The 288,358-nt window shown below is 40.7% G+C and overlaps 7 protein-coding genes and 1 long non-coding RNA gene across 13 annotated transcripts in view; 2 read left to right on the top strand and 6 right to left on the bottom strand.

Annotated features, from left to right (window-relative positions):
- Positions 1-33,608: 33,608 nt before the first annotated feature.
- Positions 33,609-35,083, bottom strand: LOC109615755. 2 transcript variants are annotated; one of them, XR_002196748.2, is made up of 3 exons: positions 34,288-35,083; positions 34,043-34,146; positions 33,609-33,962 (listed from the first exon to the last, which is right to left on the bottom strand). It is a non-coding gene; the product is annotated as an uncharacterized LOC109615755 (long non-coding RNA). The 2 variants fall into 2 exon arrangements; XR_002196749.2 differs by having other exon boundaries at positions 33,609-34,146; positions 34,288-34,896; positions 34,982-35,083.
- A 39,752-nt stretch (positions 35,084-74,835) lies between these two features.
- On the bottom strand, positions 74,836-78,708 carry mrps23 (mitochondrial ribosomal protein S23). The gene is made up of 5 exons (XM_010875457.3): positions 78,521-78,708; positions 76,990-77,169; positions 76,813-76,890; positions 76,544-76,667; positions 74,836-76,197 (listed from the first exon to the last, which is right to left on the bottom strand). Exons 1-5 carry the CDS (start codon positions 78,562-78,564, stop codon positions 76,066-76,068), a joined length of 558 nt encoding a protein of 185 aa, XP_010873759.1. The 5' UTR covers positions 78,565-78,708; the 3' UTR covers positions 74,836-76,065.
- A 9,419-nt stretch (positions 78,709-88,127) lies between these two features.
- Positions 88,128-111,597, bottom strand: nos2b (nitric oxide synthase 2b, inducible). The gene is made up of 26 exons (XM_029119289.2): positions 111,566-111,597; positions 111,240-111,296; positions 111,061-111,159; positions 110,741-110,880; positions 107,586-107,748; positions 107,366-107,457; positions 105,251-105,392; positions 102,805-102,944; positions 100,714-100,888; positions 99,222-99,323; positions 98,912-99,106; positions 98,720-98,802; positions 98,296-98,440; positions 95,235-95,339; positions 95,089-95,138; positions 94,778-94,952; positions 92,275-92,407; positions 92,083-92,161; positions 91,776-91,966; positions 90,827-90,996; positions 90,447-90,657; positions 90,117-90,204; positions 89,859-89,980; positions 89,624-89,772; positions 89,279-89,473; positions 88,128-88,545 (listed from the first exon to the last, which is right to left on the bottom strand). The coding sequence occupies exons 2-26, from the start codon at positions 111,279-111,281 to the stop codon at positions 88,495-88,497; spliced, it is 3,237 nt and encodes a 1,078-aa protein (XP_028975122.1). The 5' UTR covers positions 111,282-111,296; positions 111,566-111,597; the 3' UTR covers positions 88,128-88,494.
- Positions 111,598-113,307: 1,710 nt separating this feature from the next.
- LOC109615805 (nitric oxide synthase, inducible) lies at positions 113,308-151,518 on the bottom strand. Of its 4 annotated transcripts, XM_020046513.3 has the most exons (27): positions 151,433-151,518; positions 151,213-151,333; positions 136,230-136,301; positions 136,045-136,143; positions 135,720-135,859; positions 132,413-132,575; positions 132,145-132,236; positions 126,827-126,968; positions 126,286-126,425; positions 125,988-126,162; positions 125,774-125,875; positions 125,323-125,517; positions 125,131-125,213; positions 124,707-124,851; positions 124,081-124,185; positions 123,932-123,981; positions 123,613-123,787; positions 120,458-120,590; positions 119,736-119,814; positions 119,443-119,633; positions 117,476-117,645; positions 117,039-117,249; positions 116,672-116,759; positions 116,414-116,535; positions 116,179-116,327; positions 115,834-116,028; positions 113,308-115,735 (listed from the first exon to the last, which is right to left on the bottom strand). In XM_020046513.3, the coding sequence occupies exons 1-27, from the start codon at positions 151,453-151,455 to the stop codon at positions 115,685-115,687; spliced, it is 3,411 nt and encodes a 1,136-aa protein (XP_019902072.2). In that variant the 5' UTR covers positions 151,456-151,518; the 3' UTR covers positions 113,308-115,684. The 4 variants fall into 4 exon arrangements, with proteins under 4 accessions (XP_019902072.2, XP_019902076.2, XP_019902077.2 ...); XM_020046517.3 differs by lacking the exons at positions 151,213-151,333; positions 151,433-151,518 and adding an exon at positions 147,417-147,907; XM_020046518.3 differs by lacking the exons at positions 119,443-119,633; positions 119,736-119,814.
- Positions 150,835-152,140, bottom strand: lyrm9 (LYR motif containing 9). The gene is made up of 4 exons (XM_010875830.3): positions 152,026-152,140; positions 151,675-151,833; positions 151,433-151,525; positions 150,835-151,333 (listed from the first exon to the last, which is right to left on the bottom strand). Exons 2-4 carry the CDS (start codon positions 151,798-151,800, stop codon positions 151,322-151,324), a joined length of 231 nt encoding a protein of 76 aa, XP_010874132.1. The 5' UTR covers positions 151,801-151,833; positions 152,026-152,140; the 3' UTR covers positions 150,835-151,321.
- An 8,614-nt stretch (positions 152,141-160,754) lies between these two features.
- nlk2 (nemo-like kinase, type 2) lies at positions 160,755-267,306 on the bottom strand. 2 transcript variants are annotated; one of them, XM_010876297.5, is made up of 11 exons: positions 267,192-267,306; positions 190,566-190,695; positions 190,332-190,387; positions 183,438-183,544; positions 183,241-183,326; positions 181,168-181,377; positions 180,922-181,023; positions 166,059-166,145; positions 164,823-165,021; positions 162,643-162,736; positions 160,755-161,390 (listed from the first exon to the last, which is right to left on the bottom strand). In XM_010876297.5, the coding sequence occupies exons 1-11, from the start codon at positions 267,293-267,295 to the stop codon at positions 161,336-161,338; spliced, it is 1,230 nt and encodes a 409-aa protein (XP_010874599.2). In that variant the 5' UTR covers positions 267,296-267,306; the 3' UTR covers positions 160,755-161,335. The 2 variants fall into 2 exon arrangements, with proteins under 2 accessions (XP_010874599.2, XP_010874510.2); XM_010876208.5 differs by lacking the exon at positions 267,192-267,306 and adding an exon at positions 231,982-233,643.
- Positions 267,254-273,109, top strand: nufip2 (nuclear FMR1 interacting protein 2). Its single transcript, XM_010876085.4, has 4 exons — positions 267,254-267,534; positions 268,784-270,439; positions 270,581-270,613; positions 270,724-273,109. The coding sequence occupies exons 1-4, from the start codon at positions 267,390-267,392 to the stop codon at positions 270,786-270,788; spliced, it is 1,899 nt and encodes a 632-aa protein (XP_010874387.2). The 5' UTR covers positions 267,254-267,389; the 3' UTR covers positions 270,789-273,109.
- Positions 273,110-288,061: 14,952 nt separating this feature from the next.
- Positions 288,062-288,358, top strand: part of LOC105015512 (class A basic helix-loop-helix protein 9) — a 1,448-nt gene continuing 1,151 nt past the window's right edge. The window contains exon 1 of the mRNA XM_010878759.3: positions 288,062-288,358. This exon is cut by the window's right edge and continues 1,151 nt beyond it. Within this exon, the coding sequence (XP_010877061.1) occupies positions 288,218-288,358 (141 nt within the window). The 5' untranslated portion in view covers positions 288,062-288,217.

Below are 288,358 nucleotides of genomic sequence, written 5' to 3'. Positions count from 1 at the left end.
GAGGTTCAACACACCTAAATCAGAGGATTAGAATGAGCATGCTTATATTTACAATACTACCCAACACAGCATAATACACAAAATAGCTGAAACGCACACAGATTACTATTACTACGTTGTGCTCAAAAGTTTGCATACCCTTCGAGAATTGGTAATATATTTACAATTTTGTAAAGCAAACATGAGTGAGCAGGCAAAACACGTCTTATTTCTTATGGGATTCACATTCAACTGTTGGTCATAACAGAATGGCACAATCATAAAACAAAACATGGCAACAAAGAAAAACATGAACAGACCCCTGGTCAAAAGACTGCATACCCTTAGTTCTTAATACTGTGTATTGTACCCTTTAGCATCAACGACAGCATGCAGTCTTTTGTATGAGGCCCCGGATTCTTGCAGGTGGTATAGCTGCCCATTCATTTTTGTATGCCTCCAGGTCATGCAAAGTCTTTGGTTGTATTACATGAACCGCACGTTTGAGATCTCCCCAGAGTGGCTCGATGATATGAAGGTCATTAGACTGTGATGACCACTCTAGCACTTCACCTTTTTCTGCTGTAACCACTGGAGGATCAACTTGGCCTTGTGGTCATTGTCGTGTTGGAAAGTCTATTTATATACAGACACTAATTGCAATTTTAAAGAGCCACAGGTGTGGGAAATTCACTAACTGCCATTTTGTGGTAATTATATGGCAACAATGTGTGTCTGTAACAAGCAAAACATTCAAGAGTATGTTACATCCGTGACACAAACAAAAATGCGTAGTTTAGTCTCAAACACAAGGTGTGAAATGTTACAATTCACCCCATAGCCTGGGTTAGTTGTAACATACCCTGGGGTGAAATATAACATTATGATATACCCTGGGGTGAGTTGTAACATTAAAAAAATTATGATGACAAACAATTAATATAGAAAGCTTTTTATTCAAAACTTCAATTACTTCAGAATTACTTACTTTTTAACATAGTTGTTGTGTGTTTGTGTGTGTGAAGTATGTTAGTAACTGTCAATCATAGTAGTGAGACATTTGAAAATAATACATTTGAACAAAATGAACATTACTGAATATTAGTTTGTGTGTTTGTGCTTGTTTGTTACCATCAGTCTAGGCATACTGAAATTCAAAGAAAACATATATAAGCCTACAACAAAAATGTTGCATATAGTAGTTTGTTTCATTTTAATTGTTGTTACAACTAAACCCAGACTCCTATAGTCATGAACTAGCTTACCTTACAGCTAACAGGTAAAAAAAAAAAAAGATTTAGGTTTGATGAATTTAATTACATAGCTGGTAATACTATAAAAAAAAATTGAGGTAAAAAAAAAAGAAAATCGTACCTCAAAATTAGTTATTTCCTTTTTAAAATGGTTGTCTGCCACAGGGTGCTACTTCTTCACATGTGAAGTAAGGACTGAATTGAGCAAGTGCAGACTGAATCAGATGATTCGTAACTTGTTCCTGATTAGAGAAATTGGAAGTGTAACAACTGACCCGTGTAACAACCATCCTCGGTCTCCCGTAAAAATGTAACACACACACACAAGTACTGAAAAACTAAATTAATTTAGGATATTCGAATATTCGACTATCCGTGCCCATCCCTACCGTACATCTGCAACATCATTGGTTAATGATTCCCAGGGGACCCCAAAATGTTTTTGGGTCCCGACAAACCTGTTTGGAAGAAAAAATGCATCGCTACCCCACCAGAAATCAAAGGCATATTCATTTTTGCAAGATTTTGACATTCATTTTGTGAAAATCAGACTTTCTATTCACCTGGCGTGCTTTTGTTTCTCTTGTTTCACAACAAACCGTTATTCAGATTTTAGTGTGGATGTCCAGTGTTAAGCCTACTCAACACCGTGTCACAGGATTTTATCACATGTACACAAATAATTGTTAATTATTCTGTTACGCAGCTTGAAATGTATTCCCATATATTCCCAAATCAAATGTCTACCAAAGAAATGTGCTTTTATTTGTGTTACTGGCTACCGTAAATCAATATCCGATGTATTGTATTAAATGCATTATAAAGACAATTGTGTAATACACACAAAATACTGAAGCCGTTAATGAATTATTATGAAGAAAGTTGTGTAATGTACACAAATACTAGATCCGTGAATGACATGAATCATTAAGAAAATTGTGTCCTGTACATGGAAAAACTGCCTTTTACGTTCTTTTGATTTAGGTTATTTTATTGTCTTTTAGGTGTGCAGGTCATTTGTAATGTGCAATTTGTGTACAAAATCCTGTGATGCTGTATTGGCCTAATCTGATCCTCTAATAATTCACAAGCCACTTTAAAAAAGAGAAATTCAGGATGGTCATTGCTGAATTGAACGCTAAAATAGACAATATCACCACTATGTATATCTGCCTCGCATAACCTGCAAATGAATGACATTGAAAGGATTAAAAGGCTCAAAACACTTATTTCCAGTTTTTTTAGCTGTCAGGTTGGACAAGGCCCAAATCTCCTCGCCTCCACCAGGCTGCATATAATGTCTGTCCAATGGTCAAAAGAGGTTTCAGTTTGTGAAGGTGGAGGGATATCTGAAAGAATTGGCTACTGGCAACTTAGTGATCAGATTATGAACACATTAAAGAAAACAACATTTCCCATTTTGGACAACTGATAATGTGTGCAACTCCCTTTCCGAAAAAAGTTGTGACACTGCATGAAATGAAATAAAAAACAGAATGCAATGATGTGCAAATCATTTATCCCCATATTTATTTAGATTTTTTTTGGGGGGGGAATACATGCCTGTGTGGGGGAAAATGTACAAGTATTAAATATAACGTATGTACAAGTTGGATAAATTGTTGTGCGGGTACAAATGGCAATTGTGTGGGTACAAGTGGCCAATCAATGGCATTCTGAATTTACAATCAAGGCAAATTGAAAGAGTAGGGTAGCATGTGCAACTGAAATGCAGAGATGGCAGCAATGAGGTTCTGGAGGTAGACATGAATATGTAGCTATTGAAAATGCAAGTACAGTGGCAGTTCTGAATGTTAAATTAAGGCGCAATTTTAAGGTGCATGTCGGCATGTGCAAATGAAATACAGGAAGAGCAGCAATGACAAGTACCTGTAGACATCTGAAAACATCCTATCAGACTTTGTAAGGCAGTGACAGAGTCCAGTTGTACAAAGAGTGGGTATGGTTAGTGATGGGTCACAGAGTTCAGCAAGGTTACAGTAGATGGGAAAAAACTGTTCCTAAGCCTGCTGGTGCAAGAATGAAGAGACCTGTACCACCTGCCTGATGGTTGGAGGGCAAACAGTTTGTGGCCTGGATGTGAAGGGTCCCTGGTGATGCCCTGCCCTGCGCTAACACCACTTGCGCTGGAGATCTACGATGTCTGGTAGCTGGGTACCTGGGATGTGCTGGGTGGTTTTCACAAGGATCTTGGAAGACAGATGGGCCTTCTTCAGCCTCCTCAAGAAGTACAGGCGCTGATGTGCCTTTTTGACCAGGGCTGAGGTGTTAAGGGACCAGGAGAGGTCATCAGAGATTTGGAAACCCAGGTATTTGAAGCTGGACACAAGCTACACCTCAGTGCCATCCATGAGAACTGGGGCGACTGCAGCCATTAGACTTCCTGTAAACCACAATGAGCTCCTTGATCTTCTTTGCATTGAGTGCCAGGTTGTTGTCAGCGCACCATGCCACCAGGCACTTGACCTCCTCCCTGTAGGCTGACTCGTCATATTCACTGATCAGGCCTACCACTGTGGTGTCGTCTGCAAATTTGACGGTGGTGTTGGAACAGTGTACAGGAATGCAGTCGTGGGGGAAGAGGGAGTACAGGAGTGGGCTCAGCATGCAGCCTTGCGGAACACCAGTGTTTAGGATCAGGGTGGAGAAGGTGAAGTTGTCCAACCTGACACACTGGGTCTGTTGGTTAGGAAGTCCAAAGTCCATTTGCAGAGAGAGGGGCTGATCCCTAGGTCATGGAGTTTGTTGACCAGCCTAGAGGGGATGACCGTGTTGAATGCTGAGCTAAAGTCTAAGAATAGCACTCTCACATAGGTGTTGGTTTTGTTCAGGTGGCTCCGGGCAGAGTGAAAAGCTTTGCAGATGGTGTCCTCTGTAGACCTGTTCAACCGGTAAACAAACGGTAGGGATCCAGTGTGGGAGGGAGGCAGGACTTAAGGTGGGCCAGAACAAGTCTTTTGAACCACTTTATGATCGTGGGGCTGAGTGCGACAGGTTAGAAGTAATTCAGGCTAGATGATCTGAGCATACGCCCGGGGATGCCATCAGGACCAGCAGCCTTGCGTGCATTCACCCTGCTCAGTGCAGAGACACATCTGCGGTGGATAGTCTGAGGGGAGATGTCCGGGGGAAGGTCAGCTTTAATGGCTGGCTCTTTGTTGTCCTTGTAACCTGTTTAACTCTTCAGTGAAGGAGACGTCACTGGATGAGGGGGTAGGGTTCTTTGGCCAGTAGTTTGTGATGGCTTGAATGCCCTTCCACATGCGTTGGAGTTGTTGTTTAAGTGCTCCTCAATCTGCAGTTTGTGGTCATTTTTTAGTTAAAGGTGGCTTGAGGGGCAAACCCCAGTCTGTGGTTTGAAACTGGTGTTATAGAATTGAGTCTAACCCCTCTGGCCACATTGACTGTCCTCACTGATGGTTTCACACTGTATATATTATTCAGCATTAATGGTGCATTCACAGATGTGCATGTCACCCATGTCATGTGCACTAATGCACCCCCATACAATCAAGCATGCTGGCCTTTGAACTGTGCGCTGATAACATACCAGATGGTTGCTCTCTTTTTACGGCCTGAGGATGCGGCATCCATTATTCTCAAAAATAATTTCAAACTTTTATTCGTCAGACCACAGGACAGTTTTCCACATCACCTAATTCTTAATTGAACTCAGGCCCAGAGAAGGCGGCAGCGTTATTGGATCTTGTTTATTTCTGGTTTCTGCTTTGCATGGTAGAGTTTCAACTTACATTTGGGGACGCAGCGACGTACTATGTTCACCAAATGTTTTTTGGATGTGTTCCAGAGCCCTTGCAGTGATTTCCACTACAGAATCATGTCTGTTTTTAATGCAGTGCCACCTGAGGGTCCGATGATCACGGCCATTCAATACTGGTTTTTGGCCTTTCCCTTCGCGTACAGACATATCTCCGGATTCTCTGAATTTTTTAATGTTATTATGTACCGTAGATGATGAGATCCCCAAACTCCTTGCAATTTTACGCTGAGAAATATTATTCTTAAGTTGTTGCACTATTTGCCTGCGCAGTCTTTCATCAAGTGATGAAGCCCTCCCCATCTTTACTTCTGAATTGCTCACCCTCTCTGGGATGCTCTTCTTAAACCCAAACGTGTAACTGACCTGTTACAAATTAACCTAATTATTTGAGATTTTCAACCAGGATATGTTTTTACCATTACACAATTTTTCCAGCCTTTTGTTGCGCATGTCCCAGCTTTTTTGAAATGTGTTAATTGCATCTAATTCAAAGTGGGCTTGTAATTTTCAAGAAACAATCAATTTTCTCAGTTTCAACATTCTTTCTACTATTGTCTATCGAATTTAGGGTTTAAATTATTTGCACATCATTGCATTCAGTTTTTACATTTTACGGGGTTGTATAGGATTGTAACATGCTTATCAGTCTCAGCTCTGTACTCATGGTGTTCTCTCTAGTTTGTTTTAAAAAAAGGCTCATACTAAGCTCATCAATGCCTTTTTATTGGAACACATGCAATGATAGACCCCATAGCAAATGCTACAGAAAGAAGAGCGCAACTTGTATCCCATGGAACACCTAGGATTTAAACCAACCAATTAAAAGGCAAAAAGCTACCACCTTGCAAACAAGGAAAAACTAAATAAATATTGAATGAACAGAGCAGTACATCCCTCTCCCCAAACAACGTACTGCACACCTGAACCTCTTTTAGTTGTTGTGATTGCTGGTTATAGGTCTTAGACAGTGAGGTCACATTCCTACAAGGTGAGAACCTTTTAGTAACAGTGTCTTTTTGGAAGAATTCAGCCATTTGAATGCAGCAATCTAGTGAGTGTTGTTCCCCTTTGACAGGCAAGTCATATCTTTCCTCAGATATTAGAATTTTTGCAGAAAACCACCTCAATCACTTCATCAAGCTGAGATGTAGATAGCTGATACAGGACGGATTTCCTTTCCAGCACAGAAGCCCTATTGCGTATAGGGATAGTCGCTATCTGAAAGTAAGTAAGAGAGATCCACTCAGTCCTAACTGTGGTACAAAAATGAATAATCCCCAATATTTCAGGAATGTCCTAGCCCTAATACCAGTATCTCTGTCAAATTATTCACCTACTCTTATAATGCAAATACCATGAACATTTAATTTTTTCAGTCAATATATTTTCTCTGTGATTTATTTTTGCATCATAAACTTCTTACAAATGTAATTTAAATGTAATATAAATAAATGCACTGGAAAGCAATGGTATGTTTTGCTAATCAATTTACCCTTTCAGCTAGGATTTTTTTTTTATTGAAATGTATGGAGGTTAAAACATTTTTTGAGATAAAAAATTGTTTTAGACAAGTTGCAATTTCTGAAATTCGACTTGCACGACAGGCCATGCAGACATCACATCAAAGTGATCAGCCTTTTTTCTTTACCAGAAGGCAAGAAAACTAGCTACAACTTTCTAGAAGACACTTCATTGATGACCTTATCAAATGATTACTCGGTACAAGATGTTTTTCTAAATTGCTGTTGGATATGCAGATATTAGGGGTTCTACAAGATTAGAGAACTTAAATTCTTCAGTTTTAACAGAACACAGTAGCAAAACTGTGTGTGTTTCACAGATTTGTTTGTTTGGGTTTTGAAGTTTACATATGTCAAAGTTTTCTGTTCAGAGGAAGGGACATCCAGTTATTTGTTTCTTTTTCTGCTGGTCAGCGTAAGCGGAGCCGGCTAAGAAGAGCAATTTGTCTCTTACTGAGTGAGTGACAGGCTTCGTGACTGACTACCCCTTGTTAATCAGCGTAGTGGTTAGAGAAGTGGACCTGCAAACTATAGGTCCCAAGTTCGTATCACCTCGCAGGTGAATCAAAGTACTGCATTATGAATTATTATATAACACAATGCTCAATAGTGTTTAGCGACTGGTGAAATGCGTAATGCCGTGGTGTTATGGTTAAAGACAGTGCCTCTCACATGGAAGGCTCAAGTTCAAATCTATTGTAAACAACAACATTTATTTATTTTATTTCCACAATTCTCTCGTCATTTCGCTTGATGAAAAGGTTAGTTAGATTTGAGTTCAAATCTCAAGAGGGCAATACTTTCTATTGGGGTCTGGCTGAACTAGGCTTGCCTGGTTTCTTGTTTTTAAATTATGATCACATTTTTTAATGAATTAATTCCGAGATGAATAGGCTAATGACTAAATATGTTTTGAAATGATTCAGAGAAATCATTTCGTGTTTAGAAACAGAATATGTCTGTAGACATTCATTAACTCTTGAACTACAGGCCTAATTGACATTATTTTGGCTGTTTTTGTGCCTTTGGTTGGTGTTGGATGGAGTGGACTTTAATATCTTAGATAAAATGTAAGTCATTAGATCAGTGTCTAACACAAACTATGAGACAGGTGCACTTGCAGCCAACCTCTACCAAAAATAACTTTATTTTGATAAATTTTACACCTGTTGCTACTCTCAAAATACATGATGAAAATATATTTAGAGGAGTATGCCCAGACCCCCCCCAAACCGAGGCTTAGCCTCCATCCATGAATTTCTAGTGATATCCCTGTGCACTACTAACATTAGAATATACTGTATACAAATAAACACTAACAGAAGTAAAAAATAAATGATTGTGAAGTGTTATTGATATCTTGTGAGATAATGAACAAAAATAAATCCAATGAAGTACCAAAGGTAAAGTGTACCTCCAAAATCTAATTTTAGACATTTCTTGTATACTACACAATGAATTTGCTTGCAATTTTTTTTTTATGTTAGTTAAAGATATTTTATAGTATGTGAGAAGTCAGGACTGAAAAAGTTGCTTGAATATTGCAACTGAAAATCAAGCATTTTTGTTCCATTAACATGGACAGGCTTTGCTGAATTATTCTGTAGTCTAGATTTTCTACCCATACATACTGTTCAAAGGTTACACTGGGTCAGCATTTGCAGAGCCAGATAGAGGGGTCACAGTTTGGAAACATTTGTCAGACCACCTGGCTGTGTTTACAGCTGAGCTGATTGCTATCTTGCTTGCATTGCAGTAGGTGGAGGAAGTGAGACTAGACAGGTCATATGCTGGGACTCCAATGCAATTCTGGAAAGCTTACAGTCCTTTAACTCTTATAGTAGTATAGAGAAAAGAAAAGCTGGCACATGTATGGAACTTCTGAGACATTGCAGGACCTCAACTGAGCCTTGTCAACTGAGAACTTGTCTTTAAGAACATTTAGTCTAGGTGCTGTAGTTGGCCCAGAGGTTGTTTTGTCTTTGATTGGCTATTTATCGATTGGGCCTTAAATGTAACACAGCAGCTATACAGTATTTTTCCAGTCATACTTTACTTGGTCAAATAATTTGGTTTCTTCTCAGGATAAAAACAGTGGATATAAAATGTCTACACACCCATGTTAAAATGCAAGGTTCTTGTGATGTAAAAGAATGAGACAAATATAAATCATGTCAGAACTTTTAATGTGACCTATGACTTGAACAATTCAATTGAAAAACTAACTGAAATCTTTGAGGGGGACAAATAAAACATTTAAAACTCACAATAACCTGGTTGCATAAGTGTGCACACCCTTAAACTAATTCGTTGTTGAAGCACCTTTTGATTTTATTACAGCACTCAGTCTTTTTGGGTAGGATTCTATTAGTATGGCACATCTTGACGTGGAAATATTTGGCTACTCTTATTTGCAAAAGCACTCCAAATCTGTCAGATTGCGAGGACATCTCCTGTGCACAGCCGTCTTCAGACACCCCACAGATGTTCAATTAGATTCAGGTCTGGGCCCTGGCTGGGCCATTCCAAAATGTTCATCTTCTGGTGAAGCCATGCTTTTGTGAATTTGGATTTGGATGTGTGGAAGCTCTCTGCGGACCACTGCTATTGCTCTGAGAAGCAACTAAGAAAATGTCAGGAAAATCCTACTAGAACAGCTGAACTTTATTTGTGTTTAATCAGAGTTACTTTAAATGATGGCAGGTGTGTCATGACTTCTATTTAACATGAATTTGAATGTGATTGGTTCATTCTGAACACAGACACATCCCCAGTTATAAGAGGGTGTGCACACTTATGCAACCAGTTTATCATAAGGTTTTTATTTAAAAATGTTCCCCCTGAATATTTCAGTTTGTTTTTCAATTTAATTGATGGACATATTTTCTTCTTTTTCTGTTTTTCTTATTTTGTCATGTTTGTTCCTTTCACCTGTTATTTATTTAGGAAAATTATGTTGAGGAAAAACTCATCCTCTATGTTCTTTTGTCATTCCTTTGATACGTGCTCAATAAAATAAAAAAATATGAGCACAGCTAGTTCAGCCAGGGAACCCGAGTGGGCATTGGCTCAGCGATGCATCAGCTGACATTCGAATCCCTCCTATCACATTCTCAAGATTTCCAAGTTACCAAGTCAGGGTACTCATTCTGTCTATCTGTCTACCAGCTCTGCTGGTCATCTTGCATGTGATTGCTGAACCCACAACCCCAGCCTCCGCCTGTTGGTTCTGTTTCCTTCAGCGATAGGTACCTTGCTAATAATCATTGGTATTGCTGTTATAATAGTATCGTGTTAATGTTATTAGTAGTATTGTTTGCACCATGTGATGGCAGTGAGTTACTCCAAAAAAACTGTACCTAACACCAAGACATTGTATATTGTTGAGCATTGTTACTCGTTGTGGCTTTCCTGTCTGAAATATTATGCATAGTGAAACTTATTTTTTTTTAACCTAACTTGCTTACCACTTTTTCCATGTGGTTTCTTTTTTCACAGACTCCATGAATTGATGACCTCTTTGTAAATATTCAGTCAAATTAATAATTTGCTATATATACTAGAAACAAAGGGAGGCTCAACAACAATGTTGGCCCAACTAACCCCTCTCTCCACACGTCAAGATACATTTTCTTCTGTAATAATAACTGTAAAACTCTGTTAGTGAAGTTGGTTTGCTGTGTGTTTATTTAGGTCTGTCTGCCAGTAGAATTGACAGGCTGACTGCGTCCATGGCTGGATAAAGGGTTAAAAGGTTTCCCGCAGGGTTCTGCCTCTTCACTGTCGACGTGTGTGATCCAGGTCAATGTAATTTGCTCTACAGGCAAGTTCATTTCAGACAGCATTAAAATGCATACACTCACTCTGGGCTGCATCATTCTGCTCCGCCCCAGGCTGTTTCCTCTCCCCTGTCACCTACAGCTAACCTTTCGCATGATACAATTCCAAATAATTGGCCAGATAATTAATCCTTGTGAAATGGCGTTCTAATAAGCGTAAATTGCATATAACAGGCTTTAGCTTAAGCTTGCTTTTTAAAATCTCATCAGAGCTCACGATTAAGCTTGAAAAGGACTGGGTCTGGAGAGCACTTGAGGCCCAGGCAGCACATTAAAGTATCTCATTTAGCTGCATGTCTCTCTCTGCTTACCTTCCTCCAAAGTGTTTATTTCTAAATATTGATGGAAAAAGGCAGTTGACAAATGGAGTGAGCAGGAGGTGGTGTAAGGTGAACAGCTAATGTTATAAACTATACCACCATGCCTGAGGGGCAAGGAATAAAGTTAACACCTGCCAAATGGGGGAGCATTTTGGTAGTGGCGGATTAATTGGTCAGTTTAACCAGCCACTTTGCAGGTAGCTATTTCATGGGAATATGAAAAACCACTTTTTTAATCGCAAATAAATCTGATAAATCTATCAAGATACACCAATGCGATAAACTCAATGAACGACTCTCATTTTGACACTGATTTTCACATTTTATCCTCAACACATCCAACTTGCAAGCACAGTATTCGTCTGATCCGCTTTGCATTGTGGGATTGTTGACGTGCTGTACGCTGCTTGCTGTTATTAACTTTTTCGAGTTCACTCTATTAAAACTAATTGGTTAAATTCTACGTTAAGAGTTTACTAACGCAATATTTTTATCTGTTGACTTTATACCCAACTTTTCTACACCGGGACTCTATTTGGACATAATTAACGTAACTACTCACCCCTGAACACCCGAAGCTAAGTACCATTATTATGCCTTATCATTGAGATTGTTGTAGCTACAACAAGTATCGTCTTCAAGTAAACATAGCAGAGTTAGAGGCTCGGCTTCAGACACAAATGTCAGGCATGGGTTATGTTAGTGTAGAAATGGAAAAAACGGTGTCTTTGCCACCAGGAAGAAACAATAGTGTTGTTAGCCCTCCGGCACAGCTCCTGCAGGCAAGAACTTTCTCTTGGTCACTGGGAAGAAATGCCGTCGACCAGTTAAACCTGAATCGTTGCTAAATCCAACTGAGACTTTCAACAGGTTTTCCCCACTGGAGTCGGAGTCAAGGCCGACCCGTCTTCGGAGGGGATTGATCGACAGGCATGTTCTACCGGTAAAACTTTAGTCATCAGCGATTCCATTAGCCGCAGTATTAGACAAAAGAATCAGCCAGCGATCGTACACTGTTTACCGGGGGGCAGAGCCAGCGACATAGCCGCAAATCTGGGACTAGTGCTAGCAAAGTCTAAAACTGGCAAGTATAGAGAGTACATAGATATTATTATTCACGTTGGCACCAACGACGTTAGGATGAAACAGTCAGAGGTTATGAAGACAAAAAACATTTATGAAATGCTCCAGTCCAGTTTCAGATCCCATCATAGTACAGAGACTGCACATTTGAAGGTAACAAATGACCTTCTAATGGCTTCAGACAAAGGTTCGGCATCCATCCTGTTGCTTCTTGATCTTAGTGCTGCTTTTGACACTATTGATCACTCCCTTCTCTTAGAGAGACTGGAAACCCATATTGGGCTACGTGGACATGTTCTAGCCTGGTTTACATTTTATTTATCTGAAAGATACCAGTTCGAATGTGTAGATGGCATATCCTCTAACAAATCAAAGGTATGTTTTGGTGTTCCTCAAGGCTCGGTTTGGGTCCATTATTGTTCTCAATATATACAGTGGGGAGAACAAGTATTTGATAAACTGCCGATTTTGCAGGTTTTCCTACTTACAAAGCATGTAGAGGTCTGTCATTTTTATCATAGGTACACTTCAACTGTGAGAGACGGAGTCTAAAACAAAAATCCAGAAAATCACATTGTATGATTTTTAAATAATTAATTTGCATTTTATTGCATAACAATAGTATTTGATCACCTACCAACCAGTAAGAATTCCAGCTCTCACAGACCTGTTAGTTTTTCTTTAAGAAGCCCTCCTGTTCCCCACTCTTTACCTGTATTAACTGCACCTGTTTGAACTCGTTACCTGTATAAAAGACACCTATCCACACACTCAATCAAACAAACTCCAACCTCTCCACAATGGCCAAGACCAGAGAGCTGTGTAAGGACATCAGGGATACAATTGTAGACCCACACAAGGCTGAGATGGGCTACAGGACAATAGGCAAGCAGCTTGGTGAGAAGGCAACAACTGTTGGCGCAATTATTAGAAAATGGAAGAAGTTCAAGATGACGGTCAATCTTCCTCGGTCTGGGGCTCCATGCAAGATCTCACCTCGTGGGGCATCAATGATCATGAGGAAGCTGAGGGATTAGACCAGAACTACACGGCAGGACCTGGTCAATAACCTGAAGAGAGCTGGGACCACATTCTCAAAGAAAACCATTAGTTACACACTATGCCGTCATGGATTAAAATCCTGCAACGCACGCAATGTCCCCCTGGTCGAGCCAGTGCATGTCCAGGCCCATCTGAAGTTTGCCAATGACCATCTGGATGATCCAGAGGAGGAATGGGAGAAGGTCATGTGGTCTGATGAGCTTTTTGGTCTAAACTCCACTCGCCGTGTTTGGAGGAAGAAGAAGGATGAGTACAACCCCAAGAACACCATCCCAACCGTGAAGGTTGGAGGTGGAAACATCATTCTTTGGGGATGCTTTTCTGCAAATGGGACAGGACGACTGCACCGTATTGAGGGGAGGGTGGATGGGGTCATGTATTGCATGATCTTGGCCAACCACCTCCTTCCCTCAGTAAGAGCATTGAAAATGGGTCATGGCTGGGTCTTCCAGCATGACAACGACCCGAAACACACAGCCAGGGCAACTAAGGAGTGGCTCCGTAAGAAGAATCTCAAGGTCCTGGAGAAGCCTAGCCAGCCTCCAGACCTGAACCCAATAGAAAATCTTTGGAGGGAGCTGAAAGTCCGTATTGCCCAGCGACAGCCCCGAAACCTGAAGGATCTGGAGAAAGTCTGTATGGAGGAGTTGGCCAAAATCCCTGCTGCAATATGTACAAACCTGGTCAAGAACTACAGGAAACGTATGATCTCTGTAATTGCAAACAAAGGTTTCTGTACCAAATATTAAGTTCTGCTTTTCTGATGTATCAAAAACGTATGTCATGCTATAAAATGCTAATTAATTACTTGAAAATCATACAATGTGATTTTCTGGATTTTTGTGTTAGATTCCGTCACTCACAGTTGAAGAGTAGCTATGATACAAATTACAGACTTATACATGCTTTGTAAGTAGGAAAACCTGCAAAAACGATGTTAAACATGTACTACTTCTCATTATTGACCCAATGCTCTATGATGTCTGAACAGGTTATGAAAAGTATTTACCCGTTAAACCCCGGTGCTTACGTGGGTAGAGTGTTTGAATTTGTGTACTTTAAAACAATTACATCACAAATGTTGCGATATCTCACGGCTGCCAACACACGTTGTGTTGATGTGATTCAAGATGTGGTTCGTGGTTACAACCATAGATTAAGATGAGGCCTGTTGACGTTTGTGATGACAATGTTAGACAAGTTCTCAAGAACCTGTATGGTACAACAATGATGAGAAGTGGTATTCAAAGTTACATGTTTCGAGTTGGAGATACGGTGAGACTCTCAAAGTTGAGGGGCGTTTATCAAGGGTTAAGAAAAAGGGTACACAGATGAATATTTTACAATAACTGAATGCATTCCTAGGATGCCTCCTGTGTATGGAATAAAAGATTACGATGGTGATGTGATCGTCGGGACCTTTTATGAACAGGAATTATTGAAAATAGTCGTGGCTAAGGATAAAACCTTTAAAGTGGAAGAAGTTCTGGATGAGAGTGCAGAGAGGAAAGAAATTGAGTCTTGTGAAATGGCTCGGATGGCCTGAGAAATTCAACAGTTGCAAGTCCTTGACCTACAAACGGGGTGAAAACACAAGGATTTGCTGGACCGAGTAATTTACACTGACTGCGATCAGCATGGGTGACGGCGGGTTCCTACATAACGCTCCCCAGTAACTCTTCGAGACATGTCTATCCCAACAATTTGAGTTTGAGTTATACCACAAAATGTGCCAAAGTAATACATTTGAAAGGTGTTTGGGAAGTGTCTTTGATAGAATTTGAATACCTGCATACGTGGAAGACCTACAAAACCTGGAAATATGAGCTCACCATCGGTTATTACAATGGCATGGGAAAACTAGTGGCGGAGATCAAACTTTATATAAAACCACATGGCGTATAGGTGAGTTATGATGATTTTAAAAATAGAATGTTTCTAAAAGGCGAGCCCATTTTAATTTAGTGCAAAGTTGGAACAGATATTAGGCTTAAAACCAGGCAAATGGTAGTAAGCCCAGTGTTACGCCCCATTCCCCACAGATATTCTGGCAGGGTTTAACACCCTATACATCTACACAGATATAATTGATTATCAACGTGTTGGTGACAGCCATTTCCCGCTGTTGAGAACTGTACATATTACAGGGGGAGAAGAACGAAGTTGTCACAGTGACGTGCGAGCCACACTACGTACCTCTTAGTAAGAGTAAGTTTGATGAGATCTGTATTGAAGTAAAATCTGATCAGAATCAGTTGGTTTCATTCGTTGTGAGAAAGGTGATTGCAAAATTACACTTCAGACCAGTCAAACACTCTTTTAGACTATAAAATGCAGCCTCAGAAACTCTACGATGATCCTCAAAGGTATATTGAATACTATACAACGCAGGCTGTTTGTCATGGTAGTGCAGCAACGGGGCGGGTCTAGGGGGCCTTTGCTGTGGGCTTTTCCGTATGGCTATACCTTTGTTGAAGCATGGTTATTCAATCGCAAAAACACATTTGAAAAATGCAGCGAGGAATATATTAGTGGAGGTCATCAGCAATGTCATGGCCCGTCTAACAAGACAGCAGGATTGATCTGGATTGATGGTTATGACTCGAAAGAGACCGCGTTAGAAAGAGATCACCTGGTAGGAGGAGCCTACAAGAGTAAAATACGCAAGATTGTTACAAAAACAAGAGCCGGTGTTAAAACATACCACTCGGAGGACATTCAAAGTCAAGACTGATTTAAAACTTTTTTTTAAGATGGCACTCTTACACCGTATGTCTGGTGAATGTATGAAAACCAAGTTGGATTTATTCACAGTCCCCTTCACACAGACACATACATACGTTGAAATACCGACCCTATCAGCAATATCAGACGCAGCCTTTCTGGAGTTCTTTATTGCTGGAAATGGTGAAGATTACATTGATCTGAACAATACTTTGCTGTACCTGCGTGTAAAAGTCACTAAACCGGACAGAACTAATATTGATGCCGGAGCATGTGATCGTGTTATCAATTACCCGATGGCCACCCTATTTTCACAATTCAAAGGAGCAACACATACCCCTACAGAGCTGTTATAGAGGGCATTCTGAATTATGGAAGTGATACTTTAACCTCCTGAGACCTGGTGTCCACATGTGGACAATTTAGGCTTCCTGTACCAAAGTTCAGGTCTTAGGAGATAAAGACGCAATTTTCAGCTGGTTTGTCTTTCAAGGACTCTGTAGACCACATGGATGTTACAGACCCTGCAGGAGATAACAAAGGACTTCTGAAAAGGGCTGCATATTCAGCTTGTAGTACAACATTGGAAATGATCTGTCCTGTTCATAGCGATATCTTCTTTCAAGAGAAACTCATTTAAACGGCGTGGACATAAAGGTTAGGATGGTACGCTGTAAAGATGAGTCTTATGGGGGTAGGGGATGTGCATTATCATCTGCACATAGTTTCAGCATCACTTTTTGTCAAGAAAGTAAAACTGTAAGAAAGTAAAACAGCTGTAAAACTTCAACATGTATCAAGCGCTACTTTCAACCAATGCAAAATACCCAATTGAAAGGGTGTGTATGAAGACTTTTAGTTTACCTGTGGGGAGTCACGTTTGTAACCAGGAAAACCTATTTTGGGACCCCTACCAAAATGCATTGTCATTGGATTGGTGGACAATGACAGTTTTACAGGAAGTTGTGCAATAATTTATTTCAACAAAGCAAGTCCAGGATGTGATTTCTACCACTTTTGGGCAACATTGTGTTGTCCAAAAGTGTTGTCCAAACTCTATCAAATGACAAGAGATCTGAGATACAAAGATTCTTTTATACCGATGATTTACGAAAAAATTCTGTTAGTCTCTAATTTTGTATCTAAGATGTATCCGAGTAAGTGTGATAGAAAAAGATTTTATTGTATACAGCATGCTCAATCTTGTGAATCATTTAATTTGTGTCATGGTTGTTAAAGAAATATAGTTATATCTTATGCCTGTTTTATTATTCAAAAATAAAGGCAATTGTAAAACAACATCGATGTTTACATAGTATTATTCAAAAATATACTTACTTTGACAATGCATCACAAATGGTTAAAAAACTAACATAAAATAAAACCACGTTAAAATGGAAGCCATTTTGTGGGGTCTGTGGTAGGGGGTACAAAGATAGCTTTGGTTGATTGAAAACCAGTTGTGGGGGAGTGATACTGGAAGTAGGTGCCGGGGGGTGTGGCTAAATAATCCAGTGTGTCGCCAGGCATTTGTTTATACAAATTGATTTTACGCCTTACAAGCTCATTTGGAATGGTTGTAAAAGGCATGTTGAGACATGCCATGGCCTCTAATAACTCCCCCCACCCCAAAGGCCTTCTAGCATCAGCAATTTTGTTTGTTGCTGTCACACTTTTAACCAGTTCCAACAGGTGCGAACCCTTGATTATCTCTCCATTGAAAATGAATTCACCATTTGAAGTCAAATCTTGACCTGAGCATTCTATTTAGAATATATTCAACATTCTTCTTTCTTCTTGTCCAAAATTTCATAAACATAGTTTATGTCTCAGTCCCAAGGCCTTACGCTGCTATACTATTGTGCTGGGGGATTGGGTCAGTTCTCCTTCCCCACTAAGTTCTCCTTCTCCACTATACATTTTTGTTGATATGCATTTTCTGAATTTTCCTAGTCTCCTTCCGTTTTAAACTTTAGGAGGACATGAGGTCCTTGTCCACACCTGCAGAGTACCTGGTTTGGGGGGCCCGTTGCTGTGCCTGTCCTTGTCCATCTGCTCATGCTTCTGACCTTAAATAGGCTCTGGATTTAGCCCACATGCATTTATTAATTATTCCAATTGGACTCTATCTCACCCGGCACAGCCAGAAGAGGACTGGTCACCCCTCTGAGCCTGGGTGTTTCTGTAAAAGCACTTTGTGACAACTGCTGTTGTAAAAAGGGCTTTATAAATACATTTGATTGATTGAAGGTTAACATTTTGATCAGCAGTTTGATTAGTCTCAGTCATGTTTACTACATAAGTCCCAGTCTCAGAACCGGGTAGTCTTAAAGTCAGTGTATTTGTGTCAAGCTCACCCTGTCTAACAACAGTCAAGAATCTTTGTAAATTGGTAGAATATCTTTTTTCTTTTTCATTAAAATCCATATCAGTCCTAATCAGTATTTGCATATCGACGATTCCAAATAATTTTCAGCAGATTCTTAAATCAATGCTAGTAGTTTTGGATTCTCACAGTTTTTGTAACTGCGGCCCCCGAAATTTTTTCTGAGTATGATCCATGTTGTTTAACCGTGTCTTGATGCAATTAGACTGATTAGGAATGGAAATGCTACACTTAGTAACAGTAGTCTGTAATTTTTATCATAGGTACTCTTCAACTGTGAGTGACGGAATCTAAAACAAAAATCCAGAAAATCACATTGTATGATTTATAAATAATTAATTTGCATTTTATTGCATGACTTAAGTATTTGATACAACAGAAAAGCAGAACTTAATATTTGGTACAGGAACTTTTGTTTGCAATTACAGAGATCATACGTTTCCTGTAGATCTTGACCAGGTTTGCACACACTGCAGCAGGGATTTTGGCCCTGTCGCTGGGCAAAACGGACTTTCAGCTCCGTCCAAAGATTTTCTATTAGGTTCAGGTCTGGAGACTGGCTAGGCCACTCCAGGACATTGATGCTTCTTACAGAGCCACTCCTTAGTTGCCCTGGCTGTGTGTTTCGGGTCGTTGTCATGCTGGAAGACCCAGCCATGACCCATCTTCAATGCTCTTACTGAGGGAAGACATGACCCCATCCACCCTCCCCTCAATACGGTGCAGTCGTCCTGTCCCCTTTGCAGAAAAGCATCCCCAAAGAATGATGTTTCCACCTCCATGCTTCACGGTTGGGATGGTGTTCTTGGGGTTGTACTCATCCTTCTTCTTCCTCCAAACACGGCGAGTGGAGTTTAGACCAAAAAGCTCTATTTTTGTCTCATCAGACCACATGACCTTCTCCCATTCCTCCTCTGTATCATCCAGATGGTCATTGGCAAACTTCAGACAGGCCTGGACATGCGCTGGCTTGAGCAGGGAGACCTTGCGTGCACTGCAGGATTTTAATCCATGACAGCGTAGTTTGTTTTCTTTGAGACTGTGGTCCCAGCTCTCTTCAGGTCATTGACCAAGTTCTGCCGTGTAGTTCTGGGCTGATCCCTCACCTTCCTCATGATCATTGATGCCCCACGAGGTGAGATCTTGCATGGTGCCCCAGACCGAGGGAGATTGACCGTCATCTTGAACTTCTTCCATTTTCTAATAATTGCGCCAACAGTTGTTGCCTTCTCACCAAGCTGCTTGCCTATTGTCCTGTAGCCCATCTCAGCCTTGTGCAGGTCTACAATTTTATCCCTGATGTCCTTACACAGCTCTCTGGTCTTGGCCATTGTGGAGAGGTTGGAGTCTGTTTGATTGAGTGTGTGGACAGTTCTTTCAACAGGAGGGCTTCTTAAAGAAAAACGAACAGGTCTGTGAGAGCTGGAATTCTTACTGGTTGATAGGTGATCAAATACTTATGTCATGCAATAAAATGCAAATTACTTGCTTGTAAGTAGGAAAACCTGCAAAATTGGTAGGATTTTGCAGGTATCAAATACTTGTTCTCTCCACTGTATATAATTTTAGATTTTTCTCTCTTCACTTTACACAGCTGCGATTCTGTCAAATGTATATTACCGCACCTTAGATTAAGTACAATTTCACAGGGTGATAGAATGAGGTCTGTAGATGCAGTTTCTAAAATAACTTTTCATTGACTCTGCGGTGCCTTAAACAGCATCTTCAAAACTGATTTATTCCTACGAATGCATTTAGACATGGTCAAACTTTCTTAGGAATGTACACAACAGGTGAATCCCCGGAAAACAATCTTGTTCTCAGATGGTTGTCTTCTGGTGTTGTAGCCTTAAAGTCAAAATATTTTTTAGTTAGGGAGGGGCCTCTAAAATTACACTTAAATCACACATCAGGTCTCGATGAACGAAAAATATTAAGGATCAGTCTTTACTGTACATTGTGTAATTCATGAGAACAAAATAACGTAACAATGGTCAGTGGAAACCAAAATCACCAACTGATTGAGGGCTGGATTGATACTCACACCGAAAATCTAAGTAAACAATTTAAATCACAGGCTGATCCAACTTGCGTGAACTTCATCACGGCAACTCATAATGTTACTCAGTAGTGTGTATGGCCCCCATGTGCCTGTATGCATTCTTGACAATGTCTGGGCATGCTCCTGATAAGATGGCAGATGGTGTCCTGGGGGATCTCCTCCCAGACCTGGATCAGGGTATCAGGGAGCTCCTGGACAGTCTGTGGCACTACTTGGCGGTGCCGGATGCACCAATACATAACGTCCCAGAGGTTCTCAATTGGATTCAGGTCTGGGGAACATTAGGGCCAGTCAATGGCATCACTGCCTTCGTCATCCAGGAACTGCCTACACACTCTGGCCACATGAGGCCAGACATTGTCCTGCACCAGCAGGAACCCAGGGTCCACTGCACCAGCGTAAGGTCTGATGATGGGTCTGAGGATTTCATCCCGGTACCTAACAGCAGTCAGGGTACCGTTGGTTACCACATGGAGGTCTGTGCGACTCTCCAAGGATATGCCTCCTCAGACCATCACTAACCCACCGCCAAACCAGTCATGCTGGATGACGTTCCAGGCAGCATAACGTTCACCACAGCGTCTCCAGACTCTTTCACGTCTGTCACATGCTCAGTGTGAACCTGCTCTCATCTGTGATGATAGTGGACCGCCAATGGTGGACCTGCCAATACTGGTTTTCTCTGGCGAGTCAAGCTGCACAGTGTTAGGCTGTGAGCACAGGTCCCACTAGAGGATGTCAGACCCTAATGTCACCCTCATGGAATCTGTTTCTGACAGTTTGGACAGAAACATGCACACCAGTAGCCCGCTGGAGGTAATTTTGTAAGGCTCTGGCAACGTTCCTTCTCTTCCTCCTCGCACAAAGGAACAGATACTGGTGCTGCTGCAGTGTTGAAACCCCTCTATGGCCCTGTCCAGCTATCCTCGTGTAACAGCCCATCTCCTGGTATCTCCTCCATGCTTTTGAAATTGTACTGGGAGACACAGCAAGGGAGACACAGCAAACCTTCTAGAGGTGGCACGTATGGATGTGCCAACCCTGGAGGAGTTGGACTACCTGTGCAACCTGAATGGGCTGCAGGTACCACCTCATGCTACCAGTAGTGACAAGGACACTAGCAAAACACAACTAGTGGAGAATCAGTCAGAAAGGATAAGGAGAGAGCAATTGTCTGTGGACACAACCTGGAAAACCATTCCCTTTTTAGAGGTTGTCTTGCTGTTGCATCTCCAGTACACCTGTTGTCTCTTTCATTTGCACCAAAACAGGTGACATTGATTCATAATTGCTTATGCTTCCTAACTAGACAGATTGATATCCCTGAAGTTTACTTGACTTGGTTTTATACTGTGATGATTGAGTGTTTTCTTAATTGTTTTGAGCAGTGTATTATATGATGGGGCCAACCTTGCCTATTGCTAGCCACGCCCCCCGACACATCCATGACTATGCCCACCACTTAAGTCACTTTTTGATCCAGACAACCCCTTGGTGTTCGATAGGAAGTGTGTGTTTGTTTTTGTGACTTGTCAGGACATTTTGTCCCCACAACTATACTAAAACCTGAACAAGGTGACTTGTGGGGACATTTTTCATGTCCCCACATTTCAAAAGTCATTTTCTGGCTCAGGGTTAAGTTTTAGGGTCAAACTTACAATTAACTTTAGACTTAGAATTGGGGTTTCTTTAAGGTCCAGGTGTTGTTGGTTAAGTTTAGGGTTAAGGTTAGCCATTATATCTAGGTAAAGTTTAGCCATAAATGTTACTTTATTGAGGTTAAGGTTAGGGTTAGGGTTAGGTAAGGTTAGGGTTAGGTTAAGGTTAGGGTTAGGGTTAGGGTTAAGGTTAGGGTAAGGGAGCATGGAATTTAGTTTTTCTGGTCCCCACATTTCACAAAAACAAACATGTGTGCTTTGTGAGAGAAAGAGGTGAGTGTGAGAGAAAGAGGTGAGTGTGAGAGAGGTGGGCGTGAGAGAAAGAGGTGTGTGTGTGAGAGGTGTGTGTGAGAGAAAGAGGTGTGTGTGAGTGTGACAGAGGTGTAGGTGTGTGTGAGAGAGAGGTGTGTGTGAGAGAGAGAGAGAGAGAGAGAGAGAGAGAGAAAGAGTGTGTGAGATTGTGTGTAGGTATGAGGGGATGTGATGCAGGGAGAATGTGTCAAGTTATATCAACTTTTTTTTGGTGGGTGTTTACCCATTTACTGCCACAATGACATTCAGATTATTATGGGTTTTATTCCTACCAAATCCCATGTAGAGCTTTGGCTATAACCATGTAAAAATGCATTAGCAGTAGCCTGTTCTGTGTAATAGTGTGAAGTAAAACTGCATGTGTTATGATGAGTAGAGGAGTATCTGGGTTTTTGTGTAGCACATTCACAGAACCAGAGCTGCAGTACTCCAGACCAATCTCAGTCTTGAGTGCAGTCCCCAGCCCACTTATTGAGTGTCTTTCTTTTCTCTGACACAGTTGTATTTGTACTCAGGCTTGATTTGGTCTCAGACAGTAAGAGACCATCCTAGTAAATCATCCAACAATTATCCCAATAATTCTAGCAAAACTATGCTGGGTTGACAGGGTTACAGGTGCTCTATTTCTTCCACAGCCAATGTGCAGCCATGTTCAGCCTGCTCTGCTTCCTCCAGTGAATGAGTGCCATTTGCTACATTTGGTGCAAATGAATTTAATTTATTTATAAAGCCCTTTTTATATCAGCAGTTGTCACAGTGCTTTTACAAGACACCCAGCCTGAAACCCCAAGGAGCAAGCAACAACCGTGCTGAAGCACAGTGGCTAAGACAAACTCCCTATAAGGGGCCAACATTTAGGAAGAAACCTAGAGAGGAACCAGGTTTGGAGGGGTGACCAGGTCTTCTAATGGCTGTGCCGGGTGAGCATGTTAGTAACATTCTGAAACATAACCAGGAGGACTTTGGACAGGGATAGCAATGAGTCTTTTGAGCCTGGTACTCAGGAGGTGTGGGCCAAACTTATGTCATCCTAAGTTTAAACAGAGCAGGGGCCAAGGAACATTTTTGAGAGCACATTCCTTAGATTTACTAGGATTTACAGTGGAGAAGTTGAACTGACCCAACTCCCCCGGCACAATAATATAGCAGCGTAAAACCTTGGGACTGAGAAAGGGGGGTCCAGTGACACTGTGGTCCTATCTGGGGGAAGCCCCGGACATGGCCCAACATGAGGGAAGGTAATCCACACAAATGACCAAGAATCAACCAAAAGGAAACCAACCAACCTCTACCACCCTGAAATGAGGACTGAGCATTGTCAGCAGAGTTCACATTAATTGCATGATGGGCACAACGGAGAGACAAGCCAGTTCCCCCGCCCCCAAATGGCATTGGAGAGGGCATCCCAGTGGCGATGAGAGCCCACCTGGCAAAACAGGGTGGACAGTATCAAGCCATTACGTTTACCTTTACACCCCTGGGCCAGACTACACTTAATCATAGACCATGCTGAAAAAATTCAATTTCTTACTTTAATTGGCAGATCATTCCACAGTAGTGGAGCTCTATGAGAGAAAGCCCTGCCTCTGACTGTTTTAGAAATTATAGGTACAATTAGAAGGCCTGGATCTTGCGGTCTTAGGTTACGTCTTCAAATCTATGCCTGGATCATTTCAGCAAGGTAAGTAGGACCAAGTCCATGTATTGCTTTATAGGTTAACAATAAAACTTTAAAATCAGCCCTAGCCCTAACAGGCAGCCAGTGTAAAGAGGCTACTACTGCTGTAGTGTCCAAGTTTTTTAGCTCTAGTAAGGATTCCAGCAGCCGTGTTCAGCACTAATTGAAGTTGATTTATTGGATTTATCAGGGTGACCGGAGAGAAGAACATTGAAGTAATCTAACCTAGAAGTAACAAAAGCATGGATTACATTTTCTGCATCAGGTTTTGATAAAAGGTTTCAGATTTTTGCAATGTTCAGAAGATGGAAAAATATATAAAGATATAAAAAATATGTTAATCAAAGGAGAGGTCAGGGTTGAAGGTAATGCTGAGGTTTCTCAAAGTTTTTTGGGGATAAGACCATGCAACTGTTGAGGTTCATTTTGGGATCTGCCAACAAAAGTCTTTGTTTTGTTGGAGGACATGCCATCCACGCTTACAAACTGATATCTTTCAGATAATTAAGATTTAAACCAGGCTAGAATATGTCCACGTAGCCCAACATGGGTTTCCAATCTCTCGAAGAGAAGGGAGTGTCAAAGGCAGCACTAAGATCAAGAAGCAACAGGATGGATATGGAACCTTTATCTAAGGCCATTAGAAGGTCATTCATCACCTTCAAAAATGCAGTCTCAGTGTTATAATGGGTCTGAAACCAGACTGCGCATTTGATAAATGTTATTTGGTAGGTTTGGAAAATGTATAATGTTGGTTGTTTGAGAGCATATTTTTCAAACTTGGTGAGTACAGATGACGTTATTATAAGATGAATAACTCTTAGTGGCACTACCTGTGAAAAAGATTTTGCCAACCTTTCATAATAATCACGATGGATTACAATAATTTTCAATGGAGTCATGTGACTGTGAGCGGGGCAGTGTGGGATACCTGGCAGCACAAAGCTGGCATGAAAGGCGCAGGAAAATATAACCCATGTCATGTTGATTGGATATGGCCCGTTAGCTAGTTAACATTTTTGGTGAAGCGATGGCATGAGAACCAATCAGGACACATTATGCCATGTGTCCCAGCTCAACTGCATTGAATCAAAACTCTACAATCTAATCTAAACTAGCCATCAAAACTCTGGTTCTGTACCAGACAGTGAAATTCTCTGAATGTCTGCCAGATACGGCAGCGTTTCCATCTTAGGCTACCAGACAGAAATGACGAGCAGGACTAATAATAGTCTGCACTATAACCTTTATATACAGTGGGGAGAACAAGTATTTGATACACTGCCGATTTTGCAGGTTTTCCCACTTACAAAGAATGTAGAGGTCTGTAATTTTTATCATAGGTACACTTCAATTTTGAGAGACGGAATCTAAAACAACTTTTTCTGACCAGCACCCCCCAACTTCATGCTCTTCCTCTCTCAGAGCGTTATTGGGAACCTGGCTCAATTGAACGATCCGGCTGGGTTATCTGGCCCAGTTTCGCTTGGCTCCCTCTGGGGGTGGACGCGTTCGCGCACCACCCCTGGCCTCAGTGCCTCCTATACGCATTTCCTCCGCAGCGCTGCATAGCGCGTTTACTGGCTCGGATCAAAGCGGAAGGGCTTCAGCTCATTCTGGTGGCACCCAGTTGATCCAGTTGCTGGTGGACCGTCCGTGGTCGGTTCCGCCCAGGCAGGATTCACTGTCCCAAGTGCTAGGGCAGCGTCTACGCCAAAATTGTATTCCTCTCGCTGGAATATTTGTTTGTGTCGTAGTGCACGAAGAGGTCCTCGGGCCCTTTGTGTTGTCCTGTAGAGGAGATTCTGTCATTTCTGCAGTATCTCTTTGATATGGATAGGTCTCCTTCGACCATCCGTGGATACGCATCGGCCACGGTTTTCACCATCCCTCTCCTTCGCCATTTTCTTTTGGGTAAGCGCCGTCTGCGCCCAGTGGCCAGACTGGGCGCTCCACAATGGGACCTTGCTAAGGTGCTGGGCGAACCCCCATTCGAGCCCTTACAGCAGTGTTCTCTCAAGTTGCTCTCCCTCAAGACGGCCCTGCTTATCGCTCTGTGCTCTGCTAAGCAAGTGAGTGATCTCTGCACGCTCTCGGTGCGCCCGGGGTGCCTGGCTATCAGAGAGGACTTAGGTTGTGCTACGCTGAGACCTAATCTGTCCTTCGTACGTAAGGTTATCACCAGTTCTTTTCAGTTGAGGACTATCGACACCGGCCTTGAGTAGGACGAGAGGCTCCACTGTCTGTGCCCGGTGTGCGCTCTCGCCCTTTACGTAGAACGCACCAGGTCTATCAGACTGACTCCCCAGCAGTTTTTTTGCTATTCAGATTCCCGGTTGGGTCGTCCACTTTCCAAACAGCGTCTTTCCCACTGGCTTTGTGACTGTATCACTTTGGCCTATGGGGCATTTGGTTCTGTCGTTCCGGAGGGTCTCCGTGCACACTCCACGCGGGTTGTTGCTGCCTCCTCTGCCCTTTTCCACGGGGTCAGAGTGGATGACATCTGCGCCGTGGCGTCGTGGTCGTCGCCTTCGGCGTTCGTGCGGTTCTATTTACTAGACGTGTCTCCATCTTCCCTTGTTCATTTGGTCCTCAGTGTGGCTGCCTGAGATTTTTGAACTTTTTTTATCTATCCTTTCCTTATCAGCACAGGACCCAGAGGCCTGTTTGGCTCAGGGATATTGTCGCTGCCTACCAATGCACGTAGTGTGGGTTTGCCTCCTCCTTGGGGTGTTACCTAAAATTTTAAAAAATGTTTGTATTCTCATGCCCCTCATCTCGTTATGTGTGGTGCATGGTTATTTTCTATTGTGCTTGTGTGGAACGGATACATTTCCCTCTCGCTTGAGCTCAACATCCTTTCTCCCTGGGTTGGCCTATCTGTTCATGGGCCTCCACTAAGGGCGATTCCATCATTACGCATTCGATCATCCCTTTCTGACCTTGTCAGCTGTCAGGATGTTTTTGTCTTGGGATTTTTGGGGAAGGTTTTTACTGGACCCTGCGAGCTTACTGGTGTTCCGGCAGGGAGTACATCTTTGGCTCACTCGCTCCGCCGTGAACCACTAGGAGTTAAAGCCCCTCTAGGGGGCAGAGCTCCACGACATATAACGTTAGTTACCAGGAATGTAACTCCGGTTATATGAGTGGAGCCGAGCCCCCTAGACCTGTTGCCCTGCCGTCCCATGAGTTATGTTGAATAATCTTGGGAGGGCGTTCTCTGGGCTTACGGGTCCTATATAGGGGCAGGCGTGCCCTGATTGGCTGTCGCATCTTGCATAATGAGTTTTCAGTACAGGGTGAACCACTAGGAGCTAAAGCCCCTCTAGGGGGCTCCGCTCCACTCATATAACTGGAGTTACATTCCTGGTAACTAACGATCTATCCCTTCACCTGTACACTGACAGCTTTTCTCTGCCTAATGAGTCATGCGATAAATCTAACAAATGCAACCAGTTAATAGATCAAATATTCTCAAATCCCTGTGATCACCCAGATGAAGGTTCGTTTTAAAGTAACAGTTTAATGTTTAAGTAAGTTTGCTAATGACTCAATTGTTTTTTAATTTAGTTACTTGGTGTTTGATAATGAACGGCTTACTTTGCATCAGTGCACTCCATGACAAACAAGTCATTCATAAGCCGACAACTGATGGCACCTTTATTCACAGCAACTAGTTTCTAAGTAATTAATCATTTGATTGTTAATCATAAATTAATCATAAATTATGTGTCAGGTAGTCAGTGGTATACAAAATCATGATCCTACTAAACGGCTACTTCAATTTGGGTACAATCTCGTACCCTATCTCGTATCTTCATGCACAACCGACGAAAACGTAACATAGCTTGCTACTTTCAGCCTAACGTTAACTGTGAGGCTGCAACTCGGGTCAAATAGTTAGATAGAACATTACGTAAATTGGTAAATTATTTGGCGGATATTCACGCCATTGATTCTCCAACAGTAACACTTGAGAGAGTCAGAGGTATTGTCCCAATTGCAGAGCGGATGGAATTTAATTAACTTAAGTTCCACAAGCAGGCAAACGAACAAGCGGAAGTTGACATTGATACAAACAAAGGAAATCCAAAAGTTCAAAGTTGATTTCTCAAACACAACAAATAACACAGCATCATCCTGCACAATTAAATTCCTGTGACATGGCACACAATATTAAGGTAGTAAAAATTAAGAAATATATAAAGCAAAAATATAGCAATAATATACCTAAGTGTAAACAAGCAACAATTTTGATAAGCTAGGAGAAGCAACCTATCTTCACATAGCTTGTTATGGTTAAAGTTCACGCTCACCTTGAGTACATCACTGCCGAATAACAGAAGCTGTGTATGGTGGCTATAGAAAATAGTTTGCTAGGGCCAGTTTGAATTCACAGAATTGCCCCAGCTGTTTCATCAGTGTACAGTTTAAAAAAAAATATATGTTATCGCAACAGATTGCTGAATGTACAGCGGATATAAAAAGTCTACACACCCCTGTTAAAATGCAAGGTTCTTGTAAGGTTTTTATTTTTCATTTTCCCCCTCAAAGATTGCAGTTTGTTTTTCAATTGAATTGTTCACATAATAGGTCACATTAAATGTGGAAAAAGTACTGACATGATTTATCTTTTATATCACAAAAACCTGGCATTTTAACAGGGGTAAAACAGTAGTTTTCCACTTGCAATGCAGCTTTGCAATAGCTCTATGAAACATTTCCATTCATGGGGACAGAGTTGAATAATGGATTGTTTGAAAAAAATTACTATGGGCCTTCTGGAACATCTCTTGGTAAGGGAAATTTCAGAACAAAATGAATTTTGAACAAACTGTCCCTTTAATTCAACTGAGATGCTGTGGCAAGTCCTGAAGCGGACAGTGCATGCCAGACACCCCTCAAACCACACTCGGTTGAGTTCTGTATGGAGGAGTGGGAAAAAAATCCCTCAAAGATCTGAGACTGATTAGTGGCTATAGGAGATGCTTACTCCAAGTTATTGTTGTTTACGGAGGTGCTGAATGCAGGGGTTCTCATATTTTTGCACACATGAAAGAGATTTGTGAAATCAGTGGGGGGGGTTTCAAAGCAGGCAAGCTGCTAAAAATTTTCACCAATTCCAGTAGTATATTTCTGCTGTCCACATAGAGTGGAATGAGTAGATACAGAGTGGAATGGATGTGTGTGTGAGAGTATACTTCCATGCGCAAGCGCTGGTGAATTTGTGAGTACTGAAACCTGCAGAGTTTTGCCCATGATTAATGCTTTTATTGTGGAAAAAAGATTTGCTTTCACACTAATTTACTGCGCTTAGCAGTAATTGTATACTCTCAAATCAAATTTCCACACCATATTCAGGCTGAGCATGCAATGTAGTGTTTTTGCGTGGTGCTCCCTGGGCTACAGTCCTGGTAAGCCTATGCATTAAAACAGCCCTGACTGCAATTGTCTACAAGTCATAGACAAACTGGTAGATGGACCTGCAAGAAAGTTTAAATGAGGAATATCTCAATCACACAACAGTTAAGTAGAATTTTTTTTAATTTCAAACATTAATTTGTTGTCTACTGGTCATTTTGCTTGTATTCATGCTAGTAGTACAGTAAAAATCATACATTTCTCCCCTTTAATAAAACATTTACTCAGCACTACCAACCAACAACATGGTCAGTCTGTCCAAAGACAAAGCATGAGCTGTAACAGTCAAATTCATACAAGTACCAGGAATTTTGTGAATAAAATCTGTGTATTAGTCTAGCATGCAAATTAGTGATGGGTCGTTTGCGAATGAGTCTGCTCTAAGAGCCGGCTCTTGTAGGTGAACGTTGGGAGCCGGCTCGCATGTCAGAAGAGCCAAATCTATTTATACAAATATTTACCAATAATCAAACGATTTAAACGAATAGAGTTCACTAATTCAAAGAAGAAAAAAAATAGCTGGGCAAAATGCTTCCATAACCAATTACACACTGTCGAAAAACATGGAGGAAAGAACAAGTTCACTCACCGACACTCATTTTCACTGATGGGTTTGTTATGAATCAGTGGTCTATTTTATTCTTATAGATAAATAAGCCTGAATGAGTGCATGTTGTGCATACAGTAGAATGTAATAAAATATGCATAAAATGACCATACAGTGCAAATATTTCAAGAAATGCTTTCTAATGACCAACTTGCCTCTCAAAAATGTCTATCCTTTCTATGGGACACCCGGTCACACAGTTCACAGTTCCAAAAGCATTTGAATTATGCTGTTCAGATTGTATTCGTTTTGAAAAGTTAGATTTATATGCACTTTGTTCATTTACATTAAAAGGTTATACTTTAAACTGAAACGTTTTATAGCATTCTATTTCACAACAAACCAATGCATGTTAAATCCACTGTGATTAAGGTAGTGTATATGATTTCATTTTTTAATTTAATTACAATAGTTTTAACACCAATCACAGTAAAACTATAGCAAACCGTTTGACTTCGAAAAATACAAAACCTTTTTTTTGAAGAGCCATTTGGGAGCCAAAAGAGCCAGCTCTTTTTGGTGAGCAGAGCTGAAAGAGCTAATGCAAATTACATACTGTTTTCACGGTGGCGAACGTGACTATGGATAGTTTTCACGTGACGTCACTGCATATGGGAACGCCCACTTGGCGGGCAAAACAAATTGACTCCAGAACTTTTACTATTTATACTTTAAAATGCCAGATAGTTGCAGTTCCGTTAGATGCGCTAACCGCATATATATATATATTGCATTTGCACTCATGTCTACATGTAATCTGTTTTCGTCTGCACCGATGCAACAAACTCCAATGGCCTAGCTAACGTTAGTGAGGCTAGCTAAACCTATCTTGTTGAAAATATAGCTTTAGCTAAGTTAATAACGTTAATACAGGAGAACATCGCACCAATCTAACCAGGGACAAAAATCTGATATCAACTTTGGAGGGGACAATTGCATTACATTTTTTCAAAAGCAATTATTGAGGGGGACCAAGCGTAGCGCTGTAATACTGTTTTAGTTTGCGCCATTGGTTGGCTCACTACTGCAGCTCTGCAAATGTAGATATTGTGTGAATTATACGCGATTTGTCCTGTATTTTTGTGCTCATCTTTCTCTAATGCATGCTTTTTTCACAAGCTTGGATTGACATGAGGGATAATAAAACCAAAGGAGTTTCATGAGACATAAAGCTAGTAGAAAATCAGAACGACAGGCGTGCTGTCTGTCATTCAACATCATCATTGCCTTGGTTACAGAGATTAAGACGCACAGTAACATTTAGAAGTGCGATTCACTTAGATACACAAGTTGCCAGTCCTGTAGGCAGAAGAGCGATCCACTCCACGTGCTTGAGCTGTGTGTGTATGTGTGAGAGAAATGTAACCAATATCCCACTTGGTGAAAAGTCAAGTCACTTTTATTTATTTTGCACATTTAAAAACAACAGGAGTTGACCCAAAGTGCTTTAGAATTGAGGCAGATGGATTAACATCCTATACTTGCAGGTGCTAGAACAAACATGTTAGACAGGCCTTTGATTTCCATGGGCGGGCACCAGAGGATCACAATACATTCTGGGCTTAGGGCCGGGACAGAAATTACAGGATTTTGAATGTACATGCGGAAAATATCGATGTACATGCAAACGGCCTACACGTTTACATTGTCATAATGCGCGATCGGAATATAGATGAATAGATCAGGTGCTATTTATTTGTATTTATTTATTTTTTTTGTCAATTTGAGATCCAGGACTATTCATAAAAGATCCAATTGAATTGACTGTCTATTCAATTCGAAAGATTTTAGTGACTACAGTAGTTACACATTCTTTGTAGCTTAGTGATGTAAAGCACATCTTCCATCGCTTTTGCAGATGAAGGCAAGAGAGCCAGCCTACATTCCCTACAGTAAGTACAATAGTAGGAAGCATATTATCCCAAAAAAAAATTGGGGGAAAGCATTCTCACTGGGGGGCAATGCCCTCCATGCCGCTGGGTCAGTATACTTGATTAAAATGAACTACATAAAATATATATTTTACTGAGGTACAGTTCATAAGAAAATCAGTCAATAAAACATAAGCAGTTTGTTTCCATATGGTGTCACCTCAATTCATGAAACCTGGGACCAGCAGCTAACATGTTGGTTTTATGTACAGTGGGGAGAACAAGTGCCGATTTTGCAGATTTTCCCACTTACAAAGCATGTAGAATTTCTATTATATGTACTCTTCAACTGTGAGTGACAGAATCAAAAATAATAATCCAGAAAATCACATTGTGTGATTTTAAAGTAATTAATTTGCATTTTATTGATGCTTCTTACGGGTTCCATTTAATCACAATGGAAAATAATAAGTTTCATCTTTCAGAATTGTGTACTATAGACCTAAAGAATCATTTTGTGCAATTCCACTCAGAATCCAATATCCACCAGGACACATCACACCCAATTCCACTATAGAGATTTTGAATGAAGGAAAAACAACTTTGCATGCAAACAAGCAACAAACTTTATTTTATAAAGCCATTTTTATATTGTCTGTTATCACAAAATGCACAGATACCCAGCATAGAAACCCCAAAGAGCAAGCAATAACAATACATTGTGCTCAGTGGCTAGGAAAAACTCCCAAGTAGGGTCAAAAACCTTGGAAGAAACCTAGAGAGGAACCAGACTCTGAGGGGCCAGTCCTCTTCTGGCTGCACCGGATAAGAAAGTTTAAGAATAATCTTAAGCCATTAGATATATAAATAGACTCACCTAAAGGATTATTAGGAACACCTGTTCAATTTCTCATTAATGCAATTATCTAATCAACTAATCACATGGCAGTTGCTTCAATGCATTTAGGGGTGTGGTCCTGGTCAAGACAATCTCCTGAACTCCAAACTGAATGTCAGAATGGGAAAGGAAGGTGATTTAAGCAGTTTTGAGCGTGGCATGGTTGTTGGTGCCAGACGGGCTGGTCTGAGTATTTCACAATCTGCTCAGTTACTGGGATTTTCACGCACAACCATTTCTAGGGTTTACAAAGAATGGTGTGAAAAGGGAAAAACATCCAGTATGCGGCAGTCCTGTGGGCGAAAATGCCTTGTTGATGCTAGAAGTCAGAGGAGAATGGGCCGACTGATTCAAGCTGATAGAAGAGCAACTTTGACTGAAATAACCACTCGTTACAACCGAGGTATGCAGCAAAGCATTTGTGAAGCCACAACACGCACAACCTTGAGGCGGATGGGCTACAACAGCAGAAGACCCTACCGGGTACCATCTCCACTACAAATAGGAAAAAGAGGCTACAGTTTGCACAAGCTCACCAAAATTGGACAGTTGAAGACTGTAAGAATGTTGCCTGGTCTGATGAGTCTCGATTTCTGTTGAGACATTCAGATGGTAGAGTCAGAATTTGGCGTAAACAGAATGAGAACATGGATCCATCATGCCTTGTTACCACTGTGCTGGTGGTGGTGTAATGGTGTGGGGCTTTTCTTGGCAGACTTTAGGCCCCTTACTGCCAATTGGACATCGTTTAAATGCCACGGCCTACCTGAGCATTGTTTCTGACCATGTCCATCCCTTTATGAACACCATGTACTCATCTTCTGATGGCTACTTCCGGCAGGATAATGCACGTCACAAAGCTTGAATCATTTCAAATTGGTTTCTTGAACATGACAATGAGTTCACTGTACTGAAATGGCCAACACAGTCACCAGATCTCAACCCAATAGAGCATCTTTGGGATGTGGTGGAACGGGAGCTTCGTGCGCTGGATGTGCATCCCACAAATCTCCATCAACTGCAAGATGTTATCCTATCAATATGGGCCAACATTTCTAAAGAATGCTTTCAGCACCTTGTTGAATCAATGCCACGTATAATTAAGGCAGTTCTGAAGGTGAAAGGGGGTCAAACACAGTATTAGTATGGTGTTCCTAATAATCCTTTAGGTGAGTGTATATCTACAATACATAAAAAAAAAGTTCAATATTTTGGTCAACACACATTATCATTGATGTTTCCAAATTGCAGAATAGGACCACCAAAATGTCCCAGTTTCTTGATTTTTGCTGATTGGTCATGGTGCTCACAAGTATACATATACACACACACAGACACGCACACACACAACTTGAGGCAGATAGCTGATACACCCCATTGGAAGCAGTCTTGCCATGAACCCGGAAGTGTCATCCACAGGTGTAATACAGATGACCCCTTTTGCCGAGGACACCGAGATCAGCATAGGAATACACTGCAGTGGGATTCTGAGAGAGAAAGACGAGGCAGAGAGAGAGACAGGTTTCTTCAGACACATGAAAGCCCCAAAAGATGCCTCTGTCCCTACCACTATCTGGCAGCTTTCACATGCACGTCTCCAGTGTGTCCTCTAGGTTGTCAGCATTTGATTTAGTGTTCCGAGCAGCGTTCATCTCTGACATTAGGCACGCCCTACACAGAAAGAGAGAGACACAGTTGAAAAAATCAATTTTGTGCGGCACCTTAAAAAAATAACATGAACACGATTGTATAAACACTCAACAGTCAACAGAGAAATATGTCCCATATGAGCAAACAAATGAATCGAGATACCTTTGTTGGTTTTTCCATGGCTTATTGGTATTTGTGTATCAGGTGTGGGTATCACTACTCTGGGAGCAGGATGAAGCTGGTTACGGATGGTGGTCACCTGTTGCTGCAGCTACACAACACTCAGAGAACACATACATTAGCAGGAGTTAGCAGAACGGATGACACTTGAGCAGGACTCTTCATCTGAAGATTTGGTATAATACCCAACAGCAAGAAGCCTTTTACTTTTAGACATTACTGAAAGAGATATAGAGGTGGATGGACTTCAAATGTTATGCTGAAGCTAAACCGATTTTAGTTTGGGTCCAAATTACTCAGAGAACAAAATTGGGTCTTTGCAGCGAATGTTATACATTTTCCCTTCCCATTAATTAACTGAAAAAAACTAATTTAGCTATAAGAGTGTGTGCTGAAGAAAACCCAGGATCAGGGTGGTATTCTACTTACCAGGGTCTGGAAGGTCAACTTGTACGCAAGTTGACCTTCCAGACCAGACCCAGTCTTAAAGTCGGTAGTGTAAAATGTTGCATTGTAGATTTCAGGGGTCAGAAGCAACGCACTCTTGGGGCCCTGATGATACGTCCATTTACCAGCCAGTGCTGGATGGCCCTGAGGGAGGCAAACTGGGTTGTCAGACAATTTTTTTTAAGATTATGTGCTGAAAAAAACAGAATCAGGGTGGTCTTCTACTTACCAGGGTCTGGAAGGTAAACTCGTATGTCAGTTCACCTTCCAGACCAGGCCCAATCTTAAAGTCGGTGGTGCAGCAGACAAATGTTCAGTTTGGTTATGAACCGCTCTGCTGAAAGCACTTTCATTTATAGGTCTTTTACATTGTTGCATCAATGCAATCACATTAACTGACTGGAGAACGACGTTTACGTAATAATCGGATCATCCCCGCGCTTCGGTGTAATACATTCAATTGATTCCCTAATATATTCTGTATTTTATTTATTTTTTTACTTTTTCTCATATGTCGCTTGTATGTCTGTGTATTCGACACTTGATGGCAATATAACCACATACACTGCAATGAAATTAAGGGAGAAAAGTAAATAGAAAAAATAAAAAAAGAATGTTCTTCGACGTAGTCAGTATATATTTATCACACGCGAATAGATTTAAGGTGGCCTCGTTGCTACAAAGGTCTACATCACTGACGCTGGACAGCACACGAGACCGCTGTAGCAGGTGTTCAAATACTAACCACTGCTCTTTTACCCAATAGGCTACTATTTCTTCATTCCAGTGAAGTGTAAAAATGTCTTCAAAATAATAATAACGCAAATTCCGCAGAAATATATTGAACAAATTTTTTAAAATAAAAATCAAAGCGCTCGAAAAGAACAAATTATCAAATAGTTAAGCTTGTGGCCCAAATAACAGTGACATTTTCTACAACTAGGCCTATGATAAAACCCGCGGGAAGCTATTTTGATCATGCGAATAAAAGTAATAGCATTGTTGCGGTTCCTCTTCGGGTCATCAGGCTTTGTATCTGTTAAAGCACTTTGTGTCAAATGCTGATGTAAAAAGTGCTTTTTAACATAATTTCGATTGATTGATTGATTGACTGATTTAAAACGAAGTCCAACGAACGGCAACATCTCTTTGACCGATAAACGAACTACGCGTGTGCATGAGTGGCGGGAAAGATGAATTTCGAAATCTATCAGACGTGCACGGGTTTCCCACATATGATTACAATTGTCAGAGCGAACGGTAAGGATGTTTTAGATCCTTCTGATGGAACAAAAGTCAGCAAAGAGAAACATACTGTAGATTAAACCTAGGAAGGGATTTGTCAATGGCCGGCATAAGGGAGCTTTGTCTTTCGTGAATTATGGCAGTTATTACATGGCTGGATGTAGCCTATTCTAGATTATTATTTATTTAAATGTAGTGGCTATGTGCTATAGGATTGGACAGCCATGTACACATTCCAAATTCTCAGAGGAAGTGGAAAAAGCTGCAGAAAAACATTCCAGATTAGATTAGATTCAAGTCTCTTAAACCAGCCCCTTAACAAGGCTAAACCCAGAGAAATAGAGCCTTTTACTTATTTCAACCCAATTCAGCCAGCATGAGGCCAGGTTTAAAGTTGGACTGGAATTTTTTTAAAGTGATTCTAGCCTAACCTTGTTTAAGGATTTGGTCAGATGCTCGATTAGGTTCTGGGTCCATATGTGTTAAGAGATGAGATCAGAACCTGGACAAAGAAATCCACACTGAACGGCTATTCTACAGGTCAAATCTTCCCTTCCAAATTTTCCTCCTGTCTGTCCATATCATTCAGTTTTTTTCCCAAGTATCACCCCAGCAACTAAGTTGGCTCGCCAAACCTATTGACAAAACTCAACAAATCAGGGGAGTTATGGAAAGCTTGCCGTGATCTTCAACTCTCCCAAATCTGTTGGGAATTGTTGTGATGAGAGAGGGTGGTATATACTTAAACTATAAGGCATGAGGTTGTATGGTAAATGGCCAATATACCACCGCTAAGAGCTGATTTTAGTCTGGTCGGGACACAGTTCTTTGCCATGGTATATTGGCCATAATACCACACACCCTCAGGCCTTATTACATTTCTTGATGAGCAGAGCTTTGCATGCTCTTGTGTAGGTGTTTAGTTAACAGTGACATGTTTGTGTGACAGTTGGCCCATTATGGAGAGCCACTGCACAGCGAAGGAACCTGTTCAGGTGTTGTGATTTCTTTCTGTTAATCACTGACCAGTAGCCTACCCACCACCTGCCCTACACCTTCTGGTGGAGAGCTTCTGTAACCGTGGGTGACCAGGGTCAGGGGAGTGGCATGAATGTTTCTCTCCTATGTGGTCTTCCTAGCACATCACACATGAAACATCTCAGAAATTGATCTCAAACTGTTCTAGGGCTACAATACAGTAGGTCTGTCATTTTTCCGCTTAGGCCAAAACTTAAAATGCTGGATATGAGCTCATGAAAAGACTGAGACCAATCCACTTACTCCAGGAGTTTCGAATGCACTGAACAGGCTTCTTCTGAGTGTCAATAAATTAAAAATCCTTCTCTTTCAGCCCCAGATACTCTCGGGCATCCCTCACGACCCATTTTCTGGGCGAGTATGTTAAGGCCCCGCCGACACAGCCAATGTCCACCAGTGAGCCTGCGGGTGCCACTTCCTTTCATGAACTAATGAGTGGAGACCAGTGCCCCCTGCCAGGCTGCTCTTAGCTTTACCCTCCACTTGGGTTTTTAACTGACTCCCAGTGACCATATACTTAGCCCTCTCTTTTCCTGGCTTTGCAGGGGAGCTGGCTAGCAGGGATACCCAGTGCACAGGTTAAGTGGCGGCTGGTTTGCTTGGCCTGCTGCTGGCTGGTGAGGGATGAAGCTTAAAGGAGCTGTTTGTTTATTTTATCATGACTGAAGCACACACACATGCTTGTCCAAGCACACAGGAGCATACAAATTGCATTTTGTGATATCGTTCTCCACAAGAATCTCTGGTGGTTGTATTTCAACCTAAAAAGCAGAGCGCTTTGCCCAGTGTTCCCATTCCATTTATTAGATATTGTTTATAAATAGAATAAACTCACATACATACAATGGAAGTAGAAAAAATACCACAAACAACATGTTCTAAACATTGTTAATGTGAGGTTTCTTCATTTCCTTGTTTAAACTTGAATAGCTGACACAATGTAAAATATCATATTTTATAGTGTAGTTCTCAACCATCTTAAAAGATCAAATCAAGCAGAATATGGTCATCCTCAAGTTAGTGATAAAGCAAGAGGAAAATAAATGAGAAATACATGGAGTCAGTTCTCATTGCATCTGTACATCCAAACCAGTATACAATATATGTGCTACAGGCTATAAACAAAAGTACTTTGTCAGAAAGTGTTGAGCTATGGCATGTAACTCCATGTAAACCTGATGCTGACAGATAACAGAGCTCAAAAGAGCAATAGATACTGAAAATTGGTTTAAAATAAACTCTAGAATTTATAAATAGTAATGCTTTTTTGTCTAGTTAATCCAGGAACAAGATACACTGAACAAAATTATAAATGCAACACTTTTGTTTTTGCTCCCATTTATCATGAGCTGAACTCAAAGATCTAAGAATGTACACAAAAGGCATATTTCTCTCAAATATTGTTCACAAATCTTTCTAAATCTGTGTTAGTGAGCACTTCTCCTTTGCTGAGATAATCCATCCACCTCACAGGTGTGGCATATCAAGATGCTGATTAGACAGCATGATTATTGCACAGGTGTGCCTTAGGCTGGCCACAATAAAAGGCCACTCTAAAATGTCTACTCTTTCTTTTTTTAAAGAAAGAGTAGACACTGGATAATATATTATAATATATATTATACATGGTATTTGTATCTTATTTTATCAAGCAAAAATAACAGTTTTATAAGAATGTGAAAATCAACCATTAGCATTTTCCTATTTGAGTAACTATGAAAATAATCTGTTAAATATTTTCTGCATGATTTGCCATTTCAATCAGATATGAAAAAATAGTCACTTTATACTTGGTCAAGGGAAAGAGCTATGCATTTCTGGGGGTATTTTTCCATATGAGAAATTTTTTAAATAAATAAAATATTCCAACAATTATAAATCAGAGTAATGTAATAGAAAATAAAATGAATGATACATTTTGTGAATACAGTTTACTAACTGGTGAATTACCTAAATGAATTATATAGCCTAATATACTCGTATTCAAATCTGGCAATAATCCAGTGATTTACACTAACCACACTGAGATGAATATATCTCTTTTTAATAATAAATAATATATGTAGAATAAATAGGCTTGATATATAGATATGTATAAATATGTATTTCTATACACACACACACACACACATATATATATATATATATATATTTACAAAGAATGGTGGGAAAAGGGAAAAACATCCAGTATGCGTCAGTCCTGTGGGCAAAAATGCCTTGTTGATGCTAGAGGTCTGAGGAGAATGGGCCGACTGATTCAAGCTGATAGAAGAGCAACTTTGACTGAAATAATAATAATAATAATAATAACCACTTGTTACAACCGAGGTATGCAGCAAAGCATTTGTGAAGCCACAACACGCACAACCTTGACGGGTACCACTCATATCCACTACAAATAGCAAAAAGAGGCTACAGTTTGCACAAGCTCACCAAAATTGAACAGTTGAAGACTGGAGGAATGTTGCCTGGTCTGATGAGTCTCGATTTCTGTTGAGACATTCAGATAGTAGAGTCAGAATTTGGCGTAAACAGAATGAGAACATGGATCCATCATGCCTTGTTACCACTGTGCTGGTGGTGGTGTAATGGTGTGGGGGATGTTTTCTTGGCACACTTTAGGCACACTTAGTGCCAATTGGGCATCGTTTAAATGCCACGGCCTACCTGAGCATTGTTTCTGACCATGTCCATCCCTTTATGACCACCATGTACCCATCCTCTGATGGCTACTTCCAGCAGGATAATGCACCATGTCACAAAGCTCGAATCATTTCAAATTGGTTTCTTGAACATGACAATGAGTTCACTGTACTGGCCCCCACAGTCACCAGATTTCAACCCAATAGAGCATCTTTGGGATGTGGTGGAACGGGAGCTTCGTGCCCTGGATGTGCATCCCACAAATCTCCATCAACTGCAAGATGCTATCCTATCAATATGGGCCAACATTTCTAAAGAATGCTTTCAGCACCTTGTTGAATCAATGCCACGTAGAATTAAGGCAGTTCTGAAGGCGAAAGGGGGTCAAACACAGTATTAGTATGGTGTTCCTAATAATCCTTTAGGTGAATGTATATCTATATATATATATAAACAACAAAAAGGTGCACTTAAATTATGTCATAGAGAAGATGCATACCCAGTCCTGTGTTCTAGTTTCAGAAGCAGCCATGATCATGCATATGAACTGTTTACCAGACCTCTTGTCAATGGGATAGATGGTTGTGGGGGTGAACCTCCTGTTACTTTCCACAAACTCGCAGAGTTGCTGATATACCTTTAGATATTCATGGTGTAGAAAAGCCCCTTGAAATCGCAGCTTGCACTGTATATTGATGAAGCAGATCTCCCTGGCCTTCCTGCCCTTCTCTTCTTCTTTGATGTCAGCCATCCCAGGGGGTGGCGTGAGCATCAGCGTCTCCATGTCACTGTCTTTCTTGCGGACCTTACTCTTCTCTGGGCTGTAGGAGGTGAGAGCCACCTTGGCATATTTCCTGACATTTGGGGCTTGATTCCTTGGCAAGGGTCCATCTGGCATTTGTTCCCCGACAGCAATGGATACATTCAAGAGAACACATTTTGGGTCATAGTCCCTGCCTGTCTCCTGGATCTCCTTAGGTTGTCCCATAGGTTGTCTTTGAAGCCTTCTAGCTCACGTAGGGACAGGTAAGTTGGAGACATCTGAAGGCTTTCCAAGCTGTACTGTAGGAAGCTACTGGACAACCTCAGATTTGGGAATCCCAGGAAGAGCATTCTCCTTCCTTTGGAAAGGAAGCCTACTTTGGCAGTGCGCGAGATGGCTTTGTGGACCTCGACCGTCTCTCGGCAGTGCTTGATGATATGGCAGCACACGCTACTGATCCGGCCATACCGACAGCTCTCTTTGTGAATGTCCCAGTCCTCCCTGCTGCAGTTGTGGGAGCAGTAGTAAGCGTAGCAGCTGTGGAACGATTTGAACTAGAGACAAGTTTTGAACAGTGTCTGTCCGTCTGCCCTTGTTGTTCGAACACATCATGCTGTCATCTTCATCCGGGCTCTGATCTGGGGAGCACAAATACGCTCTCTTTAGGGCATCACGGCTCCAGTCCATGTCTCGAAGGGCATCAGGGTTCATTCTAATGGAGGTGGGTTGCTTGCCCAGGGGTGTCTGTCATTGAGCACTTTCTGTGCAAAGATGCTGCCTCTTTTTCATCAATCAGCTTCTTTAGTTAGTCCAGCAAGTCTTCACTTGGCCTCCTACTGGCAGGGGTTTTGTAGTCAGTAACAAGATCAGCCAGAACAGGGGTGTCCAAACCATTCCACGGAGGGCCGTGTGTCTGCGAGTTTTTGGTTTTTCCCATAAATTGGTTCCCAGTTCACACCTACGCAACCAGGTGAGGATAGAAACTAACCAATTAGTAACCTAATTAGTCAATCAAGTACAAGAAGAGAGTGAAAACATGCAGACACACGTTAGTAGGGTTGCCTCCAGTCCCGTATAATACGGAATCATCCCGTATTGAAAAATAAAATGCAGTGTCCCTTACAGAATCAACACGGGATGCGATTTGTCGCATATTTTCGTGCACACCCTACTTCACGTTTTCACAAGCTTAGATTGACATGAGAAATAATAAAACCAAAACAAACAGCTACTCAAATAATGGTGGAATAAATGTAACCACACAACTACTCACATTGTTTCAAGACCACAGAGTGTATGTTATCAGAGAAAAAAAAAGTGCAGTATTCAATGTCCAGCATGCAACAATAAAAATAATGTACCTCAAGATAATTCCATGTACCCAGTACTTCCTATTGCAACATCATTACTTATTTTTTTACCACACAACAAGCGATCTAAAGTTGATTTTATTTTACACATTGTATTCAAAATTATATGAACGAGATGGCAACAAAAAGCAAGCTGTAGATGAAAACAAAAGGTCCACTCACCATTATGATTGAAAATGGATAATGTCAGTTTCACGTAACTTGTCCTTTGATTTTTCTATCTGAAAGCTGTTAGCCTTTGCCTCTGGCCGTTTGAACATCTTATTAGTCAGTAATAGGCTTACTGGTATCTACTAACTTCTTAGGAATAATCATAAGAATTGAGCAATTTCTAGCAAGACTGAAGAGGAACTTTTCCATGCCAAAAACAGTCGCAATATAACCGTATGCAATTTCAGGTTAAGGTTTTAGCCAGCGAAGTTTTCGTCAATACGGAATAATTCACAATGAGTACTTCGCTTCTTAGCTGGCTTTCCTTACACGGTCCGGCACAAAATTCCCTTTTGCCACTGGCCCTTTTAATAGTTAATTGGCCATTCGGTCAATGACATTGATACAGTTAAACTGACTAACGTTTCTTACTAAGTTTACCTCCACCACAAATAATGTCTATGTATGGCGTTTGCCACTGGCCACAGCTTATTAGTCAGTAATAGGCTTACTAGTATCTACTAACTTCCTAGGAATAATCATAAGAATTGAGCAATTCCTAGCGAGACTGAAGATTAACTTTTCCATGCCAGAAACAGTCGCAATATAACTGTATACAGTTTCAGTTAAGGCTTACTATAACGTAACTACTGTATGTTAAGCCAGCAAAAGTATTTGTCCATCCTGAACCAAAACGCATGCACGGATGCGGATTTTGAAAATCCACCAGAAACACTCGCAATATAACCGTAAAATGTTGTTTTTAAGGCTTACTATAATGTATATACTAACAGTTTTAGCCAGCAAAGTTTTCGTCTATATGGAATAATTAATAATGCATACTTCGCATTGCCTGTGAAGAGATACGACCTCAGGACCTATAGTTCACACCTCTGCGTCTCTAACCACTACGCTATTTAACAAGATTTACTCAGTTACTCACTCACTCACTTAGTAAGAGACATTCGCTCTTCTTGGCCAGCTATGCTTACGCGGTCCGGCAAAAAATTTGTCAGGATATTTATGTAATCTCCTAAAAACCTACAAGCACCTGCAAGAGAAACTATTACGGACATATGATGCATGCCCGTTCCCTGGCGTAAAGCGCAAATTTTCGCAGTATTGAAATTTCAATAATAATTCAATTAATTGTGCCGCTATGTATAAGGTATAATGGTTTTAACAAGCTAGTTTTGGCAAGAGGTAGAATTGTCCAAAGGTTACTCATTTGACAACAGTTTGAAATTGCAATGAGTGGGTAAGGAGATTATGAAACTGAAGTGACGAAAAGGAAGTATGAGGTTTAGCCAGTTGAGTTTTAGCCAGCCGAGTCTGTCCAATAGCATCCAGCTTGATTATAACATTCTAGACTAGATTACTGCAATGCTCTTCTTTCCGGTTACCCTGACAAATCAATAAATATATTTCAATTAGTGCTGCACACGGCTGCTAGAATCATAACTAGAACCAAAAAAATGTAACACATTACTCCTGTACTAGCGTCCTTACACTGGCTGCCTGTTAGGGTTAGGGCTGATTTTAAGGTTTTACTGTTAACCTATAAATCAATACATGGACTTGCTCCTATTTACCTTGCTGAAATGATCCAGCCATACATCCCTACACGTAACCTACAATCGCAAGATGCAGGCCTTTTAATTGTACCTAGAATCTCTAAACAAACAGCCGGAGGCAGGGCCTTTTCTAATAGAGCTCCACTACTGTGGAATGATCTGCCAATTAAGGTTAGAAATGCAAACTCAGTGCAAACTTTCAAATGTCTACTAAAAACTCCCTACAGCACAGTTTATGAAAAGGTGTAGCCTGGCCCAGGGGCGTGAAGGTGACCAGAAGGCTTGATACTGTCCACCCTTGCTGTCTTGCCAGGTGGGCTCTCGTCGCCACTGGGATGCCCTCCCTCCAATGCCTTTCGGGGGAGGAGTCACTGGCTTGTTGTTGTCTCTCTGTTGCGCACTTGTGCAATTGTGCTGTGCTCTGCTGGCAATACTCGGCCCTCATTCATAATGGTTGCGGTTGGTGGGTGTCCCTTTGGTTGATGCTTGGCAATGTGGGTGGATTGATTTCCTGCCTGTTGGGCCCTGTCCGGGTCCTCCCCTGGGTAGGGCCACAGTGTTGCCGGACCCCCCCGTCTCAGTCCCAAGATCTAGGGTCAGTTCTCCTTCCCCACTAAGTTCTCCTTCTCCACTGTAAATCGTTGTTGATATGAGGAATGCATTTTCAGAATTTTCAGTCTCCTCCCATTTTAAACTTTAGGAGGACATGAGGTCCTGGCCCACACCTGTGGAGTATCTGGTTTAGGGGGCCTGTTGCTGTCCCTGTCCAAAGTCCTCCTGGTTGTGTTGCAGATCAAGACGATACCGAAACTATTTCAGCTGCCACTGTGATGACGTCCCTCCCCCGTGTTGTCCCTGTCCTTGTCCATCTGGTCATGCTTCTGACCTGGTTTAAATTTAAATAGACTCTGGATTTAGCCCACATTCATTTATTAATTATTCCAATTGGACTCATAATATTTCACCCGGCACAGCCAGAAGAGGACTGGTCACCCCTCTGAGCCTGGGTCCTCTAGGTTTCTTCCAAAATTTTGGCCATCATAGGGAGTTTTTCCTAGCCACGGAAATTCAACACTACTGTTGTTTGCTCCTTGGGGTTTAAGGCCTGGTGTTTTTGTAAAAGCACTTTGTGACCACTGCTGTTGTAAAAAGGGCTTCATAAATAAATTTGATTGATTGATTGATCCAGCTGCAGCCCCACAGACTCAGCTGGCTAAAACTCGGCTGTCTAAACCTCATACTTCCTTTTAGTCACTTCTGTTTCATCATTTCCATTTCATGACACCGTTAAGAACATAATTGAACTTCAGATAATTTATAGATAAAGTCAGCATTCAAATACATACACTTTTTCCATCTGTCGGAATCGCTAGCTAGTTAGTAACATTGTTTGTCTTAGTTCAAGGGACTGTGTCAGGTCACTTGTAAAACTGGCCATTGTTTCAAGCTTGCTACTGTAGCTATACCTATAGTACTGTAGCTACACATTGTTTATAACGTTGTTTATGACATTAACATCTAGCCACCATATCCCAGTGGCGAACTGTGACTATTAGACCTAAACCTTCATTGGGGGAAAATATCCTCTAAAACATTGTATCAAACGGAATAAATCAAAAACAATCACAGCTTCACTCAATTACTTCATGTGCCCCACATAATCTAGCGCTAAAGCTAGAGAATCAAAGATGTTGAATGACATCCTATATTAATCAAACAGGTCTGAGCCAGAGTTCAAGCACAGTGGAGCTGGAGAGCAGCGCATGTAAATTGGTTAGTGCAGAGAGGTTACATTTTTTAACCGTTATTTAAACAGGGAAATCAAGACGAGACCAAAGTCTATATTACAGTTGAGCACTGTATTACAGAAAGTATATTTCTACATTTTACTCATTTAGCAGACACTCCTCTCCAGAGTGACTTACAATAAATGCATTCTTCTTAAGGTTTCTTGGAAAAACATCTGACAATCATAATAAGTACATTTTCCCTAACCGAAGCCATTACTTGGCAAAGTCAGTGCCAGAGAAATCAAAGTTTTTTTAATATACAGTGGATATAAATAGTTGAGAGAGGGGGCCACCCCGCTTCCCAGGCTAATCAATGTCCATTGTCCATTATCCTTTAAAGACAGCTGCCCTTCAAAGTGACAAACCTTCTGAGTGAACAGGGAGAAGCCTTAAACCCAGGTCAACCACATTTCTCTCTCACATCTTAATGGACATATGCACACCTGCACACTCAAAATGTTCAAAATTTCCTTCACCTCACACCATGGATAGGAAGCACACACATTAAGAAAAGCAATCACAGTGAAAAGTTCTTGTATCAGACATTTTACCTGGCATATAGGCAGCTGTGTTTCTAACTTAAGTTTACACAGCAGGGCATTCCATAAATATGGGGCATGGAAGTTGAAAGCAGTTTGTCCGATATTAGAGAAAGCCCTCTGTATCTTTAGTACTAGCAAGTCGTGAGTGCCTCTGATAACTGCTGTTTTTAAAGTGTTACTGCTAAAGACATCAATGGCCCTTCTAGAATTCAGGGAGACCCAGTGAATCAAAATGTGTGAAAGACAATGATGTCTCTTCACACCATTAAAAGAGGGAGCAGATGTGTCATCAGCATGAAAAATAATTGCTTCATCCCCCTTCCATATTTCGGGATAGCCTACAACTTGCTTTGGGTGTTTCTTCTCAGATAGCATCCCCCATAGAGCAAGCATGGAAAGATTTTTAGCTGATCGGGATAATGCTTCATGGCCCGAGAGAGGCACTCAGTGAATGCTTTGGGCAGACAGAAAACAGAAACTTACCAGCTCAGAATAATGTGACAGCAGGAACACCCACAAATGGTGCACTGGATAAGCTACATGGTGCTCTGTTCACCCGCGCTAACACAACCAAAACGTATTTAATGCTACGCACACGTTATCAATGAGAATATGACTACCTTAACAGCAAAATAAGAAAGCATTCCATCCTATTTACTGGTGAAAATTCATGAAAACAAAACCCAAAACAAACTGAAATGTACAACTGTTACTTCCCAATTTGGGTCAAGTTCCCCACACAAAGTTTGTATGTTGATAATGCCTGCTTAAATTGCTGCCTGTGTCAGTATATTCAAAAGGTGTGTGCAACAAAAGAAACTGCTAGCTATTCGTTCTCATGTCTGGAAGCCTTGTAGAAGGTCCGTTTGTGTTTTTACAGGTTCTGAAGGCTACGTCTCAGTCACAGCGCTCTGTTTTTCTATAGAGTCAATGGCATAGTATCTCCTTCGGTCGTTCATACTCTTTCTGTTCTTAGTCTTTGCTTCCCAGTACTGTTGCTTAACTTTTTGTCAGGTCGGATGAAAACCATTACAAGAAGCCTAAAGCAAACGATACACATCGCCATTAGAATAGACCAAAATGCCTCTTTTTCACACCACCTAAGTCCTAAAGTCCGGGGCTTGGCACCAAGTGAGACCCAGGCTACTCAGCCATTGCTTAGTGGCCGACTGGTACTGGACCGTGTCAGTGGAAACAGAGTAATTGACTATTTATACACAGACACTAATTGCAATTTAAAAAGATACACGGGTTGGAAAATTCACCTTTAATTGCCATTTTCACCTGTGTGTTTGTAACACGGCCAAACATTCAAGGGTATGTAAACTTCTGATCAGGGCCATTTGGATGGTTTTGTTATCATTATGATTTAAAAAGGAGACAAACAACTATGTGATAATAAATGGCTTCATATCTTTCATATACTATCCTTAAATAAAATTCCAGATGCTTTCTGTACAGATCTTGAAGGCCTAGCATATTGAAGAACACTAAAGAAATGTTCTGATTGAATATTATTTTAGCTTTTGTAGTAACCCTTCTCTTTCAAACCCCAAACTGATTTTGTTCATCAGAAGGAAAAATTGTAAATAAAACACAAGCATAATCTAAATAAAAATAGCAGATTTAGAAAAAGAAAACAAACATCTGCTAATGAGTGGCTATGATAGGATAATAGAGGAACATAAGATCTTATCTAAAGAATAATTCTGAAGAATAAAAATAGAAAGAACAAGAACAAGAACTGTAAAAATGTTAATCAGCTGAAAAGGGAATATACAGGATATACAGTCTGCTCATATTTGATTAGCTAATATGATCACCACTGATTGCACATACAGTTCTGGAAAGTTCTGTACCTTTTTCTTTCCTTTCCAAAAAAGTTGGTAGGTTTTGAGTGAGGAACAGAAGCATTAAATTTGCCGTGGTCTCTTAATTTGAACCCTTCTGTTCCTCACACAAAACTTTCCTTTTCAACTTTTTGGAAAGGAAAAAAAAGGTGTAGTATTTTCTCCGGAGCTGTATGTATTTCAAATTTACATTGATTGTGTATTCTGTCCCTATACTGTATGTTGTTCGCTACTAGGAGTACCATTATACCAAGTACCAAGTATACCTCAGCGAATGAAGGTTGTCATGATTGTGTAAAAATAAAAACAAATAAAGGACCCCAGTCTTCCCACATCACATAATGCTCATTTAATCCTCTGACCAAGGACTCCAAAAAATACTCTAAATCATTAAACAAGAGAACAATGCCCAAAACACGCATTGAAAAAAAATCCAACAGTACAAAAACAATGACCTTATTTGTTTGGAGCTTGTCCTCGTGTTATGGAGATTTAGTCTCATCCTGAGACTTCCAGCGCAGGGAACACACAGAAAAATAAATAAACAAAAATAAACAAACAGACAACAGACAAGCAGGTTGCAATCAATACCTTGACCAGTACACCGTTATAACACACTTTTTCCAAGTTGCTTGTGGAGGAGGAAGACAAATAGGGTTTGTGAAAAGGCCTCCAACCCCCAGTGGAGCCACCCTGCCATTGATTATGGTGATGTCGTTTACCATCCGGGCTTTTTGGTCTCTGCTGCTCGCCACCCAGACAGACAAAATGGTAACAGAGCAGCGGTCTTTCCGACACTGCATGCATGCAGAATGATCTGAATATACATTTAAAAAACATTACAAATGACAAATGCTTCTGGCTCTGGATCATTTGTTCAAGCATCTCTGTTACGTGTATTGTACGCCCCAACCGGATATTGTGAATATAGTTACACTGATCCTATTTAGGTAGATGGAAATAAGAGCAGTTGGAGGTATCCCACACATCCCAGGCAGATGGACATCTGTTTAAAACCACAATGCAGTTAGCCACTGAGTTTAAGCTCTAAATGAAACTTCTTAGTTCTTTGAGTGTCTGGCTCTCTCGGCTAGAGTGTGTGACTACTGCATCTGCATAATACATCCTGTGGCATTTGCCATGGCTACCAAAGGAGGGGGATGAAGGGAGCAGGCGGCTGCCAGTCATCCAGAGCACAGCGTGACATTTGTTCCTCTTCAGTTGTCATGGGGACTCGCTGATGTATTGACTCACTGTCCCGTTTTATCTGGGCTTTTGTTTTTTGAGGGGGTAAAACTGCAAATCCACCCCTTTAAAATGTTCTAATATAACCTGCTCCCCCCTTCCCTCCCTCTTCCCATCTCTGAGCGACCGTTCCGCTCCTCTGAATTTACTTTCATGCCTCTTATTGTCTAATTTCGTCTGCACCTGGGCCTCAGCGATGACATATCTCAGGTCTGATTTCAGCTAACCACACACCACACTACTAGCAATGAGGGTCTGCATATGAGAATACAGACAGATAAACAAATGCAAAGAAATATACAAAAGTGTAAGTATGCTACTCATACTTGAATGATGTAAAGCTGCCATTATGTTTTTTTGTACTTTATGGGGACAAGGGTTTAGTACTGAACACATGAAATATGGTCTCAAATTAAATGCCGTACTTACAACATTTTTGAAATCATGGATATGTCAAACAATGGTTTTAGAGCCAAACAAACGGTTCAGTGTAAAGCAAACTATTCAGGGTAAATCAACCTGCTCAGGGTGATGCGAGTGTTGTTTGAGCCCGCCCAGTTTTCCAGTTGGCCAAATTTATATAACTGGATTTAATCTGTATCACTGAAGTGTTACAGTTTGCACAATTGATCAGCATTTTTAGGTATTGAATTTCTTTAATGGATGTTCAGTTTATTTGCTTTAATCATTGAACTCAACAGTGTTATTAGAGACACACTGCTATTTGAGGCTGCTTGATTAAGATGTAGGAATTTGTTTTCGACAACCTTGTTTCCAAAAACGTTGGGACACTGCGTAAAATGTAAGTAAAAACAGAATGCAATGATGTGCAAATAATTTAAACCATATATTCAATAGAAAATAGTACAAAGACAACATATAAAATGTTGAAACTGAAACATTTTATTGTTTCTTGAAAAAGATATGCCCACTTTGAATTTGATGCCAGCAACACGTTTCAAAAAAATTGGGACAGAGTCAACAAAAGACTGGAAAAGATGTGTAATGCTAAAAAACTAAACCTTGTCGAAAATCACACAACTAATCTGGTCAATTGGCAACAGGTCAGTAACATGATTGGGTATTAAAAGATAATTCCAGAGCAGATGGGCCTGTCAGAAGTGAGGATAGGGAGGGGTTCACCACTCTGTGAAAGACTGCCTGGGCAAAAAGTGCAACAATTTGAGATTAAGGTTTTTCATCGTAAAATTTCAGAGTTTGGGGATTTCATCATCTATGAAACATAATATTTTTAAAAGATTCAGAGAATCTGGAGAAATCTCTGTATGCAAGGGACAAGGCCAAAAACCAATATTGGATGGCCGTGATCTTCAGACCCTCAGGAACACTTCCGAAAACTATTGACTGTGAACACAGTTCATCGCTGCATCCAGAAATACAAATTAAAACTTTACCATGCGAAGACGAAACCATATAAAAACAAGATCCTGAACTGCCACCTCCTCTGGGCCCTTATTTAAGATGGACTGAGGCGAAGTGGAAAACTGTCCTGTAGTATGACTAATTAAAATTGGAAATTATTTTTGGGAATCATGGATGCCATGTCCTCCAGACTAAAGAGTAGAGGGACCAACGGGCTTGTTATCATTGCACAATTCAAAAGCCAGCATTCATGATGGTATGGGGGTGAATTACTGCACATGGCATGGGTGACTTGCACATCTGTGAAGGCACCCTTAATATTGAACAATATATTCAGCTTTTTCAGGGAAGACCTTGCTTATTTCAGCCAGACAATGCCAAACCAAATTCTGCATGTATTATAACAGCATGGCTCTGTAGTAAAAGAGCCTGGGTCCAACAGTAAACTGGCCTGTCAACAGTCCAGACCTGTCACCCCATTAAAAACATTTGGCACATTATAAAACAAAATGAATACGACAAAGGAGACCCCGAACTGTTGAGCAGCTTGAATCCTATATCAACCATTGGGAAAACATTTCACTTCCAAAACTAAAGCAGTTGGTGTCCTAAGTTCCCAAACGCTTACAGAGTATCGTTAAAAGAAGAGGTTATGCAACACAATGGTAAACATACGCCTGTTCCAACTTTTTGAAAATGTGTTGCTTGCATCAAATTCAAAATGGGTATGTATTTTTCCAAAAACAATAACATTTCTCAGTTTCGATAGTCATTTTTTTTTACTAAAAATCATAAGAAACATGATTATATTGTAATTCCTCATTATATCCAACAATAGGCTTTAGTTGCAAAACCTTTCAGAAACAACATTTCGATTAAACAAATTCTGCTTTACATTTACAACTTTACAATTTAACTAATGCTCTTATCCAGATCAACTTATTGTTGGTGCAATCGTCTTTATGGTGCACTACAATCACATTATCACCCAATTGAAATTGAAACCAAAAAGGAGATCTTATGTCAAAATGGTGTGCAGTCGTTGACTGACAAACGGACCATACGCATCGGTGGTGGACAGAAAGGAGTTTATTCCAGGGGTGCTGAGACTGCGTCGGGGGCCCGGAAACACCCTTACTTCTCACAGCTATGACTCACCCTGTCTAGAATTTACCTTACTATCTCAGACATGTCAGAACCAATACCAATCAAAAATAAGGTTCATGTGTGCTGCAAATTCTTGGGGGAAGGGGATGCAGCTAACATTGGTTGTTATAATTATGTGGTCTTTTAATCTAATGATTTGTTTGCAAGGTGGGACATTTCAGTTGGAAAGAGTTTTCAGATGGATGATCATGGGACCAGACTGCACATTTAAGAGAGCTAGCTGGGACAACCCCAGAACCCAGTAATAGTAAACTACACTTTACCCAATGAAGTAGCAAAATTAATGCTCAAAGAAATAATACATTCTAATAAAGATGGTAAGCATTAGTTCAGAAATGACAACAGTGCTTCTGTTAGACTGCAAGTTCCGCAACTAAAGGTTCTGCTTGGCAGAATTAATCGAAGACAAATTTGTGTCATGAATGACCGGAGGTCTATTGTTTACCTCAGCAATGAAAAAACCTTGACTTACACAGGTATTTCTTTAAACGAATACCCTTTTCAGACATAATGGACAAAGGCACCTCAGAAGCGCTTCGGTAACGGCATAGGCATGAAATCTTGCTTTCTCCAGTTTGCAGCTGAAAGAAACAGCAAATAAGAACTGTATATTTACACTTGATATCATTTCCAATTATGATCAAAATCAGCCGTACAGGGGGTATATTAAATAAAGGCATACAAGGCACATAAGGGGGAGTGTGTAATGGGAGATTTGTTGTTTAAATTTGCCAACGGATTTAAAGCTCTGATTTCTGTCTGTCTTCTGATAGGCTACGACCACCATGTCTGAAGTTAGTGTCCACCAGACATTCCGTGAATTTGGGCGAGACTAGGGATGCCTTTATCCATGGCAATGATGTTGATTTCTAAAATTTTGCTCAATCTAGGTTGTTCCCACTGATGTTCACTTGTACACAAATCCTTTATTTGAAACAAACCAATTATATACTAAAATGTGTACCAATGCCAAGGTATTAAAGAGAGAGTTCAGTTATTTTCACTTTATTTGTTTTATTTGTGCTTGATCAACTGACTGCACAATATTTAGTATTACTTCAGAAGAATATTGTTTCAATACAGCATTTTATATAATGCTGATAAAGTGATAGTGTTCAAAACCAAACCAAAACAATATGCAAATATGGATGGGACAAAATACGGAATGAGCACATTGAGAAATTCAGATATGTTTGAAAGTGAAATTGAGATTCTTTCTTCCTTGTGATGAATACAGAAAACATTTCAGGAAAGTAGGATTTCACTACAGTAGCTAGCTAGCTATATGAAGTAACATTGCATTTATTGTTTTAGGTTGGTTTGCTACTCTTTTGTATTATGAAGTGGCTGGCTCAGGCTTGACTGGGATGCCAAGGGTTTTTGTGTGGTTCAGACAGGAAACACCATCGTTATTGAGAACAATGCGAGTTCAATGTCTTGGCCTGAAGTTCTGTTCCTTGAAGTAACTCACTGCCATGACACAACATGCCAATAAATACAACTATTGATGACAAAACAATGACATTATTATTGATGTGACATTAATATAATTAATCTCCAATGTGCAAGGTACCAATCCCACCCCAGAAGGAAAAATAACCAAACAGGTGGAGGCTGGGGTGGTGGGTGGTTCGGCAACCTCATTCAAGTACGACCAGTAGCGTAGCAGATATAAGTGAGTCCACCCTGTTTTGACGATTATACTGAGACTGTGGTAGGAGCAGTCCCTGCATTAGCTGACATAGATAAACCTATTTGAAATAGCTATGCTTATAAATATCATCCCATTTGAAGCCAGTCCTCTGAGTTCTTTGACTCTCTATTAATCCAATAATGACAAATAGAGTACCTCAGTAACATCACTAGTAGAGAAGATGTACATCTGTCCCTAAAGGCTAACATCCAATAAATTAGGGTGGGGATGAGTTTAAGCAAAAAATTGGTGTACTGTGTATATATCTTCTTTTCCATAAATAAACACTTACCACCCAAATAAATTGCTTTAGTTTGACATTCAGGTGCCTAAGATGGCCTTTCATTCATCAAGACATTCAAAATAAGGATTTCCAAGGATTTCTCAAATGTTTGCTATATATGTACACAAAGGACATTCATGCTGTTCTCCTAAATTACCCATTTTGTGAACCATACTCCCTTTCAAAGTGGTTGTACTATAAAGCTACAAAGCATTTAGGAGATTTTGTTTAATTACGTGTCTCTTTGTTTCTCCAATTAATTATTGAGTATACTAAATTCAAACTAGTAAAACATATTCACATGATCATTTAAATAGGAACATGTTGCAACTATTATATGCCCTTCCTTTAGACACATATAATACTTATTATTATTTTCATACATATTCAGACCCTCTACTTTATAGAAGCACCTTACACAACATTCATAGCTTCTTGGGTATCCCTCTACCAGCTTTTCACACCTGGATGTGGACAGCTTCTCTCATTCGTACTTGAATATCCTCTCAAGTTCTGTCAGATAGGATAGGGAGCGTTAATTAATGTTATTATGAATTAAGTCTACAACACAATATGTGGAGAGAGTTAAAGGGTCTGAATACATTTCGGAGGCGCTTTAAAACAATTACTTTGTATGTCCGCAAGTAACTGTGTATGCCTGCAAGTTCTGTATTTGTGTGTATACAGTCATGCAAAAACATCTAGGCACCCCCGTACTTTCTTCATATAACAAACATTGTCTCTGACCGTTTTAGCATACAACCCCCTTTCATTGATTTGGCAACGGATGGTGTTGAGACTGTCGCACCTTCTGTCTCAGCTTGAATCAGTGGCGGTTGATCGTGGTGCTTTATCCACCATTTGAACAATCCTTTGCTGCGATCTGCCATCTAGTTGTTTCTTGTGGCCACATCCAAGTAGGGGCCTTAACCTCCTTGATAACATTGCGTTCAGTGGAAACATGAACATCAAGGTCTCTGGAGATAGACTTGAAGCCTTAAGATTGTAAATGCTTTGGAACAATCTGATCTGACCTCCTCAGACAATTCTCTGGATTTCTCTCTTTTCCGTATGTTCATTACGATACATGCAATGATACAAAACGGGATCAATTGTATTTTCCTCTTTTTAAACAGATAGTGGAACACATTTTAGAAGATTTAGAAAATTATTCAGATTTTTTTGGTTTAATTGCAAAAACATAAATACACATGTCAATACCAAAATATTTTTTAGTTTCTATAGTTTGAGGAATTTATTATCATTATTTGAATAAAATGCAAGTGTGCCAATACTTTTGGGCACAACTGCATACCGAGCCCTCCCAATGTGTAATAATGTGTATGATTGCGGTGCCACCCAGTGGCTGAAGAAGATGCTCTCTCTCTTTCTCTCCCTCTATCTCTCTTTACAGTGGGTGGGAGAAATTCTCATAGCCCAGGGCTATTATTCAACAATGACATTTCTGAAGTAATCAATATCTCATCAGTGGCAGACATAGCCTGATTCCTGGTCCTAGAAATAGTGTTTGTGAGCTATACATGTGCCTGTCAGCCTGTCTGTCCATCCACAAACAGAAGCTACCACACAATTTTAGGTTTGCCATTTGACAGATTTAATTTTACTAACACTTCAAAGACTCACCCACTGGAATTGAGTTGTTGATTTGAATTCTAGATGTTCAAATACCTTTTATATGTTTGCAATCTGTCTGATCTGTTGTAGTTGTTATCATTGTCCAGTCTGAACGTCAGTCCAAGTGGAATAGGTTAGGATGTTTGAGGTCAAAATTAATTATATGATAAGGTCATCATAATGACTAGTGGGAATGCAAATAAATAATGACAAAAAATCATTTAAACTCCCTCCAGCCCTGCCTCACAAACTGTGATAAAGTTATCCGTCAAAGTGACTGAGGAGCCGGGCCTTATCGTAAGGAAAAGAAAGGCAAAACAATTAAGGCTTTCAGACATTGACTGTATAATGCCAAAGAGATTAGATATCTTTGTGACAGCACTGCCAGGGAGCAGGAAGACCAAGAAAGAAAAAGAATTGAAGAGAATTTAATTTACATTTTATTTGTATCCATTTATAAACATGGACACATTTAAATACAGATATTGAATGCTCAATTGTAAGCTGTGGTACAGTAAGCAGAGTACCTACAGTATATATTTATACACATGGTACAGCCCCTGAGGCTAATGTAGAATACTGAAAGTGGCCAGCTATATCACAGGAGTCCAACAGGCTTGTCTAAGTGGGGAGTGGTTGGACTACTACATTTTTTGGGCCGCTATATTCTCCAACACCTCACCAACCCCAATAGGTACACTACCATTCAAAAGTTTGGGATCACTTAGAAATGTCCTTGATTTCCAAAGAAAAGCAAAATTTTTTGTCCATTGAAATAACATCAAATTGATCAGAAATACAGTGTAGACATTGTTAATGTTGTAAATGACTATTGTAGCTGGAAACTTCAGATTGTTAATGGCATATCTACATAGGTGTACAGAGGCCCATTATCAGCAACCATCACTCATGTGTTTAAATGGCACGTTGTGTTTGCTAATCCAAGGTTATTATTTTAAATGGCTAACTGATCATCAGAAAACCTGTTTGAATTATGTTTGTTTGCGGCAAGAAATGAAGTACATTATGACTTGCAAATGTGGTTTTGGTTTGTCATTTCTGATTTTGCAGGTTTTCCCACTTACAAGTCTGTAATTTTTATCATAGGTACTCTTCAACTGAGAGTGAAATAATCTTAAACAAAAATCCAGAAAATCACATTGTATGATTTTCAAGTAATTAATTTGCATTTTATTGAATGACATAAGTATTTGATACATCAGAAAAGCACAACATAATATTTGGTACAGAAACCTTTGTTAGCAATTACAGAGATCATACACTCACCTAAAGGATTATTAGGAACACCTGTTCAATTTCTCATTAATGCAATTATCTAATCAACCAATCACACGGGCCGGTCTGAGTATTTCACAATCTGCTCAGTTACTGGGATTTCCACGCACAACCATTTCTAGGGTTTACAAAGAATGTTGTGAAAAGGGAAAAACATCCAGTACGTGGCAGTCCTGTGGGCGAAAATGCCTTGTTGATGCTAGAGGTCAGAGGAGAATGGGCCGACTGATTCAAGCTGATAGAAGAGCAACTTTGACTGAAATAACCACTCGTTACAACCGAGGTATGCAGCAAAGCATTTGTGAAGCCACAATACGCACAACCTTGAGGCGGGTGGGCTACAACAGCAGAAGACCCCACCGGGTACCACTCATCTCCACTACAAATAGGTTGTAGGTTGTTGGCCAAGATCTCGCGATACATGGCCCCATCCATCCTCCCCTCAATACGGTGCAGTCGTCCTGTCCCCTTTGCAGAAACGCATCCCCAAAGAATTATGTTTCCACCTCCATGCTTCACGGTTGGGATGGTGTTCTTGGGATTGTACTCATTCATCTTCTTCCTCCAAACACAGCGAGTGGAGTTTAGACCAAAAAGCTCTATTTTTGTCTCATTAGACCACATGACCTTCTCCCATTCTGGATCTGGATCATCCAGATGGTCATTGGCAAACTTCCGATGGGCCTGGACATGCGCTGGCTTGAGCAGGGGGTCTGGGCTGATCCCTCACCTTCCTCATGATCATTGATGCCCCACAAGGTGAGATCTTGCATGGAGCCCCAGACTGAGGGAGATTGACCGTCATCTTGAACTTCTTCCATTTTCTAATAATTGCGCCAACAGTTGTTGCCTTCTCACCAAGCTGCTTGCCTATTGTCCTGTAGCCCATCCCAGCTTTGTGCAGGTCTACAATTTTATCCCTCATGTCCTTACACAGCTCTCTGATCATGGCCATTGTGGAGAGGTTGGCGTCTGTTTGATTGAGTGTGAGGACAGGTGTCTTTTATACAGGTAACAAGTTCAAACAGGTGCATTTAATACAGGTAATGAGTGGTGAACAGGAGGGCTTCTTAAAGAAAAACTAAAAGGTCTGTGAGAGCCGGAATTCTTACTGGTTGGTAGGTGATCAAATACTTATGTCATGCAATAAAATGCAAATTAATTATTTAAAAATTATACAATGTGATTTTCTGGATTTGTTTCTGAAAGATTACAGACCTCTACATGCTTTTTAAGTAGGAAAACCTGCAAAATCGGCAGTGTATCAAATACTTGTTCTCCCCACTGTAATTGAGCGGGTAATGGTGTGACAGATCGCTTCCCAAGTTTCATTTTCAATGTTCTCCCCATGTTCTGACTCCCCAAGTTCTGAATTAGTATTACTTAGTGTCAGGACAGCAATAGATTAGGGTAGTTTGGTATTTTGCCCACTTCTAGTTGATCCCTTCTGAGTATTGATTAATAGTTTATGTGTGAGGGCTCACACTTACTGTAGTTGTAGCACAATTAGGGAGATTCAGTTAGTAATGGCTAAATGACTTTGCAATTAGATATTTGAACTTTGATGACTGAATGATTTGTCTTGGTTGATCTTCAATAATTGGTGTACATTTAATAAAGACTTATTTTGAAAACCAGAATCTAGTGATAAAGGAGAAAAATCTCTAAGATTCGGTAAATCAGTTAGTGATGGTAACCATGGCAGCTGTAGACGGAGTGGAACTCTCCTCTTAATCTGGTGTGTTACATGTTCTGTGGTGCCCAGACTTCCACCTGTTACATATCAGGCCTCATCATTGCAAATGTTTGGCATCTCAGTAAGTGCATCTCAGAAACAGGCAACATCATCAAGTTTCATCAAGTCTGACAATAGTTCAATACATCAGATTAAAAGGATCTTATGACCTCCATGTGTCACAGTTTGAGAATGGCAGAAGTTGGCTGTATCTTGGTCACCATGTCTACAGTTACACACCACCTCCATGCCCACAAGCAATTTGGATATATTGCCAGAAGAAAGCCAATTTTTTCATCAAACCATAAACACAAGAGCCTTTTTGGCCACAAACCCCAGAGACAACCTTTTTGGCATTAAAGAGGGATGGCCATGCAGAAAATAACCAAGTTCTCACCCTGAATTATAGTAGTAGATATGTAGGTGGTAGATTTTAGGGGTTTGTGTCACTGTGTGTATCGCACTGAGCATGGAGAAAAGAAGACCAGAGAATTGTCTGAGGTCAGAAAAAAGAATGTAGCAAAGCATGGATCAAGGCTACATGTCTATTTCCAGAAACCTTGATGCTCTTTTTTCCACTATAATGTAGAAATTGACTGACTAAATGTATCATAAATTAATTGTACAACAAAAAATACCTATGTACATAAAAAATGTCTGAATGTTATTCCAAAATACTTAACATCCTGAAAGAGACGTATAAGCCATATCAAGAGATAGCTCCGCTGAAAGTTACAATGATCAACATTACATTTTTAAATAGTTATTAAACTTCAGTGAAATATATTATGTAGTTAGTGATTATCAGTGAGACACTCTCTACATGTGGCAATAAGTATTATCTGGCAGTTCTCTGATTAAAAGAGAATTAAGCAATTAAAACACTTGTGAAAAGCTACAGATCAACGCTCATAAACTGATTGGAAAGACACCCGCTATGCTCATGATTGAAAAAATCCTTGAGAGTCCCGCAGGACACAGTCCTGCAACCCTTCGTTGCTGACAAACCACCTGACAACCCAAAGCTACAGGGAATTGCTTTATGCTATATGGGGAATAGAACAGTCGGCTCTGTACAGACTTTGTCACATTTAAATAAAATCAGTGGACCTTCTGTTCTGGTACTGCAGAGTGGTGGCAGACTTCTGGAATGAATCAAGTTCATAAGTGGTTGTGTATCTCTATTGAGATGAACATACAGACAATAATGATTAGTGATTTAAAAAACGAATGGGCAATCAATGGAAGATATAGATATTCTCTTGGGTAAAATATTAATCCTTAAGGCTACATCAGAAGAGATGTATGATCAGAAAGTTTCAGATATTTAATAAAATGTCACAGCAGGCAGACTGACCCTTGTTTATGTGATGGGGACAAGGATCAGAGTGAAGTGTGTTTAGGTATTCTTGCGAATACCCTCTCTAACTTTCCTGGTGTCCTGTTTAACCTTAGGAGGACATGAGCAAAATAACTACTACAGAAGAAACAATTTCAAGGAGGATTCCTCAATTTAAGTTGGAGAATGTTTCTGGGTAAAGAGACCATTGAAAGGACACAAGCAGGAAACCAGGTTGTCTGGCCCTGACAGGATCAATGGTCAACCTGGCAAGTACACCTTTCAGCTTCAAGATGGAACCTTTTGGAACTCTATAAGATTGTTTTGTACAAACTGACCAGTGGAAGAATACATGGATGTTCAGGTGTTCGTTCCACAACCTGACAATGTTCAAGGTCAAGAGCAGAACATGCTAGAAGGACATGTTGCTCATGGGAGTGTGCCAGACGCAAGAGCACAAGACGAATCTCCAGGAGAACCACGACTGGTTTGCGAGTGAACACTACCTGCAAGTCTCAATGACTTTATCTTGATTCAGGGTCTTAGGTAAAAGGGAGAAATGTAGGACCTGACTGACTACATAGTTTAATGGTACAAATACCAGTGTTCATAAAAAGACTGAAGGTTAACATCTGAATGGAGACAGATAGGCTAGTTCAGGGAAAAGCATAGCTGACAGTTATAATGTTCCACATGTCATTTTAAAATACTTTTAACATTAAAATTGTGTTTATTGAGCATTAGTAAGACACTCCTACACATACGTGATGTTATCAAGAAGTTTAAGGCCCATGCCACTGTAGCTAACCTACTTGGATGTGACCACAAGAGAGAACTTAATGAAAGACCACAGCGACGGATTGTTAAAATAATGGAAAAACCACTATGATCAACTGACAGATTCATGTTGACCTTGAAACACAAGGTACAATAGTTTCACCTTGCTCCATCTGTTGCCAAATCAGTGAAATGGGATTGAATGGTAGGAGACCAACTGTTGAGACATAAGAAAGTCAGAATGCAATTTTCTAAAACACACCTGAAAAATGTCAAAATCCTTGTGGGACAATTTCCTGTGGACAGATGAGAACAATTTAGAGGTTTTTGGTAAAACTTCTATGTTTACAGAAAACAAAATGAAGACTTCAAAGAAAAGTGCACCTTCCCCAAATATTATATCCCCAGTCAAATATTGAGGAGGTTCAGTGATGTTTTAGGGATGCTTTGCTGCTTCTGGCACTAGGTGACTTGAATGTGTGCATGGCATCAAGAAATAAAAAAAATACCAAAGCATTCAAGTGCAATGTAAGAACACAGAATCAGAAAGCTGAGTCTCCATCAAAGGTCATGAGGCTTCCAGAAGGAAAATAACCCCAAAATGCTGGACTGTTCTGAAGTGGCCAGCAATGAGTCCAGATCTAAATGCTATTGAAACCTGTAGAGCGATTTGAAAACAGTCCTTGGGAGGCACCCTTCACATCTGGGAGAACTGGGGCCATTAGCAGAAGAGTGGGCCAAACGGACAGTGGAGAGTTTCAGTGGGAGGTGCAGGGGGTGTATCCAAGGCTACAGGAAGCACTTGATTGCAGTTATTTTGACCGAAGGCTGTGCTAGAAAACATTGAGTCTTGGTTGTCCATTTCCACAAAGCCGTTTCTGTTTATTTTCTGATCTCATAAAATTTACTTTTTTAAAGGCAATGTGAGTAATTTGAAGGAAGTACAAGGGTGCCAGGAATTTTGGCCATGACTCTACATTAAACATTGGTTCATAGAGCTTGAGATTGTAAAAAAGCAATTGGTCAGTTGTTCCAGGGGTGACTAAAACAAAAAATATGTTGGACAATTTCTTATCTCTCAAATCCTTAACCAGTAACAAATCTTCAAAGGTTATCTAAAAGTGACTCTTTACAGGCCTTAAGTAATCTTATCTGTTTTGTAATAAAGAGCATTTTTATCATGACTATGATTGCTAGCTAACATTAATACATGTGGCTAGCGTAGGGATAGATATGAGCCTTCTTGTTAGCCCAAAGAGTTTTGATTATACAATGGCAACATCAAAATGTAACTGTCATTTTCAGTCATGTATCCAAAACATTGCTAGCAACTTTGTCTTTGCTAACTGAATTCTCATAATGTAAATAATCTCGGGCATCATGACAAAAATCCAGTTGATTTTTTACTGACACTAGTGTTGTCATGTGTAGCATGCAGAGCCTCTACTATCTTTTGTGGTTGCATGTATACAGAATACATGCCTTTTATATGGTACACTCGCCCATACACTTTCTACTTAAAAGATTCACCTTTCACTGTTCTTGGTGGTGTATAGTCTGTTCTCCACAGCCCAATAATGGTGCTTCTATAGAAAGCTATGCCAGAAGCAGTAAACCGTTATCAACACTCACACTCCAGTGAAAGAGAGAATGGCATTTTGATCAATTAAATTCCAGCCCGTTCATTGGAATCATTTGTATCCAGAGATCCCTGCCAGGAGTCTGGCAGAAAAAGTTAATTACCTGCCTGAAAAGACATTTTGAAAGGAAATATTGAGAAAGCTTGAGGCTGCTGCCAAGAACCCATAAAGGGTGCCTAGGAGCCCATGTGATATCTACTGCCAGAGAGTTTCTCCAGTTTTTAAAGGCCTCTTTCGTAAAGTTCATTGTATTTATTCTGTCTTAAAGAGATTTTCCAGAAGTGTTGAATATCTTTTAGCATGCTGTTCCAAAATTAACATCCTGCAGCTAAAAAGTGTACACAACTCTGTACATCAACATGCAATTGCTGTCAAGCCCATGTAACAAATGCACACAATTTGCACAGATGTAGCATGTATAAACCGTCAGCATAATTATTGCAATTACTGAACACTATATAACATTTATTGCATAATTTCTTATCCCCCTAAGATACAAAATAATTATTGCTTTAAATTTTCCCTACAAAATGCTTTAGGTTGAAATATTGGTTTTCTTATGGAGAGAATGGGGTAAGACACAGGCAGTACGCACTCTCGATGTGGACGCAACCTGAACACAAATGAAATCACACCAAATATCAATCAAATGTATTTATAAAACCCTTTTTACATCAGCAGTTGTCACAAAGTGCTTTTACAAAACACCTGACCTTAAACCCCAAGGAGCAAACAACTGTAGTGTTGAATTTCAGTGGCTAGGAAAAACTTCCTAAGAAGGCCGAAATTTAGGAAGAAACCTAGGGAGGAACCAGGCTCAGAGTGGTGACCAGTCCTCTTCTGGCTGTGTCGGGTGAACATATTAAGAGTACAAATTGTAATAATTAATAAATGCATGTGGGCTGAGTCCAGAGTCTATTTAAACTTAGTCCAGGTCGGAAGCATGACCAGATGGACAAGGACAGGGACAACACGGGGGAGCGGGAGGTGTCAGCACAGTGGCAGCTGAAATCGTCAGGTATCGTCTTGATCTGCAACACAACCAGGAGGACACTTGGAAGTTTGCACTGAGTTTGCATTCCTAACCTTAATTGGCAAATCATTCCACAGTAGTGGAGCTCTATGAGAGAAGGCCCTGCCTCGGGCTGTTTGTTTCGAAATTCTAGGTACAATTAAAAGGCCTGCATCTTGCAATTGTAGGTTACGTTTAAGTATGTATGGCTGGATAATTTCAGCAAGGTAAGTAGGAGCAAGTTCCTGTATTGATTTATAGGTTTACAATAAAACCTTAAAATCAGCCCTAGCCCTAACAGGCAGCCAGTGTAAAGAACTGGAGGCTAGAACTGGAGTAATGTGTTCAGTTTATTTTGTTCTAGTTAGGATTCTAGCAGGCATGGGCAGCACTAATTGAAGTTTATTTATTGACTCATCAGGGTAACCGGAAAGAAGAGCATTGCAGTAATCTAATCTAGAAGTGACAAAAGCATGGATTAGTTTTTCTGCATCAGTTTTTGATAGAAAGTTTCAGATTTATGCAATGTTTCGAAGATGAAGATAAGCAACTCGAGACATATGTTCATCAGAGGAAAGTTCAGGGTCAAAGGTAACCTCGAGGTTTCTTACAGTTTTTTGGGATACGATCATGCAGCCTTGAGGTTCACGGAGAGATCTGCCAATAAAGCTCTTTGTTTCATGGGTCCTAAAACGAGCATTTCAGTTTTTCTTGAGTTTAAAAGCAAGAAGTTCTCTGTCATCCACTTCCTAATATCTGAAACACAAGCTTACAAAGTAGCTAATTTTGGGGCAACTCCATGCTTCATTGAAATATATAACTGTGTGTCATTAGAATAACTGTGAAAATTTACATTGTGATTCCAGATTACATCACCCAGAGGCAGCATATATAGTGAGAACAATAATGGCCCAGAACCGAGCCTTGAGGAACACCAAAACACACCTTTGATTTGTCAGAGGATATGCCATCCACACATACGAACTGGTATCTTTCAGATAAATACAATTTAAACCAGGCTAGAACATGTCCACGTAGCCCAATATGGGTTTCTAGTCTCTCTAAGAGAAGGGAGTGATCAATAGTGTCAAAATTTTTTATTATGTTCAAGATTGGCTGACCTAGCACAGGAAGTAGCTCCTTAAGTAATTTTGTTGGAATTGGGTCTAGCTGACAATTTGTGGGTTTAGAACTCATTACAAATTTAGTGAATGTGTTGAGCGATACGGGATCAAAAAATGTAAGAGTCCCCATTGACACCTGGTCAGGGAGGTTCAGGACATTCTCAGGACAACTGAGATTTTGGGGACTATAACTATTTAAGGAGTTATTTGTTTTCTAATGGTGATCTTTTCATCAAAGTAGACCCACTTCACTTGTTGAGCGTTGCTTTTTTGTTAACTTTGCAACTGTATCGAAGATACATTTTGGATTGTTTTTGTTCAACTCAATCAGGTTGGAGAAATAAGCTGATCGAGCAGATGTGAGTACTTTTCGTTATTGTAGTGTACTGTCTATCCAGGGTAGTCTGAATACTTCCAACTTTGTGGAGTGCCTCTTTTCTGGAGGCTTGCTTGAATGCTCTAGTATTGTCTGTGTACCAGGGAGCAAGTTTCTTGTTGTGTATTTCTTTTGTTTTTAGTGGTGCAACCATATGTAAAGTATTTCAGTTTAGATCCTCGATTTGATCGTTTGCGGAATTATTTACTCTGTCCTTGATGAGCAACCTTGTAAGAATATCAAGGAATTTATTTGTAGTCTGAGAATTTATAGTACGCCTTTTGAAACTCATTGTTTGCGGACCAAGTGGATTTCATGTTTTAACGGTAAATGTCATAAAAAAGTGATCCGATGTTCCATGATTTTGTGGGGAAATAATTAGATCTACAATGTCTATTTCTCATGACAGGACTAAATCTAAGGTATGACTGTGGCAGTGTGTTGGACCTCAGACATGTTGGATAAAACCCATTGAGTCAATTATGGCTTCAAAGGCTTTTTGAAGAGGGTCATTGGACATTTCCATATGAATACTCAAATTGCCAAAAATTTGAATACTATCTGCCATGACTACAAGATTAGACAAGATTTCAGGTAACTCATTGAGGAACATTGTGTAGAATTTAACCAATTAGTTTATATAGAGTAAATTCGAAAAAGTTTGGCAGGTAGCCAGGTAGGAAACAGCAAGCAGCGTACAGCACATCAACAATCTCAAAGTGCACAGCGAATAGGAGTCCAGTGGAATCAGTGGCTGAAGGTGTCCCAAAAGCTCTGAAATACTGCTTGCCCAAGGTGATTCCATTCAGAATGATCACTATTGTGGTGTTAACCATTTTCATACAGTGCAGTATAAGACTTATATGAAAAAAAATTGTGTTTTGGTGTTTTCATTTTCTGCACAACAATTAGCAGAATACACAGTTGGGTTAGAGGTTGAGGTTAGACACCTGTCAGTACTTGGTGCACTTTAACCTAATTAAGGCAATCTCCATTTTAATGTACTTTTTTATTTCACAAATGACCTGGTTGGCATCATGTGACCCTTCCTTGAAGAATTGTACTTTCTTAACTTGGCATTTCATGGTTCCTCCCCCATAATGGAGAATTTGGTCAAAGAGAAAACATGTATTCCATGGTTGTCAGTAAACCATCATTACAAACATCAACTAACTAGATCATAGGAAATCAGGGTGTGTGAGCTTGTAATTTTCTTTTTACAAAAAATCTATGGGTGATTTGGCAAATCAAAAATGAGCTTGCTTACATTGCACATCCACTGTTCAGGCGCACCCAACGCCTCTGTTGGATACAATTCATTTTCTTTGAATAGCGTCAAGGCGTTGTTGACGGTTGTGCACAGCATCTTGGAAGGCAATACGGCCGTTTGAGTTGTTCAGGCGGGTGAAAAAGGACAATATTATTCAAATGAATCCCGCTAATATGAGGCATTTATCCAATTGAAGTAGAGTCTTTCATAAACAAGGGAGGGTCTTGTGGGTCCTTCGTTCTTCTGCAACATGTGACATTATTTAGCCTACCATAGAAAAATAGCGAGGTGCTGAGCAGCCCAAATTGCCTGCTGAAGATGGGTGTTCATCCTTCCCCAACCAAAATGGGTAAAATGGTAATGTCCATGCTAAGCTCAGAGCACAGTCCTCCGCCTATAGCTTTGGGGACCTGGAGGCTTTAAGGAGATCCAGGTATGAGCTAAGGAAGGCTATCAGGGATGTAAAAAGAGAATACAGGAATAAGTTGGAGTCTAACTACCACCACTTTGACCTGAGACACATGTGGGGAGGACTTCGACACATCACAGAATACAAAGGGAGAAATAGCAATGATGCACGTCACGGCACCTCGCTCTCTAACGAGCTCAACACCTCCTATGCACGGTTTGAGGCAACCAACACAATTCCTTCAGTGAGGCTTGCTGAGAACCAGGACGACTACACTCTGTTCCTAACCACGGCTGACGTGAGGAGAGTTTTTAAAGAAGTGAACCCTCGGAAGTCACCAGGGCCAGATGGCATTCCAGCCCGTGTCCTCAGGGGGTGCACTGATCAACTAGCTGAGATTTTCACATCCATATTCAACCTGGACCCCCACAGGGCTGCGTACTCAGTCCCCTCCTGTACTCCCTGTTCACACAAGACTGCATGGCCACACACAGATCCAACATCATCCTCAAATTCACAGACTACACCACCATCCTGAGTCCCATCTCCAACAACGATGAGACCGCTTACAGAGAAGAGGTAAGGAACCTAGCTACATGGTACCAGGACCACAACCTCTCTCTCAACGTCTGCAAGACTAAAGAGATTATCGTGGACTTCAGGAAGCGCGGGGGCAGACACATCGATGGAGCTGAGGTGGAGAGAGTCTCTGAATTCAAGTTTCTCTGTGTGTTCATTAAAGATGACCTCACTTGGTTGCATACATGTGCTGGTCATAAAATTAGAATATCATCAAAAAGTTGATTTATTTCTGTAATTCCATTCAAAAAGTGAAACTTGTATAATGTATAAATTCATTCCACACAGACTGATATATTTCAAGTGTTTATTTCTTTTAATTTTGATGATTATAACTGTCAACTAATGAAAACCCCAAATTCAGTATCTCAGAAAATTGGAATATTGTGAAAAGGTTCAATATTGAAGACACCTGGTGCCACACTCTAATCAGCTTATTAACCCAAAACACCTGCAAAGGCCTTTAAATGGTCTCTCAGTCTAGTTCTGTAGGCAACACAATCATGGGGAAGACTGCTGACTTGACAGCTGTCCAAAAGATGACCATTGACACCTTGCACAAGGAGGGTAAGACACAAAAGTTCATTGCTAAAGAGGCTGGCTGTTCACAGAGCTCTGTGTCCAAGCGCATTAGTAGAGAGGCGAAGGGAAGGAAAAGATGTGGTAGAAAAAAGTGTACACGCAATAGGGAAAACCGCACCCTGGAGAGGATTGTGAAACAAAACCCATTCAAAAATGTGGGGGAGATTCACAAAGAGTGGACTGCAGCTGGAGTCAGTGCTTCAAGAACCACCACGCACAGACGTATGCAAGACATGGGTTTCAGCTGTCGCATTCCTTGTTTCAAGCCACTCTTGAACAAGATACAGCGTCAGAAGCGTCTTGCCTGGGCTAAAGACAAAAAGGACTGGACTGCTGCTGAGTTCTCTGATGAAAGTAAATGTTGCATTTCCTTTGGAAATCAAGGTCCCAGAGTCTGGAGGAAGAGAGGAGAGGCACATAATCCACGTTGCTTGAAGTCCAGTGTAAAGTTTCCACAGTCAGTGATGGTTTGGGTTTCCATGTCATCTGCTGGTGTTGGTCCACCGTGTTTTCTGAGGTCCAAGGACAACGCAGCCGTCTACCAGGAAGTTTTAGAGCACTTCATGCTTCCTGCTGCTGACCAACTTTATGGAGATGCAGACTTCATTTTCCAACAGGACTTGGCACCTGCACACAGTGCCAAAGCTACCAGTATCTTGTTTAAGGACCATGGTATCCCTGTTCTTAATTGACCAGCAAACTCGCCTGACCTTAACCCTATAGAAATTCTATGGTGTATTGTGAAGAGGAAGATGCGATACGCCAGACCCAACAATGCAGACTATCAGAGCAACCTGGGCTCTCATAACACCTAAGCAGTGCCGCAGACTGATCGACTCCATGCCACGCCGCATTGCTGCAGTAATTCAGGCAAAAGGAGCCCCAACCAAGTATTGAGTGCTGTACATTCTCATACTTTTCATGTTCATACTTGTCAGTTGGCCAACATTTCTAAAAAAAATTGTTTTGTATTGTTCTTAAGTAATATTAAAATTTTCTGAGATACTGAATTTGGGATTTTCATTAGTTGTCAGTTATAATCATCACAATTAAAAGAAATAAACATTTGAAATATATCAGTCTGTGTGTAATGAATGAATATAATATACAAATTTCACTTTTTGAATGGAATTACTGAAATAAATCAACTTTTTGATGATATTCTAATTTTATGACCAGAACCTGTATAGTAAAACCTGTCCAAAAACGACTATACCTCCTGAGGAGACTCAAGACATTTGGCATGCCTGTAAAAACTCTCAACTTCTACAGGTGCACCACTGAAAGCATCCACTCAGGCTGCATTACTGCCTGGTATGGCAGCTGCTCCGCTGCAGACCGCAAGTCCCTCCAGAGGGTGGTAAAGTCTGTGGAGTGCATCATTGGCTGCCATCTCCCCTCTGTGCAAGACATCTACCATACAAAATGACTGAGGCATCAGAGCACACACTTCCAGACTAAAAAAATTAAATGTTTTCCCTCAGGTCATAAGGCTCCTCAACCAGCAACATGTGATCTATGATCATACTGATCAAACATGAACTATCCAGATGCTCTAACTTTTAATCGGTATTAGAATATTCCTTTGCATGTATCATTCATAAGCATATTACACTCATATATATCTATAATACTCAATACCTCTACCATACTGTTCATACAAAATTGACGCTAGTTTAAATTTTTAAGTATATTACTGCCGTACATGCCATATTTATAATATTCAATATTACTACCAATATAATATTCAATATTAGAATATTCCTTTGCATGTATCATTCATAAGCATATTACACTCATATATCTATAATACTCAATACCTCTACCATACTGTTCATACAAAATTGACGCTAGTTTAAATTTTTAAGTATATTACTGCCGTACATGCCATATTTATAATATTCAATATTACTACCAATATTGATGCTAGTTTACAGTACTCTTTTTAAACTGCTGCTATGTACAGTGTTATATATATTATTGTTTTATCTTCTTGCTATATTTTTGCTATGTAGTTGTAGTGTGCTATGCCACAATTCACAAGCTTATTGCAGTCATATGCATCTATAAAATTCAATAATTCTACCAATTGCTGCTAGTTTACAGTACTCTCTTTATTAAACTGCTGTTAGTGTAGAGTGTTACGTATATTGTTGCCTTATTTCATTATTATTTTCTGTCTTAAAATATTTTTGCTTATATATTTTTCACCCATAGTGGATACGCCCATAAGCGGCCATCTGAGGGAAGGTGGTGCATTTGCCAGCAAATTCGCACAGGAACAATGGACGTGCACAGTCAGACTACTTTCACACTAAATTGAAAAGTGACATTTTTCTTAACCCGTTTAAAGTCCTAATCAGTTGACTTTAAAGTGGTGTAGACCCTCAATGCTGATGTGCATGATAAATGTGTTGCACCAAACTTGAGTCCTGTATCCATCTCCAATCTTCAGATTAGTAAGGCAAGAAAGTGACCATGGTAATGTCATTTGAGACAACAGAAAAATAATGTTTATTTCAAAGTTCCCACTCCTTGAATATTGTAGATTCATTAAATATAGTATTTTCCCACATGATGAACCAAAGTATGGTATTATTCCCCAATATCACAGAACACTGTAAGGCATATCCATAATATGAGTTTTCAAGTATTGCTGGTGGTTGTGCTTGGGTTTCCATGACAGTTTTATTGTTTTTGTTGAAAATATGGAGAAGGTTGTGTAGATCTGTGGGGAAACATGTTATGTTTTTCCTGAAAATTGGAATATCCAGTTGTGGGGAACCCTGTAGAGGGTGGTTCTAACTCAAGCAGATTTTCCTCCCTTCTTTTCCAATTATTTTCACTCCATCCCATCCGCAGATTCTCTCCCTCCCTCCTGTTTGTTAGGGCCCTAAGACCAGCCCAGCCTTGCCATCCACTTGACACAGGATTGCTTTCTCTTTGACTGTGTGCAGACAATCACCCATTCCATTACCCTGGTGATATCATTTCTTCTCTCCAAGCGAGCACAGAATAGACTGAGATGGACAGTTTTCTCTTTCGATAAACAGAAAGACAGCTGATAATGAGAAACGCGGCCAAGGTCATCTTTTTCTAAAGACTCCATCTGCAGGGCTGGTTTAACCTGGTTGGAGGCCCAGGGACCACAGGTCATTATGAGCTCCCACTACTAGATTTTCATGTTAGTTCAATGTTTTATTGGTTGCATATTGTGTATTGCCTCCCAAACAATGCAGTTAAATTGCCAGGTTTTAGGAAAGGGATTTCCAAACTTATTTATTCTGTTCTTCTTGATCTGCTTTCTCTTCTCCATCTGCAAGCACAGCACATATTTACCACTACAAAAATGTTTCTAGGTAGCCTGACAGATGAACCAGGGGCCTTCAAGCACCTGGGGTTGTTTCTATACAAATGAAATAGTTTAACTTGTTTGTTAACTACATAAAACGAAACATGGCAACCCTTTTAAGGATGAGATTGAGACGCTAATATTTTAATATCAGGTCCACAGCTAATGTGATCATAAGTAACCACAAGGCACACAAATCTCAAGACGTATGACTTTTTATAGACATGTGAAAGTATGTGGCACACCTTTCGGCAGATTCAGCACATCATCATAACCAGGTGAAAGCATCGTCAGCAAAGCACAAAATGACTGCCTCCGCTTATGGCTAGCTAAGATGCCTCACAAATTAACCAGACATTTAGCTAGCTAGTTAGTTATGGCAAGCAGCTGTGGAAGTATCCATATTTTAATGATGTCAGTAAAAACATGAGAAAACATCCCAATACACTGCTCACAAAATTGAGAACACGTAATCATCACAGTATTAAACCAAGTCAACTAAACTTCAGGAATAACAATCTGTCCAGTTATGAAGCATAAGCGACTGGGAATCGAGTGGTTGTGAATCAACTTGTTTTGGTGCAAATGAAGGTGACAAACAGGTGCATAGGAGGGGCAATAGCAAAACAACCCAGAAAAGGGAATGGTTTTGCAGGTAGTGGCCACAATTGCTCTCTCCTTATCTTTCCTGACTGATTCTTCTGTAGTTTTGCTAGTGTCTATTTCACTACTGGTAGCATGAGGTGGTACTTACAGCCCATTCAGGTTCCACAGTTAGTCCACCTCCTCTAGGATGGCACATCCATATGTGCAGTCACAAGAAGGTTTGCGGTGTCTCCCAGTATTCTCAAGAGCATGGAGGAGATACCAGAAGGCGGGCCGTTACACGAGAGCTGGACAGGGCTGTAGAAGGGCATCACCCCAGCAGCAGGACCGGTATCTGCTCCATCGTGTGAGGAGGAACAGGAGGAGCACTACCACAGCCCTTCAAAATGACCTTCACTACCAGAGCCCTTAAAAATGACCTTAAAACTCATCAGATCCATTGTCAGAACTTACGCTGGTGCAGTGGGCCTTGGGTTCCTCCTGGTGCAGGACAATGCCCGGCCTCATGTGGCCAGAGTGTGTAGGCAGTTTCTGGATGACGAAGGCATTGATGCCATTGACTGGTGCTCATGTTCCCCAGACCTGAATCCAATTGAGAACCTCTGGGATATTATGTATCGGTGCATCCGACGACACCAAGTAGCGCCACAGACCGTCCAGCAGCTCCCTGATGCCCTGATCCGGGTCTGGGAGGAGATCCACCAGGACCCCATCCACTGTCTCATCAGGAGCATGCCCAGATGATGTCACGAGTGCATACAGGCACGTGGGGGCCATACTCACTACTGAGTCACACTGAGTTGCAAGTCGGAACAACCTGTGATTTCAATGGTTTACTTAGATTTTTGGTGCAAGATTGAATCCACCCCTCAATTGGTTGGTGATTTTTTCACTGACCATTGTTACATCATTTTGTTCCCAATGAATTACACAATGTACAGTATAGATTTTTATATTTAATATATTTCCTTCATTGAGACCCGATGTGTCCTTAGCCAACTACATCAATCAATCAAATGTATTTTATAAAGCCATTTTTACATGAGCAGCTGTCACAAAGTGCTTTTTCAAGTGTTGCGGTGTTTACAGGTACATGGCTAAACACTGCAACTCATTCCATGAAAAGACTGAGCAAGCAATCCTTTGAGCTTCACAGATGTTGTGCTTCCCTATCACACAGGGTCCCTAAGTGATCACACAGGGTTGCTAATCTAAAAGATACACTACATTTTACAGCATCAAACATGGACAACACCAAACATTTCTTCTCTGTTGGAAAGTTGAGGCCACTTTGGTGTTGTCATTTAAATAAAGAAATTAGTATAACTAAAAGTAAAATGAAAACATACCCAGTTTCTGGTTTCTTGTTAATAACATCCACACAAATGCAATAATAAGTTGATAGCAAGCTGTTTCTGCGATATTGATACAAATATTATTGTTTAAGAAACAAGGCTGTTTGTGGCCGTGCCAGTATTTAAGAAAAGCAATTTTTGCCCTCTGCGTTGTGAAGTATTGTTGACCAGGTTAAAGAGGTACTCAAAAATGTTTTAGTCTGTAACCCTATTCTGATATATTTTTATGACCCCACTATATAAAAAAGTATTTATTTAATTTGAATTGGTTTTCGTCCGGGCCGTGGAACACTGGACCAGCTCTATACCCTCTACGGGGTGTTGGAGGATTCATGGGAGTTTGCCCAACCAATCCACATGTGTTTTGTGGATTTGGAGAAGGCATTCGACTGTGTCCCTCCCGGCATCTTGTGGAGGGTGCTTGGGGAATATGGGGTCCTGGGTCCTTTGCTAAGGGCTGTCAGGTCCCTGTACGACCGAAGCAGGAGCTTGGTCCGCATTGCCGGCAGTAAGTCAGACTTGTTCCCAGTGCATGTTGGACTCCGGCAGGGCTGCCCTTTGTCACCGGTTCTGTTCGTAATTTTTATGGACAGAATTTCTAGGCGCAGCCAGGGGCCGGAGGGTGTCAGGTTTGGGGACCACACAATTTCGTCTCTGCTCTTTGCAGATGATGTTGTCGTGTTGGCCCCTTCTAACCAGGACCTTCAGCATGCGCTGGGACGGTTTGCAGCCGAGTGTGAAGCGGTGGGGATGAAAATCAGTACCTCCAAATCCGAGGCCATGGTCCTCAGTCGGAAAAGGGTGGCTTGCCCACTTCAGGTTGCTGGAGAGTGCCTGCCTCAAGTGGAGGAGTTTAAGTATCTAGGGGTCTTGTTCACGAGTGAGGGAAGGATGGAACGGGAGATTGACAGACGGATCGGTGCAACTTCTGCAGTAATGCAGTCGATGTATCGGTCTGTCGTGGTGAAGAAAGAGCTGAGCCGCAAGGCGAAGCTCTCGATTTACCAGTCAATCTACGTTCCTACTCTCACCTATGGTCATGAGCTTTGGGTCATGACCGAAAGGACAAGATCCCGGATACAGGCGGCCGAAATGAGCTTTCTCCGCAGGGTGGCCGGGCGATCCCTTAGAGATAGGGTGAGAAGCTCGGTCACCCGGGAGGAGCTCAGAGTAGAGCCGCTGCTCCTCCACATCGAGAGGGGTCAGCTGAGGTGGCTTGGGCATCTTTTTCGGATGCCTCCGGAACGCCTTCCTGGGAAGGTGTTCCGGTCCCGTCCCACCGGGAGGAGACCCCGGGGAAGACCTAGGACACGCTGGAGGGACTATGTCTCCCGGCTGGCCTGGGAACGCCTCGGTGTCCCCCCGGAAGAGCTAGAGGAAGTGTCTGGGGAGAGGGAAGTCTGGGCATCCCTGCTTAGACTGCTGCCCCCGCGACCCGGCCCCGGATAAGCGGAAGAAGATGATGATGATGATGAATTGACTTAAGCTCTGATGGTTGGTCCCATAAAGTAGTAGGTCAACTTATTAAAACATTGACCGTCAATCTTGTAATAATGTCAACTCTGTCAGTGTTCGGAAATGTGTTCTTATAAAATGACAATATTGGATAGTACATGTAATACAGTTAGGTCAGCAAATATTTGGACACCTGACACAATTTTCATAATTTTGGCTCTATATGCCACAATGGATTTGAAATGAAACAACCAAGATGAAATTGAAGTGCAGACTTTCAGCTTTAATTCAAGGGGTTGAACAAAAATAGAATATGAAATGTTTAGGAATTGCAACAATTTTCATACACAGTCCCTTATGTAACTTGAAGCACAGCACCAAACTATGCAAGAACTATTTAGGGAACAAGCAGTCAGCTGGTATTCGGTTTATAATGGAGTGGCCAGCAGTTACCGGATCTAAACCCTACTGAGCTGTTGTGGAAGTAGTTTGACCATGTAAGAAGTGCCCATCAAGCCAATCCAACTGGTAGGAGGTGCTTTAGGAAGCATGGGGTGAAATCTCTTCAAATTACCTCAACAACTTTACAAGTAGAATGCCAGGCTCTATAAGGCTGTCATTTCTGGAAAACAATACATTTAAGTGACCCCAAACTTTTGAACAGATGTGCATTTCAAAATAACGTTTGAAATTCAATATATCACTTGACCTAGATGTTTTCAATTACTGTTGTATTATTTACATGGTAGGGCCACACATTGCACACCCTTTTTTCAATTTAGTACTTACTGTCAACTGGTATTTATTTTGAGCTCAAGCCATATTATGCTGAAAGGGCTCCCCCTTAATGTTGAGCACAAAATATGACTGTTGCTTGAATTTTTTCTCCAATTCATGAGGGGTGCCAATACTTCTTGAGTTGAATGTATGGGGAACAATCACACATTCTTCTCCGAATTTCTCCTTTTTGATCATAATGATTAGATCAGAATTGATTTATTTTTACAATAGTGAACTGTATAAGTTACAATGATTAAGTTTACACTTTGTTTAAACTAAATCAAGTTAACACATAGTCAACATTACAATTGTTTAATTGACACTATTTATTTGCAGAAATAGTAACTGAAGATCAACTGTGAAATAATTACTACATTGTTGTAAAAAAATACAATTAAAACCTGACCGCCATTATATATTGAAAATCCAGACATGCTAGGATTTGTTTAGAACAAGATGCGTGGTTAGGGGTATTCATTTGAATTTTGACATCAGACACTAACCTCAATTATATATACTGTTAGTGAGTCGAATTATCAATGGCGGAAAACCTTCTGTAGATGTAACTCTGGCATTTATTTTATTTTGTCACCTGTGATGCTTTTTTTACTAACTCATTTTCTCCTCCCCAATTGGTTGATGTGTTTATGTGCTCAATGGCATTTCTCGGTGAAGCAACACGGCATTAATATCTCAATTTCTCCCCAGATGCTCAGGCAGGCACTGCTGAATTACACTGTCACAGCAAACAGAGAATGTAATATCAACTCTCACTCACAGCTTGCTTTTCTTGCATGAGCGTTATGCAATAACTGATGGATAACGGAGGATGAGCGACAGAAGGGAAAAGGGACCACATTATAGAATGTATTATTATTTTCCTGATCGTTCAGTGGCATTCAAACATCAAAACTGTCTAATTTCAAACATACCAAGGGATGCAGTATCGAAAGTGAACACACACTAATGCAAACATCAATTAAATATTCAGGAGTTCAGTAGGCCACATTACACACATTTAATATACATTTACATTCATATGTATGACATCTGTCTCGCAAGGTTCTAGACCAGAAAAACACACATATTATACAGTTAAACAATATGCACTGCTTGTCTACCCAGATTGTTCAGGAAGTCTTGTCAGAGGGGTATCGGTCTAGCGCTGGATAGATACTGTCACATTACTAATACTCAGTACAGGCATATCCGTTTCCTTCAGGGTGAAGTGTGATCGAAGCCGTGTTGCAAAAGCTTACTGTGGAATCACAGGCGCTGGTGTCTGTCCTCCCAATGTCTGTGTTTCGCCAGGTGCATCAGTCTGCAGTTCCGCCAGCATGTCTGTCAACTTCATTCCCAACACTGGATGCCTGGTGTCTGACACCACCTACAGGCCAAGAGGCAAAGATGCAGCCCTTTAGTAACAAACAAAACATCTTAATGGAAAGCTTCGTTATTTTTGATCCGGAGGCCTTTTTTCAGATTGTTTAATCTAATCCTGGACTGTGGTACTATTTGATAAGATCGTTGCATGCCTGACGAAGGTCTTTCACCAAAAGGGCAAAAAAAACTTGTATAACACTTGCGTGAGGAAAAGCAGTTAATCTGTTTTTTTCCCCCCTTCTCACACCTGCTCAGTACATTAGTGATTAGTACCAATCTGACTACACAGGTATTGGGAAAGGGCAGCCACAGTAAATATGATAGCATTATGATTTGAACAGTCCACTCACCACAGGACCACCCCTCCTTCTCAACACCAAGCCCTCAGCAAGGAGAGCCTTCCCAGTCTGCTCAAACAGGAACTCTTTCTCCAGCTCTCCCTGGCTCTCTAACTCCATGTACTTTTCCACAAACCTACAAAGGAAAAACATAAGTCATTGTTGCCGTGCCATGAATTTAAATAAATATTATAGTTCATATATCCAGCACTGCAGATATAAAATCCCAAAACTGGACGGCATGTATAATGTGATAGATGTGATAGAATCTTTCGTCATACCTTTGGCAGGTTGAAACAAAGTCTGATTTGGAGAGATCAAAAGCTCTGGGCCCCGTTCCATAAACCTCATAGAATTTCCTGAAAAAGAGACTGGTGCTGAACAAATTGCCATTTACATACCGAACAGCTTTCAAAAGGTAATAAAAAAAAAAAAGTTAAAACATTTGAATAACTTACGCTCTAATTTCATCTTCCCTGTAGAAGATGTCAGGCACAGCTTCTGCTTTCTTCCCATAGATTTTGGCAACTGGTTTGATATAAAGTGGGTCTTTCTTGGGTGGAAAGGCCTTGTACACATCATACCAAATGGGCTTTTCAGACTGCTTCACGACTCCAGAACGCATGAGATCTCTGACTCTGAAAAGAAAACTAGTTAGTGGCTAGGTGACACGGTCCAATTGACCTGTCCAAAAATCACTGTTAGACAATGGAATCCTTTATCTTTGAGTGTTGGTGGTATAAGAGCAAAGAAAACCTAGCGATGGAACAATCGAAACCAGAGCTCTGATGCACTGTCCAGTTTTCAATATAGATCTACAGGTAACGATTATTTTAATAATCAATTAGTCTATGCATAAGATGCAAATAAAATAAAAATGCTTACTGTCTATGTGGTGCTGATTTTTTCACTGTACAAAAACACTTATTTAAAATCTGGGTCCTACAGTGATGTGAATAAGTATTGGCCCCCATTCTTGATTTCCTCTCTCAGATGCTGGTCTCAAATAATAAGCATTCCAATTATAAGCAAGCAGTGACGTGCAGGGGATAAATCACTTTTTCACACAGAGCCAGGTGATGTTGGACAGCCGAACTGTTTTCCTTAATCAAATACAATTATTATTTTAACACTGAATTGTGTTCTGGTTCAATTAGTGTATTCTGGTTCAATTCGTCTTACATTACATTTTGTATGAAGTTTTGGCACCATTCGGTGTGACAAATATGCAGAAATAATACGCAGTAAGACGAAATCAGGAATGGGGGAAATACTTTTTCACTGCACTGTTTCATTAGCTGCAATGTAAGATCCAAGAATAAAAGTTAAAGCTTATGTTGCAGATCTACAGTACACTGTTTTTAAAAAACCTCTCCAGAGTCCCTATGACGGAACTCCTTCACAGTGACAGTAACTTTAACCATTGCATTTGTAAAAAGTAAACTAAAAACTAACGCCAAGTTAAATAACTTAAAGGTAGGCAACCACTGGATAAGACTAAAACATTGCTAAAATGTTAGCTCAATGCACCGTTGTCGATTTAAACATTAAACCTCGCCGTCAATTATTCTCTATAGTATCAGGCACCAACAAAAATGTAATCAAGGTCATTACAAACATGTCGTCGTACGAACCAAGTTTAGCAAAACATGTTTGTTTTTTTTTAAACATAATGAGACGTCGCAGGTAGAGTCAACTAACACTAATCGTTGCACTCCTGTATTTTCAGGCTACATCCCGTGAATGTCTAATTTTACACGCAAAGACCTAGGTTCCAACACTTATTTCTTATTAGTATTGAACCATAGCCAATAGACAGCATTTGCAATAAAAAAAAAAAAGCATACTATTCTATCGAACGTAAACTAGACAGCAAATTCTTTACACCACTATCTGATCGAGTAACCTTGGCTTATGCCTTAAAACTGAAATGTCTAATAGAAGCTATAGTACGTGGATAACAACCAATAACACATTATGTGAACCTACCGAGTGAACACGGTTCCAAATTTTTCAAGTCGACTTCCAGCCATAATGGTCTTGCATTAACTACACTACACGTATATCATTTAGACAACTGAAACAATTATTTAATGAATTCCAAGTTCATAGTTAACACAATCCTTTTTTCACAGCATGGACCACAACCAATACCGGATGTCCTTTATGCATTTGCTTAGTAGGGACAAACAGTACGGAAAGCGCACTGTAAATACGTTGGGTGCGTTCCACATCGTCTAAATTTAGATGCTTCGATCATAACTTCAGAATACTTCGTAATTCCATAAACGCGAATGCTTGCATCATCTGAGCATTTGTGAAACCAGTGTTGCCAGATGGGAAGGTTTATCGACCAGCGGGTCGATTTTTAATGAGAGGCTTGGGCTGGTCTGTTTACAGATAGTGTTGTATAAATAACAAGAAACCAGGCAAGCCTAGTTCAGCGTCCCGTAGTAAAAAAGCAATGATCATAGTCACCTTCCCTGGATCCGAATGCGGGTCTCCAACTTCAGAGGCTGTGTCTTCAACCACTGCACCACACAATTGAAGAGAGCTGTTACAGCATTTCAACATTAGATCATGTAGTCACGCATTAACATCACGTTTCAAGTTTGAATATGTTGCTAGACACTATTAAGCATTGTGCTAAACTGAGTGACGTTTCATATTAATTTTACCTTCACCACAAATACCATAATAATGTTTAAAGTTATGTCTACAGTTTGCATATCTAACATTTGAATGTTAGTATTTTATTGTAATTTATATACTTGTAATTATAGAAAAACACTGACTAGAGTTTTTGTGAATTGTAAATATAAGTTAAACTGTAAATAACCAAAAAAAAACGTCTGACAGCGGATTTCTACAACATGATCACTTGCTGCATACCAGGTCCTCCTGCTCAGTTCTCGATCAACGTATATGTACATTCGTATAAAAATAGATCAAGGCAGGAACTTCATAAAGACATGTTTATAACTGATAATTGAATTCATATTATAATAATTAATATAGTTATTTGATTACTGGTGCCATGAAAAAAATATGAAAACAGGCACGAGCCGACTGGCAGCGGAGTACTACCCAACCATGAAATACTCTGTTAGATTTGGCATTACTGACTCAAATGAACGAAATGACTAGAAAGATTCTAACTTTTTACTGAACGACTCGACAAGATCCGATTAAGCAGAGAGAGTCGAACTTCCCATCACTAGTGTTAACTGATCTAGGGCAACTGTAGGTCCGAAACTCTGAGCAATCCTTGACCACGCTGTAGGCCTATTGTTTCTTATTGTCTCAATAGACCTTGAGTGTGACATAGATTTCCTCCTGTTCTTGTACTAATAACATTTGCTGTTTGCCCGATATGTTGGTTAAGTTATGTTGTATTCAGAATTGTAGTACCTCCTACAAGCTTTCCTTTGGTTTTCCAATGTGCTCTGATTAGTTTTCCGCGACGTAGAAGGTAAAAAATTAGAACACTGCTCTATTTTTTCCAGTCTTCCATTCCGCTATGGCCAGCGCTGCCGTCCGTCCCGCTTCTAGGATTGGAGCGGGAAGCCATTTTGAAAGGCTAGCAACGGAGCGCTTCTGATTTCGACAACGGCATGCCGCTTATGTGAATGAAGGGTAAAGTAGCTAGCTATCAAGATATAAGGCAAGCTGATTAACTGTGGTTTTTTGTGTGTGTCCCGAGTGAGTGTGACCATGTCTTATTACTGTTGTTAATTTCTGCTTTCTCCGGGGCTATGCTCCCTGATTAGAAGCACAATAGATAACCACTATTGAACTTGGATGTCTGCATAGGATGTTTTCATGGTGATAGGGAATTAAAATCATTTAGGATAAATTAGGCACTAACATCACAAACCTGGTTATTAAAGTGAAGGTGGTCAGATGATTTTGGGGGTTCGCAAAATTATTTCTAGAATAAATAAATTTGAATTATAAAGTGCAAATTTTGATAAAACTGAAAACTGCTGCTATATTGTATATAAGGGGCAATAGTACTAGAATAGGCTAAATATGTAAAATATTTATATTTTAAAATGTATGTCATTGTCACAGAATGAAAACTGGTTGTTTGAATCTGTTGCTCCGGTTAACAGTAGCTTATCTACGGAGCCACACTGAAACATTTCCTGCTGTGTGTGCACACTTTGTTAGCTAGAAAATAAACATAGCAAACATGGATCGGTGTCTTATCCGTAGCTCTACAAACAAGAAGACATTAAATTACAACAGTCTCTCTCAAACTGCTGATGAAAGCATTCCTTCAGAAAAGCAATCAACTTCCAATGAAAATAAGCTTACGGGAAATTAAAACACAAGGGTAAGGCCCTCCAGCCTGACAAACCCTTCAAACATCAAACATATAAAGAGGAATTCATAGTTTGGATTCACTTGCTTTACCATTAACGATGTGCATCATCCCCAATGCATTCTTTGCTCAAAGGTTCTTGCAGTCTTGAAGTTTAAAGCCAGTGAAAAGACATTTGCACCATTCATGTCAATAAATATGAATGTACTTAACTCTTAACACTACAAGGCACAAATACAAATATAGGCCCATTGTCGTTGTATGATAAAGTCAATGCATTCACCAAAAAGTTGGATAGACGGGCTGTGCAAGCTAAAGGCGACAATGTCATAACGTTTCCCGAGCTGTCCAGTGATCATATCTTAAAGGCAATGTTGGCCACAACAACGCTTGCTGAATTCTGGATTTCAGTTGCAGAGGAATACCCAGGACTATCCAAAGCAGCGATGGATGTACTGATTCCGTTTGGATCAACCTACTTATATCAGGCAACATTTTCCACATTGACACAGATTTAAATAAAATTTGCATCAGGTGTCAATGTGTAGGATGGTATCTGTGTTGCCATTTTGACGATGAAACCCAGGATGCAGCTGTTGTGCACCAATAAGCAGGCCCACCCGTTTCGTAAAATGAGTTATTTGCTCAGATTTAAAACATTTAAACATACCTGAGAGAACAGGTCATTAATATGTAATAGTTGATAAGTGTTATTTTATTAGTTATCTTAATATGATCTACTGAAGGTGTCTACATGTGTGTTGCGTAGTGTGAGGCCTTATGTGCGCATGCTTGTGCGGGGGTCGAAATATTTGATCGTTTTTGGGGGTCGCAAGTGTAAAAGTTTAAGAACCCCTGTTCTAAGGCAACGCGTAGATGCCTTGCACGGAGGGAAGATGGCAGCCGACGATATGCTCCACTGACTTCACCACCCTCTGGAAGGACTTGTGATCAGCAGCAGACCAGCTGCTGTACCAGGCAGTAATGCAGCTTGAGAGGATCCTCTCAACGGTGCACCTGTAAGAGTTGGTAAGAGTCTTTTCAGACATGCCAAACCTCTTGAGTCTCTTCAGGAAGTATAGGCGCCTTTGGGCAGTTTCCACCGCTGAGTCTGCTTGCCTGGACCAAGTAAGGTAATCTTTGATGATCACACAGAGGAATGTGAAGTCTCCACTAGACGCTCCACTTCAGCTCCATCGATGTGTATGGGGGCGTGATCCCTAGCCGCTTCCTGAAGTCCACGATCATTTCCTTGGTCTTGCAGACATTGAGAGAGCTTGTTGTCCTGGCACCATGTAGCCAAGTTCCCTGCCTCCTCTCTGTAAGCGGTCTCATCGTTGTTGGAGATGTATTCCAGGATTGTGGTGTCGTCCGCAAACTTAAGAATGAAGTTGGAGCTGTGTCTGGCCACACAGTCATGCCTGAGCAGGGAGTATACAGAGGGAGGACTAAGTATGCAGCCCTGAGAGGAGGTTAGATTGCCTATTCTCACCACTGGGGTCTGCTTGTTAGGAAGTCCAAGATCCAATTGCAAAGGGATGTGTTAAGTCCTAGGGTCCTGAGCTTAGGAACAGGCTTAGTGGGCACAATAGTGTTAAATGCTGAGCTGTAGTCTACGAACCGCATTCTCACGTGTTACCCTTTTCCAGGTGGGAGAGGGCAGTGTGTGCCATCAAGGCGATGGCATTGTCCGTATATCTATTGGGCCTTTTGCAAATTGAAAGGTGTCCAAGGTCTCAGGAAGGGTGGAGCAGGTGTGGGTTCTGACTAGTTGTTCAAATCACTTCATGATGATGGAGGTCAGTGTTACAGGGCGGTAGTCATTCAGACACATGATGAATGGTTCCTTTGGTACGGGGACAATGGTGGTCTGTTTGAAGCAGGTGGAGACTGCAGACTGATTCAGGGAGAGGTTGAATATAGAGGTGAATATCTCCGCCAGCTGATTGGCGCACCACCTGAGGACACAGCCTGGTATGTCATCTGGCCCTGGTGACTTCCAAGGGTTCACTCTTTTAAAAGCTCTTCTCACGTAAGCTGTGGCTAGAGACAGAGTGCAGTCGTCCTGGTCCTCAACAAGCCTCACAGAAAGAATGGTGTTGGTTGAATCAAACCATGCATAGGTGTTGAGCTTGTCGTGGAGAGAGGCGGTACACAGGGCATCATTGCTATTTCTCCGTTTTTAGTCTGTGATTAGGGATGACACAGTTACTGGTTTCACAATCAACCACTGTAAAATTCCAGAAGGTTAGTATTAAGGTTTCCAATTTAAATTATCACGGTTTATTACTGTGTTTTGAAAACCTCACAGGAAATACTGTCCAGCATCAACCTAATTTAGCAACAGTCTGACACAGGTGCAGTATGCAATGTGGGTTTTGTTTTGTGTGACAACATGACGGATGACTGACAGGGCTCGGGAGATTTTTCAGCCTTCTAAGAGGACCAAAATCTGAAGTGTGGTCGTATTTTGGGTTTTACAAGAGTGCTGAGGGAAAATTAATCAAAGATGGTCACCCTGTCTGTAGAACATGCAAAACAAATTGCTTAAAAAAACATAACATCTCGAGTCATTGTTACCACCACCCATTACTTTATAGCAAATGCAAGGTAAGTTCAACTGGACAAAGTAAATATGCTCACATTTGTACATTGTAATCTCAGTTGAACAAAGATGCATACATACAGGATGTTAGGCCAGAAGCACCTTTTTGAAGGAGAGAACGGACGTACAATTAGTGCTGTTCACAAACACTTGATATGTTTACATATTTTGTATTGTTGTTTTAATGTCATCACCTGCACATTGGAGTTGTTTAAATATTATTGTATTGTTCTTACATGCACATTGATTTACTTGTGTTTAAACCTGCATTAGGGAAACATTTACCTCTCATGGCCACATGGTGCCATCTTTAATGTTAATGTTATTATTTATGTTTATGCACACAAAATGCGTAGTGCAGCTAATTGTCTTTTCTTTGTTGATTTTCAATATAAAATGATTTCAATGGGTGTATCAGTACCGCAATAATACTGATAACTTTGATTATTTTGGTCACTTTACCGTGATATGAAGTTTTCATACCGTTTCATCTCTATTTGTGATGTGTCGCAGTCCACACCACATGTATCTGGGTTCAGAGCTGTGGTAGTTAGACTCCAACTTATCCCTGTTGTATCTTTTTGCATCTCTGATGGCTTTTTGTAGGTCATATCTGGACCTCCTCAAACTTAAAGGAGCTTGGCAGCATCTTTGCCACGATGCACTTTGAAAGATGGCTTGAGGTTATGAAGTGTGGCATTGTAAAGTGTGTGCCAGCTGATGGAGTGAGAGATGGGGAGGGTGTGTCCACCTGACTCAGGATAGACACATTCCATGTCCCTCCTCCTAGTGGACAATTCCTAAAATCAGTAAAATGGCTACTAAGTTGGTTGGGTTAGTATTTAAATGAACATTTTCAGTTTACTGTTCCAGCTGTCTAGTCTATGGACTTAGTTGGGAAAATAGAAATTGTCAAAATAGCTATTATATAAACTTGTAAGCTATAATGCATTTGAGTTTATTAACATAACTTATGGACTTTTAATTTGTAAATTGCACAATTAACTGAATTTAACACTTTCAACAGTCTCTTGAGAGGTTTGTTTTAATTGTTGCCAGACAGCAATGTCCTGCAGGGCATTTTTAGATCACTTTCCTGTTAGAATGACTGTTCACAGTTCAAGTAATCATTCTCAGGTTTTAGTCTTTAAGGCCCAGGTGTCAGTCACCTCCACCTTGGTATGGCAATGTATATTAAGATAACGCCGCAAAATATCTGAAATAACAAACTTGTCAAGGTTTTGTACTTTGTTGGATTCTACTTTAATTGTAATAAACAACATTGACTTTATCTGCAACGTCTTGTGTGTTATTACAGCCGTAAGAGCAATATTTTCATGAGCTTGCTAGTTTTTTTGCAGCATTTAAGGTCGATGTGACAGTCTGCATATGGCCCACTTCTGGAAAAGGGACCTAGATGGGAACTCAGCCATTCATTTGTACAATATGTGGGCCAGACCAGGGCCTGCACTTAATGTTTGAGCTAGATGGCCCAGGTTTGGGTTACACCTCTTAGAACAGGGGTGTCCAAACTATTCCACGGAGGACCGTGTGTCTGCAGGTTTTTGCTATCTCCTTGTACTTGATTGAGTAATTAGGTTACTAATTGGTTAGTTTCTACCCTCACCTGGTTGTGTAGGTGTGAACTGGGAACCAATTTATAGGAAAAACCAAAAGCCTGCAGACACACAGCCCTCCGTGGAATGGTTTGGACACCCCTGTCTTAGAATGAGTAATTTACAGTGTGTGTAAGCGGCCACTCGGAGCTGTGGCTGTAAGGTCTCTGGTGCCTGTCGAGGCGGCAATCCCTGAACCCGGTGGTGGACACCGGAAGTAAGGGATGCCGTCAAGCTGAAGAAGGAGTCCTATCAGGCCTGGTTGGCTTGTGGGACTCCTGAGGCAGCTGACGGGTACCGACAGGCCAAGCGGACTGCAGCCCGGGTGGTTGTGGAGGCAAAAACTCGGGCCTGGGAGGAGTTTGGTGAGGCCATGGAGAAGGACTATCGGCTGGCCTCGAAGAGATTCTGGCAAACCGTCCGGCGCCTCAGGAGAGGGAAACACTGCCCTACCAACGCTGTTTACAGTATAGGTGGGCAGCTGTTGACCTCAACTGGGGATGTCGTCGGGCGGTGGAAGGAGTACTTCGAGGATCTCCTCAATCCCGCTGTCACTTCTTCCATTGAGGAAGCAGAGGATGAGGACTCAGAGGTGGACTCGTCCATCACCCGGGCTGAAGTCACTGAGGTGGTCAAGAAACTCCCCGGTGGCAAGGCACCGGGGGTGGATGAGATCCGCCCTGAGTACCTCAAGTCTCTGGATGTTGTGGGGCTGTCTTGGTTGACACGCCTGTGCAACAACGCGTGGCGGTCGGGGACAGTGCCTCTGGGATGGCAGACCGGGGTGGTGGTCCCTCTTTTTAAAAAGGGGGACCGGAGGGTGTGTTCCAACTATAGGGGGATCACACTTCTCAGCCTCCCCGGGAAAGTCTATGCCAGGGTACTGGAGAGGAGAATACGGCCGATAGTAGAACCTCGGATTCAGGAGGAACAGTGTGGTTTTTGTCCGGGCCGTGGAACACTGGACCAGCTCTATACCCTCTATACCCTTGGAGGGTTCATGGGAGTTTGCCCAATCAGTCCACATGTGTTTTGTGGATTTGGAGAAGGCATTCGACTGTGTCCCTCGCGGCGTCCTGTGGAGGGTGCTTCGGGAATATGGGGTCCTGGGTCCTTTGCTAAGGGCTGTCAGGTCCCTATACGACCGAAGTAGGAGCTTGGTCCGCATTGCCGGCAGTAAGTCAGACTTGTTCCCAGTGCATGTTGGACTCCGGCAGGGCTGCCCTTTGTCACCGGTTCTGTTCATAATTTTTATGGACAGAATTTCTAGGCGCAGCCAGGGGCTGGAGGGTGTCAGGTTTGGGGACCACATGATTTCGTCTTTGCTCTTTGCGGATGATGTTGTCGTGTTGGCCCCTTCAAACCAGGACCTTCCTGGCATGCGCTGGGACGGTTTGCAGCCGAGTGTGAAGCGGTGGGGAAGAGAATCAGTACCTCCAAATCCGAGGCCATGGTCCTCAGTCGGAAAAGGGTGGCTTGCCCACTTCAGGTTGGTGAAGAGTGCTTGCCTCAAGTGGAGGAGTTTAAGTATCTAGGGGTCTTGTTCACGAGTGAGGGAAGGATGGAACGGGAGATTGACAGACGGATCGGTGCAACTTCTGCAGTAATGCGGTCGATGTATCGGTCTGTCGTGGTGAAGATTTACCGGTCAATCTACATTCCTACTCTCACCTATGGTCATGAGCTTTGGGTCATGACCAAAAGGACAAGATCCCGGATACAGGCGGCCGAAATGAGCTTTCTCCACAGGGTGGCTGGGCGATCCCTTAGAGATAGGGTGAGAAGCTCGGTCACCCGGGAGGAGCTCGGAGTAGAGCCGCTGCTCCTCCACATCGAGAGGGGTCAGCTGAGGTGGCTTGGGCATCTGTTTCGGATGCCTCCGGAACGCCTTCCTGGGAAGGTGTTCCGGTCCCGTCCCACCGGGAGGAGACCCCGGGGAAGACCTAGGACACGCTGGAGGGACTATGTCTCCCGGCTGGCCTGGGAACGCCTCGGTGTCCCCCCGGAAGAGCTGGAGGAAGTGTCTGGGGAGAGGGAAGTCTGAGCATCTCTGCTTAGACTGCTGCCCCCACGACCCGGCCCCGGATGAAGTGGAAGAAGATGAATGAATGAATGGACCAGTTCTGTGCCAGGACCTTTAATTGTTATGACAGTGCAGTATGTGCAGCAGAGTTGGGCCGGGGACCTGGGCGTATAGTGGGCCAGCAAAACAGAAGGTATGTGGACCCCTTATGGGCCAGAATCATGCTTTGCTATCTGGATCTGAGCTCTGGCCCATTCAACAAAAGGAAAATGTATTTTGCAACGTGAGCAAAGAAGTCATTCAGCCCTTAAAGGTTTAAAATACACACACAGTAACATTTTGACGACTGTTGTAACATTTCCATTTCAAGCGATTATGTTTTATTGTTTTTCGTAAACAAAAAGGCTGCAACATACATGTTTACAGCTAATGTGCATACCATGTAGATCACATTGTAAATGTTACTAGTTCTTATTGGGTTGGAATGTCTGAATTGTTACTAGTAACTAAAGAATAAGTACTAGTATCAAAACATTGACTTGTAAAACTGAAATAGATTCTGTTAACTATTGTAATAACTTCTAGTAACTAATGAATAAGTACTAGTGTCTAATGAATAGTTACTTGTAAAACTGGAATGGATACTAGTAACTATTGGAATAGTTGCTAGTAACTAAATAATATGTAGGCCTACTAGTCACTTTAACATAGTTAATAGTAAGTTTTTTGGATTAAATGTTAAAATGGCTTGCCATATGCAAACTGCTCACTTGTCAGTAAATAACTTTCGGCATAATGCAATGCATTTGGTGGAAATGGATCTTCACCCGTTTGAACCATTTCCAAGGTAAATCCAACGCATTCACCACAAAAAATCCAGCATAGAAATCACTGCAACTGACTGCAACTGAGGAAGTGTCTAGGGAGAGGGAAGTCTGGGCAGCTCTGCTTAGACTGCTGCCCCCGCGACCCGGCCCCGAATAAGCGGAAGAAGATGGATGGATGGATGACTGCAACTGCTATTTGGTTTGGTACAACATTTTATTTTATTAAAAATATATGCAGGGTAAATCAGATTTTAATGTACAGTAAATTATAGAGTCCTGACACTTCGTTTGAGTGTTACATATTATAAATAATCATACATTTCTATGTTAAAAGTAACAGACACTAATAGACTTTCATGAAACATTTCATTTACAACTTCAACAGAAATAGCTTAGAAAGAGAGGCAGGAAAGAATGTATTCATTATTGCGTGACTAGTATGCACTACTGAACTGCTCTTGTGGGAGGGGTACCTATATCATAGCAGAGAAACATTTTATTTCTCTTGCCAACATTCATCCACTGGGTTTATTCTTATAACAGTAGACACCAGAGCACAACCACCTCACTTCTTAAACAGGGCTCCAAAAATGTCCTCATGGTACCGCTTCTGAATCTGAAAACCAAGTGAAAATACAAACCATGAAGGCATTGGTTAAAGCACTTTCCACATATTACAGTGTTGTTGAAGAACTCATATTACAGCCCCATGGAATTCCATAAAATGTTCATATGAGTGATTGAGAAGTGTAACCAATAAGGGTGCAATGGTAGGCCAAAGTCACGATAAGGTACATACATAATGTTTTGACATTCGTAGCACAGCTGGAGCCCCTTAGAAGGTGCTGAAACCCTTTATTCTCAACCACAGTGTACGGTTGTATATCCATGGCAATAAACACACACTCATTGCTTGTTTTATCTTTAGCCCAATTAGGATTGCATGAACGCACAAGAGAGGCAGTTATAAAAATAAAAAATAATGTTGCTTTGGGGTATTGATAGTGGCGTGATGATGGCATATATGTCTCAAAATATGAGGTGTTAGCATCTGCAGAGACTACTTTTGTCAAACAATGGCAACATACTGTTAATGTTATGAGACTGAAACAAAGCTGATTCTACAATTGGGTTTATCTATACCACCACTCTTCATTGTAGAACTAGCTATACACCCTTGAGTTCAGCTCACAAAACAACACTTGGAAAAGCGCCAACAATTATTAGAATTTTGATTAGGACAATAGCTCTCATTTATACAGAATAGACTTGCATGCATTATTACTCAATCAGCTTCATTCAAGATGTATTCAATCCCCCTTTGTACTGTTGCAACCCTGATAACCAACCTTGAGTTTGGCCAGATATTCTCCTGCCTGGGTGAGGGTGATGCCAAGTTGGCTGCTCAGGATCTCTTGTACTGCTAGAGTAACTCCTTGGGCCATGTTCACACCCCCACAAACATAGAGGTGACCCTCCTTCTGACACAACACACTTAGCACCTCCTCTGCCATGCTGTCCCTCAGAAAATCCTGGACATATAACTATTCACACAGAGAGGTCAAAGGTTAAAAGTAATAGTACAAGGACATGGGAACAATGTTCACTTGAATCTCAAGCCAGTCAGATTCAGTCAAGCTTTTCAAATGCTAACTTAGTGCACTATTTAAAAAGAAATGACCAAAGCAATGTACCTTTGGGTAACCCGGCTGACAGGAGTATGTGGACGTAACACTCTTCAAGACACCTTTACGTATCATCTCCAGTGTTTCTTCGTTGTATAACTCATCTGTCTCTGAGCTCTTGCAGCCAAAAACAAGACTCATAGGACCTCCAGAAAACCCTGCAGAGACAAAACCAAGGTCAGAGATTTTGAATCAAAACTCCAGACACACGCACACCCATCTCTCTTTAGCTGTTTCTCTCTACCTGTTTGTTTCATGTCATATAGGCGTTGCTGCCAGAAGCTTCGGAAGGGTGCAATGCCACTGCCAGCCCCCACTAGAATGACTGGAGTACTGGGCTCAGCTGGAAGGTGGAAACTATTTGAGCTGCAAACAATAATATAATCAGTTAGCTTTAAATAATGATTTAGATCTATCATACTGGGGAGTAAATACACAAACTAGCATTTGGTGCAAGTGGGGTATGTCAGCCTAAAATACAGAATGTTACAATATTCTGTACCTGTTGATGAAACATGGGACCAGGTCTCCTTCATTAATGGTATTCAACCATGTGCTGCACACCCCATGGTGAAGAGGACCCTGTCCTTCTAGAAGAACAGTACAGAAAAAATATAGTACAGTCACTTTAACAATAAAGAGACAGTGGGTCAAATTCCTTTAAGTTGATTTGTGCTGTACTTTGGAGAAAGAATGTTTGTGTTAATTTATATATCACACCCAGTATAATCTTTGTATAAGTTATTGTATTGTTCTGTCTGCTTGTGTGTTTAAAAAAAAAAATACTGAAACAGTAAATGTTTGTAAAATAAACAAAATCATAATCCGTTACCTTGAGTGTGATAGTTGACCACCGTCAAAGTGAGATGAAGCTCATTGGGGTGGAGCTGTGGAGAGGAGCTGATAGAGTAGAGGCGGGGCTTGAGCAAGGGAAGCTGGCTGAGTAGGAATTCTGCGCTGGGTTCCAAAGAAGGGAACTCCTCCAGGACCTCAAGGAAAGTGGGAACTCTGAATGTCTTCCACTTTATGTACTCCTGAGAGTTCTGAAAGCAAATAAAAATACTAAATAACCAAGAAGATATCTATTGATATACTTTTTTGGAAAGAGCATCAAAAGTTTTAGATTGTGTTATATGTCTAGGGCTCCTGCATAATGTCAGATTTTTGTTTCAAGAGACAATAAATAAAACCATGGAGACAAATAGTAGATACCTTTGCTAAGGTCAGCAGACGCTGGTGGTGTTCTTCCTGTTTTGTCAGCTGAGAGAGCTTGTGTAAAAGATTCTGAGAGGGGGGCGTGGTCACATCCAGAAAGTAGGTGAGCGCCTGAGACAAAGGGCATGCTGGGATACGTCTGACAGTATGCCAGTTTTTCTCATCATCTGTTGGGTGATAGAAATGTGTTCATCTTAAGTGAAAATTACTTTGGAATCTATATCTTACTGTACTAGGTGGCATTGGCAATTCCCAGATTCCCAGAAATCGGATGTGCTTCGAAAAACACATCTCAACAATGTCTGTACTGAGTCTGCTTAGAGTTGCTTTAATCACAAATAAAAGTGACACACCCATCAAAAAATATATGTTTTTCAAGACAGGACACAAGGTTGGAAAACCCAGAAGTGAGTTGCTTATAAAGTCTCTAACTCAAGCTTGCATTACTGTGCTATCTCTTGGATCATTAATGTTCCTTCACACATTCGCACATTGTTTAAAACAGCTGAAAGTGTATTTGATTTATTCCTATTCAGTTACCCACATCCAAACCGGTTCCACGGAGGGCCAAGTGTCACCAGGTTTTCACTCTTACTTGATTGATTAGTTTGGTCACTTATTGGTTTGGTCCGACCCTCACCTGGTTGTTTAGATCTGAACTGGGAACCAATTTAAGGAAAAAACCAGCATACACTAGGCCCTCCGTGGAATCGGTTTGACACCTGTGCCCTAAATAATGCATAGTTGGCTACTTCTTCCTACATTTATTCCAGTCAGGGAAACCCTTTAGTTTCTATTTCAAGAGGTGCAAATCTCTCACCTGCCACAACATCTACATTTATAATTTTATTGTCTACTCATCCATCACAATGGTAAAAATAAACAATGTTTTATTTTGGTTTACTTCAATCATCACCATTATTATTGACCCTATTCATTTGTTTACCTAGGAAAGTGTCTGAGCAGTATTCCAGTCGTAGGCACTGGTTAGTTTGGGGTGGATGGGGAAGGAACTTTAGGATCCCATCCACCAGTTGAGGGAGATTTCCTGGAAAAACCGCAACATGGTCACCTGGAGCGAATTCCAAGACATCTTCACTTTTCTCCTTCTCCAACTCCACCAGAATGGTGGAAAAACTAAACACAAGAATGCCATTGCTGCAATTAGACGTGCCAAAGATCTACAAATGTTGCAACAATAAAATGCTAGTGAGTTAAAAATGCAGTTTTAGAGGAAAGCCAAAAATCGAAACCTTGAATTTTGGCTTTGCAGATTTTGTCTCCTCTTCAATTTCAAGGGAAATATTGTTTTAGAGTGAATGGATGAAAGTGCTAAAAGAGGAGAATTAAAATCATAAATATAGCAGAGAGACTTATATCTAAGACTTTATATTGCATTATAGTTCTACACCAGTCATTTGTTATTGTCCATCCTTAGCTAGTACCTCTGATGCGGTCCTGGGTGCAGCTCTCCAGTGCAACACGATATTTCAAAGGGTCCCAGACCTCAAACAATCTTTCTGCCTCAGGAAGCTGCTGGCTCAGCTGGTTCTGGATGTTGAACTCCTTATAGGCATCCTGAAATCAGAAAAAAACATTCTTACTGTAATGTTAATTCCAATGCTACATCATTTTTTTGCAATGTTACGAGGAGTATGTTATAGTATACACAATGAACATGAAATGAAAAGAAAATGAAAATGTAAGATTGTACACTGCTCAAAAAAATTCAAGAGACACTTAAATCAAACACTGGGTCTAGATGAACTAAATGTATTAAAGATCTAAATCTGTACATTGTGTAATTCGTTGAGAACAAAATGACATAACAACGGTCAGTGGAAACCAAAATCACCAACCGATTGAGGGTTGGATTCAAACTCACACCGAAAATCACAGTAAACAATTGAAATCACAGGCTGTTCCAACTTGCGTGAACTTCATCACGGCAACTCATAATGTTACTCAGTAGTGTGTATGGCCCCCACGTGCCTGTATGCACTCTCGACAACGTCTGGGCATGCTCCTGATGAGATGGTGGATGGTGCAGTGGGGGATCTCCTCCCAGACTTGGATCAGGGTATCAGGGAGCTCCTGGACTGTCTGTGGCGCTACTTAGTGGCATCGAATGCACCGATCCACAACGTGGTTCTCAATTGGATCCAGAGGTTCTCAATTGGATTCAGGTCTGGGGTAATGTGAGGGCCAGTCAATGGCATCAATGCCTTATCCAAGAACTTCCTACACACCAGGAGGAACCTGCACCAGGAGAAACCCAGGGTCCACTGCACCAGCGTAAGGTCTGACGATGGGTCTGAGGATTTCATCCGGTACCTAACAACAGTCAGGGTACCGTTGGCTAGCATGTGCGACCCTCCAAGGATATACCTCTCCAGACCATCACCACCAACCCGGTCATACCTGCATGATGTTGCAGGCAGCATAACGTTCACCATGCCGTCTCCAGAATCTTTCACGTCTGTCACATGCTCAGTGTGAACCTTCTCTCATCTGTGAAAAGAACAGGGCGCCAAGGGTGGACCTGCCATTCAAGCTGCACAATGCTGGGCTGTGAGCACAGGTCCCACTAGAGGACGTTGGTCCCTCAAGCCACACATGGAGTCTGTTTCTGACGTTTTGGTCAAAAACATGCATGCCAGTAGCCTGCTAGAGGTAATTTTTTATCAGTTTCAAGCATTGTATAGCCATCATTCCTCAAAACAATGATTGGCAGACAAGCTCCTAGAGAAAGCAATTTCATTTTTTGCCATTTTTGCCATAATATTGATCTTATGACATGCCAGTCTCTTGCATGCTGTGGCAACTCAAAAACAAACAAAAAGAAAATGCAAAACTTTTTAAATGTTAAACTAATTTAAGAAACTCAATACCTTTCAGCTTTGTTTGATATAATGGGATGTACCAAATTAGCAATTTAGCATGATTACTCAAGGAAATGTATTGGAGCGATAGGTGATGAAAATGGGACCTGTCTAAATTTGATCAAAATGTTTGTTTTTTTAATAGTGATGGTGCAACTTTTTTAATGTCTTGACTATACTTTGTGATAGGGTAAAAGTACCAATTTCCTCCCAAAACTGTATAATCTGTACATTATTATTAAATCCACCAGAAATAGTCGGAGTATAACAGTTATATTTTAGGCTTCCTATAATGTAGCTACTGAAAGTTGTAGCCAGTAAAGTATTTGTCTATCCTGAACAAATCCTAATGCATAATAAAAGAATCCACCAGAACGGTTTTATTTTAGACTTCCTATAACGTAGCTACTGATGGGTGTACCCAATGAATTATGTGTCTGTTCTGAACAAATTCTAAGACATAATGTATTTTGACAGTGACGGGAGTCAAACACAGGACCTGTTGTTCCGTAGGCTGCATCTCTAACCACCATGCTATTTAACAAGGGGCAGTCAGCCCGTCAGTCAGGCACTCTGTCAGGCACTCAGTCAGTTGAGACGGTATACTGACACAAGCTAATTGGGCAGTTCCATGGTGTAGTGGCTAAAGACATAGCCTCTTATGTGCACAACTCCAGTTCCAATCCAGTGTGGGCAACCACATTCATCACTTACAATAGCAGGCCGGCTGAACAAAGCTTGCCTGGTTCCTTTTCTGGTCCTTTCATTTGTGAATGACATTGATATCACTATCAATATAGGTGAGGTTAAGAGAATTTTCGTCAAGTGAAAATACGAGAGAATCGTGGAATCCCCTCCTCTTCTACTGCGCAAGGTGTTGTGGCCTATATTAGACATTTGCTCTTCTTGGCCAGCTCCACTTATACAGTCTGGCAATTTTTTTGGAAACATTTCGGGATGACATTATGAAGGTAATAATGGGCTACATTGCATGATATATCATCTAGACATTGCTCATATTTGTTCATACAAAAGAGGGGCATTCTACCCACCCTTTTCTACCCACCTTTAGCATGTTGAGAGCCCAGGCAGAGAAGGCCTCCTCCTGTCCATTCAGTTCATCCCCCTCTCCTGTGGGAGTCAGCCGCTTTGCCCCCAACTTTTCCAGCTTGTCATCCACAGCATGAGCAAACGCACAGAATTGCGGGTACATTTTAGATCCCAGCCCAAACACACAGTACCTTGGGGAAGATCAGTTTCAAAGAGAAGTGTTTCAACGGTAGTTGTTAAGTTGACATTTTCTTATTTTGAAGGGTGGTACATGTGAATCACAGTACTAAGAGGGTAATGGAGAGGGTAATTATTGGGATACTTTACCATAACTTGTTCCCGAGAGACTGCAAGGAGAAAAGCTGCTTCTTGAAACTCTATAAAAGGGACCAATATGTGGTGAATAATGAGACATCCCATTTTTCAGCTTTGACAGGAAAGCTGTGTCTTCAAAACACAGAAAAAAAACCCACCTCTCCATTTCGGGGTGAGTCTCCATTGCCAAAGGTACTTGTGACCACAACCAGGAGGCTCTCCTGTTCCATGTCACTGAGATTGTAGTCCTCCATGCAAAGCATCTAAGAGGATTTCCAGAGAAGCTTCAGTTGTAGTGAATATAGCATGAATTTCACATATCATGTTTTACACATGTTCATCAGCTACTCAGCACATGAATAGTTTAATTCTAACTCCATTAATATAAAGAAAAGTTCTACTCAGGTTGAGACCGCAGTTTCATCACACCTTTAGATTAATTAAGTCAAAATGGTAGTGATGAAAAAATTGTACGATAAGGTGATAAACAATGTAGTAAATCCACAGCTATCAGGGATTCTAATAACATTCTAAATATGGATTTGGACCAAACATTATATTTGTTTTTTAATCCTTTATGCATATTAAGGAGAGGAGTAAGTCAAACAGATTGTATATGTAAGATTACTAAACGTTGTTTAAAGCATCTCAGGGATTTGTGGTATGATCATAAATGACTATGAGCAAATGACTCATAGCTCCCCAGCTCTGCCGCCATGTGTTGGAGTTTACCCCGGTGAACGAGAGGGTCATTTCCCTGCACCTATGGGTCGGGGATAGGTCTCTCACTGTTGTTTGTGCCTACGGGCCGAACGGCAGTGCAGAGTACCCAACCTTCTTGGAGGGGTGCTGGAAAGTGCTCCAACTGGGGACTCCATCGTTCTACTGGGGGACTTCAACGCCCACGTGGGCAACGACAGTGACACCTGGAGGGGCGTGATTGGGAGGAACGGCCCCCCTGATCTGAACCCGAGCAGTGTTCAGTTATTGGACTTCTGTGCTAGTCAAGCTGAAGAAGGAATCCTATCAGGCTTGGTTGGCTTGTAGGACTCCTGAGGCAGCTGACGGGTACCGGCAGGCCAAGCGGATTGCAGCCCGGGTGGTTGTGGAGGCAAAAACTCGGGCCTGGGAGGAGTTTGGTGAGGCCATGGAGAAGGACTATCGGCTGGCCTCGAAGAGATTCTGGCAAACCGTCCGGCGCCTCAGGAGAGGGAAACAGTGCCCTACCAATGCTGTTTACAGTGGCGGTGGACAGCTGTTGACCTCAACTGGGGATGTAATCGGGCGGTAAAAGGAGTACTTTGAGGATCTCCTCAATCCCACCGTCACGTCTTCCATTGAGGAAGCAGAGGCTGAGGGCTCAGAGGTGGACTCGTCCATCACCCGGGCTGAAGTCACTGAGGTAGTCAAGAAACTCCCCGGTGGCAAGGCACCGGGGGTGGATGAGATCCGCCCTGAGTACCTCAAGTCTCTGGATGTTGTGGGGCTGTCTTGGTTGACACGCCTGTGCAACATCGCGTGGCGGTCGGGGACAGTGCCTCTGGGATGGCAGACCGGGGTGGTGGTCCCTCTTTTTAAGAAGGGGGACCGGAGGGTGTGTTCCAACTACAGGGGGATCACACTTCTCAGCCTCCCTGGGAAAGTCTATGCCAGGGTACTGGAGAGGAGAATACAGCCGATAGTAGAACCTCGGATTCAGGAGGAACAGTGTGGTTTTCGTCCGGGCCGTGGAACACTGGACCAGCTCTATACCCTCTACAGGGTGATGGAGGGTTCATGGGAGTTTGCCCAACCAATCCACATGTGTTTTGTGGATTTGGAGAAGGCATTTGACTGTGTCCGTCGCGGCATCCTGTGGAGGGTGCTTCAGGAGTATGGGGTCCTGGGTCCTTTGCTAAGGGCTGTCAGGTCCCTGTACGACCGAAGCAGGAGCTTGGTTCGCATTGCCGGCAGTAAGTCAGACTTGTTCCCGGTGCATGTTGGACTCCGGCAGGGCTGCCCTTTGTCGCCGGTTCTGTTTGTAATTTTTATGGACGAAATTTCTAGGGGGCCGGAGGCTGTCAGGTTTGGGGACCACACGATTTCGTCTCTGCTCTTTCCGGATGATGTTGTCGTGTTGGCCCCTTCAAACCAGGAGCTTCAGCATGCACTGGCATGGTTTGCAGCCGAGTGTGAAGTGGTTGGGATGAAAATCAGTACCTCCAAATCCGAGGCCATGGTCCTCAGTCGGAAAAGGGTGGCTTGCCCACTTCAGGTTGGTGGAGAGTGCCTGCCTCAAGTGGAGGAGTTTAAGTATCTAGGGGTCTTGTTCACGAGTGAGGGAAGGATGGAACGGGAGATTGACAGACGGATCGGTGCAACTTCTGCAGTAATGCGGTCGATGTATCGGTCTGTCGTGGTGAAGATTTACCGGTCAATCTACATTCCTACTCTCACCTATGGTCATGAGCTTTGGGTCATGACCAAAAGGACAAGATCCCGGATACAGGCGGCCGAAATGAGCTTTCTCCACAGGGTGGCTGGGCGATCCCTTAGAGATAGGGTGAGAAGCTCGGTCACCCGGGAGGAGCTCGGAGTAGAGCCGCTGCTCCTCCACATCGAGAGGGGTCAGCTGAGGTGGCTTGGGCATCTGTTTCGGATGCCTCCGGAACGCCTTCCTGGGAAGGTGTTCCGGTCCCGTCCCACCGGGAGGAGACCTCGGGGAAGACCTAGGACACGCTGGAGGGACTATGTCTCCCAGCTGGCCTGGGAACGCCTCTGTGTCCCCCCAGGAAGAGCTGGAGGAAGTGTCTAGGGAGAGGGAAGTCTGGGCATCTCTGCTTAGACTGTTGCCCCCGCCACCCGGCCCCGGATAAGCGGAAGAAGATGGATGGATGGATCACAAATGACCAATATACCATGACTAAGTGCAGTGTCCAGGCACTTCTTAATGGGTTGCACCAAATTACTGCTCGTAGCTCTTATTGGTCTTATACCATTACACATGGTGCCTTATTGCTTACATAGAGCACGGACATCAGCCAATCAACATTCAAACTAGCAGCTGTAAGTCCCTATTTTTTATGTGTAATTAACCCTGAATGATCTCATAATATTATCCTTACATCCAATTTGGTACCAATTATTCATTTACAGTGGCAAACACAAATTACATTAAGTGTGTTAGCCTAATGCAACAGCCTTTCATCAGTCTAGATTGGAATAGGTTGGTTTTCCTACCCTGGAGTTGAAGGCAGAGTTCAGCATGGAGTTCAGTCTTTGGGCCAAAGTCTGTGATTTGCCTGTTTCAGTGGCATAAATGACAGTGCAGCGCACCCTTTTAGCCAGCACTCTGCTCATGAGAGTTGAAGAGAAGAGCACAGCCCTAAAGGAGGGAAACACAAACTCATTATTACTTGATATGAGCCAATATGATATTATATTAGGTATTTACTGGTGAGATCGAGTCTTAGAGCCAACAAAGTTGTCCCAGACCAATGTGCTTAACCGTAATTACTCAGAGGTTGTGGCTGTATATGAAAATGTGTTCTCCATTAACTTACCTGGTAAATAAGAGTACAACACTGTAGAAACTTAAATATTCTGACTGCATTATAACTAATCATGCAGGTGTGTTGAATGTATCTTGTTCAACGACCATTACCTGGCAAGTGATTTGAAACTGATCTGTTTGTTGCTTGAGGTTTTCTTCCCATTAGTCCAGACATGAGTAGTCCAAGGATCAGGCTTTAAACAAAATAACAGTCACTGACACTCAAATAGCAACAGCCCAGTCATTCTGTATTTCCTGATACGTGTTTATTATGTGGGAATAAGATTCCTTCTCAGTACTTACCTGGTAGAAAAAGAAGGGTGAGAGGATGTAGTTGACCATCTCCTGGTGGAAGATGGGGGAGAGAGCGCCCGACATGGGTGGAACCAGCCAGACCCAGTCTGCAGGGCAGCCGCCACGCAGCCGGAACTCTGTTTCCATGTGTTTGATGAAGGACTCTGCTACAGAGTGGTGGTCTGTGATAGTGACTTTTTTCTTCTGAAGTGTACAGTAACAAGAAAAAAATTGTATCTCAAAGAAAGGCAATTTCTAAGCAATTTTCAATATAATGTAGCATCTTGAAGCTGAAAAACTAAAAAAAGCTAAGCGTTACCTGAAAACTGTATATGACTGCAACATTGATGGCCACCAGGGCCTGGTCCTTCCAAAGTGAGGACAGCTTTTTTGTCTCCAGGCCCATCCTACGACCCACTTCCTTTATAGAAAGAAGACAACCAAATGGTATACCAATTAATGTTATTTCACACAAACAATAAATGTAGAAACCATTTATTCAAATAAAATGAACAGGAATGCAATGTCCTTATGAGGAAAGTTAACAAAACTTAACATAAAATGGTTACAATTATAACCAGGTACACCAAAACAGGGGCAGACTTGATCTGTTTGGGTCTTAACCATTTATGGGTGTGTGCATGCCAAGATCAAAAGAACAATCCAAGGCCCAGAAGAAAGATTATTGATACACATGAGTCTGGGAGGGGTTACAAAGCCATTTCCAGGCAATTCCAAACACATCATTCCATTGCCTGACAGATCATCTAAAAATTAAGAAACATCCAGACCACTAGCAATCTACATTTGACAGGTTGTCCCACCAAATTCAACCCAAGAGCTGACCAAAATATGCTCATAGAAGTCTTTAAGAACCCCAGGTTAACATCAAGGGATCTACATGCTTCTCTTGCCATGATCAATTTCGAAGTGCAAGTCTGAAACTGCCTGAAAGATAATGCACAAAAAGACCCTGCAGTTGTATCTTGACCTTTATTTTTAGATCCGAGGAAGAATCCTCTGATCTAAAAATAAAGGCCAAGATACAACTGACATTTGCCATACAACACCTGGGTAAAGATCAAAACTACTGGAACAAAGTGCTCTAGACCAGGGGTGTCCAAACTATTCCACGGAGGGCCGAGTGTCTGCAGGTTTTCGCTCTCACCTTGTATTTGATTGACTAATTAGGTTACTAATTGGTTAGTTTCTACCCTCACCTGGTTTCTTAGGTGTGAACTGGGAACCAATTTATAGGAAAAACCAAAAACCTGCAGACACACAGCCCTCCGTGGAATGGTTTGGACACCCCTGCTCTAGAAAGACTATTGAAGAGTTCTGAATACTTCCCAATTGCACTTTCCAGGTTGTGTATTTATGTTTTCACATGACTGTATCTGATCAAATCAACATTTCATTCATATTCTGCAGATGCTCTTATCCAGAATGACCGCCAATAAGTCCCTGGCACCCTGTGGGAATCAGTATTAAAAAGCTCTGCACTCTACTGTTCTGGATAAGAGCATCTGCAACATTATATAAATATAAACATTAGTTATAGAAAAGAAATTACAATAAATTACAGTCAGGATTAAGACATGACTTCTATGTATTACAGTATATCAGCATTTGCATTTTTTATAAAATAATATTTAGGCTACAACTAACTTTCATCATGTGCACATTTAAAAAATTACTGCTGTCCATAGTTTTGGTAGACAGATAATAGCTATATGGGTCACATCTTTAGGTGTATTAAGTTACAGTTACTTATATTAAATATCAGTGCACTATAATTAAGTGAGCCTGACCTCCAAGATGTTATAACGCTGATAGTCACAGAAATCCCTGACACCAATCTCTGTACCCATGTACCAGCCATTAAATGGAGCGGCAGGGAATTGAAGTCCGCCAATCTCCATCAGCATGTTGGACACCGCTGGCACAACATACCACTTCAGTCCCAAGTCTTGGAACCACTTATATCTATTGAAAAATAATCAACACAACATCTGTTTACAATACTGTATATAAATGTGCATACCCAACAAAATCACCACTAGGACAGAATTGTGATGTTCCAGTGATTCATTAAATTCTCAATGTGCTCTCTTTCTTTGAGTCTGGCATATTTCTGAGTGGGCTGTTTAAACTATTTTACATTCTGTTGGCACCAGGATTGGGTAAGTTACTTTTTAAATGTAATCCATTACAGTTACAGGTTACCTTTCTAAAATTTTAACTGGAAAAAGTGTTCACATCATTGTATGTGAAGACCAAGATATCCTTAGCATTTCAACCATGAATTTAGAGTTCTCTGATGTTTTGACCCACAACCAGCAACTTTCTAAAAAGCTTGCAGAAATCCCTGGGATTGGTATGCACACGCGCATGTGTTACCGACAAGAACATAACCTGTAATTATTAGGGCCAACAGTGGTTCATTATCTAAATGCATTATTCAATAAATAAACTGGGATTTACACCTGCACTAATGAGATAATTAAACAAGTGCTTCCATCTCAAACCTCTGTGCACATGCTGATCATGCACTGAGGCGCACAACTTTTGAGTGTGAACAATGTTTTTAAGACAATAATGAATGGTGTATTTCTGCCATCCATTTTAGACTTATACTGCAAGTACTACCTCATTATAAACTATGATGTTTTTTGATGGATTTCTCTTTGGTTTGGTTTCTTCATATATGTATATACCTAATTTTACTTAATCCCGTCTTTTCTTTCATTTTTTTAGGGACAGATTTTAGGAGCCATCTTTTCAAGCTCTGATTAGACTTAGATAGTATACATGATTATTAACCTTGGTATGGCAGTTTTACCCTATCTGCTTTATTATGATTAATGTGAACTTTAGCCAAGTGCAAAGCATACCTTGTATTGTTTATATGATGCTGTTGTGGTCACCTATGTCTTTTATCTTAATATGCGACGTGTGTCATGAGTGAGGTCTTTGGTCCACCCTAGCCAACTTATCTATTTAAGTCTTTTCTTTCTCTATTGTAAAATAACCTGATGAAGGTTTGTACCAAAACTTTGTTATTAAATTATTATTGCAAGTTAAGCAGGTTTTTTGCAGGAGTTCTTTTGTTTACTTTAAGTCAATAATAAAATCAAACCAGCAACAAGTCATAACTATTTAGTGCACGTATTCTTTTTTAGTTTAAAAGTAATCCAAAAAGTCTATTTTTTCAAAAGAATGTGTAATACGATTACAATGTTTTTGCATGTAATGCAATTGATTACAGTTACTGTTTTTTGTAATCCGTTACATGTACTCCCCTAACCTAGTTGCCGCTATACTCCCTCATAGAGAACCACAGAAATTACACAAATTGATAACACAATCTGATATTACTTTGAGAGCGAATCAGTGTTCAGAATTCGAAGCACCTGCTTTATAATGCAGATTGTAATGAGCATGCGTGATCACCTCGTGTTGCCTCTTATTCCCTCCCTTAATCTCAATCGGTGCTTGTAATAGTATGTCTACGCTGTATTTCCGATCAATTTGATACATTTCTAAGTGACCCCAAACTCTTGAACGGTAGTGTAGATGGTAACAAAGGGATTGAAATGATATTGTATGGACAGTGAGCCTCGGTAATATATATTATAAAATATAATTCTGACTGCAGTCTACTGTGAACTGATAGAGGATATGCAAATGTGTCAACTGTTGTCATGGGGTTAAATTGGACGGAACCAGCAGGAGCTGAGCACCGGCAGATATGGTTCAAATGAGACTTGTGGGAGCTGAGCTCCTGTACTTGCATCACTGTGTAAATTAAAGCTGCTGTATGTAGTGGTATAACAGAGTTGCATTGTGTTTGTCCTCAAAAGTATGTTAAACGTTTCAATAGTCTGGCAAAAGTCACTCACTGAGGGTGTTCCATGCAAACCTCCAGGATCAGGTCAGGTGGGATTTCATAAAAATCCGGGTCCTCCCCATTGGCCTGCAGGACCAGTGGCAACACATCAAAAAGCCCATAGCGTGGTGTCCATCCAAGCTGCATACAGATCTTTAAGGACACAGATAAAAAAATAACCGTTACTCTAGCACTGGATCATAGAAGGCTAGACTAATGAGCATAGTTATAAGCTGTGCAATCTCTAGGGGCCCGGGCCACTAATTGATTGACTGGATAGTGAACACCTGACAGTCCTTCATACTTTCCAACACAATCTTTGTTAATCAGCCACAGAGTGGGCAGCAAGCTCATCTATGTCCTGCACAACAACTGGACTGATACAACAACTGGGGAGCCAGATAATCTTTCAAAGTGAAACATTTGGAAAATAAAATGCAGATGAGAAAACACAGTATCTGAGTCGGTAACAGTCAATGAATTCTAGATATTTGAATGCATTTTATTGAATAGGTCTACAGTGGCTCTCAAAAGTATTTGTCCCTTAGACATTTTCAAATTTTTTGATACAATATGAAATCAAAATAGAATTTAAGAGGTTTTGACACAGATCAACAGAAATTCCATAATATGAAACTAAAATCATTCAAAATGAATTACAAATTCAGCAATTACAGTCATACATCTATTTAGATAAGTTTCCGTGTTTATACGTTTGAAAGTAGGTTTTAAACATATAGGGGTTCTGGAGACTAAGCATAACCAGAACTAAGGAGGTCCTAATCTGGGTTCCGTATGGATCTGATCCGTAAAACGCTACTCACAAATTTGCAAAGCCAGTCACAAATATATATTGGGGCTGACAAATATGTGGACCAACTCACAAATATGTAAGGCCATGTGAGGCGCTGTATATATATGTGTGACTCGCTACTGTAACAATACCAGATGGAGGCAGGTGTGGAAGTTCCAGTTGCGGTGTGCGCCGCTTTAATTGATAAGAGGGGACAGTTGAAGCATGGTCAGAAGTACAGGCTGGGCTCATACATGGGAAGGCACAGATAAACACTTAGGTACAAATCGGCTGGGCAGGTCTCCAAATCTCAGGCAGGCAGAAGGCCAAAACACAGTTGTCCAAAAGACAGGCAAAAGTACAGATACGGGCTAGACTGGGATTCTGAGTCAAAGGTAGATCGGACAGAAGCAGGTCAGTCCACAAAAATCCAAACAATGTAGTAAATCTGGAAAGGGGTTAGTAAAGTTGCAGCAAACAAACAATCAATATCTCACAATTGGAAGGATGGGAGTGAATTAACTAAATAGTGGGAGAAAACAGATAAGTGACACAGGTGATCAGTATTCCAACCTGGTCTCAGAAGGAGTATTAACCTAAACTTTTTTGTTTCCTAACCGTAGCCCAAACCTTAACCCTAACCCCAGTGCTGTGATGCCTAACATTAACCTAACTTTAACAATAAAATTGGTGTAGCTGTTACTCATCCAAAATCCCCATATCCAGTGTGGGGCAGTTGGTAGGGTGACTGCCTTTGAGTCCAAATGTTGCCAGTTTGAAACACAGGTTTGTCTGGCGTTCATATGTTATTTTAAGTTTTAATAGCGCTCGTAACATTTGGTACGTTGTAATAGCATTCTTTAAGATATGTTACGTTTTAATAATTTCATTATGTATTGCATAATGTAACATCACATATAATACAAATTCGGGTGCCATGGATTTTCGTAAAATAGTCTACGTAGTCCCCTGAGACTAGATTGAGTATTCAGGTGATTGTGAGGCAGGAAGGCAGGTGCGGTTGGATACTGGTGATGAGTGACGTGAAAGGGGCACAGACCTTACAGCTACTAATGAGTTTACAACATCTCCATAGCCTTCTGGCAAACTCAAGCAGAGATTTGATTTGAGTTGTTTTCTCTTTCGTCAATCTCCCATTAAGAGCATTTTTGTGAAGCACTCAGTCTATTGTTGCAGTATGTAGAGCGTCTTTCAGTTTCAGTTTTTGTCAGGAATTTCTTTTGTACTAATCAACGCTGGGGCCTCCCAGACACAGGTGTCATTAAGCTGAAATCATGTGAAACACCAGGACAACACCCTCCATTTTTGGATTCCATTCAACCAATTATGTGGATTACATTTTTGGATTCCATTCAACTAAAGACAGTTGGTTGCACCACAGCTCATTCAGGTGTGTCACAGCAAAGGACGTAAATACTTGTGCAATCAATTATTTTCTGGTTTATATTTGTAATTAATTCATAAAAATGTGTAGATTACATTTTTCTCTTTGACATTTTGGACTTTTTTGTGTTGAAAGGTGACAAACAAAAACCTAATTAAATCCCTTTTGATTTCATGTTGTTATACAATAAAATGTGGAAAAGTTCAAGGTGTGTTGAATAGTTTTGAGAGCCGATTAATGTGATTATAGTCAATAAAGTACCTTAGTGAATTCCACACTGGATGGGTCTCCCTGGATACTGCCATCAGGCATCTCATAACCTGCATACTTAACCAACTGGCTGTTCCACACCCGGAAATCACGCCGGTCATCCACTCTCTGGGGGAATACTGTGATCGCAGACCTGCAAGAAAAAATAAACAAAAGAGATGAAGACGTGTAATGACAGATGAAGGCAAACAGAAATAGTTATGAAGGTAGCTTAAAGGAGAATAGTGGCAAATATCAACAGTGTGTCTGAGTTCATTAATAAGCTTATAGTAATTATGGGATGGTTTCTGCAAGCACACATCTCTCACATTTAGGGTCAGCAGGGCTGAGTTACTGTAGCACAAGATCAACATTAGAGAGTTATTGCCCTACACTGAAGCACTTGACAGAACGTTGTGAAATAACTATTACCAATGCTAAAACGAATGTTCTAGCACAGTGAAAATACAAAATTCTGGAACCCCAATCTATATGACATATACTTTTCATTTGATAAATGTTACTTGCAGATTTTCAAGCTTACATTTTATGACATCTTGGCCAAAGGCAAGGAAATCCTGTCTTGTGCTTACTGAACATGCATGTAGGCATATGCATGACAGAACTACTGGGGTAACACCTTCTACATCCTTAATGCACAGAGGCCCATAACGTACTATAGTTTGGTGTAGAGAGAAAATGGCATGTATTGATGCTGCCTCATCTAGCAACCAGGAACAGATCTCGGCTACTGTGCAGACATTTATTTGAACACAAATATAGTGTCTGAGAAAAACCAAAAATATTAAAATGTCACATAACTTGGCAGGTACTGTAGGCAGTTTGTTGTCAGAACATTATCAAACCGGAAAACCTATGCTGTATGCTATGTGGCAACTAAGTGCAAGATATCTTATTGCTAATTAGTGGAATATGTAATCAAAAATGACATTACTTAATGATCAAATGAGAAGGACAGGTTAGAGCACCAAACAGGTATGCCAATTATTTAGTTAATAATGAATTGGAAGTGTAGACTGTGAACAGTGAACATAGCTGTACATTTTATATTCTCAATGATATATCTTCTCTCGATTTGATGCAGTTGTAACTACTATGTAATCTGAAGAGACAATAAATAACAAGCAATACGTTAATAACAGTGCACTCTCCCCCAACCCCTATTTAATATGTTTGCTGCATTACGTTTTCACCATGGCACTGCTACGTGAAAAGGTAGTTGACACTTAACCTACTGTACAAGGAGTTCCCCTAGTCTATTAGTCATTAACCTGGCTACTGCAAAAATGTATCCCCCAAGCTGGCATTTCCTCATCTTTGGCAGAGATGTCAGGAAATGTCAGCTTGAAAACCTGTGACTGACATTAGTGGGAAACATTTTTAGGGTAAAACTCACATTACAGACATGGTTACATTAGGTTTTATTTTGTGTACATGGGACCAAGTCTCACAGCACATACAGAGTTGAAGCCTGAGGGGTATTCTGACTCAAAATACTCTTGGTTCACCTTATTTTCCTCACCTGACTTTGGCCAAGTCTGCTCACTTTACCAGACAGGAGGGACAGGTTGCTAGATTTACCAAACAGAAAAATATTTGCCAGGAGAAACACGGGTATTGTTTCTTAGCCCTCCCTTGCTACATGGTTCCCTGTTTATGAGTCATGAGTCAGCATGAGTATTTCACTGTAAAATGTAGAATACTAATGTATACTGATATTGGCACTCTCCATTTTGCCAATTTAGAGTCAATTTTGTTATCTTTATATTTTATAAGACAGGCTGTTTAGGAGTCGAAAACAAGCATTCTGGTACACTTACGATAATCTTTGAAATTGATGCAAGCCACATCAGGATTATGGGTTTGATTCCAAAAGAGGACCAGTATGAAAAAGCATGAATTATGAACATTTGTGATAGTTGAATATTAACTTTTAATTCTAGTGGACATTGTTATCCAGAGCAAGTTAGGTATAGTGAGTTTACAAACCTGTAATTTCACACATTTCTTTAATTAGTTTATTGAATCTGTTGTTTAAAAGAGATGCTCTTCACTCAAGTTCTGCACTCTTCCTCGCATCAAATCAAACTTTCAATGTGTGTGTACCTTATGTTTCCTCCATTTGTGGCAAACTTTAAGTGTTCACACAGAAACTGGAACATGTCCTTGGTAGTGTTGCACCTTCTGGCATCAAACACCTGCAGAATAGTTCAAGAAACACATAATTTATCAGACAAACAGTACAGGACATAACAACACATACCTATGTGCATGAAAAAACCTATGTCCTGATTCTAAATGAGAAATGTTTTCATTCTTTTTTTACCTGTAAGTTGGACCACTGAATCCTGCCAATGCATCTTGGGGCATTCCTCCATGCATGTTGAGCACCAAACCGTAGTTCTTCCAAAGTCAACTGATATGTTCCTGTGGTATTAATCTCATTTTCAACTTCCTCCAATCTGGCCTTGTGTTCTTCTGTTTTGGGACTATGCATTTGGGAATAAAGAGCACATCATCATCTGCATGGCAGTGTATAGATGCTTTACTGTAGAATTGGGCCTCTGGCCTTAACCTAATATTTTTGTATTTTAATTACTTTAGTTACAGCAATTTAAATAAACACTAACAAAACAGTATTTTGTTATTATTATTATGATTATTATCAATAAAAGAAACAAGTGGTAGTTAAAAACTAGAAGAGGAAACAGGCAAGACTAGTTCAGCTGGCCTGCAATTAAATGTGGTTACCCCCTCAGTAGATTCAAAGACAGGCCTCCCATGTGAGTGGCTATGTTGTTAACCACTAGATCACGGGGCTACACACTTGTACAGTGTCGGTATAGCATCTCGACATTAAATCATTTTGTTAACATCCTGCCAATTTGAATATTTCGTTTATTAAGTTTACCTCCACCACAAACAACATCTATGAAATGTATGGCTTTTGACACAGGCCAATTTAATAGCTTATTAGCCAGTAATAGGCTTACTAGTATCTACCTTACTACTTGAACTTAACACAGCCAAAGCTATTTCATGGTGAAAAGCATTCCGGTTTTTTTTCATTTGTGAATGAAATTGATACAATAACTATCAATATAGGTGACTTTTTTTATCAAGTGAAAAGACAAGAGAATTGTGGAAAATTGTGTGAATTGATCTGTATAAAAGACACCTGTCAACACATTCAATCAAACGGACTCCAACCTCTCCACAATGGCCAAGACCAGAGAGCTGTGTAAGGACATCAGGGATAAAATTGTAGACCTGCACAAGGCTGGGATGGGCTACAGGACAATAGGCAAGCAGCTTGGTGAGAAGGCAACAACTGTTGGCACAATTATTATAAAATGGAAGAAGTTCAAGATGACTGTCAATCTCCCTTGGTCTGGGGCTCCATGCAAGATCTCACCTCGTGGGGCATCAATGATCATGAGGAAGGTGAGGGATCAGCCCAGAACTACACGGCAGGACCTGGTCAATGACCTGAAGAGAGCTGGGACCACAGTCTCAAAGAAAACCATTAGTTACACACTACGCCGTCATGGATTAAAATCCTGCAGTGCACGCAAGGTCCCCCTGCTCAAGCCAGCGCATGTCCAGGCCCGTCTGAAGTTTGCCAATGACCATCTGGATGATCCAGAGGAGGAAAGGGAGAAGGTCATGTGGTCTGATGAGACAAAAATGTAGCTTTTTGGTCTAAACTCCACTCGCCGTGTTTGGAGGAAGAAGAAGGATGAGTACAACCCCAAGAACACCATCCCAACCGTGAAGCATGGAGGTGGAAACATCATTCTTTGGGGATGCGTTTCTGCAAAGGGGACAGGACGACTGCACCGTATTGAAGGGAGGATGGATGGGGCCATGTATTGCGAGATCTTGGCCAACCACCTCCTTCCCTCAGTAAGAGCATTGAAGATGGAACGTGGCTGGGTCTTCCAGCATGACAACGACCCGAAACACACAGCCAGGGCAACTAAGGAATGGCTCCGTAAGAAGCATCTCAAGGTCCTGGACTGGCCTAGCCAGTCTCCAGACCTGAACCCAATAGAAAATCTTTGGAGGGAGCTGAAAGTCTGTATTGCCCAGCGACAGTCCCGAAACCTGAAGGATCTGGAAAGGTCTGTATGGAGGAGTGGGCCAAAATCCCTGCTGCAGTGTGTGCAAACCTGGTCAAGAACTACAGGAAATGTATGATCTCTGTAATTGCAAACAAAGGTTTTCTTTAGCTAATATTAAGTACTGCTTTTCTGATGTATCAAATACTTATGTCATGCAATAAAATGCTAATTAATTACTTAATTTGGATTTTATTTTAGATTCCGTCACTCACAGTTGAAGAGTACCTATGATAAAAATTACAGACAAAAATTCTACATGCTTTGTAAGTGTGAAAACCTGCAAAATTGGCAGTGTATCAAATATTTGTTCTCCCCACTGTACTTATCCTAATACATACAGTAGAACAAAACCTTTTTCCCAACATTTTTCACGAGGTGTTGATTGGCTGATTCAAGTTCAATCTGATTTTGTTCGATGCAGAATTCTAAAAAAACAAAGGTGCCCCAGCCTAATTTAACCTCTTGGTAATATTTACAGATTTATCCGCTACTTTATGTAAATTGTGGAACCTTTTTCATAAAATGTATTTACTCACAAAATGTATTTACTCACTGTTTTCATCATTTTGACAATAACTACATGAAGTCATTACTAAAATGACACACGTGACTAAAACGTCCATGACGTCTGTTTGTGCATGAACACTTAAATGAAATGTTTGGGCATAGGGGAAGGGTTAAATTTGGGATTTATCATAAGTGATATGGTCTGGGTTTTGTTGTGGAAATTTCTCTAACCAATGTATTCTCACTGATTAAAGGACTGAGTCCCCTTGTTCAAATTAGAAAAGGAATGTGGGGGATCTGGTATTTGCCTAGGGGGCATCATTGACTGGTATTAGCAGATGAAAGGGTTACTCTTTTATCTGCACATCTGTATAACTCATCTGGGCATCTATTGTGTCCGGGTGCTGTAAGAGCTATTTAGAGTTCAAGAGGTTACCCATAAGTGGGGGTACAGCCCACACTTTGGGTAAAACCTATGTGACACAAGACAGATTGCCAGCAATTTACCACGCCCCTTTTTCCACTATATATACGAACTGTGCATGTATTAAGTTAGAGACTCCTCGGATGATTATGTTTGTAAGCGTTTGACACGTCTCTCTATTTGCAAATAAAATGTATTGTGCAAGATCATTTTTTCTCTGTCCTTACTCATACAGACGCCCATTATCAGCAACCACTATTTGCTTTCAAAAAAGAAAAAAAATATATGTATTGAGTGAGGAACACAAGTGTTCAATTTGCAGTGGTTTCTTAATTTTAAACCTTCTGTTCCTCACTCAAAACCTTCCTTTTTTACTTCAATTGTTTCCGGAGCTGTATAATATTCACTTTAATGATCTTTACTTACATTTTGAGGGACTTGTAGTATTGGTTGATAAGGTCTATAGCCTGGGCTAGGATCTCAAGAGATGCGTCTTTGGGACAAGGCATTAGAGCCTTGGGAGTCATGAGAGAACCTTCACAGACTTTTGAAGTACATGGCTGCTTCTGCATAATGAAAATGACATAGCAGCACATTTCAGTAAAAAATGTATGCTTTATTTTCTAGTGTTCAAACTCCTAAGAAACAGTTAAAGACTCTAATTCAGGCAAAAACATTTGCAAATGTGGCACCACATTCAATAATACATAGGATCACACAGTTGCCCATTTGTTGAAGAGACGCACCTTGACTGCTTGGTGATGCAAAGAGTCATAGAGAGTTGATCCATCCTTCACATTACGCACAGGTATAGAAAGGGCACACCTGCTTTTTTGAGATTTCGGCTATGGGATAATAAAATAGGTTAGACTTACGTAGCTTGCTTTTACCACATTTTGGAAAATTGCCGAATGTGAATACTTACACTCTGGCGAGTTGTTTTGGTATCAAGGTCAAGCAACTTCATCTTTGTAATTGTTGACTAAAAGAAACACAGTTCATTAGCAATAACCTAATAAAATGAATAATAAGAAATATTTATTTGTTATTTATCAGAATTATTCAAATATTTGTAGACTATTAGATTGACATGTAAGTGCTTATAGGCTATTTTTTATATAATTATAACATAATATAATAACTCTTACAACATAATTATAATTATATTATGTTGTCAGAGTTGTGGCATAAACTCTTAAAAATATGAAAAGATTTATTTAGGTTTATTTTGATGCCGGGATGTCCTCTTACCTTAAGTTAGATGTGACCAATGTCAATTCTTCTGAGAAAAGTTTCCTTCTGAGTTTACCTGGCATGTATTTATATCTGCCAGTAGTGGGGGCAGGTCCTTTGTCATATGTTTTGTTTTTTGGCTGACACGTTTTTCATTGTAATGGCTTATACTGATCTAGAGTATAGATCAGTGTCTCTTTGGTATGGCCAGGGAAAGTCTCCTTTATTCTATTAAAAGGCTGCCAGACACAATTTCTGTTATGAAATCCAATCTGATCTTCTTTACTACATTAATGCTTCCTTAAAGGAACTTGTCAACTTGCCAAAATCAAGTGATTCATAAGAGGAAGCTCAACAGGAAGAGGGAAAATGTTTTTTTGTAAACAAGCAAAGAGTTTTCTTTACATACTAAATACCATACATACCAAATCTTTAGATATATATATATTTTTTTTCTGGGGGTGAAAGATCAGGAAACACCTGGCAAATAATCAGCAAAATGTATTAATAATTGTAATGCAGATAATTATAATTAACATTACCTTTTGTATGTGTATTGTTAAGTCTGAATTGTTAAGTCTTAAATTGTTAAGATTTAAGAGCAATTTACAATCTTTATTAGCTTTGTAAAATGTTCAAAATACTACAAATGAGCATTTTCTGATGCTTTCAATTAAAACAAAAGTAGAAATACATTTGAATTTCTTTTTTATCATCTATACGAGCCATAGTTATTGTATAATGATTATAGTTTTTCAAGTTATATTTGGTTTTGAGGAAATACATCTCTTTTAGTGTTAGCTGTGAAAAGTATTCTGGGGGGAAGAAAAATGAGATGTTAAGCATTTTGTTGAGCCATGAGCATGATGGTTCATGATGAATGGATAGCAAACCCTCAGAGAAACTGACATTCTTTGAGGTGACTAGCTATGTCCATGTACCACATTTCAGAGACAGCAGTTAATGCACTGCACATTCTTGCAGTTTAGCCTCCAATTATGTCTAGACACTCTGCTCTCATCTATGACTGAAACAGTTATTAAAGACACTTGGACTTCAATTGTGGAATATTTTCACAAAAAATAAAAGGTATCTAGTTATACACCATATGAACACTATATGGTGTATAACTACATACCTTTATAGGTATCTATAAAAGTATCTAGTCTGGGCGGAAATATAAGTATTTCCACCCAGACTGGTTTTGGGTCTGTTCTTGTCAGTCATCTATTGGGCATTCCTTTCCAACACAGATATAGTATGGCAGATATATAGCAGTAATGTTATACATTTATAGAAAACAAATATTATGATAAGCCAAACTATATATAAAAAATGTTGGACTTTGTAGGTTTTATGGCTAAAATCACATAATTTCCTTGAACTGCTTCCAAACCATTGAAAAAGGTGCCATGGCATGATTTCCTTCCCATCTATTCAGATCTATTCAGATTAACATGCATGTTAGTTCCTGATTGCAGTCAATGTTGATAGGCAGGGAATGCATCTGCACTCTGCACGTGCTGACTAAGAAAAACCTTGTAGAAAATGAAACCACCATCATCCAAGGCTTTCAGTATTACACAGAGGAGTTTTACATGGAGGAGTTTTGATCAACATTGTCATAATATTTAATCACCACATAGGGATAACAATAGGAGACAACGTGCAACAACACGTACGGTTTCAGAATTACCTTTATTTGGGCAAGACACAAGGTCCAGACTCAAGTTTCATGGCTTCAACACGTCCATCTGAACTTCAAATGTCCATCATAACTTTGACTTCTTCATCATTTTCACATCATCACATTAGACATTTTCCCCACAATAACTTTTCAACACCCAAAGCTAGCATAGGTCCCATATTTGCATTTAAATTTTACCCCACTTAATTTCTCAGCAAGCCATCCAATCTGTCCAATGCCATTTTCTTACTACACTTTTCAGACAAATCTGCTAAATGTTTTACTACTATTCTTAGTTGAACCACTAACACCACACATACCATACAGAGACAAAGGAGTTAGAACACAGTACATGCAACTGTCAGTTTCTCAAAGTAGAAACATTTAATATAGACATTTATTCTTTGTCACTATCATTGTGCAGTGTCTGTCTCAGGAAAACTCTGTCACTATCATTGTGCAGTGTCTGTCTCAAGAAAACTCTGTCACTATCATTGTGCAGTGTCTGTCTCAGGAAAACTCTGTCACTATCATTGTGCAGTGTCTGTCTCAAGAAAACTCTGTCACTATCATTGTGCAGTGTCTGTCTCAAGAAAACTCTGTCACTATCATTGTGCAGTGTCTGTCTCAAGAAAACTCTGTCACTATCATTGTGCAGTGTCTGTCTCAAGAAAACGTCTTCTATCACTCCTCACTGGTACTAGCAGTGAGAACTCCACAGAAACCATGTCTCATTGTTCTCATTGAGGCTCATGCCTCACCTAAATAGACTGCAAGGAATTCCCAGAAACAAAGCTCTTGTTTTAACATCCTACAGCTAAAATGGCAGAGACTTCCCACAAACAGGTTTCCATTTTCAATGCCCTACAGCAAATGCGTCACTGACTTTTTTTTAAAAACTGCGCACAGAAGGAGTTGAGCTAGTCGGGGAGAGAGGCTGCAGGCTGGGCATCATTGCTGTTTCTCCCTTTATAGTGTGTGATGTGTCTCAGTCCACACCACGTGTCTCTGGTCAGAGCTGTGGTAGTTCAACCAACTTATCCCTGTAGTCTATTTGGCATCTCTTATGGCCTTCCGTAGGTCATATCTGGACCTCCTCAGAGCCTCAGGGTCCCTGGAGCTATAGGCAGAGGACCATGCTCTGAGCATAGCACAGACATTACCATTAACCCAGGGCTATTGTTTGGGGAAAGACCGAACATTTACACTCGATATGTCATCCAAAAAATTTGGGAAAAACTGGGGAAAAGTACTTTTTCATACAACTCTGTTTCGAAAAAGTTGCGATACTGTGTAAAATGTAGAGAATAACAAAATGCAATGATGTGAAAATCATTTAAATCCTATATTCGGTAACGGTTCGGCTTTCAGAACTGAATCTATGCGGTGGGTTGGTTTTTCTATAGAGAAATCTCTCCTTCAGTCTGTTGTCAGATGGTCCTAATATATGTATTCCTATTACTTTATATCTAACTTCCATAAAGCTTTTTGGTTATTTCCCTTAATTTCCTTTTAGATTCACAGCCTGACCAATTGTCTTCAACAGTTGGTGTTTAATCCAGAAACCTTGAGAGTAACTTTAATGGTTCATGGGTTAAATGTGATTTTGACATTGTTTCATTCATCTGTGAATCCTAGGAGTTTTGGTTCTGTTTTGTTTTTGCTGTTCTGTAACGTAGCCTTTCCTTTTGGTTCTGATTCTTTTCACCTGTCTCCCTATTTAGTTTGCCCTCTTCTGTTAGCCCTTTGTGAGTCATTGTGTCTTTTGTGTCCTGCCACCAGTTTGTTGTCTGCAGGCAGGCAGGTTATTTTCCAGAAAGAAAAAGCAAGACACTAAAACAAAGCTTTCAGGATTGCATCTACAATGTAATGATTTATATTCAAATTATTATTAATGTGTTAAAAGCACATTCTCTTTATGAGAATATTGCCTTTACTTATCATTTAGACTAGAAAATATTCAAACTCACAATTGCATTTATGCAGTGTCTATATTTACAATTAAGCCTACTCATTGTGTTCTCACACATCTCTGAAAAGTGAAAGCATCCCTGGTAGTAGATTTAGGTTTATAAACCTGGGATTGGCCAGATAGAAAAAATTAACTACTCTGTAAATATGTAAATTTTGGTTGGACAGAATTGAGTCCTTAGATTCAACAATCCCACAATCCTATTCAGATATATTGTGGCCCAAAATGTACAACTATACATATACATACACGTATGCATTCATAAACAAACTTTAATACAACTTTTATTATAATGTTATAAAACTTAGAAAAATACTTGCTATTTAATGATGTGAAGAATGTAACATATTTTCCAAAGATAATCATAATCCATCACCAAAAAAACAAACAAACAGGGCATCACAAGCAGAATAAAAAGATTTTATGTGTTAACCTTTCTATATCTATTCAGTACCACTACAAAACAGAGCACAACCCTTTACTTATGACACCGGGCCCCAAAAATGTCTTCGTGGTACCTCCTCTGAATCTGAAAATAAAAATACAATCCAAGGCATAACAAACCAAGGCGAAAAAGGCATTCACATCCATTTTCATATTAATGATTGAGAATAATCTGCAACCAACCTTGAGTTTGGCCAGATATTCTCCTGCCTGGGTGAGGGTGATGCCAAGTTGGCTGCTCAGGATCTCTTGTACTGCTAGAGTAACTCCTTGGGCCATGTTCACACCCCCACAAACATAGAGGTGACCCTCCTTCTGACACAACACACTTAGCACCTCCTCTGCCATGCTGTCCCTCAGAAAATCCTGGACATATAACTATTCACACAGAGAGGTCAAAGGTTAAAAGTAATAGTACAAGGACATGGGAACAATGTTCACTTGAATCTCAAGCCAGTCAGATTCAGTCAAGCTTTTCAAATGCTAACTTAGTGCACTATTTAAAAAGAAATGACCAAAGCAATGTACCTTTGGGTAACCCGGCTGACAGGAGTATGTGGACGTAACACTCTTCAAGACACCTTTACGTATCATCTCCAGTGTTTCTTCTTTGTATAACTCATCTGTCTCTGAGCTCTTGCAGCCAAAAACAAGACTCATAGGACCTCCAGAAAACCCTGCAGAGACAAAACCAAGGTCAGAGATTTTGAATCAAAACTCCAGACACACGCACACCCATCTCTCTTTAGCTGTTTCTCTCTACCTGTTTGTTTCATGTCATATAGGCGTTGCTGCCAGAAGCTTCGGAAGGGTGCAATGCCACTGCCAGCCCCCACTAGAATGACTGGAGTACTGGGCTCAGCTGGAAGGTGGAAACCATTTGAGCTGCAAACAATAATATAATCAGTTAGCTTTAAATAATGATTTAGATCTATCATACTGAGGAGTAAATACACAAACTAGCATTTGGTGCAAGTGGGGTATGTCAGCCTAAAATACAGAATGTTACAATATTCTGTACCTGTTGATGAAACATGGGACCAGGTCTCCTTCATTAATGGTATTCAACCATGTGCTGCACACCCCATGGTGAAGAGGACCCTGTCCTTCTAGAAGAACAGTACAGAAAAAATACAGTACAGGTACTCAGCCAGTGGTTCAAATACTTTCAAATATTTACAGTAAAAATGCATTTTCATTGATAGGTTTAAGACATCCTGTACATAAGAGAAAGAAAATGTTTTGTGTTATGTTTATTTTTCAAATAATATAAATCACACCCAGAATAACTTTAGTAAGCGTTATTGGATTTTTCTCTCTGCTTGGGGTTTTAATAAAAATATTTGAAACAGTAAAAGTATTATTCTAAAATGAATATAATCTTGAACCTTGAGTGTGATAGTTGAGCACCGTCACAGTGAGATGTAGCTCATTGGGGTGGAGCTGAGGGGAGGAGCTGATAGAGTAGAGGCGGGGCTTGAGCACGGGCAGCTGGCTGAGTAGGAATTCTGAAGAGGGTTCTAAAGAAGGGAACTCTTCCAGGACCTCCAGAAAATTTGGAACACAGAATGTCTTCCACTTTGTGTACTCCTGAGAGTTCTGACAGCAAATAAAGACAATAAATACCCAAGAACATATCCACTGATATACCTCTTTGGATAGAGCTTTGAAATAGTTTTGCAGGAAATGTGATTGAGCTTTTCTTCAGTTATACAGAATTACATATACTGTGAGGTACTGTACATCAAAGATTCTTTCATGTCATATTTTGTTTGAAATGAAAATAATGCAAACCAGTCTTGCAGACAAGCATTAGATAAGATACCTTTGCCAAGGTCAATAGACGCTGGCAATGTTCTTCCTGTTTTGTCAGCTGAGAGAGCTTGTGTAAAAGGTTCTGAGAGGGGGGCGTGGTCACATCCAGGAAGTATGTGAGCGCCTGAGACAAATGCCGTTCTGGGGTATGTTTGACAATTTGCCAGTTTTTCTCACCCTCTGTAAGGTAAAAAGAAAAATATCTTAGGGTAGATTATCTCTGGAATTTCTTCATTATGTAATTGGCATTGGAAAGTCCCCAGTTACGTATTTTTCCTCTCACTTCCTCTTTCTCTCTCTTTCTCTTTGGTCCTTTTTTTGCCTCTCTAATTTTCTTATATAATTTGTTACCTAAAGGCTAGGAATCTGTGAAAATAACAGTGGATTCACACAACTTGTGCAGTTCGTGTGGCCCACTGATAAAGTAGGCACCTGAAGTACTAGTAAAGATGGACAGGTAACAGTGTCCTTGTCAGTGGCCTGTCTTGACTAAACAGTCCACAAACCACCCCAGAACCCCCAGCATCCAGAACCGAACCAGTTGCCCAATGGACTGCAGGCTTTAAAATGTTACCAGAATACTAGACCAGAACCAGATCTATTCTACCCTTCTCTTCCTCATAGCCTATAATTCCCCCCAAACCAAATAAATGTCAAGAAGGAACCTATGAGCGAACAAATAAATAAAGCATCAACGTTTGTTTTAATTAATTAAACACAACACTAGGGGTGAAATTTTACGCCTTACCCACTGTAGGGTATGTATTGTGGTTTGAGGGCCACAGTTCTGTGAATTTTTCGGTACAGTGCAGAAATGTATTTTAAACAGTTCCAGAAGATCAGGTTTTCGTTTATTCGTCAAAAGACGCAACACTAATCCAGGAAGAACATACAATGGCTGATGATACCACAATCTAAAATAAAACAATGTCATATTTGTTAACATGGCACAAATATTGTTTTACATACCCATATAGAGCAGGTACCAACTGTTTGTTGAGATAAGAAAGAGGCACATTCGTCACATGACTCAAGCACCTTAGAAGGTGATAAAACCCTGTAATCTCAACCAGAGTGTGGGCGCATATCGGAAGCTATTTTTCTAGACATATTTGTGCTGTTTCTTGGAGTGTCTGTGCAGGTCTGGGTAAATTGATACTGAGGGTGATGTTCAACGTGTTTGAGGTGTTAGCAGCTGTGAAGGCTACTTCCATCAAGCAGTGGTGACATACAGCCAATGTTCAACCGACCGGCCTACTGAAATGCCAAAATGCTGCCAAACTGGATATTTAAACAGTTGTTTAGGATTTTACAATGTTGTTTTATCCCCCACTCACCATTGTAAAACTTTAAATTCCTCCTTGAGTTTGGTTCACAAAACAACAATAGAAAAAGCCCCAACAATTATTATGATTCAGATTAGATTAGACTTCCGCAAAGTCTCTTGTTTAAAAGAATAGTCTGATGTTTTTTCAACTCCATCAGATACATTTTCCAGCTCATTTAGAGGCATTCAACACTAGCGTGGGTTACGCAACATTTGTGAATAACAATGCAGGGAGAGCTGTGACCTCAGCCAGGCTAATTCAGTTTATTCTTTTGGGCTCACATGCGAATCGTAAAGAGACCCAAGTATCATTTGGTATGGTTACTCATGCATGTAACGTAAATACCGGATCCAACAGAAGTGGGCTGAGATCAACATCTCCCCTCTACCATAACACATCTCATCCAGCTAGGCCTACGGCCACAGTCCATACAGACATGATCTGTAAAATCTGCAAAGTCAACCATTGCAGACATTACATCACACAACCCCGTAACCTTTGTGGGAAAGACAGACATAGTCCCAGGTCCAACGCTAGCAACACTAGGGCCAACACTACCACATTTCCCAAGTCACAATCATACCACACCTCCCATAAAATAATTTCGTAGACCCGAAATAATTCTCTCAAACTTAATTATTTTTTTTACCTAGAAATGAGTCTGAGCAATATTCCAGTCGTAGGCACTGGCTGATTTGAGGTGGGTGGGGAAGGAACTTCAGGATACCATCCACCAGTTCAGGGAGGTTTCCTGGAAAAACTGCCACATGGTCTCCTGGAGCAAATTCCAAGACATCTTCACTTTTCTCCTTCTCTAGCTCCACCAGAATGGTGGACAAGCTAAATTCATGAATGACAGTACTGAAATTAGTACTGAAAATTTTTTGATCAATAACATGCCAGTGGGTTATAAATTACTGTAGCAGATGACAAGTATTGAACCTTGAACAGTGGCTCTGTAGATTCTGTCTCCTCTTCAGTTTCATTGGAAAGACCGTTTTAGAGTGAACAGCTGAAAGTGCTGAAAAATAGGTCCGAAACAAACTCATCACTATCAGTGGCTGACTGAAATGCAAGATTTGTTGATAATGCTTTATAGCTTCAAACCAGTCAGTTGTCCATCCCCGTTCATCCTATTAAACCAGTCAGTTGTCCATCCCTGTCCATCCCTCAAACCAGTCGGTTGTCCATCCCCGTCCATCCCTCAAACCTGTCAGTTGTCCATCCCCGTCCATCCCTCAAACCAGTCAGTTGTCCATCCCCGTCCATCCCTTTAAACCGGTCAGTTGTCCATCCCCGTCCAGTCTATTAAACCAGTCAGTTGTCCATCCCCGTCCATCCCTCAAATCAGTCAGTTGTCCATCCCCATCCATTCTATTAAAACAGTCAGTTGTCCATCCCCGTCCATCCCTTTGAACCCGTCAGTTGTCCATTCCCACCATCCCTCAAACCAGTCAGTTTTCCATCCCCGTCCATCCCTTTAAACCAGTCAGTTGTCCATCCCCGTCCACCCTAATAAACCAGTCAGTTGTCCATCCCCGTCCATCCCTTTAAACCAGTCAGTTGTCCATCCCTGTCCATCCCTTTAAACCAGTCAGTTGTCCATCCCCGTCCATCCCTTTAAACCAGTCAGTTGTCCATCCCCGTCCATCCCTTGGGAGTACCTCTGATGTGGTCCTGGCTGCATCTCTCCAGTGCCATGCGGTACGTCATAGAGTCCTTGACCTCATTTAACCTCTCTGCCTCAGGGAGCTGCAGACTCACATGACCCTGGAAGTTGAACTCTTTATAGGCACTCTGAAATCAGAAAATCATCCTTGCAGATCAAGAAAACATCCATAGAGTTATTTTTATTTTACTTGAGAATTATGTTACAATGTGATAATATATGAAAACAACATACTGGCATAAGATTTAGAAATGACAACGGTGACCTGAAATCTGCCAGGGAAGCACAGTTCCCTCAACCCCTCCCAGGTTAAAGTTAGTCCTCCATTTCTTCAAAATTAGCCAATTACATTAAAATGTCAAATATTTCATTAAATTATAAGCTTCTTTACTGGTTAGTTATCATAAGGCAGCAGGCAGTATGATGGCAATTGATGTTTGAGAGCTAACTGATGGTCGTCAACACGTTACGATCAATGCGTTTTGGTCGGCTTTACATGCACATATGTTTCCAAATTTTCCGTCTCGGGGGTTGTGTAGTGATTAGACAGCCTCAGCCAATGTCATCTGGTGCATGGGGTTAACATAATTACTTCTATTCACATATCAAACAAACAAACTGAACAGTCACATTCTCATAGTCACTATTCATCCCAACAAATTAGTCCAAGAAATTCCATGACAGCAGCAGCAGTTAGCCAAAGAGTTATGGCATCTAATAAAAGGTTGCCAGATAAAATTCTGAAACTGCGTTTCAGAGCAGCTTTGTCATGCGGCTACACGAGAAATGTTTTACAAATTAAAAAAAGGATTTGTTTAACCAGGGCTATGGTGAACCTGGTGGGTTCATGGAGCCACTGCAACCGGTCCTTGGGAAGATCCCTCAAAAGTATCACATCTCATGTGCATAATTGATTGTTTACAAATTGTATTATATTGGAGACAAAAATTACAATGTGACATGCAATATTCCCTACATTTTTGGGAGGTTACAGAGCAAATGTCTAGTCTCCTGAGTGAAATAAATAGAGAATTATGGGCAACTTCTGGCATCCAAACCAAGTGAACACTCAGGCTTAACCACTTTTAGTTATACAAACCCGATTCCAAAAAGGATGGGACACTGTACAATTGTGAATAAAAACAGAATGCAATGATGTGGAAGTTTCAAATTTCAATATTTTATTCAGATTACAACATAGATGACATATCAAATGTTTAAACTGGGAAAATGTATCACTTTAAGGGAAAAATAAGTTGATTTTAAATTTCATGGCATCAACACATCTCAAAAAAGTTGGGACAAGGCCATGTTTACCACTGTGTGGCATCCCCTCTTCTTTTTATAACAGACTGCAAACGTCTGGGGACTGAGGAGACAAGTTTCTCAAGTTTATGAATAGGAATGTTGTCCCATTCTTGTCTAATACAGGCTTCTAGTTGTTCAACTGTCTTAGGTCTTCTTTGTTGCACCTTCATCTTTATGATGCGCCAAATGTTTCCTATGGGTTAAAGATCTGGACTGCAGGCTGGCCATTTCAGTACCCGGATCCTTCTTCTATGCAGCCATGACATTGTAATTGATGCAGTATGTGGTCTGGCATTGTCATGTTGGAAAATGTAAGGTCTTCCCTGAAAGAGACGATGTCTGGATGGAAGCATATGTTGTTCTAGAACTTGGATATAACTGTCAGCATTGATGGTGCCTTTCCAGATGTGTAGACTACCCATGCCACACGCACTCATGCAACCCCATACCATCAGAGATGCAGGCTTCTGAACTTAGCACTGATAACAACTTGGGTTGTCCTTGTCCTCTTTAGTCCGATGACATGGCGTCCCAGTTTTCCAAAATGAACTTCAAATTTTGATTCGTCTGACCACAGAACACTTTTCCACTTTGCCACAGTCCATTTTAAATGATCCTTAGCCCAGAGAAAACGCCTGCGCTTCTGGATCCTGTTTAGATACGCTTTCTTTTTTGACCTATAGAGTTTTAGCCGGCAACGGCAAATGGCATGGTGGATTGTGTTCACCGACAATGTTTTCAGGAAAGATTCCTAAGGGTGGCTGGGCGATCCCTTAGAGATAGGGTGAGAAGCTCGGTCACCCGGGAGGAGGTCAGAGTAGAGCCGCTGCTCCTCCACATCGAGAGGGGTCAGCTGAGGTGACTTGGGCATCTGTTTCGGATGCCTCCGGAACGCCTTCCTGGGAAGGTGTTCCGGTCACGTCCCACCGGGAGGAGACCCCGGGGAAGACCTAGGACACGCTGGAGGGACTATGTCTCCCGGCTGGCCTGGGAACGTCTTGGTGTCCTCCCGGAAGAGCTGGAGGAAGTGTCTGGGGAGAGGGAAGTCTGGGCATCTCTGCTTAGACTGCTGCCCCCGCGACCCGGCCCCAGATGAAGCGGAAGAAGATCTATTCCTAAGCCCATGTTGTGATTTCCATTACAGTATCATTCCTGTATGTGATGCAGTGCCGTCTGAGGGCCCGAAGATCACCGGCATCCAGTATGGTTTTCCGACCTTGACCCTTACGCACTGAGATTGTTCCAGATTCTCTGAATCTTTGGATGAGTTGTGATTCTGAAATGAAGATCATGACTAAAAATGCCAAATTAAAAAGAGAGGGAGTTTTGTTCAGCAATAATTATGTTTTTGGAGATGAAGGCAGGGTTTGGATTGATTGGTTGATAGCCATGGTATGTGTGACTGTAAACCATGGGTATGATGGCACATCACTTTTTACTGCTTTAATTGCACTGGTAACTGGTTAATAAGAACAATAAGTCACCTTGGGTGTTTGGGATTTAATGACAATATACCATGGTTATCAGCCAGTCAGCATTCAGGATTCAAACCACCCAGTTTATAAGACACTAAATACCAAGGGAAAGACATGTCATAACTTTTGACTGTTCTAATTGCATGGGAAACCAGTTTATCATAGCAATTAGCCATCTCTGGGGTTTGTGGTATATTGCCAAAATAGCAATGGGTTGTGCCTTTGAACAGCTCGTAGCTGTGGTATAGTGGCCATATACCACAGCCCCATGCCTTATTTCTTTAATTTACTATGCACATAATCAGTCACTATGACATTGCTAATATTTATTGTTAAGTCACAGAGGCACCCGCTCTTTTCTACCCACCTTTAGCACGTTGAGAGCCCAGACAGAGAAGGCCTCCTCCTGTCCATGCAGTTCATCCCCCTCTCCAGTGGGAGTCAGCCGCTTTGCCCCCAACTTCTCCAGCTTGTCATCCACAGCATGAGCAAATGCACAGAATTGTGGGTACATTCTAGATCCCAGCCCAAACACACAGTACCTTGGGGAAGATCAGTTTCAAAACCAGTTAAGGTGCCATGTTGTTATTACATCTTGAAGATGGATGTAAATCACAATGTAATGAACAAGTAAATCACAGCACCAAGTGAGCAATGCAGTGAGAAATGCTTGTGACACTATTTACCTTATCTTGTTCCTGAGATAACATAAGGAGAAAAGCTGCTTCCTGAAACTCTAGAGAAAGGACCAGATTAAGATGTGGTGAATATGACAACATTACATTTTAAAATGATGGTAGATATCTTTGTTAAAATCTACAAAATACAGAAACACCTCTCCATTTTGGGGGGAGTCTCCATTCCCAAAGGTGCTTGTGACCACAACCAGGAGGCTCTCCTGTTCCATGTCACTGAGATTGTAGTCCTCCATGCAAAGCAACTGAGATGTTTGTCCAGACAAGCTTCAGTTAAAGTAAATGTAGTCCTAACATTGTACAAAATACAGTATTTTCTCCAACCGAGTAGTTTAATTCTAACTCCATTCATTTAAAGAAAAGCTATACTCAGGTTAAAACTGCAGTTTCATCACCCACATTTAGAATAATTATGGCATAATAGTGGTGATAAAACAACAGGATGGGGACAAACTATGTAGTAAATCCACAGCTAACAGAGATTCTAATAAAATTCTAAATATGGATTTGGGACAGCACTTTATAATGACACCGTAAACCTTTGGAATATCGGTATATTTTGGAGACAAGAACAGAATGTTTATGTACTAATAACTCCTCATTCCTCTAATGTGTAATTAACCCTGAATGATCTCATAATATTATCCTTACATCCAATTTGGTACCAATTATTCATTCACAGTGGCTAACACAAATTACATAAAGTGTGTTAGCCTGATGCAACAGCCTCTCATCAGTCTAGATTGGAATAGGATGGTTTTCCTACCCTGGAGTTGAAGGCAGAGTTCAGCATGGAGTTCAGTCTTTGGGCCAAAGTCTGTGATTTGCCTGTTTCAGTGGCATAAATGACAGTGCAGCGCACCCTTTTAGCCAGCACTCTGCTCATGAGAGTTGAAGAGAAGAGCACAGCCCTAAAGGAGGGAAACACAAGCTCATTATTCCTTGATATGAGCCAATATGATATTATATTAGGTATTTACTGGTGAGATCGAGTCTTAGAGCCAACAAAGTTGTCCCAGACCAATGCGCTTAACCGTAATTACTTAGAGGTTGTGGCTGTATATGAAAATGTGTTCTCCATTAACTTACCTGGTAAATAAGAGTACAACACTGTAGAAACTTAAATATTCTGACTGCATTATAACTAATCAAGCAGGTGTGTTGAATGTATCTTGTTCAACGACCATTACCTGGCAAGTGATTTGAAACTGATCTGTTTGTTGCTTGAGGTTTTCTTCCCATTAGTCCAGACATGAGTAGTCCAAGGATCAGGCTTTAAACAAAATAACAGTCACTGACACTCAAATAGCAACAGCCCAGTCATTCTGTATTTCCTGATACGTGTTTATTATGTGGGAATAAGATTCCTTCTCAGTACTAACCTGGTAGAAAAAGAAGGGTGATAGGATGTAGTTGACCATCTCCTGGTGGAAGATGGGGGAGAGAGCGCCCGACATGGGTGGAACCAGCCAGACCCAGTCTGCAGGGCAGCCGCCACGCAGCCGGAACTCTGTTTCCATGTGTTTGATGAAGGACTCTGCTACAGAGTGGTGGTCTGTGATTGTCACCTTATTCTTCTGAAATGTACAAAAATGAGACAAAAGAAGGAAGGAAAAATATATTTCAAAGAAAGGACAAGGAGTTTTGTCATTATAGTGTAGCATCCGGAAGTTATATATTATGGGACGTTAGCATTTGAATCTTATAGTAAATATGACCTGATGTAACAAAAGAACAACAGCTGTAAAAACAACAATAACAAACCCAAAACAACTTGGGCTTCATACTGGGAACAACATGCCTTTTGATTGGCCCCGCATTCATGAAAGGTACCTGGAAACTGTATATGACTGCAACATTGATGGCCACCAGGGCCTGGTCCTTCCAAAGTGAGGACAGCTTGTTTGTCTCCAGGCCCATCCTACGACCCACTTCCTTTATAGAAAGAAGACAAATCATCTCAAACCACATTATTATAATGAAGTCAGACGGGTTATGATCAAAATGCACAAAAGATGGTAATATTTTGAAACAAATATCACCTAACCTCCAAGATGTTATAACGCTGATAGTCACAGAAATCCCTGACACCAATCTCTGTACCCATGTACCAGCCATTAAATGGAGCGGCAGGGAATTGAAGTCCGCCAATCTCCATCAGCATGTTGGACACCGCTGGCACAGCATACCACTTCAGTCCTAGGTCTTGGAACCACTTATATCTATTGATAAATAATCAACAAAACTTCTGTTTACAATACAAAAGGCATAAAACAAAACCACCACAAGGACAGACCTTCGCCAATAGTCCCAATAGTCCCAGAAGTCTGGCAAAAGTAACTCACTGAGGGTGTTCCATGCGAACCTCCAGGATCAGGTCAGGAGGGATTTCATAAATATCCGGATCCTCCCCATTGGCCTGCAGGACCAGTGGCAACACATCAAAAAGCCCATAGCGGGGTCTCCATCCAAGCTGGATACAGATCTTTAAGGACACAGATAAAAAATCTAAACCCCTTCATAGATGCAAACAGTAAGCCCTGCCCTCCATCACTGGAGCGTAGCATGCTAGACTATAATTCATAATTTAATACACTGTCCATTCACAACTAGGGTCCCATGAAACTAAATGATCGAGTATATAGTTGTTAGGCTGGTTATTTGGGGGCCAGTCCATCTGACTCTTCAGTCACAAAAATGTTCAGTTTACTTCAAGAAGACTTATCCAACAACTGGAGAGCCAGATTACTCTCTTTAAAACTGCAACCATTAAAATGTATGTTTTTGATTAAGCAAACACAATATCTAATCCTCCAATGGTCAGTTATTCCTATATGTTTCAATACGTGCAGAGATGGATCTAGGGGTTTATAGATACTACATTACCTCAGTGAATTCCACACTGGATGGGTCTCCCTGGATACTGCCATCAGGCATCTGGTAACCTGCATACTTAACCAACTGGCTGTTCCACACCCGGAAATCATGCCGGTCATCCACTCTCTGAGGGAATACGGTAATCGCAGACCTGCAAGAAAAAATATAAGACAAAGATGTAGATATGTTATAACAAAAAGAGGGCAAACCAAATTAGTCATGGAACACGGAAGTGTTTGTTTTAGTTTGTTTCTGCTTGCAATGCAGATTTTTTGACTTGGGACTCCCAATTTCAATTGGTGAATTTGGACGATGATAATAACACTAATTCCAGGCTGGGACAGAGATTAATAATTGCTTGTCCTGAAAAATTACTTAATGGGCCTTCAAGAATTACTCAGGGAAAGAGGAATTTCACTCAAATATGAATGTAGGTCGAACTATCCCTCTAAGAAACTGGTCCATAACTAAATTAGATTCGATTGAACTTTATTGTCATTGAACAGAAAAAAGTACAGTACAACGAAATGCAGTTAGCATCTAACCAGAAGTGCAAATAGAAGAGGGCAGAAAATGTACAAGTATTAAGTATAATGTACAGTATGTAACAGGTGGCAATTCTAAATGTGCATTGAAGGCAAACTGAAGGTGAATTTGCAACTGAAATGCAGGGATAACAGCAATGAGGTTCCCAAGGTAGAAAGGTACATGTACAGTGGATATAAAAAGTCTACATACCCCTGTATGAATGAGACTGAGACAAGAATGAGACAAAGAAAAATCATGTCAGAACTTTTTCCACCTTCATTGTGACCTATAACGTGAACAATTCAATTAAAAAACAAATTGAAATCTTTGAGGGGGAAAAATAAAAAACTAACAATAAACTGTTTGCATATGTGTGCACACCCATAATCTCATACTTTGTTGAAGCACCGTTTCCTTTTATTACAGCACTGGATAGGAGTCTATTAGCATGGCAAATCTTGACATGTCAATATTTGCCCACTCTTCTTTGCAAAAGCGCTCCAAATCAGTCAGATTGCGAGGACATCTCCTGTGCACAGCCATCTTCAGATCACCCCACAGATGTTCAATTGGATTCAAAGCATGATGCTGCCACCATCATGCTTCACTGTGGGTATGGTGTTCTTTGGGTGATGTGCAGTGTTTTTTTCAGGAAAATTCTACTAGAACAGCTGAACTTTCTTCATGATTAATCAGAGTCACTTTAAATTATGGCAGGTGTGTAATGAGTTTGAATGTGATTGTTTCATTTTGAACATAGCCAAATCCCCAGTTATAAGAGGGTGAGCACACTTATGCAACCAGGTTTTGATTTTTCATTGAAGATTTAATTTCATTTGAACTGTTCACACTATAGGTTACATTAAAAGTGGAAAAAGTTCTGACATGATTTATCTGTGTCTCATTGTTTTACATCACAAAAACCTGGAATTTTAGCAGGGGTGTGTAGACTTTTCATATCCACTGTAGCAAATGAAATGATCCTTATCAGACTTTACAAAGCAGGGCCAGAGTCCAGTAGTACAAGGGGAGTATTGCAACAAGGTCCCTGAGAGGCAGTACTAAGTGTTGGGCGGGTGGGTTACAGTAGCTGGGAAGGAGCCGGAACGAAGAGACCTGTACCGCCTGCCTGATGGTAGGAGGGCAAACAGTTTGTGGCATGGATGTGAAGGGTCCCTGATGATGTTGCGCGTCCTATGCAGACATCACTTGCACTGGAGGTCTACGATGGTTGGGAGCTGGGCACCAGTGATGTGCTGGACGTTTTTCAGAATGTTTTCAATTGTGCAGCGGTAAAAGTTCACAAGGATCTTGGAAGACAGTCAGGCCTACTTCATCCTCCTCAAAAAAAAGCACTGCTGCGCCTTTTTGACCAGGGTTGAGGTGTTGAGGATCAATGAGAGGTCCTCAGAGATGTGGACACCCAGGAATTTGAAGCTGGCCAAACGCTCTACCTCAGTTCCATTGATGAGATCTGGGGTGTGACTGAAGCCTTTAGACTTCCTGTAATCCTCAATGGAGGAGGTGAAGTTATCTAACCTGACAGACTGGGGTTTGTTGGTAAGGATGTCCAAAGTCCAGTTGCAGAGAGAGGAGCTGATCCCTAGGTCATTGAGTTTGTTGACCAGCCTAGAGGGGATGAGCATGTTGAATGCTGAGCTAAAGTCTATGAACAACATTCTCACACAGGTGTTGGGTTTGTCCAGGTGGGTCAGGGCAGAGTGTAGAGCCGTGGAGATGGCATCCTCTGTAGACCTGTTTGATCGGTAAGCAAACTGGTAGGGATCCAGTGTTGGGGGGAGGCAGGACTTAAGGCGGGCCAGGACCAGTCTTTCAAAGCACTTCATGATCGTGGGGGTAAGTGCCACAGGTCGGAAGTCATTCAGGCTTGAAGCAGTCGACTGCTTCGGCACGGGCACAAAGGTTGTGGTCTTGAAGCACGTGGGGACGACCGCCTGGGCCAGTGACAGGTTGAAAATGTCAGTAAAGACCTCAGCAAGCTGCCCAGCACATGCTCTGAGCACATGCCATCAGGACCAGCAGTCTTGCGCGCATTCACCCTGCTCAGTGCAGACAACACATTTGTGATGGATATTTTGAAGGGGAAGTCGTCTGGAGGGAGCTCAGATTTAATGACTGGATCTATGTTGTCCCTGTCGAAGTGAGCGTAGAACCTGTTTAATTGTCCTGGGTGTCGCTGGGTGTTGGGGGTAGGGTTCTTTGGTCGGTAGTTTATGATGGCTTCACACACTTAACATTGTAAGTTACAGGTTAATGTTCCATGTGGTTCAGCATGTGGAAAGGGTCAGGTTTGTTGCTGTGCTCATGACAGAGGATCTGAATTAGTCCATAAACACCAACACTGTTGTGAAGAAAGTGCAAAAGTGCCTCTTCAAACTCAGAAATTTGACATTGCAGTCCCAGAGGACCCATGTAAAGTTCTAGTATGCACTAACAAGAAAATACTCTCTGGCTAAATAACTGGCTGATACGACAACTCATCATAGGCTGATGAGGTCAGCCAATCGTAACAGCCATGACACAATGCATGCCCTTCAGGGCACTTTCTTCAGAAAACAAGAAAGCAGGCAAGCCTAGTTCAGCCGGCCCTCAATAAAAAGTACTGATTATTGTTGCCCACCTGGGATTCAAACACAGGTCTCCCACATAAGAGGCTGTGTCTTTCACCACTAAGCCACAGAGGTATAAACTTGTTTGGAGTTGGTATTGCATTTCATCATTAGATAATTTTGTCACACATTAACATCACACTGAGTTTGAATATGTTGTTTGACACCACTAAGCATTGTGCTAAACTGACTAACGTTTCATATTAAGTGTACCTCCACCACAAATAGCATCTATGAACTGTATAACTTTTGCCACTGGCCATTTAAAAAGCTTATTTGCCAGTAATATTTCGCTAGACATCATTAGGAATCGTGTTAAACTGACTAACATTTCTTATTAAGTTTATCTCCACCACAAATAGAATCTATGAACTGTATGGCTTTTGCTACTGGCCGTTTTAACAGCTTATTAGCCATTCTTGAATCACACTGATACAGTAACTATCAACATAGGTGGAGATAACTAACTTTCTCGTCAACTAACTTTACCTGAACTAACTTTCTTACCAGCGGGGAAAGAGCTTCTCGGCTCTTTCCCCGCTGGTGCAGGCGGAGCACTTCAGGCATTCCTTTATGCTGACAGCCATCAGACCGTACAATGACTAATGATTTGTGCACATATTGAATAGGTAACTGATTTACGCTCGAGCAAATAAAACTTCTTCCTGATCAGCGATTCTCACGCTCACAATGACTACTTCTCAGCAGGAACTGCAATGTAGACAATCAGTTTTGAGAACACCCAAGAAATACTTTTATTCAACCAATCTCAAATCAATCAATCAAATGTATTTTCTTTATAAAACCCTTATTATTTCAGCAGTTGTCACACAGTGCTTCTGCAGATACTCAGCCTAAACCCCAAATGTCACCACTTTAACTATAATCTTGTTATAATACATTTGTAATATTATATTTTTATGTATTATAATTTTTTTTTATATTATATTTTTATCTCTTCAGGCTGCTGTTAAACCCACATTTTCTCCAGGGATTAGCAAAATTATATCAATCAAAGTAAAATAAGGGTATAAAGCACACACATTATGTACACCTACATGCAAACACAACTACTCCAAGCTTTTGTTCAACATAATTTACACTGGTACTGATGTTGAACACTGGTCACTTTCCATTATGTATATCCTGAGATTATTTTACAGTAATAGCCATTTGTAATTGTGTTGTCTTTTTTATGTTATTCACATTTAATAACATTATATTTTGCATAGTTTAGGGGCACAAACAGAAGCATTTAGATATAGATGCAATAACATTTGCAATATTGTGTGTGGGACCAAAACATTTTTTTTCTTCGTATCCATCTTAGCATCCACAAAGCTTTCTCTGCTCTTAAACCTATTCTATACATCTCTAAAACAAAGGTGGTTGCGTAGGAAGAATAGCCCATTTGCCCCTGTTGTGATTGTTCTTGGGAGTTTGGCTATTCAGCACACTGCCTTTCTGTCATCACATTGTCAAGCTACAGGTCAAGGTTAAAAATAACTTTGGTTTTTCCTTTGTAATCGTTAATTCTTTATGAACCCATGTGCCTTCAAGTGATGTGCCTCTTCACAGTAGTTCTGCCATTGTTGCCTTTGCCTTCATGTTGCAAACATATTTGTGTGCCTTTTGCATTGTTTATTGTCTGTTTCCTGGTCAGTTTCATTTATCATGTATGCTGTTGTCATGTACTTATCATTCTCTGTTTTCTTCGTGTTTCTTTTACAGTTTAGTGGTTTCTGTGTGATTGGTTTTAATGTCTCTTTGTTAGTTCTGTGCTTTGCCATTCTATCTGTGTTGTCTGTCTCTTTATTTAATCCCCGTAAACATTTCCCAAAAGGAGCCTTTTTGCTATTGAGAATTAGAATTTGCTCTTAATTGACTTGCCTGGTAAAATAAAATTAAAATAAAAACTGGAAATGACACTTGCAATGCCTGAGTTTGACTCCTACAGTGGACCAGTACAACACCGTATGAAATGTATCCACCGCGACTTTCAGGATAATAGAAATGTAAACTACGAACTGTAAGTGTAAGAAATTAAATGTAAAAGGGGCATTAGAAACTCTTATCCTGAGCCATCTACAGATGAAAATCTTTGCGATATAATACAGTAGTTTTGCCCTCTGCCTCACATTACCTTACACTTCCAATGTGAGCTTTTACCTTAAATTTCCTCCATTTGTGGCAAACTGTAAATGTTCACACAGATACTGGAACATGTCCTGAGTTGTCCTGCATTTTCTGGCATCAAATACCTGCAGTACATTTGAAAAAAATAACATGTTGCATTCATTCCACATAGTACAACACACATACACACACACACACACACACACACACATTTGCATGAATTAAAAACATAACACATAAATAGATATTGATAAAAGATCATATATATTCTACCTTGTAAGCATGCCAAGTCATCTGTTACCTGTAAGTTGGACCACTGAATCCTGCCAATGCATCTTGGGGCATTCCTCCATGCATGCTGAGCACCAAACACTAATTCCTCTGAAGTGAGTTGATATGTTCCTGTGGTATTAATCTCCATTGCAATTTCTTCCAATCTGGCATGGTGCTGTTTAATTTTGGGGCTATGCAATTGAGGAAAAACAATACGTAGGTCATGTAAAACAAGCAAATAATTAGAAAAACGTATTATATTTTCGGCCTAAATCATAAAAAAACTATAATTAAACAATTGTATTATTGTTATATTGATTAGAATCATATAATTAGAAAATAAAGGTAGTAAAAAATCAACCCCAAACGGTTCTTGAAAAAGTTATTCAAGGAACCATTAAACAGGATTATTTTAAGATGTTTTACTGAAATATGCACACAATCTTTGAAATCCAACTAAAGGTAAGTTAAGTAACCTTGCTATAATCATGCCAAATATTAATTTGTGAGAAATGTGCACCACAGATGATAGTACTTTCATGCAAGCAGTTGCATGGACAGAGATGGAAATATCTGTTAGAAATTCATGACACAACATTGGGGACATGGTTTTTCTAAATATTCATTAATAGAAACATGGTATTTAAGATGATATTGTGCAACAAGTTGATTTGACTGATAGTAGCTCCTCCAATCCTCCCTCCTACAGTTCCTGAAATCTGGCCAGTGAAAAGGGCGACTGTACAATAGTAAGCCAAACATGGGTAAAATCCCACCTTTGATACCGGGACCACCTAAAACAGGGTCGATCATCTGGCCTCAGTGTACATACATACATACTTAGGTACACACAATTAACGTGTGCTGAACAAAGAAGAGAATTAATTGACATTTTGAAAATTGAGGTGGACTGGAATTTATGCAAAAGTGTATGGTTGATGGATAGCTAATATATGCTGGAGGATGGCTGATCTCTCCCCAAAATAACACACAATACTGTGCAAATGTCTTAGGCACCTGAAAGTCAAAATAAAGTAATTTATTTGGATAGTAAATGTTTGATTGTAAAAAATTATAATATACATTATATTAATGTATTTATATATGATATCAATGTACAGTGGTCTCATCAGACAACATGACATTCTCCCATTCCTCCTCGGGATCATCCAGATGGTCATTGGCAAACTTCAGACGGGCCTGGACATGCGCTGGCTTGAGCAGGGGGACCTTGCGTGCGCTGCAGGATTTTAATCCATGACAACGTAGTGTGTTACTAATGGTTTTCTTTGAGCCTGTGGTCCCAGCTCTCTTCAGGTCATTGACCAGGTCCTGCCGTGTAAGTCTGGGCTGATCCCTCACATTTTTCATGGTCATTGATGCCCCACGAGGTGAGATCTTGCATGGAGCCCCAGACTGAGGGAGATTGACCATCATCTTGAACTTCTTCCATTTTCTAATAACAGTTGTTGCCTTCTCACCAAGCTGCTTGCCTATTGTCCTGTAGTCCATCCCAGCCTTGTGCGGGTCTACAATTTTATCCCTGATGTCCTTACACAGCTCTCTGGTCTTGGCCATTGTGGAGAAGTTGGAGTCTGTTTGATTGAGTGTGTGAACAGGTGTCTTTTATACAGGTAACGAGTTCAAACAGGTGCAGTTAATACAGGTAATGAGTGGAGAACAGGAGGGCTTCTTAAAGAAAAACTAACAGGTCTGTGAGAGCCGGAATTCATACTGGTTGGTAGGTGATCAAATACTTATATCATGCAATAAAATGCAAATTAATTATAAAAAAATCATACAATGTGATTTTCTGGATTTTTGTTTTCGATTCCGTCTCTCACAGATGAAGTGTACCTATGATAAAAATTACAGACCTCTACATGCTTTGTAAGTAGGAAAACCTGCAAAATCAGCAGTGTATCAAATACTTGTTCTCCCCACTGTACACTGATCAGCCATAACATTATGACCACTGACAGGTGAAGTGAATAACACTGATAATCTTGTTGTCATGGCACATGTCAGGGGGTGGGTGCCATGATGATGAGATAGACAGCAAGTGAACATTCTGTCTTTGAAGTTGAAGTGTTAGAAGCAGGAAAAATGGGCAAGCTTAAGGATCTGAGCGACTTTGACAAGGGCCAAATTGTGATGGCTAGATGACTGGGTCAGAGCCTCTCCAAAACTGCAGTCCTTGTGGGTTTTCCCGGTCTGCAGTGTTCAGTACCTATCAAAATTGGTCTTAGGAAGAAAAAGCTGTGAACCGGCAACAGGGTCATGGGTGGCCATGTCTCAATTGATGCATGTAGGGAGCAAAGGCTGGCCTGTGTGGTCTGATCCAACAGACGATATACTGTAGCTGAAATTGATGGAAAATGTAATCAGGGTACTGATAGAAAGGTATCAGAACACAGTGCATTGCAGTTTGTTGCGTATGAGGGTTGCGTATCTGCAGCCCAGTCAGGGTGCCCATGCTTACCCCTGTCCACTGCTGAAAGCGCCTACAATGGGCGAGTGAGCATCAGAACTAGAGGTGTTGAATTGGCCTCCAAATTCCCCAGATCTCAATCCAATCGAGCATCTGTGTGATGTGCTGGACAAACAGGTCTGATCCATGGAGGCCCCACCTCACAACTTACAGGACTTAAAGGATCTGCTGCTAACGTCTCGGTGCCAGATACCACAGCATACCTTCAGAGATCTAGTGGAGTCCATGCCTCGGTTCATCAGGGCTGTTTTTGCGGGGAAAATGGGGAACTACACAATATTAGGCAGGTGGTCATAACGTTATGGCTGATCGGTGTATTTTTTTAATAAAAACATTTACTACCCAAATAAATGGCCTTAGTTTGACAAAGACCCAAACAAACGAGCAATCCATTGCTACCATTTTTTGTGGACCAAAGGGCTGAATTTCTTAAGTTTGAAAGTAGGTAGGATGCTAACAATATAGCAGACATACTGTAGCTGGTCTAAATTAATATTAAACAAAATAAAATAAGGTTAGGGAAAACCAATGTAGCTCACAAACCAGTGCTTCACATTATTTTAAATATACTATATTTTACACCAAAAGCTAGCTAGCTAAATAGCTTTTAGTTATCTAACTCAACAACCGGCAGCGGCTGCAATGTAGGCAGCATAGATGTACATTTTCACCCATTTCAAATTGGATTTCTGACACAAATATTATGGTAGTATTACAATGGTCTAAGCAACATTGCAATATTACACTATCACTTAGATATGTGATACTGTTTGTCAGACAAAGGGTTGAACAATTTAGGGATCATAATCATTATAATAATCATCTTTAGAAAAGTATTACTTACATTTTGAGGGAGTTGTAGTACTGGTTAATTAAGTCGATTGCCTGGGGTAGAATCTCAAGAGAGGCATCTTTGGCAAAGCACACAAGAGCCTTGGGTGTTATATGAGAACTTTCACAAACTTTTGATGTACATGGTAGACTCTAAACATGAAAATGAAAAAGAGAAAATTCAATTCCAAGTTAGTTGTATATTTAATAGTTAAATATTTTATAAAATATAAAACTACATTTCAACTGGATTCCTAAATTAAGACAACAGTCTAATAAGTGTGGGCATGGTACCAAAGAGTATTGTATTACATTGTTTCACTTTGTACAAGACGCACCTTGACTGCTTGGTGGTGCAGGGTGTCATGAAGACTTGATCCATCCTTTACATTACGCACAGGTATCGAAAACACACATCTGTCAACTCTAGTTTCCCACTATGGGATGATGAAACAGGTTAAACTTGTTGCTTACTTTAACAAAACTAAAACTAAAAATATTTTCCTTTAGCCTTAATTCTTACCCTCTTAAGTTCAGTCTGGCAAGTTATTTTGGTTTCATCATCTTGAAGCACCTCCATCTCCATAACTCTAGTCTAAAAGAAATGCATTGCTATGAAGCACTATATGACAATAATTAAATGTTCTATTGAAAAGCTAAGTAAATTTAGTCACAACTGGGATTGGAGAGAAAACCTACTGGATGGTAGATCTCCAGGACCAGGATTAAGCAGCCCTGTCCTATACCATGAGGTAATCTCCATTTGCATTGGTAATCAGTTCATAATAGAAATATTGCATCTTGCGGGTTTGTGGTATATTGGCAATGGGTCATGTCTACCAACAAGAAGAATAGTGTTATACTGGCCACTATAGCGCACCATTTTTTTTTTTCAGATCCCCATTAGGCCCTGTCTAGTTAACAACTACTAATACTTAGGTTGAAACAGAAATCAGAACACAGCACAGGACAGTACATAAAAATATAAATAGTAGCTAAAGCCCTACAAAAATACAACAATAAAATATACAATAATAATGTCCATAATTCATAACCATGTCTGTGACTCTTCTTTGTGCAGCAAAGTGTTCTTTTATCAGTTATATCTGGTTTATATCTGGTTTTATTATTAGCTTTAAATTACCTGGGATGGCAAAGAGTACCATGATGTCATGAGTCCATTTAGTGCTTTCTGGACAGACCTCTAGTTTCATGCTAGGTGATGATGCATGTCGGAACTTAGAACCCTCAACACATTTACACTCAGCACCAAGACCAACAGAGAAACAGTCAGTTGTTCCTCCAGAGCAACACTAAAAGGCATTTACATTTGTGCATTGTGTGCACCAAACTCCTATAAATGTTGCAAATTTCTGGACATACTGCAATTTGCATTTGTCCTTTGCTGCAGTTCACCACACAGCTGGACAGTAGTCCAAGTGCGACAAAATATGGGCTTGTAGGATTTGTCTGAGAGAATTGAGAACTGTCTCACCATAATTCATCTAAACAAACATTTAGTATTCAGTGGATATGGAAAGTCACCACCCTCTTTCAAAATGCACAAATTTTGTTGCCTTTCAGCCTGAAATTAAAATACACTAAAAAAAAAAAAATTCACAGCTTTATTTACACACATTAACCGACAATATCCAAGTGAAATTAAATATATATCTTTTTTAATTAAATTATTTAATTCAAATTAAAACAGTAAAATACCCAATTTGGATACCTTAACACCCCCTTAGTTAATACTTGGTGGAACCAGCTTTTGCTTGTATTACAGCCACGAGTCTCTTTGAAAACTTTTCTCACTGTGCAAACCAAGACTGTGCAATATTTGCCCATTCTTCCTTGCAGATTTGTTCAAGCTAAGTCAAATTGCATGGTGACCGCACTCTTCAAGTCATTCCACATATTCTCGACGGGATTAAGGTTGGTGCCCTTGACTAGTGGTTTGGAGCCAGTGGTAGCTGACTCCAAACTTAAGCCTACTCATATGACCAGAGTCATATCTGTATAACATTTCAGTGTAGGCTTGCAGGATCAGGCGGCTGTTAGAACTAATCTGACTAGGGCACGGAAGGACATAAATTTTCTTGTCCTTCATCCACTGTACAGTTGCTTTGAGGATGTGCTTTGGGTAATTGTCTTGTTGAAACATGACCCATCTTCACATTTTTAATTTGCCGGCAGGGGGCTGAAGTTTCTCCTCAAGAACATGTCTGTATTTTGCACTGTCCATTTTCCCTTCGCTCCTGACAAGCACTCCAGTCCCTACTAAAGAGAAACATCCCCACAACAGGATGCTGCCACCGTCCATGCTTTACTGTAGACATGGTGTTCTTTGGGTGGAAAGGCGTATTGGGTTTTCACCAGACATATTGTTTTGCATTCAGGCCAAAACATTACATTTTTGGTCTCATTTGACCACTGCTCTTTTTGTCAGTTGGTCTCGGAATCTAAAAAAGAGCTTTTTGCAAAGCTCAAATGAGACTTGATATTGCCCATTTATCTAGTAGATCTTTTGAAAGGAGGTTTCCGCCAAAAGTGGATTTAAAAACTTCTTTGTTATGTTAATTATTTCAAAATTAACATGAATTCTCAGTTGGCAATGCTTTTTCAACTATCCATGATAGCCATAGCTAAATTGGAATCTAAATGCTGCTTTGCAATTTAAGAAGATTATAAGCTGTACTCTCTCTAGAATTCCCCAGTATATCTAGATAATATTTTCTATACTGGCTAATTGACCAAAACGGCTGGTGAGAAAGGAAATTGTGAGAGAACAAAGTCTGGCATAGTGCATTCATCAAACTAGCTTCACAATATCAGAGCTACTGTACTGTACTGAGTGTAACTAATGGTAGTTAGCTAACTGGCACATTTTAAGAGATGAGTAGATGAGCAGACATGAAGTAAACTCTTTCTGTTACATTTTTTTGACACAGTGCCTTGTGTGTGAGAAAGACCAAAACTAGAGTACCAGTACATAGAGTATTTTTTAAACGTGTGATGAAGTGAGGATTGATGTATGATTGTTGGTATATCCCTACTCGTTGGCTGCATCTGCTGGCCAGGAGGGGTGGTATCCAAATACGTAAAGAGACTAATTATACACACCAGCAGACAATACCTTGGTGACAGCATGAGGTATTTTAACCTGGCTTTGGAAGACCGGTTTGTCTCTGGGAGGAAGAAGACCTTGAATGCAGAGTGCTTGGAAGAAACCCCAACCAGACTAAACACGTGCCACCAAACGCTAACTGAGTTGAAAGACCAAGCCAGAAAGGAACAGTGTGGTTGATTTCTGTTGATTAATTTTGCATACACATCAGTGAACAGCTTAGCTGTTTCGTTACAGAGAGGGACTGGAAGAATGTTTCTGAAATGCTCTGAAAGGAGTTAGGCTTTTGTTTTTGATTTTATTGTTATCCAGCACTGTTGCACTTTGTGTTGAAAATTTATTTTATTAAAAGTCTTGGACCATTGCCTTGGAGACAGAACCCTAAGCTTGTACTCCTTCACTTTCTTGTCACCTGAGGGTTTCATTAATTGTGACATTAAGACATTGTCCTACAGTTTATACAATCCTTTATTTGTTTTTCTTGTGTTTAACAAAGAAGGTTACTATTTACACATAGTGTAAATCTGCCCCTACAAAGTCTCACATGCAGTTAGGTCCAGACATATTTGGACAACATTTTCATAATTTGGGCTCTGTACACCAACACAATAAATTGAAAATGAAACAACCGAGATGCAATTAGAGTGCAGACTTTCAGCTTTAATTCAAGGGGTTGAACAAGAATATTGCATGAAATGTTTAGGAATTGCAACCATTTTCATAAACAGTATCCTTATTAAAGGGGCTCAAATGTAATTGGACAAATTAACACAATCATAAATAAAATTTTCATTATTAATACTTTGTTGAGAATCCTTTGCAGGCAATGACTGCTTGAAGTCTGGAATGCATGGGCATCACCAAACGCTGGGTTTCCTCCTTTGTAATGCTTTGCCAAGCCTTTACTGCAGCTGTCTTTAGTTGTTTGTTCATTGGGCTTTCTGCCTTAAGTTTTGTATTCAGCATGTGAAATGCATGCTCGATTGTGTTGAGATCAGGTGATTGACTTGGCAATTGCAGAATATACCACGTATTTGCCATAAAAAAAAACCTGGGTTGCTTTCGCAGTATGTTTTGGGTTATTGTCTGTCTATAAAGTGAAGCGCCGTCCAATCAACTTAGTTGAATAAACACTAGTGACCCATTATTTCATAGGAAAGCTACTGTTTGAAGGCCATCACCTGACCCCTATTATAACCACATTTTAGCTGAAACAACAGTTAAAGGACAATGCCTTCAAAAGCTAAGATGAGATTCAGGGTTGGATCAAATGTCTACACACTCAGAAGATCTCCAGATAAAGGGGCTGACATGTGTTTCATACAGTAACCAAATATAAGACTTATTGTACCTGATGCTTTGATCTAGAGCAGTGGTTCCCAATCATGGTCCTCTAGTACCCCCAACAGTGCACATTTTCATTGTAGCCAAGCACAGCCAATTCAATTTGTCAACTAATTATCAGGCTCTCATTGAGTTGAATTGGGTGTGCTTGTCCAGGGCTACAACAAAAATGTGTGCTGCTGGGGGTACTCAAGGACCCGAGTTGGGAACCACTGATCTAGAGCATAACGGTAGAACTATGGGATCAGGGACCGGCAATCTTCTATTCTATAAATTCACATTGTCAGTTATTGTGGTAATTTAACAGGTTAAATTTAAGGGCCATAAAACCCTGGTCTAATACAGTGGTTCCCAAACCTCTCCTGCTCACTTTATAAACATTGTTAAATTGCAAATAATCACAATTAACTACAGAAGATAATTAATCAAAATTGGGTAACTCTTCAGTATTCACAAAGGTTAACAAATGTGGATCTTGTTGTATGTACTGATTACTTTGACCAAGTTCAATAGTCCTATCTATTTGTAGACTTGCAGAAATGTAATATTGGAAATGGGTTCCTTAAATGGATCCAACAGCCTCTCTGCAAGAATAGAACCAATCACTATCGACTTATAACGTCCATAGAAGAACGAGACACGGTGGCACATTGTCGCCTCTAATTTAGCAATTAACACTTGCCCAAGCCATCAGATCACACACAGATAAACATGGTTATAATACCAAAGATACCCCAAATAACAGTGTCTCTTGAAGTGGATGATATACTCCTAAACATGTAGCTAACCCACAATCCAGTATCCCAGCTATGCTAAGCTTGATCAGTCTGTTTGGCACCTTCCTTTGCTACAGAAACAATGAGAATAAGAGTGAATTAAAGGACCCCTCAGTTATGTTACCAATCCCCTTTGGGTATTTGTTGTAGTGCGTATCTTTAAAAACTGAGCCAAGCATACAGGTGAAATGGTCAAAATGAAAATATTTATATTGGAATAACAAATAGGGTCCTTCTTTGGAGAATATTGGTGCCGGTAAGAAACAAAACAATTATATTAAAAAGTATGTAAAAGCTTCCTTGTATGGTTATTAACAAAACACTTGGTTATTAACAAAAAAGTTTCTTCATGAAGTTTCCAGGTGTGGTGTATAATAATAATAATACCCAGGAGACATATCTAGAACCTGGCAATGATATGCAGGTGGATGAAACCCAGGTGTGTTGCCTGGGGGGGACAAAGGTGCTCATCAGGTCAGGGTTTGCCTCCATCTGCTGGTCGCATAACGTACCTCCATTGTTACGTGGCTTCATTTGTCAGGTAGAAAAGCTCCCTTTTACGATTTACTCAGATAATCTTGTTTTTAACCCCAATTACATGAAAATGGGAATGAGGTATCATAGATTATGGGTCTGCATTCACACCGCATGTACACCTGAATTTACTGTACATGATCAAGCAAGATTAAGATGGCAGTGTTAACGACATGCATGTCTTATTTTTTCCACATTCTAATTGCGTTCTGTAGAAAAACATTTCTCCATAAATCAGTTGTATGCTTTACCCTCTACGTGTTTTAGGAAAGTTAATTTGACCTAGAGCGACTTACTTTGATTTATGGAGTATGGATGGTAAATTAGCTGGTAATGTTAGGCTTATTAGCTAGCTAAACAAAATTATTTAAATGTATCCAGGCAATACAGGTTAAATGCAAATTACCTACTTATAATCTCAATTCAGTTTTCTTCCCAGTGCAACTAAGAAAACAGAATTGGACATCTTTTTTTTTAACAACTTGTTGATAACGAAGAAAACATGAAACCCCAATATTTTAAGTAAAATCCATAGAGACTGCACATGCATTTGTTGACGAGGAACATGTTTGCGAAACCTAAATGAGTGTCGATATAACTTAACTTTCTGTCAGGCTCTCTAAAGGTCAAATCTACTAAACGGCTCTAAATAATTTAAACCAATATGATAGGAAATAATTTACTATTGTTTGTGGTTGCATTCGGAACGTGTGGAAGTTGTGGAACTGACCAAACGTTCCTTCAGTGAAAAAAGAAAGTACGCTGATAAATGAATGGGTGTTCACAGCTTAATACGATATGTCACGTTGTATACGTCCGGTTCTACAAGAGCAATTGAAATCCGAACTGCTGAGGGAATGTCCATTGTGTCTGAGTAGGTTATTTCGCTAGTTTAGCAGGGTGAATCTGAGCCAGAGGCAGGGGACTGTATGGTGGATGGTGAGGTGAGTGATAAAGGACCTACAATACAATAGCCATTAATTGTAAACTATATTATGGTGCTCTTGCGCTTGCCTATTATGTAGACAGTCTTACAATTTATCATCCTCATGTCAAACAGATATCTTGTATTTATTCTATTGTTTTATCACATTCCAAAGGACAATTGGACGCATTGGTATAGATTAGCAAATAAATACTATATAAAATGTAATTGTTGCTGATCAATTTGATCATACACTAAGTCAAATTATACTCATGCAACCATTGAGGTAAAATTCAATACAATAAGATGTCATCTCCATGCACACAAGCTATTTGACAATCTTGCCAAATGAAAGACTTTACATTCATCTGACCATAGAACTAGATGTACCTATTAAATATACCTATTGTCAGTATAGCATCTCAACAGTAGATCATTTTGTGGAGCATTAACATTTTGCCGAGTTTGGACACTATTAAGAATTGTGTTAAACTGACTAACGTTTCTTATAAAGTTTACCTCCACCACAAATAGCATCTAAGAAATGTATGGCTTTTGCCACTGGCCGTTTTAACAGCATATTAGCCATTTAAATGCTTACTAGCAGCCTATCTAAATCACTACTTGGAATAGTCATAAGATTTTAGCAATTTCTAGCGGGACTGAATATGAACAGCCAAAGCTATTTCATCGCACAAATAATTTTTTTTCTTCTTTCATTCGTGAATTACACTGATACAATAACTATCAATATAGGTTGACGATAACTTACTTTTTTGTCAAGTGAAAAAATGAGAATCGTGGAAACCCCTACTCTTTTACTGTACTTCGAAAATCCAACAGAAATAGTCGCAATATAAACAGTTTTATTTTAGGCTTACTATAACGTAGCAACTGAAGGTTGTAGCCAGCAAAGTTTTTGTCTACCCTGACCCAAAAAGCATGCACGTATGTGTACTTTGAAAATCCACCAGAAATAGTCACAATATAACCGTGAACAGTTTCATTTCAGGCGTACTATAACGCAGCTACTGAGGGTTGTAGCCAGCAACGTTTTTCTCTATCCGGAACAAATCCGAATGCATAATTGGCTTTGATTGTAATGAGATTCGAAGGCAGGACCTGTTGCAAGTCAGTCACTCACTATTTCGCTCTTCTTGGCCGGCTCCGCTCACGCTACTGTATGTAGCTACAGTATGGCGTAAATGTTCAAAGCCACAAAATAATGTATTAATGCCATTCCTCTAAACAGTAACTCGTTATTTAATTAGAATACATAATGTTTATTGTTGCAGAAAACAAAGAAACATAAAGACAGTGAAAACTAACAAAACACATTGTGTTTTTAAGTATTTTTGTAGTCTTATAATGCAGAATTGAAACAATTTGCTTTGCTTGAATGTTTTGTGATGTTTTTAAGTAGTTTTCTGTCTTCAACTTGCTCAGTGTCATCAGATGTCTTCATAAGATTTCTTCTAACCAGCTCACAAGATATCAATTACCTCACAAGACACTATTGTTCATCATTGACATTCCAAATTCTGCTGTGATGGAGAAAGGCATTAATTACAAATTGGATGTTATGACACTTAGGATGCTAAGCTGATGTAGTGATCAGAAAGCATCTCAGACAATTTGTTTTTAAAGGAATATTTTTTTATTATTATTTATTTTGGTCAATTTGAGATCCGGGGCTGTTCATAAAAAATTCAGGGCTATAGCCCCGGACGCCCAGGCCTAACGACGCCACTGGTCAGTAACCTAAGTACAAGTGGTTTTAATTTTATAGGTCATCTGGATTTCTGTCACCTTTCAGGTTAGTTTAACGAACCCACATCACTTGTCTATGAATCCATTGGTCTTTAGATAGTAAGCTATTGTAAAACCGTCCTTCACAGGTAAAATTTAAAGAAATGTGAAAGTGTCTGAAATTTGGAAAGAATAAGAGACGTAACTCTTAGAGGCGAGGTAAAGAAACACACCACATTTATTAGATCTCATGTAGTTAGTGAGCTACTAAAAATGACATACAGTGGGGAGAACAAGTATGATGATCCAGAGGAGGAATGGGAGAAGGTCATGTGGTCTGATGAGACAAAAATAGAGTTTTTGGTCTAAACTCCACTCGCCGTGTTTGGAGGAAGAAGGATGAGTACAACCCCAAGAACACCATTCCAACTGTGAAGCATGGAGGTGGAAACATCCTACTTTGGGGATGCTTTTCTGCAAAGGGGATAGGACGACTGCACCGTATTGAGGGGAGGATGGATGGATGGGGCAATGTATCGCGAGATCTTGGCCAACAACCTCCTTCCCTCAGTAAGAGCATTGAAGATGGGTCGTGGCTGGGTCTTCCAGCATGACAACGACCGGAAACACACAGCATAAGAAGCATCTCAAGGTCCTGGAGTGGTCTAGCCAGTCTCCAGACCTGAAACCAATAGAAAATATTTGGAGGGAGCTGAAAGTCCGTATTGCCCAGCGACAGTCCCGAAACCTGAAGGATCTGGAGAGGGTCTGTATGGAGGAGTGGGCCAAAATCCCTGCTGCAATGTGTGCAAACCAGGAAACGTATGATCTCTGTAATTGCAAACAAAGGTTTCTGTACCAAATATTAAGTTCTGCTTTTCTGATGTATCAAATACTTATGTCATGCAATAAAATGCAAATTAATTACTTAAAAATCATACAATGTGATTTTCTGGATTTTTGTTTTAGATTCCGTTCCATTGTATCAAATACCTGTTCTCCCCACTATATATAAAGGGTCCAATAACGGTAATGTTCTGGCAGATGTATGTTGTAAAACTACATAGCGTGAAATTTCATTATTAATCTGTAGAAATACGGAAAATGTACTTTACTTAAAATAAAGTATATTGATGTAATTTCACAGCAGGAACCCATTTTCTCCCCCAAATTCTCCCTTTTGTTGTAGTCATCAATAGCTTTTAAAAATGTTTGTTCTTCATGTTTATTGCATTTATACATCAGCTATTTGTATTTTGATGACTCATGCCTTACCAACTTCTACCAGATACAATGTTATGAGTGTGAGAGTCAGAGCTCCCAAAGCAATCCATATAAAGCAGCATCATACCAAAAATAATAGTCTTCTTTTCTATGGTTGGCACACAAACACGACCATAATCCCCCAAAAAATTCCAAAGGGTTACACTGTACTTAAAGAATAAGGCTTTTTTTTATTTTTTTTTTAAAAAGCTCTGTCACCATACCAATTACAACAAACAAACATTAACAAAATGAACTGCCACAAACCATGCTGGGATATCAATAATAAAACAGTGGAATTCTTGTGTTTCCTGATAACAGACCAGTTATTTTACAGGACAAATGTTCAATAAAGGTTTTAATGTGTAAGGTAAAACAGAATTTTACTGTCATTCTGAAATACAGAGAATGACATGTAAAATGTAAAGTAAATTACAGTAAACCAGAGGTGTCAGACCAGTTCCACGGAGGGCCGAGTGTCTGCAGGTTTTTGGTTTTTCCTATAAATTGGTTCCCAGTTCAAACCGGTTTGACACCCCGGCCGTAAACTAACATTTATTTTTTATAGTGTACAATCCAGATAAAATCTGTACATCTTTTTCCTTTGGAGGGGAATACTTCTAAAGGTATTTAAAGGTTAATTCTAGGTTCGAATGTTTTACTCATATGCAATCAGCGGTTTTGCACTTTCATGACGATCCCTAAAACACCATAGTGCAACATTTTGTATTATGCTAACGGAAATGTTCAATAGTTGATCAAATCAAGAGTGTACAATGCTTACAGTAAATTACAATCAAATCAAAAAGTAAGAACATTGTTGAAATCCTTGCAATGTTACAGGAGGAAGAAATATGTCGTTGTCTTACAATTTTAAGTGTATATTAATAAACCATTGTTCAACAATTTAAATAGTTTGTTTGGCCAGCACTGAATGACCAACTCACAATTCGCCATAATGTTTAGGCTGTGTGTTTTTTAAAATAGAATTCTATAAATTAATCCACCCATTGCCAAGCACGCCCTGTTCAAGTATGAACAAGTATGCCAGCTGTTTATGGAATATTATGCATCAAAGTTGAAATGTCTATGAACATTATTGAAAAGGATATAGAAGATATACAGAAAAGTGGTTCCATTTATGTATTGATTCTTAGTAAATCAATAAAAACCCGTGTGACCATATAAAATGTAGTACACTATTTAACATGTGGATTGGAGTCTATAACAAAGTTGTGTTATTAATAATATTACAGACGACTGATGACAAAGGCAATTACCCTGTTAACTCCCAAAATGTGGAAGGGAGACTGAACAGAGGTACGAATATGAATGTCAGGTGAATCTCACTTTTGTAGGATTCTTCATATGAAAAGATACATTTTAATTTCACCGTTATTGCTTTATTTTACAGCATACTGTTCAATCTTTCATCCAATTTACCCAGCGTTATCATTTAAGGAATAGAGCCAGGAGGCAAATACGTTGGGATAGGCTAAAATAAAACAGCACACACAGTATGATACACTTTTAATTCCGGAATATTCTGCATTGCCTGTCGGGTAGAAATCGCACCTTACCTGGCAGTATCATGGAGAGTGAATCCTTTAGGCTTCTGTACGTTACGCACAGATATAGAAAACTGAAGTTCCCTCAATGGGATAACAATACATGAAACTATTTAAACGTGTCCCCTTCTTTCGCCACATATCCAATATTGTTTTGCCTAATATCAAACCCAATTCGGTTTAATCTGAAAAGCGAATTAATAATATTGAACACTTTAATCCCCATGTTAAATAAATTCAGGTCATTATCGGTAAAATGCTTTTATTATATTATTTAATTCGCAAATGCGAGTAATTTAAAATAAGTTATGTAGGCTTTATTTTATTTTAAATGTGCTCATTTATTGCCATAACTCTGCATAAACTCTTACAAACTTAAGAAATGCAACGAAAGCAATATCCATATGCTTATATTGGTTCTTACCTTGCGTTAGGTGTGTATCAATTCTCTCTTTCCTCCGGAGTTGTTCAAATAACCTATCTGCCTATAACGCAACGAGGTAGGTGCTTGTAATTCGGGGCAAATATCACCTCACTGAAACTTTTCCGCTTGAGTTTTTCCCAAAATGTAGCCCGTCGTTCTGTAACGCTTTCTTTTATGGGACAACGTGTTTTAACGAAGCAACCGGTTCTCTTGCGTAAAACACACCGTGGAATGATGTTTTGAAAACACGCACATCCGTAGCAGACAAAAGCTAAAAGTGAATTTCCGAATCTTGTCAGGGGGTGCTGAGGCTAGGATGGGGGAACTGCAGCACCCCCAAACACCACTAGGCAACTTCCCGCAGCTATCACCCTAGACATGGTAGCCAACACACCAAGGTCATCCACATATTGTTGGAATTGTAACAGGCTCAAAAAATTAAGGGAATACTTAAATCACACATCAGGTCGATGAACAAAATATATTTAAAATGATTTACAGTACATTGTGTATTTCGTTGACAAACAAAATGAAGTAACAATGGTCAGTGGAAACCAAAATCACCAAAAGTTGAGGGCTAGATTCAAACTCACACAGAAAATTAAGGTAAACAATTGAAATTACAGGCTGTTCCAACTTGTGTGAATTTCATCACTGCAACTAATGTGACTGTGTGTATGTTTGCACTCCCAACAATGTCTGGGCATGCTCCTGATGAGACAGCGGATGGTGTCCTGGAGGATCTCCCAGACCTGGATCAAGGCATCAGTGAGCTCCTGGACAGTCTGTGGGGCTACTTGGATGCACCAATATATAACGTCCCAGAGGTTCTCAATTGGATTCAGGTCTGGGAAACATGAGGGCCAGTCAGTGGCATCAGTGCCTTCATCATCCAGAAACTGCCTACACACTCTGGCCACATGAGGAACCCAGGGCCCACTGCACCAGCGTAAGGTCTGACGATTTCATTCCGGTAACTAACAGCAGTCAGGTTATTGTTGGCTACCACATGGAAGTCTGTGTGACCCTCCAAGGATATGCCTCTCCAGACCAACACTGAACCACCACCAAACCGGTCATGCTGGATGATGTTGCAGGCAGCATAATGTTCACCACAGCGTCTCCAGACTCTTTCAAGTGTGTCACATGCTCAGTGTGAACCTGCTCTCATCTGTGAAGAGAACGAGGCACCAATGGCAGACCTACCAATTCTGGTGTTTTCTGGTGAAAGTCAATCGAGCTGCACAATGCGGGGCTGTGAACAAAGATCCCACTGGAGGACGTCAGGCCCTCATGCCAGCCTCATGGAGTCTCTTTCTGACAGTTTGGTCAGAAACATACACCTGTAGCCCGCTGGTCTGCTGCTGGGGTGATGCCATTCTACGGCCCTGTCCAACTCTCCTGGTGTAATGGGCTCTCTCCTGTTATCTCCTCCATGCTCTTGAGACTGTACTGGGAGACACAGCATAACATGCGATGGCACATATGGATGCTGGACTACCTGGGCAACATGAATTGGCTGCAGGTACCACCTCATGTTACCACTAATAACAAGGACACCAGCAAACCACAAAACTAGAGAAGAATCAGTCAGGAAGGATTAGGAGAGAGCAATTGTTTGTGGCCCCCACCTGTAAAACCATTCCCTTTTTTCTGAGTTGTCTTGCTGTTGCCTCTCCAGTACATCTGTTGTCACTTTCATTTGCACCAAAACCGGTGTCATTGATTCACAACCACTCATGTTTCCTAACTGGACAGATTGATTTCCCTGAAGTTTATTTGACTTGCTGTGATGATAACTTGTTCCCTTCATTTTTTTTAGCAGTATATACATGTACACACACACACACACACACACACACACACACACACACACACACACACACACACACACACACACACACACACACACACACACACACACACACACACACACACACACACACACACACACACACACACACACACACACACACACACACACACACACACACACACACACACACACACACACACGTGTATATACAGTACCTCACAAAAGAGAGTACACCCCTCACATTTATGTAAATATTTGAGTATATCTTTATGTGACAACACTGAAGAAATTACACTTTGCTACAATGTAAAGTAGTGAGTGTACAGCCTGTATAACATTGTAAATTTGCTGTACCCTCAAAATAACTCAACACGCAGCCATTAATGTCTAAACCACTGGCAACAAAAGTGAGTACACCCCTAAGTGAAAAGGTGCAGTGGTCTCTTAATTTTTTCCAGAGCTGGATATGGAGAGAGTGAGATTGGTTAAGTGTCAACTCAAGGGTAAGGGTCACCATCTGTAATAAGGTTATTTAAGAGCACCAATCATTGTCCAAGGCATTGGATATCCCTTAGAGCACAGAAAATTACATAATGCAGAAATTGAGAGCATATCGCATGATTGTGAAGTTTTCAGGCAAGGAGACCACCAAGAGACCCATGACCACTCTAAAGGAGTTGCAGTCTTCCACAGCTGAGCTGGGAGACACTGTGCATGTTGCAACCATAGCCCAGGTTCTTTACAAAAGTGGCCTTCATTAGAAAGCTGAAAAAACAAAGCTATTCTTGAAAGCAACACACATCAACTCTCAGCAAGAGTTCGCCAGAAGGCCTATGAGAGAATTTAAGATCAAGTGAAAGGAGATGATATGGTCGATGAGACCAAAATAGAGCTTAAGTCCCAACACTAAGTGCAGTTTAGCGCAAGTCTGACACTGCACGTCATATAGAGAACACAATCCCAACCATGAAGCATTGTGATGGCAGCATCATACAGTACTATGGGGATGCATCTCTGCGTCAGGGGAAAGCTTGAGAAAATACAGGGCAAAATGGGTGCTGCAAAGTACAGAGAAATCTGATTCTAAACTCTGCAAAAGACCTGGGACTTGGGAAGAGATTCATTATGCAGCATGCCAATTACCCAAAACATACAGCCAAAGTCACAGTGCAAAGGCTTAAAAACAAAAAGGTCAATGTGCTGGAATGGCCCAGTCACAGCCTGGACCTCAATCCAATTGAGAATATGAGCAGAGTTGGAAATTGCCATTCGCCAAATGTTCCCATCCAACATGGGGCAATTTTACAAAGAATGGGCAGAAATTGCTTTGTCCAGATATGCAAAGCTGGTAGAGACTTATCCAAATAGACTCATGGCTGTCAATCAATTATATTCCATTTGTATTTGTAATAAATATGTATATTTTATTTTTGACTCTGATATTGTGGATTTTTTTGTGTTGATCAGAGGCTAAAATTCCTAATTGAATACATTTTGATTAAAAGTTAAAATAATAAAATGTGGAAATCCAAGGTGGGTGAATACTTTGAGAGCCACTGTAGGTAAATAGAGATCAAAGGTCACAACATTTTACACTAACAGTTATGGAAAATATATTTATGAATATTGTATATTGTTTGATGAGTGGTATGGTAATGTATGGCAAAATCAATACAGTTGCAGGATGAGATGTGACAATACATAAATACACATTGCAATCAAGATAGTCAAAGTGTCAAACATGCAGGTTAAACTATTGTAATGGTACAGATCAAATATTGCTTAGAGGAATAGAATTGCCAGGTACACTCCAATGTTTGTGTTTCTCAACACTCTTGGGATCTACCAGAAAGCCCACATATTGGTTCTAGACAGATAAAACGAATATCTAAGCCCTTGACCGGTTCAATACAGTGTAGTGTTAGTTTACAACCGTGGACTGTTTGTTGTTCACCCAGAAGAGGGTTGGGAAACACTAACCTTCATTTTCCTGGGAGAAGTAGCAGAATGCTGGACCATTTGATGAAGGCCCATTCCACAGGGAACCTCTGTAACGAACCAAACAGTCTCTTGTTTTCTCTTTATATTCTTACTTCTTATACTGAAAAACCAATGGAAAGAGAAAATATTACAGAAACAGCATGCTATTTTCTGATTGGTCAATTAAAATAACTTTAAAAACAGTAACTGCAATTCTTACTTTATTGAGAATCCAGTCTGCATCGGATATAGCTCTTAGAATTATACGCTGAATCCTCTCAGGATCGTCTTCGTCTGTGTGACTATTGTAGCCCTATTTTGACACAAAGAAGCAAATTGCTAATGAAGAAGCTAAATAGCGTAGCCCGTTACATTAAATATTAGATGTGTTAAAACTATTCATATTTGATGTAGTATCCCTTTGATGGAATAACTATATAGCAAGGCTACAATCAAACATACCTGTCGTATTGCATGTTGGTAATGTTGCTGCATTGCCCGGGTTGGCAGTTGCTTGCAACATCTAAGAAGGTACCTGTATAGGTGGACTGGGGTTCGAACCAACTCAGCACCTGGTAATGGAGGCATAGTGCTGTGCAGAATAACTCATCAAATATGCTCCTGTGAACAGCATTAGCAAATGGGGCATTTAAGGTCGTCGACTTCAAATAGTAACACATTTATTATGTTTGAGCTCACAGCGCCTGAAAAGAAAATCATACAGGACCTCCACGAACGAGATATGATTTTATGTTAAATTGTGAATACTGACTTGCACGTAGTGTGAATGTTCAAGTGTAAATGCGGACTTACAGGTAGCTCGCAAACGCATTGGACGTGGGTGGCAGATATCTGGAAGTTCTTTGAAGTAGCAAGCTAGAGTTACTGTTCAGAGTAAAGGTGCGTTATATGTATTATCACAACTCCTTGAACAATATTACGCACAAAGGAATCATGCTATACAAGCGCGAGGAATACGTTATTAGATCGAGGTCAAATTAAGCAGTGTTGGTGTCCCTTTTAAAGCAACACGGAAAGAAACTTGGAATATACAAACAGTTCCATTGGACACCGATAGCAATATCTTAAATTAAGATATTTCGCTTTTTGTCAACGTTATTCTTCTTGCGTTGTTTCTGTTCACCTCTTTCTCAAAACGTGTAGAGCCGCGGCCCAGTGGTAAAACTCCCGTCATGTTTATAAGTGGTACCTTGCTGGAGACGTGGATTCAATGGGCTACATATCCGCACTACACCAGTTTCCGTCTACTGTCAGTAAAGGCCTTGCAATAAATAAAGCTATTCCTCAAAACCTATCGGCGTAACACATTGGAGGTTTTACATGGGGACGAGAAAATCTTGAGCCAAACTAATATTTTAAATGTTTTTGCTTTATTGGATATAAAGACCATAAGAAAAACAAAATTACAAAAAAGAAGGTCCGATCGACATCACACAAAGCAGGCTACACAGAAAAGGTTTGTCAGGTTCTCTCAAGGTATGCAATTCATGTTCAATATCTGTTAATGGGAAAAACTGACCGTTTGGTTACAGGTTGCTTCCAAATACTGTAGGTAACCTACCAAGGCAAATCACAACATGCCAACTAAAAATATCAACATGAATCATCTTGCCCTTTAACTGAAATGCATTTCATCTTCAGGTTTGTTAGGGCACTGTGCCATCCACAGAAATAATCTTACTCTGCATCATGCTATATCATCCTAGTTTATTAGCTGGTTTGTGCAGTGATTAGGAGTTGACTGTTGGCAAGCTATGTAGTTGGATGAGTCATATGCATCCAGCTGGCTTGCCACAGGCCCCTTGTTTCATAGAGCTTAGGGAAGGGTTTCCAAAGTTCCACGGTTCGTTCTGCTGTGTGCTGATGAATAGCCTCATTGTGGAGGTGGGAGGGAAAATACAGAATTGGCATGAGAGAGACACCACTACAGGGAACCAGGAACCACCTCTACCCGGACTGCGCGTTTGTTGTCCAGCTCTGCTGAGATCTGACCTGTCCTTTCCATCAACACACAGTCTTTCCTGCAAGACTCCTCTTTGCTGCAGGTGAACACTCATTATGTGTTTTTTCCCTTTTGCCACTCTCAGCCCTAATAAAAGGACTCTTGACAACAACCTAGAGAATTGACATTTCTAAGCAATGAGATGACCTTTGAAAACAGTGCCGTATTGAACAAAACAAGAAATGAGAAGTATGTAGTTTAATCTAATGTCTGTCATCGTTTGCCTCTAGGCGTACGTAGGAGTATGTAGATTACATAAGAGCAGAACCAGAGACTCTGGCCTGAGGTGTGAGACTTATTATAACATTCCAGTTGCCACAGTGACCAGAGAAATTCCTGTTGTCTTATTGATCAGACCACACTGGGTGGTTTAAGTGAAACATAAAACGTAACACTAGATGTTTCTATAACAATGCTTAAGTCAGTGCCATATTACATTTCATGGGAACAGATAAACAAGTTAGATAATAAATTAGTAATGTAATTTTAATACTATTTTACCCAAAAAAAAAATTCTCATGAAGGGGAGGATTATTTCATTTTTGTGAGAGGGAGGGATGAAACAGTGTTCAACTTAGTCAACATAAAGTACATGCTAGGCTTGTTGAGTTAATGGGTGGCAGGCAGCCCAGAAGTTAGAGCATCTATCAAAATCTGTCTTTCTAACTATATCATTTTATAACCTCATTTTTGCAGGAAAGTATGACTGAGAACACATTCTTTTCTTCAACAAACAACCAGGTGGCAATAAGGGTTACTGCTTTGCTCAGGTACCGAATCTTAAGTTTTTTTTCTTCTTGACGGCGTGGTGATTCTACATAGAAATCCTTTAATTACCGGTCAGATACTCTCAAGACAGTAACCTGTAATTGCTCCACAAGCATTCACTGATAATTACATTATCAATGACATCCCTTATTGAATATTCAAACAGCTGGTGGGTGGGGCTGACCACAAAGACACCCCTGGTTGCACTCCAGGTTAAAAAAATAATGTATTATGTTATTTATGGGTGATCCTACATTAGCCAAGAGACAGGGGCAAGTTTATCTGTCAAATTATGAACCAAATGAATCGGTTGTTTACTGTATACACCTGAATCGGTACACAGGTACATGATAACCAACAACTCTACCGGAAGGATGTAAGCAAACTGGCCTTGTGTGTGCCTGGACAAAAACCTCTTGTCAGTGTCAACAAAACATAAATGATGATTGTTGGCTATAGAAAGCAGACCATGAAACATGCCCCAATTCACATTAAAGTATAGCAAAGTCAACTGATAATGTTCAGCATGCCACCCTAGGTCCTGTCTGAATACCACCAATGCATCATCAAAAGCTTCCTGGCTGAACTTTACAGAGCCATGACCATGGCTCTTTTCAGTCCAAATCCCCCTTTTTTGTTTTGCCAGAAGTTAAATTCTAGTCTTATCAAACAACAGAACCTGGTTTCAAAGACATTTAGAAAACTCCAGTCGCTTATATTTGGTTTTTAGGGACAGTAGAGGTTTCTTCTGGCATCCCTTCCGTGGAGATATTTCTGCCACTTAAAAACCTGCATCAACTTCCAGGCAGATTTATCAAAGCTCCATAATTATTGCCCTAAAGTTATGTTTATAATAAAGATGGGCATTATTGTTAGCTATTATTGTTGCCATTGCCTGAATTGCGAAGGTCAAATATCAAGGACCCTATGTGCCACTCACCAACTGTTGTTTAGATGGTTTCTATAAGCAAGACATCAGATAACTGAACACTTGACTTTCGACCACCCACTTTGTCTCTGTCAATGCCCAGACTCGCACACACAGTAAAAATAAATATTTTTGTGAACACTCGTGAATCATTATTGACACTGTTCTGTTGTTTTTTTAGAACATTGTTTATCTTCTTTCTAGCCAAGAATGTCATTGTGTGGATCGCCTTGTTTACCCTGGGCATTCAAACGATAAAAACGTCAAAACGTAAATTGTTTGTTTTATTAAAATGCTTTTATTCTTAGACATTATCAGGAATTAGACATCACAAAATTGGGGAAATTTTGTAACCAAAAATAATAAATTTCAGCAACTAACTTTTTTGTTTCTTTATTTTTCTTACAATTAAGACACTTTTACATGTTGCCTTACAGTAGGGTACAATATTACTGTGGCAGTAATATTTCACTACCACTACTTTCAGTTGAACAGAAATTGGTGTCGTAGAAATGCAGTTATTGTCTGCAGTGGTAGCTCAGATATGTACACTCACCTTAAGGATTATTAGGAACACCTGTTCAATTTCTCATTAATGCAATTATCTAATCAACCAATCACATGGCAGTTGCTTCAATGCATTTAGGGGTGTGGTCCTGGTCAAGACAATCTCCTGAACTCCAAACCGAATGTCAGAATGGGAAAGAAAGGTGGCATGGTTGTTGGTGCCAGACGGGCCAGTCTGTGTATTTCACAATCTGCTCAGTTACTGGGATTTTCACGCACAACCATTTCTAGGGTTTACAAAGAATGGTGTGAAAAGGGAAAAACATCCAGTATGCGGCAGTCCTGTGGGCGAAAATGCCTTGTTGATGCTAGAGGTCAGAGGAGAATGGGCCGACTGATTCAAGCTGATTGAAGAGCAACTTTGACTGAAATAACCACTCGTTACAACCGAGGTATGCAGCAAAGCATTTGTGAAGCCACAACACGCACAACCTTGAGGTGGATGGGCTACAACAGCAGAAGACCCCACCGGGTACCACTCATCTCCACTACAAATAGGAAAAAGAGGCTACAATTTGCACGAGCTCACCAAAATTGGACAGTTGAAGACTGGAAGAATGTTGCCTGGTCTGAGGAGTCTCGATTTCTGTTGAGACATTCAGATGGTAGAGTCAGAATTTGGCGTAAACAGAATGAGAACATGGATCCATCATGCCTTGTTACCACTGTGCAGGCTGGTGGTGGTGGTGTAATGGTGTGGGGGATGTTTTTTTGGCACACCTTAGGCCCCTTAGTGCCAATTGGACATCGTTTAAATGCCACGGCCTACCTGAGCATTGTTTCTGACCATGTCCCTCCCTTTATGACCACCATGTACCCATCCTCTGATGGATACTTTCAGCAGGATAATGCACCATGTCACAAAGCTCGAATCATTTCAAATTGGTTTCTTGAACATGACAATGAGTTCACAGTACTGAAATGGCCCCCACAGTCACCAGATCTCAACCCAATAGAGCATCTTTGGGATGTGGTGGAATGGGAGCTTCGTGCCCTGGATGTGCATCCCACAAATCTCCATCAACTGCAAGATGTTATCCTATCAATAAGGGGGAACATTTCTAAAGAATGCTTTCAGCACCTTGTTGAGTCAATGCCACATAGAATTAAGGCAGTTCTGAAGGCGAAAGGGGGTCAAACACAGTATTAGTATGGTGTTCCTAATAATCCTTTAGGTGAGTGTATATTGACTGATCTTAAATACTCTTTTCACAATATTCAAAAGACTAAAAGTGTTGATTTGTGGATCCATCTTTCCTAAAGTGAGCAGGCTAGATTTGAAGGATTATTTGCCTGGCTAAAATACTGTATGAACCACACCACTTTCGTAACCATTTTTTTCAGTTCAACTCTGAGTTGACCAATTATCTCCCTAACTCCTTAAATCTCTTTTGTAGTATAGGTCACCTGAGCTAACAAGTTTGAATGCTGGTCTCTGGACCTCAATAAAGACCAAATGTGGCCTTCAGTGCAAAATTAGTCTGACATCCCTTCACGAACAATCTATCAATGCCTCATTCATCCAGTCTTACATTAGAATATCTCTCTCTGTCTACCCTGTAGGATAACTTAATTTGACAAACTGAAGCTTTAGTTTATATCCCTAAGACCATATAAAATCATAAAATGGAAAAACCTTCAGTGGATTTAATCAGCGCCTTTCAGAAAGGTTCAACATTTGATCTAGATTATAACGATATCACATTCTTGCATTCTCCAGACCTACTCAGTGATAAAACTATTGCTTCAAACAATGTTCAACATTTTTATTTTTCTCAAGAAATTGTGTTTAAATTCATTTACTGCTATACCAACATACAGTATCACAGACATTAACAGCTGTTGTAGATATTGTTGCATAGAGCACCTTTTAAAAGGGAAATGTAGATTGTCTCTATTTATATACATTTACCCTCAGTAGAAAAAATTCAATGGGAAAGCAATCTGATTTAATTGTACAGTATTTAACCCGTGTTCAGTTACACAAATGTCAATGTTTTTAAAATGCTTACATGGTTAAAGCTAATGTCATCCACTTGGTGGCAGTAAAACACCAGAAATAACACAATCAGGATGAAATCAGACATTATGTAGATTTGTCTGCCTCTTCAGGCAATGTTTTCAATGACAATGAGATTTTTTTTAATGAAATGGCTATTTTGACTGCCTTTCTGTATTTTGCTTATGTTTGTCTTGTGCCTGTGTTTTTAATTGCCTAATGTAACAAAGTTACAACATATTTTGCTATCTTGAAATTCAATGATATAGATTCCAATGATTACTTTTGGTTTTTCTTCCACTAATTTACACAATATACTGAACATTTTATAATTGAATGAAAAATATGTAGTTTCCATTAAAGCATTGAAGGCTGAATAGATTTATTTATGATTTATGAACACATTCTCCACTGTCAAACAATGATTCAAATTTAAATAGGGCTGGAATGGTAAAACCCAACAAGGGTATTAAATAACACATCTTATTATATGACAAATAGTCACAATTACTAAAAGTGAACATAGGATTTAGGTCAAATGTAAAAACAACAAATTAACAATATGTTACCCTAAGCGTTACAATTTGGTCTGATATTATCCAAATGATTTTCAGCGTTTTTCCACCAAGTGTTAACTTTGGGCTTTGTAGACATACGCAATCAAGATGCAATCTTAGTTTTTTATTGAATATTTTTTATTATTTCATTCAGTGTGTGGAAAAGGTGTAGATCAGTTGGATGATAACTGCGTAATCTTTTTATACATTCCATTTGAAGGCAATGTGCCAACAATGGAAGAGGTGTGTGTGTAGAATATGACTAGGCACTGTACACTACTGACCGTATTCAACAATTTAGGTCTATACTGAAGCTGGAAAAAAAAACAAGAGCCACAGCACTGACATTCTTTAAATGTCACATTTAATGAGTTTCACCACTGTACTTCAAATCTACACTTCTCAAAAGAGACCGGACATTTTTCCCAACACACTTGAGCACATCTTAGGAGTCAATTCCGGTCTCAATTTCACCTCGGCTTTAAGGTCCTTAAAAGCAGAGCTTTATAGATATATTGTATTTATCGTAAATTGTATTCAAATTACATTACCTCTGAGTATAAATTTCAAATGTCTTATAAAAATGCATGACAGCACAAGATGTAGTACATTTCCAAATGTTGCTCAATATCATTTGCAGGGTTCAAATTAGGATCTCTCACAGCACACACCATTGTATTTGTCTGGTATTTTTGTACACATCCAAAATTAGCATCAATGAGTTTTTGAACGTCATTCCAACTCAAAATATCTTAAAAAAAGATACTAACATCCACACAAATATATTACAAAGGTGGGGGGGTGGGGGGGCAAGTGGGGGTCATAGCCTATTAAATGCATGACTCAACGTCAACTAACAGTCTGAAATTGCTTGGCTATTGATAAGTCTGTTAATAGAGGATCCCACCTCTGACATTTTTTTAAATTGTTTTTCAAATGGGTGAAAAAGAAAATTTGCTGCTTTTTCATTTCAATATAAAAACTGAAAGGGACATTCAAGTTTATTTTTGTATTATCCACATTAAGTTATAAACTTGTGGAGGTAAACAAACCAAGTCATTGAGCTCAAGAGGTAGAGACCAACATTGTGAATCCTTTATATACATATACACACAATAATAAAGTTTTTCTCTAAAGGTAGAAGAAATAATAATTATAATGATAATAATGTAAAAGGCTTCTACTTCGGTATATCCACAGCTCTGCAGTACACACAAGACACAATTAACATAATTGGTTATGTGTTTTTTTGTTTGTTTTTTAATAATTTTTGTTTGGGATTATTTTTTTCATCTGCTACACATTCTAGTGTAGGGAAAAACATAAAAAAAGACAAAAGAAAATATATACATTTATATGCAAGTCTCAAAATTAAATAAAATGCACAGCCCTAAAATGTGCAGGCTAATAAACCTTTTATACAGCAGTACTGTCTGCGTTTTAATTTATTTGTTTTTTCCTCCATTGTAGATTTTGCTTTAAATCTATTTCTTATTCACGTATTTACATATCATATTCAGTGGATCATGAGAAAATATGCCATAGAATGATGACAAAAAGAAATAGAAAAAATTCTAATCTAAAAATATATTAAATAGTTATATTTTGAGAGGTTTTTTGGGGTCTTGGGGTAGGTGCACGGTGGGTGACAGTGAAACATGGATTTGGGGAGTCAGGCTTAAAGTAGACCTAATATTACTGAGTAATTATTAATTTATGTTAGTCATTTATGGAAAACTGTTTGACATCATTCCCTTGATAAGGTGACACCCTCAGCCAAGAAACTCACTGTAGTTAGTTAAATATATTAATGTGCACGTGAAAAGACATCTATAAGCAACATGCACAAACCTCTCGTTGGAACCCTATGGAATCAATTATCGGAATGGCAGACAACATCTCCGATCCCCTAGTATCCTAAAACAATTCTTATTTTTTCACTTTCTCTTATAATGAAGTTATTTTGGTTTGGCTGATTTTCATATGATTTTGCTCATCTGCCTTTGACTGTGTGGACAGGTATATGATGAGAGGATAGATTCAGCAGACATGGTAAAAGAACCAGTGAATGACTATGACTGTGTAATCTTAATCTGCCTGTTTGTATGGTAGGTTCACAGCGGTCTCAGACTCTCCAGGGAAAATGCATGACCCAGTAGCACCCCAACATTAACTTTTTGTTACTGTAGCACAATACCACACAAATATGTGCTGAATACCACAATATCAATATGTACCCTGAACTGTTTCTCCTCCCAGCCACATGCTACTAGAATATCCCTTCAGATCTCTTCAGCTCTCAGTGGTTCTTCTCTCCCACTAATAGTCTATTCTTGAAGCAAACCCATTCAAGGTTTTCCTCAAGTAATTTAGCTAATCCTGACACAACACCATACCTTCCACACGCCCGTCCATATTTGGATGGTGTGTGTGTGTGTGTGACAGGTGGGATCTGAGGGGTTCTGTCAATAAGTATCGCATCCAAGTCGCATGCAGAGCACACATCTCTTCACAAATACTGACTTCTAACCCGGGGGACACAAAGCACAGAACAACCAGCAAAGGAGCAGGACAAAATGGAACAAAATAAACAAAGAAACCCGCTGACTATACTGTTTAACAGTACACCACAAATAAATTAAAAGCTATCGCTCTAATTAAATGCTATGACTTCTCAGAGAGCGGGAGGTTGGGGGGGGGGGGTGGGGGGGTGGGGTTTAGAGTGAGGGGTGGTGGGTCTGCTAGCGTGACTAGGTACCGTCTTAAATCTCGTGCTATACATAAAAAGAACCCCCTTTCTGAAACCCCCTCTCCGTCCTTTAAATAAGTGATGACTATGCATGTATGGAAGTGGACGGGAGCTGTGTTGCCCTTGGGGACTGCAGGCAGAGACTAAAGGCACTCTGTAGCCTGCGGTTTCATCCCATCCCTGGCTTCACACACGCTGTCAAGCCCATGAGAGTGGCCCTTAAACCAGCTCTACATGATGGATGTGCGCACACGCATGTTGGTCTGCATCCATTTGTTGCTTCACCCCCCCAGAACAGCGTAGGCTTACACACTTGCATACATAGCCCCCTCCCCCCATAACCTAGTCAACAGTGGTTGGTGCGGTTCATTTGAAAACTTCATAGTTACTATTACAGTACACACACAGTGGACATTGTCCTAGACTCCAGTGAAATGCTACGCAGGTTGGGGGTTTCCTCTTGTCCTCAGTAGTCCAGCGCGGGGCCGAGGGCGGGGCCCGGGTTTTGGTCTGGCAGAGGCCATGGCAGCAGCTATTCCCAGACCAGGGGGGAGGGAGGCATCTCAGAGGGCTGGGCCACCGTGGAACTATCAGAGGGGAGAGACGGGGACCGGCAGAAAGACAGTGAGACAGAATAAGGGAGGACAGAGGGAGGTGATGCTGGCATGGACGCACCGCCTCTTTATGTGTTAGTGGGCAGCATGGCACCTACTGTAGATGATCTGCAGAAATAGCAATTAACTAATGCACCACATTCTTCCCCATAACTCACAAAATGTTGCCCAGCTAACTGGCTGGCCGATGGGGAAAATCACAAATCAGATGTTTTAGAGGAATAACAACGGCATGGACTGTCATTGGTTGCCAGTGGGCTGGCCAATAGAATGGAAGGTTATTGTTCACACTGACATGGAACACAGGTTTCATGCTGAGTCACCTCTTAAGAGTTCGGCCAGGTATAAAAAAAACCTCAAAATTATCAGAAATAAACAGCACAATGCAGTGTGAATGATCGCAGCAATAAAAGTGGAGATTTCTTAATGTTCCCAAAGAAACTGCATTTGACAAAATCTGAATGAGGTGTGTTTCTGTTATATCCGCTGTACAATAGCCTTGGGATGAGGTTAAGGTGTGGGAAGTGAGGGAATTTGCATAGATTCCGATAAAAAAAAAAATCATAATCTACCTCCATAATCTTTCTCCTCAATATCATGATATTCATTGTCATGGCGCTGCTCGAATTGCAGCAATTCCCAGTAGACTGGGAACAGTCAATGTCAAGATGTGTCCTTTGAAGCACATTCCATGCTGTTCTGTTTCTTATCACACTGCTCACCCAACCAGGAAGTACAGACTGAAATCAGTACAGGCCAGATGGAACACATTGTCTTGTTTTCCACCTTGATTGAGCTTACTGGCACCAAAGCCACCACAAGGAGTCACTGTAGAGTGCAATGATGGAAGGCATCCGTATTCACTTACTAACACACGCCCCCCACCACCACCACTACCACTATCAAAGGCAGATGTTGCTGGCCAATTGCAAGCCCTTCGCAATACATTTTGGCTAGGGCCCGAGTAGGACTACTCTGGTCTACAGTAAAAATGTATTGTCACAAGTCACAGACAAATCTTACCTAGGTGCTAGCCCTGCTCAAAGGACTAGGTCAAAAGAAGGTCCATGTTATCTAACAGGTTTTCTAAGTAGTTTGCTTTCTAAGTAGTTCGTTTTCACAGTAGCTAAAGTAAAAAACAAGTCCAAGCACTGAGGCATAGGGGCGTATCCATTTCTCATGAGAGAATATAGTGTGCTAACCAGCAGTGGCCTCTAAGTCTTACCTAATAAAGCTTTTGAAAGCGGCTGACTGGGGGTTGATGCAGAGCGGCACCCTGTTCCCCTTCTGCTGCTCCAGGATAAACTGGTGAATGATCTCTGTGGGAGACAGGTTGAGTCATAGTCAGCCAGATGACCCAAAGACACTGGGCATTACACACTTAAGGATCACACCTGGTTTCACAGGCTCAGCTCTTTAAAAGGGCAGGCTGAAAATGTTGTCCACTTAGGGTTGGGGGTGGTTCTACGGTAATAAATTGTTCCCCACAAGCCCCTCAGTAAACTGATATATGATAGCCCTTCTAAAAAGAAATACTTTATTAGTTTTAGTGAATTTCATTTCTCATCTAACGTGTTGTACAGTAAGTCTATGCAATAGAATGTTAACAGGCTGAAAGGAATGTTGACTTGGAACGTTCACATAAAAAAGAACTACTGTCTCAAACAACAATGGTACATTATATTGGGTTGACCTCATGTAGTAAATACTACTGATATTAGTGGATCCTGACTTAGAAACAGCTTTTTGATACAGTAAAATTACATTAGTATCCATTGTGTAAAGGCTGTACATTTTCCAGAATAACTGGCACTTCACAAACGTTTCAGATGTATTGAGCTATGTTCTGTTGTTTACTACATCCCTGCCACTCCAGTGACCTGTATTGTGAGGAGTGAACAGATTGCATTACAAACTTGACAACAAATCAGTTTTAAATGTAGTCATTTTGACAACCTCAAATTCTTGTAAACCAGTAAAACATATTGGCATGTGCATGTAGGTCTGCGGCCCCCCACGGGCTAGCTGCTAAAGTGGTGCTCTAGAGTCCAGTGCAGCAGTCTATAAACAGCCAGGCTACCAGGCAGGGTGGCTAATCTCTCAGGGGAAATAAAGGGCAAATGGATAGAGGGATGGGGGAGGAGAAGGAGGATAACGGGCATGAGGAGGAGTCAGTGGAGAGAGTGGTGGGAAGGAGAAGGAAAGAGCAGAAGGGAAGAAGGAGGGTAAGGGAAGTGGGGGGGGGGGGGGCAGGTTTATTTTAGGCCTCCTCTAGAGTAAGCCTGCTTTTAGAAGACAACCTCACTAATACCTACTGACAGGCCACCACTGATCTGGGTCTCCCCGCAGAGAGAAAGATGGGGGGGTGGGGAAGGAAAAAGAGAGATGGAGAAGTGGAGGGCAGGACAGAGAGAAAAAGAGAAATAGATAGAGAGATAAGGAGAGGGAAAGTGGAAGGGAGAGAGGAAGGTGGAAGTAGGGAAAAAGACAGAGGGAGAGAGTTTGAGAGAGTAAGAGAAGAGGGTGATGAAGATACATTTTAAATGTGTAAAGAGAGAGGCTGAGGGAAAGAGTGTGAGAAATGGAAGAGAGAGAGGGCGAAAGAGACAGTGAGAAAAAACAAACAAACAAAAATAGGAAGAAGTGCTGCTTCTGGGTGTATGACTAACACACAGAGGCATGTTGGGAACATGCTCTCAGGGCTAATTGGAATCAATTGTGACCTCAGGCATTCATAAAGGTGCCTGTTTACTCATCATTTTGGAACGCACTCCTCGTTTAGCTTGAAATGTCACAGATGGGGCTATCCAAGTGTCCTTTGGCTGGCTCAACATGTTGGAATGTTGAACATGTTCACGTGTGGTGCAAAGCAGAGGTAAGCTGGTTCGAGCCCAGTGTGAGGAAGACCAACAGTCGAGGAAGAGGTGCTCACTAAGCGGTAGAATGACGTCCGTAACACTAGGTTAAGTTGGGATAAGGCTTTAATGATGTCTATCTAACACCCCTGAACACATCAGCTTTAGCTAAAGCTTCTTCTTCGTCCACACACAGTGGAAAAACACGAGAGTACACAAATATATGAGAATGATAGGCCAAATGGCTCAGTAGATCTTGGTCATATTGATCTATATCTCCAGCACATTTGAGTTCGGTGTGCTTGCACACATCTAATCTTCCACTTGGAAAAAAGGAGGGGAAGAGGAGGGAGATCAGTAAAAGTACCCCAGGACAAAGGGAGGCATGCAAACATCTAACCAATCAGTGTGCCAACACAAGCAAAACGAAAGCTCGAAAATAATGTGCGCAAACTCGCGCACTCTTTAAAGTGGAAGTTCAAATTAACCCTAAGAAAGAGAAAACAATCTAAAAACACTATGTCCTGCGCTGGTTGGTGGACAGACTCACCTTTGACCTGTCTCACGGAGGTCAGGTTCTTCTCAAAGCTGTCATCGAACTTGGGATTGGTGACGGGCTCGAAGTCACTGGTGTAGACCCGGCCGGAGGAGGTGGTGTAGCAGCACTTACACATGCAGGTGTGGTACCTCAGCCGGCCCTCGTCCAGGTAGGGGTGAGCAAGCGCGTCCTTCGCTGAGATCCGCTTTGACTGGGGGGGTGGGGGGAGACCGAACACACACCCGTCACACACGCCACAGATCATGCGCACACCGACGGCGGAGTGCTGCTCTGCCACTCCAGATAGAATGGCCTGTTTGACAAAAGCGTTAGCCTCAACTGAATAACCCGCTGACTAGTCGGAAAAGTCCTGCTGTCGAGTAGCGGACCACGAATGGAGGGGGAGGGACGCGGCTGTCTGGTTTTGACAAACGTCAGCTTGTTTCTACACGACAGATCTCAACGAGACAAACCTGTACACACGAATGAAAAATCTAACAATTCTACATCCGCTAGGCCTTGTTAAGAAAAAAATCTGTACCTGATAGAGCTTCAGAATCACCAGGAAGCTCGCACACAGAGAGTGGTTTTCCCGCATTGGGGACCGTCAAAGGGTTACCAAAATGTCATATTTTCCTTTTAAAATCCTTGTGGACATTTTCGGTCCCCATCAGGTTAGTGTGTAAAATGTGAAGATGCACACAAACAGGGAAAACAGGGAAGGCCTACATGACCTGGGATGGAGAAGGTTGGTTAAGATCAACCAACCTCCCTTGCATAGGACAGTGGATAAGCAACGCTGCAGGGCATTAGGGTCAAAGGCAAAGCCCTTTAGGTGTTAAACTGGAAAACATTCACTGGGGGTCTGTCAATTCTTGACCCACGATTGGACACAGGCTTGAGGTTAAAGCTTGCTATTATAGCCAGCGACATCATTCATTCCCAGGTTGGACTGTTGACTCAAGTCAGTGACAGTGATGTCCAGGATTACCCGGTAAACTATGTACTACCAGAAGGAAATAGTCAAACGCTTTAAGAAAATGTAACGGGTTCTTCAGAGAGAAAAAAAAATTAAGTACCTGATTCACTCTGAGCAGTAGTCAAAGCTCTTGTATAGTGTGTTTTAAATCCCTGAAATATTACTTGTAATGCAGACATGATTTTGGTTTTTTGTTTCTTTGCTCAGACAGAAATGACATTGTATCTACTGTGGAGTATAACGTCCCAACATGCACACAAAGTACTCACCGGATCAAACACAAGCATCCTGCATAGGAGGTGGACAGCTTCATGGGTGGCCTGGCTTGACAGGGTGTACAGGACAGGGAGTGATGGCTACAACAACAGGAAGTTATAGTCAATCAACAACAGGAAGGTACAGTCAAATTTGACAAACAAAATGCCTTATAATGCCAGAATGTCAAGTATAATGGGATTTTGAGAATTGTGAAGATACCTTTGATGTCATGAAATGTACATTTCAACATCTCTCATATTTTGAAATATATAGGATATACCTTTGAAGGGAGTGTACTACTCTTTTTTTTTTTTTTTACAGCACCAAAAAACCTTGTGATTCAACGTGACAAGAAAAAAGTCAAGGGTTGGCTACTGAATGCATATTGCAATGTGGTTTGAACTGAATTGAGTTGCGGATCTAATCAGTGGCTTCAAAGCCCGTCACAACTCAACAAACCTTCACTTCCACACCTAATCTACGCTGCTGCCAAAAGTACCCATCAAAGGAGGGTCCCTTGGCGCTGTGTGTGGCTGACCTCTACCAGGAGGTGGAACCAAAGAACAATGAGCAAGTTATTTTTACACTAATTATCCTCCTTCTCTCCCAACACAAAATTGATTGAAAAAGCCTACCGGTGATCATTTCTTGTCCCTGATTAGGTTTTGCCAATGCGAGCAGATGCAAGCCCCGGCTGGTGATTCAAGCTCATCAAGAGATGAATTTATGTCACAACACTTAGTACTATACTTCCCCAGCAGGGAAGGAGAAAGGGAAGAGGGGCTTTCAGAGCTTCCGCCTCAGGAAGACAATAGACCTGATATGTTGACTGAGCATGCATGTGCCTTTCAGTGTGTCTGTGTTCCACTGAGTTGATTGCGATGTGTGAAGACTCCAACGTAATAATAAAAAATGTAACCAAGTTTTCAGGTCACAGAAAGTATAATTTCCACTGTTAACTCTGTGTGTGTGTGTGTGTGTGTGTCTTTGTTAGTTGCTATGGTGGCAGTGTGTAGGGCACAGTGCTGGGGTGAGAGAGAGTGCGGTGCTGCAAAGTAGCATTTGTAGGCATTAGCCAGGGATTAGCAGGGGATGACGTTCCAGACAGATGAAGGGGGGAAAGGGGGAGGAGAGGCTGGTCTGGACCTCTGTCCTTGCCTGACTAACCATCCACAGCACTCTGGCCAACTGATGATCTAATCAATTTTGATACTCTGATTTATTTATTTTTTGTTAGAGAAGATCTAATGGCAGATGATCTCAATTACAATTCACGGGAACGAGGGTGGCAATTTCAGACAATGTATTTAGCAATCGATAAAAGCAGCGGATTTCAATTCAGGGTGAGGCATCAGGCAACCTCTGTCCCATGATGATGGCACGGGCAGAAAGACGGACTGGTGACGTAATGGCCATGGCGCCATTTCAGACTAGACAGCAGTTAGAAACCAACTGTGTGAAAGAAGACCCTGACAGAGAGCCACTGAAGGCTCTGCTCAAAGGCAACACATGATAATAAGTAATTAAAGTATCTAGAGCTGATATGTTACACTGATTAACCAAACTTACATATTTGATAATTCGGTAACGAACAGTCATTTAGGTGAATTGTACTTAAGAAAAGTTGGATTCAGTTACAGTCTTTTGTAGCCCAAGGGCGATTCCTATTTATTTTATTTTTTTAAAGGAATGAGAAATAAAAAAAGTAAAAGGTTGAAGGTACACCCAATGCAACAAACCTTTGGAGCACAGATACCTGTTAATTGTTGTTATGGCCTTCACCTATGTTCCTGATCACCTTCCCTATTTAAGTTCATCCTTTCCTCAAAATGCACCTCAAATAGCATACTACGTACGTACTTTGCGGATGATTGTGAAGTATGTACTTTTATGTATATAGTAAGCTAGTACGCCAGTATTAGGACCGACTGGGACATACTACCTCGTCATAAAATTTAATCTCAACACTAGAAGAGTTTGTCACACATTAACATCACACCAAATTTGAATATTTAGCTGGACATAATAATGATCTGGCATACTAATCTGGCATACTATATATCATGCAAGCATGCGATTTGAGACAAATCCCTGAAGTCTAATGCCCTTTTATGGAGATTGGAGGGGCGTTTACCCATGCTAATTAGGAACAACTGGCACGCGCTTTCAATTGACGAGGACAGTGGGATTCATCATTATACGAACATAGGTGCGAACCCATGTGGTTTAAGAACACTTCATGAACCTGATGTAGACTTTTCTTAGGAGCTTTCTCAAGAATAAATTAAAAAAAAAAAAACATGGGAAGATATTGGTGAATGAGGCCCAATGCTATTATTTTCGATGAACTCTTAGATTTTTATAACTATTGTCTTTTTTCAGAACTGACACCATTTTCAACACACCGTCTTGACAAAGAAATAGAAAAAACTGATATTTCACGCTGAAAGTTGAGTGCCTGTATTTAAGATTATTTTTACAGCTCTATTTATGTTTTTTTTTACAATTTGTTTTTCTCTAAACCCTTCTGAGAAAGTCAGACTGCCTGGTGTTTTCTGCATCCAGCCGTCAGTAGTTATTGAGACTGGGTTGAGAAAGCAGTTCAACAATGAATTTAGTAGAGTTTCCCTGGTGCCTCCATACATGGCAACTGACTGGAAAGCTAGAGATAGTCGGCATGTGTCAGTGCCTCAAGGCCTTGTTTTTGTATGCAGACTGAGCTAGGTCAAGGCTTCCCTTTCTCACCCGGCCACAGCCAGCTTCTCAAGGACCCTAGAGCCACAGGCTAGAGGTGTGTGGGTTATCTTGGAAACTAAAACAAAAAAGGACTACGGAATGGATTGGCCAAAATGTTTATCTAAAAGCAAACTAGCGTAGATCCTTTAAGAATCAATTTTGTCTGTCTGTCCGTTCTTCTGTCCATTTCATCTCCCACACATAGTGTAGAGCTGATCTCATGCAAAGATGATTGATGATCACCAGAAAGGAAGTCATAAAAAGATGAGATGATCAATATGTCATGGTTTATATAACATCCCTGTCATTAACATTCACAATACACTAGTGCTAACCTAAAAACAACGATTACTGCTGTACTACACAGTACTATAAGGACTTCACCTGCCCAAACACACATTGCATCAAACAAGTGTTGATGTGGCCCCCTTGCTTTACAAAGTGCAGTGTTTAACGTGTTTTAGTTTGACAAAGAAACCCACAAGCCAGACAGACAGAACACTACAGTGTGGGAGGAGGGGAGACGAGCAGTAAGTCAGACCTCCCTTCCTGACTTACGAGAAAAAATTGTGCACTTAGTTTTTTCTCAGCTCTCTTTTTCAGCCATAGCATTGGGGATTTTACTCAGCACACCACCAAGCTGGGCTTCCTGTGTGGTGAAACCCATGTGACCCTGGTCCTCTCCCTCCTGCATTCCACCCTCTCCTCAATCCCCCCCCACACAAGAACAGTTCTTTACACTGTGACAAAAATGTGTCACCTAATCAGCATGGTGATATTTCCACAAACGTCTACCCCTCTGTTGATGCATACAGGTACTTGACACACATGTACAGACTAGAGCTGTAAAGAAAAACCAAAGATTTGCCTAAAAATGTTGCATCACTTTATCCTTTGCATTTATGTTAATGAAGGAAGCATGTAGATGGTAACAAACATTTTACAGCCAAATATCCCAGTAGAGTATTTTCACTACGAATTTAAGTGCAGGTTCATTGGCAGCCTACATTTCATTTCAGGACTGGGTTTTGTTGTAAATAACCCACCCATAAGCATAGTATTGTTAATTAATCAGGAATGTCTGCAATGTTCTCCCTGTCGCGAGATAACACATTTTCTCCATAGCCTAGTCTGCATTCGTAATCAATAGGGAAATGAGAATTCATAACATAACTGGGAAAAATACACTTCAATGGCTGTCCAGCTGGTAATTGCAAGTGGAAAGATTTCTCTGTGATCTCATTGTCTACTACTTTTACACAACTTCCTGTTTGCTTTGTGTTGACATGCTGTGCATTGCTTGCCACGTGGCCATGTGCCAAAAAAATTCTGAATTTACTCATTATATATGTACTAACTTGGCTAAAACTGGCAAGTATAGAGGACGGAGATATAGTTATTCATGTTGGCACGAAAGGTGTTAGGATGAAACAGTCAGAGGTTACAAAGCAGTGCATGAGCATGTTGAAGAGTGATGGATTCCATCCTAGCTGGAGTGGTGCTCTTATTTTATCTAGGAACATAGACAGGAGCCTCACTCCTGTAGCTGTACAATGAGATAGGGTGCAGTTCAAGCCCTGCTAGGATAGTGGAGTCCGTCTGTAGCAGGAAGGGGCAAACTTTTTGCCTCAGGGCCGACATCAGGATTTTTAAATTCAATGGAGGGCCACATTTGTTTTGTAATTTGTTAATCATAAATGATTTGTAGGCCAGAAAAATAATCAAAACTTTTATACAGTAGGTCCATTATAATGTCTAAATCATTTAATTCAGAATGGGCTGGTTTGTTATTTTCTCCCCTCAAAACAATTTTATTGCCTACAACGGGCCGGATGGAATTGCCTCATGGGCTGGATTCATCCCATAGGCCTTAGTTTGCTAACCTCTGCTCGATAGCATAGTCAGAGTGTAGTATTCTGCATTGAGACTGACTCTATCTAGCGTGAGCAAAGTACAACAAGGTCTAGTAAGATAACCACAGTAATCTTACTAGATTAAAACCCTCCTCCATTTCGGTCATGAGAAAAAAGACCATAATAACACCCCACATCTCAAAATGGGACTACCTAAAGTTAGATCCCTCGCTTCGAAGGCAATTGCAATTAAGGAATTAACCACTGACCATAAACTGGATATAATTGGTCAGTGTGAAACCTGGCTAAAGCCTGATGAACTCACCACCCTAAATGAGGCCTGTCCTCCTGGCTACACTAGTGATCATATCCCCGGTGCACCCGCAAAGGGGGAGGTGTTGCACTGCGGTGAAGTTAACTTGCAATTGAAGATTCAGGATTTAATCATCAATACCTCATCAACACAGCCTGGCAGAGAGACAGCAACTACATTTTCTGAATCTGCTGACAATAGCAGGCAACCAACACTTCCCTTGTTTCACTGTTGCATTCAATTTTCAAAAGACGACTTAACAGTCATGTCTACTTACCAGTCATATACCTTCGATCCAAATAACCAAAGGATATAGGTTTAGGGATAACGGACCTATCATCAACATATTTTAAGACAATTTTTATATTTAAGAAGTTATTATTTTATTTATTCAAATAAATGTTGATGGTTCAGAACCAATAAGTTTCATCCATATAACCAACAAATATAGCTTCAGGGACATCAGACCTATCATCAACATAATTTAGTTTGACAATTTTTATATTTTTGAATTTATTACTCATTGAAAGCATTTTTATTCAAATAAATGTCAATAGCTGTGACTCAAAACCTTTGTCCATACAACCAACAGATATAGCTTTAGGCACAACTGCCCAACCATCAACATAACGTAGCTTTAACAGCTGTTCACGCCCTGTGACATGCTGACTGTTGCATTTGTATGTTCAGTGTCTTTATGTTCTTGTTCTTCTGTTTCTATGTTTCTTTGATTGGTTTCACCTGTCTAGTTTAGTCTTCACCTGTACCTTGTTTATCCGAAATCATGTCCCTATTTAAGTTCCTCCTGTCCTTGTGTGGTGTCATTATTTAGTGACGTCCATGCAGTTATGTTCGGTATCTCACGAGCCTTGTATGTTCAGAAAGTCTTGGATTAAAGAACCTTTGCTTAGTCACCTCTGTGCCCGTGTCCTGCTGCCTTTGAAGAACAAATCGTTTTTAAAGCATTTTCCATAACATATAGTCAATAGCTCTGACTGAAAAATATTTTAATCAACAGATATAGCTTCAAGAACATCAACATAATTTAGTTTTACTTATTTGGTAAATTAATATTCTGATTATTTCATTAAAACAAATATATAACAAAACAAATGTGTATATATATATATATATATATATATATATATATATATATATATATATATATATATATATATATATATATATATATATATTCAAATAGATGTCAATAGACCAGACCCAATAAAATGTAGCAAGGACAACTGCCTTACCATCAAAATCTTTTAGTTTTACAGACTTTTCTAATTCAGTGAACAGATCTAACTGGGCCCTGTTATACCTTTCCCAGATGTGACACCACTCTGTGGACAGAGGAGCCCCTGTGGAGAGGAGATCTGTGACACCTCTCTGTGGACAGAGGAGCCCCTTGGAGAGGAGATCTGTGACACCACTCAGTGGACAGAGGAGCCTCTGTGGAGAGGAGATCTGTGACACCACTCTGTGGACAGAGGAGCCCCATGGAGAGGAGATCTATGACACCACTCTGTGGACAGAGGAGCCCCTGTGGAGAGGAGATCTGTGACACCACTCTGTGGACAGAGGAACCCTTGAGGAGAGGAGATCTGTGCTTGTGTCCAATGAATCAATACAAACAGGGAAAGTGAGTGGATCCACCTGCTTGTTGTCATTCGCCAAAGCTGTCCTGTTGTTGATTCTGACTTAAAGCCTCATCCATTTGAAGCTTACTGTTGGTTACATGGATTCACATTTTATTGGTCCCAAGCTACTGAAATGTATTTGAATGAAATGCTTTAAAAATTATTTATAATTACAAAAAAATCAATAAACTGAAGGATGTTGATGGTAGGAACTGATATTACTTGATTATTCTGATAAAAGTTTCATTGGGTCCAAGATATTGCCATTTCTTTGAATTTTTTTTTTTAAAACATGATTCATATTCTGGTAAAACTTGATGACCACCTGGACCATACACAGTGTTCCTCAATGAGATCCCATAATTCCTGTCAAACCTTGTTATCACGGCAAACAATATTCACATAGAAAAGTCCAACGACCCTCTTCAACAGGCCTTTGAAGCCATATGTCATAGTTGGAAAACAGGACCCTAGAGAGACGCAGAGAGGTAGTGAGCAAACATTCCTTTAATGGTGTTTGAACAAAACAACAAAAAGAGCGGTAGCAACCAAGAGCTAAAGGGCACGAGGCACAAACAATAATCCACACCATCGGTTAGAAAATGGAAACTTAAATAGGAGCCCCAATTAGAGTTAATGCCAGTCAGCTGCCTCTAATTGGGCACCAACAAAACTAAACAACAAAATAACACACCATAATTGACTGAGATATTCTGGATATCATTTTTTCCCCTCATAATCTTTAAATATTGGACCACAACAACTTACCAACTTGCACCCCAAACCAGGATGTTTAAAGAAGAAATAAAAAATTTGAACAACCTAAAGATATTTTTTTGTTCCACCAGAATCCCTCCACCAACCCAAGGATGACAGAGTAAATAAATCTGTTAATCTAATTGAGGATGTAAACGTAACCCTCCATATTACCTTAGATTTGGTTGCACCACAAACAAAAAAAGGAAATACACAAAAAGAAACTTGCTCCCTGGTACACAGACAATACTAGAGCACTGAAGGAAGCCTTCAGAAAATGTAAACTGAATTTGCGCTCCACCAAGTAAGACATTTTTAGACAAGCAATACCGAAGTGTTCACATCTGCTTGATCAGCCAATTTTTCCAACCTGATTGAGGTAAACCAAAAATAACCCAGATTTATTTTTGAAACAAATGAACTGGGTGTTCACTTCACCAGTGATGAATACAAACTTTTTGATTAAAAGATAATTATCATTAGAAAGACTTCTCTATATAAGCACAGTCTTCAAAAACACAGTTGTCCTGAGAATGCACATATATGCACAGACCTGCAATCAATGGGGACACTTGAACTATTTAATCCGGTATTGATCTACATGTTCACTAAAATAGTAATGAGCTCTAAACCCACCAGTTGTCAACTGGACCAGATTTCAACTGAACTATTTAAGGAGCTACTTCCTGTGCCTGGTCCGCTTATGTTCAGCATAAATTCAGCAATAAATTGCTAACTCACCAAAAAGTAGCAGAAATAAAGCCTCATCTAAAATCTGTGACCCCACTCAAGAGGAGCCCCCATGGAGGAGATCTGTGACACCACTCTATGAACAGAGGAGCCCCCGTGGAGAGGAGATCTGTGCCTGCGTCCAATGAATCAATACAAACAAGTGAGTGGATCCACCTGCTAAAAAAATCTCACCTCGATCTGGATAAATTAAACAATGATCAGCTTTTATCAAACCCCCCGTTCCACTCAAAAAGTTTAGAAAAATCTGTTTCCCAGAAAATCAATTCCTTCCTGAAGACAAATACTATTTACAAAATGCTCCAGTCAGGTTTCAGACCCCATAATAGCATGAGACTGCAGTCGTGAAGGTGGTAAATTATCTTTGAATAGCATCAGACAAAGGTTCTGGATCCGTTCTATTGCTTCTTGACCTTACTGCTGCCTTCGACACCATTGATCACTCCCTTCTTTTGGAAAGATTGGACACCAATACAATGCTCTTCTCTCCGGTTACCCTGATCAGAGAATAAATAAACTTCAGGGCTAAACACAGCTGCTACAATCTTAACTTAAACAAAAATTATTATATACTCCAATATTATCCTCTTTACACAGGATGCCTGTTAAGTCTAGGGCTGATTTCAAGGTTTTACTGTTAACCTACAAAGCATCACATGGACATGCTCGTACTTCATTCTCTGAATTGGTCCAGCCATACATACCTATACGTACGCTAAGATCACAAGATGCAGGCCATCCTTACTGTACCTACAATTTCTAAACAAACAGCTGGAGGCAGGGCTTTATCCCATAGATCTCCACTACTGTGGAATGATCTTCTGATTAAGATGAGAGACTCAGACTGAGTCTCAACCTTTAAGTGTCTACTAAAGACTCATCTCTACAGCAAGGTCTATGATTAAGTGTAGTCTGGCCCATGGGTGTGAAGTTGAAAGGAAAGGCACTGGATTTACAAGCCACCTTTGCTGTCTTTGACTGGCGAGCTCTAATCTCCACTGAGATATCCTCTCTCCAACACCATTCGGGGCAGAGTGACTGGCTTACACTTGTTCCCCCTTGCCATCTTTGTGTAATGGGATTGAACTCTGTGGGCTCTTTCAGGGTTGTTGCGTTTGGTTGGTGTCCCTCTTGGTCTAGTGCTTGGCAAAGTGGGTGCAGTTACTTCCTGGTTGCCCATGTCCAGGGTTACCTTCACAAAAGGCCACAGCGCCTCTGGACCCAGTTGCCTCAGTCCCTAGTTTTACACTGCTATATCATTGTGCCAGGGATTAGGGCAGGTATCCTTTTGGATCAAAGGATTGCTATATAACTTTGTTTAACCTTAGGAGACATGAGGCCTTGGACCTCAGGACTACCAGGCCTGAATGACCTGTAGCTGTCTCTGTCCAAAGTCCTGGTTGTGTTGCAGATTAAGCTGCTGCCTGAATATTCCTGATGCCACTGCCCAAATCCCACCTGATTGTCCCTGTCCTTGTCCACCTGGTTATACAGCTGACTTGGATTATATTTAAAGACTGGACACAGCTCACAAGCATTTATTGACATGCTTGTCATCTGTACACGCAAAAAAATTTATGTGACCCAAAATGTCTTGTAACCGTATTCTCTTCACGTGGCAAGGCCAGAAGAGGACTGGCTACCACTCAGAGTCTGGTGCCTCTCTAGGTTTCTTCTTAAATGTCGACCCTACTAGGGAGAATATCGTAGCTACTATGCATCAACTCTGTTTTTGTTTTCTTTTTGGGGTTTCATGCTGGGTATCTGTAAAAGCACCTTGTGACAACTGCTATATAAAAAAAGTGCTTTAGAAATTCTCAGCTACCTACCCGCTACTCTTACCAAACTATGTTTGGTAATGGTGTTATTTCATAATTTGTATGCCTTCATTATTATTCTACAATGTTAAAAATAGTAAAAATAAAGAAATACCTTTGAATGAGTAGGTGGGTCCATACTTGCCTGGTACTGTATTTAAACCTGGATATGGGTATGTATGGATGTCATCTGGATGTCTAAGCATAAGTGAGCTAATGTATGTATACATATATGGACAGTGGCATCGTTAGGCCTGGGCGTCCGGGGCTATAGCCCTGGATCTTTAATGAACAGCCCCGGATCTCAAATTTACAAAGAATTATACTAATAAAAAATAGCCCCTGATCTATTCATCTATGATTACAATCAAGCATTATGATCATGTTTGCGTATAGGCCGCTAGCATGCGCATCAAAATGTTCTTCTAGCATGTACATTCAGAACCCTGTCCTTTGTGTCCCGGGGGGTGGGCGGGGCTGAGCCCTGAATGTATTGTGATCCTAGCAACGCCTCTGTATATGGGTATGTGATCTGGGGTGGTCACTGGAGGTCAGCCATGGGAGGAATTTGCATTGAATGACATGATATTGAGGAAGTGGAATCCCTAAGGATTCAAGGAGGGAAATATGGTGTTTGTCAACATTTTTTATTTTGTACCTCCTACTCCAGGCCCTCATACAGTGGCCAGTGAAGAGGGCTGGTTAGCCAAAGATGGATAAGATCCCACCTTAGAAACTGGGGCAACCTAAGACAGGCACAGCAGTGCATCAGACCACATCATATAGGTGTGCACACACAAGAACAGTGTGATCAATAAAGAGAATGAATAAAGAAGACAATGAATATAATGAAATATATCAATGAGGAGGAACACTGCTCTACAGGCCTAGGCTAACCAAAGGAACTCAGATAAAGGCCCTATTTATGCAGACTTAAGTTCCCCCTTGAGTTGATTCACAGGCTAATATATTTGTCACGGGTTGTCCCATTGCCTACTGGGTTTGTTTGTGGGTGTGGGTGGGTGGGGGATGTAGATGCGCATAAAAAAACTGAGTTAAAATGATGTTAATATAGACAGTTTACAAACAGAAAATGTCTGCTCACTCATGGCTGAATAAAATAACAGCAACCGCCATGTCAAAGGTTCAGAACCACAGCTCTTTCTCCTCTGTTCAACTCAAAGATTAGAAGGAACGGAAGCCCCGTTAGTTAGAATTGTGCGTGCGTGGTTACGGAGGCTAGGCCGTGTGATACACTTTGCAGCAAAGTGTGGAAGCCTCTGGTAACTGCTACACCCAGACAGACAGCTCAGGTGACAGCAGATTGGCACTCAGGCTTCTTGTTTCAGCAGAAAAGGCTGGACTTAGCTTAGCTATAGTTTCAGGGCAAAGCACAGTGGTTGTCGAGTCTATGCATGCGTGCGTGTATGTGTATGTGTGTGAGAGTGAGTCAGTGAGAGAGAGAAAGTGAAATGTGTGTCAGTGTACTTGCTATTAAGCATCTGCGTGCATGCGTGTGGACAGAGGGGGTGCTTAGCAGTTCTCAAGCTCTCCTCAGATTCCTGAACTCATTTGGCTCGGTTACTGCACTGCCCAAGCCTCCACAGCAGTATGGGAGGGGACTTGATTGCTAACACGGAATACAGCAGAGACCAAATGCTTTCATTTCACCAGCCATCCTCAAACAGATTTATTTAGAAAGCATCTGAAGGGGTGTCTCCTCTCTAGCTCATTTACATTTTGCTCGGGAAAACAGAGTAGGGGTGATGTGGCCGACATCTCCCTGGAATCAGCCTTTTCCTGTCGTCTCACAAAGCCTAGATGAAAGACAGCAGGTGAGGACAGGACAGGAAGCTACATTAGTGTAGTGGGAAGCAGCCAAAGTGGCTGTACTACTCCATGGACACTCTGCCTGGGAGAATAAGCAGCTGTAATGAGGTCCCCGAAGCAGCTCAGAAAACCTTGTCTTTTAAGTGGGACTTGTCTCCCTGTACCAACTCCTCCCTCCTAAAAATGACTGCAAGTACTAAATGATGTTATCAATAATGTATGTAAGTCGCTCCGGATAAGAAAGTCAGCTAAATGACTCAAATATGAAGAGACTTCATGTCATATTTTCTACTTCCCTCCGACTACCTTCCCAGAGCACCAATGACCCTGTCTTACTGACTGCAATGCTGCTTAGTTCATAGTTATACAAGTAACCTCTGGTGTCCAATATTACTGGTTGGCACTTACAAAGAGCTTCTGTTTTACTCCTACAAATCTTTCTCTCGATTTCGATTGGTTGGAGCTATTAGCTATTAAGAACTCTAAATTACACGTAGGTGTCTTTGGAATCCCTCTAGGGCGCTTACAAGCCATGTTGGACTTCGGTAAACATACCTGAGAGAAAAACTTACCTGAGTTGATTTATTGGGTTTCTTAGGTTTGTTTAATGGGATTCTGGCAGTGGACGTACAGGTGTCCTTACGTAATTAATAAAAACAATTCAGATACAACACCTTTTAAAAGTTTGGGGTCACTTGTTTTCAAAAGGAAAGCTATTTTTTTGTCAATTTAAACAACACCATATTTGAACAGAAATACGGTGTAGACATTGTTAATGTTGCAAATTGCTATTTGATATGGAATATCTACATAGGTGTACAGAGGCCCATTATCAGCAACCATCAATCCTGTGTTCCAATGGCATGTTGTGTTTGCAAATCCAAATTTATAATTTTAAAAGAAACAATAAAACTGTTTTAGAAAACGCTTTTGCAATTGTAAGCACAGCGGAAAATTGTTGTGCTGATTAAAGAAGCAATAAAACTGTCCATCTTTAGACTAGTTGAGTATCTGGAGCATCAGCAATTGTTGGTTTGATTACAGGCTCAAAATAGCCAAAAACAACTTATCAGTCTATTCTTATTCAGAAAAATAAAGGCTATTCCATGTGAGAAAATATCAAGAAACTGATAATCTCGTACAAAGCTGTGTACTACTCTCTTCACAGAACAGCACAAACTCTCTCTAAACAATAGAAAGAGGAGTGCGAGGCCCCAGGATACAACTAGGCAAGAGGACAAATACATTAGAGTGTCCAGTTTGAGAAACAGACGCCAGTCACAGGTTCTCAACTGGCAGTCTCAATGTCAACAGTGAAGAGCCGACTCTGGGATGCTGACCATCTTGGCAGAGTTGCAAAGAAAAGCCTCATCTCAGACTGGCCAATATAAATTAAAGATTACGATGGCCAAAAGAACACAGACGCTGGACAGAGGAAGATTGGAAAAAGGTGTTATAGAAAGACAAATTGAAATTTGAGATGTTCGGATCACAAAGAAGAAACGAAATTAAAAGATACTTGAGGAGTGCTTGATGCCATCTGTCAAGCATGGTGGAGGCAAGCTCCAAATTATACAAGAACTACTTAGGGAAGAAGCTTGAAGAACACAATTATTATTTTAATTAAAAATCATTATTTCTAACCTTATCAATCAATATATTTCATTTTGCTATATAAGTGACCCCAAACGTTTGAACGGTACCTCCAATGTTTCTGACAAGATAAAAATTTCACCTTTTTATACAATTCAAAGATAACAGAAACAAAGCATTAAAGAAATCTGTTTTGAATTGAAAAAAAAGCAATGGTCAAGAGTTCCCCAAAGGAAGAAATCCATGCTTTGTCCGCCACAGGCATTTCTTTTTTTTGTGGCCGCTCTTTTAAGCTCTACCGAACCAGAACAAAATGCGCTGTTTACCTAAGCATGCATCATTTTCTTGTTACCTGAACTTGTATACGAAAAACAGCTCATCCCAGGGCTTCCAAAGAGATTTGATGTACTGAATTTTGTTGTAAAGACTACAAACATCCACAAAAAACTGCCACAGGCCACAGAAGGGTTGCCCTTCAGGTAGACCCATGTAACATGAGCCCCAGATTAAAATGTCCTTCCCCTGCATTTCTGCCAGCGTCATACATTTCATCTGACCACCGCCAAGCCCTTACCCTCCCTCCCACCCCCCTACGATGGCACGTTGTGTCCTGGGACCGCACTGGGGGCCGGGAACATGATCCCCCCCCCCACATCGCCCCCATCCTGTCCTCCCAACTCTCACCCTCCCAGACTCGGCTCTGTAATCTGAACGTCGGTCAATAGACATGATTAAAACATCCTGCCGCACGCCTGGCCTTCCGGAGACACCGGAGGGCGTGACCAGAATCAAGGTCATCCAAATGTCTGTGTGTGCTTACAGGAGCGTTCAGGGTTGTATGAATGCACACCACACGGACGCCGGCACACACAAACATGCAGCAGAGAGGAGGCCGGGGCTGGGTAAAGCTTGTGGGTCGATTAGGAGGCAGGGGGCAAGCCCAGGGTCCTTCATTTGCAGTTCCAGTTCCCAGTAGGGCATCACCCAACCAAGCCAGCCAAGACCGAAGCGCAGCACACACACACACCCAATACCAATATCATCCACACACTGGCTACTGGCTACGTGATTACATTCACAGAGACCCGACCCACTAAGCCATGGTAATGAAGACATGAGCTGGGTGGGAAGGATCACATGGACGTGGACTTTCAGTCAGGGTTTGAACCCATGTTCTATAAATAAAATCAATCAATGAAACAATGAGGTGGAACAAAACATTGACCACACTCAGATGGCAATCTTGCTGTCCTGCTATATGTCGGCCCATCTGTGATTACTGAGAGCATTGCTGATTGAAACTTCATGTTGTTCTACCACAGAAAAAAAAACCACTCAGCCTTCATCTGCGTCCCTGTGTAACAGATAAGAACATATCACAACAACTCACTGACAGCTCGAAATATCACAGACGGGGCTTTCCATTTGGCACCATTTGTATAGGTCAAACGGTTGGTATGTTGTCAAGGGGGCCACTCGCGTGGGCTTGTGATCAGGGTTCGGTTCAGCCCAGCGCAGCGCATTCGGAGAGTGGAGGAGGCTGTGGAAGTAGCTGTCAGCAGCCAGTCGACGTGGCTGTCACCTACCTGTTTGTGTGGTTCTCTGAGGATGTGAGCCCTGGCCCCCTCACACGCGGTCCTCATGGCCTCCAGAGAGGGAGTCCCCAGCAGATCTGTGATCAAATCCAGCTACAAAATCAGACAAAAGGAAGGAAATTATTCATTATGTTACTGATTGGAGTAGAGAAGCAAGTATTCAATGAAGAATTAGCAAGTATTATGGTGTAGAGTTTTAGTTAGAAACCGTAAGACACCCAAGACAATATGCATTACCTGCTGGATGGGGCTTTGGGCTTGGAAGAGAATGCGTCGGCCCAGGAGCTCTGCAAAGATGCAGCCCACAGACCAGATGTCGATGGCGTTTGAGTAATGGCGGCTGCCCATGAGGATTTCTGGCGCCCGGTAATACTGGGTCACCACCTCCTGAGTCATGTGACGAGACTCATCCAGCTCCTCCACCCGCGCCAGACCAAAGTCACAGATCTGGAGAGAAACAAGAATGTGTTCATGTCACAAGATCCATAAAAACCCATCAAGCCCACCCAATCCAGCCAGTATTTAGAGACATGCAACTTCTTGCAAGATCTATTACAGAATCAATGTGAAGAGTAAGATCAAAGTAGTTTTATTATATTTATATATATGCAATTTATGAATTTGTAGCTTCGTAAGACTGTTCAGTCTCCATTGTTATGTGACTGAATGGGAACACTGTCTGATACAACTAAAGATACAAAAGAAAATAAATAAATTATTTGATGGTTCATAAACAGACTAACGAGCTGCTCTGAAATTCTTTGTTGCCTCATATCACCACCCCCCCCCCCCCCCCCAGCTCTTCAAGACATGAGCAGCTATTTCAGAAAGACTTGCTGCAGCACTAATGACATTTTCAAATGAAAATACTCACTGAAGTGGATCACCGCAGGGTTTGTGTTCCATTCTGAATTTCTCTACAATTCCAGTTCAAATCAATTCTTGAATTTGAACAGAATTTTGAATTTTACACACCCCATAGGAGTGTTTTTTCCGTTTAAATTAAATTTCAGTTTCCTATGGAGCCTGGTCAAATAAATGTTTTAATTATATCTTTGTCGGTATTGAAAAAGATGACAGTAATTCAGAATTGACCCCAAACCAGCGCCAATCTCTTCTATTGCAGAACACACTACTCACTCCCACCTCCATCCCAGTATACTTTAGGAGAGCACAGCTGTATGTGCTAACGGCAGTTTTCATTTTATCCAAGCTAAATATAAATTTTTGACAGAATGACCAAAAGGGAAGAGCTGCATTTGGGTTGCACTGCTACAGCATGTCATATTACTCTAGATCACAGGTGTCAAACCGGTTCCACGGAGGGCCGAGTGTCTGCAGGTTTTCGCTCTCACCTTGTACCTGATTGATTAATGAGTTCACTAATTGGTTAATTTCTACCCCCACCTGGTTGTTCAGGTCTGACCTGGGAACCAATTTAAAGGAAAACCCAAAGACCTGCAGACACTCGGCCCTCCGTGGAACCGGTTTGACACCCCTGCTCTAGATGATTGGAGCCCAACAGTGTGCACAAAACTGTAACAGACTGACTAGATGCTGCTTAAGAGATATTTTTAGAAGTTCATCAAGTTCAGCATCAGAAATTGTTAAATGAGGAGTGCCTCTATAAAACAGTGGAAGACTGGCGAGAGACAGTGACATCATGCACAGACCGCACCGAATCAAACAGGCAGGCAGGGTAGGGTCCGACTGAAAATAGCTCACAAGGTTTCCCGTTTGGGAAATGAGAATTAGGAGCTAAATGAGTAAATGTCTGCTAGAGACAATCTGTCGTCCGGAGTCAGCCAGAGAAATCACTGATTCACTTCTTTATCCCCCTCTCTCTCACTTCCTCCTGTCTTCCCCTTTTCTTCGTCTCTTACACCCTCTTCTTCTCCCCGGTCTCTCAGCCTCGCCTTCTTCCTATCCATTCTCTCCCTCAATCTCTCCTCCTCCCCCACCCGTGGACGATCACCCCTCCCAGTTGTCTGTGGGGAAAGGAGAGTGAGCTTAAGGATGTCATAAACCCTGAAAAGGCCTCTATGGCCAGGCACCAAGATGAAGATTTAGAGTGTATGTCAGGAGTCCAAGACCATGTACTGTAGAGGTCTCACTGGCGCTCCAGACCCCTGGAAACACAGGCTAGAAAGACTCAGGGCGCCACACAGCCAGTGTGTGTTTGTACGTGTGTGTGTTTCAGATACACTTCCACAGGACAGACTCCAACCACAACCCGGCCTCACAGCTATAATACGGTGTCTCAGTGGAGTAGCTGCTCTGCCGCAGGATGGAAGAGGGCAGCAGACCAACCTTGAGGACACAGTTGCTGTTGACCAGGAGGTTGCCAGGTTTGATGTCTCGATGTAGGATGCCAGCTGAGTGCAGATACTTCAGTCCTGCAGATGACACACTCGTCAGGCCTGACGGTTCAAGTTCATATTTTGAAAACCACCTTTACGTGTTAAGAATAAGAGCTGAGAGTGGGCGGCGTGCCCAAGGGAACTCACCTCGGAGGATCTGGTAGAGAAAGACTTTGACGTGGTCTGAACTGAGGGGCTGAGGGGACACGATGATCTTATGGAGGTCACTCTGCATCAGTTCTGTCACCACATAGCTTCATAGGAGAAGTCAAGGAAAACGACAGAAACACAAGCCAGATATCCTAGAGAGAAAAGTGAGTTACATAGAGATGGAAAGAGGAGCAACAGCCATTTTGGAGGAGAAACAGCGCAAGAGGAAGGGGAACAGAGAGATGGAACAGGGTCATCGGACAGTAGAGGAGGGGCAAGAGTGGGGGTGGGAGAAGGGGTAACACCCCTTCCTCTCACCCCTCTCCTATCTCTCCGCTAGCCTCTCGGACCCAGAGACTCCATTGGAGAGCTGCCCTATTCCACTGTAACCAGATAAGCATTAGCCAGCCTAAATGTATGAATCTGAATAAGCAGGAGGCATAGTCTGGATTCCATAGTCTCAGTAGGAATTCAGGAGCGCTACGGGGTCTGTCTCTACGTTCATTCCCTCATTCCTTTCTAAATCTCTTCCAGCCTCTCTCCCTGCCGCTCTCCTTCTCTCCTGCTAAAGAAACTCAGGCAGACCTGTTCAGCTCTCCTTCCTCGGTTGGACCCTGCCGCGCAGATCCATAATACATGCTGCATACCTGAACCACAGCACATAGAAATGTCTCTCTGATAGAAACAGTCTAATCCTGCCATCTCGCCCTGTCAGCAGGAGCAGTCAACTCCCAGAGCACACAGGCATCCCAGCACAGCCCGGTTGCGTGTGTATACTGTGAGAAAGTGCGCCCAGAGAGAAACAGACAGAAAGAGAAAGTGTGACAGAGAATGATTAGAGCTGAACATGCAGCATTGCCTCATCGACCCTAAACAGCTCAAGCAGGGACCTCGAACAACACACAAACACACACACCACCACCTCCCATATATAAACACACACACACACACACCCGCGGAAGGAGGATGAGGCTGGATACAAACACAAACAGCCAGGCCTGGAACACACAACACAGTGTTGGAGGGGACATAGCACACTGGGTGCCTTGTGCTCCGTCCCCTCGCCCCCCTGTCCCATCTCTCCATCCATTACCACTCACGTAACATGGTCTCACCACACTCCTTGCTCGCCCCCCTGTCCCATCTCTCCGCTAACGTCTCTGACACAGAGCTGCCTGCCCGCTTCACCACGGTGGAGGACATGAGACCAAGGGGTCGAGAACCCATCCATGTGGCCTTGGCACGGGTCCAGATGCTTACGTTCTGCCTGATAAACTAAACGCTTAATTACCACAGCAGCCTCTTACAGACGGAATCTGCCCTGAATTTAGAGCCACAACAGGAGAAAGACACCGCATATGAGAGCAAATTAGATCCACCTATACATCTGTCATCTTAGAGTGATGAGCTGCTAAGAGGGAGGAAATAACCCAACAAAAGCCCAGAAAAACGAGTCACTACATTGTGTCAGTGACAGGCGTAGAACAGTTGACTTTTGTCCTGTCTGTAATACTGTATAATTAGCCTCATGCAAATCATCTGCATGCTTGACTGCTCTGCTGAAATGCTAACGACACCCTCCTCTGTGACGCATGCTTGCCTGGTGGTGGGTTGACACCCTCTTACACACTCACTTTCTCTGTCACTGCTCTGGTGTTGATAACAATGGTGACCGTCTCCAGGTACAAAGGCAGGCCCAGATAAATGCTGAGGGGTTCACTTACAGCTCACAGCCCACCTATGATTGGCTCGTCAAACGGCTCTGAGAATATAACATTTTACATGTTTCACTGCAAACTGTCATAAAAAAAAGAAAAAAAAGGCCTAACCGTCAATTAACGTCCAGCAATGTTACCTGTCCGTCCTTTTGTTCCGCACCTAAGAACATTTTTGTCTGATGTAATTTGGCTGAGATACATGTCAAATGTATGCTTTGTAATTAAGCATATCCATCTATATAAAAATATCTGCAAATGTAATTCTGAAATAAAGACAAAAGGCATCAATTGGACTCCTTAAGCACAAGATGAGGAATGTCCATGTAAGCAGAGGGTGTGGAGAATCATGCAAATCGCTGTGAAATATCTTTAAAATGTATTTTCTGTTGTTTCAAGCTTGTGGATGAAATTAAAGAAAAACATTTAAGCTTGAGTGACCCTCAGAGTTGTTTGCATACAGCATGGAATCATTGCAGTTTGCCAACATTCCAAAAGGGGGCTTCATTTTACATGTTGCCCCTTTAATCATAGACATGAATGGTGAAGATCCAATTTTGTTGTTTCTTTATTACGTTGTTGAAAATAAAAATGAAAGAAAAAACTAAATAGCATGAAACATTGACTGTAACGCTTTACAGTTGTTTTATTTAAGCTGAATTTTACCAGGTATTTTGAAATGAAAACATATTACAGTATTTTTTGAATGTGCCTATTTGAAAGTAAGAAATAGAAGTTTACTAGTTTTATTTAAGTAGCTCTTCTGCTAAAGAATTCTACTAAGGGAATGGAGAGATAACGAAACATATGAAGGCCAGATGTCTGTGGTCTAACTAACTGTTTCTACAATGAAGTATTAGGATATATGGTAAGACAATGTAGGCTCCAGCATCCCTAGTCTGGCCAACTGTGAGCCTTCATTTCCCTTTTTAACCATGTGACCTGGCTCTGAAACCACTCCCAGAGTGCTCTGGTTACCTGTTACTATGCCAACCAACACATCCGAGATGTGGGAAGTGGCAACAAGGCACTGTGGGACTGTCACGTCAGGGTGTCTTCCCACCCCCGGGAAAGAGAAGAGGGGAGGAAGAGTCAAAGGGCTCATGCAAACACACGAGCCAGCCTGGCGAGGTCAGGCGAAACCAAACGCTTAGTTTTGTGACGAAGTCGTCCTCTGCCATCCGTTTTAAATGTCGACCATAACCAAAACAAGTGTTGGAACCTGAAACACCTTTCTACATCCATATTTCCATGTCTTCTAATTGCCTGTGAGTGCACCTCGCTACGGGAGTGATGCATCAGACTGCAATCATCATGTCTTTCTGTGTCAGCAGCAGTTTAATCATTATCAGGCTGTGCCGGCCAGGCTGTGTGTTGGGGGCAGAAGGGTGTATTAACTTTATTATGCTCCCCGTTTAACCCCCCTACATAACGACCAATGTGTAGGTCCGCGGAGATGACATTAATATTGCCGTTCTGACAGAGAGACCAAGGTGGATCCCCTGCCAGCTTACGGAACACCCGCATAGGCACGCGCACAGAAACACCTCGCCATTTCTCTCCCACGTACATGCCGGCAAGCAACATCAGCGGAGACCTCAAAGGAGTCATACGATCGTCCCATCGAAACAGTCAAGCTCCCACAAAAGAACCCGCCACTCACCCGGACTCGGATGTATCACTGCCAATGACAATACCAGTGAAAATAAGGTTTAGGTGTACTGAAGGCAGTCCGGAGACGGGTCTGTCTGGCTCGGTCTTGTTTCGACAGGATAGAATCGGTTGTCGTCACAAACAGCGATTGGTTCGCAAGGTTTTTTCGATGAAATGAGATGTCAGATGGACGATCATGTTGCTGCTCTGCCCTCTAATACAAAAATAGGTACAGTTACTTCCTGATTACTCACCATAGGTGACACGTGGATGGGACTCGAGCCTCAAACACACCAGACAACCACAGAGTTGAACGGCATTTACAGATTAGACGCCAACCTTTTGAATGGGTATGTCTTTAAGACATATCACACATTTCTCACAGGGTATTTATAGGGATTTCGAGGTAATAGAAAAGCAGTGGACAACAACGCTAAGAATTTCCTAACCTCCCACCAAGTCCTTTTGTCACAACGCTTAACCTCCTTTAATGTCCTCCTGAAAAGCAGGCATGTGGTTGCCCTGAATGTGCTCTCTCTCCACAGCGTCTGATACCACCGTGCAGTGTCACATTGAGGGCTATAAATAGCCTGTTGTTATGTCAGTCATTCACTGGTCTTCTACAATGCTCGGGGGAGGTAATAAACATTGAAAGGAGTGGCTCAGTAAAGACATGGAGCATCGTTGGAAGGAGCGGAGCCCTGCTGGCTCAGATGTTTCTGGAGATAACGGTCAGCGGAGGACAGTGATGCTTTCCCCCAAACTGAGACCAGGGTCAATGTCACTTGTGTTTTGTCAGGGACTGGTAAAGCGCAGGCGGATCAAAAAATATCTGCTGGTTGAGTGTTAGACTTGCTCTTCTGCGTGCGAGTCCCCCCAAGGTGAACAGCGAACAGGATAGTTACATCAGAGAGATGAAGCCTGGCCCTCCAACCACTACGCCTGAAGGACTGATACTGCCAACCATGCCCGATGATTTATTCATAGCTTTAGTGTTACCCCACTAAGCCAAATCATTTCTCACAAGAATAAAATGATCATTCAGAAATATAAAAATAAACAGTTCAACTGGATTCAGAGTGCTAAGAGAAAGTGGAGAAAAAGGAGCACAGATAAAGAATCAAAGGGTGAGAGTGAGAAAGAGGGGGGGGGGGGGGGAATTATTCAGATGATATGCCCCGTTTCAAAGTACCTACTCCTGGTTTTCCTGCTGGCTCTCCAGAGCTTTCTCCCACTGCTCCTAGATCTTGCAAGAGGCCCTGATTGCCTGCTGAGAGGGAGAATGTTTCCAGGGAACCAGTGTGTGTTGCTTCCATTAACAGAGCTGACAACACTCTCTGTAATACCTCTTAGCTCCCCAACATCCTCATCTCTGTCACTTTGCAAAACATGTAGTGAGAGAGGGAGTATGAAAAAGAGGAGAGAAAGAGAGTAGAGATCCTGCCTGACTTCAAAGACACCGCTTCCTGACAGTTCAGTATGTCACCCTTCCCCGACACTCACCAAGTCCCGCCTTGTAACGCGAGAGCAGACTTATATGACAGCTGTTTATTGTAACACCAGAAGCACATAGGAAAAGGATGCTACAATGCACTGACTTTAGAGGCACGCATTGTGTGCTTTAAAGCAGGTCCAAAAAGAATGTAACGAAATTAAGAGCAAAGCCAAAAATCACGCTGCCATATGAGTAATGGCTAAAAATAGAGTGTTAAATAAATCTCTCGGCTAATAAAGACAAAGAGGCTTTGTTTTGTTTCTTTCTATAAAAAGAACGACAATTCTATAATAATTCACTAGAAAGGCTGCCCAGACAGAATCAAAGAAAGACCCCGTTGGTCCATAGAGAAAGAAAGAAAAAAAAATAGCATTACAAAATGTACTGAAGAGCATGGATAGACCGGGAGCTACTGGGGAGTAGCGGGCAATTTGTATGATTAAATTATATGCTAGATTAGTGAGAAAGATACAAAAGCCACAATCCACCAATTCAAGCCCATCAACGCAATAACAGAAATACAAAAGGAAACTAAATAGGACAAGTCAGCGTGTTGCACTCCATTCCTCCCTCCTGCCTCATCCTCCTCCAGCCAAAATAAATCATTAGGCAGTTTAGTGCCAGGGTGCCAAGGAAAAGATAACATGTGATGGGGAGAGCCTCGTGCTTTCCATTTCCCCTGAACACGCAGAATAACTAGCAGAGAACGAGACATTTGAATATAGCAGTGGACGCATCAATCCAGACTACGTGTCTTGGTCCTAATGACAATCACAGGATGTCAACACTTATTTTATTTCTTGGAACAGCTGTCTCTTATCACATTAGGGTGGAGGTTGGGATTATTTTGGGAGTGGGCATGCCTGTGAGAGTAGCCAACCGGATCGCCTTGTGACTTGATTGACAACCAAGATGAACACATCATGACTGGTCATTTAAAGGTCACACTTTGAGGTAATCCACCACAAAAGATGACATGACAAATAGGCCTAAGCCCATGGAGATCATAGGCTACTAAATTAATAAGGATTATATGTAATCTGTTTTCTATCTTCTGCGGCGCGAACGCGCCCTCTCCTGCATCAGTGTCGGGCCAACGCCCCAGGGAGAACCACCTGGCCCAGGACTCCAAAACGGAGCCCTTGAACACAGCTCAGCTGCTGCCCCTTGGAGACGTTGGGGGACGATAAAGGGGCCCAAGCAGCTCTGGGCAGCGGATGAAGGTAAAGGAAAGAAGAGCCTGATGCTGTATCCTGGCCAGTAGTTGGTGTTTTTTTGGTTTGTTTTACTGTTCCCTCTGCCGTTTCTCTTATTAAAATGTCCTCTAAAGCCCAGAACACTCATTGTGTACGTTGCCTGTGTTTTTCCCCCTTACACACCAAGGGAAAAGATGAGAACGAGAACAAGGTTAATGCCACCAGTAGAAGAAACACACACACCCACATGGTCTTATCTTCCACTGAATCAACCAGTAAAGACTCCTCTCCTATCTCATCCTACGCCCCAACTCTCATTCCCAGAGGCCAAATAACGTCAATAAGATAATCTCAATTTGAATAACTCTACGAGACACAGACTTGGCATAGGAAATTAGGTGAACAAAGAGAGGTCATATTTCAAAAATCTCTGATAGGTGCCCACCAGCAGGTAGCATACCACATATCAGTCTAGGATCTCAAGCATGGCTCAGACAGCCTGGATCTGGACTGACTCCATACGGGCTGAGCCTATAATGACACAACACATTATTCTAAAGCACGCAATCCAACAACGTCAGCTTTAATCTACAGCAAACAAGACTGTCCACCTCTGGAACCAACTGGCACCCAGACAGATTTACTGATAGCTAACATAGCTGTGTAGAAAACACACCAGCGGAGCCTTTAAAATACAACAGTTGTGGGGGTAGATGGTGGTTAGATGAATACAGGGAATCTTAAAGGACAACATGAGCAAAACAACGTGTCTTGAACAGGGTTCTCAGTAAGTCCATGGTAGAACGGACACAGTGCCATCAGTCAAGGATACATTTCCTCAAAGTAGTCGATGTGTGGGGGCTGTAGAATGTCGAGAGCTGACAGCACCTGTGGAGAGGAGAGGAGGTCAGGCACGTCCGCAGTGAGGAGAGGGAACTGAGAGAAGAAGGGAACAGAGAGAGGGGAGAAAGTGGAAGAGAGAGGAAAGGACAGAGGGAGCGAGAGAAGAGGGAGGGAGGTGGAAAGGAGGGAAACCAAAACAAAAGGAGGTCGTCCATCCACTCACGTTATCATGTTTGAAGAAGCACAGCATCTTGAGTTCCCGAAAGACCCTCTTACAGGAGACAAGGTTCTGGAAGACGTTAGGCATCTTTTTGAGGGCAACACGCTTTCCATCCCGTGGGTCGGTCACTGACCTGGAGGAGAGAGAGGTCAAAGATCAGACAAGACACTCAGAGCAAAATGTCACAGCGTTACTAAATGACAGACCCCTTATTCAGTAAGGTGTCCTAAATAAATTTTCAGCTCATATATTTCTTATTGTTATGAAGATATGTCTCTATGACAACCACAAAAGTACTGCCTAAAGAGGAAGGTTATTTGAGGCAGGCTGTACAGTTTGTGAACCTATAGAATAACAAATCAGAACAGCAGTAATCCCTGACCAACAGGGTAGATTTAAGGCGGGATTGTAGGGATATATCTCCACCAATATGGGATTATTATTTTTTGATAGTTTTTGGTAAGGGGTTAACAAACAAGATCCCGTTTAGTCCTCCTGATTGGATAGGTGCGAAAGCTCATTTGTACCAGGCAAATAGAAAAGTGTCCTGGTTAAGATCATGGTAGGCTACTGTCAGGTTGTCAGTGAACATTTTTGAAAAATAAACCTTTAATTAAATCTAATTATATCATGTGTTGTTTTGCTAACGTAAGTGATCCATTGCTAGCTGTAGTAACTGCAACTGTGATTGAGAATATTTTGATAACATCGTCACAGCAACTAACATTATCTCAGCCTTAGCTAATTGATTACTTCAATGTGTTTAAACTAACTTCAGAAGGGCAGTAAAAGAAATGGTTGACATAAGGACATTCTTTACAAAAAGCCAAAGTAGCAGTAGCTTTACATTGTTCAATGGCAAGTTACACAGTTGATAATTATACTCATAGAAAATTTGTGGCAAATACAAAACGTAGGTCAACTGGGTGTAATATACTTTCTCTACACAGCATGCATGAATTTATTATTTATCACAAACTGCCACTTGTTCAAAGCAGAGGAAGGAAAGGTGAGGGAACACTGTCACAGATGAGGTCTTACAATGGTTTAACAGTGAAAGAGTTAGAGTTAGCCCATCAGTCTAGCTAGTAAGTAAGCTCATGTTAGCGTAATAAATCACTCAAAGGTTCTACTCTTACTGTAACGACACACTGTATCTTGTGTACGTGTGTGTGTGTGTGTCTGTGTTTGTGTGTGCTCACGCATGTACAGTGGATATAAAAAGTCTACACACCCCTGTTAAAATGTCAGGTTTTTGTGATGTAAAAGATGTAAAATGTGATGTAAAACGAGACAAAGATAAATCATGTCAGAACTTTTTTCCCTTTTAATGTGATTGATCTACAGTATAATGTGAAAAATTCAATTGAAAATCAAACTGAAATCTTCGAGGGGGAAAAATGTAAAATAAAACCTTACAATAACCTGGTTGCATAAGTGTGCACACCCTCTAATAACTGGGGATGTGGCTGTGTTCAGAATTAACCAATCACATTCAAACTCATGTTAGATAGAAGTCATTACACACCTGCAATCATTTAAAGTGACACTGATTAATCACAAATAAAGTTCAGCTGTTCTAGTAAGATTTTCCTGACATTTTTTTTGTTGCATCTCAGAGCAAAAGCCATGGTCTGCAGAGAGCTTCCAAAGCATCAGAGGGTTATCATTGTTGAAAGATATCAGTCAGGAGAAGGGTACAAAAGAATTTCCAAAGCATTAGATATACCACGGAACACAGTGAAGACAGTCATCATCAAGTGGATGTATGAAAATGTATGAAAAGACGAGAGGAAAACTGGTCAGGGAGGCTTCCAAGAGGCCTACAGCAACATTAAAGGAACTGTAGGAATTTCTTGCAAGTAATGGCTGTGTGCTATCTCCCGTATTCTTCATATGAATGGGCTATGGGGTAGGGTGGCAAGACGGAAGCCTTTTCTTACAAAGAAAAACACCCAAGCCCGGCTGAAGTTTGCAAAAACCAACTTCAAGTTTCCCAAAAGCACATGGGAAAATGTGTTATGTTCTGATGAAACCAAGGTTGAACTTTATGGACATAATTCCAAAAGGTATGTTTGGTGCAAAAACAACACTGAACATCACCCAAAGAACACCATACCCACAGTGAAGCATGGTGGTGGCAGAATCATGCTTTGGGGCTGTTTTTCTTCAGCTGCAATCAGGGCCTTAGTCAGGTATTATGAACAGTTCCAAATACCAGGCAATTTTGGCACAAAACCTTCAGGCGTCCGTTCGAAAGCTGAAGATAAAGAGGAAGTTCACGTTTCAGCACAACAACAACCAAAAGCACACATCTATAACGTTTTGGAATGTCCCAGCAAGAGCCCAGCCAGAGCCCAGACTTGAATCCAATTGAACATCTGTGGGGTGATCTGAAGAGGGCTGTGCACAGGAGATGTCTTCGCAATCGGACTGATTTGGAGCGCTTTTGCAAAGAAGAGTGGGCAAATATTGCCAAGTCAAGATCTGCCATGCTAATAGACTCCTACCCAAAAAGACAGAATGCTGTAATAAAATGAAAAGGTGTTTCAACTAAGTATTAGTTTAAGGGTGTGCACACTTATGCAACCAGGTTATTGTGAGCTTTTTATTTTTTATTTTCCCCCTCAAAGATTTCAGTTTGTTTTCAAATTTAATTGTTCACGTTATAGGTCGCATTTAAGGTGGAAATGTTCTGACATGATTTATCTTTCTTTTATCATTAATTTACAGCGCAAGAACCTGGCATTTTAACAGGGGTGTGTAGACATTGTATGTCCACTGTATGCTTACATCTGCTTATGCTTCTAACAACTGGGCAAGGGTATTGACAGCATACAGGATGGTTAAAAACAATGTCCCCACTAATGTTCAAACCTATGCCATTGCCCCTGACAGAGCCACACAGACAGACACACAGACAGACACACAGACAGACACACAGACAGACACACAGACAGACACACAGACAGACACACAGACAGACACACAGACAGACACACAGACAGACATACAGACATACACACAGACACACAGACACACAAACTCTCTCTCATGAGAATAAAGTATTGAAGTGTGCATATCATTCAAATGTATCAAAGTCATCAAGAAAGTTTGGAAACAGAAAGAGTTATCCAATAGAGAGAATACAGTGAAAGGTTAACTGGATACAATATTTGTTTAATTTTATATGCTCGCATTGATGGATCATTAACCGACACATGGATAAGAGTGCGACAGCGCATGAAGGAAAGAGCCAGTAAAACAGAGAGGAGGGGAGAGGTGTGCAAACTTGGAAACATGGGGCAGACAGTGCATTTGAGAGTTACAGAGCATGAGAAAAAGAGAAAAAGATTAAAGAAAAAAGACCTACCCACCAATTGAGAGAGACAGACAGAGAGATAGAGAGAGATAGAGCCCTCATTAGGCTGGTCACAGGGCTGCAGTATAAGCGGGTCACCTCAGGTGATCAAAGAGAGCAATGCAAGTGAGACAAGCCAGACCTCTCATTGCACCCACATTCAACTTAAAGGGGTAGTCCACCACCCGGAAACACATTATGAATCTACTATCAATTTGACAAAAGCCTTACAGTGCCATACATAATTATTGGCTACAGCAGCCTCAGAATTACTGACTCTCATCAAGACAAGACATAGACCATAGAACCAGGTTCCAATCAGGTTGTGATGACGTTTATCAAACTCCAGGCACTGATGTTTATTCCTATATGAGAGTTGAGGCTTTCTTCCTGCAAAAGGAGAAATCTAATTGTACTTTGGGAGACTTTTAACCAACAATCTTCTGTATGTTTTGCATAGTTAAATAAAGCAAATATATGACAATAATACATCCCATTTCTGAATTACATGGTTACAATTAAGTGAACAACCAAAATGTAAAACTGCTTGAAGAAATCTGTTAGACCTGTTCTGAGTAAAAAACCTATTCTGCAACCTTAACAGTTAGGTTGTTAGAAAAAGTATCAACCAAATAATGCAAAGCCAATATCTTAAATTTTAAATAGTTACATAGTTGTAAAATCACTTGAAGGGTATGCACAGCAAAATCTGGACTTGTACTGAATTTAATCAACTTTTGTAATAAAGTAGGTGTAATTAGAATCAAGAGTGAAAAATCAATATCATTACTATGTTAATACAGCTCAAACTGAAAATCCAATCATGTGACTTTACCTGTAGCTAGAGAAGTGATGGGCATTCTATGTCTTTTTGGTGAGCCAGCTCATCTGGTTCCATTCACCCCTAAAGAGCCAGCTCATTTGGCTCTTTGTTTAAAGTGCATAAAAATAACCCCAAAACAATGAAAAAAGAACAAATCTCCAATGTAAAGGCAAAAACGTAGAGTGTTAAATGCATGTTCAAATAGGTTACATCTTACCCTTCGTAAATGTTAGATCGCCTGCTGTTTGTTTTTTATTGTTTTTAACTGTCCCCACTATTTACTGATCCTGCAATGCGGATATAAAATATTGAATTAATATGTTTTCACCTTATCTGCAGATTCAGCTTAAAAATTAAGGAAACTGATGAGCCAAATGAGCCGTTCATCAAAAAGACCCATTAGTTTGCAAATGAGCCATCACTAGTATTGACATTATCCAGACAAGATGAGGCAATATGAAAGAGTAGCTACTTAACTACAGTAGCTAATTCCGCATCTTGCTAGGTTTTAATTAAGCTTAACATTGTATACATTGTGACCTTAATAGTTGTGGTCGGGAACAGGGGCGCAGCCAGGAATTTTGGGCCCCATGACAAAAAATCTAATTGGGCCCCCTCTGTGCAGCTGTTACTTCTTTTTTGGGGCCCATGTCTGTCATGGGCCCTTGGAATTGTCCTAACTTTTCCCCACTATACGGCGCCCCCGGTCGGGAGTGGTAGCTGGGCGCCACCGACTTGGATCCGAACGTACACATGCTGTACATACACGTTTGGGAGTTGACGACGCACGTTTGGGAGTTGACAACACCAACACGACTTCACCAAAGCAAATTTGACTGGCCATTTAATCTATACTCTATGCGTACAGTGCAGGGGTAGGTAGTAACGTGTAACAAGTAACGCAAATGAGTAAAAGAGTACTGTTTCAGAGGAACAAGTACTTTTCTAGTTACTTTCTAGGGGCTGTACTCTTTACTCTGACTTTTTAATAAATTGTACTCTTAACTCCGTTACATTTCATCTACTCTTTCATAACACATTTGTCTTCAGTCGTTTGTCCAAAATTACTTTTTTCCGTTTTGTGATTTCATGAGAGTTTGGGTGTTCCCTCCCGCTCCTTTAAATCTGCATTGGAGTGCGAGCACAGACTTAGCTAATTAAATGACAGACACAGACACCGACATGGGAAGTTGTCAATTGGAGGACATTGATGAGGGAAATTCCAATCCCTGGCCACAGTTACACGACATGTTTCGATTTAAATTTAAAACAAAGTCATCATATTTTACATAAATATAAAAGGGCATTTGACAGCAAAGGTACAGCCAGAGAGAACAGATCAACACAGGGTCAGTACTTAGAATGTACCAAAACACTGTCATACAAATCAATAAAATTATCTTCAATTAGTGCTGCACACGGCTGCAAGAATCCTAACTAGAACAAAAAAAATGGAACACATTACTCCTGTCCTAGCGTCCTTACACTGGCTGCCTGTTAGGGCTAGGGCTGATTTTAAGGTTTTACTGTTATAAATCAATACATGGACTTGCTCCTACTTACCTTGCTGAAATGATCCAGCCATACATACCTACACGTACATTTTAAACTTTAGGAGGACATGAATTCCTGGTCCACACCTGCGGAGAACCTGGTTTGGGGGGCCCATTGCTGTCCCTGTCCTAGTCCATCTGGTCATACTTCTGACCTAGTCTAAATTTAAATAGACTCTGGATTTAGCCCACATGCATTTATTAATTATTCCAATTGGACTCTTAATATCTCACTTCCGGCACAGACAGAAGAGGACTGATTACCCCTCTGAGCGTCCTCTCTAGGTTTCCTCCTAAATTTCAGCCTTCTTAGGGAGTTTTTCCTAGCCACTGAAATTCAACACTACTGTTGTTTGCTCCTTGGGGTTTAAGGCCGGGTGTTTCTGTAAAAGCACTTTGTGACAACTGCTGTTGTAAAAAGGGCTTTATAAATACATTTGATTGATTGATTGATCATGAAATGTTGTCTTTTTATTCCCAATGACGCAACCATCTATGCTTTCAAAAACTCATCATCATAACTCCGCAAGCACATAGAGGTAAGGTTAGAGAACCGACACACGCTACTTAGCCAGCTAAATCCTATTATTATAGCTATTTTTTTTTTCTTTAGAAACAACTTTGTCATTGAACAAGTACAGTATAACGACATGTAATATATCTTAATGATAATGTAATATTCTAGCTAACCTACAATATATAATAACACTACAATATTTGTATTAGTGCTTCATTGGGCGTGACTTGAATTAAATTTTTTAGTAATACACTTTAGTAAGCAGCAACATCCCCAGTCTAGCTAGTTAAATTTTTGTAGAAAGCAATTGCTGCTAACCAGGTGGCTTAGTTGCAATGCAGTCAGTAATTCCACCCAAGACTTACTAACTACAAATATTTGATTGTCAAGATGTACTGAGCATTAGTACACAAGATTATTATAATTTTTTACCAGTAACATGTATGATGGCCTTAGTTTGCAAGAATGTTATTTGCAAAATAGATTAATAATAGAAATACTGTATTATTTACTTTTGGATTTTATTTTTTTTCTGTTCTGCATTGCTATGGGCTCTGGAAAACAAATGCTTATTCAAACATTAAAATTGCGGTTTGCGTTTGTAAATTTTTCCTTGTTGTTACTATGGCGTTATAATGTCTTGAACAAAATATGTAACTAGTATTCAAGTACTTTTTCACCAAGTACTCTTTTACTCTTACTTGAGTAGTTTTTTTCAGGTGGTACTTCAACTTTTACTTGAGTACATTTTAGGGCGAGTAACAGTACTTTTACTTGAGTACAGATTTTCAGTACTCTACCTGGTTCTGTGGGCACGCAAAACTTGACTTACAACATTTGAGCAATAGGGGGTCTATGCAACTATTTATAAGCAGCATCAACAGTTAAAGACACAATTGGCACCTTCCACATACAGAGAAGCACATGGCTGCTGACACAGAGCATTACCTCACAGGCTGCTTCAGCCTTGACTTATGTCAGCAATACCTACTGTATGCAGTGGTCAGTGAGCAGGTTACATCCAAGACACACACAAGCACACATTCAGGGTGAGAGACGAGAAGCAATAACTACCTTCACAATACATCAGTCCCTCACAAATTTTAATCAGCAAGCTTTTTTGAGATGAAACACTTCTCCAAAATAATATCATCCCCACTTCAAATAGAGCAGAAAAAAATAAACCCTAAGACTGTGAGAGTTTAATCTAAGAAAAAAAGGCTGGACCCACATATTATTTCTTTCATCCAGAATGGCCAAGATTGAAAAATGTACCCATTGTCGATGGTGGTTTGATTTGAAACCAACAGCCAGGTACCATGAGGCAGGGTCAGTAGTATTATTCATCATTGTTCATTATTTCATAATGCACTATTGCACTAGAGGAAATAACATTAACGTTGCTTGTGGCTAATGCTAGGCTGACACTATTGCCACTTATCTATTCCATTATTTAGTTATTTCTTCTTATATTTTTATTTAGTTATTTTATTTAATGGTATTACTTACGCCTGCACTGTTGAGGATGTTTTAATTCTGTCTAAAGGCCAGATATAAAAAATATTCTGTGGTTGTCTAACAGGGCATCTGCTGATCGGGGCATGACCAGAAAAGTTCTGGGAGGCTTTGTGGGGAATTAGGGGGTTTGAAAGGTTTTCTGCTTCGATGGACCGACAGTACTGTACATCATTTCAGTGACAAGTTCTGTTAGAGAGCGAAGGAAACCCCTGTTGAAACTCAAGGTCTGCTCGGCCTACCTGATCATCTCATGAACACAAGATAAAGCTTCATCCACTCAGTACTGTTGTCGACCTGTATACTGGGCAGACACTGCCTAAACTGTCCAAGAACCAATCCGTTTGTTTGATGGTGACTACACTGTGACAGAAAAGGGTTTAGATCAAAGTCTCAAAATATTGTTTTTAAAATGTCCATGTTAAGGATTAATAACAGAAGTGAACATTTAGATTTAAGTCAATAACTGATGCTCTTATCCAGAGAAACTTAAAGTAAGGATTGCATACCTCAACACATGTCATCTGGCCTTGATGGTACAATTTTGAGGCACCCATCAAAAGATAGATCAGATAGGAAAGGCCACGTATTAGTTTAACCATTTATTCGAGAACTATACTTATGTGCAACTATACTTTTAGATGTCTTGGCATTAGGTTATGCTCCTCTGGAGTAACTCACTGCCATCACATGATTGTGTATACAATACCGCTAATAACAATATCAACCCATAATATCATTGATAGCAATCCACATAGGCAATGAGCAAGGTATGCTGTAACAATCCCTCACAACAACAAAAAAACAGAGGCAGGGGTGGTGGGTGGGTTTGCACCCACATGCTAGTGAGACCAGCACACATCAGACTGAGTGATTAACCAGAAAATTTAATAATCCGTTTGGGCAAATGGGAAAGCCACAATCATAATTAGTGCCAAATATTCACCATTCAATCATGACCAAATAGCACTAGTATAATCAATATACTGAACAAGCCGGCAAACAACTTGAGCAAAGTTGTGAATGCAGATGTAGCGGTGAAAGCCTCTGTTAGCCATCTCAAAGTGCGGCATACAGTTTCTCAAAGGCTGCAAATAGATCTGATAGAGGCTCCTTATGTAGTTCCTCCATCACCAGAGTTTGAGGCCTAAGACATTCACTGGGCATCTCCAGACAATCTGAAGCCTCCCAAATGGTGCACTGGTTTAAAGATCTGAAGTCACAAGGTTTGTGAGTGTGCCCTCACACAAGTTGACCTTTGTGACTTTCTGATTGGTAAAACAGTGTGACAATGGTACAAAGGTTTGTCCTGAGGCCAATGAGAAATTGGGGGGAAAAGTCTCACAATGCAGAGAGAAAATATCCAAAATTATATATTAGGGGACTAATAAAAATATCAATAGACTATAGAAAAAAAGTGGCAAGATTTAAAAAGTGTATGCTAATAACAGAAATGAGTGAAAAACCATCCTCTTATTAGGCCTATCATTGTGGCATAAAGAACACTAGCTTATTTCCTGAATTTTCTAGACTAAGAAGAACATGTATGTTGGGGGGGAAATGGTTGGTGAATGGTTTGTCATTAGGTTTCAGGCCTTATACCTGAAAACCCATTGATTTGAACAAATACTTTTTGGACCTGACTGTCAAACCATTTTAAGAGATGAGAGTGTGAAGTTGACAATTTTACATACACCACCATAGCAGACATTAAAGTCTTTATCACAACAAAAAATAAATGTTTGAGATCATTTAAAAGCTTAGAAACAAGTTCATCAATTGCTTTTAAAATTTACAATACTTGCATAAACAAAAATGTTCTCCATATTCAGAACTTGCAAGTCAGATCCTATTTTAGTGTTCAGGGTTTGTGTGTTGTTCCACCAGCAGTAGAAAGACAAAATGTCTAAATCTTGAATCACCTCATTCCCGATTCCATTTGCACAGTCTTGCACGACTCCACCATTTGCACAAGTGTCCTAAAGCAGCGTGAGTAAAAATGATCAATGGTGAAGAGGCTAATTACACCCTCCAGCAGCTACTACAAAGGAACAAGCATTGACAACAACTTGAGAATGAAGTGCTACCCAGACACAAGATGTGATGTTTGGAGTTTTCAGAATTTAATTTAAATAAATGGAGGAGATTGCTTAATTTCACAGTATGGCACATGCATTTGGTAAAATGTACTACTTCTCAAATACAGTTTTTCTATGTTCCTAAGTATCTTGACATAAGGATTTGTTCAATAGAACCGTATGCTTGTTATATGCCTGGAACATGAACTGCATCATTCAATTCATCAGTGTCCCAACATCGATGGCAGAGCTCTAGACCAAAAGTTTGCGCCAAAATATTTCTCAGTAGGTGGCACCAGCTGTGATTTTGTCACAACAATTATTTTGGCAGTGTCAAGCATTCACATTTTCTAAGGTAATTTTGCAGTCATTACAAATGCTAAATCAATGCAATTAGCACATTCTATCCCACCAGTTTATGTAAAAAGGGATAAATTCCCCAAGTAGCTAAATGGAAACTTAAAAAAAAAAATCTGCAAAGTAATATACTTTGACTGCAATACCCAGTGCTAGTAGATATGTATTAATCTAACAGCAAACATAATGAAGCCTACACAATCGCAATGGCAGATGCAATTTTTTGCACATTCAATTTCATGGCAATTTCAAATATCTGTAATAAACTAGTTAATTTTAGATTTTACCTGCTAAAAATATTGTGTTTTTATTGCCTTTTTATGCCTAATGTGCACTTGGCACCTATTCGAAGTAATAAAAATGTTACTTGAAAGTCATAAAAAATGTCCAAATTGTTGCAGTCTGGCACCTTGGATGGGTTTATGTCACTCTTTGGAAGTCATCTTCTTATTTAGTTTTGTCAACAACACATGACAGCAGAGGATAATTGGGAATAAAACAAATTAAAACATGAAATGTATGTAACTGGTTGGAGGTCCACAGATAATAGAAAGTTAACCTCATCCCCAGGTTAGCACACACAAGCCTGGAACAGCTTCAATACTAAGTTGGCCCTGTGAGGTGAACGTTTCTGTCATCATTTAATTTCAGGGAATAACAATACAGTGAGGAAAATGCCCTGCTTTCCAGCTACTTAATTAGCAAATGTCATCTGTGCAAGCAAGAAGACTAGCTACGCCCTTAAAGAGGGGGTAGATGTGCCTAGTCTGAATTAGTGTAATTCAGACTAAACAATAATTAGCCCCTGTTTAAAAGTAATTTGTCCCATACATGTGACCAAGTTACTAAAGTGCAATCTGTGAATTAGGAAACAAACGTCCTCAAATGTATTGCTGTTACCGGGTGCAGTTTGCACACTAGTGACGAACGACATAAAAAACATCAGAAATGACATCTCCACATTGCATCTCCACATTGTTGCTCATTGGGTACATCCCTTTATCAAATATCCCTATTATTTGAGTCTCCATGTCTCAGCCCAATAGAGCCTTTTTGAGACAACACAAATACAAACCGAGCGTTTGTAAGTTCAGAAACAAACACTCCAAATAAGATATTTTGGATGTTATAGGTCAAGGTGTATAATCATTTAAAGGTAATTTCTGTAGAATTTCTAAAATAGCCTGACAACTTGTTTAATTTGCCACAGTTCTTTTTGTCCAACTGTTCTATTTCCACAACTACTCCATAATATTCAGAAATGAAATCCTCTCTCAAAGGAACAAAGGAATGATTGAAATGTCAATAATCATGTTATTTTTAGCCTAACATCAAATGAGATCACATCTATTTGGTAAGTATACTGACAGCAGCACACTATTTTCCACAGTGAGGTTAATGTCATCATATGCATTTTTAGAAGCCATATTTCAGACCAAGGGATGATCTTGACAGAAGTTTTCGCCTCTGTTTATTTTTAATAGAGGGCGTGTTTCAGGCTGCTAGCAAAGGATCTGTGGTCACAGCAGCATCCCGTGGTCTCTGGGCCCTCTGTATCCCACAGTGAGCAGCACAGAGCAGCTGCCTGCTATACCTGCCTCTCTGCTGGTCATCATGACCAGAGTAATGGTTTCCCTTAAAGAACACCTACTGGTCATTGACATGATGTGTCAACTTTGGTGTCTGAAACATATTTACATTTTTAAACAGATACTATATATTACTTAACTTAGGGATGTATTCAATATTAACCACAGATATCTATGGTGTTATTGACCACAGAATAGTCAGAAATTATGTTCTTAAATATAAAATACCACAAGATGTGTATTCTCTTCTCAACAGAGTCATGTCTTAACAAGGACAAAAACATATTTTGCGTTTTTTTTCTCAGCATTGACTAAATGGCAGACTTGGGTAAGTGGGAGGGGCTTTTCTCTTTGTCAAGAACAATATGTGGGGGCTCCAAGAACCATCTGAGGTGGGGCGGTCGCATCATCTGCAGGAATTTTTATTGTCGGGAAAATGTACTGTATACAACAAGTCAGCGAGAAGATGTGACCAAACTCTACATCACAATAACCCCTACAAGGCCCTCCCTGCCTACACTTTAGCAGTTCAGACCATAAATCCATTCTCCCATTTCTTGCCTACAGGCAAAAACCAAAACAGTAAGTACCAGTGACATGCTAAACATGGATGATGTTGGATAAAGTGGATGCTAAACTACAAGACTAATCAGCCAAAGAAAGACTAAGATTAGGTTCCCGGGATTCATCCGACATCAGAAAGTGTTTACCACAACAGTCACCAAATATTGTCCCTACCGTGATCATACCCCAAACAGAAGCCTGTGAAGACTAGATTTGACACTTTCAAGAAACGCCAGAAATTCGTAAAATGCTATGGCTTCCAAAATGCCATCAAAGCATAAAGATAGAGCTAACACTGAATCCTGTTAGGCTAGCTCTGATGCTCTTCCGATGTTGCAGGGTTCAGTATCATGTAACATGGAACCATACATGAAAGTACTTGTTGTTCCAGAAAACTGTGATCACACGCTACACAGCTGACATAATTAGGATTCTAAAAGGGTTTTACATTCACAAGGCACTGTGGAACCACTCCGCCCTTAACAGATCCACAGATGATGTAATCCACATAGCTGTTACCCACCTGGACAAAACCAACACTGATGCGGGAATGCTGTTAATCAAAAAACTAAAGCTCAGCATCCAACACTATAATACCATTCGAGCTAATCATATAGTACAGGACCCTGAGATTGAACACCTTCCTTCCTAACCTCCTCAGCATCTAGGTCCTTCTAGGCTTTGCGTTTGCATTCATACACTGTTACTGTTGACCAAATGCTACCTAGAAGCTTGAATCCCAGTTAATCGGCAAGCTAACCAGCTAGTAATATCAACCATATGCAGCAACTGATTATTGATTACAACCATATGCAGTTATTGATTACATGTTGACTGATTTTTGTAGGACCGCGTAAGCGGAGCCGGCCAAGAAGTACGAATGTGACCGACCCTTGTTAAATAACGTAGAGGTTAGAGAAGCGGACCTATAAACTATAGGTTACGAGTTCGTATCTGCTCGCAGGCGAAGCAAAGTACGCATTATGAATTATTCTGTCTAGACGAAACCTTCACTGGCTAAAGCCTTCAGAATCTATATTATCGTATGCCTGAAATAAAAGTTTCTGGTGGATTTTCGAAGTACGCATCCGTGCATATGTTTTGGGTCAGGATAGACAAACACATTTGCTGGCTACAACATACATTAGTTACTTTATAGCAAGCTTTAACTTAAACTGTATACGGTTATATTGCGAATGTTTCTGGCATGGAATAGTTCACCTTCAGTCTCGCTAGCAATTGCTCAATTATTTTGATTATTCCTAGGAAATTAGTAGTATTTCTGATAGATATCACGATTCTCTCATCTTTTCACTTGATGAAAAAGTTAGTTATCAGCGCCTTTATTGATTGTTATTGTATAAATGTCATTCATGAATGAAAGAAAAAAGTATGTTGTTTTGCCATGAAAGAAAAAAATAAGTTCTTATGCCATGAAATGAAATAGCTTTGGCAGACTCGCTAGCAATTGCTCAATTCTTATGACTATTAAGAACTAACCAGTAAGTTAGTAGATACCGGTAAAGCTTATTACTGGCTAATATGCTGTTAAAACGGACAGTGGCAAACGGCATACATAGACGCTATTTGTGTTGGAGGTAAACTTAGTAACTTAGTAAAACTGTATCAATGAAATTCACGAATGGCCAGTTAACTATTAAAATGGCCAGTGGCAAAAGAGGATATGTTCAGGATATACAGATGCCCGGTAGCTATATTGACACAAGAGGCTATATTGATACTCAGCAAATGTACAGCTTTGTGGTGTAGTGGTTAATGACACAGCCTTTCACATGGGCAACCTTGCTTTCAGTCTCAAGATGGCAACACTTTCTATTGCGGACCGGCTGAACTAGGCTTGCCTGGTTTCTTGTTTTCATTTATGTTTCATAGCAGCTAGCAGCATAAATAGTATTTTTGAAATTCACAACTTCTAGTCCTTTGGACGTAGGTTCCCGTTCGGTTTGAATGTGTGGTCACAAACTCAGATGAAGTTTCATGCTCAAATTAGATGACGTGCCCCCCAACCAAATTCATCTAAACACATTTGACGGTGCTTCATCATGCAGCAGGACAATAACCCCAATCATACTTCCATTGCTACCAACATGTTTTTCAGGAACAAAAAGTGGAACATTGACTGGTCAAGTAAACCATCTGAATTCATATGAGCATGCATTTCACATGTAAGGACAAAACTGAAGGCTATAAGGCCTGAAACAAACAGGAACTGAATATGGCTGCAGTACAGGCCAGGCAGAGCATCAGCAGGGAAGATTGGCAATCATTACATGCAAAGGATATTAAACCAATGTGAACAGGTCAACAACCCTCTGAATAAACCAACAGTCGGACTGACCAGACTTGTCACAGTCCACTCTGAATAAACCACCAGACGAACTGACCAGACTTGTCACAGTCCACTCTGAATAAACCAACAGACGAACTGACCAGACTTGTCACAGTCCACTCTGAATAAACCAACAGACGAACTGACCAGACTTGTCACAGTCCATTCTGAATAAACCAACAGACGAACTGACCAGACTTGTCACAGTCCACTCTGAATAAACCAACAGACGAACTGACCAGACTTGTCACAGTCCACTCTGAATAAACCAACAGACGAAATGACCAGACTTGTCACAGTCCACTCTGAATAAACCAACAGTCGAACTGACCAGACTTGTCACAGTCCACTCTGAATAAACCAACAGACGAACTGACCAGACTTGTCACAGTCCACTCTGAATAAACCAACAGACGAAATGACCAGACTTGTCACAGTCCACTCTGAATAAACCAACAGTCGAACTGACCAGACTTGTCACAGTCCACTCTGAATAAACAGTTGAACTGACCAGACTTGTCACAGTCCACACTGCAGCCCACAGCTACACTGGATCTTTCACTCTCGTAAAAATCAAAAGCTGAAGTGTTGAGTCACTCATTGTCAACAGATGTCTGGTTTAATCACTTAGATGAAAAAGCATGTTCATAAAACAATGTTCATACATCCACACACCCACATCCACAGGGATTCTTTTATCTATTTCCATCTCTGCTATCATTTTCCATCTATGCAAGAACTGCGTTATTGCCATGAGAGGGTGATTGTTGCAGAAGTCTCACAGGTGGGTAAAAGGTCAATGCCCTGATGACCAGCAACTCTAGCAGCTAATGGAAAATAGGGCAAGACAGTAGATGATGCAACATGTACCGGTGACAACAACCAACACCATATAATGTCAACCCAGAGAAACTCAGCATTAGTCATCATCTACGAACATGAACCGTTTGACCCAACTTTTTATAGAGAATGGCAGCAAGTTTGTTCCCAGAATATCCACAATGATCACTAAATAAATGCATTTGTTTTATGTGCTACTCAGATAACAGTAGTAGTTTAGACTACAGATATATTTAGATTAAGGTTGGCAGCAGTCAGAAACATAACGACTAACTTTACCTCAAACATTTCTTTGTGAGAATACATACGTGCCAGAATATATCCTAAACAGGAGGAAACAAAACACAAAAGAAACAGAGCTAGCGCTGGGGGAGCCTGGTAGCTGAGGGCCTGTCATGGACTGTGGCGGTTGGAGGGTGGACCACAAAAGGCAGGCTGCGCCTTTGAAAGTGAAGACTGAGAGGACACAGAGCCAGCACTGTCCTGGCACTAGCAGCTAGTTAGCCATTTCCCCAGCCCCTTTCATTTCCCTAATGAAGCCACAAAGCCTGGCCTCATCACCCATTCTCCATCCTTCACATAGCTCCTTCATCCCAGGGTGCCAGGCATGGGCATTCACCTCTGAAAAATTCATAACTGCAGACCCATAACTGTTAGGGTGTGCCTGGTTAACTTAACCATCTGGCTCCTGCGAGTCTCAGAAAATAGTCACTGATAGGGGTCACCTCAGGGTTGGCAGAGTTCAGTCAGTTTGTGTCAGATCCATTAGAAGCTCTAGAAAAGCTCAAATCTCAGGCATGCTTGGTATGGCATGCTCAGCACAGGAATCTGCTTAAATTAGTATGGGGAATTAGCATACACGTATACTTGCATTATGAATCAAAACCCCCTCAGAAATGGCAACTCAAAGAGGGTAGGAGAAAAGCAGTGGGCATGTGCTGGCCAGCTAGTATGTTATGAGAAACTAGTCTCCTACCAGCAGATCACCCAGAAGCAGTTATTCTGCTGAAAACAGCAGCATCTGCTGTAGCCGTTAGCAACCTTTCCAACAATTAGCTGACTAATAAAGAGAGCTGCACGGATTGCAGGGATGGCAGACAGAGAGCGAGAGAGAGAGCGAGAGAACATTACCGCCATCCATTCATTCATTCCCTGCTAACTGAATCTAATTTGCTTCACTAGAGAAGCAGGGCACTTTTATTCACATTATACCTTAAAAGTGCCTGTACAAAATCTGGTATTTGTTGAGGAGTAACACTTCTTCAAAGTTCTTAAAAGCAATGATTTAACATAGTTTAGCTTGGGTATTAATTACCTCTCTGGATTATTTAATGCACTAGTGAATTTACAGTATTCTAATATGTTCAATCTGATTTAACTCATCATTGTATTTTCTCCCCCCAAATCAGTCTATAATGGGGAAGAACACATCAAGACCAAAATGGCAGACACAATAATAATAAAGTTATTTAAGTCCAGCACACTGTACTGCACAGTGAATGGTCCTGTTCACAGTCATGCATGTCTGACAACCTTCAGGCTTTAAAGGCAATCTGGTGGCAGTTAGTGTTCCCCTTTGCTTCTTTCAAAGCTACACAGATTTGGGTCAACAACCTAGTTATCCTCAAAATAAAAAGTGTAACAGATGCACAACAGACGCAGTTTTTCAACATGCCCAGGGCAGAGAAGAACATGGAGGGATGACTTTGTTTTAGGGAAAGATAGAGACCACAGCACACCGGCCCACTGTCTCCTATCCAATCTGTCCAGAAAATCAGAATATGAGGGTCCACTTCGTTACAGCAAGAGAAAAACCTTGATATGAATGGTGAGACAGAGAGCTGCATACAACATGAGTGTCTTGGTAATTTTCATGTCATTCCCTGATGAGTCATATAGTGTGTTTATTTTAATTCACCAAGAAGATTGAGATACTTCAAATGGTATGATTGGAAAAAAGAAATCCTATTATTATATGGCACCTCCGTCACTTGGTTGCGTCATTCCCATCATTATCAACATTCTACATATGCAGTAGCCATGTTGATTGTCAAGATTAGAACACGGGCTAGAAGGCTAGAAATATGAAGAATCCAGTATCTCAAAATATTAGAATAAAACATTTTGAATACAGAAATGTTGACCTGAGAAGAACTCAAATCAGCTAATTAACTCCCTGAGCCTTCAGTACACCCAATGACAATCATGGGGAAGACTGTAGACTTGACAGTTGTCCAGAAGACACTAACTGAAACCCTCCAAGAGGAGGGAAAGCCACAGAAGGTCATTTCTGAAAGGGCTGGCTGTTCACAGAGTGCTGTATCAAAGCATATTCATGGAAAGTTGACTGGAACTGAAAAGTGGTAGGAAAGGTGCACAAGCAACAGGGATGACCGCAGCCTTGAGAGGACTGTCAAGCAAAGCCGATTCAAGAACTTGGGGGAGCTTCACAAGGAGTGGACTGAGGCTGGAGTCGGTGCATCAAGAGAGCCACCATGTACAGACGTGTCCAGGAAATGGACTACAAGTTTTGCATTCCTAGTATCAAGCCACTCCTAAACCAGAGACAATGTCAGAAGCGTCTTACCTGGGCGAAGGAGAAAAAGAACTGGACCGTTGCTCAGTGGTCCAAAGTCCTTTCTTCAGATGAAAGTAAATTTTGTATTTCATTTGGAAATTAAGGTCCTATAGTCTGTTGGGTGAGTGGAGAGATACAGAATCCAAGTTGCTTGAAGTCCATTGTGAAGTTTCCACAGTCAGTTATGATTTGGGGTGCCATGTCATCGGCTGGTGTAGGTCCACTGTGTTTTATCAAGTCCAGAGTCAATGCAGCCGTATACCAAGAAAATCTATGGGGTATTGTCAAGAGGAAAATGGGATACACCAGACCCAACAACACAGATGAGCTGTAGGCCGTTATCAAAGCTACCTGGGCTGCCATTACCCCTCATCAGTGCCACAGGCTGATTGCCTCCATGCCACGCCACATTGATGCAGTAATTTGTGCAAAAGAAGCCATGACCAAGTATTGAGTGCATAAATTAATATAGTTGTTCTCAAAAATGTGCATACCCTTGGAGAATTTGTAATATACAGTGGGGAGAACAAGTATTTGATACACTGCCGATTTAGCAGGTTTTCCCACTTACAAAGCATGTAGAAGTCTGTCATTTTTATCATAGGTACTCTTCAACTGTGTGTGACAGAATCGAGAAAAAAAATCCAGAAAATCACATTGTATGATTTTTAAGTAAATAATTAGCATTTTATTGCTGTTTGAGATCTCCCCAGAGTGGTTCGATGTTATTAAGGTCAGTAAACTGTATTGGCCACTCCAGAATCTTCACCTTTTTCTGCTGTAACCACTGGAGGGTCAACTTGGCCTTGTGCTGGAAAGTCCAAGAGCGTCCCATGCACAGCTTTCTTGCAGAAGAATGCAAATTGTCTGCCAGTATTTTCTGATAATATGCTGCATTCATCTTGCCACAAATTTTCACAAGATTCCTGGCGCCTTTAGAGCTCATCCCCCCCAAAAACATCAGTGAGCCACCACCATGTTTCACAGTGGGGATGGTATTCTGTTCACTATAGGCCTTGTTGACCCCTCTCCAAACATAGCACTTATGGTTGTGACCATAAAGCTCTATTTTGGTCTCGTCACTCCAAATTACAGTGTGCCAGAAGCTGTGTGGCATGTCAAGGTGTTGTCGGGCATATTGTAAACAAGCTTTTTGTGGCATTGGCGCAGTTAAATCTCCTTTTTGGCAACTCAACCATGTTGTTCAAGTATTGTCATATTGTACTCCTTGAAACAACCACATCGTCCTTTTCTAGAGCAGCCTGTATTTCTCCCGAGGTTACCTGTGAGTTTTTCTTTGTATCCTGAACAATTCTTCAGCAGTTTAGGCTGAAATCGTTTTTGGTCTTCTTGACCTTGGCTTGGTATCAAGAGATCCCCGAATTTCCTACTTCTTAGTAAGTGATTGAACAGTACTGACTTGCATTTGCAAGGCTTTGGATATCTTTTTATATCCTTTTCCATCTTAAAGTTCATCTATAAAGTTCCATTATAAAGTTCCATTACCTAGTTACGCAGGTCTTTTGACAGTTATTTTCTGCTCCCCATGGCTCAGTATCGAGCCTGCTCAGTGCATCCGCGTGAGAGCTAACAAATTCATTGAATATTTATACACAGACACTAATTGCAATTTTAAAAGCCGAAGGTATGGGAAATTCACCTTGAATTGCCATTTTCACCTGTGTGCGTGTCACATTGTGAATATGTAACAAGGCCAACCATTCAAGGGTATGTAAACTTTTGATCTGGGTCATTTGGGTTATTTCTGTTATCATTATAATTTAACAAGAAACCAGGCAAGCCTAATTCAGCCGGCCCGCAGTAGAAAGTGTTGTCATCTCGAGATTTGTGAATGACATTTGTGAATGACATTGATACAGTTAAACTAACGTTTCTTACTAAATTTACCTCTACCACAAATACCGGCTACGTATTGCGTTTGACACTGGTTGTTTTAACAGCGTATTAGCCAGTAATAAGCTTTACCAGTATCTACAAACTAAAGGGAATAGTCATAAGAATTTAGCAATTGCAAGTGAGTCTGCCAAAGCCATTTCATGGCATAGGAACGTATTTTTTTCTTTCATGGCAAAACAACATTCATGAATGAATTACATTTATACAATAACTATCAATAAAGGCGATGATAACTAACTTTTTCATCAAGGGAAAAGATGAGAATTGTGGAATCTACCAGAAATAATTAATAAAAGTCGTTGCTCTCAATATATTCGAATGTAGGTCTTCCATATGAGAGACACTGTCGTTAACCACTACGCCACATCATTACAAGTTTCAGCAGCTGCTAGACTCTATTGAGGATTGTGTTAAATAGGCTTACTAGTATCTACTAACTTTCTAGGAATAATCATAAGAATTGAGCAATTGCGAGTGAGACTGAAGATGAACTATTCCATGCCAGAAACAGTCGCAATATAACCGTGTACAGTTTCAGTTAAGGCTTAAGATATCGTAACTTTGTTGTTAAGCCAGTAAATGTGTTTGTCTATTCTGACCAAAAAACGCATACACGGATACATACTTCGAAAATACAGAATCATTTATAATGCGTACTAGCCATCGCCTGCGAGGAGATACGAACTCAGGACCTATAGTTCACAAGTCCGCGTCTCTAACCAAATTCACAGAATTGCATGAAAAAGACTTTAACTATAGCCATCATTGTATCTTAGCTTCATTGAACAATTGCAGTAAATTAGCACAACCTGTATAAATAAAAAAACTAAAAAAAATCTAACCGCATAAACACATTTTGTCATGCATATCGAATGACCACAGTCATCGCCATACCCGACCACTCAATTGACCACACCTGACACCCAAGCCCCCTTTATTGTTTAGATCAAACCCTCGAGGAAAAGCGAGGTAGACTTTGTTTGGATCCAGGAAAGCTGATGAGTTGTAATTATCAGATCAACAGAAAGCCCTCTGTCATCATTCAAGTAGTTCAGTTAAGTGAGAGTCATTGTAGATAACTTGTTCTTTCATGTAGTTTCATGAATATTAAACCCCTTACTAGGATATGACATCATGATCAAGTCATGTGCTGTTCCTAAACATAAAATGTCTTATTTGTTTTGCTTAGTAAATAATGTAAAATAAAATGTTCTCATATGTCTGACAATATAATTATTTATTTATTCTGACAACATTTTTATTTTTGCTCAAGTAGTGGTTAAAGACACAGCCCCTCATGGGAGACCTGGGTTTGAATCTAGTGAGGGAACAACATTTACCACTTTTAATTGCAGGCAGGCTGAACTAGGCTTGCCTGGTTCGTTTTCTGGTTCCTTAAGCAGACTGGTGAAAAAAGGTCAAAATATCCTTTTTGGTGGTTTTTGGTGGCCAACAGACTAATAAAACCTGTATGCATTGTTCAGTTGATAATGGTTTATAGTAAACCTTTATTGCTTCCCTCCTGGTTTACACACTCAAAGGCCACAGGTGTTCTCGGAAATGTTCCTGGTAAGAAAGAAGAAAAAACTCTGGGAAAAAACTCTGGGAAATATCTCAGCTGATATTTCAATAAATCTATAAGAATTATTATATGATCAAAGTAATGTTTAGGTTTAATCATAAGTGTCTCTGCATACTGCTCTGATGTCGCTTTCTATTTATCAAATGGTACAACTGCACAGGGCACTGAATGGTGGAATTATTTGATTCACCAATCAACCTACTTTTTTTGATGTATTATTTTACTGGTGATATAAAGAACGTCAGTATTTATCCTTACACAACGCATACTTGACCTCAACTGCTAAGACGTTTATTATTTGAACTGCTTTTGAAAGATAAAGTAAAATCAAGCTAGCTAGAATACACACGAGCTACTTATACAGTGGGGAGAACAAGTATTTGATACACTGCCGATTTTGCAGGTTTTCCTACTTACAAAGCATGAAGAGGTCTGTAATTTTTATCATAGGTTCTCTTCAACTGTGAGAAACGGAATCTAAAACAAAAATCCAGAAAATCACATTGTATGATTTCTAAATAATTTATTTGCATTTTATTGCATGACCTAAGTATTTGATCACCTACCAACCAGTAAGAATACCGGATCTCACAGAACTGTTAGTTTTTCTTTAAGAAGCCCTCCTGTTCTCCACTCATTACATGTATTAACTGCACCTGTTTGAACTCGTTACCTGTATAAAAGACACCTGTCCACACACTCAATCAAACGGACTCCAACCTCTTCAAAGTTGCCAAGACCAGAGAGCTGTGTAAGGACATCAGGGATAAAATTGTAAATTTGCACAAGGCTGGGATGGGCTACAGGACAATAGGCAAGCAGCTTGGTGAGAAGGCAACAACTGTTGGCGCAATTATTAGAAAATGGAAGAAGTTCAAGATGACAGTCAATCTTCCTCGGTCTGGGGCTCCATGCAAGATCACACCTCGTGGGGCATCAATGATCATGAGGAAGGTGAGGGATCAGCCCAGAACTACACGGCAGGACCTGGCCAATGACCTGAAGAGAGCTGGGACCACAGTCTCAAAGAAAACCATTAGTAACACACTACGCCGTCATGGATTAAACTCCTGCAGCGCATGCAAGGTCCCCCTGCTCAAGCCAGCACATGTCCAGGCCCGTCTGAAGTATGCCAATGACCATCTGGATGATCCAGAGGAGGAATGGGAGAAGGTCATGTAGTCTGATGAGACAAAAATTGAGCTTTTTGGTCTAAACTCCACTCGCTGTGTTTGGAGGAAGAAGGATGAGTACAACCCCAAGAACACCATCCCAACCGTGAAGCATGGAGTTGGAAACATCTTTCTTTGGGGAGGCTTTTCTGCAAAGGGGACAGGACGACTGCACAATATTTAGGGGAGGATGGATGGGGCCATGTATCCCAAGACCTTCCCTCAGTAAGAGCATTTAAGATGAGTCGTGGCTGACTCTACCAGCATGACAACGACCCGAAACACACAGCCAGGACAACTAAGGAATGGCTCTGTAAGAAGCATCTCAAGGTCCTGGAGTAGCCTAGCCAGTCTCCAGACCTGAATCCAACAGAAAATCTTTGGAGGGAGCTGAAAGTCCGTATTGCCCAGCGACATCCCCGAAACCTGAAGGATCTGGAGAACGTCTGTATGAAGGATTGGGCCAAAATCCCTGCTGCAGTGTGTGCAAACCTGGTCAAGAACTACAGGAAACGTATCATCTCTGTAATTGCAAACAAAGGTTTCTGTACCAAATATTAAGTTCTGCTTTTCTAATGTATCAAATACTTATGTCATGCAATAAAATGCAAATGAATTACTTAAAAATCATACAATGTGATTTTTCTGTATTTTTGTCTTAGATTCCATCACTTACAGTTGAAGAGTACCTATGATAAAAATGACAGACCTCTACATGCTTTGTAAGTGGGAAAACCTGCAAAGTCGGCAGTGTTTCAAATACTTGTTCTCCCCACTGTATGGTAAAAGAAGGAATAAAAAAAAACAAAAGAAGGAATAAACAAAACAAAATGTCCACGTCTTCATTCATAAGGAACTACAAGTAAGTTTGAAAAATATTGAAAAAAATTGTGTAAAAATTAACCCATGAATTAATGGAATTCTTGACCTCATACAATCTTGATTTTTTTTTTTTAAGAAGCTACACCTCTTCAGAAATAATCAAAAGAGCTAGTCATGTTAGTGTGTGCAGTGTGCATGCATGCACACTGCAGCTCCATAAAGGTGTCCCGGGGTCAGTCGTTATGCTCCGTTATTAGCTAGTGAGCGCCAGAAGGGCTTAGCCAGCCCAGACTCTATACACTGATGGGGCTGTTGTAGTAGAGGCTCCACACAACTAGGGCAGCAGGGTCAGCCACTCTGCCAAAACAGCACGGGTCATTAGCACAGAGAATTTCAGGCCCCTCATCCAGCCAGGCTGCAGGCACGCACACACATGCAAACAGACATGCACACATATACGTACAAAGCCCCCCGCACACACACACACAGCACCCCCAAGGTAAACCGGTTTAAATAGGATCAGGGAGAAACCATATGGTTGCCACCTTACAACAGAGGATCATTGGGAGCAAAGATGTGCTTTGGTAGCTGCCTAGGAAGAACATACTCTTGACAGTAATGCTGAAAGAAGGTAGGCAGCAGCAGCAACAAAAACATCACCCTCTACAAGGTAAACAAGATCAATGTTAATGAAAGAAAAGGAACAATTACATCCAGTGCAGCTGCTGCTCTGACGGACATGATTTATTATTTTGTTCATTGCAGAGGGCCTTAGTCAGCGAAAATGCAGGTGAGGGAGCTGGGAACTGAACACAAATATGCACACAGCAACTGAAAGGCAGTCCTGCTTATTGACAGTGAGGTACTGGGCCACTGACTCTGAGTGATCTGTTCAGGCCAGACTTTCACTTAACGTCAGCATAAGGGGGGGTCAGCGACGGCCCAGACTGTCCTGAAAGGAAGGTGTCACACACAGATAACTACAGCAGCACAGTCACACCCTATGCTTCAACTTACAACCCCAAAAGACCAGACATGCCTTATATACCACAAAGCTTGCCACCCCTTATTCCTTATTGCTTGTTTTTCACCCTTTAGGAAGGGGAGCCAATTTCTTTACAATACTTTTTCATGACTGATCACAACACATCTTATCATGGTCCCATTACACCAGAATTTAATGACATTATATGATCACTATACATATAGAAACGCGACAATTGCAATATGTACCATATTGGCATCTTAATATCACAATAATATTGGATTTTTAGGTCCTTGACAATTCCCAGTCATACATCAAACCAATGGATGCTAGTCATCATCTCATTAAGTGTACAGGAAAGGGGTTCCGAATCATGACCAGGCCAATCAGCCTTGGTGAACTCTCAACTCTTTGATTATTGAAAAGTGTGGCCTTCCTCTCTACTATCCTCCTACACTTTTAAGATGACATTGTAGTTCGAACAATACATTTAGAATTGCATTTGCCAGTTGAAGTTACTGTAATTTGTGAGTGTTCCTTGTATGCAGGGTCGTTGCTAACATGGGGAAAGGTGGATATGATTCATGGGGCCCATGGCATGGGGAGCACACTGATCGTAATCATTTCAATGTCATCCATAAGTGAGGGGGCCCAGGAATCCTGGTAACAGCCCTGCTTGTATGTTATAACAAATTGCAATTACTAAGGTAATTGAATTAAGGTAACTGAATTGGTATCATGTTCTTCTTTAACTGTGTCAACAAAAATCTATTACAATAAGCGTTTGATGAGAATACAATTCTTATTTAAGAAATACAACCCAATTGGCAATTAAAGTATAACAGAACGTCTACAGTAGCCCAATGTACATTAACTACCAGTCGTCCCCTAAAGACTGCTTGAATAGGGAAGCTGAACACAAGATAGTATTATTTCCCCCTGTATTAATTTAGCAACAGCAGCCCACAGATGCTAAAGTGTTATCACTACTAATAAACATATGTTTATTGCATTTTGAAGGAAGGTACACTATCATAATGAAAGAACAGGGCGCCTATGAGAAGAGCATTCTTGTCATTCACATACCTTTCCAGTCATTGAACTACTGTTAGATAGCAATTGCCGGAATGAGGTAGCAGTGTCATGTGAAAATGGGTCCTGTGTAGTTCATCTAGTCAGAGCGCAGTGCTTGTAGCACCAGTGTTGTGGTTTGGGGTCAGTATGAAAAAAGCATGGACCTACTACCGCAATTCGCCCTAGATAAAAGCATTATGTTAAATGTAAAAGACTTTCAACTTAATTCAAAACATAATGAAGAAACAAAACGGTGTGTATGTGACTTAGGACAAGTAGAAAACGATTTGTTCAAAATGTTAAACTATAGCATACATTAGACCACGATCACTGTCAGGTTACATCATCTATTTGAAGCTAAATCTTGAAGTAGTGTGAAATAGTGTATAGTCACAATTTGCTGTTCATCATTTTCCTGCAGTGCAGTGGCACACGTCAATTATATTTCACAATGTATTTTTAAAACGTCACCAGAAGTGTCTCACAGTCACTCTTCACTTCCCAGGGCAACATGCCTCCAGACCCTGCAAGTCTTTTTTACAGCATGTGTGTGTGCACATAGAGGAATGTTTAAATTACTTTTTCAATTACCAATTTAGGTAATGTAGATGCTGGGCTTCCCTCTCCCTTCCTTTTTCCTTTCTTCTCTCTCCTAATCGATGGCTTGATCTGCCATCGCCCACATTTCCTCAGGAGCCTAATCTGAAAAGTTCCTTTTCTCCCTTCATGTTGGCCTTTCTCACTCTCTCATCCTTTTCTCACATTCATCTGGAGAGGCTGAAGTATCAGCTTGGAGTTAACACATATCAGCATGCCATACTCCATAGCCATCTCACAAGTGTCAGCTAAACATGGAGACCCGCCAGCTGGTTAACTGAGGTGGCGGACCACAGGCGCTACATCCAGCTGGTTACCCGAGGTAGCAGACCACAGGCGCTACGTCTTCCTGGATTTGTGTCACATGAGAAGGCAGGTTTGTGTTTGGAAGGATCTAGAATGACAAGAGGGCCATATGAGGCAAACAGGATGTGTTGTCTGCATCACCAGTAAGAACAATGAATATCAATACAGGGCAAAATGAGAAAACCTATAATTTAGATGCAAATTATATTTCCCTTCACCCATAGAAAACCTCAGGTCAGTAAAATAAGGATGGAAACAAGTTTGAGTCGCAGGTAAATATGAATCTCTATTCTCAGGAGTCCTGAAGAGCCTAATAGGAAATGCTCTCTTTAGAAAACACATTCACAATCAAATGCAGCAACTAATGGATAAATGGATAAGCTACAAATCGGGTAAGTGCCAGGCCTTTAAATCAAGAGGTTGTCTCAGGCAGTGAGTTTTTAATTAACAGCAGAAATTTCCCAGGTTGAGAGGGACACAATGTCAAGCGTCCTTCTTCTCTGCTTAAGCCAATCTAAAGAAACACACTATTATTTGACAGGCCTTGGAGTTCTGCCTCAGCCATATGAGTTTTCATTCTGTCAGTCACTCAACCAAAATGAGGTAAGTTAACGATCAAACTTTGAGAATTGCCTTTAATATGATTTGGGTGGCACATTGTACTCATTCTGAAACTGCTGTTGATTGCTGTTGCGAAGTGTGGAGCTGTGGCCAGGGTCAAAAAGGTCTGGGATTAGCTGCCAGCCGCAGGTGACTGCAGGGTTAAACAGGAGTTGATCCATGACAACACATACCCCCACCTCAACAGCACTTTAAAAGGTAAGCTGTGCACTCGTCACTCCTTTTGGCTCGTGCATCCGCCAAATCCAGGCCTCTTAAAAGTTGCTTCGAACAGCTGTTGGCTGCTGCTGCTATAAAGAGAACAGGCTGTCTGGGAGCACTAAAAGCCTCAGGCAGCTAGTCTGAAGGTTTTTACAATCAGACTGTGAAAAATGGGTAGCAAGGCGTAATCTTTGTACATGACTGAATTGAATGTCAAATTTTTTATAACTTACCATTTTAACAACATCAAAGATTTTTTTTATATATATTAATACACACTCCATGAACACCCATATTTAGGGTAGGCAATTTGTGGAAATTCTGCAAATGTACAATGGTAAAGTGGATATGCAAGCCCATGCAAAAACAGGCATTTTCTTATCGATATTTGTTTAAAATTCCATATGAATTGGCAAATTTAACTTGTCATCCAAATTACAACACATCACTAGATGAACTTTAGGCACTTCAGGAGACTACCCTATATGGCTGATTAATTGAAGAACTAAAAGTAAATTCAGTACAGCACCAAACAGGTAGGCTTCCTATTTAGCTATGTATCTGAATAGATTTAGAGATTAGAAATAGCACAGTTAAAAGGTATATTCTAATTAGCCTGGCGTTAGCTAACTAGCAGTAGCTAGCATTTGCTAACTTTGCTAGCTGCAGTATTTTAGCTTTTCTACTGTCAGGCCTTGAAACACTTGCTTTGCAACTTTTTCAACTACTAATGTTATCAGTGGGTGTTTCAACAGTAAAATAATATAACAGATTACATATATTATTTTGGCTGTTATTGAGTTCATTAAGCAAGAGATATTATAAAGACGCCAACCACCTCTGACTTATCATAGCCAACATATTTCCGGTCTGCCTGTAATCAACAACTTACATGTTTACAGCACATTGTTAGGACAATCTGCTTTGTGGCGTTGGCTCATTGCAGACTTGGTGTTGCTAACAAAACTATTAGCCAAACAGTTAGCCATAGGTAACATTGCATATACAGTGGGGAGAACAAGTATTTGACACTGCCGATTTTGCAGGTTTTCCTACTTACAAAGCATGTAGAAGTCTGTCATTTTTATCATAATTAAACTTCAACTGTGATAGACGGAATCTAAAAAATCCAGAAAATCTCTCTGTATGATTTTTAAATAATTAATTTGTATTTAATTGCATGACATAAGTATTTGATCACCTACCAACCAGTAAGCATTCCAGCTCTCACAGACCTGTTAGTTTTTCTTTAAGAAGCTCCTGTTCTCCACTCATTACCTGTATTAACTGCACCTGTTTGAACACGTTACCTGTATAAAAGACACCCGTCCACACAATCAAACAGACTCCAACCTCTCCACAATGGCCAAGACCAGAGAGCTGTGTAAGGACATCAGGGATAAAATTGTAGACCCGCACAAGGCTGGGATGGACTACAGGACAATAGGCAAGCAGCTTGGTGAGAAGGCAACAACTGTTGGTGCAATTATTAGAAAATGGAAGAAGTTCAAGATGACGGTCAATCTCCCTCGGTCTGGGGCTCCATGCAAGATCTCACCTCGTGGGGCATCAATGATCATGAGGAAGGTGAGGGATCAGCCCAGAACTACACGGCAGGACCTGGTCAATGACCTGAAGAGAGCTGGGACCACAGTCTCAAAGAAAACCATTAGTAACACACTACACCGTCATGGATTAAAATCCTGCAGCGCATGCAAGGTCCCCCAGCTCAAGCCAGCGCATGTCCAGGCCCGTCTGAAGTTTGCCAATGACCACCTGGATGATCCAGAGGAGGAATGGGAGAAGGTCATGTGGTCTGATGAGACAAAAATTGAGCTTTTTGGTCTAAACTCCACTCACCTTGTTTGGAGGAAGAAGAAGGATGAGTACCAACCCAATAACATCATCCCAACCGTGAAGCATGGAAGTGGAAACATCATTCTTTGGGGATGCTCTTCTACAAAGGGGACAGGACGACTGCACCATATTGAGGGGAGGATGGATGGGGCCATGTATCGCGAGATCTTGGCCAACCACCACCTCAGTAAGAGCATTGAAGATGGGTCGTGGCTGAGTCTTCCAGCATGACAACGACCCGAAACACACAGCCAAGGCAACTAAGGAGTGGCTCCGTAAGAAGCATCTCAAGGTCCTGGAGTGGCCTACCCAGTCTCCAGACCTGAACCCAATAGAAAATCTTTGGAGGGATCTGAAAGTCTGTATTGCACAGCGACAGCCCCGAAACCTGAAGGATCTGGAGAATCTGTATGGAGGAGTGGGCCAAAATCCCTGCTGCAGTGCGTGCAAACCTGGTCAAGAACTACAGGAAATGTATGATCTCTGTAATTGCAAACAACGGTTTCTGTACCAAATATTAAGTTCTGCTTTTCTGAAGTATCAAATACTTGTGTAATGCAATAAAATGCAAATTAATTACTTAAAAATCATACAATGTGACCTTCTGGATTCCTGTTTAAGATTCCGTCACTCAGAGTATAATATTTGTATAATATTGAGTATAATATACTCAGAGCTATGATAATATTTTACAGACTTCTACATGCTTTGTAAGTGGGGAAACACTGCCGATTTTGCAGATTATCAAATACTTGTTCTCCCCACTGTAGCAACAGCTGACTGACTATCAACTTTTAATATGATTTGTGTGGCAACTTGTTCTTAGACAATATTATTGTGCACAACCATTGTTACTTACATGATGAAACCCTTGGGGTCTGTGGGGAACACATTACCAAAACATAAAATACAATAATCACAAAATAATCTAAGAATACGATTCATCTGAGATTGACATTAAGTTTACTGTAGGTGATATAGTGTGATGTGTTGAATGCATGCCATAATTATTTATGTGGCTTGCTGTGGAAGACTTCTGTTTACATACTATTACTGGGATGGTGGTTTTATGTTGGTCTGGTTGCAGACTATTTTTCAAATAATTTTAGAAACCCATGAATGGCAAATAAATGAATAAACTTCCCTTGACTCAAATCTGTTAAGCGACAGGGTATGAAAATTGTACAAACCTGTCTGTATTGCAGGCATTTATCATCTGGCTCACCCTGGGTGCGATGTCAGACTGATAATGTCCTTTTGAAAAACCGGAGGAGGGATGGCATGGTATGCACTGGAATTGAATTAAATTTCTTATTTTGCCTAAAATATGTTTAAAAGATGGAAAACAACAACGCAGTATCTTCAAGACACACATTTCTACAAATTGGTTCCATCTGTATCATACAATGCACTTTCTGAAATGTAGCATATAATAGACCTTACATCAGATAATAAGCTTGTCATCCAATCTCCCCCTTTTCTCAGTCTGTTATAATAATTCAACAAGGATTTTACGTGACGCCAGAATATTTTTAACATTGACATGGTCATGGCTATGTATACATTTACAAAGTTTTTCAAACAAGTTTGCTGGAGTCATTGATGGTCAGTGGGCGCTTCCCCAAATGACTTTCAATCCCAATGTTTGGGAGTTTGATTTTAACGAGGGGCCAGACATTTTGGTTAGGGAAATGTGTTGTTTAGACAGGCGTTATTCCAGGCGATTCGAATGTTATCATTGGATTGAATGGGCGTTATGAGTGGTCTTTAGCCTCATAGATATGTGTCAGAAGGGGCCTGCTAGCCTACTGGTAGGCTCAGAAGGCTGTTATCATCCATTCGCAGGGTTAATTTAGTATTTAGATAATTTAGTATTGACAAGATTATCACAGTTTAAAGGCTCTCATTTTAATGGTCTTAGCTGTAGACTTACCCTATCCCTAACCCTAACCCATTTAAATGGTCTTACCTGTAGTCTTACCCTAACCCTAACCCATTTTAATGGTCTTACCTGTAGACTTACCCTAACCCTAACCCATTTTAATGGTCTTACCTGTAGACTTACCCTAACCCATTTCAATGGTCTTACCTATAGACTTACCCCTAACCCTAACCCATTTTAATGGTCTTACCTGTAGACTTACCCTAACCCTAACCCATTTTAATGGTCTTACCTGTAGACTTACCCTAACCCTAACCCATTTTAATGGTCTTACCTGTAGACTTACCCTAACCCTAACCCATTTTAATGGTCTTACCTGTAGACTTACCCTAACCCTAACCCATTTTAATGGTCTTACCTGTAGACTTACCCTAACCCTAACCCATTTTAATGGTCTTACCTGTAGACTTACCCTAACCCATTTTAATGGTCTTACCTGTAGACTTACCCTAACCCATTTTAATGGTCTTACCTGTAGACTTACCCTAACCCATTTTAATGGTCTTACCTGTAGCAGCGACCTGAATTCGTCTGGGATTGGATCTGGAGTCTTCTCGTGTATTTATCCGTGATTAACCATGCGAATGGATGATAACAGCCTTCTGAGCCTACCAGTAAGTGTAGCAGGCCCCTTCTGACCCATATCTATGAGGCTGATAACGCCCATTCAATCCAATGATAACATTCGAACCGGGTGGTTATTCTGTCTTTGTAACCTTAATCTTAACCTACCTCCTAGCCCTAACCTAAGTACTCAATATACCATTGCTGAGATCTATGAGTTAGGCCTATGTTGTGAGCTAAACCCATTCTTGCTCTGCATTTTAACAGAGCAAAAGATTACAAGCTATACATTTTATTGATTTCAGCATTACCTGATTGACAAGTCATACAACATAACACACCAATTATGGGGATGTGTTGGTGAACTGGAAGAAAAGTATTGAGCTTAAGGTATGGTGGTGTGCTGTGCAAGGGTCATCATGTGTAACAAGGCCCTGTAAACGCGGCATTTCCTTCTTATCAGTGCTGGAGTCCGCAACATTGGATGTTGTATGGTTTACCCGAAGACTGACTTGTTACAGTCATATAGTTTCCCAGTCATAGATTAAACCTAGTCCTCAACAAAAAAATTAGATGGATAGAAATCCCCATTGAATTAGATTTTTTAGTCCATGACTAGGCTTACAGGAATATTTTTTTAGTCCATGACTAGGCTTACAGGAATGATTTTATATTCCTGCACTAAGGTTGATCTGTATCCCAGAAACTGTGCCCCAGATTATGTAGATGATTGAAGGTAGATTGACTGAAGTAACTTTCAATAAAGAAAGGCTGATGAAAGGTTCAGTTTGATTCATTTACATTATTTAGCATATGCTTTTGTCCAAAACTTTTGATTATGTAAACAGATGAACTGGTGTCCTAATCAATGGATACATTTTATGTTAAACATTTTTTTGATTAACTAAAGCTCAACCAGCAACATTTTATTTGTAGGCTAAATCTATATCCTTTGTCCTGCAAAAGCTTGAAGTAAAATTACCTGACGAGTATTTTATGTTAACATCTCACTGCAAGTCAAGCATAAGTAAGGAAACAGATCAACAAACACTAAACACACACAGATACACACAGCAAACATTTTTAAATAATTTCTAGAAATAAGGTCACAAGCATGACAAGCGAGAAAACAGAGGACAAGCAGCATCTTCAAACCAATAAACTAGCAGGGATGTCTGTAAATGTTTTTAGACAGAGATTCTCAAGAGACATTATTGAAATGTAAACTTGTTAATTTCTTGTCTTAAGAATAACCTCCACTGGTAAACAGTTGCCCACCTCCAAGCAGGGAAGACTAAACAGAATTGTCAGCCAAACAGTACCAAACAGTAATAATACCATAACTTCATTTTACAGGCATTTACTTATGTTACAGACATGTATCATTATATTTTTATATCTGACATTGCAGTATAAGCAAGTTACTTTGATCCACACAGCATTATGAAAGTGCATAAACAAGCAGGAACGCAAGCATCCACTGCCCAGTGATGTAACTTCTTCGGTCATTTAGCGTTTTTTCTGTATGTTATGAGTAGGATGATAATGTTGAAATGAAGTATTGTTTGACCAAAGGTAGCACAATCCAGCTATTATTTAGCCAATGTTGACTGATATGATAACATTAGAGGTGGGAATTGGCTGAAACCTTAATATTGAACACCATGAAGTGTTTACTGAATACATCATGGAGCTCTTGGGCTATTTAGAAATCTTACTTGGGTGCATTTTGATTTAGCAACAGCCAGTAAGAAAATTAAACCAGAAAAGGAACTAGGCAAGCCTAGTACAGCTGGCCTGCGATTAGAAGGGTTGAATGTTGTTGTCCCTGGCTTGTTTCGATAACCATTGCGCTATTTAAACATGGGAATGTAACTTTTACCTCAGCCATTACATTTTGGCTGAAATAACATGGACAACAGAATGTTTATTAATGGCAGTAAAGTATACAAAGATTACTTTAGATGTCTAGCAAAAAGCTATACAGTACCTATAAAGAAAACTATTACTACAATCAATCCATGGCTGGAAAACAAAAATATAAAAGGGTGCTATTGTACAAAGTTTACTGTAGATGGTCATCCATACAATAACAGTTGAATAGCTAACCACTAAGCTATGTGAACTACAAGGAGATCGAAAGCATTGGCTGAATCTCTAATTGCATACTACAAATATATTCTTTGTGGATGATGGTGAAGTACGTACTGTTTTGTATATAGTAACCTAAGATGCCAGTACTGGGACCGATTGGGACATACTACCTCGTCAAAAAGTTGCGTCTCAACATTAGAGTAATGTTGAGATGTCACTTTGTAATGCATTAACATTATGCCAGGATTGAATATTTAGCTAGACACCATTAATCATTGTGTTAAACTGACTAACGTTTCTTATTAAGTTAACTTCCACCACAAATAACATCTATGAACTGTATGTCTTTTACTAGCCAGTAATAGGCCTACTAGTACTGTATCTTTTTATTACTTGGAATAGTCATAATAACTGAGCAATTGCTAACGAGACTGAAGATTAAACTCTACACTGCCAGAGATTTCATTTCATGGAACAACAGTAGTTTTTCTTTCATTCGTGAATGACATTGATACTATAAGTGAAGATAACTGACTACTTCGTAAAGTGAAAAGAGAGAATCATGGAAACCCCTCTTTTACTGCGCAAGGAGTGGTGATCTATAAGCTATTACCCCAAAAAGCATGCACAAATGCATATGTCGAAAAAATCCCCCAGAAATAGTCACAATGTAACTGTAAACAGTTTTATTTTAGGCTTACTATAACATAGCTACTTAAGGTTATAGCCAGCCAAGTTCTTGTCTATCCTGAACAAATCCTAATGCATAATGTGTTGTCTGAGGCGAGGCTCAAACACCAGTCGTTTGCGTGGAAGGCCCTGTCTCTAACCACTACGCTATTTAACAAGGGGTAGTCTGTCAGTCAGTCAGTCACTCACTCAGTAAGAGACAATCGCTCTTCTTGGCCGGCTCCGCTTACGCTGTATTTATTTTAGGAACTAACATTTTAATTAAAAACATCACACTAAAGAACCCAAAACAAATGAGTATGATGTGTATGCTAATGTAAGCCAAATAATACAATTATTTGTAGTTACACTTGAGTCTAATACAAAATATATCACAGAGCAGATATTTTCAGCTGCTCCTGGAAGGAAGTTACCTTGTTATCTGAAAAAACTGAACTTGCATCTTTATTCCACTGCAATCGCTAGCTTCAATCCAACTACCATCAATATGACATTGTTGCTAGCCGTTGCAAATTACACTCAAAATTCAGAAATTAAAATCCACCACGCATAGGAATATTAGACAGTATCTTGCACTGTTGAGAATGAAACTTTTAGGCTCCACCGGTAGGCTACAGATCAGTGCCCATATTGTTGATGCCACTGCTGACTGTGGTTAAGAGTCACAAAAACGTATGTAAATCAATTTGAATCGGTGCAGTCGGCCCTGAGTTCCTCCTGGTGCAGGACAATGCCCGGACTCATGTGGCCAGAGTGTGTAGGCAGTTCCTGGATGATGATGGCATTGAGCCCATTGACTGGCCCTCATGTTCTCCAGATATGAATCCAATTGATATACATATATAATTGAAAACAACACTAAGCGTTTGGAATGTGAGGAGACCAATTGCAGTAATTTTGAAAGTGAAATGTCTTCCGATTCATTTCAGCAACTCAACAGTTCGGGGTCTCCTTTGTCGTATTTTTGTTTCATAATATGCCAAATGTTTCGATGGGCGACAGGTCTGGACTGCAGGCATGCCAGTTTAGCACCCAAACTCTTCTACTTCAGAGCCATGCTGTTGTAATATATGTGCAGAATGTCATTTGGCATTCTCTTGCTGAAATAAGCAAGGCCTTACCCTAAAAAAGACATTGTCTGGTTGGCAGCATATGTTGCTCCAAAACCTCTATATATTGTTCAGCATTAATGGTGCCTTCACAGATGTGCAAGTCACCCATGCCATGTGCACTAATGCACCCCCATACCATCACGGATGCTGGCTTTTGAACTGTGCACTGATAACAAGGTCAAGATGGTCCCTTTCCTTTTTAGCTCAGAGGACGCAGCGTTTAGATTTGTCAGACCACAGTACTGTTTTCCACTTTGCCTTAAATGAGCACAGGCCCAGAGAACGCGTTGGCGGTTCTGGATCTTATTTATATCTGGTTTCTTCATTGCACGGTAGTTTTAACATGCATTTGTGGATGCAGCAGCAAACTGTGTTCACAAACAAAGGTTTTCAGAAGTGCAGTAATGTCCACTACAGAATCATGTCTGTTTTCAATGCAATACCGTCTGAGCGCCCAAAGGCCACGGCCATACGATATTGGTTTTCGGCCTCGTCCATTGCGTACAGAGATTTCTCTGGATTCTCTGAATCGTTTAATTATATAATGTAAAGTAGATTCTGAGATCCCCAAACTCTTTGCAGTTTTACAATGAGAAACGTTTTTATTACATTTTTACACGTTTTGCCTGTGCACTCTTTCAAAGAGTGTTGAACCCTCTCCACCTTTACTTCTGAAAGACTCACCCTCTCTGGGATGCTCTTATTATACCCAATCATGTTACTGACATGTTGTCAATTAAACTAATTAGTTGTGAGATGTTTGGTTTGTTTATTTATTTTTTTTGTATTACACACATTTTCCAGTATTTTGTTGCCCCAGTCCCAGCTTTTTTGAAACATGTTGCTGGCATCAAATTCTAAGTGGGCATATTTTTCAAGCAACAATGACCTTTCTCAGTTTCAACATTTGATGTTGACTTTGGACTATTTTATTTATTTTACTTATTTCCATTTTACACAGCGTCCTGACTCTTATGGCAACTCACAACTCAAATATAATATCTGCTCATATTTAATACATTAGTAATGCACTTTGGACAAAAACTTGATCAGCTCCCCAGGAGGGACGGTCAAAACATTATTGTTACATAATGTGCAATCTATGAATAATGTTGTGGAGTGACACAAGCTAGCTAGTAGCTATGTCATTATGGCTGTGTTGTTATTGTCTTGCAGCTAAATGAATGTGTAAAGACAACCAGATAAACCATTTAAATATCTCCACCTTCTTGTTTATTGTTGAATTATTCAAGAGGGTAATATAGTTTGGTTAATTTCTAAAAAGATTTTTGCATAATGCTAGTTGAATAGGTAATATGCTTGGCTACTGGCCAGTGGTTTCTGTCTGATTTACTGTACATTTCACCTGTGACTCAAGAACATCCACTGGTATCTGACTTTAAAATTTTTTTGCATTCGCAATGATAATATACATAATGTGTCAACCGAATTGTCATTGTTATCCTCTACTTAAACTCTCATTTAGGGAATTAACTGAAACCACATACACACACTCCATCCCAGCATCAAACCCGCCACGATCAGGAAACTAAATACTTTTAAGAATAAAATGACACAGGACATTCCTAACATAAGCATCACATCCTACAAAGAATACAGTACAAAGGCATTCTACACTTCCCTCCGTGTAAAGCCACAAGAAAAATGCATGTACAGATAAAACAGCTCCTTATAACTTAGAGGTACATACTGTGCTTTCATAATAATTTTGCTACAGAGTGGACAGAGTCATGTTTGTTTGAGAAGAGTGAGATCAGCTGGGTACAGGGGACTCCCACTCCTGGAGCAGAGGGACGTAATCAGACGGGAGCCAGCTTTACAACAGGTGTCATCTTGATCTCCTATCCTAATCTCATTTCCAAAAACACAGGATGTGTGGAAGCAATATGTTTGATAAGTACTGGGAAGGACCACCTGTAATCATTCCCAATCCAATATGAAACAAAGCTACAGTACGTCTCTACCAAATCTATAGAACAATGATTGAAACGGATTTGACTCACAATCATGTGTTCCTTATAACATACAGTTTACTGTATCTACAAGAATTAATAACTAATGTACACATGTATATCAAACATGTCATGTGTGGCCAAAGGTCCTTATGAATGACACAAGATACAAGAAGTTATGAAGTTAACAACACAGAAAGCTCTTTTTGTCAGCCTGTAGGAAGAGATGAGCTACACAAGCATGTGCCCTGATCTATTTTAGCTCTTTGCTTTAGCAAATAGTTAAGGACAGATTAATAAGATTAAAATTTAGCCTGAGAAGCAGAATTCCATCTGGTCTATAGGCAGTTAAACACATGACACAAGCTCTCTACAGCAGGGCAAAGCATATTTACTTCACGTTTCACAGCTGTACGCATCACTGAGCACTTACGGCACTGGAATGCAGTGTGATAGAGATGGTCCACTGATAACTAAGAGCCTGCATTCAGCCCATGGCAGGTCACCTTCCCTAAATATTCAACCCAGAATGGATAGCCATGTGGTTACTGACGTCTCTAACTAAATCCACAACATGAGTTCAACTTCTAAACTAAAAGTTGAAAAAAGGTATGGTGGTAGCCACCACTGCCTTGGAATATCGTAGATCATGCCAACACTAGTGTTGGTGAATTAATGTAGCCTATATGTAAAGCTGGTAAGATTTAAAATGTAACTACAACTGTGAATTAACTCTTTATGTGCCAGTTTTGGGGATAGATTCAGTTCTGTCCTGGAATAAAAAAAAAAAAACAAGCTCAGTGGATATTTCAAAATCAGTAGCATGAAGAAAATATAAGGACATCTGTTGTCAGTATTGTGCAATTATTCTATTAATATGGACAGATTTGAATGGAGAAATCAGATTTGAGAGCAGTAATGTATTTCCTCTGGCATAAATCCATTCATTCCAAAGTCCACACTATCTTGTTAATCACAACTATGCTAACATCCAGTTTGTGTTTTTCGTAATCTGTTAAGAAAATGAGTTTAAAATAGAATATTCAATCTCTCTCTATTCTGAATTGCTGTTGAGGTGGAAGATTTAAGGAAGGTATTAATTTAGTTTTTATCTTTGGAGAATATGATGGTGAATGTCCCAGAAAAAGTTTATTTCTTACTTGTAGGTATAGTCGCAGAAACTTTAAGTTTCATAATTTGTGTTATTATATAAACTTTTTTTTGTAGAGGCAACATAACTAAACCCAAGCAAAACATAATTAAGTGCATTACCTGAGAGTACTTAAGCAGCAGTTATCAGCCAGCTTCATTTGACCAGTATCCGACTGCAACAATCCCAAAATTAAATAGCTACTTCACCCATTCTATATAAAACCAGTATTAAAAACAACAACCACTTAGGGAAAATGGGGACATCTGGTCACCTTACAGCAGTGAAATGGAGGAAGAGAAGTAGTAGTACATTGACTTAAGAATACTAGCAGAAAAACATTATTTGTAATAGGAGCACTAATAGTTACAGTACATTACAGGAGAAATAACTGTTTTACTATTGGAAATCCCTAGAAATGGACATGAGAATATGAATTGCTAGTTAGTAAGCTACTTTTCGTCACTCAGACAAACTGATGTAACTTTTGACTGAAAGATCATCTCTGTTCTGATTCCAAACTTAAACAGGAGTAGTTAACACGGTGATGGTTTTGTGGCTTGGGTCAAAAGGTTGTTTTTTTTATTACATAGTGAATTGAAGGTTGGAAGTGATAACAAAAATGGAACCTTTGGAATATTTAACACATCCCATTATGGTGGATTTAGATCCATAGTAAAAAATATATATAAAGATATCAAACATTTCCGGATCAGTCCTCTTCTCAAGTTTCAATGGTGTTTCTAGCTTGTTACAAATAATAAATCAGAAATAATGATTTGAAGAATCAAAGCTTTGCAAGCTGCTCCACCACTAAACAGAGACAATCCTTGAACACCTGGACATTGCCTGATGAGGCTACACCTCTTACAAAGCTTTGAAAATGCACTCCATCCTCCAGAAGTTGTATTTTCAAGATTCATATTTAGCACTAAAATAAAAAAAAATTTAAATACACTGTACTAAGTCTAAGTGCAACTTTGTTTTAAAAGAGTGGCCTAGGGAACTCAGATGGATGGGTTTCTAGGAGGGAGGAGGGAGGCAGGAAGCTCCTGAAAACCTCTGTGCCTCCAGCAAGTGCAGAGCTATAAATATCCAAGCGGGCAGCAGCAGTGCAGATTAAAAGCAGACAATGAGCTACAGGAAACGATTTTGAGGAAAGGTCAGGCTAAGATTGCAGAGGCAGTCATGGTGCGGTGGGGCTGGTGTTGCTGGAGATGTACAGGACAGGAAGAGCTGAAAGGAGAAGGGGGAAGATAGTGACCCCAACCAATGGCCTCCACAGGAAAGACGGCAACAAGGAGACATCATCGCTCTGCGACTCGAACAATAAGCCTAGCCCAAAAACAAAAACCCCTTTATCCCTTTGTTCTAAGATCTGAAGGAAACTGATGGGAGAATGCAATATAGGACGGCAGCTTCTTCCAAGGCCTTTGGAAGACTCATGGGGCCAACAACATACTGCTTGAACACCCATTGTATGAAATAGCCCTTTGAGATTCCAAAAAGTAGCTAGAATAACTTAGGTTGTTTTTAGAGAGAGGAGATATAGGCAGGTAGAGCCTGACTGATGTGGTTCATGTTATAAATAACCACTGCCATGTTAGCAGATACACAGGACACTTGCTAATTGATAACAGAATGTTACAGAACATGTAGCAACTTAAAGGCCCATCGGAATCCATATGCTCACAACTTTGAAAAGTGAGAAGTGCAATGAGGTAATACAGGACCACTAATCAATTTTTAAAATGAAGGCACTTCAATATCATGGCCCTGACACATTGAAGAGTATCCAAAAAGCTTTGAAAGTATTATAGTACTATTTCTAGGCAAAAACTAAAAAATCATTGTAATAGATTGAAATTAAAAATAAGCGAAAATTACATTTTCGAAACAAAATCTGAAGCAAGAATGTGTGTAGGACTGTATATGGGAATGATGTAAGCGGAAAACCGAAAAAGCAGTGATTGGCTGAGGTATGGAACTTGTTGTTACTGTTCTATCAAATACAGCATGGCAGAAACTTCCACTCATTTGCTGATTAAAAGGTCCTGTGTAGATAGAGTTTTCACCTAGCAACTATCAGGAAATAACCCAGTTCAAATTGTATTACACTTTTACAGTGTTCATTTCATCAGCTGCTGTACAATATGACACAAAAATACCAGAAAACTAGAACTACACTGTGCCCTGAAAAACTGCATATCAGTTAAGTCTGGGTATGTTTCCCAGGACTGGAGCTCAGAGTTCTGTGTATCACAAGTCACTTTCCCACACCTTCAAAATATCACACATTTTGCATGGAGGGGAGACTTTTCCCATTTCTCCAGCTGCAGCTCAATTGAAAACATTGATAAGTTATCATAATCTCATTGACAGTATAAACATGCCACAGCTTTAAGGATAGAGGGAGATGTGAGTTTAGTCTAACTAATATTAAACTGTGCTTCCACCAAATGGAAACTGAAATGTTGAAACTATTTACTGCCACAATAACATGATTCACCAACTAACTTTCAGGACCTAGGCTACTCAAGGTCACGTCACGTGCACATGGCCTGCCTATAGAGAGCGCACAGCATCATATTGTTCAACTCATCCAGCCGGCCACTGAAAACCGAAGAACACTTACCAGACCACCCCAAAAGCTCCATAGCCGATGGGTCTGTCAGGCTCTATGTCCAACTGCGGCTGTAAGTGATGTGAGTGTTGGTGATGATGGTGGTGATGTGCTTTAACAGCTGCAGCTTGAACTTGGGCAGGTGCTGTAGCTGCTGCCGGGCCGGGGGCTTGTCCAGGAGCTGGCGAGGGAAAGTAGGATTGCTGCTGGCTCGGGTTCAGCATTACTGCCGCAGCAGCGGCAGCCGCTGCAGCTGCTGCTGTAGAAGCGTGCTGTTGTACTGGATGGACAGGGGCGGCCGAGCCGGGGTGTTGCAAGTGATGCTGCCCGGGGTGGTGGTGGTGGTGGAGATGGGGAGGAGGGAGATGCGGTAATTGGTGGTGATGGTGCGGGTGATGGGCAGCAACTGTCGAGGCGCCACCGTTGTATGCAGCCATCATTTTTGCGGCATTGGTAGCCGTCGTTCCGCACAGAGCCATTCACTCAATAACAACAATCAAAAAGAAAGGAAAATTACGGTGAAATGGGTGGAAATCTGCCGTCTATCTTACGCGAAAATAAAAGGCTACCCCAGGTGAAGGTAGGGCTTTAGGATTGGGCAGATGGTGTTTAACTGTTAATTTGGTTATGGCCAGAGACATAAATCGAAACTCTAGGAAAGATTTGAATTAAATAAACATGTCAGCGATAAATCTGAGAGCAACCTCGCTGTCCTCAACAGTCTTATCATTTCATGTAGCTTATCTGACCTACTTATTGTAGCCTAATTTAATTTTCTTGCACATGCAGCGATAGCTACTAAAATTGTTACAATACTTAATATGTAAATGCAGTGCACCTGTTAAAATGATTAAATAAAAATGCGACAGAAAGAACCCGTACCCCCCACAATAAATAAATGATCAACGGCCCTAGATCTCCCTCATGTTGGAAGTGGCGTTCCCCTCTCCACTCACGAAACTCGGTTAATTTCCCCTTCTTGGTATGAAAAGGGAAACCGATATGATATGTATCACATGGGAAATAGCACAGCATTCATCTTTTACATTTACTCAAGTTTGCCATATTGCCTGGTCCAGCACCGCCGTTGTTCCCACCGCCAGTGCTGCATGCAGTTTGCAGAAGTTATACCGCTTTGGGTCAAGCTACAATTGCTTGCTGAATAAACACTTGTTCTCGGCGTTGCAGAACACTACGGGATCTTCAAATGTTCGTCATATAACAACAAATTCGATATTATGTAGTAGTAGACTACAAGAACGAATGAATACAAGTAAAGGTAGAATGCCACACGAGTGGTTTGATACAATGTTGCCGTTTACAGCGTCGGTTAAAAAAAAAAAAAACAGGCAGGGGGCCGCTTTCCTCCCTCAGATGTCACAATTCCCCCAGACTCCAGATATCCAAAACATTTTTATAAAACGAGGAGTCTTTTTTCCTGAAACGAGGAAAACAAATTCTTCCGAGAGCAGTCAACTTATTTTCCCCATTTGATCCCGTATGTTCAGCTTGCAAACTGTCTCCTCACGCAGCACAGGCATTTATCCAGGAAAGGAAATATAAGTGAAAACAAAACATATCCAAAAGTCCCTTGTATTTAGAAAACAAGCGGCCAGTGTCGACTCCCTCCAGCCGGATGGTGCTGCCAAGACCTAGGAAGAAACACGCGTAGCTTAAGCTTCTTGGGTACCCGACCATTCAGTGAATGATAGAAGCCTGTGGCTTCCAATCACAAGACAAGCCTCGTGTTTTTTTTTTGTTGGTGAACCAATCAGTGGGAGCCGAGGACTTACCACAACAGTCAAGGCCTGGGACACTTGAAACTACCACCACCATTGTGGAGATCGAGACTTATAGGTTGCAGTGAAAAATGAAAGGAACAGTTGAACCCGAATGGAGAACACGCATTCCAGTTGCTCAGAGAGATTATGCGAGGAGCGCGACCCAATCAGTATCGGCTCAACAAGAACGTCGTCTAGTCTACAAAACATCGTGATAGGCATGAAATGTAACCAATAATTGTTTACGTCTCTCCATACTTGGCTAGCGCAAGGGTTATAGAAAGGTCATACAGAGCCTAGTCTATATGCATAGACTTCAAGCCGAAGTAGGCTATATAATATTTATTTTAAACATTTAGCAACTGTGTAAAGCATAAAAAGTAAGGTAACACAACTTGACCCAATACTTACCTTTTCAGGCTATTAATTATTTACATACTAACTATGCTTAGCCTGTAATTTACTTTCACTACCAGGGCTTAACAAAAACTCAATTGAAATGATATGGTCTACCTAAAATACAAAAGCACAATTAGCCATCTCTGATAAGTGTATAAAGGTTCACTGGCATTTCTTTTAGAGATTTTGAACATCATTGACATGTAGAGGTGATTAGCCACAGTCACCTGCAGTCCAAGTAAAATTAAGGCAAGCATATCTAATTAAATATTTGAATTTTTGGGACTTGTAAACCAGAAACAGATACAGTGCTATTTATATATATTGGGACAGTAAGGAGAATATTGCTATATTTGCAGTACACACAAAGCATATGAAAATATAGTTAAAAGATCTGTTTCAACACATTTTACCAACTTAGAATAACATCACATTCAGAGTTCCATTTCCTCATATTAAGCATAACTATTTGGACATTTCAACTTAAAGCAAATGTAAGAAGTATAAAAGAAATATTTAGTAACAAATCCCTTGCATACAAGAACAGCAGTGCATCTGCAGTCCATTGACAACACCAAACTCTTGGCATCATCCTTTGAAATGCTTGGCCAAGGCTTTTCTACCGCCATTTTGAGCTGTTGCTTGTTTTGGGGAGTTTCAGTCTTCAGTCTCCTTTTCAGCAAGCAACATACATGAGCAATTGTATTTAAATCCCCTTTCCACTTTTTTCTACTGATGAACTGTTTGGTTGCATTGGCAGTGTGTTTTAGGTCATTGTCCTGTTGCATTGTCAAGAGCCACCCAATAAGTTGGTGGGAATTTTTTTAGTAGCCAATAATTATGCTTATGTACACGTATTAATACTTTCTGCTGCCTGACATCATCGGTAAAGATCAATGAGACCGTTCCAGAGGAAACGATGCATGCCCATTGCATGATACTACCTCCATTATGCTTCACAAGATGAGGTGGTATAGCTTAGTTGTTCCTTTTTTTCTCTCCACACTTTTGCCTTTCCATCACTTTGATAAAGGTTCACTTTCATCTCAACTGTCCATGCAAGTACCAAAACTTTTTGTATTGTCCGTAATTTTTTGTGCCTTGAATGTCCAGCAAAATAGAAATCTTAAATTTACTGTCCCAATACTTATATTTTATTGGGACCATAAAGTCTCTGTAATCCACCATTGATTCCCACTGTATTCTGCCTATGGTGTAGTCAGCCTTCAGAGCTTGCTATGGGTTTACCTCAGCAACAATGCAGGTCTTAAATTACATAATATCTACTATAAACAACAAGTAGTACTGGGCAGTTGGTTTAACTGACATAAAACCAGTCAGTAAGAGCTGGTGTCATGTGATACATTTGAACATGCCTAGCCTCGCCCACCATTTGGGGGAAATTGTCCAGGTTGCCCGATAGACAGCCATTCAAAGTAGGCTTCTTTTAGTGTTACTTATGCAGTTTTCAAACAACAAAATGTAAAAAAAAAATGTTGTAATGCAGGGTGCACCTATAACAAGAGGATTTTCTTTTTCTTCTTCATGCTATTAAATCTGAAAACAAACTTGACAGACGAGTGCTGTTCCTGTAGTCCATACTGTGTAGCTAACATTAAAAACATTGCCTAGATAATGTTACCTAGCTGATACAATAAGACTGTACAGCTAGATTGCTTACTAAGAGCTGGCTAATTTATTTCCTGTGTTTCCTATGCATGGATGAATAATTATTAATGATTAATTAACTGATGATTCAAAAGGTAATAATAGATGGGTGAGCGTGAGTACACCAACAATAAAAACTATTTGTGAGGTACACCATCTTTTGTTCATTTTTATCAGGTCTTATTGCGTTGCCAGTGTCAACAAAATTGCAATAAAATTTTGGACACTAATTAAAAATAGGCAAAGCAATGGAGGAATACATAGGCTTATATGGATCTGAAAATCAAACTGTTGCCTATATTTTTCCTCTAGGTAGATTTTCCATGAGTAGCAATAAAGCTACCTAGTATTAGCAGTGAGCTACACAAAATATGCAGTATATCAGTGCAACACCACACTAGCCTGCTAAAAGTATTGTTATAGTTAAACAATGGTCAGGATAGGATATAGAAATTCCTTCAACTACATGTTGTGTAAGGTTAGCTAAACTGCTCAGCTAATTAGCTGCTGTCTAATAAGCTTCTAGACGAAACATAAAAAGCTCTGTCTGTCCTATACCACTACTAGAAACATAGCAATACCAAAAGTGTTTGTTTGCTCAGTTAGCATATACCACAGATAGAATAAGCTATAACAAATGCTATTCTAGACCAATATTGCTAGATAGCCACAAAGTATAACAACTAAATCTATCTAAAATTGTGAATTCAATGTCTGTGCTATTCCACTTCTAGACGCTAGAAGGAGGAACTTACAAATGAAACAACAACCCCTTTCCAAAATAGCTGTGGCGCTGCGTAAAATGTAAATAGAAACAGAATGCAATGATATGCAAACCATTTAAACTTATACTCAGTAGAAAATAGTATAAAGACAACAAAGGTTGAAACTGAAACACTGTATTGTTTCTTGAAAAATATATGCCCACTTTGAATTTGATGCCAGCAAGAGGTTTAAAAAAGTTGGGACAGAGGCAATAAAAGACTGGAAAAGTTGTGTCATGCTAAAAATCTAAATCTGGTGGAATATCACACAACAAAGTGGGTAAATTGGCAACAGGTCAGTAACATGATTGGGTATTAAAAGATAATTCCAGAGAGGATGGGCAACAATTTAAGAATAAAGTTTCTCTACGTAAAATTACAAAGAGTTCTGGGTTCTCATAATCCACAGTACATAATATCATTAAAAGATTCAGAGAATCCTGAGAAATCTCTGAACACAAATGACAAGGCCGAAAACCAATATTGGGTCCTCAGGTGGCACTGCATTAAAAACAGACACGATTCTGTAGTGGAAATGACTGCATGGGCTCAGGAACACTTCCAAAAATATTTGGCTGTGAACACAATACCTGGATCCACAATCCCTGGATCCACAAATGCAAGTTAAAACTCTACCATACCAAGAAGAGACCATATTTAAACAAGATCCATAGGCACCGCCTTCTTCTCTGGGCCTGAGCTCATTTAAGATTAAATGAGGCAAAGTGGAAAACTGTCCTGACGAATCAAACCTTGAAATTATTTTTGGGAATCATGGACACCGCATCCGCCAGACTAAAGAGGAGAGGGCTTGTCATCAGCTCACAGTTCAAAAAGACAATACCAAGCCACATTCTGCACATATTACGACAGCATGGCCCGTAGTAAGAGTTCAGGTGCTAAACACATTGAAAACATGTGGTGCATTATGAAACAAAAAATACGACAAAGGAGACCCCGAACTGTTGAGCAGCTGAAATCCTACATCAAGCAAGAATGGGAATATATTTCACTTTCAAAACTACAGCAATTGGTGTCTTCAGTTCCCAAACGCTTACAAAGTACTGTGGCAAGTGTGAGACATGACACAACAGTGGTAAACATGCCCCTGTCCCAACATTTCTGAAACATGTTGCTGCCATCAATTTCAAAATGGGTATGTATTTTTCCAAAAACAATATAATTTCTCAGTTTCAACATTTGATATGCAGTTGTGCACAAAAGTTAGCATACTCTTGGAGAATTGGTAATATATATGTACCATTTGTGAAGAAAACATGAGCTAGCAGGCAAAACACATGCCTTTTATTTTTTATGGGATTCATATTCAACTGTAGGTTATCACAGAATGACACAATCATAAAACAAAACATGGCAACAAAGAAAACATGAACTGACCCCTGTTCGAAAATCTGCATACCATAGTTCTTATTACTGTGTATTGCCCCCTTTAGCATGAATGACAGCGTGCAGTCTTTTGTAATAGTTGTCAACAAGGCCCCAAATTCTTGCAGGTGGTATAGCTGCCCATTCGACTTGGCAAAATGCCTCCAGGTCATGCAAAGTCTTTGGTGGTCTTGCATGAACCGCACGTTTGAGATCTCCCTAGAGTGGCTCGATTATATTATGGTCAGGAGACTGTGATGGCCACTCCAGAATCTTCACCTTTTTCTGCTGTAACCACTGCATGGTCAACTTGGCCTTTTGTTTAGGGTCATTGTCGTGCTGGAAAGTCCAAGAGTGTCCCATGCGCAGCTTTCGTGCAGAAGAATGCAAATTGTCTGCCATCTTTTTCTGATAACATGCTACATTTATCTTGCCATAATTTTTCACAAGTTACCTTTGGGTTTTTCTTTGTATCCCGAACAACACTTCTGGCAGTTTTGGCTGAAATCTTTCTTGGTCTACCTGAGAATTTCCCACTTCCTATTAAGTGATTGAACAGTACTGACTGGCATTTGCAAGGCTTTGTATATCTTTTTATATAATTTTTTTATAATGAATGTTTTCTGCTCTATATGGCTCAGTATCTAGCCTGCTCAGTGCATCCACTTGAGAGCTAACAAACTCATTGACTATTTATACACAGACACTAATTGCAATTTAAAAAGCCACAGGTATGGGAAATGAACCTTTAATTCCCGTTTTCACCTGTGTGTGTCACCTTGTGTGTCTGTAAGGCCAAGCATTCATGGTTATGTGAACTTTTGCTCAGGGCCATTTGGGTGATTTCAATCAATCAATCAATCAAATTTATTTATTTATAAAGCCCCTTTTACAACAGCAGTTGTCACAAAGTGCTTTTACAAAGTGTCTGTTTCCCCCAAAAGGTGAGTGGAGTGCCCGAAAGGGGCACGGGTAACATGACGATCACCATATCCTAATCAATAGACTCAACAACCATTGGTTCTAAAATAATTGTCTAGCCTGTTATGAAAACTACTTCTCAGATGAGGTAATGTTTGTAAAATCCAAGGCCCTGCTTTCTTACCCATTGGATGTTTCTACTGGAGTTCCTCAGGGTTTGATTCTCGGGCCAATCTTATTGTCTGTATACACTGGTGTTCAAAACTTAAGATCTTCTACAACATTGCGTAACTACTACCTTCACAGCAGTGGCAGTTTTGGGGGCCCTAGGCAGAGACTGGGTGAGGCCCCAACATCATCTGTTTTTTAACATGTTGTCCTTATCAAAGCCATACTGGGATCATTTTGCTTTCTGCTTTCTTTGTTGTTGTATGGCACTGCCACTTCCAAAGGCTTGTGCATTGCTGCCACTTTCAGTAGAGTAAATCAATTAGTTTAAAAATAATAATCTGAAGGGTACATACTGCCTTATAAGCAATGATTACAGTGAAGGACAAAGCACTCATCCACCTTGTTCAAGTGCACACTTTCTTAACCATGATCAATCAAGTGCAAATAGGTCGAACTTCCTTTTCTCACTATCCTGCACCTTTCATTGTCCCTGCTGGGAGGGCCACATATACCTGGACCAGACATTATCTTCTGTGTCACTACACAGTCAGAGCTCTCTTGTGGAGCCAGGTGATGGTAAATGTCAACTACAAATTTGTGAACTGTAACACTGGTCACCACCATAATCAACAGTGGTGTTAGAGGAAAGACTTGATGGATTTGAATCGATGTCTTCTTATCCTCTGTCTGTGGCCGTTCGTGATGGTCCAGGTCAGGGAAAGCACTATCTTACGTGACTGTCAAACCATCATATTATTGACTTGCCGCTAAGCTATTCACATTTATGACAAAGCCGCAGCTGCTAAGCTACTACTATTATTATGGACAAGCTACCTTCCTCCTTCCTTCTTTTTTTCTCTCCCGCTCACATACGAGCGTTTCATATTTTAAAGCTTTGCTGTCCCTCTCTTGTTTAGTGTAACAGGCTCAGGCTGACTGAGTAAGCTACCTATCGTCTTTCAACTACTGCCGCGAGAAACAAAATGGGACCGACCATTTGAGTTAGAGTGGGGGGTTCGATCTCAAACATAAATAATGTATTAGAAGGCATTTTTCTTTGCAACTATGCCTTGAAGGCCAGCAACCCCGGAGTCTCCTCTTCACTGTTGTTCAGACCGGTGTTTTGCGGGTACTATTTAATGAAGCTGCTCACATATTGCTTGAGACGCAAGTCAATCATTTATTTTATAATATCATTAACGAAAACATTAAAATTTCACATACTTATTCATACTATTCGCGATGGTTGTTAACATACACCTCAGCACCAATAGCCCCAGAGCTCCTTTCCACCGAGAAATGCAATGAATTGGATGCTTTTGTCAAGGATGAAATTCATGGCATTAGACAAGCGATTAAAAACTCCACAACAATGAAAACAGTGTTACTGCAACATTCACATAAAAATTATTTGGTAAGCATGACACAGTTTAATGCAATTGACTATGCAGCACTTATGGAAACTGTACAACATCTTAAGTTCTCCAGCTGCTGCCTTGACGCTCACCTTACAAAAAAAATGTATGATAATTTTAGCAGTTTGGCGATAGATCTACTGCAAATAGGTAACAGCTCCCTCTTATTTGGCAACTTTCCAAAGGCCCTGAAAACGGCACTCATTAAACGTCTGTTAAAAAAACGTAGCCTATACGTGTATAGTCAACAAAAACAGACATACACCAAAATAAACCCTCGTAGGTAAAATCATGAGGATTTTTTATTTTCAAACAAATAAGGAATTACTCAAAATCAGGTGGTTACTTTGACACTTACCAATCAGGATTTCAGGCCCACCAGAGTACTGAAATTGCCCTTATTAAAATTGCAAACGTCCAATCAACTGAACACTCATTCTAGCTAAAATGTGAATCCTAGTGTTATTGGACATTAGTGTCGAGTTCGACACAGTGGACCACACAATACTGTAAGACAGACTGGAAATCTGGTTTGGTCTGAATGGAGACAGGGAATACTTGGTCTCCAAATGCAACTACAGTGGGGAGAACAAGGTTTTCCCACTACATGCTTTGTAAGTGGGAAAACCTGCAAAATCGGCAGTATATCAAATACTTGTTCTCCCCACTGTATGTATCAGAGAGAACACACATAAAGTGGAGTTCCGCAAGGCTCTTTCCTGGGGCCTTTTTTATTCAACATTTATGTGCTGCCCTTAGCCCAAATCATGCAAAGCAACAAAATTGCTTATCATAATTATACACATGACACACAAATGTATATAGCTCTCTCATCTAGTGACTATAGTCCCATTGACTCACTTTGCCAGTGCCTTGAAAGAATCAATGATTGGATGTTCCAGGACTTTCTGCAACTACAGTAAATTCAGAATGCTGCTGCTTTCCTCATTTTTTTTACAAAAATGAGGAAAGCTAAACAGATTACACCAATTGTTAGGTCTCTGCACTGGCACCCTCTATCTCACAGAATATACAGCTCTGGAAAAAAATAAGAGACCACCCCTAATTTTCCTTAAATCAGCATCTCTACATGTATGGCAGCAATTCCATTTCAGTGTCTGTTAAATTCCAACACATGCACACCTCATTTTACTTAATGAGGTACTGATTCGGTGATTACCTGAACCAAATCAAATTTAACAAGGAAAAGTAAAAAAAACACTGCTGTGGTCATCACTATCCTCTTGCAATAGAACCAGGTGGATGGCAAAAACAGTGTAAGTAGTACCTCAAAGGTAATTTGAATAAAATAATTACTATTCAGCATGACAAAAGAGTTGGAAAAAAAGCTTTGAATGAGGAAAGGAAGGGTTCAATTCTGACTTTACTGGCAGAGGGATACAGTGAGCATCAGGTTGCTTCCATCCTGAAAATTTCAAAGATGGCGGTTCATAAGAACAAGGTCAAGCAACAGACATTGGGGACAACAAAGCTACAGACTGGCAGAGGGCGAAAACAACTGTCCACTGACCGTCAACTCATTCAAATGTCACTCAAAAACTGTAGGATGACAACAAGTGACCTAAAAAAAAAGTACATGGCGAGGACGTTTCGAAACAGGCTCCTAGGGGCAGGGCTGAAGTCGTGCAAAGCTAGAGAAAAGCCCTTCATCAATGAGAAGCAAAGAAGAGCCTGGCTGAAGTTTGCAAAAGACCATCAGGATTGGACTGTAGAGGAATGGAGTAAGGTCATCTTCTCTGAAGAGTCAAATTTTCAGCTTTGCCCAACACCTGGTCATCTAATGTTTGATGGATACCTGGAGAGGCCTACAAGCCACAGTGTCTTGCACCCACAGTGAAATTTGGTGGAGGATTGGTGGGATGCTTCAGCAAGGCTGGAATCGGGCAGATTTGTCTTTGTGAAGGACGCATGAATTAAGCCAAGTACAAGGTTATCCTGGAAGAACACCTGCTTCCTTCTGCTCTGACAATGTTCCCCAACTCTGAGAATTGTTTTTTCCAGCAGGACAATGCTATATGCCACACATCCAGGTCAATCAAGGTGTGGATGGAGGACCACCAGATCAAGTCCCTGTCATGGACAGCCCAATCTCCAGACCTGAACCCCATTGAAAACCTCTGGAATTTGATCAAGAGGAAGTTGGATGGTCATTTGAATTTGGTGCCAGGGATGGCATAAAGACACACAACAGCAATGTGACAGACTGGTATGCCAAGATGCATGAAAGCTGTGATAAAAAATGTGGATTATTCCACCAAATATTGATTTCTAAACTCTTCCTAAGTTAAAACATTAGTATTTTGTTTTTTAAATTGAATAAGAATCTGTTTTCTTTGCATTATTTGAGGTCTAAAAACAATGCATCTTTGTTTGGTTATTTTGACCTCGAATTACTCGAATTGACAATATTTTTATTTGGAATTTGGGAGTAATGTTGTCAGTAGTTTATAGAATAAAAAGAAAATGTTCATTTTACTCAAACACATTCCTATGAATAGTAGAACCAGAGAAACTGATAATTTTGCAGTGGTCTCTTAATTTTTTCCAGAGCTGTATATTAAGGTACTACTACTTGTCTATAAAACAATGAATGCTTCAGGGCCCATTTAAATCCCAGATCTTCTCTCTCAGTACAAACCCTCTAGACCACTCAGGTCATCAGGGTCTGGCGCCGTATTCACAAAACATCTTAAGGCTAAAAGTAGTTCCCAGTTTGCTGATTTAGGAGAAACTCTTAAAAACAATGGGCGTCAGTCCAAATTTTAGGACTAAGAGTATTTCACAAAGCGTTTTAGGACTAAAACCAGAAAACAATCCTAAAATGGCTGCTGTCGGCAATCTGCCTCGTAATCAGGTTGACGTCTTAGAAACATTTATTAATACTGAGCTTTTAACAAGGTATTGCCTTAATCACTAGGGTAATATAATTGAAGTAGAGCTAGTCAGGGATGCATTCACTTCACCAACAAACATAAACAACCCAATAACTCTGGAGATCAAGGTTGTGACAACTCTACACTACTTGGTCACAGGGAAAATGCCCCACATCATCCAACAATTAATATGGTTTCCTCTTGATGTTCGCCAACTACAAAGAAACAAAGCTGACTATTTGGCCATAGCTGGACCACCTGGTGTAGTTGGTGTTATAGATGGGACACATTATTGCAGGAATTATTGCAGCATCCAAAGATGAACATGCATTTGTTTATGAGCTGCCAGACAGACAATTGGCTGAACATACACTCAACTAAAGGATTATTAGGAACACCTGTTCAATTTCTCATTAATGCAATTATCTAATCAACCAATCACATGGCAGTTGCTTCAATGCATTTAGGAGTGTGGTCCTGGTCAAGACAATCTCCTGAACTCCAAACTGAATGTCAGAATGGGAAAGAAAGGTGATTTAAGCAATTTTGAGCGTGGCATGGTTGTTTGTGCCAGACGGGCCGGTCTGAGTATTTCACAATCTGCTCAGTTACTGGGATTTTCACACACAACCATTTCTAGGGTTTACAACCATTTCTAGGATTTGTGGGATGCCCTGGATGTGCATCCCACAAATCTCCATCAACTGCAAGATGCTATCCTATAAATATGGGCCAACATTTCTAAAGAATGCTTTCAGCTCCTTGTTGAATCAATGCCACGTAGAATTAAGGCAGTTCTGAAGGCAAAAGGGGGGCAAACACAGTATTAGTATGGTGTTCCTAATAATCCTTAAGGTGAGTGTATACTTGACCAGTCAGTATATGATTCTTGGTTTCATGTTTAATCAGTGCTTCCACTTTTATTTAAATATATTTATTTCAATATGGCTACATGACACATTCTTTCACAGTATTGCTATGATGAATTCACTGACAGAGAGCCCTCCCCTATCAGCCAATCACTGGGCATAGTAGGTAAGCTAGTTCATGGAACACAACATCATCCATAGCAATGGGTCAACCCTGCCCTTTCTGTAAGCTTAAGATTTCTCGCCATTCCTTAGTTGGTCTCAGCAGCTTTGTAAATAGGTTTTAAGAGGAAACTCTTAGCTAGGAACTTGTACTGCTGTTTCTGAGGCTCTTGGTGGTAAGATCAAATGTTTTGTGATATATGGCCCTGGTCTGCTAACCATTCATTGTGTCAGGACAAAGGGTGATGTGGCAGCCTTTAGTCATTATGCTGCGCAGTGTTGGAACAAACTGCCAGAAATCTTAGACTTGCTCTAGCATTGACCACTTTTAAATCTAGGCTAAAATCATTAAGTTTTCTTCTGCCTTTTATTAATCTTTTAGCCTTATCTTAAGTGTGATGTTTTTATTTATTTGCTTAGTTTTTTATGCTAACTTCATTTCTATTATTTTGTTTAATGTAAAGCACTTTGAATTGCCCTGTGCATGATATATGCTATACAAATAAACTTGCCTTGCCTGTGTCTCAATCTCGAAACTGGGTGCAGATCTGTACAGGCTTTTCCGGACTCAGGGTCCAGGAGTCACCTGAGACTCCCAGGCTTAGAGATACCAAAAATGGCTGTCAAACCAGCTCCTGGGCCTTGCTCAAGGGCATGCTGTGGCCCAAGTGGGTCTCCTTGCTCAAGGGCCTGACCCAGAAGTCTAACTCTCGGGTCGTAAGTGCAGGATTTGACTCGGGACTGCCAAAAAGGTGTGTTAAGCAGACAAACACACTCTGGGAACCATAACTCTTTAGGCCAGCGGGGAGCCACAAGAAGAAGGGAAAGACTCTCAGAGTGAACTCTGTCCATGAGATCTTCAGGTGAAAATGCATAAAGGAGAATCTGCGGCGTCAGTTGCTTGAACGTGGCCTCTGGTGTGTGAATGTGTCACACCCCAAAATACCTTTCCATCTTCCATGAAGAAACAGCTCCAATGTGCGTTTCCTTGCGAGGCGAAGAGATCATAGCAGGCCCTGCCGAACCTCCCCCAGAACTGCTCAAACTCAAAGAGATCATAGCTGGCCCCCTCTCTCCACTTAGGAGGAGAAACTTGGGGTGATGAACTGATCACAGTGACAGAAGGTGGCGATTGTCCTAAACCCACATCCAACATGCCACCATCAACAGAGAGGGGGAGTGCCTTCCACCATGTCTGTCGACTTATGCCACTGCTATCCTGTTGTCGATTCTGACTAGAAACCGATCAGAACTGCTGAAGGGCTGGAAAAAATTGACAAAAGCTCTAAGTCAATCAATCAATCAAATGTATTCATAAAGCCCTTTTTACAACAGCAGTTGTCACAAAGTGCTTTTACAGAGACACCCTGCCTTAAACCCCAAGGAGCAAACAACAGTAAGCAAAGAGGAGAGTAAGCAAAGAGAGCAGTCTACATCATCAAACAAAACCCCCAATGAGCCATTGTTGCTCAGAGCCCCCCACCCCAAAAGAGAGGTGTCTGTGTTACAAAGTTGTGACACAAGACTCCCCCCAATTAAACCCGAGTCAAAACAGCTAAGGACCAGTCCATTGGGCCAGGACCCAATGATTAACCAATGAAGGTGGCGTGTCATATTCAGGCATTCGGCCAACAGCAGCACTGATCCAACCACATCCATTACAGCCCAAGAGGGATGATGGCCACCGAGTTGGAATCAGGAAATAAAATAACAAGTGTCCTGTCTGTGAGGGTATATGAACTCACATATGAGAACCAAATTCAAATCGAGATCCAAAAACTGAACCTGTTTGGATGAAATCAAACAACTCTTGTTCAGATTGACTCCAGTGGATGTGTGAACATGAGAGAAATTAGACAGTGTGCACTGCCACCTGCTGGTGTGACGCCGCTTCTATCAGCCAATCTTCAAAATAAGCGAGCACCTCGATCCCTTTGAGTCTCACTGGAGCCAGGGCTCCCCCGAACCCCTTGGAAAATGAGCAGTGTTAGTGAATTAGGTTGCATTCATCTGGATTGTGATTAATAGGACTGTGATTAATTATGAATTACTGAATAGTTTAATGTCGTTTACATGTTATCGAATAACCACTGTCAACTCGAAACGTACTAGTCAAAAGTTTGGACACAAATCCCCATTCTGGGGAAATGTGTCCAAACGTTTGACTCATCCTGTATGTAACTTACATGAAATCCCCAGAAAACGTTATTCTCTAACCAGCGAAGGGAACCATTCCTCAGATACATACTTTTGGTCCATAATTTGTGCACTTCTCCCTAGGCCTTGAGTATGCATACGCAGGTGCAATACCAACAGAAGTCATGGGGCAGTATATCCAAGATCCTCTGAGGTTCTGTGAGACAGAAACATCCAAGTAGGAGTACACAATGATTAAGTTTAATGGTCTAATGCACCATTTTCGTTGGCGTCGCTGCCACTCTTTTTTTGTATTTTTTTTAATGCATACTTTAAATTAATAACAGTACCTCCTTCTGTCGTTATTGGGTATACAAAACCGGCAGTAGTCAACTTATTTCCGTCCAGACATTTTTTTTTTATGTCGCGGACTGCCTGCTTGTTGACATCTTTTAAGTATCCGTTCAGACAAAGTACGCAGTGGAGTGTGTTAAAAATGCCGCTGGTGTAGCGTTCGCATACGTACATACAGTACGTACACCTCCGAAACAGGAGTATATCGTGACATTTAGTAGAACAGTGTTTCTCACCAATTAAATAATTTTGCTTACTGAAGTCTCCTTCCAATTTAAACGATCTAGCTATGCACGCTGCATATATTCAGTTGAGATCTATTTAAAAAAAAAAAATGGCATTGTCACATCTGGTTTAGAGCCTATAGCAATGTGTATTCAGTATTCCCCAAAAAACTGGAGATTTACAACTTTCCATCAGATTGAGTCATTATTAACCAGACTGACCCATTTATGTAAGAGCTGTAGCTCTGTCTAACTACCTTGGCAACAGGAGCCCCAGAATTTCAAAACTGAATAGGCTGGTTTAGCGGTGAACTCAAACGCACATTCTCAGATTTCATGATCCAAACATTCAAAAGAAATACACTAAACAATGTTGTTTACATAAAAAAGATTAACTGAAGTCTATTGAAGTGTGTAACCATTGCAAGGGTCCATGTAGGTCCAGTACTGAGGGAGTAAAGCAGGTTGCAGGAGGAAAAGTGGTTTTGCGGGGAGGACTCAGTGGAACGAACCACTAGCATGGGTTAGGGTAAGGGTTAGGGCAAGGGAATGGTGAAGGGTGGGGGCACCACTGGTGATGTAATGGGTGACACTCACCCATGGGGAGTGACAGAGGAGTCATCTCTGATGTTGAGCTCCCATCTCTGACACTGTGTCCTGGGGAAAGAGGTCAACAACACCGCATCATACAGAACAGGGCCCCACAAAGCCCAATAAGCCAGAGAAGCAATGAAAGAGGTTCACAGAACCATGAAGATCTGAGGGTGCAGGAATAGGATGGGACCAATGGAGTCACAACAAATGCATCGGCCAAACCAGGAATGGGTCCATCAAACAACATTTTCCGAGAGCTGCAATGGCCCCACAGGAATAGGAGATGTCATCAGCAAAAGCTCTGTGAACCAGTTCATAACAACCTATATCATTATACTGTATAGCACCTCAGTGGACTAATCCCATGGAGTGAGTAAAGGACTAAGAACGGTCCCACACCCAGCAACTTGCAACAGGTAGCCCCAGGAAGCAAACACTCATTGCTCATGGAAATGGAAGCTACTCCATTACCACATGCTCCAAACGCTGGCAGATTGGAAGAAATAGCGAGTAACTGCACAGCTGATCCGCGGACCGTTGGCAGAAACCACTGCCAAAACATGACCACTAAGAACAAGAGGGAGAAGTTGGCAAAACGAACCCCCAACTGGCCCACTGCCCACCGGTAGTAACCACTGAAGTGGGGACGAACCGATGGAATCTACCAGACCCACATCGGAGCCAGCCATAGGAATTGCACAAGTCTCAAGCCCCTGCCACGGCAAAGGTAGCTAAGCTTCCACCTCCTCTATCTCTGCCAGGAGCCACAGAAGCAGACAGAGCGGGAAACAAAACACACCGCATAAACGGCACAGAACGGCACATTCCAAACCAAAAACACCAAAAAAGGGAATAATTGAATGCGAGGGCAGAGTCCAAACAAGCAAGGATGAGGCAGAGCATTCAGCCACCCCCATGCAGTGAAAGACACAGAGCCCAGTCTCTGGAGAGCAAGGGATCACATAACAAATGGAGTGACAAACTTCACATGGGGAATGACAGAAAATGGACATTTATATTGCTTAGCGTCGTGCAAGGTGCAGGGAAAGGTACAAAAAACACATTATGCTCACTTGAAAAACCCTAGCAAATGCAGATGTGCTATTCGCTAGACATGGAAGTACACATGAAGAGCAGCAAAATTATCATTTTCTATTTTGCAATGTCCAGTACTGAATTATGGCTCTGCCTTGTCGCAACAATTCCACAGCAGCGGCGGGAAAGTCAAATCTTGAAATGTGTTCTCCGATGCTATAGTCTTCACGCTTTTCTGATTCTGTCAAACTACTCGCTACTCTGGAAAGCAGTGATGAAGGCTGCGATTTCGACTGGACTGGATTGGTAGAAGAAGGCTCTGGTCATCTATTTTAAGATCTGGTTTCCAGAAACTTCCACAGATTGTGTGCAATAACCTGAGGACTTTTACTAGTTGTTTCTTTAACTTTCCAGCAAGTCAAGCTAGTTTACGGTGCAGTTTCCTAGCTATGTAGTAAAAATAACTGCCAGACCAGTGCACCTGTTGCTATAAATTACATTACAGACATAGCAGCTGTTGTTAGTCTTATCTTGCTCACCCACTGGAGTTTTTTCTTATCTCTAACACCAGTTACATTTTTGCATCACTCATTGGATATTATAGATCAACAACTTTTTTTGTCACCATACCCCTGAAGACAGGCATGTCGTGATGGCAGTCTCACATGGGAAGACAGGGCTCACCCCAGTAGCCGCTGGGCCTCTGTCACAAACAGACGTTTATGATTGGTTTCTCCAAGATTTGGAAAATGTAGATGTTTTTCTATATTTCTGTAACCTTCCTTCCTAACATCACAGAAGCAGGGTTATATAATTAAATGTGAGATTCTTAAGAACAGGCTGTATGCAGAAAAGATTTGCTGAGGTGTGAAGTGTGGAGCAGTCAATTTCTGTACTGCTCCACTCTTCATCATTTAAAGGTTCTCTGAAGAAAGCGGTTTCTCGGACCGCAAGCTCTAGCAGTCTGAGGCATTGATCCATTCATCACTAATGTATTTTTGAGCACTCTCTCCCGATGGGTGGAGCAGTAGCATGAGCAGAAACACAGGCCACTGAATGTTTTATAGCAGGGTGGCATGCTTTTCTTTTGAGGTGCAAAAACAGTGAGGCCAACCGGGGATCATTGTCCATTAATAGCTTATGTTTTCTAGATTAATATGAACGAAAACATCTATCATCTGTGCAGTGTGCATAAAGTAAATATTCGCTTTTACAATATGTAAGTGGATCAGTTACGGAACACTAAATTTGCAGTCACACTCTCAATAATAATAATTATCATGCGTGAGTCACTTACCAAACTACTTTGACATATCTCACACTAATCAGACCATCGGCCTACATTTATGCTATTTATGATATTTAGTTTGTGGGTATAATAGTAATTAATTGAGTAAAGTAAAACCATTGAGAGCATTCTAAAACATCAAAAAACATGATTACAGTAATGGGCTTAGATAGGCAAATTGCAAGTGGCATAACCAACATTTACAGGTGTTCACGTAGTCAAGGACATCATCAACCTATAACACAACAAGCACAATTCAATCACTAGACTTTTGAAAAGTCATTATTTAAAAATACAACTGTTTTCTTCTTCCTGCGTGCAGCCACTTCATCATGGAACAGCATTTCAATGAATGCCATAGTATGAGACTATGTTTTTTAATTTTTTGCTTTGGCTAGTGTACTGTATGTTCTTCCACGGGAGCTTTTCACTACTCTGCTGTTTCAGTGTGTTTTCAACCAACTATTGGTAGTCTAGATTTATAAAATTATTTAATAACACAAATGTACAGACCAGTGCTTCTACCGCTTATTTTTCTTTAGGACCCAAATCTCAGTTCCTCACAATTATTGCATCACATACTTTTTGACAAAATGCTAATTCCTTACAGATTTTGGTCAATGTTGACTCAACACAGTCCCTGCAATTTATTTTGACATGCTGTGAACCTTCCGTTCCTCCTCATCCCAAAAGTGAGATCTGGTGACTATGCAGGCCACTGGACTAAACTGCAGTCATTGTCATGTTTGTGGAACCAGCTTGAGATGATGCAGGCTTTGTGACATAAAAAAGGGGTACAAAGTGGCCATAAATGGACACACGTGGTCAGCAACAATGTTTAGGTATGTTGTAGCATTCAAATAATGCTCTATTGGTATTAAGGTTCCTAATGTGTGCCAAGAAAACAGTCCTCACACCATACCACTACTACCTTACTAGGTGAAGCCGCCATGGATCGGACATGTTGGTCCAGCACATCCCACAGATGCTCTATTGGAATGAGATCTGGGGGAATTTGGAGGCCAAGGCAACCCCTAGAATTCATCAATATGTTCCTTAAACAATTCCCGAACAATGTGTGCAGTGTGACAGGGAACATTATTCTGCTGAAAGAGGCACTGTCATCAGGGAATACCACTGACATGAAGGGGTGTACCTGTTCTGGAACAATGTTTAGGTAGGTGGCACATGTCAAATTGACATCCACATGAATGCCCAGACCCAGGGTTTCCCAGCAGAATATTGCCCAGAGCATCACACTTCCGTTCGTCTTCCCACAGTGCATCTGTGCTCTCACTTCCCCAGGTAAACGGCACACACAGCCACACACATGATTTAAAAGAAAACGTCACTCATTGGACGAGGTGACCTTCCACTGCTCCAAGGTCCAGTTCTGAGGTTCATCATGGGCACTTGGACCGGTCTGTGGCAACGCAGGCCCCATACATAGCACAGTGTGATGCATTGTGTGTTGTGACACATTCATACCGTAACCATATACAACATTTTATATGACTTCTGCCACAGTATTCGGACCAGACGGGATAGTCTTAGTTGCCCTCATGTATCGATGAGCCTTAGGAGCTCAACACCCAGTTGCCAGTCTGTGGTTTGTCCCTCCTCAGACCACTGTCAGTAGGTCCTCACCACGGCTGACTGAAAGCACCCCACAAGCCTTGCCGTTTCAGAGATGCTCTGACCCAGTCGTCTGGCCATAACAGTTTGCCCCTTGTCAAAGTCACTCAGGTCTCCTCCTACCCATTTCTCCTGCATCCAACATGTTGACTATGAAAACTGATTGTAGCCTTACCATCTAATCTACCCAGACCTTGACATGTGCCGTTGTTAGGAGATGATCCATGTAATTCGCTTCACATTTGAGTGGTCATAATGTTTTGGCTCATTAGTGTATATCTCAGCAGAAATCAAGATTAGTCAGATCAGGCAACATTTATCTAATCTTCCATTGTCCAGTTTGTGATCATGTGCTTACTGTAGCCTCAGATGTGGACCCTGGCCTGATCTGCTGCTGTAGACCATCTACTTCCAGGTTTCCTGCGTTGTTCATTCAGAGGCCCTTCTGCACTCCAGAATTTTAAAGAGTGGTTATTACGTATTTATTTGTGGCCCTTCTGTCAGCTTGAACGTATCTGGCCCTTCTCCTCTGACCTCTCGGATTTACAAGGAGTTTTTGCCTACATAACTGCTGCTAATTGAATGTGTTTTGTGTATTGCACCATTCCCTGTAAAATAAACACTGTAGTACATGATAATCCAAGGTCAACTGATTCTAAGAGGCTAGAACCTCCACGTCTGGCACCAACCATCATACCACCGCCAAAGTCACTTAGATCACACGTCTTCCCCATTTAAATTTTTGATTGAATAAAAACTAAACTGCTTTACCATGTCTGCATATATTGAATTGCAGCCACATGATTCGGTGTTAGCTATTTGGATTAAAGAGCAGGTTTTCCTAATAAAGTGGAAGCTGAGTGTATTTTAGATAATGAAAAAATGTGTCTAGGTTCATAACTCCCTTTAAATATTTGTTGGACTGTCACTCAGTGAGCACAGGATTGAAGTAGGTGAGTGCTACGTCCCAAGGTAATAAGGTATCAACTCACTGAAGCATTAGAACATTGTTAAGTACCTAAAGTTTGTGGAAAAAACACATTTTGTTACATTGAAAAATTCATGAATTAGAATCACAGCTGTCAAACCGGTTGCAGAGAGGGCAGAGTGTCTGCATGTTTTCCCTCTTACCTTGTACTGAAATAAATAAGTCACTAATCAGTTTGGATCTAACTTCACATTGTTATCTTGGTCATCATTAGGTACAAATTGAAAGGAAAAACTGCTGCCATAGTCAAGACAAATAAAATGACACCCAATTGTCAAAATGACACCCCAAATTCAAGTGCCGCCCTAGGCGACTCCCTAATCTTGCCGGACGGGAGGGCCGGCTCTGCACTAGGCCCTCCGTGAAATCGGTTTCACACTTTTCACTTTCACTGATTTGCATGGCTCCCCCATTGGCCATAGATACCAGCTGTATGTTTTTACCCGCTTTTTAAAACATGTTTAAATATCACCTCTCTAAGTTTCTTCCTAAGCTCTGAGCTGATTAGGGAGCTTTATGTGCTTCGATGTTTCCTATCGACTGTGATAACTGTTTTAAGCATTTCATTTTGCACAACAGAATTGTGGTAAGAATGTGCCAAACAAGATGTTTTCTAAAGACAGAAGTATGTTTCCTCTTCAAACATAAAAAATAACATGTATTCTGGTTATTATTTTCACGTGGGCTAACGAAAACAATATGTAATGTTATCCTTTTACAGAAAGCTCAGCCAAGCCTGCGCTCTAACTCCCAAAATGGGTAAGAGCTGCCAGTGTCCACATAGTGATTGGTTGTTGAGTGTGGCTGACAAGTATAAAGAGCACAGAGATATTGTTATTCACGTTGGCACCAACGATGTTAGGATGAAACAGTCAGAGGTTGCGAAGCAGAACATAACATCAGCGTGTAAACTAGCTAGAAAGATGTGTCGGCATCAAGTAATTGTCTCTGGCCCCCTCCCAGCTAGGGGTGGTGACAAGCTCTACAGCCGACTTGCGCAATTCAATCGCTGGCTGAAAATTTAGTTCTGCCAGACGCAGGAGGTAGAGTTTGTAAATAACTGGTTCTCTTTTTGGGACTCTCCCAGAAATAGGGCCAGGCCTGATCTGCTGAGGAGTGACGGACTCCATCCTAGCTGGAGTGGTGCTCTTCTTTTATCTAGGAACGTTGACAGGAGTCTCACTCCTATAGCCTCACCATGAGATAGGGTGCAGGTCAGGCTGCTGGTCACTGTGACTCGTTCCAGGCTGAGAAAAGTTAAAGAAGGTAGTGCTAAAAATAGCAACCTTATTAAGATAAAGCTTTCCTCCACCTCGGTTACAAATAAAAATGACTATCACCTCGCATCTCAAAATGGGACTCCTAAATGTTAGATTCCTTGCTCCAAAGGCAGTTGCAGTGAATTAATTAATCTCTGATCATAAACTAGGTGTTATTGGCTTGTGTGAAACGTAGCTAAAGCCTGATGAATTCACTGCCCTAAATGAGGCCTCTCCTCCTGGCTATACTAGTGATCATATGCCCCGTGCATCCAAAAAAGGAGGGGGTGTTGCTAATGTTTATGTGTAAATATAAATTTACTCTTAAATCACCTTTTCATTATTTTGAAGTTTTACTCATGAAAGTTAAGTAGGCTGATAAATCGTTTTACATAGCTACTATTTACAGGCCCCCTGGGTCATACACAATGTTCCTCAATGAGTTTCCAGAATGATTGTCTAACCTTGTAGTCATGGCAGATAGTATTCAAATTTTTGTCGATTTCAATATTCATATGGAAAAGTCCAATGATCCTCTTTAAAAACCCCTTGAAGCCATAATTGACTCAGTGGGTTTATGCAACATGTCTCAGACCTTATACCTTAGATTTAGTCCTGTCACGAGAAATAGATATTGTAGATTTGATGAAAAGATCATCACCATTAGAAAACAAATAACAGACTCCTCCTTAAATAGTTATAGTCCCCTAAATCTCAGTTGTCACTGGGGACACTTGAAGTTTTTGATAGCATTTCACTCGACACATTCACTAAATTTGTAATGAGTTCTAAATCCACAAATTGTCAGCTAGACCCAATTCCAACAAGATTACTTAAGAAGCCATTTCCTGTGCTAGATCAGCCGATGTTGAACATTCCTCCAGATATGTACCAAACTCACAAAGAATATTGGAAATGAAGCCTCTTCTAAAAAAATCTATTATTAAACAATTATAGGCTAATTTCAAACCTCCCGTTCCTCTAATAAATCTTAGAAAACAACCGAATGCTTTCCTGAAGATAAATAACATTTATGAAATGCTCCAGTCCGGTTTAAGATCCCATCAGAGTACTGAGACTGCATTTGTGAAGGTAACAAATGACCTTCTAATGGCCTTTAGACAAAGGTTCCGCATCCGTTCTGTTGCTTCTTGATCTTAGTGCTGCTTTTGACACTATTGATCACTCCCTTCTCTTAGAGAGACTGGAAACCCATATTGGGCTACGTGGACATGTTCTAGCCTGGTTTAAATCTTATTTATCTGAAAGATATCAGTTTGTTAGTGACAAGTCAAAGGTATGTTTTGGGGTTCCTCAAGGCTTGATTCTGGGCCCATTATTGTTCTCACTATATATATATATGCTGCCTCTGGGTGATGTAATGTGGAATCACAATGTCAACTTTTACTGTTATGCTGATGACACACAGTTATATATTTCAATGAAGCATGGAGAAGCCATTGCTACTTTGGAAGCATGCGATTCTGATATTATGAAGTGGATGACAGAAAACTTTTTGCTTTTAAACAAAAAAAAACCAGAAATGCTTGTTTTAGGACTCGACGGCTGCATGGTCGTATCCCAAAAAACTGTAAGAAACCTTGGCGTTACCCTTGACCCTGACCTCTCCTTTGATGAACATATAAAATATGTTGCTTATTTTCATCTTCGAAACATTGCATTAATCTGAAAGTTTCTATCAAAAACTGATGCAGAAAAACTAATCCACACCTCCGTTACTTCTAAACTAGATTACTGCAATGCTCTACTTTCTGGTTTCCCTGACAAATCAATAAAAAAAAGTCATGTGGTGGTGCACACGGCTGCCAGAATCCTAACTAGAACAAAATAATTTGAACACATTACACTGGCTGCCTGTTAGGGTTATGGCTGATTTTAAGGTTTTATTGTTAACCTATTAATCAATTCATGGACTTGCTCCTACTTACCTTGCTGAAATGATCCAGCCATACATACCTACACGTAACCTTAGATTGCAAGATGCAGGCCTTTTAATTGTACCTAGAATCTCTAAACAAACAGCCGGAGGTAGGGCCTTTTCTCATAGAGCTCCACTACTGTGGAATGATTTGCCAATTAAGGTAAGAAATCCAAACTCAGTGCAATCTTTCAAGTGTCTACTAAAGACTCATCTCTACAGCATGGTCTATGATTAAGTATAGCCTGGCCCGGGGTTGTGATGGTGACCAGTAGGCTTGATACTGTCCACCCATGCGGTCTTGCCAGGTGTACTCTCATCGGCACTGGGATGCCTTCCCTCTATGCCCCTCGGGGTTCATGCTTGGCAATGTGGGTGGATTGATTTCCTGCCTGTTGGGCCCTGTCCGGGGTCTTCCCCAGATAGTTCCACAGTGTCACTGGACCCCCCCGTCTCAGTCCCAAGGTCTTACGCTGCTATATTATTGTGCTGGGGGAGTAGGGTCAGTTCTACTTCTCCACTAAGTTTTCCTTCTCCACTATAAATCCTTGTTGAAATGAGGAATGCATTTTCTGAATTTTTGTTTTGAACTTGAGGTCCTGGCCCACATCTGCGGAGTACCAGGCTTGGGGGACCTGTTGCTGTCCCTGTCCAGAGTCGTCCTGGTTGTGTTGCAGATCGAGACGATGCCAGACGATTTCAGCTTCAACTGTGCTGACACCTCCCCCGTGTTCTCCCTTTCCTTGTCCATCAGGTCATGCTTCTGACCTGGACTAAGTTTAAATAGACTCTAGACTCAGCCCACATGCATTAATTAATCATTACAATTGTAATCTTAATATGTTCACCTCTCTAGTTTCTAAATTGTGGCATTCCTAGGGAGTTTTTCCTAGCCACTGAAATTCAACACTACTGTTGTTTGCTCCTTGGGGTTTAAGGCTGGGCGTTTAGTAAAAGCACTTTGTGACATCTGCTGATGTAAAAAGGGCTTTATAAATACATTTGATTGATTGATTGACAAGGGAAAAATGCTCTTCCTTTTTTTACCTGTGCAAACATCTTTGAGGGCAAATGTTGTCAGTTATCTTTTGTTGGTTTGTAAATGTATATGCAGATCCTGGGGTAATCCAATTTAATTAATTATTTTCTAATGATTCATGAATATTGTTTGTTCTATGATTTTAATTCCAGCAACAATGCAGAATAAATTAACTCACTTGTGAGAACAAGGAATATCCAACTCTCAGTGTCCTTCTTTTAGCCAAACCATCTTACCATTATTTGCCAGTTGTTTTAATAATCTAGACAGTACTGTTGCAGGTGATCGAATTGTTGTTGTAGCCCTTCTATAGTGGGGGACAACAAAACTAGGTCATACTTGTGTGTCATTTAGAGTGGAACCAGGGACTGTTGACTGTTCAAGTGTTTTGGCCAATTCAAATATATAGATGTTAAATAGACTTGAACTCAAGTTGTTCCTGTTTCACTCCCTGTTTATTACCAATTTTGACAGCGCATTTATTATTAATGTACATTGATTTGATAAGATCGAAAAAATTTCCACCCACACCACTTTCAATTAGTTTTAATAAAAACTGAAAACAAAAAACTCAGTTGAAAAAACCTGCGGTAGTTCTGTAAAGAAATTACAAAAATCAATCAATCAAAAACATACTTCTAAGGGTACGTAACACTACAAGTTGTGGATCATTTTGCATGTGATGGCTCACACGATGAAAGAATGTTTAGAAGTTGTAAAGGGTATAATAATTACACTGAGAATCAACTCATCAGTTTTTATCAGCAAGCCATGTGCATGTAGGTATTGTGCCTATTATAGACATTTCTCTATTATTGACAAAACTCTTTTGCACATGTGCCAAAACATATGCAATTTGCTTAAATTAATGAGAAATTCTAATTGGGTGTGCGTAAGAAAGTAATCGCTCAGAGAGAAAAAAACTAAAAACATTTGAGAATTGAGCCAAAGCGATTGAGAAAAACTAACTCCCAATATAGAGCGTACCTACACTCCATTACCACCAGGTGTCAACAATGCTATTGTCAGAAAATGTCATCCCCTGTAATCCAGTACCATTGAAGCTCAGCAAATTTATTTTCTTTTGCCATTTTAGTCATCTAATAAATGATGTTTACAACAAGATACAAGTCATTTACATTTTACTTTTCAACAGAATAGGATATTGTGTTCTATCATTGCTTTGAACTGTATGAACTCAAACTTGAATCTCATTCCCAGACACTTCTGCCCATATTCATTGAAGGTCTGGTAGAACACTTAGACCAACGTGGCCTTCATTAGCTAATACGACAGCAGTGAAATATTCTGGTGGCGATAGGCATTGGTTTAATCAGCCAAGTCTACCAACCAATCACCTCCCACAACACATTACCCCACACATTTCTGTGGGACCGCTTTGTGAGCATTCAGCGCAGCTGTCTAGCTAGCGCTTATTCATGGCATAATGCAGGACATGCTTTATTAAAACATATCATTATTACAATAGAAATGTGTTGTAGGCTATTAGCTGTTAGTAAGAAGTGATGGCTTCGACTGGACTGGATATAACAGAATTTTAAAAAGAAAACACCATATATTTGTTTAACCATTTATTGGAGAACTACGCACAACAATATTTTTACAGGTGTTAGTATAAGGTTCTGCTCCTCACTGCCATCACATGATCATGTATATAATACTACTAATAACAATATCAACCCATAATGTCATTAACAGCAATCCACATAGGAAATAATCAAGGTACCCAGTATCGATACCCCAATGAAAAGGAAACACAGAACCAAACAGGTGGAGGCAGGGGTGGTGGGTGGGTTTGAACCTGTATGCTAGTGACACCAGCATACATCTGATCTAAGCAAGCTAACATTTAAATTGTCAGTATGAAATATGATTGTGATAGGGGTGATCCCCAACATCAGCTGGTCCATTGCCCACTTGGGTTTCCTGTCTGAACTGGCTATGCTAATTTTGTTTGTATTTACAAACAATAGACATGCAGCTTAATTTGATGCCACACCTCGCAGTATTTTAAATTTACTCAATGTAAAATGATGACTAATATGAAACCCTCTGACATGTTCTCAGGGATCGTCTGCTGGACCTGCTGCTGCCACTGGCGTTGGAATATGATAGCTATAATTCCTACACAGGATTCTTCTGAACTTCATGCATCTGTCATTGTCTTTGTCACTGTCCTTTACCCATACCAGGGTTCAGATGTGTCAGGTCCTGTGTTCTGTGGCTTCTTTTGCAGTTTTATCCATCTTGGTTCTACCCATCCTGGGTCAAGGGTACACAGATCAACTAGAAGTGTGTGTCAAATTCTCCAGTTTATCATTAGCGCTGTTAGACTGTGACCATTGGCTAGAGGTGTTGCATAGCAGGCCCACCCATCTTCTTCCGCTTATCCGGGGCCGGGTCGCGGGGGCAGCAGTCTAAGCAGAGATGCCCAGACTTCCCTCTCCCTAGTCACTTCCTCCAGCTCTTCCAGGGGGACACTGAGGTGTTCCCAGGCCAGCCGGGAGACATAGTCCCTCCAGCGTGTCCTAGGTCTTCCCCAGGGTCTCCTCCCGGTTGGACGGGCCCGGAACACCTTCCCGGGAGGGAACCAGCTGATTAATGCCTCCTGAACGCATAGCAGGCCACAAGAGCAAATTATGGATCCTCTGTTGTAGGGGACTCTTCAATGTATTTACAGCATGCTTCATATGTATTTGGGTGGAAATGTTCAGCTGGTAGCAAAATTCCAGAAACAACCCGAGGAAAACTACTAACGGTCTCTCACCATACATCTGCCAGGACCCAATGGCTAGAGAAGATAGACATTTTGTTTACATGGTACAGCTGGTGTTGATAAAGTCTGGCAACTTCAGCGTAACTTGGGAAGTAGTCAACTAATAGATACGGACTCATTCCACTGAGATAAGTCTGTTTGGGAACTTGTCCCCTCCCTTATCTGTTTTCCACCACTTTCTGCTTCTGAGTGATGACTGTTTCGGTCATTGTCCAGGTATCCTACCTGAAGTTTCTGTAGGATGTCTGATTATAGACGCTTGGGGATTACAAATCTGTAAATGCTCAACAGTATTCCATTTTCCATGGTTAGCTTCCCCGTGTAATGAGTATTCTGGATGATTCTGTAAAATATAAAATGTTCAGGTCTTGTAGCACCATGAACTTTCCCCGGTATTCATGCGCTCCCTACAAATTCTTCTCTGTGACTGGTAGGTTTGACATAATGCATCTTTCTCGGTTTCCACTCACTTTCTCACTTGTTGTCTGGAAAGCAAGTCTGCTGCAGTTAAGTTTTTGTGTGCTACATGTGAGACTTATGTCAATTTCATTTTCAGGTAATGGATGCGCAGGGAAAGCTTAACCAGGTTTTTTGCTAGTCACAGTGGTCTTTCTCGATTGGGTTCAGGAAGTCTGTCATCTGAACATGAGCTCAGTGCCTTGTTTTCAAGTGAAAATAACTTTCTTCTGTGTTGAGGGCTCTTGATGCATATGCTATATGCTTCTACTGTTTCTCATCCCGTCTCTGAAGCACCACTTACAGACCATCTGATGATGCTAGGGTTTAGATAACGGTCTCTGCCTTGAAGTTGTTAAGGGTCCGTTCTGGTGGTGTGCTAAGCTTCTTTGTTACGTTGTTGAATGCCCTCTCCTAGTCTCACAAGCAGTGTCCGCAATTAACACACGCCAAGCGCCAAATGTGGATTGAATTTACGTTTGGCAAGTAAACCTCAGAAGACTGTACGACCACACTGGCGGTTAAATGTTTCCCTTGTATTGTAATTAGAGCAGCGTAGAGCGGTGCTGTGAAGTTGTGACACGCCACAACAGAAAAACAGAATATTTCTATGACCTACGATTCTTTTTACGAAGCTTAGCGCATTTTACTTCACTTTTACTTATTGCATTTTCCATAGCGCACAGTTTACTAACGCACGGGCATCAGAGCAGAGCAACAATGTTCTTAGTATCAAGCTAGCGAGTGAGGTCAGAGAAAAGTAACTGTCAGTGTCAAACGTTTGTGTTGAACTGTCAGTAAATGTCTGTCACATTGATATAAAGAATGCAGCCATCGTCTGAGTGACAACCCAAGGTAAAAAAAAAAAAAAAAACTAGATAGCTACTAGTGATGGGTCGTTTGGGAAAGATTTGAATCGTGATCTCCATGTCACAAAAAGCATTAAAGTATAATCCTAAATAAATATAAACATCTTGGCATTAAATGGAATCAGGAGAAGACTGCATGATAAAGAATGAATGGGTGTCCGGTAGGCTATTAGCAATAGAGGCAATGCTTCTAAAATGCCTTTGCACAAGATTTGAGGTTGAATCAATTAAAAAAATCTCTAATTATGTATGCGCTGCCAACAAATACAACAGGCACCTTTACATAGGCTGAAACACTGGAGTCTTCTAGCAATCAGCGTTCAGATTCCCTTTGCGGTAGCCTAGAAAGCTTTGTGTAGCTAGTTTGCAGGGGGTGTATATATGATGATTTGTTTTTATGTTTTCAAAAGGATTTTGCTTTTAGTGTTGGTTAAGTACCTGTGACTGGCCCGTGTAGAGCCGAGTCGAGCTGGTACCATGCAGTGGAAATGCTCCAAAATGAGAGTCTACTGAAGAGACTAGACTTTGGGGGCACATCCTAAGAAAAACTTTAGATTAGATTAAACTTCATTGTCATTGAACAGTACAAGTACAGTACAACGAAATGCAGTTAGCATCTAACCAGAAGTGCAAATAGAAGAGGGCAGAAAATGTAAAAGTATGAAGTATAAAGTATGTAGAAATGGGATAAATGCGCAATGAAGGCAAATGCAAGTGCAAATGGCAGTTCTGACCCGAATTTGCCGCACAAGTCTAGTACTCTTAAAAAGTTGGACAGGGTTGGCAAGTCTGCTTTACCACCAGTACAACATGTCCTATTCCATAGACATGGTCTTTATTTATTTATTCATTCATGTTGTATCAGTCCAATATGACTGTCAGTTGAAATAAATCCTTGTGTTGTTAGAACTTACTGTTTTCATATGATATGAATCTATTTTGTTGGGTTTTCCCATAACTTTTGTGTTTTTACATATTTTTAAGAATATCTCAATTAATGTTGATATCCCTGATCAATATCACATTTTGTCAATATCGTGCAACCCTGGTCCTGCCTCCATCCGACATCATTACAGTTATGTGCATGTCTATTGGTAATACTGTATCTGTCAGGACTCGATTAAACTGACTTTTTCCTCATGGTCCTTTTCATTTCAAATATTTTGGGTCACCGGAAGGAACGACAATGACTAAGGCGAACTTAGCATAAGTCTTTTAATCTTTTGAATTTATGATGTCTGCTCCTATGTGGCACCGTAGCGCCTCTTCCTATCTGGCGCTGCACTTCGCCGGTGTACTAACCACCCACCAGAGAGTGATGGCAGCAGCACACCCCAAGGTTGCACCTGTTAGTCTTTAGTTGAGTATATTCATAGTTCTCAGTCACACAGTTGCTCTGACAGCCTGACGGGCAAAACATTGTTGAAACATGGCGGCTTACACTGGGAATACTATGGTGCTCGTGCACAAGCCGGTCACATTTTCTACTGCCCGTGAGTGTTTAGATAACCACACGAAACATGAAAAAAAAAAGGTACGCAAACACTGCAAGTCTTAGGTCTTGTTGACCCATATACCGCACCCGTTATCATTATACAGCACCCGTTATTTATATCATTAAAAACTGCAAAATCCCTGCCGGAGCTGAACTTTGGGGATGTGTGGAGAATCCATCCCCTTATACTGCTCCCAAAATGAAAGCTTACAAAAGTACAGACAGCTATCTGTACATTTGATCATGGTGGGTCAATAATGCAATTGTTTTGGAGGTGAAGAAGAAATTCAAAGCGAAGTTTAGTGCTAATTTACCAAAATGACTGTTGGTTCTATGCAGGGGCGACTGGTCATTAGGGGATGGCACAGCCCCACCGGTTGTCAACAGAAAGTTGAACTGCAACAAAATTATAATTTTTTTTTATTTCTTGAAGATTACTTCCTATAATGTATTATCTATGAATATAGCGTCTTCCTAAATTGCATATAATTTGTGTTAGGATTTTATTTAATGTTCATTTGTCCCTGCCTTGCTGCTTCAGACTGCGTTCTAGCGATTCGATTTCACAGTAGTAGGCCATAGGCTAAGCGTGAATGTGGGGCTAGCCCCTCTCTCACAATGCAATGTACACTGTACGTGTGAAAATATTAATACGCATGCTCAGAATGTTAGTGTGATCAATGTAGATCACAAATTTGATGCAAAGTGGGGCTGACAGTCGGTAGCCCCAGTACAGCGTAATTTCGTATTTCAGACCTGACTGGCTGTTGGTCTGTCTGGCGCCAACATTAGTTGGCAAGAAGATCGAGGAGGGTAGTTGTCTTAGCTAGCTTGATAGCTTCACAAACGCCAGATAACTTGAGAAAATGAATAAAGTGGATTTCATACTCGAGCACTGATTTTAAACCCATAATTTGGAGGAGAAACTTGAAGTGACCATCAGCCACAGGATATTGACATCACTCAAACTGCTGGTAAAAGTAACTGCAGGTTTAACGTGGAGTGGTTTTTTGAAGAAAAAGTGGCTAACGATTAGCATACAATAGAAGGCACTCTTGTGTTTTCCATGTCTGCTATTTGGTGGAGATGGTACTTGGTCAAGGACGGGATACAAATATTTGAAACATCTTTCTGAGAGGATTGCAAAAAATGAGAGCAGCAGGAGTCATCTGGACAATGCTGTGAAATTGGGCTCTCTTGGAAGGGTACATTTCGCAGCCCAAGTTGACATACAGGCACTCCATTGAGCAGTATAACAAACAGGTGGAGGAAAACAGGTACGTTCTCAGTCGGATCATAACATGTATTAAACTGTGTGGAAAATGTGAAACTGCACTGCGGGGGCTCGGCGAGTCTCCCTGAATCCTGGAATATTCAGATGCATTTTCGAGACTGTGTTTTTTTCTAATTTAACTGCTTTTGCCACCCTTTTCTCTGGTGCTCCAAAACAAGTTACGGCACTTGCTGAGGCAACACAGAGACGCATTCTAAGGCCCCCGCTGCACGATGGAACTTTAAAAGTAGAACTGTCAATGCAGTTTAGGAAAACTGCACTGCGCTGCTCCTGTGTATCGAGGACATACACACACAACCAGGATGGGATGAGGCCACCATAAGTGAGGCATATACGGCCTGTCAAATAACTCCGGGACCGAGCCTTTCTACAGCTGCTGGAATGTTTTTTCTTCCTTAAAAACGGAGCATCGATGCATCTGGGATTATCAGTGCGCTCACCCGTTTCAAGGAGAATGTCCAGAATATGCGGAAGCAAACTGATGAATGGGCTGCCACCGTTCACGATGGAACAGACAAACCAGGCAGTAACTAACACAGCGCCGGTGATGAAGGAGGCATGCGACACATTCATCTCCCAGATGGAGCTGAGGTTTTCACGAAGTGACCACCTGATTGCTGACAAGCTGGTTGACAGCTCGCTCTTACCACAATTTGCCCCGTCATTCCCTACATCTGAGCTTGACTGTGCGGTCAAACTATGTCCTCCAGGAAACTAGGAAAAGTCTGAGCTGACCACTCTGAGCTTCACACTGGTAAGATGGCCCGGTCTCTGTTAAGGTCCATCCATGAGAACAACCAAGAAGAGGCTTTTGCTGAGACCATCACTCTGCTGAAAATTATCATAACACCTATGACGACATCTGATTTAGAGAGGAACTTTTCCACCTTGAAAGGGGTAAAAACCTTCACTAGCAATACCATGGGACAGCCGCGACTCAACGCATTGGCCATGTTGTCCATAGAAAGCCAGCTGATTCAGCAGCTACATGACTTCATTCCTAAAGTCATCGAAAAGTGTGCCCAGAAGAAGAACCGCCGTGCCACCTCTCTCTTCAAATGAGCCCTCAGCCTTGGTGAGTGAAAGCATAATTTATCATGCTGCCTTTGTGGTGCTGGTCCGGACATTGGTCATATTTTTGTTCTGGATCGATTGATATAGATGGTGACAAGTGTCAGTGTGTCCATGCTTATCTTTTAAGGTTGTTGTCATAGAATGGATCTGTATCCCTAAAAAGTTGTCTTTCCACTTCGTTGTGGCCTTCAGTGGTGTTAAGCTCATTGCTGTTCGCGTATGGCCCTGTAGGCGCATTGGTTCTGAGCTTGGTTGCATTCCTAATTTAGGTTTGTAAATGTGACGGTGGTAAATGTATGTGTGTGAGACAAGGAGAGCAATTACACAAGGTCTCGCTCTCTCTCCAGTATGTGTACTACAACACCTGATAGAAGCAAGCCGCTCTGTTGTTAAGTGTTTTGTGGAGCCAGGCTGTTAGTTGATGTATAAATAAACACATCAGTAGCAAGAGGGAGTTTTGTAGCTTTACTGGTATGTATCCTATATTTTGAAATGGTTTGTGCCCCACCAATGTTTTACATATAAAAACGCCACTGGTTCTATGGGTTGTCGGTGTAGCCTAGTGCAGCCAGTATAACACAGAAACAAACATACCGGTAATAATATAAACGGTTTCACAATGTCAGGTAAACCATTCCTACTTTTTAAATGACCCAGCATTGACATCCTGGGTTGCTGTGGAGAAGGTTTGATTGGTGTGGTTTTCTCCTCTATTAACTTTGTTATTAACTTTGCTAACGCTATATGTTTAACAAGAGAGGTTTAGCTAGCCTCATTAACGTTAGCTAGGCCATTGGAGTTGGTTGAATGGTGCAGACAAAAACAGACCATGTCATTCATTACAATGATTACATGTAAATATGATGGCAAAATAAAATATATATGCGATTAGCGCATCCAGTAAAACTGCAACTATCTGTCATTTTAAAGTATAACTAGTATGAGTTGTGGAGTTGGCAAAGGAAGGAGAGTTTATTTTTCCCGCCAAGTGGGCGTTCCCATATGCCGAGACGGCACGTGAAAACTATCAAAATGTTGTTTGTTTGCCACTGCACAGCACAGATTATTGATTCCTGTCTCAGAATGTGAGGTGCGTACTTCTGCATTGCCCGAGAACAACAACGTTACATAAAGAATTGAATCGTCTACGTTTGAGTTGTTTCTTTTTTTCCACGGCCTCATTTTTACGCACGCTTGGCACTCGCACCATCACAGGATTTCCGAGTCTCGTTTATTATCAGCCTTAGCATACAGAATTAATGCAACAAAAACTTCGGGGTGGGGGGTTAGACTCAGTGGAACGAAATGAGTCGAAAGATTCGTTATCTCCACTGAACAGTTTGAAAAGATTCGGATCAGTAAAGTGAGTCGAACTTTCCATCACTAAATTGGAAAATAAACGGCAATAATAGGGGGACGTTAGCAAGAGATATATAGTTACCCATGTTCAAACAAGGTTAGATTAGGCGGTTTAAAGTTCAGTCTCGGTAGCATAGGCTCAATTCTTATGACCATTTCAAGGTAGTAAGATGTTGGATAGTAGAACTACTGGCTGGTAAGGTATTCAAGAGGCCACTGGCAAAAGCCATAAATGGAAGTAAAAAAAAAATACTAATACATATAAACGTTAGTGAATTTAACACAATGATTAATTGTTTCTAGCTAAATATTTAATAAACTATATACTTGAAGGGATTTCAATGCGGGTCAAAATGATCTAATCTCGAGATACAATTTTATAACGCGGTAGTGTGTCCCAATACTGTAACTTGCATGCTGAATAGTACGCGAATTAAGACCGGACCTATGGATCATCCATTAGACAGTCGCAGTACTACCATACAACAACGTATTATTACCAGAAAACAACGTTGCCAATATAACGAAATTATGAAATGTACACTTACAGATGTCAATGCTGTCATTAGCTAGCAAAGTCTGTCAACAATAGCTAGCGATGCTAACGTGGACCAGCTAAATATGGTCCACGGATTCCCTCAATATTAACTAGCTAGTCAACGTTATACTAGCTAGTCAACGTTATAAATCAATCGATTACATCAAAATAATCCTAAAACGTTTAGCTAATAAAATATTTTACTTCTAAACAATTTGCATCGTGTTTTGAATCCTTATTAATGCACTTCAGACATAACTCCGTCAGCTCCCATGGTGAAATTGAGTAGAATTCTCAGTAGAACATTAGCATAAAAAAGGACGTGGAAAACGGTATTGTAACATAACATGCATTTTATGAATACATACTATTTGCTCATTTTTGTCAAGGTGGAAATAATTTCAGTTGACTTTACGTACCGTGAGCTCCAAACCCTACAAGTTGCAACTTGCAGCGTAACAATCTCGTTAGCGCTTGTGCGGCTCGCTCGCGTGGCAAATAGGCGTTTCGAAAGTGAAGTCATGCGCGTTGATTGGCAGACCGAGTGATTCGTCGTTATCTAGTAACGTTGCAAACTAGGGAGTCAGCCGTCGTACTACATTTTGCATTACACTTCAATGGAGGACCGGCCCGGTGGATGGGTAGCTGAGGGATGTTTAAAGCATGAAGGAGAGAGTTGCCCCGGTCTACCGAACGCATGGGTAGAAAATGATCAACGGCATAGTCAGCAACAGTACGAGGAAGCGCAGACGGAGAAAACCGGTACGAATCTCCATCCGTATTCAATTGACGTTAGTTAGCAACAACAAACTTTTGAAGAGTAACATTAGCAGTGCTTAGCGCTTTGCTTGCTGCTAACGTTTAGGTGACTAACTTAGCTTTTTATGGCAGTTATATTTGGCTAGTAGCTAAGCTACTAAAATATTCTCCACAGCTACTTAAGCTAGCTGACGTTGGCTAACAAAATGGAATTAGCAACCTAACCATTGTTGGCTGGATAATTATGTATATTTAAGAACTGTTGGGAGTGTCTTGTTTAGTTAAGATTGATACGTCTAGCTAATCGCTAACTGTTACTTTAGCTAACGCGGGCTGCTCTATGTAGTTAAAGTTAGTCGTTGGCTAGTTAACTAGTTAGGTGTCGACATGACTTGCTGGACATTGACCTTGCGTGTGCACCGGCTTGGCATCTACCGTTAGCTAGCTTGTCAGTTTCGTCGCTTTAGCATCAGTGCCAGACATAAATTATTTCAGAAATGTGCGATGCAGCAAGTGCGTCGTAGCTGTTTATGTGAGACGAACTACAGTAGCTCAATAGCTACCAGAGTTTCACCAACAAAATTAGTTTTGCTGAAATCTTTAGGTTTCTAGAGTTAGCATTTGCAAATGTAGCTAACGACGTAAGCTAAGCTATCCATCGCCACTCAAGCCGGCTTCTCTGGAATATTCTGCTAAAACCAACGTTATGTTGCTAGCTAGTAGTGTAGCTAGCTAGCTAAGCAACCACACCAGAATACCACAGGTCAACCTGAATTTATCGGACTATGTCGAACTGTCTCTAATTGCGAAAGACATGGTTTGTGTGTCGACATCAATACTATAGTAAACGGGTCTGCCATCTGTTTTTGTTGTCTTTTTCACTAGGTTAGCTACGTTATCCTTATTTCTGGGCCTGTTGCTCGAGTCTCTACTCTGGCGTTGTTGGTCACGTTAATGGCATGCATCTAGTAATATGAGAGGAACAAACACACTTAACTGTATTCTGTAGGGATAATGATTACAGTAAAACAAATTAAAGAACATTTTCTATAACAAAATTTGAATAGCATATCTTAATTGCAGGAAAGTTTTCAGGCTCATCTAACGAGCAAAGTATATTTCAGCAAAATTGGGTAGCCATTGGGTAGCTTTTATCGTTTGGTATAAGAAAAACAAGTGTCTTCTTGTGGGTGAAGAAAGTTTTACTAATATAGACCTACTCTATAATTGTGTTTCATTGTAATGTCATCAGGTAATGGAGAAATACATGGAACCCTAGTAGAGAGAGAGGACACCCCCTCTGCGCCTGGCCCTGCTGATTCCTTTAATTCCTCCAGCAGCAGTCTTGAAACGGCAAATTTGAAACCGAGACCTCCTGTGAAGCCCCTCGCAACTCATGCGAAAGGCAGTAGCAATAGCCATTTTAAGAACAGTATGAACTGCAGAAATGACAAGCCTCCAGAGCTGAAAATATGTGAGAGCAAGAGCGAGTCCACTGCTCTACCAAATGGCAGTGTACTCCTCCAGCCTGGCCTCTATGCTAATGGTTACCCGACCAAACCTGCACTGGACAGTGGTGGCAGTGGTTTTGAGAGTGGATACATCACTCCCAAGAAACGCTGGGCCCAGCGGAGTGCAAGGGCTGAGCAGAGTGTGACTGGGCAGGAGAAGGCTATGCTACATGCGGCAATGGTTCCTAACAAACGTGAGTCGGAGCCTCAAACCCCAGAGCCTGACAAAATCTTAACCGGTTCTCAGTCTCTGACTTTCATCAAAGGTGTTCCGCCTGTGGATCAGCTGGGTGAACTACAGTGTAAGAACTCTGAGGGCAAGGCTTCTGCAGGCTCTGTTAAAAAGCTGGAAGACCGATCAGGCAAAGCTAAGGTTATCTCATCAAAGGATGATTCGTGGACCCTATTCAAACCTCCCCCTGTATTTCCTGTGGACAATAGTAGTGCCAAGACCGTGCCCAAGATCAGTTATGCAAGTAAAGTGAAAGAAAATTTAAACAAAGCGGCAGTCCAAGTTGCGGAGGACATATTACCTCCCCAGTCCCAAGTGCCCACCAAACTCTCCCAAGTCCCAATGTCTGCTGTCAAAACCATCACCTCCCCTAGCTTTACCAATGGACCCCTATCTGGAGAGGGGATTAACTGCCCCCTTCCTGCCCCCCTGTTTACCACTACTGCTTGCCCTGCCCCCACACATGTCTCTCCTTTTAACAAGGGAGAGAATGAAGCATCCTCACCAAGCCACAGCACCAATACTCCAGGTGCCCCCTCCATGACTACAAGAGAGCTGAAAAATCCCAGTTTCCTGGCTCCTTCAAATATGCAATCTGCACTTCCCAGCGCACGCCAACTTGACACATCTGCCACTAACACAAGCCCCAAAGCTCTAGTGGACATTTTCCAGAACCAGTGGGGGCTGTCCTTCATCAATGAGCCCAGTGCAGGGCCCGGGGCGGGGGTGGCAGTAGTAGGGCCCCCAGCCCGGAAAGGTCAGATAATGGAGATCACCTTTCAGGGTGGAGGCCCTGCAGCATTGCCTCTGCAAATCTCTGCCACATCCACTTTGAGACCAGACAAGCCCCTGTTCCCAAAGGTTAATGAGCAGGACAAACAAACAATCTCCCATTCCTCTAACAGTATTGGGAAAACATGCCCTCTTTTGAATCCTAGCCCAGATGGGCTGCGAGGCCACAACCCTGACCCGGACATTCAGAAGGATGAGCCTGGGAGTAGTGCTGCCAGAGTGGTCACCTCTTCTAAGGGCCCTGGTGCTGAGCTGCCAGTGGCCTCTTTTGATCATCCTGTGGCCAAGGAGCCAAGCCACTCCAAGGGCTGTGAACCAAGGTCTGGCTGGGGGGCTTTTGATCTAAGAGCTGCTGTTATTTATCACATTAAAGGTAGGCACCTGTTGCTTCTGTCTATTCACAAAGTTTAGTAATTTACCTGCTCTGGAAGGCTCACTAAAAAAAAGAGTAGGTCACTAGTACTACTGCATTAAGTTTCTCACTATCTAACCCATTTTATTAATATTTTTACAGAAGTTGAATACATTTGGAATTTACAGAAACAAGGTAAGCTTCACGTTATTGTGTTGGAATTGTATATTTTTAAAAAATGTTATATATATTTTCTATTTAAATCTGGGTTTAGCTAATCTAACCTCTAACTTCCATCCTTTCAGATCCAAAAAGAGTAGTGTTTTATGATCAGACCAAGGATGGGCCAGTTCCGTTAAGTCATGACTGAGGGCTGCGTCGTCTTCTGGCTGCTGCCTCATGTAACAGTGTCCTGGTGGACACTCGGAAATGCTCCTTCTCCTCCCTGAGACTCATGTGCAAGTCTTTTCATCTGGACAGCTTGTGCTATTTAGGGGAGACTGTACAGTAGCTCTTATAGAGATGCTGTCAGTTGGGACATTACAGGACGGTTGAATAGTGCGGGAACAAGCATTTTGACAGGAAACGTCAGCCAGTGTCACAGGCATTTCTTCCTCAATTCCCATGTTCAGAGACAAGCTTGGTGTCGTGTGGGATGCTCAGTCAGTCTTTTGGTTGCCACCTTCGGTGTCCTCCCCCAATCTTTGGAGTCACAGGAAATTGGAGAGAGATGGCCTCTCCTCCCTTAGTCTTTCAAGGGAGATAAACTATTAAATCAGATTTGTTTAGGATTACAAAATGTTCACATTGTATGGACTCTGAAGTGTTACCTCTGCAAAATATAGAATTCAGACTGAAATCAATGGAAATTGCTTGACATAAGAGCCTTCTAGATGTTGGAACAAAAATTTTAAAGTTGGGTTTTCTGTTGTAATTCTAGAATGCAGCCAAATATCAGGGGAGGCTTTGAAGCCCCCACAAAACAAATGTCTTAACTTGATTTTGGAGTATTGCGAGGTTGATTCACATGATTTTTCTTGTAGTCTCCCTGTTGAGTTACACTAATGAGAATTCCCACATGGGGTGGACAGATGGGTGGCTGGAACTTGTGAGTTGACGGTTAAATCATGAGAATATGCATCCCTGTCCGTTAAGGTCTAGTCTGTTTTCATTTTCAAAGTTGAGTCTTAAGTCTTATGTTAATGATGGACTGTTCGGGGGCGGGGTGTCTTTCTCACTATAGACTTGGTGGGTTTGGTAACCAACACTGAACAAAGGCTATACCTTTTCTGTTGTCTTTTCAATTTCTGTTAATCACAGTTTATACAGTTAATGCTTTACATTACACCTGCTTACCATCTCAGTGCTTGAATGAATGCCGCTGCTTAGCGTAAATGTTATTTTTAAGGTTTAGTTTTTCTGGGCAGTCTCTTTCTCATTGGGTTATTGCACAGAACAGGCCATTAGGCAGTGACCACTTGTTTGTACTGTAGGAGAGCTTCAGAGTGAGATTGACGCGGGGCCCAATTTTAACTAGAAATATGCAAATATTCACTTTGTAGAAGTCTTCTGTTGACATTGATGGATTTAGGTGAAACGTTGGTCTGAAGGTCTGATTTACCTTCAGAGAAGAATTGGGTAAAAATCATAGGATTGGGTTCCAACCTTCTTGGCCTTAACACTCAGTGGAGGAACATGTGCTAGCTTTTTGTTCCTCTTGCTGTAGTGTCAAGGCCTTGGCTGAGATAGTGTCACCCTGAGATAGTGGAGGATTTCTCCATTTGTTAATTTAATCTGCATACATTATGATAACTGATCAGCACTTTGAATGTAGATTATATAGTTAGAGTAACATTTTGTAATTAACCAAATTAAATGTCTAAAATGTATCCTTTTTGGCTTCTAACAATCAACATCCTTCTAATGAGGACATTCTGTTTATGACCTAACATAATTGGCCATGTAATAATCAATGTTGCCAAACTAAGCCAGGGGATGTCTTTGGAATTTTACTGTGTATGCTAGGGTTTTATTTGTATTCTTATTAACTTGTTCAAATGGCAGATGGATTTCACCTTATTCGGGGATTATCTTGCTGTGATTTTACCATTGTTTTTGTTTCGCAGATGTTGGATCATACTTTTTTTTTTTTGTTGTCTGAAAAAATATGAAATCTGGGTATTTGGCATCTTCCCTTAGTTTGTATCCCTCCTAAATTGCAATTAACGTATTGGAAAGTAATGAACTAGCTCTGACATTTTAATGGAAAAATAAATTCTGTTCTCCTATATTTAGATGGCATCAGCGGCAGGTGTAATGGAACATGCTGATAAAGCCTGTTCTAGCAACTGGGCCTTGTTCTGGGGTGTTTTTGTGTGTGTGGATGCATGCATGATGTGTATCTTCACAAAGGTGGTTAAGTCAACACAAAATGCAGAGTGCTTTTGTAAAAATATATATATATTTGGGAGGAAAAAAAAGGAAAAGAGAACATACAAGAACATCTGAGTTTTGTGAAGTATGTTTTTCCCCAAAAAAGTTGTGCCACGTTGTCTTGACTGTTCATTCTGTCTTGTATTAAGTTATGTTAGATTGTTGCTCACTTTTATTTTCCTGCTGTAGTTATGGTAAGGATTTTAACAACAGTTGTCACCATTTATAAATCTATTAAAAATTACATAGATGATTAAATTAGATTATTCCTGTGTTCTCTATATGAAAATGATTAATGAGTCCACTTAAATTTCTTAATGCCCTTCAAACCAGTCTTAACCATTCTTTAAAATTTTTATTTGAATCCATCAAGACAGCCACAAACTAGTGATGCTAGTGGGCTTAACAGATTCTAGTAATGCTAGTGGTGTGTTCATGCCTGCTGTAGTTCAGGGCCAGGGAACTTTCATTTGAGGGGAGCTGAAACATTTTTTGTTTATACCGGTTTTCCCAGGTCTTTGAGACAGAAGACCAGGAACTGGTATTTTTGGGTCGGGTCGCATGGGCAGCATGTGTGATAAGGAATAGGACGGCATGGTGAGATGAGCATCTGAGAACAGATCTTATTCTTTGACTTCAGAACCTGTTTATTAATCAAAAGAACAATCAGTGAAATAGCTGTTGTACTCATTCCACCAAACAAAATGTTTTATTGTACAAATTCAGGTAGGTCTCTGTGTGTTTCTGTTTAGTAAAATGTTTAGGACCTGAATGTTTTGTTTGGCTGCACTAATGCACCTATGTAATACACTGGCACAGTTGTGTGCGCACGTGCCGATCAGCCGTAACATGACCGCCTGCAAAATTGTGTAGGTCCCCCTTTTGCCACCAAAACAGCCCTGACCCATCAAGGCATGGACTCCACTAGACCTCTGAAGGTGTGCTGTGGTATCTGGCACCTAGATGTTAGCAGAAGATCCTTTTAAGTCCTGTAAGTTGCAAGGTGGGGCCTCCATGCATCTGACTTGTTTGTCCAGCACAGATGCTAAATTGGATGTAGATCTGGGGAATTTGGAGGCCAAGTCCACACCTTGAACTCATGGTGTTCCCCAAAACATTCCTGAACCATTTTTGCTTTGTGGCAAGGTGCATTATCCTGCTGAAAGAGGCCAATGCCATCCGGGAATACCGTTGCCAAGAAAGGGTGGACATGGTCTGCAACAATGCTCAGGTGGGTGGTATGTGTCACAGGAACATCCACATGAATGGCAGGACCCAAGGTTTCCCAGCAGAACATGCACCTGGCCTATCACATCTGTCTTTGTTTAGTAATAAAATATGAGGCACTATATTGTAGTCTACTTACTGTAAAAATGGTTCCTGCATTCAGCAGGTCTATTCAAACATGATGTAGATTGAAATATGGCAGAGTGCTTCTTCTGTATTCGATAACACATAGTAATTGCGAAGTTATAGTTTGAAAAATTAATTTTTAGGTACCCTTATACAGTAGCATCGTTTTTTATTTCGATTTGAATAAAACATTAGCAGGATGACCGCCCCAGTCCTAGTCAACCGCTGGAGGGCAGTCAAGGTTTTACAGTGACTGTATTTTAAAAACTGCCCGAGTTACTGTAGCGAATAATACCAAGACATCACACTCGATGGTAACTCCAAATGTTGCCTAATTCCTGTGCCCAATGCAATTTCACCAAAGTCGGCCTTCAGACAAATAAGGGGGCATTTTGCTCGCAACATCACTTGTGCATGCATGCGATTATCGGTTTCAGTTAACATTACTATATTTATATTATGAATGTCAACAAAAACGATATATTTGTCTCGCCAAAATGAAACGGCAAACTTAATTGAGATATAGGGTACTTATAGGTACACTACCTTATTATTACAGTGAACAACAAAAGACCTCACGAACACTGTGTTTTCGAGGTTATAGCCCGAGACGTTTTGTTCCCAATCCCAAATGTTTTCCAGGTAATATTTGTAAGCTTGCAACGTTTCGTGCAACATAGATTGTTAGCTCCGCGCTTTCTAAAAACCGGTGACTTGCAGTCTATGGTTAAACGGTACTATTATTAAGCATTGAGCTAAGTGATTGCCGATGCCATTGTCAATATCAAAAGAGGAATTACTTTCTCGTTTCAGTTAAACCTCGGTTGTGTGGTCTGTGCGTGATGATACCTACATATCACTTTTCAAAATTTGATTTGGCCATTGGTGTATTCTAACCATGATTGTAATCTGTATTTTCCTTCAATTTTATTTATTTAAAAATGTTGATCCAAATCGATTACTATGTAATTCATTTAATATCGGCATAAAATATTCGTCAACTGTTTATAGAATTGATTTTAGGGAGGCACAAAAGTCAATTTAAGGAGGCATTGTCCCTATAATGCCCCGGTATCGCCGGTTGTGAATGGCAATCACAAATTTGGTTCATAACACCCCAAAATAAAACGTATACTTTGTCATTCCTCTTTTGTATTGTCACTGAACACATCACTTTCCCTAGATTGACTGATACTGTCAATCATGGTCATGATTACAAACACCTTCATATAAACGTGCAATATGCAGTATTTGACGTGATACCATGATTGAAGACATGATTGTTAAATCATTATTGCATAGTGTTCTGTTTGCAGTTTTTGCTTTTAAATTGTTAATGTGTCATGATACCAAACATTTAACAATATTGTTGTGATGGGTTAGATGACCATTGCTATATATCCTGGGACAGAATCTCTTAACTTTATTTGTCCAGTTCATGATTAGTTCTTGCCATTTTTATTTATACAATTTGATTACAGATTAGGTCATTTATTGGTCAAAGTTTTTTTTAATGCTTTTATTTGAAGGATGTTAATTCCATCTATTGTCTCAGGGTTGTCTACTGCCTCCCCATTACCCATTCAAAGGGACATTTCCCATGTTTTTGTGTGGGAACAGAACAGGAGGCATTGGCCCCTTAACCTTGACCACAGTGTAAGTGTTTGAGCCATTATAAATACGTGGGTAATAACGGTGTAAGGCAGGCTGGAATGTGACTTCAAAGCATCTCCTTACCTTCATGTTGAGCATGTAGGAATTGTGAAGATATTTCTGTGACATTTATTATTTATGTTTGTCTTCTTGATTGGGGTGTCTGCATGTTGAAGTACAGTTTTCCAGTATAGTTGACATGAAAGCACATCAACCACAACCTTGTTCCCCAAAAACATTGGGACGCTGTGTAAAATGCAAACAAAAATAAAATGCAATGATGTGCAAATAATGTAATCCCTACATTCAAATGAAATATTCAATAATATTCATAATTTTGGCTTTGTAAGCCACCACAATGGATTTGAAATTAAATAACTGAAATGCAATCAAAGTGCAGACTTTCAGCATTAATTCAATGGGTTGAATAAACATATTGTATGAAACGTTTAGGATTTGCAACCATTCTCATACAGTCTCCTTATTTGAGGAGTGAAGCGCCTTCCAATCAACTTTGCTGAATTTTGCTGAATCTGAGCAGACAATATATCCCTATACAATTCAGAATTCATCCAGCTGCTTCTGTCTTCTGTCACATTATCAATAAACACAAGTGACCCAGTGGCATTCTAAGCCATGCATGCCCATGCCATCACACCGCCTCCACTTTGTTTTACAGACGATGTGGTATACTTCGTATCATGAGCCGTTCCAAGCCTTCTCCATACTTTTTTCACCCATCATTCTGGTACAGGTGGATCTTAGTTTAATCTGTCCAAAGAATGCAGTTCCTGAACTGGGCTGGCTTTTTTAGATGTTTTTGGCAAAGTCTAATTTGGCCTTTCTATTCTTGAGGCTTATAAAGGGTTTGCACCTTGTGGTGAACCCTCTGTATTTGCTCTTGTGAAGTCTTCGCTTCATGGTAATTTTGGATAATGATATGCCTACCTCCCAGAGTGTTCTTCACTTGGCTGGATGTTGTGAAGGGGTTTTTCTTCACCATGGAAAGGATCCTATGATCGTCCACCACTGTTGTCTTCTGTGGACATCCAGGCCTTTTTGTGTTGCAGAGCTCACCGGTGTGTTCTTTTTTTCTCAGAATGTACCAAACTGTTGATTTGGCCACTCCCTAATGTTCCTGCTATTTCTCTGATTATCCGAGTGAAACAGGATGGCCTGTTTCACTTGCACTGAGAGCTCCTTTGACTGCATGTTGTGGGTTCACAGCAACAGCTTCCAAATGCGAATGCCACACATGGAATCAACTCCAGATCTTTTACCTGCTTAATTGATGAAGAAATAACAAAAGAATAGCCCACACCTGTCCATGAAACAGCTTTTGAGTCAATTGTCCAATTACTTTGTGTCCCCTGAAAAAGAAGGGGCTACATATTAAAGAGCTGTAATTCCTCAACCCTTCCTCATATTTGGATGTGAATACCGTCAAATTGAAGCTGAGAGACTGAGAGACACTTTAAGCCCATATTCCTTATTTAACTGTAACTTGAATATATTTTGGTAGACAGCCAAAATAACAAAACTTGTGTCAGTGTCCAATTATTTCCGGAACTAACTGTAGCTTCTGTTCAGGGTTGTGATGTTCCTTCATGTTCAAAAAGAGTAGGCTAGTGATAGTGCTGTGGGCAAGTTTATACATATGCTTCCATATGTATGATTGATTGGTAAGATTTGATACCTATTTCATTACTATGCAAGTTGGTAGGTAATTCGCCAATTTATCAGACATCACAAACATTCCATGTCATAGATATTTATGGAATAGACATGTATGTCAGACAGATTTTGATATTTGAATGGATAATTTTGCATGTGATGGCTCACACGATGAAAGAATGCTTAGAGTTTGACAATTTCTATAAGAATTAACTTATCAGTTTAAATCAGTAAGCCATGTGCATGTTGGTATTGTGCAAATTGTAGACAATTGTACTTACACTTTTGGAACACATGCCAAAACACGTGCAATTTGCTTACATGAATAAGAAATTCAAATCTAGCGTGAACAAAGAAAGTAATTGTACAGAGATTTGAACTTTGAAAAAAATAATTATCATTCAAGAATTGAGCCAAAGCATTTGAGAAAACTATAAATAGGAAGGTGCTTTATATCCTTAAGTTCTAAGATATATTAATTTCTAAATGTCCAAACCAAAGTTTCTCTTTGCTGTCCAGCTAGTACTCCTGGATAGTGGCAGGGAGGGCCAACATTACTAGACCACTAGGGTGAACCACAGGTCATGTCATCTATCAGAGGGTTTTACTGTACTTAAAACTAAGGATGTGCATGACAAATATTTTCACTATCGAATTCCTCATCTTTTGTCAACCCCACCCGCTCCTGAAAAAAGAGAGGTACTTAATGGGGGGAAAAGAATGTACATTGTAATATGTTATGCAATAAATTCAACGCTTTATTTAAAAATTTAGTTAACAACCTCAATAACGGTTTTAGTATAAACCATTAGGCTAGATATACTTTTATTCGGGAGACATTCAGATTCAGAAATGCCATAACAGCAGCAAATAACCTAATGCATAGGCCTGTCAAGACAAGTCGTTAGTATTTTATAACAAGTGATTTATGAAATGATTGTTACAAGCGTTTCCATTCATTAAAATTGCAAATGAACTATATGCGTTCTCTCCCATGAATTATCACAACGATATGTATGAATTGCCTTACATTAGCTAACGTCTTTGTGTCAATGTTTTCTGGCCATAACAACAAAATACAAAATGTATTAGGCCATCTAGCCAGCTATTTTGTTACAGTCCCTAAAAACGATACTTTCCAAACTAAACTACACTTAATATATAGACAGAGTTACGTTACAGTCTGCATTAAATCAAACAAACCTACTGGCGATGCGTTACAGTTACAGTGAATAAAAAGTATACTTGGAAGGAAGCTTAATCGGAATTTATTATATAAAATTAATGAACAAAAAGCAAACAAAATCTGGCTAGCGCATCCATAGATGCAAGATCTTAACAAAAATGTAAAGAATCAGTATGCAATGTCCATATAATTATATTCTTGTTTAGACAAATGTGCATGTCCACGTGCTACGGGAGTAGACGTGTTGGTTCATAGATAATCTATGTGTAGGTTTATGAAGTCTACCGTGATAATTTCCTGTACTTGTCCGTTATCCATATTTGTTTAGTAGTCCATAAGAAATAACCAGTCATTACTGCCACCAAGTGAGTCAATTCTTTTAACTTTAAAAAGTAGATAGTACTTCTCGATAAATGCCATCCTTGTCGAAATCAATTCGACTATTTGTTCTCACCCCTACTCCAGACCTGACAGTCATCTATCAAAGGGTCTTACTGTATTCCAGACCTGACAGTCATCCATTAGAAGGTCTCATGGTAGTCTAGACCTGACAAGGAGTAATCCATCTGTGGGTCTTACTATACTCCAGACCTGACAAGGAGTCATCCGTCAGAGGGTCTTACTGTACTCCAGACCTGACTTTCATCCATCAGAGGGTCTTACTGTACTCCAGACCTGACAGTCATCCATCAGAGTCTTACAGTACTCTACCTCAGTTTGTGAATGCATAAATCATTGATCAATAGTGTACAAATATTGTCCTTGGGTGTGACCCTGCATTGTTTTAATTGTAGTGTGCTTACATGGCTAATGCTGGGTCAGGGGATGGGTAAATGCTGGAACATTGCTACTCCAGGCCGATTTGCCTTAAGCGAAGAGTTGTACTTGGAACAACTAGTGGGAAGCTAGTGATTTTACCTGTACTGTATGTTGATGACAGACTCATGTGAATGAAAGGTTTGTGTTATGAACAGCTCATATTTACTTACTTACTCATGATTAAAAGCTGAAACAGTTCACTCTAAATGTAAATCATTTGTTCAGGTTGAAGGCTTGGGTCCGCAAAGTACAGCTTTTCTGGTTGTATGTTATTAGATAATGATTATAATGAGGATTCACTCTTATCTAATATTCTGTACCAAGTGATATTTTCCCAGATGGGAAAGTTTGCTAAATGTTGTCACCATGGAAACATCTAACAGTAAGATAACAGTGCTCAAACAGAGATGACTAGTTGGCTCAGTATGTGGACAGGCTGATGTGTCATCTTACTTGATGATGTGCGGAAAGACAGTTGTAATGGGCACTCTTAGGCAGCCAAATCCTAGCTTGTGATCTGCAAGTGTTTCATATTGACATTAATAAAGACTGAAGATGATGTGATTTATGCAAATGTACAGTAGAGACTTTATTTACAGTATACATTTCTAAACCCAATAGAATTACTTAAAATGACTTTAGCATAGAAACAAGTGTATTGGTTTGTGTGCATGAGTTAATTTGTGTCACTCCAAGTTTGTGGGTGTCTGTGAGTTTGTGTGTGTATGTCTGTGATTTTGTGTGTGAGTGACTCAGCCTTGTACCATACATATCTTTCCACATGTAGAGGCGCTATGCAGACAGACAGCCTTGGTTGGGGCAGAAGGGGTCCACCTCCTCTATCCACAACATTAAGATCCTGTCCAAAAATGACATCACTGGGCTTCTAAAGGCCAGGCATCTCTGCCAGTTTAGAATGGCAGACAGTTGGTGCTGGATTGGGAGAGCATGTAGCAACAGGGTCCTCCAACTTTTCAGGTTTACAGCTGCAAGGACAAAGGGCCAGGGGGCCCCAGACAACCTGGCTGCGGTCTTGTCTTTATTTCCCTCACACCCATTTGGACTCCCTCTCTTTAACAAGAGGTAAAATCTATAGAAAATCTCAATTTGCAAATATCCAATGACAAGAGCATAAACAGATTTTAAGTGTTGTTGTCTGCCACACATTGTTCTTTAAGAAAAAGTGAGAGTTATTAAGTGTCAACCCAAAACATTATTTGTTTTCATTAGGTGGAGACTTGAATTCATACAATATATATATTTGATAATACATATTGATACACGTCTTCATTAAAATGTTTTTTCTTTAATCTCTAGATTTTATTGGAAATATTGATAAAAACCTGTTCACGGGGAGTCTGCAGTTATGCTGTCATCCTGTCCTTCAACGTCTGTCGTCTTGCTTATTATCTCAAATTAGCCCAGTGGAAATATGTATATGTAAAAACAAGAGCTGTGAAAGAACTTTAATAACAGCCAGCAAGCAACTTCTCATTATAAGGGCTTGGACTGGAGATTTACTAAGTTCAGAGAGAGACGTGTTGAGCAGGTTGCTCTTACTGGCCTGCCATTCAAAACTGTTATGTGGATGGGTGTGTTAAGTCCTTGATTTATTCATGGCGACAGATAATTGCTGGTGTCTTGTCATCTGTCAAAAATACTGGGTCGAGGGATGCTCCTCACTACGCAGTCAAAGCTTTTTTTGTTCGGACAATAAATCTGTCAAGTTCTGCTGTAAATCTCAGCCCTCTGAGAAGGCCTGTTTGTGCACTACAGAACTAGCTTCATTACTCAGAACATTGTGCTGTGGTAGCTCCAAATGTTTTCCGTTACAAATTAATCAAAGACAGCGCTGAATTACCTGGTGCTATAATTACAGAAGCAGGGTGTGACTCGCTGAAGGAGGGGAATCAGATGTTTCCGATTGCTGGCAGGGAAAATGAACACTCCAAAGGCGTAGGAGTGAACAGACATTGGTGCATTATAATTCAACGCATCTTGGGGTAGTTCCAGTAACTATGCCCACATACATTGTTTATTCTGACCCCGTGGGAAAATGGGTTGACCATCGTTTCATAATCCACTTCCGTGTCCACTTCATTGTGCAATGTTTTGATTTTAAGGAAAATACAAAATGCCCTAACATATGTTTAGAACAATTAATCTGACGTGTCTTGCTCAAACGTATCCCCTGATCTTAAAATATACACTAACATCTTTAAATATACGCTAATGTCAAAGCCTAGACCACTATGGCTATATAGCATCATGGTGTCATTTTTATGAATATCTGTTCCCTCATACAGCACAAATAGTAAGAAAAAAAAACATGAAGACTCCCAGTTAATGCCATAATGAGTCATTATTACATTTAAATTACATTTCAGTCAGTTAGCACTCTTATCCCAAGCCACTTACAGAACAATTAGGATTGAGTGTCTTGCTCAAGAGAACAACAACATATTATACTTGAGTATCTGAAGCATCAGCAATTGTGGGTTAAATTACAGGCTCAAAATGGTCAGAAAGCATCAACAGTATAGAGGCAACTCTAGGTAGATGGCCTTTTTTTCTGTCTTCCTCTGTCCAGTGTCTGTGTTCTCTGGCCCATCTTAATCTTTTCTTTTTATTTGCCAGTCTGAGATATGTCTTTTTTTTTGCAACTCTTAGCCTTCCATCTGCAAGATCCCTTCTAACCTATACAAATCCCCCACTTTACCACCACCAGAGCACCCCCAGAAGATCACATTGCCTCTACCATGCTTGACAGATGGAGTCAAGTACTTCTCCATCATCTTTTCATTGTGTCTGTGTCCAACAAATGTTCTTTGTGATCTGAACACCTCAAAAACTTAGATACGTCCGTCAAAAAGACTTTTCTCCTGCTTTCCGCTGTCAAATGTCTGTGTTCTTTTGCCCATCATCTTTTATTTTTATAGACATGTCTGAGATATGGCTTTTTCTTAGCAACTCTGCCTTGAAGGCCATCAGCCGGAGTCACCTCTTCACTGATGACTTTGAGACTGGTGTTTTGCGGGTACTATTTAATGACAGCTGCCAGTTGAGGACGTGTGAGGTGTCTGTTTCTCAAACTAGACACTCTAATGTGTTTTGGGCACCATGGGCCATCCCACTCCTCTTTCTATTCTGTTTAGAGCCAGTTTGCTCTGTTCTGTGACAACGTTGTACGAGATCTTCAGTTTCATCATCTTCAATTTTCATTCCGTTAAGTCCGCTGTTTCCAGTTAGAATAGTAATTTACAAAATTAACAATGTCCACTGTATTTCTGATCATGTTATGGACAACATTTTTACATTTCTTTCGAAAAACAAGGACATTTCTAAGTGACCCTGAACTTTTGAACGGTAGTCTATGTGTCACCCGAAACCCCTAATGGCGTTGTAGTTGTCATCAGACGGCTTGCATAACCATGAAGTCTAGTCCATAATCTTGACACACCAGAGGGAATGCCCTCTCTCGTCTTCTAGCTTGATCAAGCTCAAAGGCATCCATGCCGCCACAAGAAGTTACTAGAGTGCGACTTGGCAACCATATTTGTTTCCAGACTCCCGAAACCTGGACGGTGCTGGCCAATTGCACTGCCCTCCGTGGGACCCCTGGGCTTAAAGATGAGACCCTGGGCTTATTGATGCACATAACTGCAATGCATTGACTTTACCTCTGTGCCACTCAGGGAGATGTAGTGTCGAATTATCTGGATATATATACTGTACTATTCAGATATTTTGCAACGTTAACTTCACCATGTTACTTTTTCTTCACCACGTTACTTGTCAAAATAATTGACTTAATACTCCATACATTTTCAATTATACCCAATAAAGCCTGCTTCATTACATCCCTCACCATTAGTGATTTAGAGCTGGTAGACACACTAAACACAAACACTTCCTTGTCTGAGCTTTTGTGCTGTTTGCTTTGTAAAATCCTAGGGTTGAAATGGAATACTTTTATGCTACATACATAGTACACATTTTTGTAAATATTTGATTATCTTTTCATGTGACAACACTGAAGAAATTGACACTTTGCTACAATGTAAAGTAGTGAGTGTACAGCTTGTATAACAGTGTAAATTTGCTGTCCTCTCAAAATAACACAACACACAGATATTAATGACTAAATCGCTGGCAACAAAAGTGAGTACACCCCTAAGTGAAAGTGTCAATATTTTGTGTGGCCACCATTATTTTCCAGCACTGTCTTAACCCTCTTGGGCATGGAGTTCACCAGAGCTTCACAGGTTGCCACTGGAGCCCTCTTCCAGTCCTCCATGACGACATCACGGAGCTGGTGGATGTTAGAGACCTTATAGGGTCACAGATTCCCATTAGGGTTTAGGTCTAGAGACATGCTTGGCCAGTCCTTCACCTTTACCCTCCACTTCTTTAGCAAGGCAGTGGTCATCTTGGAGGTGTGTTTAGGGTCGTTATCATGTTGGAATAATGCCCTGCAGCCCAGTCTCCGAAGGAAGGGGATAATGTATGTTACAGTACATGTTGGCATTCATGGTTCCCTCAATGAACTATAGCTCCTTAGTGCCAGCAGGACCCATGCAGCCCCAGACCATGACACTCCCACCACCATGCTTGACTGTAGGCAAGACACACTTGTCTTTGTACTCCTCACCTGGTTGCCCCCACACACGCTTGACACCATCTGAACCAAATACGTTTATCTTGGTCTCATCAGACCACAGGACCTGGTTCCAGTAATCCATGTCCTTAGTCTGCTTGTCTTCAGCAAACTTTTTGCGAGCTTTCTTGTGCGTCATCTTTAGAAGAGGCTTACTTCTGGGACGACAGCCATGCAGACCAATTTGATGCAGTGTGCAGCGTATGGTCTGAGCACTGACAGGCTGACCCTCCACCCCTTCAACCTCTGCAGCAATGCTGGCAGCATTCATACGTCTTTTTCCAAAGACAACCTCTGGATATGACGCTGAGCACATGTACTCATCTTCTTTGGTCAACCATGGCAAGGCCTGTTCGTAGTGGAACCTGTCCTGTTAAACCGCTGTATGGTCTTGGCCACTGTGCTGCAGCTCAGTTTCAGGGTCTTGGCAATCTTCTTATAGCCTAGGCCATCTTTATGTAGAGCAACAATTCTTTTTTCAGATCCTCAGAGAGTTCTTTGCCATGAGGTGCCATGTTGAACTTCCAGTGACTTCCAGTATGAGGGAGTGTGAGAGCGATGACACCAAATTTAACACACCTGCTCCCCATTCACACCTGGGACCTTGTAACACTAATGAGTCAAATGACACCGGGGTGGGATATAATGGCTAATTGGGCCCAATTTGGAAATTTTCACTTAGGGGTGTACTCACTTTTGTTGCCAGCAGTTTAGACATTAATGGCTGTGTGTTGAGTTATTTTGAAGGGACAGCAAATTTACACTGTTATACAAGCTGTACACTCACTACTTTACATAAAAAAAAGAAATACTCAAATATTTACAAAAATGTGAAGGGTGTATTCACTTTTGTGAGATACTTTAAGTATATTTACATCATTCAGTGGATGGGTTTCACTTTTCCTTGAGTAATGAATTAATTAGTATGAAGTATTAAGCTAGGGGCTCTGTCAGTCCATGATGTGGTTAACCAAGAAGACTGAGGAATTGTTCTGCAAAGTGGTGGCAGTATTATCATTGCTATTATTACATAAAACATTTGGGAGAGTGATAAATTAAGTAGTTTTTGAAAAATAACCAATGTTTGGCATACATGCAAAACATGGAGAATATTACTTACTGTTTAATAAATTTTCTATCCCCCTTAGTTCCCCTAGAAGAGCCATTATGCAAGACTCATTTCCAATCAAACCATGGGACCTTAGAAAGAAATGTTCAGAGGAAAGTGTATTGTTTAGCACTGAAGTTATAGCGACAGCAAAGGTATTATATTCATGGAGATTCCTTTTTAAAGAAAAACTATTCTCTCCCATGCTCCCAGCAAAACCTCTGACTGGGAGTCTCTGGTTGTGACTCCCCCACCTTATCCAAAATACAACCTATAATTAGTATAGAAAGGGAATGGCTTTTACAGCTAATTTCAAATGATAGAGCAAACCATGGCAGGGTTTCAGAGCTATGTCTAAGCAGACATTAGACCCTAACTGCGGGCCAATGTTGTCATTCTCGCCTAAACAAAAAAGAATTCCACCAACAGCTTTTAGCTTTTTACCCGCTGTTGCAATGGGGAAAACCCATAAACCTTACTATATTAATGCCGCAAACAACGTAAAAACACATTTGCCTTACTTTTTTAATTAGTTCTTTGATCGATTTCTTATTTTGCATTTTAAAAAACAGATTTGTGAAGCTTTGTGCATTTACAATAACAATGAATTCCTCTGTCTGACTTTGGAAATGCTTTTGCTAAATGAGTGTGCAGTGTCAATTATACCTCTTAGACCAAATCAGCCATCACAAGCACTTTGTACCTTATAGCCCTAATTTACCTTTTAAGCAGTATGCTATAAACCCAGGCAGGAAGGAAACAATGTCTTCAATTTACCCTTAATGGTCTGTGTAATAAGAGTTATGGCCCCCAGCAGCATTTCAGCTGATATGATCAGCAGAGTTCAGTCTCTCAGGTGAAGCTACAGAGCCAGAGAGAACAAGTGCTGTTGTAAATCTAGATTTGTAAATGTTTTTTGAAAGCAGTCAATTAAGCAGTGTAACAATGACGGTGCCTTAGCAGATGAAGGTCAATGTTATTGTGGGATAAAATATGTTTTTAAATAGAGTAGTTAGTGTAGATATAATGTATCATTTGCCAGTACATTTGACCCAAAATATATTTACGTTTCATATCATAGGTATGTGTATTGCTCAGTGTTTGACTTGTGATTTATTTCTCATGCAGAGCTATATAGGGCTTGAATATGAATATGTTTGGCTTGAATATTTACTTTTTTTTTTTTTACTGCTATATGTATGGCTTGAATATCTGCATGTCTACTGTCCACAGCAAAAACTGAAAGAAATTACTGATTTTGATTTATATGCTTATTATTTTCCATTACTTTTATCATTCCAACCCAAAAAGTCAGACATGTAAAGCAAAACAAAACATGTTGGATGTAAAAGAAAATCTATCAGCAGAAGAATGTCAGAGAAAATGACAGATCTTAAAAAAGTATGTGGTACCTTGAGGGAAGGAAGATTGCTGCTGCCCTAAATCAAACCATGAAAGTTTTCTATTATAGTAGGCATTTTGGACTGTATCGAAATCCATTAATTTGGACAAATGGTTCCACTGCTTACAACAAAAATATCTTCCACCTGTAACAGAAGAGGCGGTGGGGAGGTGGTGGAGGACTGAGGGGAGGTGTTGTGGGGGTGGAGGAGGGAGGTGGGCCGTGAAGGAGACAGTGAGGAACAGGGTAACACACAGAGGCCAAGCAGCACTTGAGCCAACAGTGATTACAGGTGATGATAATTGTAAAATATTTGCTGCTCTTTTCCCCAGCTTTGAAGTCTTGTCCCTTGTCTGTTCATGTCCTGGAGGCTGCTCAAGCTTGATTTATCATGCCGTTCCACACTAGAGATTCAAATTACACTGTCCCTGTCCATCCATGGCAAGGTAAGAATCACTTAATAAAAGGTGGCTAATTGCTGCTATAGAGATATCTGATGTTCATGTCACACATGATAAGTGTTTTGTCAGCTTTAACGTGTAAAAATACGTTTATTAATGTCATTTTGTGTCAGGGGTGAAGACCCAATAAGTTATATCTGAGTACCCATATTAAAACACTTGAACCTTTGAAAAGAAAGTAGTGTGAAAGTGAACTCGAAGTAATATTTCAATATTTTAAAATATAGAGATATATTGAAACATTACACATTAATGTCTATCTTTTTCATTCATTTTTCAGTAGCATTTTAAAACAATGTATGTTTATGTCAATCTTTTTTAACATTTGTGTTTGAGATTTCTTGCAGGCAAGACTTTAGTGAATCACAAGGGCTGCGACTGCATTACCTTTTCAACTCCAAATAAACTTCTCCTGAGAAATGTTTATTAAGTGACTCACTGTTTTTACGGTAACCTTCCTATCTGTACAGATATTTAAACTGCAACATTAGCTTACAGATATTTCTGAAATATTCAACACACTTTTTAGGTTCTACTTACCTTTAAGTGTTTGAGTATGCTATTCATACTCAAACATTTCAGGCATTTCACAAAAGTCTTCCAACGAACAGCACATCAACACTTAGAATATCATCACTTTTCTGTTCTGTTGTGACACTGTTCATGCTAATAATGCACCTCAGAGGGGAAGGAAATCCACCCTGACTGGAAGGAGAGGGGCGGGGTTTGAATGTTTCAGCGGCTGACTGATCCTTCCCCTGTTGGCCCTCAGGGCTCTCATAAACACCTTTTCTTTAAGGCAAGCCTTCCTACCATGTGGCACGTATAAAAATAGTCTTTAAAAGCACCTCTCACATGTTACAGCCAGCCAGAGCTATAAAATGAGTCACTGAAAGAAGGATTAACTTGAGTATGGCTCAACGCTAGCCCTGTCTGCAGTCGCGTTGGAGTTTTTTAAATGAGCTAACAGCCCGGAAAGAGCTCAAACAGTTCTATCTCTGCTTGGAAAGTCAACATCGGCATCATCTGCAAATCTAGGTACCGGTGCCAGCCATGAGCAGCCACGCCAGTCTCACAGAGTCAGAGTTTTCTGAGGACGAGCAGGAGGGGAGTCTGCTTGGTTTGGACCATGAAGAGGAGGATAGCGGCAGCGATGTCAGCGAGGCTGGCTGTAAGAAGTCCTATTTGAAGAGA

The sequence above is a fragment of the Esox lucius genome, chromosome 1 (genome assembly GCF_011004845.1).
Source record: "Esox lucius isolate fEsoLuc1 chromosome 1, fEsoLuc1.pri, whole genome shotgun sequence".
NCBI lineage: Eukaryota > Metazoa > Chordata > Actinopteri > Esociformes > Esocidae > Esox > Esox lucius.
This window is presented reverse-complemented; position numbering and strand designations above follow the sequence as displayed.

Coding starts and splice junctions, on each gene's coding strand:
- mrps23 (XM_010875457.3), bottom strand. CDS start 78,564: ATGGCTGGAAGTCGACTTGAAAAATTTGGAACCGTGTTCACTCG. Junction 76,891..76,989: donor AGGGAAGATGAAATTAGAGC/GTAAGTTATTCA, acceptor TCTCTTTTTCAG/GAAATTCTATGAGGTTTATG. Junction 76,668..76,812: donor TTTGTTTCAACCTGCCAAAG/GTATGACGAAAG, acceptor TTTCCTTTGTAG/GTTTGTGGAAAAGTACATGG.
- nos2b (XM_029119289.2), bottom strand. CDS start 111,281: ATGAAGTTGCTTGACCTTGATACCAAAACAACTCGCCAGAGT. Junction 107,458..107,585: donor TTCAGTGGTCCAACTTACAG/GTAAAAAAAGAA, acceptor ACTATTCTGCAG/GTGTTTGATGCCAGAAGGTG. Junction 89,474..89,623: donor GTCAGCCGGGTTACCCAAAG/GTACATTGCTTT, acceptor CTGTGTGAATAG/TTATATGTCCAGGATTTTCT.
- LOC109615805 (XM_020046513.3), bottom strand. CDS start 151,455: ATGCAGACTGGATTCTCAATAAA. Junction 132,237..132,412: donor TTCAGTGGTCCAACTTACAG/GTAACAGATGAC, acceptor AATGTACTGCAG/GTATTTGATGCCAGAAAATG. Junction 117,646..119,442: donor TTGCTCAGACTCATTTCTAG/GTAAAAAAAATA, acceptor TTTACCTTACAG/AGGGTGAGAAAAACTGGCAA.
- lyrm9 (XM_010875830.3), bottom strand. CDS start 151,800: ATGCCTCCATTACCAGGTGCTGAGTTGGTTCGAACCCCAGTCCACCTA. Junction 151,526..151,674: donor ACCAACATGCAATACGACAG/GTATGTTTGATT, acceptor GTGTCAAAATAG/GGCTACAATAGTCACACAGA.
- nlk2 (XM_010876208.5), bottom strand. CDS start 232,448: ATGGCTCTGTGCGGAACGACGGCTACCAATGCCGCAAAAATGATGGCT. Junction 183,545..190,331: donor ATCGACTACTTTGAGGAAAT/GTATCCTTGACT, acceptor TCTCCTATGAAG/CTATGTGGTGACAGAACTGA. Junction 165,022..166,058: donor GGATGCTTGTGTTTGATCCG/GTGAGTACTTTG, acceptor CCACCCCCCCAG/TCAAAGCGGATCTCAGCGAA.
- nufip2 (XM_010876085.4), top strand. CDS start 267,390: ATGGAGGACCGGCCCGGTGGATGGGTAGCTGAGGGATGTTTAAAGCAT. Junction 267,535..268,783: donor AGCGCAGACGGAGAAAACCG/GTACGAATCTCC, acceptor TAATGTCATCAG/GTAATGGAGAAATACATGGA. Junction 270,440..270,580: donor TGTTATTTATCACATTAAAG/GTAGGCACCTGT, acceptor ATATTTTTACAG/AAGTTGAATACATTTGGAAT.